General features: G+C 37.9%; 1 protein-coding gene across 3 annotated transcripts; it reads right to left on the bottom strand.

Annotated features, from left to right (window-relative positions):
- Nucleotides 1-40,931: 40,931 nt before the first annotated feature.
- Nucleotides 40,932-235,274, bottom strand: znf385d (zinc finger protein 385D). 3 transcript variants are annotated; one of them, XM_031904169.1, is made up of 8 exons: nucleotides 234,854-235,274; nucleotides 191,972-192,117; nucleotides 135,064-135,174; nucleotides 100,422-100,584; nucleotides 59,425-59,649; nucleotides 51,648-51,826; nucleotides 45,809-45,910; nucleotides 40,932-42,807 (listed from the first exon to the last, which is right to left on the bottom strand). In XM_031904169.1, exons 1-8 carry the CDS (start codon nucleotides 234,873-234,875, stop codon nucleotides 42,574-42,576), a joined length of 1,182 nt encoding a protein of 393 aa, XP_031760029.1. In that variant the 5' UTR covers nucleotides 234,876-235,274; the 3' UTR covers nucleotides 40,932-42,573. The 3 variants fall into 3 exon arrangements, with proteins under 3 accessions (XP_031760029.1, XP_002932458.3, XP_031760030.1); XM_002932412.5 differs by having other exon boundaries at nucleotides 191,972-192,114; nucleotides 234,854-235,271; XM_031904170.1 differs by lacking the exon at nucleotides 135,064-135,174 and having other exon boundaries at nucleotides 234,854-235,272.
- Between the last annotated feature and the right edge of the window lie 53,084 nt (nucleotides 235,275-288,358).

The following is a 288,358-nucleotide window of genomic DNA, read 5'->3' on the forward strand; positions in this document are numbered from 1 at the left end:
CAATATTGGCACACAATCAATGTGCAATACTTTCCTTTACTTAATTAAGGGCAATGAGACTGGTATAGGGCTGGTAGGGCTGGGCTCTTTCTGAGAGAGTTAGAAAAAACTGGAATGGTTTGTTCCTTTTAACAATTTATTTTAGTGCACTCAGCCATTGTATGATGTTATATGTAACATACATTGTAACTTTGTTAATCATAGATAGGTAGACAGCTTGATTTATTGTATTTTACCTCTACAAATATTTCACATAACTTTCAGCTTAGGCAACAGACTTGTTCATTTTTCTATATATCCAACATCTGCAAGTATTCAAGGCAAAATGCATAGACTTCCACATAGCAATTCCTACACATAAACTTTTACTACATATTTTCACTGTTATAATGTAATGTATTTGCCAAGATTTCATCACGCACTTTCAACATTACGACAAATAATGAACAATAAATACTGGAAGGACCCCAAGAATATTACACTGGCTTTGAATGAAATAGCATTGATTCCAGTGATTCAGAACAGATATTATATTCAAACCCAGTATCCCCAGCAACTACAACATCTAAAGTTGAAAAGTATTAAAGGTGCGTGTAACTTTGTTACTTGGTCTAAAAGCCACAAACGTGGATTGTTAACTTACTAAAATGCCCTCCCCTTTAAACAAAACAGGGATTACACAAAGCCATGTTTGTGGCCTTTAAACCAAGCTACTAGACACAATTATATAGGCTCAAATACCACTCATAATTGATGAAAAATATTTCATATTTCAAATTTATTTCAGTCCATTAAAAAATAGCAACAACCCCTTACATGCAATGCCTTACGCATTTCATACTTACCTAGCACTTAATCATAGGCTCTTTAAACCAAGTTGCAAAGTCTATATATTGTAATTTATTAAGCTGGCCAAATATGTCACTCATTCCTGGCCTGACCAGTCCTACACTCCCTTTCATCTGATTTACTAAGAATTCTACTGCTTCTTTATACATTTTTCACAGGGAGTGAGATTTGTACCTGCAGTTAGCTTGCTTTCAAGTTTAAAACTCCCAAATGATTGCCCTTTTTATTGACTACCACTAGGATTACCTGACTGTAACTATTAATGATGGGAAACTACAACATGGAGCTGGCCACTGCTCCTGTATAAAATATAGCAAAAAAGGGAAAGTTGTGCTCAGCACCAAATTTAAAACCATTAGACAGGGTGCAATGTGGCTGTGACCACAGTTTAATACAGAAAAAGACAAGAGGTCCTCTGCACTCGCTCGTTATCAATATATAAAGGACATTAAGCTACTAAAAATGCCCTTCCCTTTAAACAAAAGAGGGATTGCTTGAAATTTATGGGCAAACAATCCCTGTTTTGTTTAAAGGGGAGGGTATATTTTAGTCTTTGTATTAATTTTTTTTCTGGTCAAAGCCTCATTGCACCCCACCCTAACAGTTTGAAATTTAGTGATGAGTGCAACGTCCCCTTTTTGCTATGGCTTGTTGGCATTGGCATCTACTGTACTCTACTCTAGATGGACTTTGTTACTTAAGGCTAATGCCAGATGAGGTGTAGGACTGATATTTTCGGCAAGCGGAAAAGCGCTTGCTGAAAATTCCTCCCTACGCCTCCTACATGTGCCTGCACCCGAATGAATGAGATACGCTCAGGTGCAGGCACATGTAGCCGATATACGCAAAAAAACCCGAGACTTTGCATTATCTTGCGTTTTCATGCGTATATCGGCTACATGTGCCTGCACCCGAGCGTATCTCATTCATTCGGGTGCAGGCACAAGTAGGAGGCGTAGGGCGGCATTAGCCTCGTGTGGCATTAGCCTTACATTATACAGGTATGTGACCTGTTATCCAGAATGCTCGGGACCTGGAGTTTTCTGAATAAGGTTTTATTCTGTAATTTGGTTAACGATACCATAATAGTGTCTAAATCATTAAAACACACATTAAAACTCAGCAGGGATGTTTTGCTAGCTGTTTCTTAGCTAGGATCAAAGTACAAGGTACTGTTCTATTATTACAGCAAATATTATTTATTCAAAATGTGAATTATTAAATTAAAAAGGAATCTATGGGAGATGACCTTCTGGTAATTTAGAGTTCTCTTTATAATGTGGTTGCAGATAATGGATTTGATACCTGTATATACAGTATGTAAATATTTTTAGTTCATTTACAAGCATGTTGGTCCATGCAGCATTATAATATGTAAGCATACATTATGAGCAGTGCAGGGTAGGGATCTGTGACTGCATGTAGCTTTGAGTCATGCAAATTGTCTAATATGAACTGTTAATAATTTGTTCAATATGCATTGCATTGATATACTTATTTACCTGAATCAATAAATACTTTGATAAAGATGTGCATGAACACATTTATCTACTGGAAATCATGTCTCAAAAAGAAAAAAAGACACACATGGGGCTTATTTATCAACACTGGGCAAAATTGCCCATGGGCAGTAACCCACAGAAACCAATCAGTGATAGGCTTTTTCCAGCCAGTTGCAAAAGAAACAATGAATGAAACATTTTGATTGGTTTTCATGGATTACTGCCCATGGGCAAATTTGCCCAATGTTGATAAATTACATTGTTTTTTGCAAAAAAAAAGTAGACAATAATGCCATGGTATTTCTTTTCTTTGCAGTGGAATAACATAAAAATGCTAGTAAAAATACTACAGGTATGGAATCCCTTATCCAGAAACCCATTATCCAAAAAGTTCCGAATTGCGCAAAGGCCATCGCTCCATTATAAGCAAATAATTCTAATTCTAAAAATTTCCTTTTTCTCTGTAATAATAAAACAGCACCTTGTACTTGATCCCAATTGGAGGCAAAACAAGTCTATTGGGTTTATTCAATATTTCAATTATTTATAGCAGACTTAAGAAGTCATGGAAATCCAAATTACGGAAAGATCCCTTATCTGGAAAACCCCAGGTCAGAAGACAGGTCCTATACCTTTATATAATGTTGTATTATACGCAGAACCCCTAAAATGGACTGGATAAAATGAGTGGCTCCTATTTGAAGTTGTAAGAACTATTTGAATTGCTTTCGGGTTATTCTTCTATATTTGGGATGAGTTGCAGGGAACTTCAGTCTGAATTGTGTGTGTGTGCAGCACATTGTGTATGGGGAGGGTAAAGGAAGGCAGGGGACTGTCTGAGGAAGTGACATGTAGGGACCCATAAGGTTAATATGCCCCTATGGCTTTAAACCCTACAACTTCCTTAGTTTATGCTGATACTGGGAAAAGACCCATGTATGTAGAGTTTGCCTTATTGGTTATTTGGGTTGACCGCACCTCTTGCACTCTGATATAGTGTTTATCAGGAGGGTGTGTCTTCCTCTTTGGCTGCATCTTCTGACCCAGGTGGAAGGTCCACTGAGCCTGGGATCAACAGGGCCCCAGTAAAGCCATACTTTGTCCTACAGTTATCATATTATACTCTAATGAAGTCGGGGACAGGGACCCCATGAATGTGGACCAGTTAGATAGTTACTCTTGTCGAGCACTGTCTAGGAAATTGAGATAGAGAGGGAAGGAAGCAGGAGCCGTTTCGGCTCCACCAAGGAAAGTAGCTGGAAGTACCCTTCCATACAAGCACTGTTGCCTTAGTGTAGGGCCACGGTTAAGACATAGGAGACAGGCAGTATCTGAACCTTGATCCATAGTTGGCTGTGGGACCCTGAAAGCTAGAGGTATTCAACCTGAGGACTGAGGTATCTAGCTTGACTGCTTTCAAAGGGTGGCCAAGCTGACTAGGTGCATTTACCCTGCCCAGACTCAGGAGGAGTTGGGATAAACCGGTGTGCATCCTCTCTGTGCTGTCGTCAGAGTATTACTATTATATTACAGCTGTATGTGAGTATATTGCCATAACCCTGCATATTGATTTTCTCTGACAATTATTTGCAAACCTTACCCTTTTGTTCTGCTTCTAACCTATTTTATAATAATTTCTAAGTTATCTGAAATAACTGTAACGTGACGAATGAATGTACCCAATGCGCACGCAGTCACCAAAGAGATTTCCCATTGAAATCACTGGAGGAGGCTTTTGAGCATTTTGTCCTCCACCGAAATTTCTAATAAAAATGGGTGCCAAAATATTTGAAATGATACCAGATACCACTGCCTTACGTCACAATGACACCACAATCCATACTCACAATCTGTATTAACCTCTGCATCAATACTTCTTTACATTTTCTGTAATTATATATATAGGCAAAGCATACTGAACCTGTGAATATTGAAATACTCCTGTTTAGAATTAAAAACAAATCCCATCATCTTTATCTCCATGTTTTTATAGATTTTTTCTTTCCTATATTGTTCATTATGGAGTCACTTTAAAGGGGAACTTTAGATGTTGCTTAGCATATTCATAAGTGACATATGGATAGAACACCAGCGAGCAAACGTCAGCTCCATAGAGTTATATTTAGTGTATCTGCCATTAGCTCAGGCACTGATGATTGAACATCTGGTATCATTTGTTCTACCCTGTCCTGGGACTGTTTAGGTACTGCAGGAAATGTATAACATCATTATTAACAAAGAATAATTTGTTTTAATTTCATGCACACTGTTTTATCATTTATTTAATTAAACAAATAATCCCAAAAGGGTTTCCATTGGGTTTCCATTCCACATGATGAGAAATTAAGTGGAATTAGAATTAGAAGAGAATTAAGTCAAATATTTCTTTAAAATTCCCTAAATATCACATTTTATTTTACTGTATCAGAAGAATTAAAGTTGATGTCCATTTTCTTTAGGGCATAAACAGATTTTAAGGATCCTTTTAACCAGTAATCCAGTTATTATAACCTGCTGCAGTTGATTCCAGATATTTACTGAACTATTCTATCCAGTTTTACCCACAAGCTGTAGCAATAAAGGAGATCTAAACAGTAAGTAGGGCCCTCTGATCCTATTTTACTGTGTAACCCTTGTTAGCCCTTGTTACATTACTGTAACACCCCTGTTAATGTAAAACACTTCGGATTTTGCAGGAACTATATAGTGAAATGATTGAACTAAAAGATGTTGCTCAACCACACTACTCTGGAACTGCACATTCCAGCATACTACAGGCATAGGACCTGTAAAACAGAATGCTCGGGGCCTGGTGTTTCCCAGATAAGGGGTTTTGCACCCAATAAGGATTAATCATATCTTAGTTGGGATCAAGTACAAGGTACTGTTTTATTATTAAAAAAACACAAAAAGGAAGGTGAAGCAAGTTTTTAAAAGAAGTTTTTAAAATAAGGATAAAGTTTTTTAAATAAGGATAAAATATTGCACTTACAATTTGCAGTGTATTACACACGATCATCAAGCAATACAATATTCAGCCCAACTTGTTTCATCCAAAAAGGACTACATCAGGGGCACAACATTTTCAAGCTTGCATTAAAAAAAATTGTGCCCCTGATGTTCTTTTTGAAGTGCAATATTTTGTCCTTATTAAACTTTTTAAAAAACTTCACCAGAGAGCACGATTGGATTGGGTCTGACTAACCTTTGAAGTGTGGGACTTCTACATTTACAAGATTGACTATATACATGTTATTACCTGGCAATAGGAGCATTTAGTTTTTTCAGAGCACTCCCAATAGTTTTGAACAGCTGTTTTATTATTACAGAGAAAAGGAAAATCATTTTTAGAAATGTCAATTATTTGATTAAAATGGAGTCTAACAAGGGTTAAGCCACTTGTTCTGTGTAAATCAGCTTCCATGATTTCTGTCAACATCAGTCTATGTCCTCTAATACTGCATTATATTGCAATCATAACTGCACATCTTTATGTAATTTAGCTGCAAGGTGGCTGCCATAGCACTAAACTGCTAAACTCTCTTGCATGTATAGTTATGAATTTTTGGTCATCTACTTTAGAGAACAATGGAGCACAGTGGGCAGTTTATAGAAGGTTTAGATTCCCTCTCACCTACTAAACTAACCCTCTAACTTGGATGAAATATAAGTAAACATACATATACAGGTATGGGATCCCTTATCTGGAAAACCCATTATCCAGAAAGCTCCGAATTACGGAAAGCCCTTCTCCCATACACACAGAATTTTAAAATTGATTTCCTTTTTCTCTGTAATAATAAAACAGTAGCTTGTAGTTGATTCCAACTAAGATATAATTAATACTTATTGAGAGCAGAACAGTCCTATTAGGTTTATTTAATGTTTTATTGATTTTTTAGTAGTTAAGGTATGGAGATCCAAATTACGTAAAGACCCCTTATCTGGAATACCCTTGGTCCCAAGCATTCCGAATAACAGGTCCTACCTATACCTGTACAATATAAATTTATGTAATATCAAGACAAGCCTTGTAAAATGTAAAATTTGTAAAATGTCATCAACATTGTGCCAATTTCTTTGGAGTCACGCCAAGTTCATTTGAGGCAATGCCATTTTTTTTCTTCAGAATTGGAGTTGGGCATTATTTGTGCTAAATGCATTGAAGTCAATTTTTAGTAGACTTAGGGGCTGATTTACTAACCCACGAATCCGACCCGAATTGGAAAAGTTCCGACTTGAAAACGAACATTTTGCGATTTTTTCGTATGTTTTGCGATTTTTTCGGATTCTGTACGAATTTTTCGTTACCAATACGATTTTTGCGTAAAAACGCGAGTTTTTCGTATCCATTACGAAAGTTGCGTAAAAAGTTGCGCATTTTTCGTAGCATTAAAACTTACGCGAAAAGTTGCGCATTTTTCGTAGCGTTAAAACTTAACGCTACGAGACTAGGGAGATTTGTCATGGGTGACTAGTCCCCCCGTCTGCCACAGCCCTTAGTGTTTGAATGATTTTTTAAATAAGCTTAAAGTTAATGATCCAAATTACATAAAGATCCAGAAACTCTCAGAACCCAAGCTTTCTGGATAACAGATCCCATGCCTGTACCTAAAAGTACATATAAAAATATACCATTGGGAGATCTGCCAGCTAGGTACGATGTCATTTGCTTGAGAGGAGTAGCTCTAGTACAGTTGGTTCGATTCAGTTGCAAATTCCCCCTAATAATCAGCTGAAGAGTCAGCAATTGAACATTGATGTTGAAATTAATGTGTAATGTGTTTTATGTGAATCAGGTTGCTGAAATTGTCCTGCTGTACCAGCATAAAACAGTTTGAAATAGAAGCCAATTTGTGGCTAAGATACATACTTTAAAATGTTGTATATTAAGTTACAGTAGCACAGTGATGTTGCTCTATTCTAATACCCTCTCCCTATAAAGTTGTCACTTTCATTTTCCTTTCTGATGTCTGAAAATTTAAATCAAATAAGTTAAGTACCAAAATATTCATAGTACTGTGAAACCACATTAACCACTAAATTAAGCACTAAACTGCTAAACTCTCTTGCATGTATAGTTATGAATTTTTGGTCATCTACTTTAGAGAACAATGGAGCACAGTGGGCAGTTTATAGAAGGTTTAGATTCCCTCTCACCTACTAAACTAACCCTCTAACTTGGATGAAATATAAGTAAACATACATATACAGGTATGGGATCCCTTATCTGGAAAACCCATTATCCAGAAAGCTCCGAATTACGGAAAGCCCTTCTCCCATACACACAGAATTTTAAAATTGATTTCCTTTTTCTCTGTAATAATAAAACAGTAGCTTGTAGTTGATTCCAACTAAGATATAATTAATACTTATTGAGAGCAGAACAGTCCTATTAGGTTTATTTAATGTTTTATTGATTTTTTAGTAGTTAAGGTATGGAGATCCAAATTACGTAAAGACCCCTTATCTGGAATACCCTTGGTCCCAAGCATTCCGAATAACAGGTCCTACCTATACCTGTACAATATAAATTTATGTAATATCAAGACAAGCCTTGTAAAATGTAAAATTTGTAAAATGTCATCAACATTGTGCCAATTTCTTTGGAGTCACGCCAAGTTCATTTGAGGCAATGCCATTTTTTTTCTTCAGAATTGGAGTTGGGCATTATTTGTGCTAAATGCATTGAAGTCAATTTTTAGTAGACTTAGGGGCTGATTTACTAACCCACGAATCCGACCCGAATTGGAAAAGTTCCGACTTGAAAACGAACATTTTGCGATTTTTTCGTATGTTTTGCGATTTTTTCGGATTCTGTACGAATTTTTCGTTACCAATACGATTTTTGCGTAAAAACGCGAGTTTTTCGTATCCATTACGAAAGTTGCGTAAAAAGTTGCGCATTTTTCGTAGCATTAAAACTTACGCGAAAAGTTGCGCATTTTTCGTAGCGTTAAAACTTAACGCTACGAAAAATGCACAACTTTTCGCATAAGTTTTAACGCTACGAAAAATGCGCAACTTTTTACGCAACTTTCGTAATGGATAGGAAAACTCGCGTTTTTACGCAAAAATCGTATTGGTAACGAAAAATTCGTAAAGAATCCGAAAAAATCGCAAAACATACGAAAAAATCGCAAAATACCGATCATTACGAAAAAAACGCAATCGGACTCCATTCGACCCGTTCGTGAGTAAGTAAATCAGCCCCTTATAGTATGGAAATCCAAATGCTAGAAATAACCCTTATCCAGAAAACCCCAGGCCCTGAGCATTCTGGATAATAGGTTCCATACCTGTACTTGATCCTAACAACGGTATAAATAATCCTTCTTGATGGCAAAACAAACATATTAGGTTTATTTAGGGCTGTGACGGGGAGACTAGTCTCTCGCGACAAATCTCCCTTGTTGCGGGCAACTAGTCTCCCCGAAATACCATCCCACTGGCGAGTATGTAAATCGCTGGTGGGATGGTATACGCGCCGCGATTTCCACAAAATCGTGGAAGTTTCCTCTCAAGACATCCACCGGCGATTTACATACTTGCTGGCGGGATGGTATTTCTGGGAGACTAGTCGCCTGCGACAAGGGAGATTTGTCATGGGTGACTAGTCCCCCCGTCTGCCACAGCCCTTAGTGTTTGAATGATTTTTTAAATAAGCTTAAAGTTAATGATCCAAATTACATAAAGATCCAGAAACTCTCAGAACCCAAGCTTTCTGGATAACAGATCCCATGCCTGTACCTAAAAGTACATATAAAAATATACCATTGGGAGATCTGCCAGCTAGGTACGATGTCATTTGCTTGAGAGGAGTAGCTCTAGTACAGTTGGTTCGAATCAGTTGCAAATTCCCCCTAATAATCAGCTGAAGAGTCAGCAATTGAACATTGATGTTGAAATTAATGTGTAATGTGTTTTATGTGAATCAGGTTGCTGAAATTGTCCTGCTGTACCAGCATAAAACAGTTTGAAATAGAAGCCAATTTGTGGCTAAGATACATACTTTAAAATGTTGTATATTAAGTTACAGTAGCACAGTGATGTTGCTCTATTCTAATACCCTCTCCCTATAAAGTTGTCACTTTCATTTTCCTTTCTGATGTCTGAAAATTTAAATCAAATAAGTTAAGTACCAAAATATTCATAGTACTGTGAAACCACATTAACCACTTAAGCTTTCCCATGATTGCTTACAAAAACGAGTAATCTCTAAAGGATTATGGTTTTGTTCAGTAGCAAAAAATCTTCTGTAATAAGCTGAGTTTGTTCTGGCACGGATTATTCATGATAAATTATGAAAGGCATCCACTCCTTGAACTCTTCATTTTGTTTTTAAGTCTTATGAGTAACTATATTTTACTGATCTTCAATGCAGTTTGCAGCTGGGAATATGTGAAAGCACACAAATAGGCTTTGAATATTTTTTTTCTTTGTTTTTATTTTTTTCTCCTTATTTTTAAACTCCCTATATGAATTATTCACATTCATCAGTAAAATGAATTCTAGATTTATCATATTCGTCATAATGGCATTCTGCAAATTAAACTTAAAATGTAAAAATTTATATTGCAAGCATTATAATTTAAATGGCATCTCCAATTGTTCTATTATATTATAATAGGCCCTGGCATTCCAAGTATACAGATGCCCAAACAACACCCTTCCAGCCCAATAAATAGTGACTGTCTATGGCATCTTATAGCAGCTTTAAATTGGCAGTCCGGGTTTAGGATACAGAATGGCATATGGAGCGTAGGGGCAGAATAGCACCAGGGTCGGTCTGGGGGGTGCAGGGCCCACCGGGGCTCTCACTCCAGGGGCCCTGCGGGTGCCCCAGCCAGCCATGTCCCCTACCCCCACAGGGCCCCCCTAACCCCCCCCCGCAGGGCCTCCACCTGATGTCCTCCCTGAGCGCGTTTAAATTGAACGCGTCAGGGGAGGAACAGTCAGAAGGGGGAGCGCCGGCAAAGGTCGGACTGGGCCGCCGGGGGCCCACCGGGATTTTTCCGGCCCAGTCCGACCCTGAATAGCACATAGGGTAAGGGTAGAATAGGTTATGTGGTGTAGAGGAGCAATGGAAGAGAAAAGAAGGGAATACCAAATACCATACACCAGGGCATTTCTTTAGATGTGCCTAGAAACCTACATAACGTACATGGGTGGTTTTGGATATCACATTGTTTTTCATTAGACAAATGTTGACATCAGTGGCACAGTATAACTGGGGATACTACACTTACACTATATTATACATGTTTTGCACATCCTTGAAGCCGTTTTTAAAGGGTGCAATGACATATGGCACAAATACGGGTGCGGGGGTGAGAGGAGCAGGTTTAGGTGCCAGTACCTGATGAATGGTGTCAATACACTCAATAATTGCATCCATTTGTTTGTGCAATCCAGAGGCTATTATCTGTACTGCTATAGGTACCACTACACTACACTATACCACTCATGCACTGTCACTTCCAAAAATCTATTATGCACACTGCTACAGGCACCATCTCATCTACGGTATCTTTTATCACTACAAGACTATTACTGCCACTATTACAGATACAATCTCTCTATACCTGCTATTCCATAGCCGCTCCTTTTTCCAGAGAATATTATGCCCATTACAACAATAGGAACGGTCTCCCCCTACTATAATTTCTGTCCTATAGCACATCTCTTTCTACAGATGATTCTCTGCAACCGGCACAGTCACCCTTCTGTAACTGCTATCCCACAGCCCACATCCCACAATGTCTTTCACAGATGCTGTCAAAGATGCTGAATCAGTTATGTCTTTACTGCATTGTATCCACTATCCAATATTCATAATTTCATTCATTTAGTGTCCCTACTACTAAATACACTGCTCTACTATACCAGTACATACAGTCACATTTCCCTACCTAATATCTTTTATACCTAGCCCTACAAACGCTGTAATGTAGCCCATATGTTGTCTAGTTGAATAAGATGAGCTCTTCCAACCTAAATCTATTTCTCCAGGGTTCTGTTGTGTGAGGGACCCAGGGCAGGATTCCCAGCTTCAGACTCAATTCTTAATTCTCAAACTCAAATCTCCAGTTTAACAGTTAGACATAGGGGTGTACCAGAGCAGTATTTCTGTAAACAATTTGTGATTTTTCCATGTTCTTTTCTCCCACAGGATCCCCCTCCCAAATTGGTAGGTTCATTGCCCTCTGGTTATATAAACCCTAGTATGTCTGTGCAAATAAAATTATATTAGCTCTACATAAGGAAGGGCTGATGTGAATGAACAAATACTTTCTGTGTTGCCCAATATGTTGTTGTCATTATATAAATTAAGGTATAATAAGGTATAATAAGGATAAATATGTATATATTTTTATTATTATTATTAACATATACTGGACATACAGAGTAAAATATAAAGCAACCAATAACCAATACAAGAGGTGAAGAGAGCCCTGCCCAAAAGAGCTTATCATTATTATTATTATTATTATTATTATTATTATTATTATTATTATAAAAAAATATTTCTAAAATTATATATCAAAATAGAACTTTACATTAAAAAAACTATATACATAATGTAGCTGTATGGCTGTTATACAGTTATAAAATAGAATATTTTACATAATGATTCATATAGCTAAAAATAAATATTTACAAATACAGCTGAATAGCACAGCTATATAATTATAAACATTTATTATAAAAATGTATAATTTGTAAAATTATTTTTGAAATATAACTACTTACAGCTATACAATTATAAAAGATGAGTATGTTTAAATATTGCTGAATCACCCAACTAAAGTAATTGTATTATTAAAGTATGATTGACTTGCCCATTATTTATGCACTGGTTATGGCAGGTAGCCATAATACAGGGAAATGTCCATGTCGTGCCGCACCCTTCCCCTTGCGGTATATTGGCAGGCCTCTTCTCTCTCCCATTGGGCTTTTCTTTTTAGCGCTTCTCTCTCCTCTGGTGGAAGTGAAATAGAAAACTCCAACTGTTTGAGGAGATCTTCCCACTTTTCTTCAAGCTGAGGAGGTGATTTTTTTATTTTTGTCTCAGACTGGATGTTTTGTGCTATTGTGCTCGAGCTTGGAGCTCTCTTTTCTTCACACCAGCACTCACACCAGTGAGAGAATGATTTAACTTTTGTTGATATCTGCTATTGGTCTGAACCTGACCACGTTTTGGTGAAGCTGGCTTTGAATGCTGATTTTGTGCGTTTTCTTCAGGTTCTCTGATTTGATTTGTTGAAGAAGGTTTTTTTATATTTTTGTATTCATTGATTCAAACAGTTTTTTGCTGAAGTTTGCTGCAGTGCTTTTTGGCAAGTCCTTGACCAGCAGATGGGTTTTCTCTTTCTCTTTTTTGGTTCATCAGAAGCATAAACATATGGTCCTCCATGCCTACCTTCCATAATAATTGATTCTATTGGATGTAAATTTTTTTAAAAAGTCTATAAAAAGAGTCAGTTCTCCTGCTCTCAGGGTTCAGTGAACTGAAAAGTCCAAGCAGCATCTCAGCCTGATTACTGGAGATTCCATGGAGACTATTGTCCAATACCGCACTGTTACTTAACCTACTTAACACATATTGAAGCTTTACAGATAAAATGCTACTGTATATACAATAAAAGTAGAAAAATTAAATGAAAACTTTATTAAAAATACTTTCCTTTTTTGAAGGTTATTAATATATAACAACAGAGTATTCTTTATACTGACATATTTGTCCTACCTTCAAAAATTGTGAGCTCTTTGGGGCAGGGACTTCACCTCAACTGTGTATTGAAACTCCTAACACTTACATTTATTCTCACTGAATATGTTATAATAACTGTAACCCTGTGTATTTACACCGTGTAAAGCTTTACATTAATTTGTGCTGCTTTAAAAACAATCACAATACAATACTATTAAGATAATCTGTTAAGGAGACATTTACCATCTTTCTCACACCAGGTTTTTAACTTTTCAAAGTTAAAAAATCCAGCCTTCATTACAGCAAGATAGCCTTACATCATGCCTGCCAGCCCTATATTAGTCATTTCATTGTTGTCTTATATACTGCGATTACTGTACCATTTTTTGTCAATATTAAATATGACAACCATCATATGAAACCAATAAGATAAAGTCATGGGTAAATTATGCAAGCTAGACTCTCATTGGAGGATAGTCTTGAATAAAACGGGGCCTTCAGTACTTTTATAGTGCATTGCTGCTTTAAACAGGTTCTTGTGTTTTTGAACACAAACTGTTTTGGGCCATCTATACCTCCAAATCCATCAGCCCAGGATAAGTTCTGCATTCATGAGAGTTCTCCATTGACAATTATACCCACCAGTCCCAGATCAGTCATCTCATAAATTGGATTGCAGTGCAATTTTTGTACACTATGTTCAGATTTACAGTATACAGTGTATTTATACTATAGTATACTTAGTTGTTTTTGGCAACAGTCTTAGGAAACTAAAAGGAGACAGGTTCTATAGGCAGGTAAGGACAGGGCTGGGCTAAGCCTAATTAAGATCCCCTCTACACTTTGGGACAGATTTTTTTATCCATGTCAGGTGCAGAATGGTCAGACCCTGGGCAGAACTGATCTTTGCATGAACACTAAAGGGCACAGAATTCAAAAGCCAGGCCCAGGCCTGGACTGAGGTTCACAGTAGGCCCTGGCATTTCACAGAAGCCCAAACACCACCCCTCCAGCCCACTAAATAGTGACTGTCAATGGCAGCTAGCAGCAGCCCCTCTGGCATTTATCAGAATCCACAGATTGCCGGTCCGGGCCTGGGTGTATAATACCGACAGCAGCATTCATTATGGACTGAAGAGGAAACACAAAAGAGACTGTGGAGTGTTGAGGGAGGCAGGTGGATGGCAAGGAGGATCTTGTTAAGTGGTGCAATTTTTGATGAATGTGAATTTTGCTTTTGAAGTGCTTAGCAATATCTTGAGTAGGGTGTGGGGATGGGGAGAGCAGTGAATTAAAGGCAGAGAAAGGCTGTGCCCTTTTTACAGAGTAAATTAATGAATGCAATGAAGTAGGTTTGTTTGGCAATGCAGAGGCTGGGCTATTGCAACTTTGTAGCTTCTGAAGCCTGTTTCTGACTGGGATTTGCGCCAGGGGTGCTGAAGTGGAGAGATTTGGTATGCGCTGTATGCCAAATTGGATTAATTGGAGCTTAATGGGTCTAATGTGTTTCAACTTGGCAGGAACAAGCTCATTAAGAGCAGTGGTGCATTTGTTATAATAGTCACATATCCAAATTAGCACAGGAGATGTTTGAGATCTTTAAGTAAAGAGAGTGAGATGGAGAAGAGACATGTGACAAGTCTGGGATTTGCAGGTCAAACTATGTGTGTGTTTGGGGGGGTGCAGAGGAGGGAGTGGGGGCTAGTGCAAGCTAACATGGGAGCGGAGGGGAAGCTGGAAATTGAGAAGAATTTAAGAGAATATAATATTAAAAATTACCATTAGAGAGAGAGAGGGAATCTGAGCTAAGTTAAGTCATAGTATGTGGGTTTAGTGAGAGCAGGGACATTAGGATTGTTAATGGGAATGTTAAAGTCGCATAGAATATATAGAAAAGGGGCTACAACAGATCAGATGTTTACGCACTTACTTATCTCTGAAACGGCACGACTCAAAGCATTTCACTATAAGCAGCTAGAAAAAGAGTTGATTTAAATTTTACTGAAAATTGTGTCTTAAAGGGGTTGTTTAACTTTGAGTTAACTTTTAGTATGATGTAGAGAGTAATGTTCAGAACCAGAATTACTTCATAGTGGAAACAGCTGGTACAAACTGAACCAGAAAATAATGTGGTGCAGTTAAAACATGTTTATTTAAAGAAAAAACTGCACATTATTTTTTGGTTCACTTTGTACCAGCTGTTTCCAGCATAAAGTAACACTGTTCCAAATTACCTTCAGGCTGAAGGCATGTGTACCTGGAACTGATCATCATTTGTATTATTTGTAGTTTGTTAGTTATTTCACTTTTTGTTCAGCATCTCTCCAGTTTATAGTTTCAGCAGCTATCTGGTTGCTAGGGTCCAAATTACCTTAGCAACCAAGGAGTGGTTTGAATGAGAGACTGTGAATAAGGGAGGACCTGAATAAAAAAATAAGTTATAAAAAGTAACCATAACAATAAAACTGTAGCCTCACAGAGCAATAGCAAGAAGAAGGCAAATAATTAAAAAAACTATAATAAATAAATACATAATAATTGCTTAGAATTGTTTATTCTATAACATACCATAAGTTAATGGTGAACCACCCCTTTAAGCACCAAGTGACTTTCGAATATTTGTATATACCCTTAATGGTTGCACAGGCAGAACAGAGATATCCTTACATCACCTGACAGACAGAAATGAGAAATAGACAGGGAGCCAGACACCTAGGCACCTAGGCATAATAAAAACAAGACACTGTATAATCTAAGTAGGTGTTTATTACACCTTCTGACATATATTAAGTTACACAAATTGGCAGGATGAACAATAAATTATGTAGTTTGGTGGAAGGAAAATACAGCGGATGGATACATTGCCTGGATTACATGATTAGCTACAAGCAGCACCTTAAACTCCTCCATAGGTTCCTTGCCAGACACAGAGAGGTCCCAGTCATATTGCACAGTTGCCTGGAACACAAACCCACATATTATAGTAATAGGAAAGAATACAGGACGCAGGGAAGCCCTACCATAATTGTAACATTTTCCCTTTGATTTATTAGTAAACACTACTGAGCTCTCTGTAGGACATAACTCTTAGGAACATTCTGCCATTCACTAAATCCAAATCCTGCATCTAAATTAATAACAACTATAAAAATAAAGAAAAAGAACAGCCCTTAGGCTAAGTTATGAAAATGACTGGAGGTTCTAGCTATCTTTACAATAATGCATTAAGGGCCAGTATACTGAACTTTTAACTGGGTTTGCCTGATTTAAATATTAAAGGGAATCTGTCACAAAACCTTAAAAAACACTACTCTTTTACATTAGACTCCCCTATAACACATACAGTAGCTACATCTTAATTTGCACCAAAAAAACATTAGGAGCCTCTAACTGAGGAAGGGGCAGATTCATCAAAAGAGTTCCAAAATGGGTAAAATTTGGATTAGAAACAATAATTTCTGATGATCGCAAATATCCCGAAAATGCTTATGAAAAAAATCGTATTAGTCTTGAGAATATCGTATTGGCGATCCGAATGTCACAAAATGTTCGTATCCGAACGACCATAAAAGGCGGGAAAACCTTTCTGACTTTGAACCTTCAGTGCATGATTTTGGAAGCCTCCCATAGGACTCAATAGCACTCTGCAGCTCCCACCTGGCCCAAGGAAAGTCTCCCATAGGGCTCAATGGCACTCTGCAGCTCCCACCTGGCCCAAGGAAAGTCTCCCATAGGGCTCAATGGCACTCTGCAGCTCCAACCTGGCCCAAGGAAAGTCTCCCATAGGGCTCAATGGCACTCTGCAGCTCCAACCCGGCCCAAGGAAAGTCTCCCATAGGGCTCAATGGCACTCTGCAGCTCCAACCTGGCCCAAGGAAAGTCTCCCATAGGGCTCAATGGCACTCTGCAGCTCCAACCTGGCCCAAGGAAAGTCTCCCATAGGGCTCAATGGCACTCTGCAGCTCCAACTTGGCTCAAGGAAAGTCACCCATAGGGCTCAATGGCACTCTGCAGCTCCAACCTGGCCCAAGGAAAGTCTCCCATAGGGCTCAATGGCACTCTGCAGCTCCAACTTGGCTCAAGGAAAGTCACCATACCGAAGCTTGAATGATTCCGAAACTTTCGTACCCAGCACGACAATGTTGTCATGCTTTTTGCCACAAAGTACAGAAAAGTAGCGCAAATTAATGAAAAACATGCAAAAAAGACGCACAGTACGAAAAAATACAATTTTTTTGTATTCTGAAGCTATCGTACTTTCATAAATGAGCCCCTAAGAGAGGTATTTGTGAACATCAGAGACATCACTGGTAATGTTACCCAGGGCAACCAATCACATATTAGCTTTTGTTTTCTAACTTGCTGATTGGTTGCTATGAACAACATCACTTGTGAAGTTTGTCTCCAATGTTAATAAATACTCCAATAAGTTTGCCTAGGTGTCAAAAACCAAGGAAAACAGGTGAATAGTAAATGCTACCTGCTGATTGGTTGTTTGAACTACAGAATGCTTTGCACCTTTTATGACATAACCCCCACAGTTATTTAATATAGACCTACATTATGCAACCATGATGTGAGTGGATCGACACACATTACTTTTGTTTTGACCAAGTTTCATCTAATTTGGTTTGTTCAAAACATCGCTCCTGGGAAATAAGTACCTTATATGCTGCAAATGTTTCTCTAAATGGCAATGGATTATCTAATCCCTTTCACAAACTGACGAGATCAATACTCTTCTAGAGATAGGATCAGCATCTACCACAGCTATTCTTCTAAACCCCAGTGTGTTAGCATGAATTAGCAGCTGTCTATTCATATTTAGATAAGTGAATATGTGACCAAAAGTATAACTGCAGATACATCAGCACAAGGAACATCCATCAGAAGCACAAGTTGTTAATGGCTTAGCAGCCGCACACAAGCCTAATATCACCATGTACAATGCCATGCACTGACGTGTGTGGGCTAAAGATCTATGTCGTTGCATTCCGGAGAGGTTGAAATGGGTTTTCTGCAGTAAAGAAACATATTTTATATTTGGCAGGAGTTGCTACCTTTCTAAATATGTAAGGCCAACTGTAAAGTTTGGTGGCGGAGGATTAATGGTGTGGGGATATTTTTAATAATTTGGACTAAGTTTTTTCTCTCCAGTAAAAGTAAAAATGTAACCTTAATTTTACTAATGCTCTTGGGGCCAACTGTCCGGGCACAGGTAAAGAAAACTATTAAGAGAAAAAGTACCACACTCATGGGAAGTTCTTAAACAGAAAAGTGTTTTATTTACAAAAATTCCAACGTTTCGAGCACCAGCTGTGCTCTTCCTCAGGGACAAACCAACAGACCCCCCCCCCAACTTTACTATTTTTAAGTGTTTGGTAGGGTGGAGGTCTGTTGGTTTGTCCCTGAGGAAGAGCACAGCTGGTGCGCGAAACATTGGAATTTTTGTAAGTAAAACACTTTTCTGTTTGAGTATCTCCTGTGAGTGTGCAGTACTTTCTCTCTCTCTAAATTAGGAGAGATGCTGGGAATTGTGTGAAACACAAAAACATAAATACACATAGTGGTGGCAGGCTTGAGTGTGGCACCTGACTTCTTCTGTACCAATGTTCCTACCAATATCAAAAATTGAAAAAACAGCAGCACTCCGGTTATGTAGAAGAAAAAGTGACTTTTACTCAAGTGCACAAGGCAACGTTTCGGGCTTCAACCCAGCCCTTTATCAAGCCTTGATAAAGGGCTGGGTTGAAGCCCGAAATGTTTCCTTGTGCACTTGAGTAAAAGTCACTTTTTCTTCAACATAACCAGAGTGCTGCTGTTTTTTCAATTTTTGATATTGTTCTACCTGGGCAGAGGGTTCAAAGTGCACCTGGGGCTACAACTAGCCGGTTTGTGCACAGTGTAGCACACCTTAATCAATTTAATGTTCCTACCAATATTCCTTCCATACTCTAAATAGGGTTAAAATCCTGGAATATCAATGCTTATTCAGCACCTCTATAAGGTTTCAGGCCCCCACTTTTTCTACTACTACTTTGAAGGAATGTCCTATTTGTCATTAGCCCACAGACTAGCTTGTCCTTCTCAGTTTCATTATGACAATACTGCCACTTGTTTTATATTTCATAATAATAAGAAGTCAGAATATCATTAGAAACTCTAGAAATAAATTCCCAAGCTAGTCATAATTTTGACAGTTGATGTTTGACAGAATCCTATTAACTGGAATTCTTTGCATTAAATTAAAGCAGGGGAAGAAGACTAGATGGTTGAAGCATATGTATAACAGTGAAGGATGGATGACATTAAAAAAATATGTCAAATATTGATTGGTGATAGAAAAACAGTAAAAAGATTTTGGCCTTAGATTTTAATCACAATGTATAAAAATGTAAATATATAAATTTATATATTATCGAATAATTCAAAATATGAAAACATTGACACATTGTGTAATGTAATAAATGGAGCAAAGTTTGTACCCGGTCTTGTAACCCAGAGCTGTTCTTCAGCATTTTCAGCAGTTACCTTTTCAAGAGCAAATATCTGTATGGGATACTAGACTTAGTACACAGAATTTGCTACTTGTGTTACTTTCCCTTAATCCCCCTGACCCCCATTAACACAAAAAACATACATATACAAATTCATGTTCTGGTATCCAAGACGATACTGAGTTCTTAGTAAATCTTAGTAAATCTAACAGATACCAATTGGGCCCATCTGTGTAGTTTTTAAATACTTTAGGCATCTTTTTAGTACAGACCAGACCAATTCATCACAAAATATGAAACCGTTTTATCCAGGGTGTCAAATGCTGTTACAGATCTGAACACTCAGAAGGATCAGTGACTTGACATAATGAAGGCAACAATGATGCTTTTTGATTAGCATCACACAGAGTAAATAATCCCTGTCAAGTCTGATTACATAAAGTGCTGTTGGCTGTCTTAGATTTCTTCACAACTAATATAATAAGGTCAATGGCACAGAGAGGGCAACAGGTATCAAAATGCCAAGGTGACCATTAGTTCACAAAAAAGAAAGGCAAAGAAGAATGGTTTGTAGACAGCAAAGTCTGACTTCCATCCTGTTCCATTCCTTATACACATTGTAGCTCACATAGTCGGCTTAGTAATAAATAATTTATTGAAAATAAATTGTATTAATGAATAACATAACATTGGACATACTTAGAATAATGGAAATAACTTACAGACTTTCTGTTTCCTTTCAATGGAATCTACACCAACGTATCTCCAAACAATTCCAGTGCCATAAAAAGATGTAGCCTTTACACTTTACTTTGGATAACATTTGTATTAAAACATATTGTTATAGGCTATTATGTGCATGAAGGCTTCTTAATGTAGAAGTTTATTAGTGGGAGTTTTCTTGCTAGATTGAGCAAATTGTTCCCCTTAGTGCTCGGTTTGTCATGGAAAATGGTGGCCTATTGATTAGATTTACCAAATAATAACATTTTGCATTTATCAGATATGGTTGTTTCCTTTTGGAGCTTAGAAAAAACATAAGGCATTGTTTTAGAATCCAATAACTTTTAAGGATACTATCATTTTTTTTTTTTAAAAAACCTCAAATGTATGGCCTTTGGTGTATAATTTGCAACTTTAGTGTTCAGAGAAAATCCACATTGTGCTCATACATAAATTAGAATATATTTGTTACCTTGGGACAGATTTGAATGCGTGTTCACCTGCCAAGCAGTGCTCACAAGGCTGCCTTTCACTTTTTACTTTTCAAACCCAGATTAATAAACCTGTGCAGTCGGGTCTATTTATAACATTCAGAATTCCAAAGGTCAATCTCGTCATCTAAATACAAGAGAAGTAAATAACTCCCCCAGCCCTTAGATACAACGAAGGCATTGTTGCTGTTATTTATGAAACCTCTAGTACATTTTGTTGTGCTGCAGAACTGGAGGGATTTCAAGGTGAAGATGTTTGGAAACAGAGCAAAGAAGTTTTCAGTCGAGACACATAAGGACTTGGTGGGGGCGGAGCTTAATCACAAAACCTGACTGACTGCCAACTGGTCTGTGGGTTTCATGTATGGCCAACTGATGTAAACCCAAGGGAAGCAGGAGGGAGGTGAGGTCCCACTTAAGGATGAGTGAACTTTTTCAGCAAAACTCATGGTTTCTCTAGAAGCACAAATGTTTGTGAATCTGCACTAGATTTTCACTATATGTCTGTTGTGCCAGGAAGAAAACAAACACATACATCATAATTATTTCCCCCTGCCTTCCACATTAACCAATGGGATCAAAGCTACCGGTATCTATCTAAGCAGCAGTCAGGCCACCATGTTAGGAAACCAGTTGTACTTTAGCCTTTACACTTTACTTTGGATAACATTTGTATTAAAGCATATTGCTATAGGCTATTATGTGCATGAAGGCTTCTTAATTTAGAAGTTTATTAGTGGGAGTTTTCTTGCTAGATTGAGAAAATTGTTCCCCTTAGTGCTCAGTTTGTCTGAAAGATGAGTAAATTCCAGCCTTCTGCATCAAAATGACCTTATTCTTTAGGTGCAAGCATGCTGCTTCTGTTTTGATGCTTTAATGGTGGTAGTAGCGCGAGTGTTCCTTTGCATAGATGCACTGCACATGCTACACAGGAGGAGGGAAAGAAGTAGCGACGCCAAGCATAACTATGAGGAAATGTAGGGAGCAGTGTTGGATGCAAGTAGCTGAGCCTACAACTGTTCATCAAAAGTCCAACCCACCCCCCAGAAGTCATGTTCTGATATATTTCTAATATCTTACTGAGAAGATCTAAAATTGCTTGATGGGATAGAAAACCAAAACCCTATTCTACAGAGTCCTAATGAATACTTTATTAGTGTTAAACATAACACACATCATTTCTTCCTACTTCATATTTCCTTGATTATTACTGACAAGCATTAATAGAGAGGGGCAAATAAAAAAAAAAATTGGCATTTTACTAGCATTTATTATTCTTGTATTCCAATCAGAGGCGGGCCAAGACGGTCAGGCGTCCTAGGCAACCCGGCCGGCACTTTGCCCCCACTGCTGCTTCCCACTTCCTCCCCCGAGATCCCGGACTAGGGGTAGGCAGCAGAGGTACCTACCTAGCTCCCCCTCACTGTTGCACCCTAGGCATGTGCCTCTTCTGCCTACCCCTAGTTCTGGCCCTGATTCCAATGTGTAGTAAATTGCTTCTACTACAGTTCTAATTGTGGTAATCTTAATATCCCCAAAAATTAACATAAAAAAATGAACATAGATTCTAATACCACTAAAAAGTATTAAATTATATATATTCATGAGATTAAAAAAATCTATATAATTTGAAGTTTCGACATGTGACTTTCCCTTGGACCTGTATTGTAAATGGAAAGCTTTTTTCGGGAAAGTGAAAACAGTTGGAATTATGGAAAAGTCTATTGAAGGGCTTTAAATGTAAAGAGAAAAAGGGGTGGGGGTGCATGGCATGGCACACAGGTCAATTTTACCTGGTCTTGTAACCAATAGTGTCATTAATATAGTGGAAACATTCATGTAATAAGATTAAGGCTTGGGTGAATTGTGCAAATGTGTTACACTAAGCTAAACCAATATATAAAGGGAATAAGCTGGCACTCAAGCAATGTCATTTTTGTATTATAGCTCTTACCTCTTATAATACTATCATTCTGAAATCTGCACCTATGTTTGCTATTCTGGCCATCAGTAGGCATGGGCTTATCCCCCCACAATGAAGTGTAAATATGCACAAACCTCCAACTTACGACACCTGAGCAGGTTTCAAAGCATCAATTTGAGTTGAGGGCAGGGCTTTGTGCCTTTAAAGGATAGGTGCCAGAATTTTCATATGAGTGCTGTTTCTATTATTAACTGATACTATTAAACCATTCACAATAATTATAGGATCCTTTGGAGAAAGTGATACAACAGAACTGCAGAACTCTAGAACCTTGTCTAAAAAAAGAAACTAAAATATATTAAGACACTGAGAAAAAAACAATCCAACTTTATATTTATAGAAAGGTATATATGTTCCTAAATGTGTTGATATGAAATCAGTATCTGGGCAGCAAATATATATATATATTTATGAACTAATATGAACGGATAGGGAAATCATGCAAAACATGATGTGAAGTGATGTATAAAGCAGAAAGCTGAAGATTTAGATATCACTACCCCTGAATGTAATGGTGCAGGGAAGGTTATTGTACAGTAGGAGTATCACATAATAATGAAGAGTCTTGTCTCCTGTCACAGATATAAAAGGTCACTTATCTGTGCTAAATTTTAATTCAGCAGAGCTAATTACCAGTAAATTGACTGGTGTAATGTGACCTGAAGCATGTCTATAAAATTTGCTGTAATGCATGCCACATTCATGTCCCAAGACAAAACAAAAATAATGGATTCCTGCTGGGTACTCTGCTCCGTTTTATAGGCACATACTTGCATCTCTATAACTCATATAAGGCAAGAGGTAAAGGCAAACTAATATCTCAAGGGCTTTTATCAACTTCTAGATAGCACTCTCTCCCACATCTCTTATCAGTATCTGAACATTAATAATGGGTCTATTTAGACCCTATCCCCAATGTGCCTTAGATATGCCTAGTTATGCTTACACATGCCCCCCATGACAAAACCCTGCTGTTTTTCAGTAAGTCCACACTTTTGGGTATCCACCATAAAGTAATTCCTACCTAAATGAGACAATTTGATAAAAGATAAACCTTTCCCAAATGTATGTTTTCTTGGAGAAAGGCATCTGCTGCCATGTAGCCGATAATAAAACAAGGTGAAAGCTGGCACTCCTCTTCTACGCTTAAAAAATGTTCTAGTTGTGCCTGCACCTGGGAGTATTGAATCCACCCGGGAGCAGGTACACACAACTGATATTTACACCAACAAACGAGAGACTTGGTGTGTGTGCTTCCGGGTGCAGGCACAACTAGAAGATTTTTTAAGCATAGGGGCAGATTGTCAGCCTCCACTTGTCTGCAGCTCTTTCAGGTCTTTCATAGCAAAGTTTAAAGGTGCCCTATATAGTCTGAATTTCCCTTTCCAACTCCGGTACGTCACTATTGGACTATTGTCGGTTCTACCTGTACCACTGTGCCAGCCTCCACATTGGCCCTCACTTCCTGGTGCTGGTGGCCTTACAACCCCCATACGTAGCAGTAATGTAATAAGCAGAGCAAAGTTTGCTCCAAGACAGTAACCAGTAGCAGCCACTCAGATGTTTTGCTAAACCTGCTCATTACATTACTCTATAGAAGGCCAAGTTCAACCTTAGCTTAATTTTCCTTTTACATTAGATTTAATAAGAATTAATGTGAAAGTAAACATTATATAGATATATGTCAATAAAATATGATTGTTCTTTATTACCTTTTCTATCATCTCTAAACTTACTTAGTACATACAGGAATAACACATCTAACCCTGCCTACAATTCATCTTTTCTCATCTCAATATTTTTCTGGCAACTTTACATCAACACATTTGTAATAGAATTATACAAGCACCATTGTGACTTGCAAGCAACCCTTCTACACTATTAACCCAACACTAAGGGGCAGATTTACTAATCCACGAATACGAATCACTAATGGGAAAATTCGGATTGGAAACAAAAATTTCTGAAGATTGCAAATATCCCGAAAATGCTTACGAAAAAATCGTATTACTCACTATAATATCGTATTGGCGATCCGAAAGTCATAAAATTTTCGTACTGACCATTGTAAACAGCAGCAGAGCTTCTCCGAATTTTTCGCGCAGCCGCGAAAAAAAAGGTAACAATACGCTTGGAGCATTTTGTATGAAAGATCCGAGCGTTCGGGTCTTAGTAAATCTCCCCCTAAGTCATTTGTATCCAAACTTACTGCTACAATTTACAGCACCAATGAGGCATGTGGCTCTCAGATAAAGGAATTATCAGCTAATAAGACCAACTGGGACTGTACTTTATTTCACTGCAAATCTTATTTTCTTGTCAAATATTTATAGTTAATGTATCTTTTGCTTTGTATCTTGAAAAGCAAACACCCCTCTTGGAGTTCTTTTACCTTGTATGTTTGCTGCTCCGATTGTCTCCTCTTGCTCTCATATATTAAATTACCTATTTTCTTTTAGCTAAGACTTTTTACAATGACTGAATCCCACATGTAAAATATCTGACTGCAGTGTCCACTGTACTTTTAGTATGAATACTTAACCGATAATTTATAGTAAATCATAGTAAGTGACCTATTATTATTATTAACAACATGTATTTATAAAGTACCAACATACTCTGCAGCCCTTTACAATAAATGGGTTTATACACTGAATATACATATTACATACAGTACATACAAAGCAATAGGACATATTAAAAATTTTATCTAATTGCCATATCTATAAGTAAATGTCGCCCTTTTTACATCTTTTATTCTTTTGCAGTGGTCTGTGTATCACTCACTCATCATCTGACTAGGAATCATATTATAACTGTGGGTGTAAAAGGCACAGCTCTGTCACTTCATTGGCTGATGTAACCTAGCATGTATGTGTGCCCTTGTTTGTGTGTGAACACAGATTCTCATAAGAAACAGACGGATACTTAAAGCAGTAACACAAAGAAATGAAATTGTTTTAAATTAATTCAGATATAATATACTGCTGCCCTGCACTGGTAAAACTGGTGTGTTTACTTCAGAAAGGTTACTGTAGCTTAGTTTTATAAGCTGCTGTGTAGCCATGGAGGCAGCCATTCAACGTTAAAAAAAGGAGAAAAGGCACAGGTTCCATAGCAGATATCAGATACACTCTGTAGAATAGAATGGGATTTTACACAGTTTATTTGTTATGTAACCTGTGCCTTTTCCCCCGTTTTTCAGACTGAATGGCTGCCCCCCGGCTACACAGCAGCTTATTTATATAAACTATAGTAGTGTTTCTCAAGCAAATGCCCCAGTACTTTATATTTTAAAGACATTTGGTGTTACTGTTCCTTTAAATTAGCATGGGATTATCCAGCTGCACATACTACTAGAAATGTATATTTTTCATGAAAAGTATTTATTTATATAAAACTAGGTTTTACATACAACATGGGCTCATTAATGTGACATTTTTCAAGGGTATAGCTTTCCTTTAAATAAATGAGACGACTCCATTATTCTAAAAATATTCCCTCACGAGTAATTACCATTTTTTCTAATAATTCCTTTGTTGCCTCACATCCTCCTTGCATTATGGCGTATAATATGCTTAGGGATTTGCACTGATTCCAATAATCATTAATACAATCATTAACAGCAGCTGCCCGGCTGTATTAATCTGCTGCATTTGAGCACAATGTTACATGAAAGCTAAAAAATGTCATGTGTTATTAATCCTGCTTTCTTTTTTAGAAAATCACATCATTGTCTTTGAAGAAAAGTTTCAGCTTTGAAAAAAATACAATAAAATCAATCAGACGTTGTCATTGTAATGTAATGGATTCCATGTTTCCCAGCATAAATACAGTGTTCCTCAGAAAAGCCTTATCAGTGGCTTCCGGCAGCTTCAGATATGGCTTTTTATTAAGTTATTGAATTTATTGTCAGATAATACTGTATGAACAATATTATTTGGGGGAATTTACTAATCTGCACTAAAAAAAAAAGTGCAATAGTGAACCTCTCTAATCAGTAAGCTACAATGCAAGTGTGCCAGATAAGGGGAACAAATGGGAAATTGATGTGAGTTGCCCTTGCAGGCACAGCATCCGAAGGGATCAAGTTGGATCAATAGCAAGTTCATCCATTATCCGGAAACCCTGCCATCTGAAAAATCCCCAGGTCCCAAGTATTCTGAATAAAAGGTCCCATACCTGTACAGTATAAAGTCTGGGTTTCCCTATTGCTGCATCTGCAAGTTATTAAGGAAGCCAGTAATTGCTGTATGAGGCTCGATTGCTAGATGCAGGGCATGGTGCAAAGTGAAAAAAAGAGCCAAAACCACCATATTTATCAAAGTGTGCCTAATTTGCCACATGTCTGTGAACTTGGAGCAGAGATCCATGCATGCTCCATGTACAAACCGGATTCCAAAAAAGTTGGACACTAAACAAATTGTGAATAAAAACTGAACGCAATGATGTGGAGGTGCCAACTTCTAATATTTTATTCAGAATAGAACATAAATCACGGAACAAAAGTTTAAACTGAGAAAATGTACCATTTTAAGGGAAAAATATGTTGATTCAGAATTTCATGGTGTCAACAAATCCCAAAAAAGTTGGGACAAGTAGCAATAAGAGGCTGGAAAAAGTAAATTTGAGCATAACGAAGAGCTGGAAGACCAAATAACACTAATAAGATCAATTGGCAACATGATTGGGTATAAAAAGAGCTTCTCAGAGTGGCAGTGTCTCTCAGAAGCCAAGATGGGTAGAGGATCACCAATTCCCACAATGTTGCGCAGAAAGATAGTGGAGCAATATCAGAAAGGTGTTACCCAGCGAAAAATTGCAAAGATTTTGCATCTATCATCATCAACTGTGCATAACATCATCCGAAGATTCAGAGAATCTGGAACAATCTCTGTGCGTAAGGGTCAAGACCGTAAAACCATACTGGATGCCCGTGATCTCCGGGCCCTTAAACGACACTGCACCACAAACAGAAATGCTACTGTAAAGGAAATCACAGAATGTGCTCAGGAATACTTCCAGAAACCATTGTCAGTGAACACAATCCACCGTGCCATCCGCCGTTGCCAGCTGAAACTCTACAGTGCAAAGAAGAAGCCATTTCTAAGCAAGATCCACAAGCTCAGGCGTTTTCACTGGGCCAGGGATCATTTAAAATGGAGTGTGGCAAAATGGAAGACTGTTCTGTGGTCAGACGAGTCACGATTCGAAGTTCTTTTTGGAAATCTGGGACGCCATGTCATCCGGACCAAAGAGGACAAGGACAACCCAAGTTGTTATCAACGCTCAGTTCAGAAGCCTGCATCTCTGATTGTATGGGGTTGCATGAGTGCGTGTGGCATGGGCAGCTTGCATGTCTGGAAAGGCAGCATCAATGCAGAAAAATATATTCAGGTTCTAGAACAACATATGCTCCCATCCAGACGTCATCTCCTTCAGGGAAGACCCTGCATTTTTCAACAAGATAATGCCAGACCACATTCTGCATCAATCACAACATCATGGCTGCGTAGGAGAAGGATCCGGGTACTGAAATGGCCAGTCTGCAGTCCAGATCTTTCACCTATAGAACAACATTTGGCGCATCATAAAGAGGAAGGTGCGACAAAGAAGGCCCAAGACGATTGAACAGTTAGAGGCCTGTATTAGACAAGAATGTGAGAGCATTCCTATTCCTAAACTTGAGAAACTGGTCTCCTCGGTCCCCAGACGTCTGTTGAGTGTTGTAAGAAGAAGGGGAGATGCCACACAGTGGTGAAAATGGCCTTGTCCCAACTTTTTTGGAATCCGGTTTGTATTTATAGGACAAAGGCAGGTCTCTGTGCTCCATGTTTGGCAGGTAAGTGTCCCCCTTCTGCCCCCTAGCAGTGCCCCAGGGATTGCTGGTGGGTAGTGATGAGCAAAACTGTCCTTTTTTTGCTTTGTTGAAAAGTTTTAAAAATCCCAGAAAAATTAGCAAAATGCACAATGCTGTTGAAATGCATTGAAGTCAGTGAGTTTTTTTCTTGATGCACCCAACGGATGTTTTTTCTTGCATTTTTCTCTCGCGTAAGAAAACACGGTTTTCCCCCCACTGAAACGAACTTATAATGAAATTCTAGGGCAGATTTAAAAAGAAAATTACAAATATTCATCTGTTCGATAACTATATAAGTTCCTTGTTTAAAGACTAAAGTGTAAATGACTTTTGAATAGTTGCTACTAGGGATTAGGCCACGTAATGGCAGTATACCATTCGACCTGGGCATCGGGCCTCACTATGGAATTTGTTGGTGTAATGAAGGGTTTGAATGTTGACTTTGTCACATGAATAAACACCTGAGGAAGCCAAAACATGTAGTGTATCAGGTCTCCATAATAAAGTCACTGTAATGAAACTATAAGGCTCGTTGTGCTCTTTGGGTAACTGCTTTACTATATATGTAACTACATGCAGCCAACACGGGAGTCTGCAGCCTGTTGAGAGGCACTTACTACTACAGAACACATACAGCAAAAGACAATTAATCATTTGCAAAAAAAGTCACCACAAATGTCATAGCAAATCTGTACCAAGCAAAAAAAATTCACACAACCCTGCTGGCGGATGTAACACAACGCACTGTAACTCGCTTCAGATATTTAATCCAGCACTAGGTGCAGAGCATTCCAGACCCCAGACTCAAGTGTTCTTTAAAGGGCAACTCTATCCACAACGTATGCGTTTTGAAAAGTAAACATTATTTTAAGCAACTTTGCAATGTACATCAATTAAAAAATATGCAGCCTTTGTATTTATTTTTAATGTAATAATATGGTTTGGAACAGTTACCTAAGCCTGGCCCCCTGTTCTACTGCTGATCTGGCTGACTACTTTTCCCACAATTCCCTGCACACATGATGTCAATAAGAAAAGGAACATCACACTGCAATGCATTGTGGGTTATATAGTTCTTGCATGCTGTCTGTAAGTTGTTACAGTTTGTAACATCAGTTTTTTAGTCCCTTCTCCCCTGCAAGGATTTCAAATGATGCAGAAAGATAAGAACTGTTTACAGCTGGATTTCAGCATTGGTATTGTATTAATTCATACTTTTTGAAGGAATGATTCCAGTGATAGGTATTGTAACACTTGTTTGGCTGTGGAAATGGTTAAAACCAGGCTAGTAGTTGTATGAGAGCATGTGTTACATGCGACTCTCTTTCTTAGGATGGGCCTTCGCTAACTGGAAGAAACCTAAACAGGCGCTGAGGGTGTAGTTGAACTACAACTCACTGTAGCTGTGTAGTGCAGTGCAGTAAATATGGACGCCAGAGAGGTTCTTGTGGTAAACTATGGTACAAGTTTATTGTCCAAGACAACAGTTCAAGCAGGGGTATCAATACTCACACACAAGCAGAATTAGATGGTGCATAAGAGTGCACTCTGAGAAAGAAGAGAGGGTGTACACTGGTTTTTCCCACTGCTTGGTAGAGTCTGGGCAGGGTAAATACACCTTTCAGCTTGATACCCCTGTGGAGGTAGTCTGGGTAGATATCTGCTCCTTCAGGTTGATAACCTCTAACATATGAGTCCTCCAGGTGAGTAGGGATCAGGGTTTATTCCTTTCCTGTCTCTATCTCTACTCCGTGGCCCTATACTGAGGCAACATTGCTGGATCGGAGAAATACTCCCAGCTCTAATCTCTCCTTTGTTGGGGCTATTAAGACTGCCCTTGTTTACTAGAGCTAACTACTTTCACTTTGCTAACCTCGTTCACGGCGCCCTGTCCCCGACTTCTCCAGAGGGATTATGTCCTCTGGGGTACAAATGGCTTCTGGGGCCTACTTATGCTCCCAGGCTCAGTGGAGCTGTTACTGAGAAGCATGAAGCAGCCAAAGAGGAAGTCACACCCTCCTGCTAGACACTATATCAGTCTGCAGGAGGTGTGAACAACCTGACTAAACCAATAAGGGATAGTTTCATAACTGTAACCTGAGTACAGAGGCTTTGCCCAATAACAGGTGTGAAGAGGTAGGGTTTAAAGCCATAGGGAGCTTAACCCTATGGGTCCCTACAGTATATTAGGTGTTTCGGTGTTGTTCGTTGCTCGAATTTTGGTTCAGAAGCCAGAGTGCCCCTATAAATTAGCACTAAGGGGTGTGCTGTTGCATAGTAAATGTCCTCTTTAATCATCCGGAAGATTTTCTTCCTCTGTTTCCCATAAACATATAAATACTCCCACATACTGTTATTCTATATTCCCTGTTTCCATTCAGTAAGTTGTGTGATTTATTGGAAAGAATCAAGGGCAATGTTATGAGAAAGCTTTCCTATCTATCGGCAGCATATTAAAGAAGTTTTCTATGTATTATCTTCAGTTAGTAGAGGAACTGCCTGGTTCCCTTGCCAATTGTATACTCCTGCTTATGCATTCTAAGCTTTTCGAGGAGATTCATAATTAGAACATGCATCTGACTGTCATGCTCCACAAACCAAACAGAATGGATTGCTTACAATCTTAACTGATCAAGGGCAACAAATTGCACGTAGAAAATTATTTAGAAAAACCCCAAACCTAAAGCTTTGGCTTTACAATTGTAAATATCTTTCTGAGACAATAAAACAACCTAAATGTGTTTACTGAATTGAAGGATGAAGGTTTCCTGAACCACAGCGGAGTTTTCATGTTCGTCCTATTGATACAAGCACGGCAGTATAGCGCATGAATGCTATTGTTTGGCTGTAGGAGGAAATGTGAAAATTACAAGGACATTTTGCTTGATTTTGTTTTACATTTCTATTATAATAAATATATATCACTGTATTATTTACAAATAAATCTGTATGTCTTATTTCACATAATGGTGTGTATTTAGCTGAGGCTTTTAAAGCAATTCTGATGGGAGGAAGAGGCAATTGCTAATCCACAAACATCAACAAAAGGTGACAAATTCTCTAGGGACCACAGTTATATGCTGCACCTTGACTGTATCCTTCCCCAATACATCAATTATTCAAAAACCTGTGTGTGGGAAAACACAGAGCAATGAAACACAAGATAAATAGATATTTAAAGGGGACATGTCACCCAGACATAATAAGCTGTATAATAAAAGTCCTTTCTGAATTAAATATGAAATCCAAATTCTTGTTTTTTATTAAAGCATCCATACCTATTATAAAGGTATCTTAGCTGTGAATCATATATTGCCCACCCCACCTTTATGCCTTGGCAGGTAAGTTACTTTCACTTTCCATTTAGTTGTCACTGCTCTCCTCTTATTCCTCCTCCCTTCTCACTGTATATCATTGTGTATCCTGGGCATGGGCACCAGGTCCCCCATTCTGGCACATAAACAACATGTTGGGATGATGATACAAAGCTTGCCTTAATAACAGTATGCACAAAATGGTGCCTGCCTGCTGGCTGAGATTGGAAACTGATTGGAAAGACTGACGGAACAAAATTAAATAATTTGTTGTGTAAGTAAAGTTCATTTTGCTCAACTAATATGACAGAAAAGGGGTTGGAATTATATCTTAGGGTAACAGGTCCCATTTAATTTATTCATTTCTCAGTTCAATTGCATTGGAGTCAATGGGCTTTTTTTCTTACATTTTTCATCCTTTCCAATTCTCACCCTGAATGGTCTTCAGGCTAAATCTCCCTGCCAGGGGACCACCCCATAGTTCTACTGTAGTGTAGTGGAATTGCTGGTAGAGGGCAATAGAACTAGGAAAAAAGACCGTAGTTGAGTACAAAAGAAATAGTTTTAATAAATGTAACACATTTGTTTGATTTGGAAGGCAATATTAAAGAAAAACTCAACCCCCCAACCCCGGCCCCCCTCAACTAGCCTCCACTGGCCCTCTACCCCACTCCCTCCCCACACAGTCTATTACATTCAAAAGTGTTTCTATTTGTCAACCTGACATAAAAATGCAGATTAGTGCAGCAGAGTTAACCAACCCAACTTCTGTACAGGAGCTCATTTATAAACGCTGGGCACATTTTCCCCTGGGCAATAACCAATAGCAACCAGTCAGTGGTTAGATGTTTCCACTGAAAGCAATCATCCGACTGGTTGCCATGAGTTACTACCCAGGTGCAAATCTGCCCATTGTTTATAATGATCCTTTGTCTCTTCAGATTCTCTGCTGTAATTTCTCTGACATGGAGCCTGCAGGAGCACAGTTAGGGTAGGTCTGGGATCAGTTCAGTTTGAGAATGCTCCTTCAATAACTGTGTCTGTGAAGGGACTGTGCAGGGTGGGGGCAGGGAGGGGGCTGATGGAGGGGGATGGGGGGTTGAGGTCTCCTTTAAGGTCCATTGATTTGAATATTTATGTCTATATTACCTTTGTAGCACTGGGTCTTAAGGTCAGTTTTGAAAGGGGCTTGGAGTTGGAGTTGGATGGAGCATGGAGTTGCCGGGGTAAAAACCAAGAAGTCACACGGGGGCAGGACCAGGGAAACAGGATCCAGGGATAAACAGAAATCAAGCAGAATTCAGATCCCTTGGAAAAAATCAACCTTGACCTACAGTATAATGGCCAATGAGTGAGTGCAGAGCTGGAGATTGTATAGGTAGGTAGGATGGTCAACACTGAGCACCTGTGGCCAAACTAACAACAGGTGAAACATACGAAGCCTACTTGAAAATACCTGGATACCAATAGTGGTGAATCTAAACTGGTAAAGGGGATGGAAGATTTAAGCTATGAGGTTGGGGTTGTTTTCTCTGGAAAAGAGGTGCTTGCGAGGGGACATGATTACTCTGTACAAGTACATTAGAGGGGATTATAGGCAGTTGGGGAATGTTCTTTTTTCCCATAAAAACTATCAACGCACCAGAGGTCACCCCTTTAGATTAGAGGAACGGAGCTTCCATTTGAAGCAGCGTAGGTGGTTTTTCACGGTGAGGGCAGTGAGGCTGTGGAATGCCCTTCCTAGAGATGTGGTAATGGCAGATTCTGTTAATGCCTTTAAGAGGGGCCTGGATGAGTTCTTGAACAATCAGAATATCCAAGGCTATTGTGATACTAATATCTACAGTTAGTATTAGTGGTTGCATTTATAGTTTATGTATGTGAGTGTATAGATTGGTAAGTATAGGTTGTGTTTGCTGGGTTTACTTGGATGGGTTGAACTTGATGGACACTGGTCTTTTTTCAACCCTATGTAACTATGTAACTATGAATCAGGACCTTAGATGTCAACTCATATGCTTATGTAAACAAATAGCATTTAACTGAACATACGTTTCATGTCTTTGGCCAATTTACATTTGACCCAAGTGTCAACCAATAATATCATACTTTTCAAAATTTGCATAAATAAATTTGTCCATCACAAAGAAAGAGGCTCATACACATCAAGGGGAGCTTTTATAATGATATTTTGTGTAGTATTTGATGTGTTTAAATGAAGAGCTTAAGCAGCTATATACTGTAGTTTAAGGCTACCAAGTTGGACTGAAATTCTAAATATTGTTTTGTATGATCAATTTAATGTTCAGGAGAAAGTGCTGATTTAAACCTAGCCAAGGGCTATTAATTGCATTTCCACTACGTAGTCATAAATCAGCACAAACCTCGAGAACTAATGTGTGTTACAGTGTCGCATTTGATGACACCATTTCATTTTCCAAATTAGCTCCATTGTCAAACCCATTAAAAATAGCACCGATAGCACTTGTAGGAGTTTTTTTATGTTCATATCCGCAAAATAGAGCGTGACCTTTGTCTTGTAAAATGCAGAACACTTACACATCACAGTAACACCTACACTGAGCAGTTATTCATTTAACAGGCATTTAATGAGGTTATTAACATGTATTCATAGTTAGTATTTATAAGGCATAAAAATGTGATAAAGCCGTACGAGTCTCTTTTGATGTACATACGAAGTGGCAGCTTTAATGCTCCGAAAATAAAATGATCTAACCTTTATTTTAGCGCAAATAAAAAGCATTCACTTTAAGACACAATGTGCAATATTGGGTAAAGTACTGTAGTTCTAGGAAAAAAATATTTCACTTTACTTTTCTGGGAAATAAAAACAGGACCATCTCGCTTTATGGCAGAGATTGTAGATTCTGTATAATGTATCTAGTAGAATTAAGTCTAAAGGACCTGGACTTTCTGAGTTTTCTTAAAAATGTTTTACCAGTCATCTAAGCAGTTGAACTGAAGGAGCTACTTAGCTAAGTCATGAAATGTTTTCAAGAAAACTCAGAAAGTCCAGTTGTTTTTAGAGTTAATTCTACTAGATACTGTATATCATGACCAGGATGAATGAAAATCTTCACATAGATACTGCATAGTAACTGTCACACTGTCTAGTCTGCAGCTGGAAATCTCCTGTACTATACTGACCACTACTATATAAAAGTTTTATCTGTCCTCCATTACTTGATCTTATATGTGTTTTCTGGTCTTAGCAGCAGGGCATATATTTTGGATATCCTCACAGCTGTATAGATGCCTCATATGGTGGCCTGTCTCATAAGTGAGCAGTGTTCGGGTATTTAAGAACAGCTTTCCAAGTAGTGCTTGAATTTATCTCCATGATCTGGAATATATGGCACTTACATACATACATACATAGTTACACACATGGTTAATTTGGGTTGAAAAAAGTCCATCAGTCCATGCCTTCCAAATGAACCCAGTGCATATACATATATGTATGTAGATATATATATATATGTGTGTATATATATATATATATATATATATATATATATACACAAACACACACACATACTCATACCTATCTATACACTCACATATATACCAATACCTATGCCAACTAACTATAGATCTTAAAATCACAATAGCCCTGCATATAATTTAAGAGGTCTTCCAAGCTAGTTAAAGGTATTAATAGCATCTGCCATCACAACCTCACTGCCCTCACCATTAAAAAAAAAACCCCTACGCTGCTTCAAAAGAAAGTTCAGTTCTAGACTAAAGGGGTGGCCTTTTGTTCTCTTCTATGGGAGAAACAAACTCCTACTATCTGTCTATAATGTTGATCAAGCCAACTCTTCCAATTGAACCCCAGTGCACATACACGTACATTTGTATACAGATCTACACAATATATTCCAATATCTATACTAACTATAGATGTTAAGATCACAATAGCCTTGGATATTATGCTTGCTCAAGAAGTCATCCAAAGAGGGACAAGAGTAATCATATAACCACCAAAGAATGTTTTCTCCACATAAAACCATGACTGTCTACCCTAATAATTTAATTCCTCCTACAGTTTAGTTGCACTTCTCTGCAGGGTCATACTGAGGGGTGCAGGGCCCACCGGGGCTCCCGCCCCAGGGGCCCCGCACCCCCAAGGTTCCCCTGCTGCGCCCCCTAACCGCATGCAGGGGCCCCCGCCCTACGTCTTCCCCTGAGTGTGCATAAGTGAAAAGCATCAGGGGAGGACAACTGGGGCCCACTCGTGCCCGGGGCCACTGGATTTTTTGCCCAATCTGACCCTGCTTCTCTGCAGTCTTTCTAGTGCAGTAAAATGTTTCTAAACTGCCCTTCATACTGGAGGACTGGAGGAGTGGCCTTACCAGCGATTTATAATTACTTGAGCCAATGCTCTTTTTTATCCAATTAACATGGCCTGTTTCCATTTTAGAAAGCCCGGGAATTGATTAAAATAAAGTGTAAGCAGGAGAAGTAAGAAGATATGTAGGAAGGGAACTAACTACTGCATTACATTATAAATGTTATAATAAAGTAACAAAAACAGATAGGGATAATACCGTCTCTGGTCTCCTTGCACACCTAAGGGCTTGTTCATTAACTGGCTAATTAGCATCCACTAAGGGGAAATTTTCATTCCCCAAATCCAACTTTTAGTGCTAAAAATCATGTATTTAGATTATTACTCTAAAACATGATTTTTTTGTTATTTATCAAGTGTAAAAACTAGTTAAACCTCTAAAATTACAGAGATGTAAATTTTAATAAATATGGCCCTAAGTATCCCAAACCCATGCAATTTTATTTCCTATCTTTTTAACCCATAAAAAATACCTTTCAGGAATCAGAGTGGTTTTATTGCTCATGGGTTACGGTAAGTGGGTGCTGCAGTGTCATACAGTCTATGTTTATGGAAGCTGGACCTGTATTACAGCAGCCACACATTTAGCTGCTTTTCATTTTATGTATAAATAGAGATTCTTGCCCATTCTGTTCTCATATACAGCAGGTTTCCTTGTAGCACTTCCCTGTATTCATTCTTTTTGTTTGACCAGCATGCCTACTTCCTGTTGATGAAACAATATAAACCTTTTTTATTGAGCTTTTTCCTAACATAAAAAATGTCACTATAAAAAAAGACTCATTTTCAGTTTCAGTGCATGAAATTAAAATATCACAGTAATATAGATTTCAGTGTAGAATTCGTAAACCAAGAGAATGGTTCAAGCATCTAAAAAAAGTTAGCATGGCCGTATATGTTCTTTAAAGGGACACTAAACCCTGCTGTACTGCACTGCTTAACCGCACTATACTCAGTTGTTACTGTACTACAATTCCCAACGTACTTTAACATATTGTCAAGGATAAGGAATGCTGGGAGCTGTAGTCCATGAACATCAGGGTTGTATTCTTAAAGCAATATTGCTCAATAAACATAAAACAAGCTCTCCGTGGCCCAAGGCTGCATTAACACACAAATTCCAAAGAGAATCTGTCTCCATGTTCTTCCAGCAACTGGAGTTAGGAGCTTTAAAGGAACAGTAACACCAAAAAATGAAAGAGCTTTCGAGTAATAAAAATATAATGCACTGTTGCCCTGCACTGGTAAAACTGGTGTGTTTGCTACAGTAACACTACTATAATTTATATAATAAGCTGCTGTGTAGCCATGGGGGCAGCCATTCAAGCTGGAAAAAAGGAGAAAAGGCACAGGTTACATAGCAGATAACAGATAAGTTCTGTAGAATACAATAGTGTTTTATCTGTTATCTGCTACTGTATGTGCCTGTGCCTTTTCTCCTTTGAATGGCTGCCCCCATGGCTACATAGCAGCTTATTTATATAAATTATAGTAGACTTTCTGAAGTAAACGCACAACTTTTACCAGTGCAGGGCAGCACCACATTACATTTTAGTTACTTTTATACACTTTCATTTTTTGGTGTTACTGTTCCTTTAAGAACAGCACACACAGGTCCTTCACATGTCTGATTCCAGTGTAACATAATAAAGTGAGAGTAGACCTTTTGATAAAAAAAACAATCTGTGGTGAGTTCTTTTTCACCTTTTAATCAATACAGTATGCTGCAATGTTTCCAGCCCAATTCTTACTCGGGCAGCACAGGGATACAGTGATTCGAGTCCTACTATCTGGGTAGGGTTTTATATCCTCCCTGTGTTTGTGTGGAGTTCCATTGTGTCTCTCACAGTCTAAAGGAATACGGGAGGGGGGGATATTCATTTCAAATGTAAAATCCTGTATAATGTTCCAGATCCCTGCTAAAATATCCATTTGGTGTTGGTTTGCTAATAACAAAGAGCAGGCTGTTAATTAACAAGAAAAATAATGTTTCTGCTTGCCTAAAATCTGCTTTTCCCAGCAGTATCAGTCTGTAACAAAGCCATCGGTTAGAAAGCAGAGCCCACAGAATGACATTCTTTCGGTTTTTATTTGAAGTCAACAGCGTAAAGATGGGAACATTTTTCAAGGATCATAAAACAAAAATGAAAACGGCAACAATAAAGCATTTAATGAATATGGTGAAAAAACAAAAACAATTTTGAAGGCAACGAGTATGACAATATGCAAATTTCAGATCCGAGTGGGTTTCTGCTGTTTATTGGGTAAACCAATTTAACTTTAAACACCATATTTTTTACAAATTCTGAATTTGTTCTTTTTTTCCCGCTTGTTTATTTTGATATTATGTTATGATGTGCTGCTTCTACAACTCAAAATGTAATGATTCCAAACTAAATGAGTTGCTACTAGGTATGTAATTGTTATTGTAATAAGAAAAATGTACTTTATATTATATCTTTTAGATGCACAAGCAGGTGGTCATTCATCCTGGAGACTTGGGTTTTTGGTATAACAGGTGAAACATCATGTTGTAAAGGAGAAGGAAAGGTAAAAACTAAGTAAGCTTTACTTAGTTAGTCCTCTATCAAAACAAACAAAGAATTTCTTGTCTCCTTTTTTGTAAACTTGTTCTTCAGTATCTGACTTCCTCTTTCAGAAATATCCTTCATTTCTGGGGCCAGAGTCTGCTCAGTTCTCTCCCCTCTCTAGCTCCCCCCTCCCATAAGAATGCTAAGAACTCCCTCCCCCCTCTCTTAGGAATGTGTGACCTCAGCTATAATGCCTAGAGCTGCAGCAGGAAGCTGAGGAGACCAAGCTAAAATGGCAGCCGCCGTCTTAAACAAACAGATAAAGATTCTAGGGCTGTTTACTCAGGTATGGTAAAGCTTTCTGCATTCTAGGTGGCACTAATGTGGCAAATCTTAAATGCCAAAATGACTTTCCTTCTCCTTTAAGGCGAAAAAAACAAATATAAATACAGGTATGGAACAAGGGATTTTTCAATAATTTGGCTCTCCATACCTTAAGGCTGCTAAAAGATCATTTAATCATTAAATAAACCCAAAAGGATTGTTTTGCCTCCCATATGGATTCATGCAGCTTAGTTACCATCAAGTACAAGGTACTGCTTTATTATTACAGATAATTTTTTGTAAATGTCAATTATTAGATTAAAATGGGCTCTATGGGAGACTGAATAACTGGTTTCCAGACAACAGATCCTTTACCTGGGGAAAATAGAATTGTTTTGCCAGCAATGTGAGTTTCTGCTAGCCTGGTTACCATCAAGTGCAAGGTACTATTTATTGGGTTTCCAGATAATGGATCCCATGTCTGTATTAGGTATAGGATAGAAATAAACCAGGTATTAGTTGAAAAATCAGCCAACCATGAGACGGAAAGTCCTGTGCAATAAAAATACAAGCACTGTATAGTATAATGAGGATTGTGGGTAACTATTATCCATAAATATGGCAGTTTATAATTTATATTCAGCTTCAACTATGTTCCAGTTCTGTAATAACAGAAAGAATATGTTGCGTCAGCAACAGAAATGTATGGCTCTTTAAACAAAAATCTAAAATATATTCTTATTCTGTTCTTTTTATTCTATTATTTGCCAAAAGGAAAGTTGTGCAAGAACACCAAGGTGTTTATGGTAAATAATGGATCTTTCATTTAAAAAAACGATATGGGATTTTATGATCTGCGTCAATAAAGAATTTGTAAAATAAATAGACTATGCTTTTGTACAAAAAATAAAACTGATTCACATGAATGCTGGAATAAATCTGTTAGAATCTGTATATTTGATAACATAACAATAAGACAAACAAGTCATGTTTAAATGTCATACTGGCAACAATAATATGTACTATGGCGTTAATATGTCCGTATAAGCATCACCGGAGCCAACAATGCATGTTCTGGTCATTACACAATTCCACGTTTTCCTAATCCAAGATATATCAAATAAAGATGGGATTTTAAACATCAAATCATATCCCGGCTGACAGTTTTTAAATTGCTAAAAGAGCGTTTTCAGTGATACAAATATTTATGGTTGTCGGGTTATAAATGGTCAGGTATTAGAAGAAGCTAAGTAGAAGGAACTGGCACCAAAGAGTCATGGGTACATTCACATTCAGACAATAAATATAGGAACACCATACAACTGAATAATAACTAACTTATTGGCATTTTAGCATGAATGTCCTTAAAAAGGTAGATAAAGGCTTGGCCCCCAGACCCCACCTCACAATATGGGTTGAACGGCTTCTGTAAAGGAAAGGTGCAAAAAGACACTTTTTGATCTTCCAAAAATAAATGTCAAGGCAACTGCAAAAGTGGTTGTGAGTACAGGTATGGAATCAGTTATCTGAAAACCCACTATCCAGAAAGTTCCGAAAGGCCATCTCCCATAGACTCCATTATAAGTAAATAATTCTAATTTTTAAAAATGATTTCCTTTCTCTCTGTAATAATAAAACAGGACCTTGTACTTGATCCCAACTAAGATATAATTAATCCTTATTGGAGGCAAAACAAGACAATTGGGTTTATCCATTTTAAATGATTTTTAGCAGACTTAAGTTATGGAGATCCAAATTACAGAAAGATCCCTTACCCAGAAAACCCCAGGTCCCGAGCATTCTGGATAACAGGTCCCATACCTGTACAAATGTGTGTAAGTGTGTTAAAGGTGGAGAGAGCCTCCCTCACTCTCGATTTAAAACCTCAAATAAAAATACATCCAAATTACATGTACAGCTTTTTTATAAAGTTTGATAACCATAAACCATACAGCTTTAAAAATACATTTGAATGACATAGGCCTTCAACATACTGTTAGAGGATAAAAACCTTTTCCACCTTAAAAAAAGAATGCATTAGAATTAGAGATATTTAAAAGATAACAAGGGACATAAGACTATGTTTCACCATTGGTGCTCAGAACCTTTTGCGTTGCGGTGTCTGAAGTTGCACAAGAAATATGGCAATAGGAGTCGGGGAGTTAAGCCATCAGTTGGAGGTTTAAGAAGATAATTATGAAATACATATAGAATGTACCACTGTATGTGTGCCCAATAAATATATGTAATTCTCTGGTGAATAAAGATCTATTTATCAATAACAGATATTAAAAGTGCAACAACTGTGTATGGAAATAATGCTGCATACATATACTGTATATCAATTAAAAGATCTTGCATATGAACATGGCTTTAAAATGGGTTTAGGGTGCCTAAAAATATGATTTCAAGTCCTCACATTTAAACCTATTTGTGTCAAATGATCTGAGCTGCAGGAAGCAAACAGGGGCCTATTATTAAGACAGATGGCAAGGGGCCGTGCTAGTGGCCACCATCTCACTAAATATTTTTTTAGTGAAGGCAGGGTCGGTATTTGAATGGTTCAGAGCCCAGTGACTGACTCATGAAGACATAAGGCTCTGCATTAACACTTTCCTGTTTGTCGGCTTATTGACGTGCTCAGAGTGGCGCCCTCTCAGCACTGCTGTTACTGGACTGCTAATACTTGATGCCCATTAACATTGACAAAAATAATGAGAATTCCCCTGGATTTTAAGTAAAGTGCATGTAAACAAACTGTAGATACTACACACTGAGTACTGAATTTCATTCACTAGCCAATAATATGCCAATACATATTTTTGCAATGAATATGCATGAACCAAGTCTTCTTACAAATATGGCGTGCACTTCCTGTTGAGCAAATACATGGTTTCGCTGGCCACAAAACCTTCACAACAACATTCTACTCATTATTAGAATTTGCAGTGTTGTTAGCAACTCAATATGAGTGAGACACAGCACGAATAATTTACAAGACATCCACATAATGAAATAAATGGACAAATACCCAGTGGTATTGAGGGTTGGTAAGTGTACAGATCACAGTGTGTTTTTTCCTAAGTACAGAAGGAAGTTCTGTATGTACATTGGCTCTTGACGATGCTCTTAGCAAAGAAAAAAAACCTGAAAAAATGGTCAGACACAGTATAAAACAGGAAAGACACTGACAGGGGAATACGTTTATACAAGGGAAAGGGTATGGCAAGTGAATGACAGAATAAACTGCACATCGGTTAAGAAAATAGGACCTTTCTTGCTTAACACCAATTTATCCTCTGGCGCAAATCTATATTGATCTATAAATAAGCACTGCATAGTTCTCTTTGTTTGTTTGTCTTGTTTTTTTGAAAATAAAAATTATTGCAGAAGAATAGTCCCTGCTTGAAGTTCAGTAAGGAGCAAACAAAATGGGAGTGTGAGTGGTCCGTATAGGGCCTGGAGCTGGTCGCAGGAGCGCTGAAGGAAGTGCTGGAGACTGGAATAGAGTGGCTGCTGGCGTGCTGCGGAGACTGAAGGAAGAATTGGCGGCAACGGCAGCGACAGCAGCAGCGGCAGCCAATGGGTTTGGTAGTATGCGAGGAGTCAATGGCTTTAGACGTTGTTTTGCGAAAGCTAACTTTATCTGTGGATACAAAAAAAGAGCTAAGTTAGCTGTACATTCTCTTAAATAATAAGGGGATGGGATCTTCTACAACTGCTAAATAGATGCAGCTTTCTTGTGCCGATGTAATTATCAAGTGAGTACATTTTAAGACCTTCTTGTTATCAATTCCAGAAAAATATTGACTCACTGCGCACTGTGAAGGAATATTGATTGCCACAAGGAGAACATATTCATAATCATTGTTTCCATATTGCATCTGTTTATTTACTGACTTTCAAATACCGGCCTTGTTAACATAATGATGCTAGCTTAGCTCCTCTCATGTGATGTAAGGGGGGGTGTAGGAAAAGGAACAACTTTCTTCCTAGCAGATTGCATTTTCTGCTCAACTTAGGTAAAGCAAACATCTCATTGGTTTCTATTGCTGTTATAATATTGCCCATAAAATGAACTGTATCTACTCATTGCTATGCTTCATATATAATACATAAAAATTATCTTTGTTTATACAATTTTGGTTCAGTTCAAACTGAATTGCCTGAAAACAAGTGTATATTTGAACATCAAAGTTCTAAATAAATAATAAAAATATTAGACTGTATTAATATGTAGTAATTTATTTATACATTTTTATAGGTATTAGAAGTAGAAGTTAATGATACTATACTAAGAAGAAGAATGATTATAATATTATTATATTAATATACATTAATAATATATTGAATGATGTACCTGTATAATATACTGTATAATATATTGAATAATGTACATCAAATATGAGGATATTGTAAGTCACCAAGCACTTCCACAACCATATAAATGCACAAGGCCGAAGACTGAGGCTTTTATACAAGCCAAGGAATTCTAAGGTGACTTCTAATATCCTTATTTTACTACAGAGGGTATATTATTTTATTACAATATACAAGGTTCAGTGAGTCATGTGACAGAAATTAAATAATTAAGCTAAACTACACACCATTTATAAGGATATAATTTACAGGATATTCATTATCAAATAGTTTTCAAATAATTTTTGATTTAAAGTGGATCTAATGTCAACTCAGTAAGTTACTGTATGTAAGGTCTGCTAACAATTCTGTGCCTGCTCTGAGGTACGTACGATTATTTCTGCAGCTTTCGTAGATTGATTTGATCTCTATGATTGTGATCAGTGAAGTTCAGTGAGCACAGACTGTCCTACTCCTTGTGCGCCGATGGGCAGCAATATCCTAACAAGTATATATGTGAGGGTTAAACCCCCTGGAGCCGTAAGCCGCATCGGAGGGGCAGCCTGTTAAGCATTAGGATCGCTGGCGGCAGCTGAATTTCACGGGGGATTGTGAGAGGCAGAGAAGAGAAAGCTGAAGAAATGATTGTGAGTACCTCAAAGCAGGGACACAGTTGCTACAGATACACAATATACAGTTGTTTGGTTTAGTGCAAGGAGCCTATATTTGCATTTTGAAAAAAAAACTTTAGATCCTCTTTAAGCCACAGGACAGAAGTTATTTGGTTTTACTGATCTTTAAGATTCTACAAGTATTAGAATATTTCTACTGCTCTTAACTGGAGTGCGACACTTGTACGGTGCTATTTGATAATAATGCTCTGATTTCTTTGATTCTTGAGTGAGATTTGAATTTGAACAATGCATCCACTTAATTTAATAGACAATGAAATTACAGTTGGGAGGAAAGAGCTATAAGAAGAGAATTAAAAGGGGAATTCCCTGGACATAGAGAGCTGAGGTTGGAACTGTTTATGAAATGTTTCCCATGACAGGCTTGTTTTTGCCAAACATAAGATTAAAAATAAAAAGTGATGATACAGTAAATAAAAAGCATTTTTGCACAAGACATGTTGTATTTAGATAAGCACAAATACCTTTACAGAACCCTTATCTCAATTTTCCAGTGAAACACCCTGGAGAATATAAATCCATTCTAGTATGCAGCGTGTCCTAATAGCTGTAGTTACTCTCAGGGGATGACTGAGAACATTGGAAAGATGTTGCTTTCAGATAATAATCCCTATCAGTGTATTTGCTAATATGAAACACCAGGCCTATCTAACCTCTTTCCTGGCTGCTAAACGGTTCATGCAGAGGACCCTTTACAATACTTTATGAACAAAATGGATTTTTTTTTTGGTAAATTGTAACAAAATGGAGAGCATATTTCATTTTTCTTACATCAACATTGCAGATAAGAAAGATGAAAACATGGATGAGTTTAATCTCCATCTGTGAAATCTCAGCAATGCAAAATAATAAATCATTTTATCTCATCCATGGAAAAGCCATGGCTGGCATTTTAGTTTTCATTTTCACAGAATTTGTTTTGAAACTGCTAATCCATGTATTTTGAACACCAATTCTTTTCCTTCGTTCCTAAACAACGAGAAAAGCTAGTCAAGAAAGTGAAAGGAAACTTCCATCTTGAACCTATGTAACATGATTATATAACATTTTTTCCAGATGTATTAACTCTGGGGAACCTGGAAAGGATTTAGCAAAGCAACATTACAGGCGAAGAATATGTATTGTATGCAATAAAGTTATTTTTGTGTTAAAAGAATACACCAAATGTAAGCAAGCCTTAAGATGCACTATGCAGAATTACTATTTGCATTACATTATGGGGCAGATTTATCCAAATGTGAGACTAGAGTTTACGCAGAAAAATTACCTCACTTTCTATTTAGTCCTATGGGATTTTAAAAAGGTGCATTTATCACTTCTACAATTCCCATAGTAATGAATAGAGGGTGGGTAAGTTTTCTGTGGTGAGCTCTAATCTCACATTTTGATAAATCTGCTTCTAACTGTCTAATGAAGAATATGACATTGCAAATATACATTTTTTGTTCCATTTACCACTTTTAGTACATTTTCCCACGGCATTTTAAATCTGCATAAGGGAATATGGCCCCAGGAGTTTACTTGCTGAGTGCTGTAACTGTTGAACAATATCAGCTTTGTTTGCACATTAATGTTACACATTAATATTTTACTTACCCCAACTGGATTAGATGACTTCTGAAGTTTATTATACGGACTATATTTTGGCTTTGGAGGCTTCCCAGCAGCTCTGTCTTTGTGCCTTCTACTGCTAATGTGCTGCAAGAAATATTGGACAAAAAATATTATTAGTCAATGTTCCGTAATTAAGACAAATAGAACAATATCAGTTAGGCACAAATGAATTAGCTACCAATTCTTTGGTGTTACTGTTCCTTTAAGCCCCCCTATCTGCTTTAAAACAGTGTTTACACTTCAGAAACACTGATATTGTTCATGGCTAATGCTATAAGGGGCTGATTCTCGCCCATGTGGCACTAGCCTTAATAAATAAGCTGCTGTGTATTCATGGGGACACACATTCAAGTTAAAATATGACTAAATGGTACAGGTTAAATAGGCGATGACAGATCAGCTAAATAGAATATAATGGTTTTAGTTCTTACAAAGGTTAAACCCATTGTTATCTCTACCTTTAAATAGCAGACATGTATAATAGCTGCAGGAGCACAAGACTGCCCTACTTATCACAAGTCTTGTGCTCCTTGAAGGAAAGTCATTGGCTGATGTGTCATTTGTATCGTGTAAGAGAAGATTCCCAGGTGGAAGCATGAATGCCATAACATGTCACACTGATACACTTCTGAAACTAAACAAGACAGAGAGATCTATGACAGAGATCCTCAAACTTTTTAAACAGGGGGCCAGTTCATGGTCCCTCTGTTGGGGGGCCGGACTATAGTCCTCAAACTACGCATCCCCCTGCATCCTCCAACTATGGCCCACTCTCACTGCCTGCTCCCCAATCCCTGCTGCAGGGTTAAACTACGGCCTGGTCCTCCAACTCCCCGCTAAGTCCTCCTGCACCCTTCTCTGTCCTCTCTCCCAGTCCCAGCTCCGCCTTTAGCTCCCTGCTGTGTCCTCCAGCTCCCCCCTCTGTCCTCTCACTCCCAGCTCACCTGCTCCCCGCTGAGTCCTCTCTCTCCCAGCTCCCCGTTGCATCCTCCCGCTCCGTCCTCTCTCCCAGTTTACCCACTCCCCACTAAGTCCTCCCACTCCTCGCTCTGTCCTCTCTCTCCCAGCTCCCCCTCCCGCTCCCTCGGCAGGGACTAGGTAAATTACCTTGGGGGGCTGGATCCGGCCCGCAGGCCATAGTTTGAGGATCCCTGATCTATGAGCTCTTTAACCTAAGCTTAGCCACACAGGGCTGACCTGCAGGCTGAGAATCAGCCCCTACACTCAGCGTTCAGATGTGCTTGCAGCCCGTGTCAGTCTGGGTGCAGGCACACTGAACAGATTTCAGCACCGCAACATGCGATTATAGATTTTGGCACAAAAATCCGATCTTTGTGCCTGGGCGTGGCCCAATGCAGTGGTTCTGGGTGCAGGCACATAAAAAGGCCTTTCAAAGCATAGGGGATGTTCTTGGCATGCATTTATCTGCCCATAGCCAAATATCAGCCTCCATAATAAAAATCTTCCCTCAACAAAGGTATCTTTGTTTTCATTTCCAATAAAATATATAACTGACTTCTACATTCCTTAAATTTATACAGCATTGCGGCCAACACAATGTTTCCTTGTAATGAAGATCATATGGTGAATGTTTAAGGCAAATGACTCTGTATTTATCTTTTTAATCATAATTTACTACTTCATTTGCAGCATTCCTGACCCTTATACAGTAGAACCCCCATTTTACGTTTTTCAGGGGACCATGAAAAAAAGATGTAAAATCAGGGAAAATGTAAAATCAGGGAAATGTGTTAAGGACACATAAATGTCAATGATTTAAAGGAAATAAGTACAGGAATATTTTTTTATTTGCAACACAGTTCCTTTACTGAGTTATTTCACAGGTTTTAGCAGAAGTACTGAAACAACTTTTTACAGTACTGTAAAACATTTTGCATTTAATGCATGTGTTTACTAAAAGTTTGAATATCACTATAAATTAATAAGATGCGGAAAAGAATACTGTACAGCACTGAAACAAAAATCTGTACTCTTTTAAAAATCTGCACCTTGTACAGCTGTTCCCCATACTTGTGCAACTCTCGCGGTATTTTGTACGCTCCCGTATAGGTACGCATGCGCAGTATGAAATATGAGGCGATAGTGGTGATGCTGACCTTCCTAAGATGGTGCCTGTGATCGCAAGACATGGGGGAAACTTTAATTCCTAAAGTAAGCTGTATTTTTACCTTAAAACTAAGCGATTTGCTAGGGAGAGGCATGATAAAAACAGTGTAAAATGCGGGAAATACAAATGTAAAATCCGGGAAAAGAGCCCATAGGAATGCATTAAAATTGGTGGGACCACAAAAAAACGGTGTAAAAAGCAGGAAAACTTAAAATCAGGGGATGTAAATTGGGGGTTCTACTGTATACCCTGTTTCTTTTGGAATTAGCATTGGCTGTATAACACTGCAAGGTTACATATAAACAATTACATCTGGGTCCAATGCTCAGAACTCTAATTAATTATTGGAACCAGTTGGAATCTAAAATAGAAACAGTTTTATAAGTGTCAAGCTTTAGAATTAGATCATTTATTCCCTAATACAGTTAACTAACATTCACGTACACTGTGTTGGCCTTTCCTACATTGCATTAGAACTTGAGGCCATATGACTGCAGCAGGCAAAGGATTATTTGCAATAGTATTCATGTTCTAGTGCTTTGGTACCTACAGTTTCAAGTAGCTAGGGGGTGGCACCAGTGTATCTGAAATAGCCTTTTCTGTTTTCTATGGCAATTTATTAAAAGTACTAGCAGTTTAGCCATGTTTAAGCAAACACACTAAAAGTGACCCAAGCAACCGAGGATTGAGAATACATTCAACAAACAAAAGCTTCGAGCGGTACAGGAATTTCCTGTGTTAAAGGTTATTAAATGCTAAACAGATATAACTCAAGCTAAATCCATATTCCATTGTACAGTGATCATGTTCACTTTCTTACATTTATTCTTCTTGAGTTAAATTTAGAATTGTTTATGAAGGTTTTTATCACCTAAAATCTACGAGCAGGGCAGGGCCAAGCCGGGCGCCCTAGGCAACCATCCCCTCCCCCCCCGGTGTGTGCTCGTGCCCATGCGCAAAGAAGCACAGGTGAAAGAATAGGTACCTGCCTGGTGCTCCCCCACCATTGCACCCTAGGCAGGTGCCTCTTCTGCCTACCCCTAGATTACGAGACAAAAACATTTTCTGGTACATTTTGTAACAAAAACAAAAAAATACAGAGAGAAAAAAGCCTCTGCCAAGGATTCAGGCACTGACTAATTTCTATGGGAATATATGCTGGGGATTTATATTGTCATATACTCTTTGATTTGCCAATTCTATAACATTCATAGGAGCTATGTATAACAATCTAGATTTATTAACTGATGCTTTCCAATTGCAATCTTAAAGGAGAACTAAACCCTAAAAATGAAAATGCCTAAAAATGCTCTATTTTATATATTGTATTTACCGAACCAGCCTAAAGTTTCAGCATCTCAATAGCAGTCATGATCCAGGTCTTCAAACTTGTCACAGGAGCTCCTCATCTTGGAGAGTGTCAGTGACCCTCACGTGCTCAGTGTGCACAAACTATGTAACTATATAATCAGCTTTATATTGTGACATTTATATTCTCTACATACAGTATATTGTGAGTTGGCCCCTAAGCTCAGAAAGTGATAGCAAAACAGAGCATGTGCAGTGAATCAGCAGAAAAGAAGATGGGGGCTACTGGGGCATCTTTGGGGGGCACAGATTTTAACTGCTAAAGGGCTGTGGTTGCCTTGGGTTGGTACAGAAGGCCAGAACATAATGTGCAGCATTTCTAGCCTATTTATTTAGTTAAGCTTAGTTCTCCTTTAATCCTAATGGTATTACTTCAATTTAAGGTGTGTAATGGACTCCACAACTAAGACATTCATTTAAACTTTAGAGAACAGGAGTGTCTCTAGGGTGAAGACACAGAGAGCTACTCGTAGCAGCTACTTGTCATGGCTATGAAATGCCAAAAAACACCATAGACAATACTGAGAAATGCCTCTGCTAAAACACATGTAGAGGCAATTATGAGTAAATGATCAGCATTGTCTATGTAGCCACGGCAAGTAGCTGCTACTAGTAGCTCCGTGTGTCTTCACCCTTAAAAACAGAGATTTCTGTACCTGTCATACCTCTTCTCTTGTACTGTGTCATTAACTTTTTAGTTGCCTCCTAATTTATCTAATTTCTGTATGCAGAAAGAAAAGTGTGATCAGCTGAATCACTTTAGTGGAGTGATGGGGGGGGAATAGAGTACCTTAAGGGACAGATATTCTCATTTTTGAGTTGTGATTTTTGTCGTGATCATACTTTTTCCATTATGTTTTCTTTTATGATCATATGTTTTTTCCTTAAATCTGCAAAATCACATGGAAATGTATATTTTATTAGATCTGCCCTTATAAGAGTAATTTAATAACATTTGAATTTTTGAGTTTTTACAGCAATTTGAGTTTTTTCTGCAGAAAAAAATTGTGAGCTTAAATTTGTTTCTGAAACTCACATTTTCAAGATTTATAGAGTAAAAAAAATGTAAATGCTTGAATATAAAAATTTGGCATCTTAAAGCTGGTGAGTTAATGTAGAAGTCAATGAGATTTGTATTTTTTCAAAATAAGGTTTTGAGATTAATTCAAAAATTCTCATTGAGAATGATGGGTAGAATTTAATTTCACAGGGGTTTTTTTTATGTTTTTCCCTCAATCAAGTTTTTGAAAGTTAAAGTTTTTAATAAAAAATAACATGTTCAAGACAAGTTTTTGAGGTTTTTTCCGAAATAAAAAGAAAATTCGAAAATGTAATGATTGATAAGTCTGCCTCTTTGTGCCTTGGGAACATACTTTCCTGGTCTTGGCTATATTTATTGATTTAATATTGATGTTTTAGCAGACTAAAGGTATGGTAATCCATATTACAGAAAAATCTTTTATCCAGAAAACCCCAGGTCCCAAGCATTCTAGATATTAGATCCCACGCCTACAATATAATGCAACCCCAAGTCTCTTCAATAAAAAGTATTATGGCTTCTAAATCAAAAACACAACTTTACAAGTAACTTAGGGGTATATTTATCATGCTGTGTAAAAAGTGGAGTGAAGCATTATCGGTGATGTTGCTCAGGGCAACCAATCAGCAATTAGATTTCAACAGTCAGAAAATCAAAGCAAAGAATCTGATTGGCTGCTATGTGCAACATCACCGGTGGTGTTTTACTCCACTATTTACACAGCATGATAAATATACCCCCAAGAGTACAGTATGTTAAAAAGTCTAATCTATCCTCCTTTTTATTACTGAGTTTTTGTTTTTATCACATTTAGAAATCCATGTCATCTAGCATGAAGGGAAAATGATACAAGACTGCCCCCAAAATAAAGAGTAATTGGTTTTACAAATAGGTTTATTTAGTTTTACTCATACTAAGTGAAAATTATAGAAGAATAATACAGCTACACTGCATAATATTTTATATATTTCACATTTTAGCTTTCTCTTCAGCACAAGTATTTGCAGTGGGCAAACAACTCACTCAAGCTGTCTGAAGTGGTACATTCCAAATCCCTGACTTAACCTTTGTGGAATAACATTATTGGATCCGTGATTCACGGCATTCGATAACACTTATATTTTGCATTTAGATATTAGGGTAGTTTCAGGCGATTATATACTGTAGCTTTCCCTTTGATTTCACCTATTCTAAAAATATTTTAAAACAATGTAACTGTCTATAGTAGGCCTATATTTGCTGGTGGTTTTATTTTGGTCTCATGGAAACCGGAGTTGCACCTGTACCTGTTTTAGCTGTGTTTCAGAATTAACGTGAACGTCACAGATTTCACAGTGAAAAGTTTTGTTCTGTAAGCCAGTGCTCCCCTTGTTAATAATGACTCTGCCTTTTATTCCTGTTCGCGGAAAGGCTTTAATTGTCCCAGATCCATTTCGAGCCTCCACCATGGTTTTGTGCTTCGTTCCTGTGGTTCAAAAGAAAAATGAATACTTTTATTGCATATAATTACTGTATATGAAATTTCACTCTGCACTTAAGGCATGTTTGTTATCCTATCAAAATTGCGGGTTGGGTTAATCTATTTGGGGCATACTCAATTTTCTGCATAATTTCTATGGAATGTATTCAATAAACACATGAATAGCTCATGTGCAAAAAATGTATGGAAATATGTTGTATAGGTCTCTTTGGGATATATATATATCTCAACAGGCCAAAAAATTTTAGTCATGGTTGGTGACACTTCAAGTCTAGCATATAATGCAACCTCACCCTGCAGACCACCTGCAAAAATATCCCAGGTGGGATTCAATAAATCCATGTTGCACAAGAGCTCAACCTCCTCCACAAGCACATATACGCTGGAAAGTTGTGTCTATGTAACTAATTACCTGCGATGAACGTGAACGAAGAACATTACACATTACACTATTCCCCTAAAACTGCTGCCTACATAAAAATACAGCCCTGAATGTATATTGTGACAACAGTGCAAAGAACCTGCTGTGAATCTGAAAAGAAGATGGAGGCAGACAGCATCACTGCTAAAGCACTATGGCTTACTAGAAGCAGACTGCATCTAAATGACTTGCGATTTAGGGGACCGGAGGTGGGTGCCTACATACCACTCTTTTACAAGTCTCACTAATATGACTTATTACTGTCATATTACCCCTCAGGTGAATCATTTCAATTCTATTTTTTGATTCAATTTTTGTTGAGGCTTATTTCTCCTTTAGATGTATTTCGCTTGCAAATCTAATCTGGACGACAATAGTAATAATCTTTGATGTGAAATTCTCTGTCAGTGAAAGAACGATTAAGGTTTCTCTCATTACCGGAATGAATTGGCAATTGCTAGGTTTGTAACGGCTTCTCTATTACAGAATGCAAATAGGTGATTTATTATTTATCAAAGTGCCCTGCCTTTATTAAATGCAATCTCAAGCAGCATTATTGTAAGCCACAAAACCTAGCTTTTGACTTATCCTAATATTTCTGGATCACTTTAGATCACCAGAACAACGATTTAATGAATCTTGTCTTAAAGGTATAACTTTATGGTGACTGTTTCCCAAGAGATCATTAACCAACAAGAACACAATTCAATCAAGACCTTCTTTGCAGAACTGGAAAAAAACACTATGTTCAAGTGGTTTTGTTTGTTTTAACAACCCTTGAGCATAAAACTTCCATCAAAAAATAAATTTTTGACCCTTAACATGACAATAATTGCTTATCCACGCTAAGGGCCCTACTGAGGAACAACAACTGAAACTGGGCCATAAGTATTTGTTTTCCCCTTGATTTTGAATAGTATTCCTATTTATATTTGAATATTCCCCAAAATGTGCTCAGTTTCATGGTGCACTTCACTTTAACACAAGTGCTGTATGGCTCCTCAGGCCATCAATCAGGGCTGGATATGGTTGAGGAACATTTTGCTGTTCATATCATAAGTGTTTTGTTACCCCAGAAGAGGCAAAAGCCACCAGTTAATGTGGGACTGTGTGTGTTAATGTGCTCAACTGAGAAAATGCTCAACCGTATAAAAAGAACTCTCAGAAGGTCAACAAACCTAGTTTGAAGTTGTTCATATCTTGACATCCAATCAGCCAATCAGATTTTTACTTTTAAACAGGTGACCATATTTATATATACCAAATTCTCCCTGCTGATTGCTACTAGACCTGGTTCTAAGTTTGAGCCCCCAGCACCCACAAACCCAATGTTGTTTTGCTAGGCATTTCTAAGATTTCCCAGCCTTGCACAAAGTACTATTTATAATATTACTGTTTGCAATACATGTTTGCATAAGGTACAGTTATAGGATCTATTTTCCAGAATGCTTGGAACTAGATAAGTGATCACTATGTATCACTATGCCTTAGAGGGGTTGTTCACCTTTGGGTTAACTTTTAATATGATGTAAAGAGTGCTATTCTGAGACAATTTGCAACTGGTCTTCATTTTTTATTACTGGTAAATGTTTCATTGTTTTACTTTTTGTTTTGCAGCTCTCCAGTTTGGAATTTCAGCAGTAATCTAGGTGCTAGGGTCCAATTTACTTTGGTTACCAGGGAGTGGTTTGAGAGAGTGACTGATATATGATCAGTAGAGGGGCTCAATAGAAATATAAGTATTCTCTATATTTTTAGCAGACTTAAGTTATGGAGATCCAAATTATGGAAAGATCCCTTATCTGGAAAACCCCAGTCCCCGAGCATTCTGGATAACAGGTCCCATACCTGTACTTGCATTTATAATGTAATAAATGTGATCTTTTTTATTGCTGTCTTTCCTGTCTTCATTTGCTCTAACTGCCGTTTGTGCAGATCTACAGGCTGCCAGCTGCTGCACTGCTTTGAAGTGACCAGAGGTGCCCAGACGGCATGTTTCAGAGAGCATGAAAGCAGAGGGTGTGTTTGTCTGCTCTACCAACAGGTAGAAGCCTCACTGAGAAACCAACAGGCACCCTGCTTTCATGATGCCTGAAAGTCCGAGCGCTGCTTATCACTTCCAAGCAGGGCAGCCAGCGGCAAAAGGTGGAAAGCAGCACAAAAGAATCCATTGGTTACAGAAGTGATACAGAATCTTTAATGCAAGTATATAGGAGATATAATTATTTTTATTTGGGGAACCTGAATTTCATTTTTTAGTTCTAGACTTTATATCACCTTTAAGTTATGTAACGGAGAACTAAAGCTTAACTTAAGACATATGCTAGAAATGTACATTATGTTTTGTGCATCTGGACAAACCCAAGCCCACGCCAACCACAGCTTCCCAACTTCTTTTCTGCTAATTCACTGCACATGCTCTGTGCTGCTGTCACTTACTGAGCTTAGGGACTGACTCACAATTTACTGTATATATAGGATTTAAATGTCACAATATAAGGCTGATCAGTATATAAGACAGATGACTACTGCATGGCAGCTCTGAAACCAGTGCTATTAGCATCAGACTTTAATCATCAGCCCATATCAGCTTATATGACAGATAAACATCGTTTTCTTTGCTTGCTAATTGCCGACGACCCCTAAGCTTGGCATCCCAACAGCAGCTCAGAGTGCACTGAGCATGTGAGTGTCGCCGACACTTCTAACAGACGTGTCCGGTATGGTCACCCCCCTGTGTCAATTGGACTGGATTATTACTACTATAGAAATGTTGAACCTGTAGGCTGGTTCAATAAGTTCATTATATAAAATATGGCATGTCTAGCCATATTCATTTTTGGGGTTTAGTTCTCCTTTAAATAGGTTGCTAAACAGTTTCTGCATTCGCAAATCCCATATTAAATTCCCACAGAGGCATACATTTTCACATTTCAAATCATGTTCCTGTTACTGACTTTTATTAAAATTATATATAAATAAATTTGCAGCCCTATCTAACAGTTGTGTCAGTATTTTTCCTCTAAAGCCACTAAATATCATGTGATTGCCTTCTAACGGAACAAAATCTAAATGCAGTATTAATGATGTTATAATTTCTTTTTTTCTGGTGTAATGACAACATAGAAAATGAGTATTTGCAGAGAATGGTAATTAAAGTATTCATTAGGTGTTGTAAAGGCTATGCATTACTTAGTGCATATAAATACAGATACTGTACAAGTTAGATTGGTAATTGGGTTCTTCTAATGCCGTGCAATAGGAGGGTGGCATTATCGTTAATTACATGCCTTTAATGCTATCAGTGAAAAAGAGAAAAAGAAATCCTTGTCAAGTCTTGTTAAGTCATTAGGAACAAAATGTTTCATTTGTTTTAAATACAAATTTGATTTTGGTTCCCCCAAAACACCCCACCTACCACGATGTGTATACTTTATATAAGAAATGGCTTTGTATATTAAATAAAAAGTTTCTTTATATAAATAAAGTAAAGTGTTAGTATTGCAACCTGTTTTCCTGCACTTGAAGGAACCGAAGCCTCGCATTTGCAACATGAAGCCGCCATGCTTTCTGACGGTTTTGCCTACACAGGCTCTGAAAAGAACCCTTTTTGCTGTCAGATTTGGGGTGACAAGTTAATGATAGCATTTGAAGTGAAAGTGTATTACTAGAACACATATTCATGCAAAAATGAAATTTAGCCTAACATTCTGAAGTGCTTTGTGTATTTGTGAGTTTTAGCTGCCTGCTCCTTTCTGTCATATTACACCGGATCCCAGCTGGAAATAATATTCTGACTCTCAAACAATTTAACTTGATTACTTGATAACACTGATTAGAAATCATGGAATTTAAAGATTATCATGGAATTGTTACTGTATATATTAAAGGACACATGAACAGTTTAACTCCTTACCTATGGTTAATGTGGATGCTAACACCCATGACTCCGCCCCCTGTATTTTATGTGCATCACAGTTGCATACATAAAACTGTTTAGGCTGCACATTGTTTCCCCTTCTACAGAATGAGTTAATACTTTGTATTCTTTTATTTATTATTCTCTAATTTAAAGCACAATGACACTCATACAAGGATCCATTTATGTTGCAAGGTTGACACACTCCTTGTTATTCAGCCACAATCAGTGCCACTCCCACAATTATAAGCCACACCCCCTGTTATAATAAGCCACGTACACCAACACTTTCTGGTTTCACCCACTATAAAGCAAAGTCATTTTACTATTTCCTTCTAGTGGTGCCCAACAGGCATAGATTTACTAAATTATGTGGCACGTCGGGATTCCAAAATGAAATAATGCATATCAATTTTCCTGGCTGGCAATTCAGCTTCTTTCGTATCTCAGCACAACCCCAGCATATTCTATATAACCCCACATTATTTAATGTATATCATCTTTATCTGCTACAATTCTCAACATTTTCTCTATTTCCCCTGTTTTCTTCTTCTCTCCTGTTCTCTATAACTCTCTCTGATGCCTCTAGCATCTTCATCTGTTAAACACTTCTCCGTCACTTCTTTAATATTTTTCCATCAATCTTTTCTACCCTTTTATATTCTATATGCTCTTTTTCCATACATGTTTTACATGTGGATGTAGCTTCCCTAAACCCATCCATGTAATGGTGGCCTTATGCCTTTAAAATGGGTGCTGTGCTTACAGGTATCTCCCCTATAAAATCTACAGCCAGGCAGCATCAGCCTTTGAGACCAATAAGACACTTTTCCCATGAAATGCAACCAAACAAGGGAAAAGTTTGCCCATAAAAACATGACCAGAGATATTAATTAGGATCACCATATGGCACTTACCCTTGTAATGCTAAAGTGGCTTTAGGATCATAAATATGTAAAGAAGAGGGAAAGTAACCCTTATAGATTGCACCTCCTCATTCACCCACTGTGGAACTATACACAAGTTCTTAATTAACATTTAACCATAATTGTGGCTCTTAAAACTAAAACTTTGGATTGAAACAAAAACGGTAACACAGTGCTTCTGGTAATCTTCTGGTAATGTGTAATACAAATGTTATCAACAAAGAGAAACATCTAATCATTTCCCCTCATATTATAGTAAGACTTTGGGACAATTATTACACTACTAGCAGGCCCCATCAAATAGGTCAGCTTGCCGTAATCCTAGGATCCCACCCAAGCACCCTCAGCCCCAACCAATACAGTCACATTGCATCACATTGCAGAGTTCCAGCGCCCTGCCTAATGTAAACTAAAACCATATTTTTTCATAAATATGTATGTCTTTGCAAATTATAAATTCATAATAAAAATGGGTGCCAGGAAATGTGCATTGACCTATCTGTTTTTGTATGTTTAAAGCTCTGCTTACCAACGATGGCAATGCTATGAAATTAACCGATTCTCCCAATTAAATGCTAAAAACACAAAATGTTCAGTAGAATAAATCAACAAAACAAATTCTACTCCAAAATCTACGTATTAATAACAGGCAACCAGTAAAGAGAATGAAACAGCCATATTGTTTTATCACAAAGAACTTCTTTTACAACATAATAAGATCATAGTGAGAGCAGACAGTTGGAAGCACAAGCATACCTACCATACCTACTAAGCCATTTGCGCATGCTGCTGCTATACTCTATGGACATCACTAATTCAGCTGCTGAAACGCCAGCGAGACTGCAACACCGGGCCCCTAATATTTCAGTTCATTCAAATGGATTAATGGTCTGTATAGCTCCAGGGCTTGATGAAAATCAGTTCTGACTTTGACAGGAATATAAGTAAGAAGAGTACAATAGCAAACTAGCTACATCTCATGAAAAAGCAAGAACTACAGGGAAATAAGGGGAATGGTCAAAATCTTAAATACCTAAGCGTATACAAAAGGAGCAAATGAACAACAAAAGGCTTATACAGATGGGGAAGATTCTATTGGTGCATCTGGTACACATAATTCAAACTGAAGACTATTTATTTCAGTAGGAAATACATTTGCCTCAGGGGTCTGGCTAAACCTGGCTCCTAAATCCGGACTGGAAATCTGGTGCTAGGTGCAAGTATAGTGCTAGCCGGCAAATGGCTGCAGCCACAATAAGTACAGGGCTTGTTTGCAGCCTGACCATGTCAACCAGGATCGGGCTGGGCTGGCAGGACATCGGGATAATACCCAGGCGACCCAGACCCAATCCCCACCTGCTATACCTCTCTGCCCTCCTCCCCCTATTGTGGCAAAAGTTACTATAAGGAGTGTGCAGAGGAGGGGCTGCCGGTGGGTGAGCAAGCAGGCAGGCGGCGGGGGTCCCCAAGGGGGTGTGGGAGCCCCTGAGGTAGACCTTCAGCAATTTAGAAAAGTGCAGGAAAGGTAAGTTACAAATTTACCAACAAGTATATTGTCAGCAAAATAGTAATTCAGGTATGGGATTTGTTATCAGGAAACCTGTTACCCAGAAAGCTTTGAATTAAGGGAAGACCATATCCCATAAACTCCATTATAATCAAATCATTCTAATTTTTAAAAATGATTTCCTTTTTCTCAGTAATAATAAAACAGTACCTTGTACTTAATCCCAACTAAGATATAATTAATCCTTATTGGAGGCAAAACAATTGTATTGGGTTTGGTAAATGTTAAAGTAAGCTTAAGGTATGGTGATCCAAATTACAGAATGACCCCTTATCAGGAAAACCCCAGGTCCAGAGCATTCTGGATAATAGGTCCCATACCTGTACTGGCACTGGCTGCTATTTTACTGGTTAAGCTGTTGAAATACTGGCCAGGTGACAACCATAGCCATACTACTAGCTAGTACAAAATGTCAAAACACATAAGCTAAGAGCACTGAGGGATGGAAGGCGCTAGTAAGCCCTGCACATACCACATATGATATGCTTATAGAGAGAAAAACCAAAAACAACGATTTCAAGCTATTTAGGTCCCCAGCTGAGGTGCTGATATGATAAGCTGACACTGACAGAATGATTTACTACATCAAGATGCTAATTCCTGTATGGAACAAAAACTACTCCAAGTTATCTCTGTGAAACATAAAATATGGATAAAGTTTATCAAAAACAGTAAAAATGACTTACATTGTGATTTAAAAACAGACTGATAACACATGTAGTGCATAGAAAGGGCAAGGGGGCACCATACCGCTGTTGTGTGCTTCCAGCTGGGAGGCAGAGTTGACAGCCACCTTGCATAGTGAGCAGTAGAGCAGTCTCTTAGCCTTCTCCTCCTCTGTCTCTACAGAAGGGCACACACTGCTGCTTGTAACCAGGGTTATCTTGTTGTCAACCTTGGAACTGCTGTCCATTGTCATAACACTGATTTTCCGGATCTCTAATGTGGCACTCGTTGATATTGCCGGTACCCCTGCTGTAAAATCCAAAGATATAAAAAAAAATCACATAATTGCAAAATTGGAAACATGAATCTTTTGACCTTCATTGATTTATAGTTACAGACAGTGATTTTTTCTTGTTTTATTTTTTCAGGTAACCTTGTTTGTCACCGAAAAAGCCAGCCGCGTGTATGTTACGCAGTTAACTTTATAAAGAGAACATATTTCTGCCAAGTATTATTCCTAGGAGTTGCTGAACATTGTTGTGTTTCTCCTACTTGTTCCACCTAATGCAGGGAAACAGAGTCAATAAAACAAGCAAAATGTGTGTATTTGTATTGTGCAGGCAAAAAAAAAGAAGATGGCCTTAGAAAATTCCTGTCAGTGCAAGAAGTATTGTACAGGTATAGGACCCATTATCCAGAATGCTCGGGACCAAGGGTATTCCGGATAAGGGGTCTTTCCGTAATTTGGATCTCCATACGTTAAGTCTACTAAAAAATCAATAAAACATTAATTAACCCCAATAGGATTGTTTTGCATCCAATAAGGATTATTTATATTTTAGTTGGGATCAATTACAAGGTACTGTTTTATTTCTACAGAGAAAAAGGAAATCAGTTTCAAAATTCTGAATTATTTGATTAAAATGGAGTCTATGGGAGACAGGCTTTCCGTAATTCGGAGCTTTCTGGATAATGGGTTTCCGGATAAGGGATCCTATACCTGTATGAGACTCCCCACTGCCAGGGCTGAAACTGGGGTAAATAAATAAGGCATCAGGAACAACTGGGGGGGGGGGGGGGGGTACTAGAGCAATTGGAGGGGGAGAGATGGACAAGGGAAAGAAGAGATTGGAGTGAGTGGCAGGGGTGGTGTGCAGACTGTGGAGTGATGGGTAGGCCCAGATTTGTGGCAAGGCCGGGTCCTAGGGTGACACATATTAAGGGGCGGCATGCTGTCCAGCTGCACCTAAAGTTTTCTTACATCCAGAGCACTGGCATCTAGGCACATGGGAGATCTCTGTATATCCTATCCCCTGTGCTCCGGGGGTAAGATCAAAGAATGTGCTTGCAAGTGATCCTGGAGGGGGGGGGGGGGGGGTTGCAGGGGGGCACTTCATTATGGATCAAGGTAAGAGAATGGTTGCATTACACCGTACTTGGAGGAGGATGCAAAAATGGTCCAAGTAAGAACACAGACATACTGTACTATCATGGTTTCCTTTCAATCTGTAGAATCAAATATGTCTGTGTAAAAAAAAAAAAAAAGAAATTTGTATTTATTCTCGTCTGTGTTTATGCACCTTTCCTGTATAAGCCCAAATTTTTATTGTAACCTAAAAAAATATTGCTTGCCAATATTGCACTGTAATCAGTCTAATCGGAGACAAGGTTGGCCATAGTGCTGATCATGGCTGCCAGATTCAGAGCCTGGTGCCTTTGGTGCTGATCATATGAAACTGCAGGGAGTAGGCAGGATTCCCATGGCAGGTACAATAGTAAGAAGAAGGCAGGACACCTATTTGTAAATCTGCCCTACTGACTTGCTTTGCATCACAATTAATTAAAGAGATACTAACACCAGAAATGAAACCTTTTATATTATAACACTGTCCATTATCTTTGCATGCTTTTTACAATTTTGCCTTAACAGAATTTGTCAGATGTTTCTACATTCCCTATCTGATCCCCCATGTCCCTCTATGAGGGGGCTGCCATATTTGTGCAGCAGGAGGCCGTTACCATTAGAAGCTATAACTGACAGGCTGAGAAGGGACAGTCAGGCTGGCAAAACAGTCAGGTTTAGGGACTTCAAGTAACAATTGCTTACAAAAGCAGACCTATCAGTGAAAATGATCAACATGACCTATAGGTAAATTTTTAGGTACATTAATATTTTGAACAGTAGTTTTTTAGTGTCAGTATCACTTTAAATGCCAGTTCTTTATCAGCAACTTAAAGCACCAGTTTCCTAACAGAACTCTAGGCAGTCATGCAAGATACTGGCCCATGGGAACCAATAGACTTTCACTGCCTCAACCTATCAAACAATTTCATATAAAACATTCAGCGATGGACAGGGAAATGCTTTGGAAAATGAGCCAAACAGCTATAATTTTTTACAATTTGAGTAAACATTCTGATACATTTTAATGATATTTATTAAATCTGGGAAAATGTAACTGCAGGGGGAACAAAGCAGGAAAATTTTTAAACTGTCCAGGTCAAATGCAGGCAGGTGCAATCCTATGCATTATAGACTGGAGGGCCCACAAAAACTTAAAAAAGTTTTCACTGTACATTATATGCAACAGTTGAGTATATATACAGGTATGGGACTCGTTATCCAGAAACCCGTTATCCATTAAGACTTTATTTTAAGAAAATAATTTTAAAAATAGTTCCTTTTTCTCTGTAGTAATTAAACAGTACCTTGTACTTGATCCCAACTAAGATATAACTAATGCTTATTGGAGGAAAACAAACCTATTGGGTTTAATTAATGTTTAAATTATTTTTAGCAGACTTAAGGTATGGCGATTATTAGAGGAAGATCCCTTATCCGGAAAACCCCAGGTCCCAAGCATTTGGGATAACAGGTCCCATACCTGCATATATATATTATGAAAAGATCCCCGAAAACCACAGGTCCCAAGCATTCCGGATAATAGATCTTATACCTGTGTATAATATAAATATCTCAACATACAAATCTATGACATATATATTAGTATTTAGAATTTCCTAAAAACGCTATTTCTGATCTGAAAGCCATTTATCTGTGTCAGAACATTACAGAAAATGCTGAGTAAGTGGAACAACAGTACACTTTAAAAAAAAGCCTTTAGGCAAAGGGACAAAAGATTTTAATTAAAAGCAGGTTCATTTAGATATTTATTTGTAAGCTTTTTAATTAGTGCCAAAAATCAACTTACTTAATTAGTGGTTAAAATAATTATACTTTAGAAGCAGCCCTTCAAATACAAATCCACTACCAGCACCTTCCACAAAATAGCATCTTTCCAATAATGAAGCTATTTGTTTGGAAATAATGGCAGCGCTATCGGTATTAACTTTGTTTTTCAACTGCTAATAGCAATTCTGCGTGTCTAGTTATCTTTTAAAATGTGAATCTCTCTCATTTAACTTTAAAAGGAAAATACCAATGGAAAATGATTCTCTCAACACAATGCCAGTAGTAATCTATGTTCCCTCTAAGCCAGTTTATAGAGCTCACCCCCTGGGGATACTTTGCCTGGGGAGAAAGTGTGTTTGCTCCTTTAGATACACCAGGAAACCCAGCATGAAGATCTAATAGAGTGCGATCTGAATGATATGGGGTCCTAAACATTCTTGAAACCATGGCTAAATTATTGATAAACCAATGTAAATCAAACACATTATTAAAGTCAGATTATTTCCTGCCTAAAGCATCTAGAAGCTTAAGCGATGTTATAGAAAGACAGGTGCAATATAGGTAAGGCGTATTTGTGTTGAACTGCACTAAGTACTGGATCTATTATACAGAAAGCTCAGGACCTGCTGTTTTCCAGATAAGGGATCTTTCTGTAATTTTGATCACCATACCTTAAGTCTGCTAAGAAATTAATTTAAACATTAAACCCAATAGGGTTAATTGCACCTTAGTCGGAATCATGTACAAGGTCCTGTTTTATTATTAAAGAGAAAAGGGATATCATTTTTAAAAACTGGAATATTTGATTAAAATGGACTGAATGGGAGACGGCCTTCCTGTAATTTGAAGCTTTATGGATAACGGGTTTCCAGATAACTGATTCTGTACCAGTTTTTTTTTTATTATTACAGAAAAAAAAGAAATAAGAATTATTTGCTTAAATTTAATTCTATGAAAGATAGCCTTCAGGATAACTTGTTTCTGGATATGGAATCCCATGACAATTCCATAGTTTGACACACAGATTAGATTAACCGGTGAAAATTTAGACTCGGACATCTTTGGCTGTTGTGGAGTAGTAATAAAAATGCAATGAAACAGATGGAAGTCTGCAGGCACATGCAGTATGACCTATAATTAATGCTTTAAGGCTCTAAAGCTAGCCATACATTGCAAAATCTGCTCTTTTAGCAGCTCCTTGCCCAATTTAACCACTCAATTAGTGGGTAATCAGCCTAATCCACTAGTGTGGACCACAGGACAAGAACAATTTATAATAGAAGCCTATGCAGACCCATCAGAAGGGGGTTGTATCAATATCATGATGCTGTCCCTGCCTGGTGGATATCCGGCCATTATCCTAACACTATTTATCACCACCTTCTGCTTTATGCTTTGTCCATGTAAAAGTTACACACACAATAGGAATCACACCTCAAAAACCTAAATAGAGCGGCTGCTACCAGCCTTGCTGGAGGCCCAAGTTTGATTCTCTCCTTTTCTGTGGCCTTCAGGCAATAAGGCAACGAGTCAGGCATAACAAGGTTAGATGAGCACACACATACAGCTTTGTTTTTTGTTTTGTTCCCACCCATATCTAAAAAGATACTAACGACAAATCAAATGTAATAAACCATGCCAAAGTGTCCTTCTATATGTAAGCTCCAAAATACTTTTTAAAGAGATTTCATAATCCCTATTAAAATAAAAAATACAGTTTACAGTTTAAACATACAACTATAGATCCATTTATTTTGTGGATTGCAATAAATATCCTAATAATATTGTAGTCTAGATGCTACGTGAAGCACAAAATACATTTATTTTCCTGAGCAGAACCGTGTTCTAGAGAGCATAAAGAGACTGAGTGGATGAGTAGAGCTGGCAGCACAGCTATTTGTTACAGATGTCCCCTCTTCCTCGCCGAGGCAGAAAATGACCTTCATTTCTGAAGTGTATCCTACATGAAAAATAACCTCCATACATTGCTATATGGTACATGTCTGAGAAAGTTGCCTGAAACCATTCACTAATAAAGCCAATGAACAAGTGACAAACTGACAAAAGAATTTTATTTGCAAAAAAACAAAAATAAGCTTGTCAATATCCCTGGAGTTTTATGGTCAACTGAGGATTTTGTCTGAATATAATGTAGGGACCCATAGGGTTAACATGCCCCTATGGATTTAAACCCTACAACTTCCTAGTTTATGCTGTTACTGGGCAAAGACCCATGTATCCAGTTTATAGTTTTGCATATGTGCCTTATTGGTTTACAGGTTGACTTCACCCTTTGCACTCCAATACAGTGTATTATAACAGTGTTTGATATAATAATAGTGTTTAGCAAAGGGGTGGGTCTTCCTCTTTGGCTACCTCTGTGTCTCAGGTGAAGGTCCACTGAGCCTGGGATCTTCAGGGCCCCAGTAAAGCCATCTCTACCTTAGAGTATCCATCTACACCAGTGATCCTCAACCAGGCTCGTGAGCAACATGAGCAACATTAGTGGTTAGGTACATCACCATTGTATTTTCAAAGGACTCTATAGGAAAGATCAGTAATAGTAGTGTAGGGACCCATAGGGTTAATATGCCCCTATGACTTTAAACCCTACCATTTCCTTATTTCTGCTGTTACTGGGCAAAGTTCCGTGTATCTAGTTCACCCTTATCTTATACCTTATTGGTTATTTTGGTTGACCACACCTCTTGCAAACTCATATAGTGTTTAGCAGGAGGGTGTGTCTTCCTCTTTGGCTGCCTCTGTGTCTCAGGTGAAGGTCCACTGAGCCTGGGATCAGAATAGGCCCCAGTAAAGCCTTATTGCCCTGTCGGGGACAGGGACCCCGTGAACGAGGACCAGTTAGATAGTAACTCTTGTAAGAGCACTCTCTAGGAGAGTGATATAGAGAGGGTAGGAAGCAAGAGCAGGATGAAGGATGTACTCTACTCTCTCATACATGCAATGTTACCTCATAATAGTGCCACGGTTAAGACATAGGAGACAGGCAATATCTCAACCCTATTCCACAGTCAGCTGTAGGACTCTCAAGCTAGGGGTTATCAACCTGAGGACTGAGGTATCTATCCTGACTGCTTCCAAAGGGTGGCCAAGGTGCATTTACCCTGCCCAGACTCCCAAAGACGTGGGATAAACCGGTGTGCATCCTCTCTTGTTGTCCTCAGAGTTTATCATTTAACATCTGTACCATCTGTGTGGGTATAACCCCGCATATTCAATTGTCTCTGACAATAAACTTGTGCTATAATTCAACTGCAAGAATCTTCTGGCGTCCATCTTTGCTAATCTGCACTGCATACAACTACAATGAGTTGTAGATTCACTACACCCTTTCTCCGCATGGTCTCTTCCATATAGCGAAGGCCCATGCTGTCCAAGAGAGTCGCATGTACTAATGCTCTAACCTAACACTAGCAAGTTGGATCTTTTTGCCACAATCCTGTGTAGGGAGGTAGTGCTGGGTCCCTGCACTTACCCCCCCCTCGTGCAGCTGTTCTCTGTAGGTGAGCTGGAACTGAGCCTGTGCCTGTCTGTTCTATAGGGTATGTGATTGTAATATTACTTTCTACTGTGATGTGGGGGCAGTTCTGCAGTTGGTCATTAAGCTATAACTTTCAGGATCTCTTGGGGCTTCTGAGAGTTGTAGTCCAATCCAACACACCAAGGGCACAGAAGGCAGGGAATTATCAGCCATCCCAGTAACTGGGTAGTGATTATACACTTTAAAAAAGCATATTTTCCCATATATATATTTATTTATTTTTTGCATTTTTTTCATTGCACATATTGGACTATTTTTGGGCTACTTTCAAAGTGGCTTTTGGCTAGTTTTGGGCTGGTTTTAGAATTGACTTTGGCTTGTTTGTAAAAATAAATCTGGCAACCCTGCTGCACGTGGGCTCAGAGAGCTGAACAGCACAAGACGAAGCTGTCCTTTGGAACAGGCTGGTATAGGGAAGGCAGATCCTGTACCTGGAGAGACAGAGATCCTGTGAGGATTCCTGACTGGAGGAACAACCACCTGCAGGGGGATCCCATCTGAGTATCTGGTAATCGCACTACAGGTCTGTAGGTGCTGGACTCACCTGAAGGTCCCGTGTAAAGCATGCACAGAGGTTTCTGGAGTGAGTATAATTAAAGTGACAGTACTAAAGGAGCGCTCGAAGATTTACAGTATATAGACTGTTTCCTTTGGACTGAGCTAAAGGACTTTACACAGTTAGTGAGATAGCTTGCGCTGGCAGAGGTAGTTAGTAAGGCCCTTATTGCCACTTTGCTAGGAGTGTTATCTGTATTAGTTTCCCTTTTATTTCAGATTTCAGTCTGTTTATCAAGTCCTGTGTGTGCATTATCATTGTTCCTAGTGGGGCCACCCGTAGGTGCACTCCCGGATCCCACTAGGTGGAGGCACTGCGCTAATAAGTACCAGGTACCCAGTCTCTCCCAATACCACTGCTGAGTGATTCAGGTTTGTCCCGTGCCATCAGGTAAGCGCCATACGTGGAGTGAAACACTGTCAAAAGAGCCAGAAGTGGTGTGCATAGGGTTACACCTGTTTTTTCAAAAGAAACTGAAATAAAAAATCACATTTGTGAAAAAAGTAACTAACGCCAAACAAAGAGTTAAAGAACTCATTTCTGTATTTTGCCTTCAAATTCCCCAATTCAGATGAACAGTATCATAATAAATCTGTCCCTAATTGCAGGCCACAATCTGGTTTACAGTGCCCATCTTCTTCCTCTATATAAAGAATAGACCTCAGGGACTGAAATCTCTTATGCTTCCTTTATCAGTGTCACTTTCATGTGTTTTGGTTGAGCAACCCTGAATGTATGCAGTATACAAGAGCCTATTAGAAAATGAACTGAAAGGCATCTTAATGTTAGCAAAACAAACGCTAAAGAGAAATTCAGCAATGGTGTAGTGTATTGAACAGAACAAAAAAATGAAAGAAGGATAATTCAAAAAGTGAAATGCACAAAGGGCAAGCGCCATTTGAAATGAAATAGTGCAGTTCCAATGTCAGTACAAGAAGATGGAAAGGCAAATAACTGAGCTAAATATTCCCTTACCTCCCTAGGCATCCAAATAGCTGCACACAACTAAAGGATCCATGATCCCTTTGCTCTATGTATCAGGCAAGGCATTTTCTTATGAAAAGCTAAATGTTATTAAAATGTGCAAATATCTAAAAGCTAACTTTTTCTATTCAATTTGTCTATGAAACCTTAAGAATTATCCATGAAAACTGAGTTACGGCTTTGTTCTCCAGAAACAGCCTATGACCAAAACATTGGTTATAATGTTTATAAATGGATGCCAGAAACCTTGAAAAAATATATGATTCAATAACCTAATCCCTGAGTAATTTTTCTAAGCATATTTCATTTGAAAATAGCTGAAAGAAAGCAATGCTGTGACTGTAGAAACAGCATGAAATATATCAATATGTAAACAAAGCATTCTGCCAACTGGCATCATGCTAAATATTTCTCAATATTGTCTAGATCTGTTTTGTACAACGCATTGGCTTAGTGGTCAACATTACAGTCCCTTAGGGTCATCGGAAATATGGGAACCAAACCCATTACCCTGTTAAATTACCTGTGACAACTGATCTTTCCCTTAGCCTGACGAAAGACAGATTCTTTACCACTGCTGTAAGCTCAAATGCTAGAGCACTAAGAGGGGATAAGTGAAACACTTGCAATGGTCAGCACATTCTACACCCTGTGCCATACTGCGAATCCAGTGCAAGGTGAAGGGCGTAGTGTTGTGAGATGGAAGAAGCCCTCTTACTAAATGGCTGCCACAGGCACGGAGTAAATAAATCGCTGTCAGCACCTTGCATCCCCTGGCACTGCCTAGCTTGCACATCTAAACAAAGCTAAGCTAGGGTCATTCCAGTGTTGCCCATTTACCACCTCCTCCATAGAAAGGTTTGCCAGAAGAAGGCACAAAGGCACTGCTGCATACAAAATAATACGCCACTCTTTGTGCTATGAGAACAACAAGTAGTGCCTCAGGGTGCAACCAGTGGGGCAAAGTGAAAAAAGGACATTTGCTGACCATTTTTTTCAGCTTACCTAATGGCTTGGCACACATAACTTTGCGTTAACACGCATGGTGTATAATGTACAAATGTTATTTGTATGTCAAATTATCTAAATTTACGATTGCATACTATTCCAAAACTATTCCAAAATATTTAATTTATGTAATCATGTCCTACCACTGCCACACACTTTTAGTAACATATGAGAGGTATATTTGCCACATAAATAACAGGGCAGGACCCCTTTTACAACTTGTATCAGTTATCAGTTGTGTTTTTGTATGCAATCGTATTGTGTTATGGGGAAAATACCCAATTGCCCTCCCTGACTCTCTTGGCATCTTGAAGATCAGATTTGGGGTAAACTTCTATTTGCTGTCATAGATATTCTTGGAACTGTAGTTAAATGGTCGATAACAGCAATGTTTTCATATATCCGTAAACTTATCAACGAACAAGATGGACCCTCATTTTGTGGACTTCAAATGGGGCCTTGAAGCAAACAAAAGCCCCTGTGGTGAGGATCACACATACTAGACAGATATTGTTGACACTATAAAGAATATTACATATATCTCTATCTAAAACATCTACTCATCATATAGGTTTGTAAGGATTAACCCAGTGCTGCATACGGTGGGTGCAGTGCTTCTTTCTTTGATTTGAAAAATTCCACTTGGTTATGTGCAAGTCATTTAATTTATCATCAGAGAATCTTATTACCACTGTCCACAGACATTTTGTATAGATATAGTATTCGGCTCTGCAATTTATCTCCCTGGGCATTCACTGAAGAGATATCAGAAATCTCTGGGAACATCCACACTACACATGAGTTTCACATTGCCTTGCCCTGTGATAAACTGCCAGCAAAGGAAGCCATCACGGAGGCCAAGAGGGATGCTAAATCCCTCAAAATCACACCACCTTTCTACTCTCGTCATTATGACTTTTCTTCAGTGGCAGGTGCAGTAAGATGATAAACTTCTCATGTTCTTTTCATCTATATAAGTGCCAAGGGTAATAAAGCATAAGAACACCAAATGCACTGTGTTCCTGTCTACACAGTGATACGCTATCATTGCTCAGGTACTGCAATCATCTCCAAATGCAAAATAATAATAATACAGCAGTCAGCTTCCTCTTCAAGTAGAGCTAATGATGTAATTGTATACTTGCATTTACCCATTATATTTGTAGTTTAATATATATATATATATATATATTTATATATATGTGCAAAAAAAAAGAATTTGTGTAAGGTGTTCTTGTAAATTTATTAAGTATGTAGTTTCTCCCCATACACTGCACCAGGCCCAGATACATGTTACACAGGGCTTCTAACTAATGACAAATTGTTGTATTGCAACAATAGTATATAAATAGTATATAATTTTTGCAGAGATCTGAATCTGTAAAGATCAACATTTTGTTTTATGCCACAAACTAGATATACACTAATCATAAAGTGGCAGTATTTCATGTGTGAAATAGTGAGTTCACTATAATTAAAAGCCTGTACTCCAAAATTATTAAAGAATTTATGCCAGTATTATAGAAAGACATTGAAAACTATGATAAAGTCACACAAGTTTAGCACGTCATTTTTAATAAGCAATTTTACTGACCGCCAGAGTCGGACTAGGATACCTGGGGCCCACCAGGTACCCAATTCAAGGGTCCACAGCCCAGCCACCTAAGGGTCCACCACCCAGCTACTGCCACTGCTCCTGCTCCACCCCCAGCCACCACCACTTGCTTGTAAGCTCCAATGTGGCCACCTTAAATTTTTAACAGCAAAGTAAAAAACACAGTGAAGCGGGGAATGGTGGTAGCTAGGGGCAGCAGCTTGTGGCAGCTGGCAGGGCCCAACAGGGTCAGAGCCCAGTGGGATTTTTCCCGATATACCAGTGGGCAAGTCCAACCCTGCTGACCACTATTGTTGCATTAGTCGAAGTGCTAGGGACATGCAGGGTCAGCTGGGTCATTGGGAAAAAACATGGTGCGCCCTGCTGTACCTGGCCAAGTCAGGGGCTCCTCCCCCATCTCTGTGTGCATGTGGGATAGAGATAGGTGTAGGCTGGTGGCAATTTTTGCAACTGGGGTGGGGGCCACTTAAGTTGGCCACAGACACCCCAGTTCAACACTGGGGACAAGGGTTGTTAGGTAAAATTCAAACACTGAGACTCTTAATGGACTATGTTCCACTGAGGCCTGCCCATAATTATCATTTGAAATGTGTAGATGTTTTTAAGAGGTTGGATACTCACTGGACTTTTACTGGCTGCAGCCTTTACTTACTGGCAAATGTATACAGCAAGCCTGGATGTATCTATTTACGTTACATTCTAACTTGTTTGTGAAGCTTGTCTTTGTAGAAATAATTGTAAATATTCAGTTGTTATAGATGCAGTTACTTCTGTCCTTGTTACTATTTTACTACTTTACAGTTACTACTTTACTACATATTTTGCAGATTTTTTTAAAGGGGGAACTCTGGCTTCTGAACCAAAATTTGTAAAAGAGCTCCACACAACACAGAAACTCCTAATATACTTGTTAATATAATCTGTTCCTTCAAAAAGTATGAATAAATATGCAGAAATCTAGCTGCAAAACTGTTCTCTTTTTGCATCATGCGAAATCCTGGCAGGGGAGGAGGAATAAAACATTGATGTTACAAAATGCAACTTCTCCACAGCTTACAGACAGCATGCAGGAACAACATAGCCCACAATGCATAGTGATGTTTCTTTCCTTATTGACATCACATGTGCAAGGAATTGTGAGATTTGAAGGATGCAGGCTGAAGGCAGTCAACTACTTCTACATTTTATTTGAGTCTCAAAGTAATCAGATCAGCAAGAGAACAGGGGGCTAGGCTTAGGTAATTGTTCCAAACCATAATATTACATTAAAAATCATGAAAAGGCTGCATAATTTTTATTAATGTATTTTGCAAAGTTGCTTGAAAGTATGTTTATTTTTATAAAAAGCTTAAATTGTGTTTGGGTGAAGTTCCCCTTTAACGTAATCTGAAATAGAATTCCATCAAACACATTGAGATACAAAACATGATTACAAAATGTTTATTCTTAATATTCTTAAAAAAGCAAAATGATCACCTTTTAGAAGCATTACAGACTTAACATATTAAATTAATTCATAATAAATTGACATGATACAGACGTTCAGACTGCTGTTAGCATTTAGGTGTTTGCAGCACAGTACAAATGAGTTGCCCCTAGACAAGAACAGCCATACAGTGCATGGAGTTTATATAAATGATTTCATTCATGGTGAGTTTTCTCATTAAGGAACATCACTTCTGCCTTCTCTCAGTGTTACACAAAGTGATGAAATGAAGCGACTGCCTTACATAGAGGCGCTGAATGATTTGGTTTTACTGAGACCATATTGAGAAATAAAGATAGCTTTAGCCATATGGTGAGACTAAACACATCTCCTGTGTTTATACTGAAGCTAAATTGCTCTTATGTCAGGATGCTACATGTGTAAATGTTATTCTAGAAAGCTGTCACAGATACTTCTCATACTCATTCCTGTCCATGTTTTGGTTAAGCATTTACATAAATACTGAAGATGTAGTTATTTATCACAACTATAGTATCTTTTACAGAGGAAGGACCCATATCAGGCTGCTATACACACTAGTGCCAAGTTATTTTCCATCACAATAATCTGTTATCATCATTCTTTCCCCACTTATTTTAAAATGGACCTGTCACTTTAAGCAATTACAAAACCTTTTCTATTATGTTACTGGAGCAAAATAAACATTAGTTACATTATATAAATGATTTAAACATTGTTTCCTTCAGTTTTAAAATTCACAATTACAGCAAGCAGGCAGGCATCATTTTATAGAATAATATTATTAAGGCAAGTTTTGTCACAAAATCTTGCTTTTGTGACATCTTGGAAGTGCAAAGTGAAAGTAATTGACTGCCCTGCCTCTATGCTACAATTGACAGCTGAAATTTTTAAATGCATTTATAACTGGTATAGATGCTTTTATTAAAAAAAATGGTTTTCATGTATAAATTGCAAAGTACTTTGTTTTTATAGCTTTTTTTGTGCGGGTGACAGGTCCCTTTAAGGTCCCTGAAGGCTCTGTAACCAGCAATAACATTAGCCTAAGACAGAGAGGCTGATTTTTCATCTTTCCATGCTCTTGGTGGGGTGAAACAATAGCAGAATAGGTGAGTGACTTCCTGACTTCACTCGCAGTATTTGCAATCTTTTGGGGGTTTTTAAACCTCTAAAAAAAAGTCTTTTTCTTTTCTACAAGAGAGTTGTAGAAAAACCGCCAAACCCAGCTGGTAGGCTTTTTTGTAAAAACTCTCTTTCTCTCTATGTATATCCTACTTACAGAAATATAAAGATAGTAAATTACTATTCCAAACTCATAACTTATCTGCTCATGTGAGGGAAATTCAGTAAGCTAGCTATACCAGTGCAGCTCAGCACATTCCCTACATCGGCAGGCAAAGCCTTGTAGCTACAAGTTGTAGTTCTGATGTTCCCTTCTGGTACATTTGTATAAATCTCACACACAGTAAATGGAGATTTCGCTGATGGCTCAGTCAAAGTAAGTGATATTGTACTGAACTTATATTACATAATAATTTAGATACCAGGAAATCTTGATTTTATTTTTTTTAAAACACTCTCTGTATTCTACTTTGCAGAGAAAATGTGAGATTTTACAAAGTTCTGTTTTTTAATCCTACAGTACTCAATTTGATATTTCATGCACCTGCGTCCCACCCACACCCAGCCCTAACCCACCTGTGTGCCATCTACACCTAACCCACCTGCATCCCATCCACACCCGACCCTAACCCACCTGCGTCCCATCCACACCCGACCCTAACCCACCTGCGTCCCATCCACACCCGACCCTAACCCACCTGCGTCCCATCCACACCCGACCCTAACCCACCTGCGTCCCATCCACACCTGACCCTAACCCGCCTGTGTCCCATCCACACCCGACCCTAACCCGCCTGTGTCCCATCCACACCCGACCCTAACCCGCCTATGTGCCATCTACACCCGACCCTAACCCGCCTGTGTGCCATCCACACCCGACCCTAACCCGCCTGTGTGCCATCTACTCCCGACCCTAACCCGCCTGTGTGCCATCTACACCCGACACTAACCCGCCTGTGTGCCATCTACACCCGACCCTAACCCGCCTGTGTGCCATCTACACCCGACACTAACCCGCCTGTGTGCCATCTACACCTGACCCTAACCCGCCTGCGTGCCATCCACACCTGACCCTAACCCGCCTGCATCCCATCCACACCCGACCCTAACCTGCCTGTGTGCCATCTACACCCGACCCTAACCCGCGTGTGCCATCTACACCCGACCCTAACCCACCTGCGTCCCATCCACACCCGACCCTAACCCGCCTGTGTCCCATCCACACCCGACCCTAACCCGCCTATGTCCCATCCACACCCGACCCTAACCCGCCTCTGTCCCATCCACACCCGACCCTAACCCGCCTATGTCCCATCCACACCCGACCCTAACCCGCCTATGTCCCATCCACACCCGACCCTAACCCGCCTGTGTCCCATCCACACCCGACCCTAACCCGCCTATGTCCCATCCACACCCGACCCTAACCCGCGTGTGCCATCTACACCCGACCCTTACCCGCCTGTGTGCCATCTACACCCGACCCTAACCCGCCTGTGTGCCATCTACACCCGACCCTAACCCGCCTGTGTGCCATCTACACCCGACACTAACCCGCCTGTGTGCCATCTACACCCGACACTAACCCGCCTGTGTGCCATCTACACCTGACCCTAACCCGCCTGTGTGCCATCCACACCTGACCCTAACCCGCCTGCATCCCATCCACACCCGACCCTAACCCGCCTGTGTCCCATTCACACCCTACTCTAACCCAGCAAGTCTTGGTATAAACAGACAAATGCTGTCCCTCTCGGACATCACAAAGGGGTGGGACCTGTAGCCATGGCTATATAAATACCGAAGTGTCAAGGCGGAAGTGGGGTATAGTATGGTTACGGTTCAGCCTGAACCCACCAGCGACGCACAAAAGCTCAGGGCTGGAACTAGGGATAAACAGAAGAGGCACCTGCCTAGGGGGCAACAGTGAAGGGGAGCTAGGCAGGTACCTATGTTGTCGGGGATGTCTTACCCCAGTGATCCCCAACCAGTGGTTCGTGAGCAACATGTTGCTCCCCAACCCCTTGGATGTTGCTCCCAGTGGCCTCAAAGCAGGTGCTTATTTTTGAATTCCTGGATTGGAGGCAAGTTTTGGTTGCATAAAATCCAGTTGTACTTCCAAAAAGAGGCTTATTTAGGATGTCAGTCCACATAGGAGCTACTAAATATCCAATCACAGGCCTTATTTGGTACCCTTGTGAACATTTTTCATGCTTGTGTTGCTCCCCAACTCTTTTTACATTTGAATGTGGCTCACGGGTAAAAAAGGTTGGTGATCCCTGTCTTACCCCAACACTTCATTTCCCGGTGCTTCCTCCACTACTGGCGTCCCCGCCTGTGCGCGATTGCGTGCACGTTGGGGGGTTTTGGGGGCAGGGGAAAGTGGTGGGGGCGAGCCCAAACCCGTGGGTCCCATGGGTGTCGGTCCAGCCTGTACAACTCTAGAAGGCTCCTTGTCAGATATCAGGCTCTGGTGGAGAATATATCTCAGGCACCATGAGCCTAAAACTTCTCATTTCTTTTTTTTATGCCAGAGATCCTCTATCTGTAATTACTATGCTCTATGTTTTAACATCACTGTCTATAAATGAATGCTCTGAAATTTTAAATGTCCGTATACTTGTCTCAGGCTGTTTATCAGTAGTATTAAGGCTTACAAAGTGTTCTATATCCCTATAAGATTAACAGAGAGAAAATGTCAGAGAAGAATGAGGCAAAGCAGAAAACGATTATGAGAAACCTTTGATAAAACAAAAATCAAAGTATTGCTCATCGCTCACAGGATTTATTTGAATAGTGTATGAAAACTTTTTGTTTAGATAAATACAACATTTCAGCCTCATTTCAAAGCTGGAGGTTTTAAGAAAAAAGGTCAAAAAAAGTTTGATAAGTTACTAAATATATGTGCATAGCAAATAGTATCTATATATTTTTAAAATTACTCCAGTGAGCAGAGGTGTAGAAATACCATTTTTATGGCTTATTTTTCCAAGGAAAACTCAAATTAGGTGCGCTAGGTGCAATGTTGCCCTCTGTAGGTACATGCAGGTAGTGTCAAGTGACTTTCAGTAGTATTACAGACTAAGGTGGAGCTAGGGTCTCTCCAAAATTCATGGCATACACAGCTAATACCCTTAAAAGTACAGCTGTCTGCTTTGGAGGTACAATCCCCCCCCCACCCCGCATTGCTTATAGTATATAGAAACTAAATGCCCACTCTGCTTATAGGCTTGGCCTATGCTGTGGTGACCACCAAAGGGCTCATTTACTAATGAATATGAAGATGCTAATGTACATAATGGCTGCTCTCACCAATGAGAGCAGATTGAAGGAGACTGAAAAACCCAAGGACATTGCAGCTTGCCTCAATAAAAAAACCTCTGCTAATGTTTCAACCCTCTGCAAATATGGAGGTTGCTCTTTCAGACCATCAGAATTGTGGCTCCTTCATTTCTAGGCACAAAAGTATTTCCATTTTGCTATCAATTAATTAGCCAGCATGCGCTCTCTCTCTCTCTATAACTGATACAATGGCACATAAAAACATTAGACTAGGAAGTATCTCTCTCAGCTATATCCTAGTCTAGTTTGAAGCTCTGCTCCCTTTTCTTTGCCGAGTTTTCCTTCTCTCTCTGACTGTGAAGATGGTTGGTGTCTACTGCATATGCCTGATTGATTTCCATTGCAGCAGGGGCAGCAAGCATTCATTCGCAGTAGGCACCCCTTCAACAATCTAAACAATCAGAGAGTCTCCACAAAGAAAAAGGGATGGAGCCTCACACTAGACTAGGAAGTAGCTGAGAGCTGAAGTTGAGCTGCTTGTAGTACAGAATTTACATGAAAACGAGTGCAGGGAAAAAGGTATGTTATTCTGGGGGCTGTATAGAGTCATTTTAGAGATAGGAAAAAAATGTTTACTTATTCTTTAACCAAATGCTGCTTTTAATAGCAATTACGCTTACAAATAACTTTTAAATTGAGCTGCTTGTGATACATACTCTACATGAAACCGAGTACAGGGAAAAGGCATGTTATTCTGGGGGACCGTATAGAGTCTTTTTAGGGGCTTTTGTGATAAAAGGCTTACTTATCCTTATAACACCTGACTTTTTAAAAAAATATTGCAAAAGCCAGACAAACGTAGCTTTTTATAGCAAACATATGTAGAAATAACCTAAAAACCATACAAAATATGTAATGAATGTATATTGCAAAGTTGCTTAGAATTATGTTTTCTTTTATGACCCTAATTTGCCTTTAGAGTTAACCCTTCCTACTTTAAATATAGAAAAAATGCACAGTACCAGTATGTAGGTTTCCTTTGCCCTTTAAATGTATGACTATAGCCAAATAAAATGCCTGCCACATATAAATCACAACCTAGTGTTGACTAAATGCATGTAACATGTAGATGCACAGGGGGGTAATGTGCATGTTTAAGATGTATCCCTTCAACAAACTTTTTGACATACATATTAATGAGCCAATTAGATTGGATTTGCATAGTACATTGCAAGCTGACTCAAACAACCTTGCATAAGAGATAAGTGGTCGATTAGGGGGTTATTACTCCATTAACTGTCAGACATCACACCTCATTACCTGTATGTTATCAGCCAACCAAATTTGTAGATTTTTCTTGATTTGAGTCATTTTTGATGACAAATGATACAAATGTAAATTCATGAATAGCATTACTTTCTATAAATATGCTGTTTTACAGAGAAATGATAACCTGCTGCAATATTTAATTTCATTATTTGATGGTACAATTGCTCACTGTGTTAGCGATTTTTTTTTATTAATTTATGCCATCAATAATATATTTCAAACCTATGTGAGATTTGGCGGCACGCATTCATATTCATATTCATAAGCACCTTCGGCTTTCAGAAGATTTTGAATTCAGTGTTCATGTTGCTAGCAATGACTTGCCAATTCCAATTGTTTTGCACTAAATTAAAAGGCACGCTAAAAAGAGACATTTATGAAATAAAGAACACTTGTTTAGAATAACAATGCATCACATCAGTTTTGGACAAATCACAGTGAAAAGTTTTAATTGCTTGCATGAAAGTTTCCCATTCAAGCTGAAATTAGCCTTTGGTGAGTGCCTGAAACTCTGCAGAAACTCTGCCTTCTTGCAGCCACTAGACACTTCTGTGAGTTTCCCCATGTATATCAGGACATTGGGTGTATTTAGTTATATCGACACTGAAGCTCAAGTCCAACTGGAGAGCTCCTAGCTTGGCAACTCTGTGCAGTGTCGGACTGGGGTGCATGGGGCCACCAGGACTGCCACCTCAGGGGACCCCACCCCAGCCATGAGCTACTCCACGTGCCAAACCCAACACCACCCCCTTGCACATGCACTGTGTACCTTTTGCTTCTTCCTTGCATATACAAGTTGAGGGGGCGGGAGTCCCACAGTTCCCGGCAGGGGGCAACCCTGGTTTAGCAGGACCCACTGGGGTTATTGTCCAAATGTATTATAGGTATGGGATCTGTAATCGGGAAACCCATTATCCAGAATGCTCTGAATTATGGGAAGGACTCCATTTTAATAAAATTATTTAAAAAAATTAAAAATGATTTCCCTTTTCAATGCAATAATAAAACAGTACCTTGTACTTGATTTCAACTAAGCTGCATGAATCCATATTGATGGCAAAATAATCCCTTATCCAGAAACCCCCAGGTCCCAAGCATTCTGGATCATTTTCTTAGTCCTATAAAATGAGCTATTAGCTGCATTATGTAGGAACCACTTAATTACAGTACATATTTAATAAAGTTCTCTGTTTTGTGGAAAGGGGTTCTTTCTATTAAAGGGGAATAATGGGCGTAGTTGGGACCCTGCTGGGTCTGACGCCTTAAATTACTAACGCATGAAATAGTTATTGCGTTATTTCTTTTTTTTTTACTCTTATAAAGTAAGCCTTTCTCTGCTTTATGTACAGTGAACTCAGCTGAAAGCTAACTTAGCTGAATCTAATAACACTATTAAATTAATTTTTTTTCTTCAGATAGAAGTCAACTAGAAGTTAGGCAGGTTATATATACAGTAGGCATCATGGCTGAACGTGATGGACATATGTCTTTTTTCAACCTAACTTACTATGTTACTATGTAGATAGGGACTTATTTCAAAAGGGGGAAAGATGGGGCAAGGGAAGGCCCTGGGTGGTTCTTTTGATGTCAATGGAAATCCCATGTGGAGACCTTTTTATCCGTTTTTAATTTTGTTTTCAAAATTTTTTCCATGTTCATGATTTTCCTTTCTTGATCAAAAAAAAAACTCTAATAGGAAAAACTTGATTCTGTTAATTTGTGTGGAAAAAAAACTGATAGCAAGCAAAATCAAAATTGCCCATAGATTCACCAGCATGTAGGATATAATGTACATGCCCAAGCACAGGCTCGGAAATGTTATAAAAACTGAGTAGCAAAGGGGCAATATGAGCAGTGCAATGGAAATACAGCATAGTCAGTAATCAATATGCAGAGAGCTGGGTAAGGTAATATCTCACTGAAATCATCTATAAATAAGATTGTAACAGTGTGTGTGTTTAATGTGTGTTTTATAAACAAATATTTGGGTTTCACATTTCTTTTAAAAAGGCTTTTATTGTACAGCTTTTTAATTCTAGATAACCATTCCCCTGTAAAAAAAAAAAAGCAACTCTGATTACTAAAATAAACTGCTCCTGAGTTTACTTTTTATTTCAGAGCAAAAATGATGGCCCTCAAAACCAAAGCACTTATAATAAATCATGCATGGAGCAGATGTTAACATGGTTAAGATATTTTTAGCCACTGCAGCTCTTTTTAATATTTCTTAGCAAATGTACTGTAGAACATGTTTAAAGTGCTCAGCGTTGGATCCACAATGACAGAACAACATTTGCTCACAAACTGCGTTCTGGGATCTGCTGAAAGTTCACAATAATTACATTTCATATTTCTCTGACCTTTGGAATGCCATGAAAAGACTAGCTTCTGCGGTGTATTTACCTGAAATAAAGGAAAATATTTATCATGGCCGTAAAAAACTAAATACAATTTCGAATTAAGGATTTTTTTTACAAGTCTGTAAAAGTAATATAATTATGTGTTCTGTTATTTTTGAACTGTACGCTTTGGATATCAGCTACATAAATTAAAAAGTATTGTATTCAGCATTAAAACTGAGTTTGAATTGAACACTGAAATTGTGTTTGATACATTAAAACATTAGTTACATAGTAACATAGTAAGTTGGGTTGAAAAAAAGACACACATCCATCAAGTTCAGCCTTAATACCTATATATAACCTGCCTAACTGCTAGTTGATCCAGAGGAAGCAAAAAACCCCACCTGAAGCCTCTAATTTGCCTCAGAGGGGTAAAAATTCCTTTCTGACTTCAGGATGGACCAGTCCCTGGATCAACTTGTACTACAGCTATTTCCCATAACCCTGTATTCCTTCACTTGCTAAAAAGCCATCCAGCCCCTTCTTAAAGCTATATAATGTATCAGCCAGCACGACTGATTTAGGGAGAAAATTCCACAACTTCCCAGCTCTCAATGTAAAAAAAACTCCTTTCTTGTAATCAGAGTGGGTGCCCTCATGCCAGTTGGAAGGACCTACTGGTAAATAAAGCATTAGAGAGGTTATTATATAATCCCCTTATATATATTTATTCATAGTTATCATGTCACCCCTTAAGCGCCTCTTCTCCAGTGTAAACAGACCCAACTTGGCCAGTCTTTCTTCATAACTGAGACTTTCCATACCCTTTACCAGCTTAGTTGCCCTTCTCTGGACCCTCTCTAACTCAATAATGTCCCGTTTGAGCACTGGAGACCAGAACTGAACAGCATATTCTAGATGGGGCCTTACCAGCGCTCTGTAAAGGGGAAGAATAACCCCCTTCTCCCGTGAATCTATATCCCTTTTAATACAGCTCAAAACCTTGTTTGCCCTTGCAGCTGCTGCCTGGCATTGCTTGCTACAGCCAAGTTTATTATCTACAAGGACTCCAAGGTCATTCTTCATTACATCACTTGCATACTAGTGAATGTTCTAGAGAGATATTAATTAGCACTTGTGTGCGTGGGGGAGTAGTTCTGATTCTTTTCAATACTTTTACATATAATGTACTGTTACCCTTTACTATTACAATCTGTGTATTTGCTTCATAAAGCGCAATATAGTTCATATAAATATGCTGCTGTGTAGCCATGGAGGCAGCCATTGAAGTTGCATTGTGGGAGCTCTGTACACAGAACAAATGGTTTTAGTACTTAACCAGAGAGATCAACAGGGGTCAAATGCTACTCATGGATTTCCATGAATGAACTAAAGAATGAATTCTTTATATAAATCAGGACATTTGTTGTAAAAAAAACCAACTATTTGTTAGTAGGCACTATATTAAAAGATTTTTTTTTTAAATGCAACAAAATGGTGTTGAGGTGCATTAATTGTAAGCTCAATGGTGCAAGAAAAGAAAGACCAAATTATTACATTTATAAGAATAAATAAATATATGGCAATTTAACAAAAATATATTTTAACAGAAATAACAACAATATTTTCATTTGCTTGAATAATATATAGGCTCTTATATGTTTTGTATCAGGTAAGCATAACGTAGAGAGAAAGTCATAAAATCTGGGTAAGAACAAACATTTTGGATAATGATTTATTTGACTGCACAGAACAGTATGACAAGCAATGTAAATAAATGAATGCAAACCATATGTATGTAGACAAACAGATGTATTGGAAACAGATTATATATATATATTCCATCAGTCATTAGCAATAGTCACTGTTTGTATCAGTATAACACTGTGTGGGTTGCCTTTCCAACCTGTTGTGCATACTGTGTTATAATTCACACATGCCTTAAGGAATGTGCTTCTAAATTACTCATTAAGAGATAAACATTGCAATGCTGATTGTTTTATTTAAGCCTCACTCCATAAAGAAGAGACTTTCTTCATAGAATCTTAATGCTTAAGCATGCTTAAGCCAAAATACCCTGCCTTTACACATTCATACAAACAACAATCATATATTGATAAATGCATTGATAATAGACAATATCATTTCAGTGCGAGTAAAAGGGGGGGGGGGGAAAAGCTGGTGAGGTTTCATAGAGGTCAATCAGTTTGTGTCAAGCAATTATATTTATTTATTTATTTTCCTAGTTCAGATTTGAGTTTTTCAGCCTCACTTAACCTCATTGAAAATGAATGATTGTGATTCTTGCTGGAGTGTGGTATTTTTTTCCATAAAAGACACAAACTCAACTATTTTGTTTTATCTTAAATAAACTAGAGTTTAAGAAAAAGAATGCGAAGTCACAGGTGTTTTTTTTTCCTACTGACAGTTTTTCTCAAATTCGAATTGTGATAAATCGCCCTCTGCGACTTTTTTTTTCCTTTAATAAATTGAGACTAATCAAAGTTTCAGAAAACACTTTAACGAGAATTTGCGTTAGTGATTTTTGCCACATTTTTCCCCCATAGGGTTGAAATACACCAAACATTGTCAAATGAATGCCACACAACACAACGTAAAACCACTCGTACTATAAAACTAAGCAATATATTGGTGTAGATGCAGGTGTAAAATTCAGGCACAAAATCCCCACTTTCTTTATCTTTTACTATTTTAAAGTAATTACTGCTTTGGTTAATGTAAAAATTCAAAAAAAAACCTTGAGAAACCAACAGGATTTAGACAGAATTGCTATCTGCCCTTTTTTTCTCAACATGATTACCAGATTTACTTTTTACTTTTTCATTACTATGTAAACAGGAACAGACTTCTGTTTGCATACAATGTATACGCTTTATGTTTTTGTACCTGACTTGATGACACAATATTATGTACTGTTGGCACCTCAAGACTAATATAAATGTTATTGAAAAAAAAAAATTCAGGCACAAAAAAAAATATCTATGTGAAAAGCAGAGTTGATTTCTGGAACTTTTTATAGAGATTCATTTACACCAGAATTTCTTCTTTACTACCCAGACTTATGCCATTGACTTGAAAGGGTTGTCAGGCCTGGGTAGGTGTAAAATAATGAGGTCAGCTTTAGAGTTAGTGCGGCATATATTCAATAACTTTTTAAACACTAGACTAATCTCCTTTTGAAATATGTCCCATAGTTAAAACTAGAAATTTCAGGATTATTATAAAAAGAGGTCAGTAATGAAATACTGAACTGGGGAATCATAAAGAGCTGCCCTCCAGCCAAGACCTGTGGGTTCTGTTAAGGTACTGTCAGATTTTGGGTCTGGAGTTGACCAGGGTCAGGAAAGCAAGTACAATTTACATTTACAGATAGTTCAAAAATCATTAATTTTTTAAGTGAAAGGGGTGTCCTTATTCGGAACATATTTAAAAATGAATCTCTTTTTTTAATACAAGGTAACCTCCAGTAAAGCCATCCTTCATTGGTCCTAAAGTTACTTGCTCTCACTGCGAGTGAAGTGATGTGCTACTGTGCAAGATCCTTTGAACCTGGAACAGAAAAGGCATTTGTAGTAATGCGGCAAGCCTGATTTTCCATCCTTATCATCCTATGGGCAGGTTTAACAGTAACAAGCAGGGGGTCAGCAAAATCCCCCAGGCAGGGGGAATCAAAGAAACTTTGGTAACAGTGAATAACTACTTCAGTGCAGAATATCTTTAAAAAGGTTTATTTAAAAAAAAAAACAAAACCTGTATCAGTTGGAAAAAGATTTATAATGGCACAGATATGTGTATGTATATGATTAGTCTGATTAGTTCTTTCCTCATGCAAAAGTTATTTTTTCCTTTATTTGGGTGGAGCTCCCCTTTAGTTGAGCATTTATCAGTGGTTCTCTTCAAGGTGGTGCACTATGTTGAGATGCTATAGCCTGCTTGGTCTTTATCATTGTACCATCATTTATCATTGTACCATATGCAACACAACTTCCTAGAGATCATGGTGGCATTCCTTGCAGGAGTAAATAGGTTTTTTTCTTTAACTCCAAGTGAAAATCGATGTGCCAAGAGTACAGAGCAGAGAGTTCTGGAATTTGCAAGTCAGAAAATATATTACACATAGCAGAGGGTTCAAAGTGCAATAACAGACGCAAGTGTGCAGTTTTCCACACTCCGACCCATGCCCAATTAGTGAGATCCCAAAGCCAAGGACTTTGTAACATTACATTACATTAACATTTATTTATAAAGCGCCAACATATTCCGCAGCGCTGTACAATATGTGGGTTACATACATTGGACATACAGAGTAACATATAAAGCAATCAGTAACCGATACAAGAGGTGAAGAGGGCCCTGCCCAAAAGAGCTTACAATCTACAAGGAGAAAGGGTTGAGACACAAGGTGTGGGAATGGGCATGACCAGAGTTGTGAGAGGTGTGGCACAGGGTATTGCTAAGCTAGATTAGGGTAAGCCTCTCTAAATAAATGTGTTTTTAGAGATCTCTTGAAGGCAGAGAGATTGGGAGAAAGTCAGAGAGATTGGGAGAAAGTCTGACAGTTTGTGGTAACAACATGCAATTCTCCAATGAATAGCTGCCACCATCATGGCTCCAATAAGAAGAACACAGGGGGTGGAACCTAGTACCCATTCCACCTGCTAATAGTTACCCAGATTGCATATCAAACAGAGACAGAGCTAGACCCCTTAATATAGCTGCAATAGACAAGGTGGTTCATAGATAGTGTATATGTAATAAAAGAAAACAAGTGGTGAGCACCTATAATATGGTTTAAAAAAACTTTTAAAAAGTCTTTTATTTAATAAAACACTGTTCTCCAGCGTAATTCTATAAAAATATATCAGGCAAATAGCCTTTTCCCAGTGTGCAGGTAACAGTCCCTGCTCCATGGGAAAACCTGTGTAGCAGCTCCCTACGCGTTTCAGGTCATGTGACTCGTCATTAGGGGATGTAATAGTTGTCTCCTTGTTTATGTTTAAAAATCTTGCTTTTACAATTTCTCCTGGCTGGCTTAAGCAGTTTTGTACTTCCTCCTAATGTTTTCATTTCAAGCTCAGGCTGCTGAGTTAGAATGATTCTATGGCAGAGCAGAAAGTGTACCGAAGCACTTTGTGTTTGAAAGACACATTAAAAGCCTTCTAGAGAGGGTCCTCCAGGTAACACAAAATCCTAAGGGCAGGATTACAACACACAACAGCTCACTGACTTTACCAACACAGATTTGAAGCACTGATTATTTTTTTCAATCTGTGTTGACAAAAAAAAAAAAATATATATATATATATATATATATACAGAAACAGAAAGGAGCACACCCTTCAGGCAAACAAATGCCCTCGGTGCTGGTCAAAAAAATTAATAGGCAAACAGAGTACCGCACACATAGGGACTTTATGAAAAAACAAAAAAGGTTTATTGAAAGAGATCCGACGTTTCGAGCACCAAACTGTGCTCTTCCTCAGGGACAAACCAAAAGACAAAGTGCATACACACCCCTTAAATACCCCATTGCACAAAAACGGCGCCAAACTGTACAGGCCGTAACCATGGTAACCCCTATACACAAATAACATGTGGCAATAAACAACATAAAGGGCACAAGTGAGGAATCAAATAGGGGTATTAACATGTATAGCTGATTGCTATTGTGCTTGAAAGAATAGAAATAAGAGAAGTGAAACAAGTGGATACGTGTAACCGATGCTCTCACTCAAAGTGTCAAGTAAACTTAGATACAGTATTGCAGATCGGTAAAGTAAGAAAGCTTACATCAAAGGCAGGTATGGCTTACCATTAGAGGTACGCAAGGAAATATGCCAGTCAGTCGCTGCTAAGAAGCGATAAAACGACTGATCGTTTTTGGGAAAAGAAGATCACTGCTGAGCTAAGGGGTTATAGCCGCCCCATGAGATATCGCAATCCCCGTGGACGTCATCATGTGGAGTCAAAGCAAGGCGCCGTCTTCATGGCAACGGCTGAAGCCGAACATTGTGGGGGGGGGGGGAAAACTGGCGCACCCCAAGTGAAGAGAGCCTGCATGAGCCGCTAGGCACAAAGGGACAGGTATGGCTAGAGTTGAGGCATATTGTGTAATATCAAAAAAACTATTATTTTTAATGGTGGAAAAAATATATATAAAGAGAACAAAAAATTTCACTATAGCTCTAATACACTTTAATGAGGTTCTGTACAATAATGTTAGGGTGTTTATTTATACATAAAAATTACATATATATCCCTGTATTAATAGAAGGGGTCCATCACAATAGGCACAGTAAGGACCAGCTTCAACTTTGGAAGTAAACTTTTTACAGTGGATTAAGTTTTTTGAGGCAAAAGTCACAAATTTGGGTTTCATAAAGTCGAATTTTTAAGATTTATTAAGCACAAATATTCGAATGTAAAAATTTGCCATCTAAAAACTGCCAAGTTCACATAGAAGTCAATGGGAGCTGTATTAGAAAAATTCACGCTAGTTTGTATTTAAGTTTTTGAGGTTTTGGCAGACTCATTAAAAATGGGTAGAATGTAATTTTCCCATTTTTATGTGATCGAGTTTTTGAGCTTTTAGTTTCTTAATAAATAAGTGCACATTCAAGGTTTTCCGCTCTTTTCAAATGCAGATAAGTTAAAGTGAAGACTAATTCAATTATTTAAAAAATGGCACAAAATTGATCATATTTAACTGATTATAGTTTCTTATTTCCAGGAGATGAAGCTGAAGCCAAGCTGTAATGAAAATCCATTATCCGGCCCTCTAGTTCTCCTGCAGGTGCGGGTTTTTTTTTTGTGGGTAAGAAGGATGGTGGTCTTCGTCCTTGTATCGACTACAGAGGTCTAAATAAGGTCACTGTTAAAAACCGCTACCCCCTTCCTCTAATTTCCGAGTTATTTGACCAGGTCAAAGGTGCATACAATCTCATTCGTATTAGAGAAGGAGATGAGTGGAAAACTGCTTTTAACACCAGGGACGGCCACTACGAATATTTAGTAATGCCCTTCGGGCTTTGTAACGCCCCTGCAGTTTTCCCCTACATGCCCCTACATTTTTCATGACTTACTGGGGGAATTCATGGTGGTCTACCTCGACAATATTCTTATTTTTTCTCCCAATCTAAATGAACATCGTAATCATGTTTGTGAAGTTTTAAAGAGGCTAAGGGAGAATAACCTGTATGCAAAACTAGAGAAATGTACCTTTGAAGTCTCTTCTGTTCAGTTTTTGGGGTTTATTATTACCAGCAAAGGTCTAGAGATGGACCCTGGCAAGGTGAAAGCTGTCCTGGATTGGGCACAACCTCTCTCATTACGTGCTGTACAAAGGTTTCTTGGTTTTGCTAATTATTATCGTCAATTTATTAAAAACTTTTCTCTTATCGTGGCCCCCCATCACGTGGGGGCTGGGGCAGTTCTTTCTCAAGGGCACCCGATAACCAACAAAATGCATCCCTGTGCCTTTTTCTCCAAAAATTTTTTACCAGCAGAGGTAAATTACGACATAGGGAACAGGGAATTGTTGGCTGTCAAATTGGCCTTTGAGGAATGGCGCCATCTTCTAGAAGGTGCTAAGCATCCGGTGACGGTCTATACCGATCATAAAAATTTACTTTATATTGAGTCCGCTAAGCGCATGAACCCTAGACAAGCCAGGTGGGCTTTATTCTTTTCAAGGTTCAATTTTTCTCTGACTTTTATGCCTGGTTCAAAAAATACCAAGGCAGATGCTCTCTCAAGGAGTTTCAATTCTGTTTCCTCCGACCCTAGTGAATGTACCTCCATCATTCCCAGGGAAATTATTATTGCAACCTTGGAGTCTGACCTCTCTTCTTTATTGTCCCCTTTACAGTCTTCTGCCCCTGCTGAAACCCCATCGGGTAAATGGTTTGTTCCCGAAGAACTTAGGGAACAGGAATTAAGAGAGGTTCATGATTCGAAGGTAGCAGGTCATCCAGGTATTGCAAAAACCATTTCTTTGTTGTCCCGTCATGTGTGGTGGCCTTCCTGTAAACAGGATGCTAAGACTTTTGTTAATTCCTGTTCAGTTTGCCAAAGGTCTAAGTCATCTCATCTTCGATCCCAGGGTTTATTAAACCCCTTACCCATCCCGGAGAAACCATGGTCTCACATTTCCATGGATTTTATTGTGGAGTTACCCCCTTCTCAGGGTAAAACAGTGATTGGGTGGTGGTCGATAGGTTCAGTAAAATGGCTCATTTTATTCCTCTTCCACAGCTCCCTTCTGCTAAAATCCTGGCGGACCTGTTCGTTACTCATATTTTTAAGTTTCATGGTTTTCCTGAAAATATTGTTTCTGACAGGGGGGTTCAATTTGTTTCAAGGTTTTGGCGTGCTTTCTGTTCCTTGGTGGGTACGGATTTATCTTTTTCCTCTGCCTATCACCCCCAAACTAACGGTCAAACCGAAAGGGTGAACCAGTCTCTTGAACAGTATCTCAGATGCTATGTATCCGATAACCAGTCCTCTTGGTCCGAACTACTTCCATGGGCAGAGTTTGCATACAACAATGCTACCCATTCCTCCTCTGGGAGGTCTCCTTTTTTTGTGGTTTATGGTTTACATCCCAAAGCATTTTCCTTTTCTGGCTCTAATTCTTCTGTACCCTCTGCCAATTCCTCTGTTTTAGAATTTTCTGAAATATGGTCGTCAGTTCATGATTCATTGTCCGCAGCTTCTCTAGCCCAGGAAAAAGCTGCTAACAAATCCCGTAGGGAGGCACCCCAGTATAAGGTGGGGGATCTAGTGTGGTTGTCAACCAAAAATATTAAATTGAAGGTCCCTTCTCCTAAATTGGGTCCCAGGTTCATTGGTCCATATCCCATCATTTCAATTGTTAACCCATCTTCTGTCCATCTTCAATTACCTCCTAATTTCAAAATTGCCAATACTTTTCACGTTTCTCTTCTAAAACCTGCTACTAATACTCGTCGTCTGTTTGTTCCTCCCCCGTTGTTGGTTGAAGGTCAGCCTGAATATGAGATCCAGGAGTTCCTCGACTCCCGCCTTGTAAGAGGCAAGCTACAATATCTCACTAGGTGGAAAGGTTTCGGTCCTGAGGAGAACTCTTGGGTCTCAGTTGAGGACATCAAGGCTGATTGCCTCAGGAGGCAATTCCATATTAGGTTTCCTGAGAAGCCTGGGGGTCCAGTGGCCCCTCCTAGAGAGGGGGGTAATGTAATGAAAATCCACCTACCGGCACGGCGGGGACGCCCGCCGCGCCGCCATCAGCGGGGACGCCCGCTGCGCCGTCCTGCTCCTTTACCGGCTACTTCCTAGTGCGCACCGTGCGCGCATCTCTGCAATTTATAGGCGCATTCGCGCTGGCGTATGACGTCAGCGCGTAATGGCGCGAAGCTTAAATTATTTAAAGGGACTTTTGTTAGTTTTTCATTGCCCGTGATAGGAATTGTTCCTGGTGCCTTTTCTGAGCCTTGTGCATTTGTTCCTGTATTCTGCCTGTGCTTTACTGTGTTTTTGACCCGGCCTGCTCCTGAATATTCTGATATCCGTAACCTGACCCCGGCTTGTACTTTGACTCCGATTTTGTCTCATCCTGCTGTTGATCGTCCGGTTTGACCCTTGCCTGTCTGACTATCCTTGATTACTGCCTGCCTCGACCCAGCTTGTCTGACTACAAACTCGCCTAATCCTTTTGTACCGTGATCTTCGGCCTAACTGACTTTAACTACAGTCGTGCCCCTTTGCTTGCCAGAACTCCTCGCCTTGTTCCTCTCGTTAAGTCCAGGTGACATCTGAGTAGCTGAGGGCTCCTCCTGAAGCCAAAGGCGGTCACACTACTGGTGAAGCCGAGCCGAGACCAAGGAACTTGGCATCAGTTCTGGTTTAGGGTGCCGACCGTGACACAAACATTTTTATTTTTGCAATAGTTTCCCTTTAAGGGATCTATCACTAGATACCAATTTGGGTTTGATGCTGACATGTCTGAAACCAACACAATGTGTTCCCAGCCCACAATTTTTTGTTTACAAAGGACAAATGCAGGCCTTGGTTAACTATGGAGGATGAAAAAACAAATACATATAAATTCATATATTTTAGTTTTTATGAGGCCCGATTTACCAGTGGCTATTTAGTGTAAGTATGTTTATTTCCCCTATAGATCTTATAAACATACTGCCATTATATCTAATATTTTATTCAAATATCAAAGATAATGCCCCTTTAACAGTCATATTTTTCAAGCTACATAAGATAAACGGTTTGTGTATTCCATTTCCTACCCTATTAGATTTCAACACTTTACTGGGCATGTAACATGTTCCTACATACCTCCTAGGTTGCATTTTAGATGATTAATGACTACAAGTGGAAATTAGTATCACAACTCCATTTGCTATGACAATTACTTCATGAGCTATGAATGTCAGAAAATGATTATTTCAACCTCCACAGAAAAAAAGAAAATAAAATACTGTATCTTAATGTCTTATGGTATTTCTTTATTTTAGTGTTTGCCCTCCCTGTGCATACTTTCCTACACTAAAAAAATGCAAAGTGCTCAGTATCCTAATAGCGTAACGTTATACATACATACTTACATGGGGATATTAACCATGGAAAACAGCTCCAGACAATTATTCCTCCTCCAACAAATGCCTTATTTATTAGGCAGGTCCTCTTAGCATCTGCCAGACCCTGACCTTTTTGTAAGACTCCACGCATGACTCTATAAGCCATGTTTCCACTGCTCCAATGGCAGGGACCTTTGCACTGCTCTGGTCAATTCCTGGCATTGCACATGGTGATGGTTTGTTTGCCTCTGACCACCCATTAAAACCCAATGCTTCCAATGAATAGCCCTTGTGCTGAAACTGCTTCTGGGACTCAGCAGAGAGCGTTTCAAGTTTTTTTTTTTTAGATGGAGTTTAGATGGATAGTTTTGGCCACAAATTTGCCCAGATGCTTTTTGCAATATTGTGTATACTGGCACATCCCCACTTATATAGGAACATGTCAGTATCACCTTAAAGTTGCCGTGAGACCTTTTTCATGAAAGAATGATATGTTTCAGAGCTTTGATAGCATAAAAACACACATTTTGTTACAAAGTGGTGCTGAAATCAAAATTCGACTTATTTTTATTTTAGTATCCGCACAGGCCTGGGGTACTTCTGAATGAGAACCACAAAGCGATCTTCTTCCTGCTTTTAACTTTGCCGTGCTGGGTGTGCTGGAGAGCCGAATACAGAACGAAAAAGCAGAAGAAGGCAATCACTCTGAGGTGCTCACTCAGAAGAACCCTGGGCCAGGGCAGTCTCTGCTAACAGGGGCATGGTTTTAGGAAATTTATTATAATCACGGGGGGTGCCTACCATTTAGCACCCCCCAGTGATTTCACCTTTTCTTCTCCTTTAACTTATAACTGTACCAAGTGAGGAAAAAAGCATCTAGATGCTTTTATTTAATCAGCTTGAATAATCCTACCGCATATCCATTTTGAGAACCGTGCATTTGATAAAAGAAAGAGAGAAAGAAACTACACTGTTTTAAAGTAAACAGTACCTTAAAGGGCAAGGAAGCCCATGATTCACTGTGGCATTAATTTAACATATTGGGCTTACTGGCACACTACAACGAATTGGAGTTTCCTTATGTCTCTTTGCAGCTACAGATTGCATGCATGTGTTATTTTCATCTTGTATACAATAAAGTCTTCCGTGGCATTAAGCATTCACATTATCTTTCGACTTTATAAAAAAAAAAAAATATATATATATATATATATACACATATACAGAAAAGAGAACTAGATACTTGAAGGCCTGAATAAATTTCAGCGAGGTAGAGGTCTACACCATCGATATTGGATTAATGCAGTTTCAGACATTTTCAGGTTGCAACATTTATATTTGAGTGGTAAGTAGGGAAAAAGAACTCTTTCTAAATGGCAGGGTTTCCATAGCAACCTGCAAATTACTGGGAAAGTAGTATTTTGAGAGGGGTTTATGCCACTGTAAATTGTTCACTGTCTCCATTATTCCAAGTATCACACTACTTTAATCATCATCCTTGTATGAAAGGCGAATTATCTGGTTCTGCATTTAGGAATTTCACAAATACTGAAAAATCCTAAAGAAGCCGGCTCAAAAATGATAAAGGCAATTGCTTTAGATAGCTCTTCCCTGAAAAGGCATCTCTGTAAATGATATGTAAATAGATACTTTTTTGCTTATCTCCTGCTCTGTATGGCTTTATGCAATCATTAATGTAAATGAAAATTCTTTAAGGTGACCACATAGAATACCAGACCATATTTGTGTGCATTAATAGAGGTCTGGAAGGCTTTGTTATTGTTAATATATCCAAAAGTACATACGTTGGCTTTCTCTCACAGAGACATCAAACCTGGGTGGTGTAACACAACGCTTTATTGGCAGCAGGATTTTTAACATGAAGGAACAAGAAATGGTCTCTTCCTGTGACCTCATTTCAATTTCAATTGTATTTGCTTTTAGTGCTGCTAATAATGGGGATATTCTTTGGCATCTGGTAACAACGTAAAGGATTCAACACACTTGTGATTTCAACAGCAAAGCAAGACTTGACTGTATGTGTGCCATTACTGAAAGATGCCTCTCAGATAGTCAAAATGAAAATATCACATGTTCATTGTTAGAACTTGTTTCCATACCAATACCAAACAAGATATGCTGGCTAAATAATGATGATGCCTCATAGCTTACTGGTAAGTTGGATCATTATTATTATGAGCTTATTGTTATTTAGCCCACTGCACAGGCTGGTACACTTTATCTTACTGATACACAAATATTAAATCTCTCATCCTCATTAATATTGAAGAGCAATCCATTTAAATTCTTTAATATTGTGTTTGTCAAGCCAAGACTTCAGTTGCGCTATATAAATAATGTACATTTTGTTTTTCTTCAGTCTTGGAATCACAGCAAGCAGGCAGGCGCTATTTTGCGGGCACTGTTATTAAGGCAAGTTTTGTATCACCCCAAAATCTTGTGTATGTGCCACAATGGGGGACCAGATGCCCATGCCCATGCACTGGCTACACAATTAGATGGTGAGGAGGGAGGGGGAAAGTAAGTGCTGAATGGAAAGTTAAAGTAATTGCCTAAGGCAGGGAAGGCAATATACTGTATGATTGACAACTGGGATTTTTAAATGCCTTTACAAAAGTTACAGGTGCGTTAATAAAAAAAAGGAATTTGTGTTTCATGTTTAATTTGAAAAGGACTTTTATCATACAGCTTTTTATGTCTGGGTGACAGGTCCCCTTCAAATATCACGACATTTATGTTCATTTATGTTTATGTTTTATGTGTAATAAAAGGCACTAAGTTTGCCCAGGAGCAGTAACCCTTAGCAACCAATAAGATGTTTGCTTTTAAAGGTGACCAGTAAAGGTGAAAGGTAATCTATTTATAGAATAAATGCTTCTCCCGACTGGACCTATGAGGCACTGTACCAGTTTATATATGGGATCCATAGGTGCAGCACTAAATGTGCAACTGCATGCAACAAATGTTTAATCAAACACAGAGATGTATCTTTGTATAATAGTAACTAACATAAAATCATATTTGCAATATTACCTTGTGGTAATCTGGTCTTCTCTTCTTCATTTCCCCAGTTTAATATGATGACCTTATTTTTAGCTTTTTCTTTACAATACAGGGCATACAATTTACACAGTACAATATTTCTAGGGCTTTAAACTATAGCTATATCTAAATACTTTTTCCTGTACTACCTTTTCCAACAATATATTTCAGTTTGCGCCAACCCCAAGAACTACATTTTTAACCTCTAAAAAGTTTAGTGTTGACTTTCCTGTATTCTTCTATCTGGCCAGCCATTTTCGCTGTCACTACAGCAGCAGTGTAGGCAGCTTGTGGGCACTGGATGGCACTGTGTTATATAACTGTGCCATAAAACAAACAACTTAAGATGCAGGCCCACACTGGCATTCAAAATAGGCCCTGGCATTTTAAGTACACATAGGCACACTAAATAGTGACTATCTATGGCATATTACAGCAGCCCCTTTGGCACTAGCCAGAATCCACAGATTGCCAGTCTGGGCCTGTAAAAGTGTATAGTAGTACCAGCAATATCATTCAACATGCCTATACAGAGCTCAAAGACACTTAGGGGCTGATTCATCAAAGTACGAGTTTGAATCCCGAAATGGGTAAAATTCGAATTAGATACGGTAATTTCTGATGATCGCAAATGTCACGAAAATGCTTACAAAAAAATCGTTTTAGTCACGATAATATCGTATTCCAAAATTTTCCTATGCGAACGATCGTAAACGCCGGGAAAACCTGGCTTTATAAAGTTGTTTCTGTTCCTTAAAACACAAGTTTTTTTGAACATGGGCATAACATATTCCTTAGTATAGAGCATGCTATAAAGCATGGAGATCTACAGATACGTATTTTCACTTGAATTAGATTTTGTCTGTTGTAATGAAAGTACAGTTTTCAACCAACATCCAAAAATCCAAAATTCTATAAAACAAATTAGTACTGATTCTGATTTTCTAAATTCCAAAAAATTTTCCAGTGCTGTCTCTGCAATCCAAGTGTTGGGTCAACCTTTTCTAATAATAGCAGCAAAATGCTGTCATTCCACTTCCAGCCACACTTCATCAGAATAATATTTTCCAAGTAAGGTGTGTGGCTTATATTTACTAAATGTACTTAATCTACTAAAGAATTGAACATTCTTTTGCTCGACATGGAAAGAAATGGCATTAAGCCACTACTGGTGAACAAGAGCAAAAGATTTCATTGAGAGTTTATGATTTTTTTTTATTATGTTTTCTGATGTAAAATAAAATTTGGCTCAAAAATATAGCATTTGTCATGAGAAGAAAAAAACATTTAGGAAACAAGTACTAACTGATGTTATGGATGAACTGCTTGCAACAAAGGATATCTGTTCCATGCACTTCTCCCCTAAGTTTTGCCAAATGAGAATTTAGTGTTGGAGTTGAGAATAAATTATCATTTCAAAATGATTCCTATTTATTACTTTTATCTACAATTCAACCATTTGATGTTCCACAAATAACTTAAAAAACAGTTTCTGACTGTAAAATGTGATTTATATACTTTCTAACATATAAATCTTTTCATTGTAATGAGACACAGTTTTGTTTTTATGATGATGTAAATTATTTGCCAGTGCCTAAAAAATGAGAGCTGCTAAAATTATGATTCAAATCATCTTGAAAATATCTGAGACAAGTTAATGAATTTTGTGATCAAATAATGAAACTTTCTTTTACATATCTCAGTTAATGTTGCAATTTATGTTTCATGAAATTACACCATATTTATAAAGCTTTGGCTGCAATTTATTGAGCAACTTTTATACTTACCTTAGTATAACAATAGTGTTATCATTTTTAAAGTGATACTGACACTAAAAACGACTCTTCAAAATACTAATATACATTAAACGTTACCAACAGGTCATGTTGACTGTTACTGGAAGTTCCTAAACCTGACTGTTTTGACAACCTGACTGTCCCCTCTCAGCCTGTCAGTTATACTTACATAGGGTTGAAAAAAGACCAGAGTCCATCAAGTTCAACCCATCCAAGTAAACCCAGCACACACAACCCACACCTACCAATCTCTACACTCACATACATAAACTATATATACAACCACTAATGCTAACTGTAGATATTAGTATCACAATAGCCTTGGATATTCTGATTGTTCAAGAACTCATCCAGGCCCCTCTTAAAGGCATTAACAGAATCTGCCATTACAGCATCACTAGGAAGGGCATTCCACTACCTCACTGCCCTCACTGTGAAAAAACCCCTACGCTGTTTCAAATGGAAGCTCCGTTCCTCTAATCTAAAGGGGTGACCTCTGGTGCGTTGATTGTTTTTATGGAAAAAAAAGAACACCCCCTATCTGCCTATAATCCCCTCTAATGTACTTGTACAGAGTAATCATGTCCCCTCGCAAGCGCCTCTTTTCCAGAGAAAACAACCCCAACCTCGACAGTCTAACCTCATAGTTTAAATCTTCAATCCCCTTTACCAGTTTAGTTGCACGTCTCTGCACTCTCTCCAGCTCATTAATATCCTTCTTAAGGACTGGAGCCCAAAACTGCACTGCATACTCAAGGTGAGGCCTTACCAAGGACCTATAAAGGGGCAAAATTATGTTCTCATCCCTTGAGTCAATGCCCTTTTTTATACAAGACAGCACTTTATTTGCTTTAGTAGCCACAGAATGACAGAATGACAGAATGCCTGGAATAAGACAACTTGTTATCTACAAAAACCCCTAGATCCTTCTCCATTACGGATACCCCCAACACACTACCATTCATTAGATAGTTCGCGTTTATATTATTTCTACCAAAGTGCATAACTTTGCACTTATCAATATTGAACCTCATTTTCCAGTTTGCTGCCCAGTTTTCCAATTTTTTCAAATCGCTCTGCAAAGCGGCAGCATCCTGCATGGAACTTATAGTTTTGCATCAGCAAAAATAGAAACAGTACTGTCTATGCCCACCTCCAGGTCATTAATAAACAAGTTAAAAAGCAAAGGACCAAGGACTGACCCCTGCGGTACTCCACTAACCACACTGGTCCAATTAAAAAAGGTTCCATTTACCACCACTCTTTGTACTCTATCCTTCAGCCAGTTCTCTATCCAATTACAAATATTATGTTCTAGGCAAATATTTCTCAATTTGATCATTAACCTTCTGTGAGGTACTGTATCAAACGCTTTAGCAAAGTCCAAGTAGATGACATAAACTGCCATTCCAGCATCGAGGTTCCTACTCACCTCCTCATAAAAAGCGACTAAATTAGTCTGGCAAGATCTGTTACGCATAAAACCATGCTGGCACAAACTAATAGTATTGTGAACAGCAATGTATTCAAGTACCCTATCCCTTATTACCCCTTCCAAAAGTTTTCCTACTACTGATGTCAGACTAACAGGCCTATAGTTTTCAGGCTGAGAATGGGATCCCTTTTTAAATAACGGCACCACATTAGCAATCCGCCAGTCTCTCGGCACCATGCCAGACCTCAATGAATCCTGAAAAATTATGTGAAGAGGCTTGGCAATCACAGCGCTCAGCTCATTAAATACCCTGGGATGAATCCCATCCGGCCCTGGACCTTTGTTTACCTTTACATGTTCAAGTCTCTTTTGAATTTCCTCCCGAGTGACCCATGTGTCAGTAGCTAAATTACTAGAACTGGGCATATTAAAAAGGAAGCCTTCATTAGCTGGCTCCTCAGATGTATAGACAGATGAAAAATAAAGAGTTCAAAATTTCTGCTTTTTCCCCGTTCTCATCAACCAACTTACCCCCCAACTTACCTAGTAGGTTCTTGAACCGCCTGAAATAAAAAGTTGTCATTTAGCATATTTACAAACCTACTAGCTTTTTCTGACTTAGCCACCCCATTACTCCAGTCAATGTCTTCAAACTTGACCCAGTTTTGAAGCCTCCTCCATTTGTAACAATAGCTGGGTCTCATCCCCCTCATATATATGGGGTGGTTTATAGCATACACCAATGATCATTTTCTTTGTGCTTTTAATGCTAACGGACTCCTGCTGCACAAATATGGCAGCCCCCTCATAGAGAGACATGGGGCATCAGATAGTTAATGTAAAAGCATTGGGCAAATACTTTTATGGCAAACTTATAAATACCATGCAAAAGACAATGTTATGATAGATTTAAAATGGTTTAATTTTTGATGCCAGTATCTGCAACACAATTTAGCACTCTTTAATATCTTGGGATAATGGGAATAAGGGTGTATATTTGTTCTATTCATGTTATACTACTAACCTTCTTTTCATAGTTATATTTATGTTAAAATATGAGAACTATGGTCATATCAAATATAACTTGGTTTTAGCATTGTTAAGGAGACAATACATGGAGCATATTTTCCAAATAGCAGCTTTAAAAGACAGACTCACATAAATGCAGGTGAATTAGACAGTTTATTTCAGCATAAAACCTCCTGCATTTATGCGAAGGTTTTATTAAACCCTACCTTTAGTTAAATCAAAGTTTTCAGCAAAAAATGTAATGAAATCTAATAAATCAACATATTCCATTTATAATGTATTCGCTAAAGGTACTCTTAATAACATAAAATATCAAATACCTTTTTATGCCTTTCAACCTAGATAAGTAATTCAATTTAAATCCCAGCATACTCTAAATAGTGTACGTAGAATTCACAGACTGAAAATATATTGTAGTATTTGCTTTAATATGTATTTTTTTTTAAATTTTTTTACAGCAGCAAAAAAACATTTTCAGTAAAAATATTTTAGAGAAGTATGTTTTCCAGATGGGATGTATATATTTTAACATTTTCTTCCACAAACGCAACACTTTCCTTAGCACCCTCCTATGAAATACTCATAGCTGCAGTCTATGATATTTTGTACATTCCATGGCTCCCTTCATGCCTTTCTACAGTATCCAATTGTAAACCTTTTAAACTCCAGCCAGTGGTAGTTACCTTGCCAACTGACTGTTGGAAACGATGCCTTGCAACAACAACCCATATCTGAAAGCACCAGAGCAGCCCTTCTTAGTGATCCCAATACCTAATGATTGGCTGCTAATGCTTCTGTCCAGTGGAACCCCCCCATAGTTGAAAACTAAGTGCTCAGGGCTCTTAGAGTTTGGGCATGTATACTATGGAATGGACAGGTGAACACTAAGCAATAAGAAATATTACGGGTTAAGGATAGGAATAGTTGACTGTATGATTAAATGCATCACTGGAGTGAAAAAATAACATTCATAATGTGCAATAATTGTTTAAACTCATTTCCCATATTACTTACCGATGGCCGCAGTGGGAAATCTTAAGTTGATTTAACAGGGGCAAGTAGACCGCAAGTTAACAAAATGAATATATATCCTTTAGTTTTGTGATTAAATATTTTCTTTGAGAGCAATAACAATTAATCATAAAATCACTAACATAAACCCACCAAATTAATAAATGATATTGCTGTAAAAGCAACTCTACCTCCCTATATGGAAAAGTATACTACTTCCAGTAAGGGGCAAGTAATACTGTTTTATTCTTGCTGATTTCTGATTCTTTTCAGCCTTTTATATATCACGTTCTCTCTTGCAGAAAAAAAACCTTCTCTTTCTGGAAAACTCCCTGCACTGCTCTTTTTTAATAGTGTTTTTAACTCATTCCACCTTTCTAGATAATTGTTGCTTCCCTCTAGCTTTCTACAAATTACCTACTCCAGCACTGGGGGCTGAAAGGTAAATCTTGCATGCAGCCCTAGCACAGATCTTTACAGCAGAGGCAAGCAGGCAGGCAGGCATGGGCCACACATAAATAATCAAGTATGAGGGAATCAGTTAAAAGTTTAAAGAAAAAAATAAGCGGCACAGAGAAGTGAAGGAGAGGAGTTTTGTAGTTCAGTGTAGGTCATTATTGTATAGTCATTTACCAGAACTTGAAAGTAAGCGACAGCACTGTCACAAGAAAGCTGTGAACTCTGACCTTATAAAAGATGACAATACCATTAAATTGCACTGCCAGATTCTTCCTGTCAGTCAAGCATTTAGGTTCCACCTTACAAGTCCTGATTGACAAGCTCCAAGAACCATAAAATCATGTCAGCATGAGTCCAATAAACTTTTAAAGGAGAAGTGACATGTCCAATTTATATAGAAAGAGGTCAAATTGAGAATAAACAACAAGCAACATATAGGCACATTTTTGTGATGAATACAATTCTGGTAAGACCTAAAAAGTGTCATTATCTCTTTTTCAGGAAAAGTAACACTAAAAATCTATTCTACCCTACCCCAATAATTGCCCTCTCCTGCACACCATTTATTATTTTAAATGCTTTATTAGAAAATACCAGTTAAAACTTGGCTTCTGGTCATCTGAAATAGGGCGATACTGCGATACAGGGCAGAATTCACTATGCGACCTATACAGAAGGAAGGCTAGGATAGATCAATCGATCATCGCATAGTGGATTCTGCCCTATATCGCCCTATTTCAAATGACCGGAAGCCAAGTTTTGGGGATTTTTTACTTAAAAATTTTTAGTGTTACTTTTCCTTTAATAGGAAAACAATGTTACCATGAGCAGATATTGAGAGGCTTATTCTATTTCAGTGACTTAAAGCCAACAAAGCCTAGATCTACAGCATGTAGTGCATTATCTTTACATTTTAAATCAAATAACTAGGAAATATACCACTGCTATGTTTGTTAAGAAAAACACTTTCTTCTGCTATTGCATGCAAAAGTAAAATTATTGCGGTTACACATATTTTAAGTGTACAAGATAAGGTGCTTTATAACTTTGTACAAAAAAACAGAAGTATGACAAGTAATTGCCTTTGTCTTAAAAGAATAGCAAAGGAGACAGAAATCAATATAGAAGGGATGATGAATCAACAGTGAATCGGTGTGACAGGCACACAGCCAGACAGGTAGTTACACAAGAAAACATATAAACAAACAAAAAGAAAGAAGTAAAGATTATCACTTAACCTGTTTTCTCGGAGTTACCATTCATGGTATTAGTGGGGAGGGATGTGATGATAGTCTTTACAATGTCCTTGGTAGCAGCAGATTTTTGCTTATTTTTCATGGCTTCCAGTGCTTTGAGTTTCTTAGCATGTTTTGTTCCTTTAAAGTGGGCTGCAGCCTGGCTCTAAAAGGAGAAGACAACAAACCATGAGGCTCTTTTTCCATTTGCAGTTTGGATGTTTGTAACAATAATGTTCAATACCAGGGCTGTGTCGTATCTGTTTTAGTTGTACTGTTTATTCATGTTTTTTATTTTCTAATATGTGCAATGTATTGTTGCATTTATTATATTAATCCAGATGGTATCCTAGAATTCTAACCACAGTTGCACAATGGGTTTGTGAGTCAAGGGAATATTCATAAAAAATTGATGGTTGATTTCTTATAAAGACACACAGATTTGTTGTAATTAAATAACACGGATTTCTGCTCAATATTAAATATGTTCTCTAGATCCTTAAATGAAAATAGCTCATTCAGCATAGGCATCGCTACGCTACACAAGCAAAAGTACTTTTGTCAGGAAAATGCCCAGGGTAATGCCAGATGTTTTTCTGTGTTTTGCCTATTAGATGTGCTATCAAACAGATTTCCCATAGCACATTTCACAAGTCTAATGCTTTACATATTGTAACTCCTTACAGTTATTCACATTTGCCAAATACAGCAAATGTAGCTGATTAACAGGCCACGTGCTAGCATTTGACTTTGAAATCTACACTGCGCATCAAACATAACATTTGTTATCAAACTATTCAAATACTTAACTCAATTTCAAATGAAAAAAAATAAATAAAATTCAGATGTGTTAAAAAATGTGTTAAGTATATATAAAATTGTTAAGTATAATTGGGATCTGTGGCCATATTTACTAAAATGCGAACTTTGGAATCCTGGAATTTTAGTATCGTTTTTCTGACTGTTGGGAAGCAGATAAATGTCAGTTCATCATAATGTGTTGACTGCTTCGAAAACTCAAAAAGACTTGCATTCCATGAAGTGTTAGAGATAAACTTAATCATTTATCCCTGATGCATATTGAAAGCAGGGATTAAGTATTTGGACTTATATTTCCATAATTTTAAATATAAAGCAATTCTAACTCCATGGTAACCAAAAAAAACACAAAATATTTTGAGCGCTATTTATAGCATGCGGTAAAATTTTTTATCACGATTCACTATAAGATACTTGCGTTAATTTAGACGTGATGTGGTTTGCGTTATTTAACTCGCGATGAGTGTTTTAGTCGCGATAATTTTGTATTTGCGATCTGAAAATCACGAAATGTTTGTATTTAACGATTGTAAACGGCTGGATCCTGGATTCCGACTTTGATCCTACTGTACATGATTTTGGAAGCCTCCCATAGCAATAAATGACACTCTGCAGCTCCAACCTGGCCAAAGGAAAGTCACAATACCGAAGCTTGAATGAATCCAAATCTGTTGTACTCGGCGCAACAATACAATTTTTTCGCAATAATTTGGTCGCAAAGTACGAAATAGTCGCGAAAAGTATGAAAAATCACAGAAATTAAGCTAGGAGCCTACATATATTAATAATTCACCCCCATACTTGAATAAATCACACTGCAAAGTCCATATTGTGTTGCCAGAAGTTCATGAACTGTACTTTTCTCTAATTACCGCCTGCCTCAAGTAGGTGTTCATTTTTGCACAGACTAATGCGATATTTAGCGCGTCTAAGTGTTTGTGAATCATGCGTTAGTATTATTTCTGCGTGAGAATTAAGCATGTGGTAGCGCAAATTTAACGCATGCGATAATCCTTTATTGAATCGTGCGTTAATTTTCACGTCTATTTTAATGCAAAAAAGTGTGCGATAAAAATTAACGCACTATGACAGGAGTGTGTAAAATAATGTAAAATGACATTCAACAAATCTATTTATAAAGTCATGGTATTTAACAGCAAGCTGGAACTTATTGCATAATCTTACATTTCAATGAATTTTGCAAAGTCTACTGAAGTATTGCATGTACAGCAAACCTCTGAACAAACTGGTGTAGAAAGTAAAATTACTTAAAATCCTACCAACGTCGGACTGGGCCGCCAGGGCACTAGGAAAAAACCTGGTGGGCCCCGGCCCTATTGGGCCTCGGTGGCCAAGACCTGAACCTCCCAGGGCGCTCCCGCGATCCTCCCCCGACGCGCCACAGGTGAGTGGGGGAGGGGGTCGGAGGGTGTTGGGGGCTCCTGCGGTGGGCCTTGCAGCCCCCAGTCTGATCCTGAATCCTACTCATATTGAGATTGTATTTTCTACACTTGATTCTATGAAAATGAATTCCACTTCTACTATTTTTATACATCAATACCAAATGTACCAAAAATAGGAGTGTATTGAACAAAGCAGTAATCAGAAAATAAAAGTAATATATTATTCCAAATATTAAAATAAAACAGAACTTACTGTTTTGTAATAGAAAGTGGCACATTGTTATGTGCTGAAAGAGTTTAACTGCAATGTAAATGTTTTTGAAACTATTTCCTTTGATGTAATTATTTTTTATACTTATTGTATTTATTACATGATTTATATCTAAAACAAATTTTTGATAATTGCCCTGTAATACAGTGAGGGATGACAAATCTATTGCATCTTCTCACCTTGAAAAGCAATGACATGTGAATCTTCACACTGTAGAATTAATTGGTTTCTAAAAAGGTCATACTTGCCTCATTAAATAATCAATAATAGCTATTAAGTCCCTATGAAGTGATTGGTTTTTATGTGGCTCTAATTTTCAGCATTTTACAAAGATTTTACACAACAACAACATAGGTTAAAAAAACAAATCCATCAAGTACAATATATATTCATATAAATTCTGTTTAGTTTTAGCTAATTAACCTGTTACATTTTGCATTTAGAAAGTAATTAAAAAAAATCCTTCCTACCAAAAAAATGGAGCTGAGTTTGCACACTGTGCTATGAGTAATACCCGAGAAGCTTTGTATATTATGTGCTAAGAGATCACCCAACACTTTACTGAAACTCTTTCTTCTGTCATTATAGAGCCAACTTGGAGATAATTCCACAACTGGACAGTTCTCTCTATAATAAAACAGTGATTACAACTTTAGATCTTTTAAATTGTGTGTTACTTTCTTGATTAAGGCATAAAGCCCATAACATTTCCGGTTTAATTCCATTGTCAACTGACTCTCGGGGATATTTACTAAACAATTTTGAGGTAAATTCTCAAATTTTTTTCTAAATTATAGAACATTTTGGAGTGCATGCGAAAATTTTGTTAAAATTCCACGTTCCAAGTTTTTCGTGGTTTTTGATAAATTTCCCCTTTGCGCAAAGTATACGAACATTTCGGAAATCATTAACAGTTTGGTTACACTTTCATCGGGACTATCTTTTTGCCAGGTTTGATCTGTCGAATGCCATTAAGTCCTATGGAAGGCATCAAAGCCAGAAAGTTTTTTGTGGCATAACCACAAAAAAGGGGACTTTCCGTAATTTGGATCTCCATACCTTACTAAAAAATCAATAAAACGTTAATTAAACCCAACAGGATTGTTTTGCATCCAATAAGGATTATTTATATCTTAGTTGGGATCAATTACAAGGTACTGTTTTATTACTACAGAGAAAAATCAGTTTTAAAATTCTGAATTATTTAAATAAAATGGAGTCTATGGGAGATGGGCTTTTCTGTAATTCAGAGCTTTCTGGATAATGAGTTTCTGGATAAGGGATTCCACACCTGTGTATATATATATATATATATATATATATACACACACACCTTAATAGTGCTGAACTGTACAAAAAATAATCTTTTACTCCAACACAGCTTTGAGGAGAGAAAACTTTTCACCTAATTCAGGCCCAGTTTTTTCCCATACACTTCAATAGGGTTTTCATGTGATAAAGATAAGTTTTCTCATTGGCTTGCATCTGGCTCTATGGGACAATATGGAATTGCATTAGGGGAAAAGCGTTTCTCATCAAAGTCAATCTGGCCCAATGTGTCAAGATAACGTCTCACAAATAACTGTTGCAAATCTAGATTTTCTTCAAAATCAAAACTAAATAAAAATGCAGCAGAAGACACAACAACCCATAAGCCTATTATACACCCAAACAGTGAATACTAAAACAAAATTTATATACAGTATAATTAATCAAGACATTGGGGTTGATGTGTTAATCAAATGTTGGGACAAATTGAATTTGATGAGCGTATTTTTAACAGATTTTCCACTAGAGCCAGATGAAATTCAATAAGAAGAATGTATCTTACTGTATCACATGAAGTCTAAGGGAATAAAACTGGGACTGAATTAGAAGAAAAGTTTTTTTCTCCTAAAATCATATCTCACCAATAAGTTTTCATGCAATAAACCATAAACTATCCTTTCCTCGTGGAACTTGATCTGGAACATGATCTGACCCAAATACTGAATTGGAGAATCCTTAGATATTACCAAGACTTCAATATATTCCTGAGTTATCAAAACTTTTGTGACTGTCTTCCAGAAGCCTGTTCAACAACACTACCTAATGTATTGTGTGTCAGCACTATACACCATTCTAATCTATGGGGAGATAGTGCTCAGTCCTCTGGTCTGGAGCATTGCTCTGCATTTCCACCTGCCTGTATACTGACTCACTAATATGTATTCCATGTAGAAAGGAAGGATTGGGACAATTATTTTCAGTACAGAAATTAAATTATTGTGTGGAAACACCTCTCTGTATTCTGACTCCCAAACGCATATTCCATGTAGAAAGGAAGGACTAGGACAATTGTTTTCAGCCCAGAAACTGAATTATATCTGAAATCCTTGATAATGTTTTACTAGTAACTATTTTTGTGCTGAGGGTTGATAAATCAACCCTGCAGTCTTTTCCAAATGTTTTTCTTTATTATTTTTTAAGTATTTTTAAGTATTTTTTATTAGTTTTTAAACAAACGGGATCAAGATTTGAGTTGCCTTGCCAAAATATAATATATAAATCCATGCTCCTTGTCTCCTCTCCTGGGTCTGTTCTCAGTAGGAAAGCAAGAGTACAGTCTCCAAAAGCAGAGTCTAAATTCAAAATAAGGAAATGCGTAACTTGTTGTCAATGACAGCCGGCATAGTGGAACATAACCAGAGCTGAACAGTAAGAAAGCTCATCATTAATCACATCCTACATAAACCTTTTGCAAAGCGAATCTGTATTCATTATTTTCAACCCGTAATCAAAATGTAATCTATCAGTCTTTATACACAAATGAATGCAAATTGTTTAAGCAAGAATAAGCAGAGAGTTGATTACTCCTTTTTGTCTGTAATGCAAAGTGATAGGTGTCTAATGATGTGTAGGACAATTATGCTATGTTTTATTGTGTATCTGATTGGTGTGCTAAATTACTCTCTTTTCATTTACTGTATATAAGTCTTGTTTCTTTTTTGGGAACAGGTTACATAGAAATATGAGACAGTTTAAACTAAATTTGCTAAATGAAATATTTGTCTTATAAGATTTTAAAAAACTGTACAATAGTAATAGAAATTGAGTTAACAGTTTCTTGGTCCTATAGGAACTGTGGCAAACTCAGGCAGCTGTCCTTCCTACACAGTATTCCATTCAAAAGAAGGACATAACACAAGAGGAAGTTGATGGGAAGGGATAAGGAAAGCTAAATGTTGAAGATCAGTAATATATTTATAGATATTGGGGATAGGGGGAAAATGTAAAAAATTACACCCCTGCTTCCTTACATTTACCATACACAATGAATGTATAATCGTCTCTTCATATAACCAGCAACAATCATTTCCAAGTTTTTATTTATTAAATTTGCTTGGTTTTGGGCAATCTGCATTAGCTTTATATTTGTAGGGATCTAAATATGAATGGAATGGAAAAGACAAACTGAAAATGCTGAATAAATATAAACAGAAGTTCTTAACCATCCCAGTAGAATTAATCTGTCTACAATTTACTAAAAATACCTTTTGGCTATACCAGCATGGCCTATAAACAGATTCGTTGGCCAGTATACTTGCCAGATGACATCAGATGCATAACAGTTGCACATCATTTGTAAGGCAAAAAAGAAGTGAGAAATAAATGCTTCTCTTAAATGACTGCTTCCCATCCTGCCTGCAGATTCAAGTCAATTTATCTTTGTCTATTGGTTCAGTGCTTTAGCAGCTGGTGTGATCTTGGGGTGCTCTATATATGCAAGCAAATACATTATCATGACAAAAGCAAACATTTCAAACAAGACTGTAAGATCATAGATTGAATCAGTCTTAAACTATAAAGATTGACACTTTTATTGCCTTGCTTAATATTTTGCTCTAAAATTCCACATCCTGATAGAAACCAGATCACAATACAACAACATGTGTCAATTATCTGTGTAACAATACAGCAATGGCAAAGTGAATCTGTTTTATTACAGCCAACCCATATGTTATATTAATTAATGGAAAAGTATTATAGGTTTAAGTGCCTTTATATTCTTGCTGTTAAATATTTTAATTGGCACCCAAGGTACAGTACAAATTTGGCAGCATAAAGCAGTCAGCCTCTCACGGTATTCAAATGCAAAAATGTCAGTAGGTAGATTTATATTACCATATGCAAAGTAAAATCGCAGTTATGGTTAGAATGCATTTTTATAGGTGCAGTTATTCGGAAACCATTATGCAGAAAGCTCCAAATTACAGGAAGGCCATTGTCCGTAGACTGCATTTTAATGAAGTAATTACTATTTTGAAATTATATTTCCTTTTTCTTAGTAATAATAAAACAGTTACATAGGGTTGAAAAAAGACCAGAGTCCATCATTGGAGGCAAAACATTCCTACTGGTTTAAATTCATGTTTAATTGAATTTTTAGTAGATTACATCCTATCCAGAAAACCCCAGGTCCCAATAATTTCAGATAACAGGTCCCATTGCTGTATTTTTTTTACATTCATAGCTCACACAATAATGTTTGTTTCTTCTACTTGAAATGAAAATGAGGTGCAGTGCCGGACCAAGTGCTCCCTAGGCAACCAGGCCAGCTTGGCTTGGCCCAGTTAATGCCCCGGAACTAGTGGTAGAAAGTAAAACTTACATGCCTGGCGCCCCTTCAGTGTTGCACCCTAAGCCAGTGCCTCTTCTGCCTATCCCTAGTTCCGTCCCTGATGAGATGCAATTGCTGCTGGCTCTATGGATCCTAGATAAGCCTCCAATAATGGCTGGACACTGGTGTTTGTTTATTTACAAGTATGATTAAATACTGACTGTACCACATGTGATCTACATGCTTAGGAGGCACTACCGACGGGCCTGCCTGACCGATATCTGGCTTGAAATCGCCCAGATATCGATCAGGCAGGTTAAAAAAATCTATTTGGATCGGGAACCGCATCGGCTCGTTAATGCGGTCCCCGGACCGACTTTGCCTGTACCCGTTGTTACAGTTCGGCTAATAACAAATTAGCCTGGATTCTCCCGATATCGCCCACCCGTAGGTGGGGGATATTGGGAGAAGATCTGCTCACTTGCCGACATCGCCAAGTGAGCGGGTCTGAAGGTGTATGGGCACCTTAATTCTAGCAAATATCACTACATTGTGGAAAAATGGCTATTTTTATCTGCTTTTGTGATTTGCACAGGGAGGCAAAAACTAGAAAATCTCAAATGTGTGCTTATTTATTAAATTATTAAAAACCAGAATTGTACACAATTGATCATGTAAAACTGTGGGGAAAAAAAACTTGGCCACAGTGAAATCACATTCTACCCATCATTTTAAATTGCAAATTAGAAATAGTTTGAAATTTGCTAATTCAATGCCCCTTGACGTGAACTCGCCAGCTTTTACATGCCAATTTTTAAATTCTAGTTTTCTGCACTTACCAAAACTAGAATTGTGGTAAAAAGTTGAATATAAATAAATGTCCCTTAGTAACTGTGCCTTCATGAATTCTAGTGAAACATTTCCACACTTCACTATATTCATTATTAGAGCAGCAATAATGTACATTCAAACAATTTTACTCAAATCATAATGCAGACATGACTGAGTAGGTCAGCTCCCTTTCTTTGAATGTGTTTACCACACAAGAGCACTTGGTGTTGACAACTAATCCTTACAGATCTCTTCATTGTGAAAACAGTGCATATTCATATTATCTTTAACCTTATGGAATGCTACAAATTATAACAGAAAATAATCTTTATAATAGCACAAAATATTTTGTGTGTAGTGTCACATGCAAACAACAACTTCTATAACTTCAAAGGTCACAGAAAGAAATCGCCAGCGCTCGGTCTAACCCACGCTGTAGTGTTGACCAGCTGCTAGAAACGCACTATTGTGCCAGCGCTCGGTCTAACCCACAATCTGGAGTTGACCAGCTGCTATAAACGATAAAAAGCCATTAATTATACACAAAGAGAAAGAAAGTTTGCCAGCGCTTAGTTTGCCTTTAAAAATAATTTTTACAAAAAATGAGGTGTTAGTACCACACTTTGGCCAAAATATGTAAGCTCACGTGCCACGTCAAGGCCCCTCATTGTACGTGAGTCCTACACTGTCTAATGACTTTGAGTCTGTGATGCAATTAAAATAAAGTCCCCCAGAAAACAATGTGACTGAGTATTAAGACCTATTGCACCTACCTTTAGCTCAAAAAGGCTCTAGTGGGAAAGCAGGGAGCTTTTAAGCCCCAGCTCATTAGCACACACATGAAAGTGATTCATTGGTTTAAAGGCTACATAGCAGCTAGAAGCAAAATTTGGCTACAATTTGTACACAAAACACAGAAAGAAATCGCCAGCGCTCGGTCTAACCCACGCTGTAGTGTTGACCAGCTGCTAGAAACACACTATTGTGCCAGCGCTCGGCCTAACCCACAATCTGGAGTTGACCAGCTGCTATAAACGATAAAAAGCCATTAATTATACACAAAGAGAAAGAAAGTTTGCCAGCGCTTAGTTTGCCTTTAAAAATAATTTTTACAAAAAATGAGGTGTTAGTACCACACTTTGGCCAAAATATGTAAGGCAAACTAAGCGCTGGCAAACTTTCTTTCTCTTTGTGTATAACTTCAAAGGTGCATTGCTGTTATTTGGACATCTCTTATACCTATGGACCCCTTATTTTATCAAACCGTATTTGTTAATTTTCCCAGAAACAGTGTAGTGACTAGTCTGGCCCTGACTGAGGAGATATCTGTGTGCCATACTTAAGCTATAACTTGTTTTGAACATTAAATAGATGGCTAGTCAGCTTACATTTACTCCCCATACCTTATTCACTAGTTAAAATAAAAAAAAATTTTATAAATGCTTCATAAGGTTCCTTTCACAATTTTGTCTCATATATTTTACCTGGTGATCTACTAATTTAATTTTGCTGAATTTACATTAAAGGACAGGGAAAGGTACAATCACTGGGGGGTGCCAAAATGTTAGGCACCCCCCAGTGATCGCAATTACTTACCTGATACCCTGGGCCAGTGCCCCTGTTAGCAGAAAACTGCACTGCTTCAGAGATCCTTTCTCCTGTCTTCCTTCATACAGTGAAAAAGTCAGCTGTTTTGTTAAAATCCAGCTTTTCACTCTACTGCGCATAAGCAAGAGGCGCAAAGACACAAGAAGGAACTGCAAGCCAGTGCTCCTGTTAGCAGAAACCTGCAGCGGCCGGAGTGACCCTCTTCCTTCTTGTGTCTTTGCGCCACTTGTGCATGCAACCTGAGCCTGTCAGGTAAGTGATTGCAATCACTGGCGGGGGGGAGGGGGCGCAATATTTTAGTACAACCAGTGATTATACCTTTCCTTCTCCTTTACGGCCAGATATTTCTCTGAAATATCCTACACGGTTAAAAAGACTGGAGATTGATGTGTTCATGTAATAAACATTACTACATATTCAGCATAAAGTGTACATTATCAGGTCTTGTGACACCAGTAGGGTTCACTATAATTATTAAGGAAAAGTAAAAACATTTACTGGTAACTTCTTTAGAAGCAAACATCTTATTTGTTGCTATGGGTTACTGCATCTGGGTAATCTTAGTGGATTTTACTACATATGGGATGCTTCTAAGTGAATTGTGTCTGTTAATAGTCATCTGCTAAATAAATTAGTATTTTTTTTATACAATGACTTGTGTACATGATGGCTGGTAGTAGAATTGTATATAATGGAAACATGGACCTAAACAAACCTACAATATTTAAATGCATGCATGTTATCATCTGTCCTAGCATAAACAATACAAAAACCTTTAAGATATCTAAAATTGTAGAAAAAAACTGCCAGGTCCCAAGAAAAGGGGAGATTCTGATCAGTTTTTCAGTTTTCGAGTAAACAAAAAATAGCCAAACTAAATATAAAGGGAAAAGCAAGTGCCCAGTAAAAATTAAGTCTCATCCAACTAACGCAGATGAAATATCACTTTTTGGTGTGAAGGGGCTAAAATTGCTCATTAATGCAATTATTGATATACACAGTCAAGTCGCAAGTTTGAACAATGGCCAGGCGTGACAATGGTTGTCATGCCTTCAAAATCAAGAGATACATTAATTACATTTTTCTTTGATTACAAAGTTATTTCTAAGTATATTTGCTGTTAAAAGCAATATCCGTTTGTCCTTCTCTGCACCGCTGCTTCTGGCTACATCTGCCATTAAAACAATATTGCAGTATTCTGCTCCCCTCCAGTCAGGACTCTAGTTCCCACCATGCAATGCAATTTATTTTATTAACAGACTTTAAATATGGGGCATCATAGACTCTGGCAAGTTATACGGTGAACTGAAATCTTGGTGGGAGGAAAGCTGTCTACTGTTAATTTTTTTTAAAAGGTACATGAAGTCAGAATCAGAAATGCAGAAAAAATAAGGGATATATAATGCATCTGATAGCAAGTAGAGGTATTGGACCTCTTTTCCAGAATGCTTGGGACATGGGGTTTTCCGGATAAGGGATCTTTCCGTAATACCTTAAGTCTGCTGAAAAATCATTTAAACATTAAATAAACCCAATAGGACTGTTTTACTCCCAATAAGGATTAATTATATCTTAGTTGGGATCAAGTACAGGTACTGTTTTATTAATACAGAGAAACAGGGAATATTTTTTAATACAGGTAATGTGAATTATTTCCTTAAAATGGAGTCTATGGGAGATGATCTTTCTGTAATTCAGATAACAGGTTTCTGGATAACGGGTCCCATACCTGAACTACGCATAACTATAAAACCATTGAAAATCCATAATGAATATTTATTAGGATGATCCTAAAAAATAAATTGACTTTCATTTATATATGGGTTTACAACCCCTTTAAATAAAAATATAGCCGCGTGCATCAAAATCTCATTAGTGGATCTGACATAATTAAGGGAAAAGAAAATGATTTAAATGACAGGAGATTTAAGCATTCTCCAGAGCTCGTGCGCCAGCCCTCAGTAACAAGGCTTTAAACAATCTCACTGTGATCAGCCATAAATAAGAGCTGAACAGCTTTTTTAAAGTTTCTTACGTTGCATTGTAATGTCACATAATTCCCAATAAAAAAGGAGACAAAGACAAGTTGTCAAATTGAAATATAACACTGACTAACCGGTGATTATAATTCAGAGTAGTGAATTAATGACAAGGAAGATAACAAACAGAATAATGGCTGAAATTATACATTATACACATTGAGAAGTTTAACAGAAAAAGAACACTTTAAAATGTATCAGATTTGTAAGGCTATTAATTATAATGTGTGCGAAATGTGCACTCAATTTCTAATCTGATATGCTAAAAGATATATAAGTTTAGGTACAGCAGAAGAATTCATTGTTCAAAAAACATTATATTTCCAGTGGACAACCATGATTATTAGGTAGGTCCATTATGGTTATGGACTTTAAATTAGGGCCTAACCCCTGAATGCATGTTAAGGGATCGGTCGAATACCGGACCGAAACCGAATTAGCGTATGCTAATTAGGATTTGAAAGGGTTAACTTTTGCCTACACTTTCGTGTTCACGTGGCAACATTAACCTTTCTCAATCCTAATTAGCATATGCTTCTAACTTACATGTTCTTAGCAGTGTTTTGTTTTAAAGGAGAAGTTCCAAAATGTTAGGCACCCCCAAGTGACTTCAATCGCTTACCTTGTACCCGCGGCTGGTGCCCCTGTTAGGCTAATGCCACACGAGGCGTAGGGCTGAAATTTTCGGCAAGCGGAAAAACGCTTGCCGAAAATTCAGCCCTACGCCTGCTACTTGTGCCTGCACCCGAATGAATGGGATACGCTCGGGTGCAGGCACATGTAGCCGATATACGCATGAAAACGCGAGGCTTTGCATTCTCTCGCGTTTTCATGCGGATATCGGCTACATGTGCCTGCACCCGAGTGTATTCCATTCATTCGGGTGCAGGCACAAGTAGCAGGCGTAGGGCTGAATTTTCCGCTTGCCAAAAATTTCAGCCCTACGCCTCGCATGGCATTAGCATTAGGAAAAAACAGCACCAGGCTGGAGTACCTGTAGCGAGTGCTTCCTCCTTCCACCTTTCTTCTGCCGGCAAAATCCCTGGGCCGGCGCATGCGCATTAGAGTAAAAAGCCGACTTTGTTGTTGCTTTTCACTCTACTGCGCATGCACAATGCGCCAACGCGGAAGGAGGAAGCGTTGCAGCTACCCCGGGCTGGTGCAGTTCTCTCTTAACAGGGGCACCAGCCCAGGGTGCAAGGTAAGCGATTAAAGTCACTTGGGGGTGCCTAACATTGGCACCCCCAAGTGACTTAGGCTTTCCTTCTCCTTTAAAGCAGAACTAAACTTTAATAAGAAAAATGAGGGAAGAAATGCTGTGTGTTATATTTGGAGGTTCTAAACCAGCCCAAGGAAACTACAGCCCTTTCACAGGGAAGATCTGTGCCTCTGAAATGCCCCAGTAGCTCCCCATCTTCTTTTCTGCCGAATCACTGCGCATCTTCAAGGCTCAAGAATGATTAGTAATTAATTCAGATTTAGATTCTCGTTACATAGCATTTCTACCCATATTTGTTCAGGGTTTATTTCTCCTTTAAAAAACCCTTCTCACCCCCACGCCCACCAGCCCAGCTTTACTTCAGACTACAATATTTTGAAGTAATAACTATGTAGTTCAAGAACACCAAATCTGCCAGTCAGGCTGCGCAGGGGTCAATGAGAATCTCCTATAAAGTAGAGTTCAAATGTTCAAAGCCCCCTAGCCTATCAGGGGATCGTGCCAACCATAATCACTTGCAGATCTGATGCCCATGGAACAACATAGTTAAGTTAGGAGCCCTTATCGAGGTTAAAAGTAATTCTGAGCTTAGGAGTGGGGATGATGAAAAAATGACTACTGTAGCTCTTTATTACTGATACTGGCACAAAAAAATGGGTTTAAGGACTACAAATCCCTCAAATTTTCCTGCATTAACCACACGCCGATACATTACAGAATGGCCATTGGCATGTTATGGCTTTTCTAAGGCAGTGCTGCACAACTTTTTATGTGTAGTGAGCCTATTGTTTTTCATACTGCATTCCTAAGGGCCAGACACTATGGGCCTGATTTAATTAGATGAGAAAAGCTCATCTCGTAATTCAATTTTAAGATCTCCCAAAGAGCCAAATGCAATTCAATGAGTAAATATGTATCCTTACTGTTTATCACATGAAAATTCTCTTTTTAGGAATCCCTTAACTTAATGGGATGGCACAGAGCTACTTAGTAGCAGCTATTTGTCACAGCTACTTAAAGGAACAGTAACACCAAAAAATGAAAGTGTATAAAAGTAACTAAAATATAATGTGCTGCTGCCCTGCACTGGTAAAAGTTGTGTGTTTACTTCAGAAAGTCTACTATAATTTATATAAATAAGCTGCTGTGTAGCCATGGGGGCAGCCATTCAAAGGAGAAAAGGCACAGGCACATTGCAGATAACAGATAAAACACTATTGTATTCTACAGAACTTATCTGTTATCTGCTATGTAACCTGTGCCTTTTCTCCTTTTTTCCAGCTTGAATGGCTGCCCCCCTGGCTCCACAGCAGCTTATTATATAAATTATAGTAATGTTACTGTAGCAAACACACCAGTTTTACCAGTGCAGGGCAACAGTGCATTATATTTTCATTACTTGAAAGCTCTTTCATTTTTTAGTGTTACTGTTCCTTTAATGCCAGAAATTACCCTGCCATAGACAATACTGGGAACTGCCTCTTCTAAAACATGTCAAGATTATTATCAGTAAATGATCAGCATTGCATATTTTTGTAGCAGTGACAAGTAGCTGCTACTAGTAGCACTGTGTGTCTTCACCCTAGACACTGGAAGACTCTGGAACTGCAAGCCTATGCAGTAATGCCATCAAAGAAACAATAGAAAAAAGCCAAAGGACATAACATGTTGTACGTTTAATATTTCAGCTCCTATTCTTTTCATTAAACAATAAAGGCTAAATTAAAAAATAAAATTATAGCAGACAGAAGCACAAAAACCAAGCAGATATACTGTAGGCGTTATTTCGGAAAAAACATTATCCGCACACTATGCAATGTATATTGTACAAGCGTAAGGGCAATAAAGTCTGTGAGATGTATCAATAAACCAGCAAGTGTTTGGGTTTACCATAAAGGTAGCATATTATGTTATATGCAAGCCTTCCCAGTGCCAGGGAATTATCTCAATTGTAAGCACTGTGCTATCTCCATGCAGAGCAGGTGTTTGCGGCTTGATGAACCTACTCTGCAGAGAACGCTGATCAGAGAAAACGTTGCTAATTGTTTTACAGTCAGTCTTTTCAAGCATCATAACAATTCAGTCCTTAATGTCACATTTATATAGCAGCCAGTCCATTTCTATTAGAAGCTTTCAAATTTTATTTACAATTGCTAGCAGCGTAGTGCGCCCTGTTAGATGATCACGCCTACAAAAAGGTGAATTCAAGTCCATGTGCAAAGCTTTCATAATGGCAGTGTCTGTGAACTGGAATGACTAGTGATTAAATATTTAGGCAAAACTACAGTCTAAATTTAGCTGCCAAAAGAATGTGAAATCTGAACACAATCCCAATATAATTTATGTTCCAACTGATAACAAAAACAAAAAAAGCCAAACTGACTGAACTTGTAGCTGCCACATCCAAAACCGTCATTAAGGCTAAAACTGATAATGGTGTTGACTGCTCTAAAATACTTATAGGGATTATGTCATGGGAAAACATGTTTTTCTTTACAAAACGCATTCTGCATTGAAATCTCTTTTTTACAAGAGTGAATAGATTTTTTTAATATGAAATTTTGATATCAGATGTGGGCCTTGTCATATTCTTAGTTTCCCAGGTGCCCTCAGCCATGTGACTTGTGCTCTGATGAACTTCAAGGGATACTGTCATGATTTTTGTGGTGTACTTTTTATTTCTAAATTACACTGTTTACTTAGCAAATAATTAACTCTACCTTTGAAATTTTATTCTTGAAAAAAGTATTTTTTTACTTGTAATATTGGTGTGTCTGATCTGAGCTTTCAGAAGGAGCCAGTGCTACACATTAGAACTGCTTTCAGGTAACCTATTGTTTCTCCTACTCCCGTGTAACTGGAGGAGTCCCAAGCCGGACTTCTTCGGATTTCTTACTATTGAGTGCTATTCTGATACCTACTGGGAGCTGCTATCTTGCTACCTTCCCACTGTTCTGCTGATCGGCTGCTGGGAGGGGGGTGATAACACTCCAATTTGCAGCTCAGCAGCAAAGTATGAAGTTAATCAGAGCACAGGTCCCATGGCTGTGGCACCATAGGAAATGAAGAACATGGCTAGCTCCATGTGAAATTTCCAAATTAAATGTAAAAAAAAAATGGATTACAATGCAAGATTCTGCTGGAGAAGCTCTGTTAACGGATGCATTTTGAAAAAAAAACATGTTTTGCCATGACAGTATTCCTTTCAGTCACTTTTTACTACTGCTCTGCAAGTTGAAGCAATATCACCCCCTACCTTCCCCCCACCAGCAGCCTATCGACGGAACAATGGGAATGTTACAAGATAACAGCCAGTCTGACCATGAGTAGGAGAAACAATAGCTTATATGAAAGCAGTTCCATTCTGAAGTGCTGGCTCCTACTGAAAGCTCAGAATCAGGTACAATGCACAGAGATGGCACCTACACACTATGGGGCTGATTTACTAATCCACGAATCCGAATCCGAATGAGAAAAATTCGGATTGGAAAACGAACATTTTGCGACTTTTTCGTATTTTTTGCGATTTTTTCGTTGCCGTTACGACTTTTTTTTTTCATAGCCATAACAAATTTCGTGAATTGTCGCGACTTTTCCATTGCCATTATGCCTTTGGAGAATTGTAGCAACTTTTTCATTGCCATTATGCCTTTGGAGAATTGTAGCGACTTTTTCATTGCCATTATGCCTTTGGAGAATTGTAGCGACTTTTTCATTGCCATTATGCCTTTGGAGAATTGTCGCGACTTTTTCATTGCCATTATAACTTTCGTGAATTGTCGCGACGTTTTCATAGCCATTACGACTTTCGCGAATTATCGTATTGAGAGCTCGAAAAAGTCGCGACAATTCGCGAAAAAGTCGCAAAGTACCGATCATTACGAAAAAAACGCATTCGGACGCTTTTCGGACCTTCGTGGATTAGTAAATGTGCCCCTAATAGTGCAGCTAAAAATACATTTATTGGTTTAAGAATAAAATGTTAAATAGTAGAATGAATTATTTGCAATGTACACTGTGTAATTTAGTAACAAAAACTACACCACAAAAATCAGGACAGAATCCATTTAACACAAATAATATGCAGGGACAGAGGAATGGACTGTGACAGGCTTCCTCACAGGCCTGTAGTAAACAATAAGAAATGAAAGAAGAAAAACCACTGAATGAAAGAAGAGGGTAAATGAACACAAATTTGTAATCTGTATCATGATTACAACAAAAATTTTGGGCAATGACTTTGTCTTTGCTCAGATGCTTTCAGAGGAGTAGTGACAAGTAGTGATGAGCAAATTTTTTTGCCAGGCATGGATTTGCAGCGAATTTTCACATTTCGCCATTGGCGAATTGTTTCGCGAAACTTCTGTGAAAATTTGCAACGAAAAAAATTGTCACGCAGCATTTTTTTTGTTGCGTGTCAAAATGGGCGCGGTCACGTAAAAAAACTCGTGGGCGACAAAATATAGCTGCTGCGACAAAAAATAGATGCGGGCGACAAAAAAAAATAGCCACAGGCGATAAAAAATTTGTGAGGCAAATGCATTTCGCTAATTTTTCGTAGTTTCGGGACAGATTCGCTCATCACTAGTGACTAGCATATAGGTATGGGACTTGTTATCCAAAACGCTCTGGACCTGGGGTTTTCCAGATAAGGTGTCTTCCGTAATTTGGAAAAGGCAAAATCTTTATATATAGCCCTTAGATAGGAAAGCACTATTACAGATGTTGCTCTAAAAAAATCAGATGGCAAAGCAGTTAAAACAGGGTTAAAACACAGCTAACTGGTGCTCCTCAGTGTCTGCAGCAGAATGAAGAGTGGGCGGGTTTTACTCTCTGCTCATATTTCACTTCCTTATCTGCTCTTATCAGCAACTGGCCAATGACAACTCAGTAGACAAACTCCTGTGCTTTTATCAAGCCTGGTACAGAGCAGTCCCCTGCTTTCTTTTCACATCAGGGTGGCCACTGGATCATTTCAAAACTTCTAATTAAAAAAGTAGATAATTTTTAATGGGTTTATATTGCAAATGTAATTCATTTGGTCTAAATAACACACACAAGGATTATGATTTTTGACTATAGGTCTCCTTAAAGGAGAAGGGAAGTAATTTTGGCATTTTACTCCCAATAGATTCGCCACATTAGTGCCACCTATAAGTTCTACATTTAAACAGTAGCTTTAATAACGCTGCTAATGTTCCCTATGTTCATAGTTACACAGGTAGAATTCCCTTTACTAATAGGCACTACCATCAGTTTATATGCATCTAAAGACAACATGTAATATTTAGCAATTTAATTATTTATTTAATTCATTTACTCAGAATCTGCAATAGCTTTATTTATAAAAGAGATCCTATTTAAAATGTATTGTTTACATCACTGCTAGTTTTTGAGTACTCCTTTAAAGAGTCCATTCATCATGGAAAGCCTATCTGTTGTTTGTCCCATTAAAGGAGAAGGAAAGGTAAAAACTAAGTAAGTTTTATCAGAAAGGTCTATGTACTAACAGAAACGCTGCACTGAGTTCTCTGTCAAAAGAAACAGGATTTCTTGTCTCTTATTTTTCCTGTGCCAGAGTCTGGCCAGCTCTCTCCTGCTCCCCCTCCCTCAAGAATGCTAAGAACTCCCTCCCCCCCTCCTTAGGAATGTGTGATCTGAACCAATCAGCAGGAAGCTTCCTCATAGTCTTACTAACTGCACATGTACTCTGGTCTTGGTCTTGATGCAGGAGCGAGGCATTATGGAAATTTTCTTTACACAGATCAGCGGTTTTTTTTCCTATGAAGATTCTGATCATCTGAATGGGAGAAATATGGGGAGACTTAAGGGCACTATTGAGAAAACTGAAGGTATGCCTACAGCTAGAGATTAACTCTTTATTAGCCTTTCCTTCTCCTTTAAAGGAGAAGGAAAGCCATTTTGGCATTTTACTGCCAATAGATTTGCAGAATCTGTAGAAACCATTACCATACCTGAGTAAACAGCTTTAGATGCTTTCTCCGTTTGCTTAACACAGCAGCTGTCATTTTAAATAGCTTCCTGCTGCAGCTCTAGCAGTTATAGTGCCGATCACACATTCCTAAGGGAGGGAGAAGGGAGTTCTTAGCATTCTTGTGGGAGGGGAGCAGGAGAGGGGAGAGAAGAGAGTGCTGTGCAGACTCTGGCCCCTGGAATTAAGGATTTTTCTGAGAGAGGAAGTCAGACACCCAAACAACATGTTTACAAAAAAGGAGACAAGAAATCCTGTGTTTCTTTTGATTTTCTGTGAGTGTTAATGGCTGTATTTACATAGACCTTTCTGATAAAGCTTACTTAGTTTTTACCTTTCCTTCCCCTTTAAGAGCACAGCTCTACTGAGTACCAATTCCCAGTATCCCTAACAATCCTGGCACATCCATATAAGATCTGGAAAGGCAGTAACATTACAGTGATTACAATGGACAATGCGCTGTCAGGGGCATGCAAATCATAGAGTGGCATTAACATTGGTTTTATGTGTGTTCATTTATGTGCATAGATTTTACAGCAGCAATTAGAAATCCTAGACTTCCTGCCTAGGACTGGATCTGAATAATTTGTGTTTGGTGTTTGGTCAGACATAATGAGCAAGCTGTCTCTTTCTTCTTATCTGTTAACAGCATCCCGTGCAAATGAACAAAAAGTAAGGCATTTCAATAAATAAAAGAGGACAGAGTGTTTCTCTCTTGGCTATTTCTGCCAGCAGAGAAGCACTTCATTCAATTTCCATAAGCCTTTAGAGGGACTTTCACATTTTTTACATGGATAATTTTAAATTTAACTTGAATAAACATTTGTGAAATATATGTCATTTTTTATTATACAGAATCATATGCTTTAGTTAAATCTTTTCAGAAACAACATGTAAAGGTTCAGTTCAGTCAGTCGCGCTTAAAACCACTTTCATTAAGGCACTTGCATCAAAATGCACTCCTTGCACTTAGGCTCAGCGCCTACTGACGTAAGGAAACCTTGGAGCTATAGCCACCTCCTGACCAGGTGGTAGTTCCAGGGTTTCCTCAGTGCCCTTCGTAAATAAGCCCAACACACTTGAGCAAAAAAAATAGGGTGCACACATCACTTGCAAGTCAAACATCTGAAATGACACCTGAAAGACTTTGAAAACATCTGTCACAATTGCACTTGATTTGCAACAGAGTGTACTTGCAATTGTAAGGAGGATAGGATATATCCAACAACTCACCACAAAGGTGCGCTAAGGGAGTGGATATCACCGTTTTTGAAGGTACGCAATTAGTAAATCTTCAGGCAGAATTCTTCATTACAAATAGTGCTGATTGCTCTAGAAATGAGCCCTTATGGTCTTGCAAACTTTTTCAAATGGAAAGTTTCACAGCAAAATTTGTGTTTTCAGCAGTGGTGATTTTTTTTTCCACATGGCAACAATTTTTTTTTCAAGCAGTTCCTACAAGTATTAGACAAAGGCCCCAATGGCAGTAAATACACTGATAAAAATATTCATCAGGCATGACCCCACGAAAACATCATGTCTTTTCCCTTGCCAGCTCCTTCTGCATGAACAAGCCAACAAATGACACAGCCATGTAAACAAGGTTGTCACCTTTCTGCTGGAGCCTAATAAGGGGGCATGGCAAATGACCTCACAGGGAGAGGTTACAACACAATAGGGGATGGATTATGACACAACAGAGCAGAGCTATGACGTGAATGGCTAGAGTGGAGCAAATATTCTTGAGGAGGCAATACTGAAGGTGGGATGGAGGGAAAGTTTTGAGGCCGGACTGGGAGGTTTAGAACTGAGCCAGAGGAAGAATAAGTAGAGATTACAAATTTACCCACATGTACATTGCCAATAAATTTGTTATAACGGCCTGGCCTGGCTGGTGCTAGCCTGGTGCATTACTCGCCTGGTAGTAACTCTACATGTAAAGGGCAATAAACACACAGGAAGTTGCAAGCCAACTAACAGAGATTGCAGGTTACACACACCCTTCAGGTTACTATACATCAGTCACTTTCAGGGTCAAACTAGGTGGTGCAGGGCCCACTGCACCCCCCAATGGCCACTGCCGCCTTCACACACCCCCCCCACAGGAGCCCCCAACACCCGTCTTCCCCCCTCCGTGCCTAAATTAAACTTACCTGAGGGGAGGGAGACGGGCAGATTGGGGGAGCACCCTGTGGGGTCGGGTCTGGGCATCCGGGGGCCCACCGGGTTTTTTCCCGGTTCCCTGGCAGCCCAGTCCGATGTTAGTCACTATGCAGAGAAATACAAATAGAAATATACAATACTACACAGCTACCTGTGGAAGTTTTTACCTTTTACATATTTACATGTACAAACGCCATTGTTTATGACAGAAGTTCCATCTGCAAATACAATATAATTAGTGTTTTTCTTAACTGTGCAGTTTATTATTTTTAATGATATTTTTCTGAGACTGGAAATGACAAGCAGTGGGAATTGATTCAACATCCCATTTTATATGATTTTTTCTCTCTATGCAGTCAAGCAAAATGGTAATCATAACAGAAAATATATAGTGATTGCACACAGCCTGGCATTTTAATTTGAAATAACAATGATAATCGCTTTAGAACCGACAAGCTCATATTATTTTCATTGTATATGGCAATAGATTGTTCTTTATGTTGAGTAAATACAAACATTATACAATATAGTCAGCTAACAGAAATCTCAAAGTGCTCTGCAAATGATAATGCAAACTAACAGGAAAATAGAGATCCCAAGGGACCAAGGAGATTCATATAGAAAAAGAGAAATCATCATTTTCCATAATACTATTTAACCCCCCTCATGGGGCAGGGCAGTGACACCACAATGGCAGGCAGGGCTATGACATAATGACTGGCTGATCGCCACATCAATCTAGAAAATTTGGAAAACTAGACAGGCAGTTTTGACCCGAACAGCCCTTCGGAAAACCAGGTTGTCCAGGTCCAAACGGGACGGGAGGAAACCCAAGGTTTCACTGACAGGATTCAGGTCTCAAGGCAAATACTTTTTTTTTTTTTGGTTATATATTTTTCTCGGCCTAGAGATTATATTTTCTGATATGGGAATAAGAACCAATAATTATCTGCATGCATTTCAACAGTCATTCATTATCACCCATATGCAATTAATCTGTTATTTATTTATTGTGGCTGCTTTAGAGTATTTTAATCTTTTTTTTTGTTCTTGGTATTTTTTTATCTTTGGTATTCCTTCTACTATATACAAAAAAAAAAGATCACAACTAGTGTTACCTTAACCTAATTCCACATATCTGCACCATTCCCTCAAACATCAAAAAGGTAGGTGAATGCCAGGATACAAATTAAGACTTAACTTTTATTAATACAATTACCATGTTGAATCCCATATAAATTAAAACTTGGGTAGGGTAAGGGTTATTAATCCATTTGGGGAACTCAAAGGAGATCAAAAGGTGAGAAAATAATTGTATCCCTACCTATCCTGCACTCAATGTGCTACTGTCCCTTACATAAAAAGAGTAAGCCAGAAACGGAGGAAAGGAGCTGGTGCGACAATATACCTCTATCTCGCCTCCTTTATGAAACACTCATCCTCGTGTATTCCCTTTTTACACTGGCAACAATTGTATCCCCCGCAGTTACGTTTGCAAATGGTGTTACCATCCACCCAAAACAGTTCTAATCCTGTGCGCAAGTCACCTTTTTATTTAGGTCTTGCTTCCCATATCATACAGAGTAGTTGATATCTAATTACCACTATTCAAACAATCAAGTCACAGAACATTTGCCCACCCTGCCGTTCCCACTTGTATCTTAATCACAAAAAGACTCCCAACAACCTCCCCTCTCAACAAATGCCTGACACAGGTTGAGCTTTGTCAAAAGCTTGGTTACATTAGTTATGATCTTTTTTTGTATATATGTGTTAAATACTCTGTGTGCACATTACCCTTGTATCCTCATTGGACCTAACATTTCTGTGTGGGAGGTGCAACCATTTTCTTTGTTTTTTCTTTATATAATTTATTCTTTCTACTACACTGTTAAACAGATTTTTAAAAAAGCAAGAGTGCAGGGGCCATTTAATATGCAGCATGTAAAGTGCAAAAAAAGGCAGCAATTGGCCATTTTTTTTGCACTTTGCGTCCTGCGTTGTGTAAGTTGTCACAGGCCAGCGACTTACCCCTTGGATAGAGCACTACTAGGGTTGCCGCATTTTGTCCCACAGTCTTACCGAGCAGTAGTCCAGGGTGGTCAGCAGTGATGTCAGAGAGGTAATTACCTCACAGGGGTGTGGAATGGGCAAATCAGAATGCAGGCAATGGGTGAATCAGGGCAGGAGTTTAACTGCTGCTTAAAAAAGGATCTGGGTGATAAAAAGTGAGTATCGCAGGGGAAAAACTTTAAGAAAGAGGGAAAATTACAAATTTACCAGCAATTACAAGGACTGCAAGGCAGTATTATTAGATTATGCAGCAAGTGGGAACAATATAATGTTAAACCAATTTGTAGTTTCACAATGTCAGCCAAACTCTGTCAGAAATAAACTCTTAACTGTTTAAGACTTAACCTGTTTTTTATTTTCTTCAATTAAACACAAATGAATATTTGAAGCAGTTTCTATAGCCCAATTGTCCATTTTGCTTCACCAGCTAATGACCTAATATAAAATTGTTGCCTAGGCAATGCATTAACGACTCAATAACATTTGTAGAGGTAATAAAAACAAAGCATAACTATTTGTATACTACCTAAAAGGACAACACCATTTCTCTTAACATTATTACATAGCATATTTTATCAAGATCATAAATGAAGATAACAAAAAACAGGCCGGATTTGTGGCAAGGCCCTGTCCTAGGGCGGCACAAATTTAGTGGCCACATGCCGACCTAAACTTTGCTCACATACGGAGCACTGGGGACAGGATGCGCAGAAAACTTCAGTATGTCCTGTCCCCATTGCTCCATATAAGAGATAACAGGATGCTCATGCACGCGATCCTGAGCGAGGGGAGGGGGTGCCTCTGGGCACCGTAATTACAAATCCAGCGTTAACAAAAAATTGTCTTTATAGGACCAACGTGCACATATTTTCAACATTAGCCCAGTAAACAGGCCTTGCACTAGTAATATGTCTTTTGTCTGTACTATCCTAATAGCCAGCTGGTACCAAATGACATAAATGAGCAGAGACCAATATTATTAGAAGGTGGTTGCTAAAATATGACAAGTGGGTGGGAGCTGACTGAAAGTGCAAGCCATTTTTCATTATGCGCAGGGACTATTTTCATACCAAAACAACAAGAAGAACTATTTTAAATTACTTTTACAACTATCTACCACTATAAAACCCCCATGCACACACAAAAAAAAGCTAGCTGACGAACCCTCTCTCACCCTTACTTTTACTTTGTTTCACTTCATGTCCAGAAACTATCATGGCCAGGTAGCACCTTCCTCTGTCACCTGTTCACATACAGGTAATGGCCCTCTTATCCAGAATGTTCGGGGCCTAGGGTTTTCTAGATAAGGGGCCCCCTCTGTAATTTGGATTGCCATGCCTTATGTCCACTAAAAATTAATTTAAACATTAAATAAACCAAACAGAATAGTTCTGCCTCCAATAAGGATCCATTATATTTTAGTTGAGATCAAGTACAAGCTAATGTTTTATTAATACAGAGAAAAAGGAAATCAAGTTTAAAACTTGTAATTATTTTATTAAAATGGAATTGATGGGAAATGGCCTTCCCATATTTCAAAGCAGTCTGAATAACGGCTTTCTGGATAACATATTCCTTACCAGTATCTACTGTATATTGTAATGCTCCTCAACAGGGAAAAGAATTCATTACAAATCAACAAACAATAAGATCTATAGGTTTATAGAATAATATATAGCCTAATATAAAAGAAGTCCATATGAAATGTGTTTTAAAATTCTGAATTATTTGATTAAAATTGAGGTTATGTTAGTAATATAAAGATATGAACCCTTTGGATGAGCAGATGGTACCCAAATCTCTTGCAACATCCCCATCAACAAACAGCCAGGAGAAATTAAGTTGAACTTAACTGTGATTTAGCAAGGTTTTTCATTTAAACTTCACTCAGGAAAAAGCAGGGAGGACAGTATTTGCATAAAAACAGCAAGTAACTGATTAAAGCAAACAGCAGTCTTTTCAAGGAGAACAGAAAGTGTCTGCTAAAGCACACAAGAGTCTTTGCAGGGAGAACCGCCAGTGACTGGTTAAAGCACACAAGAGTCTTTGCAAGGAGAACAGCCAGTGACTGGTTTGGGCACACAATAGTCTTTGCAGGGAGAACAGCCAGTGACTGGTTTAGGCACACAATAGTCTTTGCAGGGAGAACAGCCAGTGACTGAATAATGCAGCTTTGAAACACTCAGAATATATACAGGGAGTTAGTAGGTAAGAATTAGCAGTGAAACAGTCGGCCAAGGAGCAGGGTGGGTATTAAACAAGCAGAGCTGTCAACACCAGGGTCTATACAATGGGATTTTATTATGGTCACTATTACCCAGGGGCTCAAGCACTTGTTCTGGGTCCTTAGAGAACACTAGATCTAGACTAGCATTATAGTAAAAATATTAACATGTGCTGTTGTCTTATTGTTGTTTCTTGCGTTTCATGAAAAGATTTATTAATTCTGATTCCAAGAAGTTCTAGTTTAAAATAAATGCTCATTTATAAGGTACCTACACACTAGATACAAATCATTTTCCTTAGTGCTACAAAGTAAGCCCATTTTTGTTTGTATTTCAAACTTTACTGGCAATTTAGTTGACTTTGGCTGTACCTGATAAAAGTAAAAAAAATAAATAAAACTTTTTCATTTTGGGAACAAATATTAATAACACAATGCAAACAACAGCTTTAATGCTTTAATGCTATGAAATATTTAGGGATATATCTATCTATCTCTCTATCTATATTTCTATCTATCATGTGCAACTGTGCGATAAAACATATCTGTTGTGATCTCTGCACAAGGTGGCAGTTTCACTGGTGTCCAGGTAATACATTCCTTTGCTTAGGACCTAAGTGATTTATGACCACAATGAAACATTTTATTATCTATTGTGATGGAGTGCATACAATAACTCACTCTTGAAGGGTCCACAGTACAGTTAAAGAATTCTTTCAAAATAATGGAACCCATAAGACAGATTATGCTCCTTCCCTGGACAGAACATTTGAAATTCAGCCAGTGTGACAAAGTATTGATTTGAGTTGTTATATCACATACTCCTGAATAATCATTCATGATTTTAGATATTTTTTTTTTATTATTATTATTATTATTAGTATTATACTTAAAGAAAAATAAGTGTTGTTGCTCAGAAAAAGTTTTGTTATATTTCTGTTCCATATATATATTAGGGCAACTGCCCATACCTAGTGCATTCTTACTTTGCAATTTGTGCCTGTATGTTACCCAACCACTTAGATTGTAAGCTCTATGGGGCAGGGACCTCCTCATACCACATGGCACTTACTCCCTGTGTATTATCTGTGTTATTTATTGTATTTATTATAACACTTGTCCAACCTGTGTGTAATTTATACATATATTATATATATATATATATATATATATATATATATATATATACACACAAAGCATTTACTTTATGAAAATCTCCTCTAAACATAAATGAAATAAAAGCATACCATGAAATGACATTTTAAGTACCATAATTCGTAGATGCTGCATAGGAGGTAAACACTGTCAATATAATTGTACGTTATTAAAACAGATGTATAAGCTATAATATAAATGTAGGCAGCAGGAGATGGATATTTGTGCCTTAGTAACCAACAGAAGCATCAAAGACAACTTAATTATACGAGAGGGCATTGGACACCAGGTTAAATGGAAAAACAAGTGAACAGTGAAATCACTAAGGCCAAAACTATATTTACATTCACCCTTGTCTAATTATTATGTAAGGACAGCAATCATTTGGACATAAGAAAAGCATTAAGTAGAAAGCGATGAGATGTAATTACGTACCATCTTGAACTAAACAAGAGTGTGAGGAATGTTCCAGAGAGAACACAATTGATAAACTATTATATATAAATAAAGAAAAGCTCAAAAGAAATGTCTAGATTAATCATGGTAAGTGCTTTTATTGGACATGATCTAAACTAGCATTTAAAAGTAGATTTATTGCAGCAATATTCATAAACAGAGCAGATTACACTGGCACCACAATGGAGACAGAATTAGTAGGTTTTTAATTCACCTTGTGGAGATAACCTAGTGATCCAGATACCCTCCAGCAGAAACTTTAGGAAGGAGCTTCTAGCCTGAGGTTCTATCCAAACTGTGGTCCCTTCACTTTCAGGCAGATTATAGTAATCCTACTGTTTTATATGACAAACAAATGACAAGGAAAAATACAACTTAAAGTCATATTTGTCTTCAAGGAACATTTCCAAATAAAGGTTTTCCAGTTTCAGTGAATGGATCACCTTTGCAATTCCATTGTAAACTTTGGAGGCCAGAAGCTGTCAGCATAATTTCCTCTGTACTATGGCATTCTCTGAGAATGGGAAGAAATCATGAGCATTATAATTTATAAGAACTGTTCATAATTCTATTTTGTATTTTTTTCATAACGCAACTATTGTACTTTATAAAGATATTAGAAGTTACCAAGGAGTTCCATGACCATAAAAAAGCATGAGATTGCAGGCAGAAGTTAGCTATTCTGGGCCTAATAGCATCCAGAGATGGCAAAGACCTAATTTAATGAACTGTAGGAGAAGCATGCCTTTGCTTGGGCACCAGAATTAAGCTCTAAAGGTCAAAGTGTTATGTGCACTATTTATATGCAGCATGTTTTCTCCTGATATTATCCCATTTTTAGTAAGAATAAGTAACACTCAAAATGGTTTGGGCCATGGTTACTGCTGAAAACAAGTCAACGTTCCTTTATAAATCTGCCCCAGATCACATATTCCCTCCTCATTTTGGCACAGTCTAGAAACAAAGCAATGTGAACACATGTATCCACTTACCCTACCTATTCTATAGTACAAATAAATGAGCTGCCAGTAGACATTTGTAATATGGATTAAAGCCTTCCTGTATAATTACCATGGAATGTGCCATTTATCTCCTATATCTTTCATCGTTAAATTCCTGTCATTTACAAACAATGTCCTCATCTTGGATGGAAGCAGAAAGTTTTCTGCGAAAGCTTGATAATCCATATGACCTATTGAAAGTCCAGTACTTAAATGAGCTAAATAGGAAGCAGTTTGACAAATCGAACACATCACTGTAAATACACAAAAAACTCTTTCTTTATATCTTTTTAAATCAAATACACATAATCATTCTTCCTTGTTGATCAATGAGAATGGACAAGGTGACGAAACCAAGAAAAAGGTCATGGTTTTGTTTCCTTTTTTTATACAACATGTCTGCTTTAAATAAATGGGTTTCAAGAAGGAATGCATTTTTTTAGATAAAACATGCATCTGTATTTAATTTTCACATAGGAGAACGAACACAACTCATGTAACTATTATCAACAGACAACCCGGGTGTTACAATTACAAAACGTACACAAAACAGTAATGCCAGATGTATTACAAAAAAAAGGTCATGCGGCAGGAACAAATCTCAGAAATTACAAATAAGCGGTTAAAATAAGCAACCAGCTTCCTTCTGTGGCCCCTGTGGATATGAAGGGTATATGAAAATGAATTTACCGGTCACACCAAGAAACTAGGAGTAATTATGCTTAAAAAATATACAGGTATGGAATGCATTATCTGAAAACCCAGTATCCAGAATCCTCCGAATTACAGGAAGGTGATCTCCGATATACTCTGTTTTAATCAATTCATTTTTTTTTCATTATTTCCTTTTTCTCTGTAATAAAACACAAGCTTGTACTTGATCCCAACTATGATTTATTAATTTTTTAATTCAATGAATTAATCCTTATTCAAGGCAAAACAATCTCATTGGTTTTATTTAATGTTTAAATGATTTTCAGTAGACTTAAGGTATTGTGATCCAATTACAGAGAGATCCATTATCCGGAAAACCCCAGGTCATGAATTTGTGCATAACAAATCCCATACCTGTACTTGATACTGTAAACCAAGCCTGGTTTTCCAAATTAAAATACACATACATACATAAATACATACATGCTGCATGTTGATGATCTGATGTGGTTTTCTAAACAAATGGAAGCTACAGCACAAACTTTGTATAACCTTGTTAAAATCATCCAAGCTGAAAGCCCTTCAAAATAATTATTCTAATTTAAAAAACTGTTACCCACTATCTTCTGTTTTTCACATTAATATATACTAGATTGGGCACAAGACTTTTCCGCAAGTCCACAGATCGAAATTCGATTCTCCATGCTTCCAGTCATCACCCTCCAGCAACCATCAAAGGCATCCCATACTCCCAGTTTCTTAGGGTTATTAGAAACAACAGCTCACCCGATACAGCTAAGGCACAACTCCAAGAAATGTTTGAAAGATTCCTTGAACGTGGATATAGAGAACACATGCTATTGACCCAACTCCAGAGAGCCCTCAGCCATTCCCAGGACTCTTTGTTGAACAAGAAACCTACACAGGATCAACAGGACAAGCCCCTAATCTTCACAACGACTTTCTCCTCAACTTCACGTGCACTAGTTAACAGCATTGATAAAAATTGGCCCATGATAAATCAGGACGAGTCTCTTGTCCTTTACCAGGCACGTAAACCATTAATGGGATATAGAAGGGGAAGCAGCTTGAGGGATTTGTTGGTGAAAACGGACTTTAAGGATCATGTCAACCAACAAAGGGACTGGCTCTCGGGGAACAAGAAACTTGGGTGCTACAAGTGCCCGGACTGTGTTACGTGCAGGTGCCTACTGACAGGTCCGGACTTCCCACACCCACATACGGGTAAAAGACTAAAAATTCACTACAGATTAGGATGCCTGTCAACATTTGTGATATATATCATTACCTGCCCATGCGGTCTGTATTATGTGGGCAAGACTGTTACTACCCTTAGGGAACGAATTGGGAACCACCGATCCTCTATTAGCAAAGCACTCAAGGAGGGTGATTCGAAACAACCTGTTGCCAGACACTTTTTCACCTTGAAACACCCACTACCCACCTTTCGTTGTATGGTCATTGCCCATCAACCTCCCCTACCCAGGGGCAGCAACAGAGACTTGGCTCTACTAAGAAGGGAAGCACGGTGGATACACAGATTGGACTGTGTGGCCCCCCGTGGTTTAAACAAAACTTTACCACTGGGCTGCTTCATTTAATCATTGTAGTTTTTTTCATGTTCTTGATTACTCTCTGTCTGTATATTTCACTGATATAGCGTGTATAATACGTGTGTCTCTATATATATGTATGCTTTCAACAATCTGGTTCCTTGTATCCATACTCTTGGTTACTATGTGTAACCTATGTAGCAACTTTGTTGCGTTGTTTTGCTAGGCCATACATAACCCTAATTGGGTGATAGACTACCCCCGGTGGCAAGGCCCTATATGACCACCTCATTACGGATAGCAGGCGTATCCACGTACACTCCGATATGCCCCGCGGGGGGCATGGAAATGTATCTTCTCCAGTACAAGGATGTGCCTATGAGAAGAGTAGCAAGCGTACTCTTCTCCCCCCCTCGTGTTATATGCCTTCGGGCTGCGGATCTAGCACTGACCCACAATTTTACCCTTAATGGGAACCCTGTATGTGAGCGCTGTGGATGGCAAAGTTACTACTGTGGTGCAGAACTTCCCCGGCTATTATGCAATTTAGGCATTTGGGCGCCTTAACAGATCTGTGGACGGCATGCAGCGACACTGGGCTACCTTTTGGTGTCCCTAGTGTCAGCTGTAAAAGCCCCCTCCTAACTCCTCGACGTTCTGCCGGTGCACTGAACATTGCCGATACAGACGGGTTTAACAGACCCGCTCACCACTACTCGGTTGCCTAGCAACGGCGATCACTGTGCCCGTTATGTGCTTATGAACACGCACCATGGGGGAGTAGATTTGAGGCATATACATCCAGACCTGGCAGTAGAGGAGCCTAATCATGGGCGCTACCCTTAATTTCCTGTATGGATGAGGTGGGTACGATCCTATACCACTCGGGGTTTTGCACTACCACCCAGCCAATTCACCTTTTTATTCCTTTATTATATACACATTCTGTCTACTGATACATATCCCTTTTGTCTAATTAGGTAATAGAATATTAGTCTATACTTCTACTTTAGCACTTTTCTTTTGATGTGTGTTTGTTTATGGTTGCCTAGCAACAATATTGGCGCCCTTTTTGGGCTTTAAATGTTTGTATCTCACTGTGGTGTTTGAGTCCCTGATGAAAGTTCCAGTGGGAACTGAAACGTCGGACAAATAAAGATCTTCAGTTTTTGTCTTCTGAAACCTTGACTCCTTGTGAAAATTCCTGAGAGTGCCGTCACCTCTTTCTATATTGTCAACATTATCTGCACTGGCACCCAGGTATCATTAGAATCTTATGGTGTGCAGCTTCTCTGTTATCTATATATATATATATATATATATATATATATATATACACATTTTTATAATGAACAACCTCATATATATATAATATATAATGTGACAGGGCATTGCCGCCTGTCTGAGCCATGAGTATGCCACTCAATGTGAACACTATATTCCTTCTTATGCTGTGCTTATTTCTAATATGGTCCCCAGTTTGTGGATCCTTTGTCATGCAAAGTAATTTGTGCTCTGGGGCACCCCACTGTTCAGCACAGATATTCATGATAACTATACAGTTTTGCAATACCTAGGGGCTGATTTACTTACCCACGAACGGGTCAAAATGAGTCCGATTGCGTTTTTTTCGTAATGATCGGTATTTTGCGATTTTTCCGTAATGATTTGCGATTTTTTCGGATTCTTTACGAATTTTTCGTTACCAATACGATTTTTGCGTAAAAACGCGAGTTTTTCGTATCCATTACGAAAGTTGCGTAAAAAGTTGCGCATTTTTCGTAGCGTTAAAACTTACGCGAAAAGTTGCGCATTTTTCGTAGCGTTAAAACTTACGCGAAACTTTGCACCTTTTAAGTTTTAACGCTACGAAAAATGCGCAACTTTTCGCGTAAGTTTTAACGCTACGAAAAATGCGCAACTTTTTACGCAACTTTCGTAATGGATACGAAAAACTCGCGTTTTTACGCAAAAATCGTATTGGTAACGAAAAATTCGTAAAGAATCCGAAAAAATCGCAAAACATATGAAAAAGTCGCAAAATGTTCGTTTTCAAGTCGGAACTTTTCCAATTCGGGTCGGATTCGTGGGTTAGTAAATCAGCCCCCTAGTATAGTGCTTCCTGCCCTTGTGGCTGTTTCCATTAAGGAGGCTGTTGATATACTGGTTGCCAGGATAACCGCATGACACTGCGGTGTTACATATTCTGCCATTCTGCTAACCTATGGTTGGGCTAAAGGCTCTCTACATGTTGGTCACTTCCCTCCTTCCTTATTTTTTCTTATCTATATCTATTCTATTTTAATTTTTTCCCTTTTCCGCTTCTTCTTTTTCTTGGCCATGGGGTTATAGAATTTTGTACCATTTGTACAACCAATTTTGTTGCACATCATATGCACTCCTTTGCTACTCATTGTTATTTTACCTACTTGTATCTCCTTTGATTAACATCTTAACGATCTATGCACAGTGATGTAATCTACAGTCAGCCACAGATTTCAATTAACACACGGGGAGATTAGTCGAGGGCAACTAATCTCCCCGAAATGCCATTCCACTGGCTATAATGTAAAGCGCCGGTGGGGTGGGGTGGCATACGCAGCGGCGCTATTTGCCGAAGTTTCTGAAGTTGCCTTGAGAGGAAACTTCAGCAACTTCGGCAAATCACAGCCCTTAGGGCACCCAGAGGCTGCCCCCTTTCTCCTCGTGGATGCTCATCTTAGCAGCTCGCATACGGAGCACTGGGCCCTGGGGCCAAACGATCGGATTATGTGGGCGGCAATGGGGCAGTCGGATCGGGGACCGCATCAACGAGCCGATGCGGTCCCCGATCCGACCAGATTTTCTAACCTGGCCGGTCGAGATCTGGCCAATTTCAGGCCAGATATCGGTCGGCCAGGCCGCTCTGCTCTCCCCATACACGGCCACCTTTAGACACGCTGTTTCCTGCACGTCCTGTCCCCAGTGCTCCGTATGGGAGCAAATTCCACATGCTGTTGGGCGGCATACCGCCCTCGGTCCGGGCCTTTGTGCTCTCGCCAACAGTGTACACCTCACACCTATTATGTCATGGAGGTGGGTCCCGGGTGTCAGTTTTCAGCCACTAATGCCTATTTCAGTATGTTTGGTTTGGGGAACTGTTTGTGATGTCTTGATAAAGGTCCTCTGTGTAGAACCAAAACGTCAAATTACACCATTAAATTTTTGCCCCATGAATGCTCTGTGTTCTACGTGCTGATATATATATATATATTTGCTTGAAATTAAGTAAATGTGTAACTACTGCGTCCTGTGTTGTTTTTATCTGTTTTAGAAATGGACAGAAAATGAAATTATTTCCCTGCGGTGGCATTTTTTGAATGATTATATATATCCTGCAATGCGCAGGCAAGAGAGTGTTGAGGTCAATGCTATACATATAAACACAACAAAGTGACCGCTCTGATTACAAGCAGATGTGCATCTTACCACATGCCACTGTATAGAAGACTTTTATATCATTGCTGTAAATTGCCAATTTTAAGTAGTAATGCCATTCTTAATTCCATTCAAACAAAACCCGGTGTGGCTATTTGTTAAAATGCATTTTGGCAGCTCTGAGCTTCCAGTCTTGTTAAAAAAAAGTGAGAAGACGCATAAAATATTTAAAAATCTTGATCTGTAGGAGATTCTTCCTCAGAATCAAACTGAATTTCCATTAACTGGCCAATAAGCATTTGTGCATATCATCTACCTCAGGACCTTGGATCCTGGTGCACTTGAATTCCCTGTAACCCCCTAGTTATACGATTGTGCTTTAGAGGAATAATGAGGAATGATGATTTGTTTTTATATAAAAAATTGAAGCTAAAGTTAGGGAATGTTACTTTCCAAGGTTTGGTTAACAAAAATGCATTTATATAGATATATGGTTTGTCTTTTTGTCTGTATTATTCTAAATAAAGACAGGCAAATTATTTTATCTATTTTACTTTCTGAAACACTAAACATTCTAGCTAATGGAGTTGGTCTTTAAAGGAACAGTAACACTAAAAAATGAAAGAGCTTTAAAGTAATAAAAATATAATACACTGTTGCCCTGCACTGGTACAACTGGTGTGTTTGCTACAGTAACACTACTATAATTTATATAATAAGCTGCTTTGTAGCCACGGGGGCAGCCATTCAAACTGGGAAAAAAGGAGAAAAGGCAGAGGTTACATAGCAGATAACAGATAAGCTCTGTAGAATACAATAGTGTTTTATCTGTTATCTGCTATGTGCCTGTGCCTTTTCTCCTTTGAATGGCTGTCTCCATGGCTACACAGCAGCTTATTTATATAAATTATAGTAGACTTTCTGAAGTAAACACACAACTTTTACCAGTGCAGGGCAGCAGCACATTATATTTTAGTTACTTTTATACACTTTCATTTTTTGGTGTTACTGTTCCTTTAACATAAGAAAATCACAGAATGATTTTTCAGTCAAAGAGATTAAGATCATTTTAATATCAACATGGTTTTATATGTGATGTCCCTACTGCTGCCATTATATTGCATACTGAAAAAGGGAAAGACTTACTTCTGAATTAAATTTCAGCTGGCACATATTGCATGGTGCGATTTGCTTTCTTCGGTGTAGCAAAGGAACCCCAAATGTGTGATTTAACACTGCTTTTTGAATTGGGTCCATCTGCAATAAAAAGACAGAAACATAATCTTCATGTAATGAAGACTGTAATGAAGATGGAGATGACAAGCCCTTTGGCTTCTGTTTGTTTACTGAGCAGTGTCAGTACTTTGGATACATTTGTTAGCTTCCCTTGGCTTTTTAGTTTAGCCTAGATATTGAAAGGATACACCTTATTCATGATTATGAATAAAATGTATATATGTTTTGATGCTTTGGGAATTGCACAGCTATTACTGCATGTGTAGCCAAAAAAAAAATCTCTTTTAGTCTTTACTGGGGATATGGCAATAATCTAGCCTTACAGAATAATATATAAAAAAAGAAACAGGAATATGTACTGTGACCCCTAAACAAGTGCACTTGTTTTAATTGTATTTTTATTAAAAGGCAGAAGATTTACTATTGAATATTAAGAAAGCATTACATTAACCTCTTGCAAAACAATTTAACTGTTGTATTCATTCTAAAATCTGTCTGTTTTAGCAGTTTTATATTGTGTAACACATACATCACATGACCCTATAAATACATAACTTAGAAAGGCAGGGGGAAAGAGGGAAAGTGAAGGGACGGTAAGATGTATAGGTAAATGTTCCCTTATACATTGATGGGTTGAAAGTGTTCACTTTTAGTCAACCTGTTCTTATTACCACTACAATACAATGCCAATACAATTCCCTGATCTTGAAACCTGTTATCCTGAAATCTCCAAATTATGGGAAGGCCATCTGCCATAGACTTAATTCTAAACAAATAATTCAAGCTTGAAAAAAACAATTTCTTATTTCTCTGTAATAATAAACCAGTACCATGTATTTGATGTTAACTAAGCTGAATAAATTCAAGCTAAAGGCAAAACAATCCTATTGGGTTAATACATTGTTCAAAAGTTTTTTTTTTAGCAGACTTACGGTATGGTGATCCAAATTACGGAAAGACCCTTATGCGGAAAACACCAGGTTCCGGGTATTATGGATAACAGGTCCCATACCTTTATAGGTATTTTTACAATAGTGACTAAAATGGGTAGTTTTCTTTAAATCTGCTAATAAAGTTGGTGCTTACATAATGTAGGGTCTATCACTGTCCCAACAGAGGAGGGGGTTTGCCATCACCTGTTTCCAACACTTCTTGCAGAGATCTGAAGCATATAACAGGAAGAAGACCAAGCTTGCTTTGTCCCTTCCTTCTTTAATTGCTGAGCATGAATTATACTGCCAGCCAATACGATTCATGCTATGCAAATGAGTGAACCGCTTGCGATACACAGAAGCTTCGCAAGGGACAGAGTAAACCTTTAGGTAAGTGCGGACTTCTTTGGAAAATATAAAGAAAAGTAACCAAGTCCGATTTACAAAATACTTGGGGACATGTTAATTACAGATTAACAAAAAGGTGGCAATCCCCTTTAAATAAACCACAAAAAATAAAGGTGTTAATGTTTAGTAATGTTTAGTGAGGAGGTAAAAACACATAACTTTGTAAAACAAATAGGGTCCCAGACCAAAAGTGAAGCAAGCAGTGTCAACGTTTAACAGTTCTTTATATATATATACTGTATATATAAATATATAAAAATTCTCTTACATTGTTCTTTAATTATTTTATTAATATATGATGTATTTAGATTTTTGTAAGAAACCTCTCAAGTTAGCAAGTTTTCAATTTTCCTGACAAAGCTGCAAAAAACATCCCCTTTTTATGCTAAAATTATTTCTAAACTGCTCTTTTACAAAGCCTTTTTGTAGAACCAGGAAAGCATATTTTGCTTTAAATTTGTTTTCAAAAGCTTCCAACTGACATTAAAGTGTCAAATAACGTTAGTCTCTTTCTAACAGAAAAACAGACAGTAAAAACAATATTGCAGATAAAGGCCGACTGCAAGCACGCAATGACAAGCAAAGTTATCATGAGGTCAAGAGAAATATACAGCAATATCTATGCCACGGGAGTTTCTAAAATGTCCCTTTAGCTATGGAAAAATATCAATATGCTAAAACTGCCTAATAACTTAGAAGTCCAATTGCTTAATGGAGGATTGGAATAAATTCCATTTTTAATGGGACAGAAGGACACAGGGTAACCGCACATTGGCAATGTACATTTAATGAATAAAACATCCTATTTTGAGATTGAGGTTAATTGCTTCATTAGAATAAGACTCATGGGAAGCTGGCAACAGAGGGTAAAACAAAGAGAACAGCTAATTAAGATTTGTTACTCATATTACATATTAATAGGATACATACTATGGTTTAATATGTGGTTTCCTCTGTATTTTTTTATTGATCTAAAGACATGATTTCTGCATAAGCATGATTCGTTTCAATGCCCCATACTGCAAATATTCGCCAGATTCTATTAGAAGCAGCAGTGTTTGAAAGCAATCACTTTCTACTTTCTGAAGTCTCTAGAATTGAAAATTACAGGGTTTGGCTCTGAAGTAAAGCAAGTATAGAATGCACAAACCTGAATATAGCAGCCACTGTAATAAAACCTCACTGGAATTACTTGGATTTTATTGAGTGTCCCATTTATCATTGCCATATTTAAAAACTATCATCTTTGCAAGATTTGCTTGGGGCTTTTGAAATGTAAATAAGAAGTGCATAGTTGCCTAGCGTAGCGTAAACAAGAGGCCAATCAGATTCCTGATAAGGGGGTCTAATAGTAACGTGAAAATTCTGTTTATCAAAATTTAAATATGTGATTTGATTTTTTTGTGAAAAAACTCAAACATTTACCGAACTCAAATAAGTGCATATTTTTAAAACTTTTTTGGACCCCTTATCCAGAAAGTTCCGAATTACCGAAAAGTCATCTCCCATAGACATTTTAATCAAATAATTCAGATTTTTAAAAATCGTTTCCTTTTTCTCTGTATTAATAAAAGAGTACTTTGTACTTGATCCCAACAAAGATATAATTAATACTTATTGGAGCCAAAACAAGGTAAGGTAGGAGATCCGAATTAAGGAAAGACCCCTTATCCGGAAAACCCCAGGTCCCAATCATTCTGGATAATGGGTCCCATACCTGTACATGTCAAAATGTAAGTTTTGGAAACTGTAATTCAAATTCATGAGTTTTAGTGCAAAAAAACCCTAGAAATTCAAATGTAAACATTGATAAATCAGCCCCTTAGTTACCCAATAGGATTGTTTTAGCATCACAGACATATACCATCAACAAATACAAATAATGTAAAAATAAAATGACATTACAGGAAATGTATATCACTGATTTCAACCAGATTGCTAGGTGTAATGTAAATTTGATTGGAAGAATGGAAGCTGCACCTCAGTCCAAAAAGTCATCACTATAAATAAACTATAGATGAAAAAAAACCTATACTTTAATAAATATTCTTTAATGCTTCAAAATGTTTGCTCTATTTTTCATATAAAGAATTATTCTGATGTAAGAAGTAGAATGAATTACTAGAAAATGCAATTAATCACTTTTATGCTAAAGTTCCTTTAAACAATAGAATGTTTATGCCTTACCATTAGAACTCCACTGGTTTAGAAAAAAAGGCACTTGGGGTGAAGCTTTGTCATAAAACATTAGCTGACTGCTGTTTCTCATCAGTTTCAGGTGCTTTTAAGCCGTACGATTAACGGGAAGTAAAGTCTTTAGAAATTTAATGGAGCTCTACCAGTTGGCATACATTGCAGAGGTGAATGAAGAGAGTCCACTAAAAAGTAAAGTGCAGCATGGCTTCCAACAACAACAATTTCCCCCTTTTCTGTTAAAATCGGATAAATAAACTCCCCATAGCCAAGTGCTCGACAATAGAATATTATCAGCAATATAATGTTGCCTAAAAACCCTATAACTAGATACAAATCATAATTCCTTTCCACCACTCAAGACTAATGTGCGCTACACAAACTAGTTAAGGTATGTAAAAGGGAAATAGGTAAAATATAGAAAAATACTATGTATAAAGTAATAAAGTATAGTTCTAAGAAGCTGTCCAGTATAGGTTAAGGTTGTTAAGTTATTTCTAAATGTGATTGCTATTGAAAGAAGTGTTTGTGAGGCTGTTAAATTTTCTGATCCTGAAACAATGAGCAAAAGCCAGCTGATTAACAGACCTGAAGGAGAAGTGACTTAAGATACATTGTTTCAGGAGTCAAAACAAGACTACAGACATGGATACAGAAAATACTGTTTTTAATTACAATTGCAAACAATATTAAACTATTAACAAATTAATTCAAGCATAGTTGAAGGTTGCTTTTTTTACTAGACAAAAGTTTATTGGTGCATCTATATAAATATTAATTAATAAGTCAAAATCATAACATAATAATTTAGCTACCAGTCATAAATTGGTATTTCTTGGGCTAAACAGGGAATTTGGTGTCCATTATGGGGGATAATTAGTATGATGGTAGTGTATTTATCTACCTCGCAAGGACCAAACATGGAGTAGCTTCAGTTTCTATGCTTGCCCTATTTTGCTCAAGAAATAACAAAAACCAAAATGTTTTCCTTATTTAAACAACAAACAATATGTTTAGCTTAAGCCCTATTCATTAGACTAAAAAGCAATTATAATGTTCCTTTAATTTCATTGTTTATTCACTATGTTATATACATTTACACAAAGCGAACTGCCATATTTTTTACAGCCAAATATAAACAAATAAATAGGGTTTAAATCATACATCATACACATTTAGAAAGAATTAGCTGTTAGATTTATATTTGTGCCAACCTCTAAAAACCTCTCAAGTTTAAAATATCCAAAGCATTTCAGAGTTCATTAGATTTTGAATTATGTTAATTGAAAGGTATTTTATTTAGGCGAAAGTTGTCAGCTGTCAACTTATTATAGTAGAATGATACTTCATGGCTCTATTTTCCAGAATTGTTTTAATTTAAGACCTTTAATGGGGATTAAGACGATGATATAAAATGATAAATTGACTAAGGCTGTTAAGACTTCCAACTATTTTAAAACATTTTTAGTTTTATGGCTCATAGGCCAGTTGTAGCTCTGGGAAGTGAATAAAAGCTATAATTAGCTGTGTGGATAAAGTACTTTTTAGTCATTTGCTGCTGTTAGTTTATTCTTGTTTGTTTCATCAGGATACAATGAGAAATCACTACATTTTTAAAGATACATTTTAATTTGACACAATTTTAATAGACATATTAGATTATAATATTTAGAAAATAAAGTTCCCCCAAGATAAATTAGTGTTTAAATTCTTTACTGCATATTAAGGACTTGTGTGCGTATGTGTGAAGAAATGAGATGCCCCAGCTAAAACTTTACTTCCCGCTGTGGCTGATACAAACCATTGTGCCAATGCACAGTATGGACGTTTGCACTTTTACAAATGATTAACCTTGCCTCTTTATCAGATACAAAAGCAAAAAAATCTTGCTTGCCTCTTTATCAGATACAGCTGTCCATTAATAACACACAGATGTATATAATGAAATGAGCACATTTAACAACAAATCGGAAACACAAAGAGAATAGAAGAAATGCCAACACTGCAAAAATTCTTAAATAGTGGACAGTGGATCGGATTGGATTGAGGTTTTCTGTAAAACATCCTTGTCGCTATCTTATTTAGTCACCTACTGGTGGGTGATATCGGAGAACCTGAAGGCGAATTCGATCGTTTGGCCCTGCAGCAAAGGGGTAGTCGGTTCGGGGACCGCATCAACGAGCTGATGCAGTCCCCGATCGGACTGAATTTTCTAACCTGGCCAATCGATATCTGGCCAATTGCAGGCCAGATATCGGTCGGCCAGGCCCCTCATTTCTGCCCATACACAGGCCGATAAGCTGCCGAATCGGTCCAAGGGACCGATATTGGCAGCTACAATTGGCCCGTGTATGGAGACCTTAAGTGATTATAATCATTGTGGATGAATATTTAAAGGAAAGCTTTTTGAATACCTTGAGGGCTCATTTACAAGTTCAAGTACAGTGGGCAAAGAGCACATTATGGGCAAAGTTTTTATTGGCGACGCAGTTGCTTTGTGATTACATTGAAAATCTTTGGTGTTCAAAATGACACCTGTGGCCAATTCTTTAGGCTAGTGCTACACGGGTTGGATTCTGGACCTGCGGATAAACGCAGGCCGAGAATTTGACCCTACACTGGAAGAATCTGATAGTTGTGGCTGCTCACACTGAATTCCACTTAGTGTGGCTGCACCTGGACTGAAACAATGACTCTGGATGCAGCCATAACTATCAGATTTTTCAAGTATAGGGGCAGAATCTGCCCTGTGTGGCACTAGCTTTAGACACAAGTTTGCTGGGTCCATTGACACAGGCCATTGTGGAAACCATAGAGCTACCCTGGTATTTTCAGGGTTGCCCTGTGTCAGTGGCTGCACTATGCATGACTTGCAGTTGGAGGTGGGATGAACCCAGTTTCACCGAGCACAACTATGCAGAACTGCAAGGAACAGTTTTATACACAAGTAACTTTATGGAATAGTGTCAGTTCACAATGACTGTGGCAAACTTTGCATGAGTGCAGCTGCCCTTATGCACGGTAAGCCTCATGGTGTTCCTTGGCTTATTGGAAAGTCGCTCATTATGCATATCTGCCTGCATTTCCTGAATAAGCAGGCTTTTTTTTATATTATACTAGGCCCAGAAGTAAATTAGTAAGAGAAAATCCTACCTCTGTATGACGAGTTCTTTAAACGAACTGCTGTCTTACAACTTGGCAACATGTACATTTCAGTACAATGTATTTGGGAAATTTCACATGGTGTTGTTTAGGGAGCTTTAAGCAGCTCTCCATAGCCCAATATTAAATTTGCCTGACAAGCACTTGTGTCAGCACCAAAAACAGCCTCCATACACTGTCAGGCATATATCCCCTGACAAGCATATTCCAGGCAATTTCAATGTCTACGGAGGGCTGTGGCAGGCAACGCATAATCCCACTTGGAAAAAAACTGTCATGGAAACATATAAAGGTTATACATAGCAAATCAAATATATTGAGACTTGTATATTCAGTTTGGTTGCACAGAAGAAAGTAAAACATATTTCAAATCTTTAAAAAAAAAAATACTAGCACATATTCTGGAAATATCATAAATAATAAACCAAAACGTTTTAGTCCTGAAGAATAGATTTCAGAAAAATCTGAAATCTATTCTTCAGGACTAAAACTCCTATTCTTTCGCTTTCTACATCAAATACCACTTGTGATTATGACAAATTAAGATTTAATTAGTCAAACCAACTGAAGAAAAAGTGCTTATTGGAAAATCAGTGTTTTTTTTATGTTCTAAGATTTCATAAAACGGTAACCCAAGGTTATTTTGCTCTTAAGCTGTTTAAATAATGTTTGACTCATGTTCCAATGTAAATGTTTTCTAATAGTTTGATTATTGTCATACAACAAAAAGAACATACACACTAGTGATGCATCAAGTTGGGATTTGGCTGAACCCAAAATCATTCATGAAAGATTCAGCCGAATACCAAATACCAATTTGCATATGCAAATTAAGAGAAGAAAGGGTTAAAGTGGACCTGTCACCCAGACATAAAAAGCTGTATAATAAAAGTCCTTTTCAAATTAAACATGAAACCCAAAATAATTTTTTTATTACCACATCCAAACCCATTATAAAAGCATTTTAAAATCCCAGCTGTCAATCATATAATGCCTGCCCCGCCTCTATGCCTTAGGCATAGAGGTGGGGCAGACAGTTACTTTCACTTTCAATTCAGAACTTCTTAGATGTCGCTGCCCTCCTCACATTCCCCCTCCCTCCTCACCATCTAATTGTGTAACCAGTGCATGGACATGGGCACTAGGGCACAGAAACTAGATTTTGGCAGGATGCAATGCCTGCTTTGATAACAGTGTCCACAAAATGGCCCCTGCCTGCTTGCTGCAATTGTGAATTCCAAGGCTGAAGAAAATAAGATTAAAATAATTTATATAGTGTAAGTAAAGTTTATTTTGCTTGCCAAACACAATAGAAAACAATTTGAAATTATTTCTTAAGGTGACAGGTCCGCTTTAAAGAGAAAAATTTAAACTTCCGTGTTTATGTGAAAAAAAAGTCACATGATTCTAAGGATTCAGATTCAGTTCTGATAAAGGCATTGATTCAGCCGAATCTGAATGCTGCTGAAAAAAGCTGAGTCATGGCTGAATCCCAAAGCGAATCCTGGATTTGGTGCATCCCTAATACACACTGCTGTTTATTTCATCAGACTACAGGAATGAGGACCTAAATGCACTGAAAAAACAAATCTCCCTGTTCGCGGGCGACTAATCTTTCCTCTCAAGGCAACTTCCGCGATTTCAGGGAAATCGCGCCGCCGCATATGCCATCCCACCGGCGATTTACATAATTCGCCGGTGGGGTGGCATTTCGGGGAGATTAGTCGCCCGCGAACAGGGAGATTTGTCGCGGGCGACTAATCTCCGCGTGTGCCAGAGCCCTTACACTGATAAGGATAAGGATTCTCATTGGAGGATTATTTTGCACATTAATGCAAAAGAGGGCCCTGAATAGCTAAGGAAATGTTTTATTGAGCCATATTGATGTTGCTGGACTACAGTTTCCAGCTGGAACTGAGTTTAACCTGCAACTTACTTGCTTTCAAAGTTAAAACCTCAAATGGTTGTCCTTTAATTGGCTCCACTGGGATCACCTGATTGTAGCTGGGAGCTACAGCATAGAGCTAGCCACTGCTCCTGTATAAACTATAGCAAACATGGGAGAGTTGCCCCTTTGTCAAATGTATATCGAAGCAATAGAATTCTTAATGAATCAGATAAAAGTCAGAGTAGGAGTGGCCAGACTGGGATGACTTTGAAGTAGTTGGCCAGCTTGAAGTTTGTTGCAATATATGGACAAACAATGCCTGTTTTGCTCAAAGGGGAGGGCATATTTTGGTAGCCAAATGCACAGAATGTCTTAATGTCCTATATATATTGATAATGGGTAAGTGCAGAGGATCTCCTGTTGCTGTCTGCATAAGTTTGGTGGTCACAGCCTCACTGTACCCCTGCCTAATGGTTAAAAATGTAAATTTCCCTTGTTTGCTATAGTATAGTATATATCTGCCAATTTCCCACCTTCATAATTAAACCCCATTTACTAAATTACATTAAATTTTGCACCAGTTTCTTGCACAAATGCAGTGGCAGATATTAGTAAATGAGATCCAGTGTAAGTGCACATGTACAATATTCAGATTTGTTAAATGGCAGGATAGAGATCTGTTTAACCTTAATATAGAACTAAAATCCCCGGCACTTATCTAGTAAAATGTACCATTTTAGGTTACAATAGCGGCAGTACTTACTTTACTACCCCATTGCTTTCTATGGGCACAGTTTAATGATACCCATTTACTGACCATTATGGCTGCACTCACCTAAGTACAATAAAGGAAAGCCTGCCAAGATCTTGTTTTAACTCAAAAGAAGTAGAAAAAATCCACCCTATTCTTAATAGAAAATGAAAGGTGATTTTCTTTGCTGTGAACTATATTTTTTAGTTAAAAGACAAGGCTCAGTAAAATTACTGCAAACCCTGCTTTTCTCTAATTTGGCTTTTACAGTCTTAGATTAATCAGGCAAATTAATGGTGCAAAAAATTACATTTATAGTCCACCCTGAATGCAGCATTGCTGAAAACTCGGCTTTAAACTCTAGAGGTAAATTGGATTAACGGTCTGTCCCGAACAATATTTGGATCTATTGGTTACTAATTAACATATTTCTGTAAAGAATAGTTGCTACAAATGTGCTTTGAATGGAAGTGCTAAAATGTGCAATAGGCATTGTCATTACAGGCTAGTGAGGCACAAGAAAGCCTTGGCATTAAGGTCATTACAGATGTACATAAGCCAGCTGGCACTGCTATCAGCGCTCTCTCTTGTCTTCCACTCAGTAAAATCTTTAATACCAGGCTGTTTGGTTTCCGCTGCAGCAAGTTAATAGCAACACGCATGCTGTTTGAACTCAATCCCCACTTTACTTAATATGTGGAGTTTAGAAGAGCAAACAATAAATGGGTTTACTAGATGCTGTAAACCATAGATAGACAATGTTTGCTAATTAAGATGTTGCAGAATTCCATTTTCTAGCATCCCCAAACAAATTATGGGATCTGTTCCCCCAAAAAAGTCATGATAAGTGACAAAGTCATGTCTGTCCAGCTAATGTCAACTTTAAATATATTACTATACTTTTTGTTTTGCCACTCTCCATGCTCCACCATCAGTGTTCTATTCCAGGATATCTCCACAGGGGCACAAGTAAGTGGCGACAGATCATACTTAAGCTGGCCATACACTGTAAGATCCGCTTGTTGGGTGACGTCACCAAAAATGCAGATCTTTCATCCGACATGCCTACCTAAAGAAGGTGATACCAGGCTAATTTGATATTTGGCCCTTGTGACTTATGTCATGGTAAATGAAGGAGAGACTCTGTCCTGGTATTACACTTTTTATAAGCAAAATCTTAAATTCCACCCACCAAACATCCCTGTACTAGTGTGAGCATGCCCTCAGAGTGTAGGCTCACATCAGCACTACTAAACCACATACATATTATTGAACTGTTCCCAATGAATTGCTTCCCAATCTTTAATTTATGGATTGACAGACATTCCCCATAAACCATTCTAGGAATAACAGCTATGCTAAATAACCAATTAAATATAATGCAAATCATAGAGGATGGCCTTCTACAGTTTTCAATTATTAAAGGAACAGTAACACCAGTGTATAAAAGTAACTAAAATGTGCTGCTGCCCTGCACTGGTAAAAATTGTGTGTTTACTTCAGAAAGTCTACTATAATTTATATAAATAAGCTGCTATGTAGCCATGGAGGCAGCCATTCAAAGGAGAAAAGGCACAGGCACATAGCAGATAACAGATAAAACACTATTGTATGCTACAGAGCTTATCTGTTATCTGCTATGTAACCTGTGCCTTTTCTCCTTTTTTCCAGCTTGAATGGCTGCCCCCGTGGCTACACAGCAGCTTATTATATAAATTATAGTAGTGTTACTGTAGCAAACACACCAGTTTTACCAGTGCAGGGCAACAGTGCATTATATTTTTATTACTTTAAAGCTCTTTCATTTTTTGGAGTTACTGTTCCTTTAAACCCACTGAATCTCAGGTCCTTACAATGACAGTGTCGATATGCAGATATCATTGCCTTTACAACACCAATGTTTTTAACACCAAGGCAAAACCTACGCTCCGCACTGCATCTTCAGCTACTACGACTAGGCGTTTATACTTTCAGGGGGCCAGACAGAAGCCTTGGGACTGGTGCATTATCTCATTATCTGCCCCTATTTTGCTACTATGGCTCTTTTTTTTTTTAACTTGTTATTTTTTATATAACATACTTTGCATATGTTATATCATTCATAGTTTGAAATATTTCTGTCCACAGTTGTTTAATCACAGGGCATGTCCACCACATGTGCATTTTATCCACTACTTCTCCACATACCCATGGGCATAGGTCAGTTGTGTGGAACCACTTAGAAAGCTTTTTAGGGGTGTGGTACCAATCATGGTAGACCTTATATGCATTTTCCTTAATTTGTGTGTTAATGGAGGAGGCTGCCATATTTCTGTGTATTTTGTTCCAATCCTCTTCCTCTAGATATTCTCCCAGTCTTTGTTTCCATTTAATTATTATTATTATTATTATTATTAACATTTATTTATAAAGCGCCAACATATTCTGCAGCGCTGTACAATAAGTGGGTTTCATATATTGGACATGCAGAGTAACATATAAAGCAATCAATAACCAATACAAGAGGTGAAGAGAGCCCTGCCCAAAAGAGCTTACAATCTACATATTGCTTTAGTTTTCTTCTCTAGGAGTTCTGAGTATATTCAGCTGATTTTATGTTTACATTATGGATTATTGCAGAGTTTTTCATAATGGGAGAGTTTTGGGTAGGTGTGCCTTAGTATCTGTGTTGTAAAGGGTTTCATTTGCTGGAATCTATAATGTTCCTTAAGAGGTATTTGGTGATTCGTTCTTAATACTATGGCTCTTTTTTTACTATATTTAGCAGAAATATATCAAAAGTTTACTCCAGTTTTGTGTTAGTTCCTTTTTTCTTAAACTGCCATTAAGTCTTTTTTTACTTACTTTATGTTGTGTTGGAGAATATATATGTATATCAAATAATATGTGCTATCATTATTTGGCATTTTTCAGCAATTGCCTACAAGTTCCCGTTAGCTACTATGTCTGAAACTATCAGAAACCCAAGCTATACAAACTCCATCAGAAAAATGTATTTCAACTGTTAACATAATAAAGAAAGAGCTTGAAGCTTAACAAAACGTTTATGTTTCCAGTGGGAACAAAGAGTTAGGGTGAGTGTGTATTTATTATACTCTCTCCAGTGTATCAAGTGGAACAGCAAAAGAGAGCTGATGGCATGTATAATGACAGGACAGCGCTTACTTACTAAATGATCTGTCAGAGACAGAGAGAAGAAGGGACTAGAATTCAAACCTGACATGAATGCCAAACAGCACATTGTTTTCCATGGTTATGCACATGTGAAGAAAGGATGGGGACATACTGTAACTTCTTTATAAAATACAACCACAATAGTCTGATGAGCATAGTGTATGAGGTACAGCGATCCTAAGTACTTGGACTCGGATTCTTATTGGCCCATTAAAATACTGACCCATCCTTCAGTCAGTTCCATGTTTGGGTTTTATACAGTATGTCCTCAGCATTACAGTGGCCCTAAGGCACTAAAAAATATTCTCCCCAAATGTCCCCCTGTACCTATTTCTGGATAAGTATTTGCCAAACCTTGCTCGATTTGACAGTCCTGTGACTACTTCCTATGGCTCAGGCTGGGGACTACCTGTGGGTGGAGGTGTAACCACTAATTTAGGCACTCTGTACATGAGAAGGTGAAATATCATGCTCCTGGAGAGTGTAGGTACCCTATAGCCAAAATAAAAATTATAATGTCACAGGACTGTTGTATCAGTGTCCACATACACCAGGCATTAAACAAATGAGCAGGAGTTTGTACTTTGCATTAGTAATCCTTAAAATACAATCTTGAGTCTTTGAACTTACAGTTATCTGTTCTATTATTATTACAAGCGCAAACCATATTCCTTTAAAATAACCATTAATCATCTCATAGCTAGCAAGAAGTTACAGAGAAACTTCATTGAAGACAAGAGGGTTCATTTACAAACTCAAGTAAAAGAGCTAACTATAGAAGTGAATAAAACTGTGCATTTAGATGCTATTAACAAATGTACACGCATCATTACAATTATGTAAAAAAATCATCCAACTTACTCCACCAAAATACAGTATGTTTATTATTACCAAGCACCCAACAAGCTGTATTCAGTACACTTCTTTGGTTTCTCTCACTCCTCTCTTAGCTCATCATATTCTTAGGACCTTCAAAAAGTAAAGCAATCCCTTCTCTGGCTTTGCTACATACAGTACAAGAAAAATGTTTCATCTGCACAATTCATTAATTCATGAGCCAATATGTTTCTCTATTAGTGCCCCTTTAATTCTGGATTTAGAAAGAGAGGTTTTCTGCCAAACATACTGTATCTGGAAATAAGTAAAAAGCTGTTCCACTCTGCTGACCCAGATAAAGCAGAAAAATGGAGCATAGCAATTAACCTCTAAGTAACTATACTCACAGGCTTGTATACAGAAGGTTGGAGCTGGCCAGGTGTCAGGGGACAGAAAGTGAGAACCAGCTACAGTCCCAAAGGATATCAGCATCAAATGTGTAATGTAAGATTAAATAGAACCTGAGGGAACTAGCCACAAAGCTCAAGAAATGCAATAATACAAGCAAAAAAGTGAAATTGCCAAAAAACCATTTATTGCAGAAGATATAGGCATTTGGCACCTGACTGATAAAGGGCATTTATGTAGATATGGTCTCAAATTCTAATGCATTGATGTCAATGTGTAACCTAGTAAAAGTAGGGCAATTTAAAATATATTCTTTTTTAAAGATTAATAAAACATATTTTACTTTTGCGGACTTTTGCCAATTTTTTCCCTTTATGGAATTAATCACCCTGCTTTGACATTTATCATGTATGGTTCAAGAAGAACAACAATCAGAGACAAGATGAATGTATGCAAATAGGGAAATGTAATAAAAATCTAAAACAAATTGTAAACTAGCAGGATCCACGACAGACACTTTCATTTCAGCATACAAAACAAATCATAAAAGTAAATCCTGCCCTCTGGGCACTACCTTCACACATTAGATTAGTTCCCTCACTAACCTGGGTCCCTTGTGGACTACCAGTGGGAAAACACCAATGTCTCTTGGCAGCTCCCTCTGCTCCTTGCAGTGGCAGGAAGCACCCCCAGCCCCACTGGGAGTCCTAACACAGAGAGGTATCCTTCCTGCTCTGCGCCCTGCTCTGAGAGGCTGCTACACACCTTTCCATACAATTAAATACTTTTCCACAGGACAGCCTTCCTGTGGAAAGTAAGCTCCAATAGGTGCGCTGGACTACTGAAATGGATCTCCTGATCCGCTTGTTCTATCCAGAACCCTATAGCTTCCAGGGCCAGACAACAAAACCCTTTCTCTGTTTATCAACCTCCCCTTAAAGCTTACATATCCCACTATGGAGAACTTAAAGGGAAAACTCACATTTTCTCTCATTTGTTGGGCCATTCTACCACAAAATATACATTTTATACAAAATTACAGTCATTACACTACAGATCTGAAAAAGGTTGCTTACCTTTAAACTAACTTTTGGTATGATGTAGTGAGTGCTATTCTGAGACAGTTTGTAATTGATCTTCATTTTTTATAATTTCTAGTTTTTAAATTATTTAGGTTTTTGTTCAGCAGCTCTCCCATTTGGAATTTTGGCAGCTATCTGGTTGCTAGGGTCCAATTTAACCTTGCAACACAGCAGTAGTTTGAAAGAGAGACAGGAATATCAATAGAGAAGGGCCTAAATAGAAATATAAGTAATAAAAGGTAACAATAAACATAAAATTGAAGCCTCACAGGGCGATAGTTTTTTGGCTGCAGGGGTCAGTGACCCCCATTTAAAAAACAGAAAGAGCCAGCAGAGGAAGGCAAATAATTCAATCTATACAAAAATGAAGACTAATTGAAAAGTTGTCAAGAATTGGCCTATTTTGTAACATTAAAAGTTAAACTGAGGGTGAACCACCCCTTTAAAATTGCTTCTTTTAAATACTGTGGCACAATCTGTTAATAAGATACCCCTGGCCTCCTTTAAATGTGAGTGCTGTAAGTATTACAGCATTATGCAATAGGCCATGCTCCCTTTCTACATTTTGTCTTTGCAGTTCCCATAATGCCTTGGGTGTCTGGGTGATTAACAGACCTGTGAATAAAGGAGTATTATGAAAGTGTGCAAGGCAATGTTGGAATTGCAGTTTTGGTGAAGGAGACAAGCAGAGAATCAAATAGAACAGATACTGCTTTCAATAGGAAATGCATTTATAAATAACAGTACTTAATTAAAATGTTTACTTTATCATGGAAAATTGCTTATAATTTACTATATCTTCCATTATACAAAATGTATTTTTTTATTTGGTTCAAGTAGCCATTTAGCGTATGCATTTATTACATGGTATGTGTGTTTAGTTAATTACTCAAATCTCATGAGCTTTAGTGCATCAGACCTGTCTGCCAGCAGCTGCTTCTCTGAGCTCTTGCAATGTTACTTGGCTAATGCTGGCCACACTGTCTAGGACAGGCACTATACTACATACAGTACTTCTCTTTTAATGTGCACCGCTAACAGCATTTTGTTATTTCTTGATTTAAGCGGTCTTAATTCTTCCTATATATACACACTAACAGAACTTTGCTAACTGAGAAAAGATAAAGCGGCATGGCCCATGTAATTGAAAATAAAGGCACACAAGACCTAAGAGAGCCCTTGAGATTGCTTAAGCTAACTCAAGTCCCTCTAGGACAGGCCTCACACAAAATGAATCTGCTATAAAGTAAACACAGAATGAAATCCCTGTAACCACAAAGACAATTAAACAAAGAATAATGTATCCCCTAGTGAAATTTATAAGGCTCTTAGATGTCAACAAAGAGACCACAGGCCAAGTGCTTTTATAAACATTACGTAACTCTGGTGTGACTTAAAATAGCATTTAAATATTAGAGGGGATTCTTTATATTTTATAATCTACATGCCTTTGTTTGGAATTACATCCCTTCTGTTAAAAGGAATGTAAAGGCAAAAAAACTATATAGTATGTACTGCTTGTAAACCATAACAAAGCATCTTTGCAATGTAATTCAATTAGAAGTTTTGTACCAGTTCTTTAAATTGATTGATTCTGTGAAGCTGAATTTACTGTTCATCTCCTCTCCCTCTTGAAGCTGCGTACAGGATTCCTTTTTTTTCCATAAGAAAAGATCAGTGCTCCTCTGCATTCTGAAGGGCAGGGAAGCAGGACAGGGTTGTCTCATTTGTTTATTTATCATTAAGGCTAATGTCAGTGAGAAGCAACCCCGCTCTGCTTCCCTGCCCTTCAGCATGCAGAGGAGCACTGATCTTTTCATACTACTGTGGCCAGCCATGAAAGGATTCCTGTATGCGGCTTCAGGAGGGATGAACAGTGAATTCAGCTGCACAGAATCGGTTATTATAAAGAAATGAGGGTTGGACTGGGAGCCGCCGTTCACCCTCCCCAGATGCACTGAATGTAAATTTAAGTTATGCATGCTCGGGGGAGGGGGTCTGAATTATTATTTACTCCCTGCACCTTCACTCTTATGCTCAAGAAGCCAACTCCACCTCTCCTTCTTCTGCACAACATCTGTGTCATACAAATTCCATCACTAGCCCCAACCCTAGTTTCCCTAAAACAGTGCTTTGCTTTTCCAGCTCTTCTCACCATTACCCCCCCCCCAATACATACCTGTCTAGATTTCCATTCAGGTTCTATACCATAACTCTTGGCGTCTTAATGAAACCCCACTTTCCTACTTCTTAACAAGTTTCACTGTCCACTGTTCCCTTCACCCCAAGTCTACAAGACTCCCATCAGGTACTGCATTTTAAAGTTGAAGGCAGGCTGATCCAATGGAGAAGGAAAAGTTCAATCAATGGGGGTGTTGGACTGGGACACTAAGAGCCCAACAGAGATCTTGATATCAAGGGCCCACCAGCCAGAGCCCTTAAATATTTTCTTATCAAGAAAACATCCTCGTAACCCCATGTTTGAGAAGTAGGCATGGATTTGCAGCGAATTTCCGCATTTCACCATCAGCAAACTGTTTCACAAAACTTCAGCGAAAATCCACCACAAAAAAATTTGTAGCGCGTCAATGGGTGTGGTCGTATCAAAGAAAAAACGCGCATGACAAAATCAGAAACGCAGAAAAAAAAATTTGCATGACAAACTTGTTTCACTGATTTTTCAGTGACAGATTCGCTCATCACTATCACTAGTTTATTATTAGTTCAAATTATTTAATAAATCATAAATAAATGTAACTGATCAATATATAGCCTAGAAGACACTGTATTTTACCCACTAGATGCCTAGTCTATGCCACTTGGAAACATTTTATTTAGTGGCGTAATTTGATGCCACAGCAAATTCAATTTAGAGCCACAAAACATTGGTAAATTGACCTATTCTACCAGGGTATATTGAAATTACTTAGGGTCCTCTTCCTCTGTAGTTACACCCCTAATTTTATTCATAGAGACATCACAGCAACCAGAGTGGCTGCCTTCAGGACTAATTCTGTGTGGGCAGCTGTGCTCCCCTGTGTGCTCTGTTTGTTACATACAGTAGGTGCTAGTACTACTTATGTAAGGGCACAAAGCAATGCAGTGGGTATAGACAGACTGCAGAGGATAGCACAGACAGTGTGCAGGCAGAACATCTCTATACCTGTGCTGTTTACAGCTCAGACTATATGGTTATTTGAAGAATCTATTAGCTCTTGCTCTCCCATTTAAACTGTGCAAATTCCTTTTGAGAAACTCCCCCTGCCAGCTCTGTATAATTAACAGCTATATAATATGGTGATCATTTCCCTGACCCAATCACAGACTCCTAAACTCTTTCCTATCTTTTTCACTGCTGGGAATACCACAAGCACAAAAAACACAAGTAGAACCTGGCAAAGATAGACAAGGGTTAATGCTCTGTTCTTCAGAGAGAGCAAAGGCCCCACCAGGAAAAGGGGCCTGGTACCCAGGCAGGCCTGTCCGACACTAACCCCATATCATTATAGACACTGATACATTAGGCTGGTGCTACTATTAGAAAACTGCCGGGGTACTAGCACTGCAAAGCAATCGTCTTCTTCTGCTCCTTCATTCTTCAATTACCCTGAGCTGACGCATGCAAAATGGAGTGAAAAAGCCATCTTTTTGCGAAAAATTCTACTGTGCATGTGCACCCAGCGAGAAGAAGAAAAAAGCGGGAAGAAAATTGCTCTGTGGCACTCATTAAAAAGGGACGGTGCAGATTTCTGTTAACAGGAGATCCTTGAAAAACTCTAATTTACCCCTCTTCCAGTGGTATATACTAATATGAACGCAAGACCAGAGTACAAGAGCAGGAACCCCTGTAATCCAAGAAGCCCCCAGGGTTAAGGATAAGCATGACAAAGGATGGTCAGTCTGGAGCCCTACAGTAGTTGTTGAACCACAACAAATAACATCTAAATATTTGTTCATCAGCAAGAGGAAAGGACAAAAATAAATATTTGTTTTGGATGATGCCATTTAATTCCTTAAACAGTGTATAGCCACTTTTTCTAGAGCTAAAGAACACATTAGCACATAAATAATGGAGGTAGGTAGGAACCAAAGAAATATTGAAGCATTGTGAATATTGTGTATTGAGTGTTTTCCTTTTTTCTACTTTAATATGTTGGAAGGCACAGAACTGAAGCTTCTCCCAGAAACCGCACACAGGTGGTAAAATTAATGGAATGTATCAAGAAGCAATTTTGAAACCTGGGAAAGAAACCTTGTACATCTGGTGCTTATTATACTACTGAGATCCACACAGGTGGACAGATCCTTCGCAACAGGTGTCTTTATTTCCACATGATACTTTGTCTTCTGTCACTTTTCCTATCATAGTTTCAGTGCCATTCCGCTGTATAAAAGATAAACCAAAAATGACTTTACTTTCTCTTCAAAGTAAAAAGATACCGGCATTATTATGGCATTTGGAAAGGTATAAAAACTGGTGCCGTTTGAGAACATGTGAATTTAGTTAGATTTCTCACTACAAATTGCCTTAAAACTGTTCTCACAATGTGACCAATAAATGTGTTTGTTGCCAAGGCAGACAAGCAGGGCTGCATTGTGATAGAGCTGTTGCATAAGGCTTGAACATGAAGGTGGAAAACACATCACTCTACAAGCCAAATGACTTCAATGCAGAAGTACAATGAACAGCATGGCCAGACTTCTTGTCTTTGTGTTATCCCATTGATAGTCTTATGAAAGACGTGCATAACCCATGCCATATATCTGCAATAGTGATGCACCGAATCCAGGATTTAGTTCGGTATTCGGCCAGCATTTGGCCTTTTTCGGCAGGGTTCGGAATTGGTCCTAGTCAAACCAAATCCTAATTAGCTTATGTTAATTAGGATTTGGAAGGGTTAAATGTCCGTGTGAAAACGGAAATGAAAAATATGGCATTGTTTACCCCTTCCAGATCCTTATTAGTATATGCTAATTAGGATTCAGATTTAGTTCGGTATTCATCCGAATCCCCTGGGATGGATTCGGGGGTTCGGGCGAACCCAAAAAACTCGGTTCGGTGCATCCCTAATCTGCAACCGGCATATCTTTGGGAAGTGAAATCATTTATATAGCAATTTCAATCACAGGACTCAAAGCGCTTTCCAGAAAGCCTTTATAGGCTCACTAAGTATGCCGGGACACCAAGTCCCCCTGTAAAGAAAGAAAGGTCTTATCACCTTTTCACGAAAGACTTTCCTATACTGGAAACAGAAGAAATTTAATTAAATAAGGAAACTGTTCTTAATTTTTAGCTCTAGCCCATAATCTCTTTCCATACACAAAATATTAAAGTAAAAAGCTCAGGCTTTTATTGCCTATACATTTCCAGGGACACGTCATGTCAGCTGTTAAAGAACCAACTCCAAACATAAACTCAGTAAACAGAACTTGTGTTGGAAGTAATTTCTGTTTATTGTTTCTTTTGTTTCAATATGCCTAAGTATTAGTCTATAGGCTATAATTTACAGCTGATCATCTTCTGTAATCAACTGAATATTTATTAAGTCAGAGACTACAAGTAATATCTAGAGGGATCTCATATACTCTATATGTATACATATGTCATTTCACAGGTTAAATACATATGGAGATTTATCAATGTTTGAGTTGATTTTTTTCATGATTCAAGTTTTTTTGTGCTAAAAAAAACCTTGAATTCTAATTATGTTTCATAAACTCGTATTTATTAAGCACAAAAAATCTGAAAACTCAAATGTAAAAATTTGCCATCTAAAAGTTGCAAATTTCTATAGAAGTCAATGGGGGCTGTCCTAGACAAAGTCAAAGCATAATTTTAAATCCAAATATTCAGAATCTGTAATCCTGAAAAATTCAAGGTATTCGAGTTTTGTCAGAACGAGTTTTCCTTAATAATAAATAAGTGAGCATTCCATATGCGAGTTTATTCGATTTAGAAAAACACACTCGAATTTACAAACTCGAAAACTGATAAATAAGCCCAGTTCTGGATTAGCTGCCTAATGGTATGTGTAGATAAAATGCCAAGGTTGCATTGCTTTTTTTCATTTTCATTTTTTTCATTTACAAAGACATAAATAGCATTGCAACAGGGGCATCTGGGTTTTGAAGCTAATTTTGCATCTAGCAGTTCTGTTGGGGCTCATCAATTATCATCTCACTTTATCTATAGACAACAGTTTCAAATCCACTGGATGTGATTTTGTTCTTGTGATACTTACTCCTGTATTTCCTAGGTAGGCAGATTCCTATGTGAATGTGATGGCATGTGGCTGCTGGTGGTTCCAAGAGTCTGTAGTTCCAAGAGTCTGTAAGGTCTCCTGAGAGAATTGCACAGGCTCAGCACCAAATTTCATAAGGGGTTACCATAGTGATAACACAGAGAAAACAAATCTTAGCTAAACAATTAAAGTGGTGGAGGGTAATCAGTTATCTGCATCTGTCACTGATTAGTTTCCTGGGCAAACAATACTGACAAGGAAACAAGAAGAAGAAGATAAATAGCCAAAACCAAATCCTAGAGAGAAACAGTGGGCAGCCGGCACATTTATTTAAGAAAAAAAGGGTCAGTATTGTCTGAATAAAACACTTACTAATTAGATAAAATGAAAGACAACTAAACCATTATGGTTTATTAAACCAATGGTCTATTAAAATACCTTGACTTGAGAAGGGGTGATATGAAGATATATAGAAACAATACCACCGGGCATTCTAGCCCTTCTGTGTTCAATTAATAAGGGTAATGTACTTGTAAATCGAATGCAGTGATCCCGAACCAGTGGCTCGCGAGTGATATGTTGCTCACCAGCCCCTTGGATGTGGCTCCCAGTGGCTTTAAAGCAGGTGCTTATTTTTGAATTCCTTGCTTGGGGCAAGTTTTAGAAGCATAAAGACCAGGCGCACTGATAAACAGAACCTCCTGTAGCCTGTTAGTCCACATAGGGGTTGCCAAATAGCCTATAACAATCGTTTTTGGCACCCCCAGGAACTTTTTTCATGCTTGGGTTGCTTTCCAACTCTTATTATATTTGAATGTGGCTCACCGGAAAAAAAGCTTGATGACCCCGATCTAATGTTTCATGCAGTAGACAAAAAATAAACACATACATCATTTTGCAGTTTATGAGGGATTATTATTGGAGAAATGCACAATTAAGCCCAATATTTGCTCGGACCAATACGATTGGAACTTTTTCTGTAAAAAAATACCACCCTTCCTATATTTTTGTGTTTTTCCTGTCAATAAAATACTAGTCAGGTGGCACCCTTAGCAACCACTAAACAGATTTTTTTCTAAAATAACTAATATTTTTAGTGCTAGCACATCACAAATAGGAGATTTGGATGGGATTTGTGCACAGTGGGCAAAGGCAACCTTTCATGAGTCATTACAATGTTATAGCATACAATAAACCTGAAAGTGATTTGTCTTTTTTAGACGTGACCTCGCACCTATAATGAATTTAATGTTTGTTCATCCCAGTACCTGCTATAGTCTAAAAACATGATCTGACTATATGCCCACTGCCAGTGACTCCATAAACCAGCTTTTACTTTAGCTGAATAATAGCAAATTAAACACTTTGTTTTTCCCATTGCAAAACTGACATATATACACTGCATTAAGCTGTTTCCCAGTGCTTCTCTTACAATATATATATATATATATATATATATATATATATATATATATATATATAAAAGAATATTTTTAATTTTCCTAGATTAGATTGGCTGAAACTCTGTTAAAAAGCAGAGGATTTCACACTGTCCAGAGATTATTCCCTTCTGGTGTCAGAATAATGAATTTTGCTTAGATTTTTTTGTTTTCATATACTGTGTGATTTAAAAAGTGCCCTGTTAGTGGAAGACCCTGCCGTGAATGTAACACAGACACATGCTTTAAAATAACATTGGGTGTGGCTGTCTTGGAAAAGTGTGGCAACCCCTACTATGTCCCTGGTAATACAATGAGGACAATACTAAACACCTTATAGTCTTCTATGGCTATGCTGAATACAAATTCTAAACAGGATAATATTTATCAACAAAAAATTCTAAAATCAACATGATACATTCACCAAGCTGCTTCAGCTGGTCTATTGCCTCTTAAACAAGAGCCTTATCCTTTGATGAAACGTTCAATAATGTTGCTTTTTCTTTTTCTAAAATTTGCAAAGAAACAGTACAATGCTAGTTATCATCTGCAGACAGTAATATCAGAGATGTCTGCCTCATTAGCTGAAAATATATAGCTGTACCTATTCCTGTTCAGTTGCATTCATTAATTGCAACGTAAAACTTACCTCAGATTTTATGTGATAAACATACAATTTTAACTGTTGCTCCACTGTTTCTGGACAACACATTCCAGCATACTTTAATACATTATCAAGGTTAAGGTTTGCTAGGTAGCGTTGCTGTTCCTTGACACAGGCGGTGGAGTGGTGATGTCATGGGGTGGTGCTGGTGATGCAACATTAGGGGTGGGGCTATGATGCGACAAACACGGATTGGCCAATCACCATGTCAATCAATGAGAGTTCTGTTCCGATTTTCTCAGAACAGGACCAGGCAGGCAGTTTTAACCTTCTGAAAACCAGCCTGTCCAGGTCAAAACTAGGAGCTGTAGCTGGCAACGCCAATATTTCTCAATAACATCTTCCCCAGTTCTCCAGTGCCCATGGCTGCATTAAAATGTAAAATTAACCTTCAAATCTCTGATCTGTGTAAACGTGTCTTCATATTCTTTGCTCACTAGCACTGAACAAAAACTATCTAAAAAATCTCTGTATGTAAGATAACAGGAAGATGCCTGTAAGATAACTGCTAGATGATGTCTTGGTAAAAAGTATCCTTAGTGGATAATTTTCTGGCATCTACAATTAAAATTTTGATCATCAGAATCCACAGTGGTGAGTTGTCTTACATCTGTAATTGTGGCTTAGTTAAGTAACTAGGGGGTGCAATTTATGGAGAGTTTAGAACCCATAATAAATAGGACCCTTGGGACTTTGTTGTATTTCCTGTCTGGGTATAGTAAAAAATTATGCCTGCTACCTTGCAATGTTCCCCAGCACAGTCCAGTTCTGCGATATTACATCCTACACATAGATGGCGGAGAAGCTGGACATGCCACAAGGTCACTAAAGTGCTCACAGTGACTCCAAGCAGTGGTCAGGTTTAAAAAAAAAAAAAAACTTACAGGGGGTGAGGCACCAATACAATAATTTTCATCAAATATATACATGCCATTCCATTCCAAGGATGTAGCAACAGTGTCTAATCCTGGTGACACCTCTTGCACAAAAAAATCCAAATTCAACCACAGATGAGAGTCCATATATAATGTGCTGCAATTTTGAACACTGATATATTCTGAACACTGTAAAAGTACGAGATCTGTTATGAGGAAACCCATTACCCAGAAAGCTCTGAATCACACAAAAGGCCAGCTCCCATAGAGCCCGTTTAAAGCAAATAATTCACAATTTTAAAAATTATTTCACCTTTCTCTGTAATAATAAAACAGTACCTTGTACTTGATGGTAACTAAGCTGCATGAATCCATATTGGTGTCAAATAAATTTTGTTTGGTTTATTTCATGTTTAAATAATTTTTAACAGTATTACAAATTACAAAACAATTTCTTTTCTGGAAAACTCTAGGCCCCAAGCATTCTGGATAATAGCTCCCATGCCTGTGCCTATGGTTGCCATAGACAACTACTGTACAGTAAATCAGCCCTCTGTACTTTAGCTGTCTGTGTTGCATAGCAGTATAGGTTAAATGCTGAGTAATTCCAATATACTGTGACTAGCTGCTAAACAAAATTTAGGGTTAAATCTTTATTCCAATGCTTCAGGAAACAGATAAGGGTTTTGTTGGACTAAAATAATTTCTCACTGTTTAGTCATACATATTTTGGCATAACTTATCATGGGATGCATGCATTTACAAGACCACTATCTCATAATTTTAATGTCTGAATATTTAAAAATGTGTTTAATTCTATAAATAGTGATGTGTCTTAAAATAAACTTTCACTATGAAACATAGCATTATTCTGGGACAATTTGCAACACCCACCTGCTTGCCAAATGCACCCCCAACTGTACCTTGAACTTCCACCTCCTCCTGAAAACTTCTGGCCACCAGTCCTGGTGGGGAACAGGCCTCGGGCCAAACGATCGAATTATAATGACGATAAAGGGCACAGTCTATTCAGGGACCACATCAACAAGCCAATGTGGTCCCTGATCCAATTACATTTTTTAACCTGACCAATCAATATCTGGCTGATTTCAGGCCAGATGTCAGTCGGGCAGGCCCGTTGTTGCTGCCCCTACATGGGCAGATAAGCTGCCGAATTGGTCTAAGGGACCATTATCAGCAACTACAATCGGCCCGTGTATGGCCACCTTAAGGCTCATAATACGTGCAGAGTGGTCTCCACTGCCATTTTTCAGCCAATGTCATTTGTTTAAGTAAAAATCACCTATAACCATCAGAATTCAGGCCAAAATGTGCATCTGAAAACACTGGCAAATAATACACTACCCGTGTGCCATGAGCTTTGAGTCATTAAATCTTTTATACAATAAGAAAGAGAAGAACTCCAATAGAATTGTACTTTTCCACATTCCCACAACAAAATAAATTAACACTAAACCTTTGTCTTGATACATAACAATAAAAAAAAATCTCAAATAAATTGGATTAAATCCACAGTAAAGGAATGAAATAATAGACCATTCTGGAACTCTTTCCTGGAGTATAAGCTGATAAAACAGTGCAGTAACCTGAATCAACTTGACTGCTATAAAATTTTAGCTGCACTATGGGGAATGTTTTTACCGTTGCAGTTGATGCAAGGCTTGTAATTTAAATGACAAAAAGAAATCTACATTTTCATCAGAATAGAAGTGCCAGTGGAATGATCTACTATATCTACAATGAGTGACAAATTACTTGGTATATTTGTGTCAGGTAGCTATGCATTATACAATCTGTGCTATGCTGCAGGCGTTGGAGTAATAATAAAGGAGGAACTTGGCCAAGAAAAACAGCAGCTGTTAGGAAGTTTGAAATACCATTTGTGTATGTGCAATATAAAATGTACTTTGAATGTCTTCTCTTATCTAAATGGTGATATATCCATAAAAAAAGTTTATTGAATTCAATATGTGAACCTAACTCCCCGTATTCTTTTGAAAGTGCTTGGAATGAATGGTTAGCTGAAATAAGCAGCCTACATAAAAATAACATTGTATGAAAATGTACATGAAAAAAAATCAACTTGGGCATTCATTTCAAACAACAATATTCTTTAGATTTCCAGTGTAGCTTGGTAAGAACTTGCCAAGTAAATAGGGAATAAAAGCATGAAGTAAAAGGTCTGCTTTGTATCAATTCGCTGCTTTCAATTCTATGGAGATTGTTAAGCTTTCTGCATTTTTAAAAAAAACTAATAAATTTAGTGCCATTTAAAGGGGTACAAATCCTGCTGTACTGCTCAATCAAACTTTACTCTGTCGCTGAACTACAAATCCCAGAATAATGTAACATGAAGATTAAGGTATGCTGGAGCTGTAGTCCAGCAACATCAGGGTTATATTCTTAAAGCAAAATTAGACAATAAAACATTTCATACTCCCCAACTCTCCACAGCCAGTGGCTTCATTAAAATGCAAAAATACCTCCAGTGAGAATCCCAACTGATCTGTGTAAATCTGGCTTTATGTTGTTTGTTCCTGCAATTGGAGTTTGAAGCAATAAACACGTTCTTCCCAGCACTGAACAATTAAGAAAATGAAGAAAAAATGGCATAATAAACACGGTATGTAAGGTAACAACACATTGCTTGACATAGTGCCGGGACTCAGCACTCTCAATGGATTTTTTTTTTGCATTTAAAATGAAGCCTTTGGTCAGTACTATTCTTATTCTCACTGGAGAATTTTTTTGAATTCATCAAAATGTTTGCAACTTCTATATAAAACTAGGAGGTGCATTGGGACAGCAATATGGTTGGGTATAGAACCCCTCTAATGAAATGGTGGCATATATCATTTGTAATCTTATGTATTTATTTATGTAATAAAAAAGCAATAGGGGCGGTAACCTACAGCAGCCAATCAGCAAGTACAATTACTGATTATGTGTTTAAAAGAAGCATCAGTGGTTGCTATGGGTTACTGCTCCTAGGTAAACTTTGTGCTTTTATTACATACTGTATGGGGGTTGACTCTTAGCTTTCCTTCTCCAATGATATTTATGGAGCTGCAAAAACCTTCACTGGTTCAATATTCTGTTCAATATTTCACAGATGGGTGTCCTCAATCTCAAGCTACATGAACAATATTCATGCCCTTGTCCTATCATAGAGAACTGCAACCTACTACTAAGCTCTTCACTCCTCACTTGCTCTGTACCTCCTCTGTACCTCACTATATTTGTTGTGGCTCAATATGTTCCTGGTCATCACCTCTGTTCCTTTCAGAGCCACCCACAGTCACTGCCATATCTTGCCTTGAACCCTTTTCTGTTGCTACTCTTGATCTTTGTTCCTTTTCTGAATCTCCTGTTATTTCTCCAAAAGTCATTCTCCCTCATTCTCCTAACAACTAAACCCAGATTTTACCGCTCAGAGCACTAGCATGGTATCTGATTCAAATGTTGCACCAATGAAATACCCCAAGCATTGTGAATAGTAGTGCTTATTGCCCAGTTAGATTGCAAACTCTTCCTCTTGTGTCTAGTATTTTATATAGAAGTAGCCCTATATAAACAGGCAGCGCCGTATCTATCTAGGCACACAAGTGCCTGTGCCTAGGGAGGCAGCTTTAGGGAACAATTGAAAAAAAAACAAAAAAAAACCTGCCTGTCTGCAAGTGCCTGTGCCTGTGCCTAGGGAGGCAGCTTTAGGGAACAATTGAAAAAAAATAAATAAAATAAAAAACCTGCCCAGCCGCCAGATGATACCGATGCAAATCCGGAGGCAGAGGGGCAGGGAGGAGGCGGAGAGGGTGTTGGGAGGTGAGGGTGATTGCAGGCAGAAATCATGTCAACTCTGGAGGAACTAATGTCACACATAGCAACCTTGTGCGTGATATCATTTCTGCAACCTGGGGGCGCAGTTAGGTCTGGTGCCTGCAGTAAACAGGGATTTGTATACATGCAATTAAAGGAAACAAGCCTTGTTGCTAGGCAAGGTGTATCCTCCATACTCCTAAATAAATCAAGTACAAAGATATTCAACTTGTGAACTGAACTATTTTCTGCATGCTTGCTAGAAAACAAGGATGCAGATTATTAGGATTATGCAAATCCATTAATATTGAGGTTTTGTTTTTTTGTTTTTATTGTTTTTGCATTTATAAACAACAAAACAAGTCTCAGATGACACTGGGTATTAATAGCAGATGATGAATTAGCACAAGGTATATTAAGTCAGTACCATATATTAAAGTACCTTTGAGCATATTGCTATACAGTGACAACTGAGTTTCTTGCATAACCATAAACAACTGCCCATCCAAAAGAGTTTGTGTGATGTCAAAACTGACATTGAGGTTTTAAATGTCAGTTTTGTCATCACACAATAATACCAACAGTCTCTCTTACATGATTATTTTAAATGCATTATTTGTAAGTATATTAATATTAAAAAGATGTGGGTTAAGAGTGTGGCTCCATTAGTAATGGCAATAATATAGTTATTCAGTGTACTTATTGTACAGCGCTGAGGAATATGTTGGTGCTCTATAAATAAATGTTAATGTATACTATAGAGATCCAAGACCCACCCCATAGCTGCATCACTGGCTCAGCTCAGCCTAGTCAATGGTTGACACGGACATGGTACCAGATTAATGTGAATAAGGCATCAGGGCCAGATGGAATACATCTTCGGGTACTGAGAGGGCTTAGTTAAGTTTTAGCCAAGCCTCTATTTATGATTTTGTCAGACTAGCTTTCATCTTGTACGGTACCTATGGATTGGAGGAAAGCTGATTCCTTTATTTAAAAAGAGCAATTCCTTTATTTAAAAAGAGATAACAATCTCAGCTTGGTGATTAAAGGCCAGCAAGTTTGACATCTGCAGTGGGCAAGTTATTTGAAGGCTTGTTAAGAGATCACATTCAAAATTAAGTTCTGGGGAATGACATTATGAGTAATAATCAGCATGGCTTTATGAACGATAGTTCATGCCAAACAAATCTGATTTGCACATGGATAGGAAAATGGATCACAGGATCGAGCAGAGGGGGTGGTTGTTAATGGTACATTCTCAACATATTGGGGTCCCTTGGGGTACTGTAATGGGTTCATTTTTAATTAACTTGTTCATTAATGACACAAAACTATGCAGTCCAATTAATTCCAACCATCCTTGACATCCTTGCAGCAGGACAATAATTAACTGGCAAACTGGGTGGCTAAGTGGTAGATGAGATTAATGTTGATAAATATAAGGTCATGCACCTGGAATGTAAAAAGATGCAAGCCATTCAGATCCTTAATCGGTATAGTCAAATTCATAATAGAAAAGGACCTTGGAGTACTTGAATTGCTCCCTGCTCCATGCATATTCGAGGACTTCAGGGGACAATTTTATGCATCTCAGTGGAGTGGGTAAGTTAGGTTTTGGATGCAAATTACTGACAGTGGGAGATGGACCTATTACTGTGTGAAGCAGGCAGGGTCAGACTGGGGGTGCAGGGCCCCTCCGCAGGGGCCCCCGTTGAGCCACATCAGGGGAGGAACAGTCGGCTGGGGGAGCGCTGGAAAGGGTTGGTTCTGGACGCCCTATATCAGCTGCTTAGCACAAATATGATTTCTGAATGATACTGATTCCTTAATCCAACTATACCCCATTGCTAAAGTTCTTTTGTCAAAACAACTTATTTGGACACCTGAACTGACTGATGCCTATCTTCAACTACCATCCAGAGGCATTACTACAGATGAAGCAGACTCTTTGGCTGCAGGGGGGCAGGAGTGTAGGGGGCAATGCAAGGCCCTAATTAATGAGCAATTTCAATATATCTTGGCAGATTAGGTCAATTTACCAATGTTTTGGTGCCCTAAACTGAATTTGCTGTGGGGCCCAGCATCATCTAGTTAGTACTATCATCCAACATTTTCTATATCTGAATACCTATGGCGCTTTTACAATTAATCCCAGGTATCCCCAATGTCTAAAACACACAAGAATGTTGTGCTTTTCTTTTTGGATACATTAACTGAATCATAAAGAAAAAATTAGCTGTTAAAGCATTTCACAGCCATGGGCAATACAGGGTTGCAACAATGCCTTTTGACCTTGGAAAAGGCACTCCATCTCTCTGCACCTCAGGCACTACACTTGGGTAGGAACACAGTAATATGTATTTATAGCATAAAAATATTTATAGCATAAAAATTGCATTAACCACTCATTGGTACATAGTTTTACTAGATAGTTTTAACTAGAAAAATGGCACTAAAAGGGAAAGGACAAATGCTAGTAACATGGGAATGAAGTATATACATGGAAATTTTCACAGGTAAAGCAAATTTAGGCCTATGCAGCACTAGACCTCCAAGGGATTTTTATTGTCCTATACTATTTGTATGACATCATTTTAACAAAATTTGGCTTTGCATAGACATACGGGGGTATTTGGCCCATTATGTGGAAAAAGTTGGCCAGCATAGAACACAGCAATTGAAAAGAAATGCTTATTCCTCAAAAAATCTGTTGAAAAGGTAAAAATTTGAGATGCAATAGAATTTATTGCTGGCTGGAATATGTCAGTGAACAGAAAACCATTATATTGGAAGTAAACACTGGAACACAGTCCACAAAACATTCCAAAGAAAATACCAAAACATCAGTTTTGTAATCTATCTAAATGTCCTAATGCATGGAGGTCCTAATTTCCCAACAGTAATTGGGAAAAACAGTGATACATGTTTAATTTTGGTGGGTCACTGAATGCCTGATGAATTGCATAGCATAGGCATGCTAGCAGCTACAACTTTGCTGCTCAACAGTGGGAAAAGAATATGAGTCCATGTTCACACCTAGCTCTGTATGTGCAGTTTATAATTTAGCTTTTATTTGTTGCACCTAGGGCATCAGTGGGCCTTGGGCAAATTTTCATTTCTGGGCCCCAACTACACCAATACATTTGTGAAAAAATAACCCTCAAACACATGAGGTTCAATATAGTAAGGCAGGCAGTGCTAAAATAGTCTTTGTCTACTGAAGTAGACATGATCCCCAGGTGTGCCGTCCTGGGCTAACAGCCCTGGGAGCAGAAAAATGTCAAACTGGTAATGCCACAAGAAAAAGGGAAAAGAGATAAAAACATACTGTAGAGCTCTTCCAGTTGATTAAAATGAAGGGTCTGCCATCTCTGCAGGATACTTCTGCCTAAATGTATCTCAGATGTATCCCTTTTATTAAAATGGCCCTGGTTGTCCATTAGAAATGACTGAATTGTTTGCTCAGGATTTTTAACTCACTATATTTCCTTCATTATGCTGACATTACTTCTCCTTATGGTATTCAGTGAGGACAATGTATAAGGATACCACATTAAATCTATTGCTATGTAGAGAAAATGCAAAGTGAAGCTTCCCAAAGAATGTCATGTCCTCCATCCTTTACTTTCTGACTAATAAACTGTCAAAAAGTAAAGCAGCGATTCACAACAGCTAGATTGGGTGAGGCGACTAATCTGCCCAAAATGCCTTCCCACCAGCAACAAAGTAAATCACCTGTGGAAAGGCATACTTGTTTCCTCCTGCCTTGTCTTCTCATATTACTAACTTTCTCTTTACCAATTATCTGCTGGATCCTATGCAGTCTGGTTTTCAACCCGCTCTATGATGGTCTATTGTAGAGTAGCAAAAGATCTTCAGACTGCCTAGACCAGGGGTCCCCAACCCCCCCTTACTTGTGAGCCACAGTCAAATGTAAAAAGAGTTCAAGAGCAACACAAGCATCATAAAAGTTCATGGAAGTGCCAAATAAGGGCTACGATTAGCTATTATGTAACCTCTATGCACACTATCAGCTTACAGGGGGCTTTATTTGGTAGTAAATCTTGTTTTTATTCAACCAAAACTTTTGGGAGCACTGACAGCAACATCCAAGGGGTTGCTGAGCAACATGTTGCTCACGAGCCACTGGTTGGAGATCACTGGCCTAGACCAAAGGACACTACTCTATCCCTATTCTCCTGGACTTTTCCTCTGCTTTTCATACTGCTGACCAATCCATTCTAATGTTAATTTTCTATTCTCTTGGCCAAACGAGCAGATCATACAGTGTATGGCCACCTTTACAGCTGTGGCTGTCCCCACAATTAAAATTGCGCCTCTGTTCAGCATTGCTGTGCGCATAAAGGGCATGGGGGGGATGGGGCAGGTAGGTGTGTTGTCTGAAGGTGTGCTCTGTACTTCTTTCTTCTCCCAATTTGTTGTAAATGACCCCTACAAATGATATATCATAATGTAGGCTATAACAGTGACACTCACCAACAGAAAAGTGAGATCAGGGTGAGATTACCTCATGATACCCCCACTGATATATGACAGGCTTGAAGCCTACGACTAAGTGCGCTATAGCATGAAATGCGTACGTTTATTTTTTTAACCTATTGTGTTTTTGCAGTAAAGAATTTATTTTTTGTGGGATCTGTGGATGCATGCCATTTATTATTTTGTGAATCCATGCAGATAGAACCAAGGTGCTTTTTTTTCTACTAATATGCAAACTTACATAGCAACCAAGTGGAGAATGCACCCGTGGGCCAGCAATGAAATGACAAAAAGGATCTGAAACAGTGAAAACCACAGAAACATGCTGTGATGCTGCTGTTATACTTCACAATAAAGTGTCAAAGTGAGATGACAGAAGCAGCCAGTGAGTACATTTGTTTTGGATGCTGACTCTAACTTAATAACCTGACAGTTAGCCGAGAAAGGCAGGATCATTTTTCAGGGTCACACATAAATTTGACTAAATGTACTTTGATTTTCACTTCAAATGTGAGACGGCAGATAAATGTCAAATCCAGACATGAATCTCCCAACATCAGAAATCTGGTGTGATTACTATATCTGACTAACAAAAACATCACTCAGCACTGAGATTCAGCCACCATCTGCTGCATTTTAGAAAGGAGATGTGACACTGGGTTTGTGAATGCACCGAATGTCCGAGAACTTATTCTATTAATCTTTTAAAAAAGAAGAAAAATGCAAAACTGCTTAAATCTGCATTGTATATACACAAACCCACAAACCTGGATTTGAATAAAAATGCAAATACAGAAAAACAATAAGCGTCTACTGCGCTTGCTGCAATTTGACTGGTTTCAGAGCTGCCATGTTCTAATAATCTGTTATTTACTAATCAACCTTGTATTGTGACATTTCTATTCTCTACATACAGTATATTGTGAGTGGGTCCCTGAGCTCAGTAAGTGACAGCAGCACAGAGCATGTGCAGTGAATGAGCAGAAAAGAAGATGGGGGGCTACTGGGGGCATCTTTGGGGGCACAGATCTTCCCTGCTAAAGGGCTGTGGTTGCCTTGGGCAGGTACAGGAACCCAAAACATAATGTACAACATTTCTGCCCTACCTCTTTAGTTAGACTTTAGTTCTCCTTTAATTTTCATTGATTTAATATACCTGGATAGCAGACAGATAGCTCTTTTTTGGCAATAAGATCTATTTTAGACAACCAGCTGTTTAAATGTAAAGTTCCAACTTCAGTAAATGCTAAGAAAAGCAACAGCCATTACAGTCCCTAAAAAGCCTGTCAGCTCAGCTGCTGCATATGGCTAGTGTTGCTCTTACTATTCCCACCTGAGAGTAGGCAAAATTAGAAGTCATATTAATAAAATAGATTGCTTAATACAGTATGGTCTGCTGATGCCCAATGTGGTGATTCAGCTGTTAGTTCACACCGAATGCAGCAATTTCTCATTATATAACTTGAATGAATTTCTTTATAACTTTCTAGGAAGCTATTTTTTACACCCAAATATATTATTTCAAAATCTAACAGTCCTCAGTTTATCAAGTCAGCAGGATTGAAAAGATATACTATGCACCAGTGTGGCATTCTTTACAGGCTAGACGAGTGCTTTAATTATTCATATGAAACTTAATATGCAGAATTGCAACACACTGCAACAAGTCTGATTGAATTTTCCTATAAAGAACAAATGTGCAAGCTTTAATTCTAACATTTAGCAAACAAGTACTGTGCACTTCATTTGGCGGTGGATCTACAAATTAAGTATACAGGAATGGTTATCTGGAAACCCATTATTAAAAAGCTCATATTAACGGAAAGGCCATCTCCCATAGACTCCATTTTAATCAAATAATTCACATTTTAAAAAATTATTTCCTTTTTCTATGTAATAATAAAACAGAATTTTGTATTTGATCTACAATTAATCCTTACTGACAGCAAAACAATACTAGTGAGTTTATTTCATGTTCAAATTGTTTTTTTAGTAGACTTAAGGTATGGAGATCCAAATTACGTAAGGCCCTTATCTGGGAAACTCTAGCATTCTGGATAACATGCCTGTACTATATATTCAGTTTACTGTTTCTTTTACAACTATGAAATATAGTCTGCAAATAATAATGGCACCTTGCAAAGACATTAAAATTTGTGTTTTAAAAAACATAAAAATTGTTTTTTTTGTAGACTTTAGGTATGGAGATCCAAATTACGTAAGGCCCTTATCTGGGAAACTCTAGGTCCTGAGCATTCTGGATAACATGCCTGTACTATATATTCAGTTTACTGTTTCTTTTACAACTATGAAATATAGTCTGCAAATAATAATGGCACCTTGTAAAGACATTACTTATTTAAAACATGCAGTTTATTTATTCAACAAAATAAACATCCTTGTATAAGGGGGTCAAACTGAACCACAAGTAAACGTGGATATACTACAGTGAGAACCTTTCTGCAACCTGTTGCTGCTGCTGACGTGGAAGCAGAACATTCACTACCATTTTTTATATGATTGTCACTACACACACCCCTATTGCAATAGGCATGTCAGTGATGCTGAAGTTTAACCCATTTCTTCCATGTATTACAAAGTACAGGTATTGGGTACATTATCCAGTAAGCTGCGAACTGCAGGAAGGCCATCTCCCATAGACTGAATTTTAATCAAATAATTCAAATTTTTAAAAATAATTTCCTTTTTCTCTATATTAAAAACAGTACCTTGTACTTGATCCCAAGTTAGAGATAATTCATCCTTATTGGTGGCAAAATAATCCTATTGAATTTATTTAATGCTTAAAATTACGGAAAGACCCCTTATCTGGGAAAAACCCACGTCCCAAGCGTTCTAGATCATAGGTCCCATACCTGTACAGATATTGCATCCATTATCCAGGTACCCAATATCCAGCCAAAGAATCAATTCTTCATTTTATGAATGATTTCCTTTTTTCCTTTCAATAATGAAATCATATTGGTGTAAAAGAAATCCTATTGACTTTATTTAATGTTTAAATGGTTTCTAGTACACTTAGGCAGGAACATAATAAAAGTTGTAAACTGAAAAGAACATATTTGCAATGTAATATTCTTCACTATAGACCGTACAGGTAATTGCACTGAGAATTTTAATTGTGCTTACTATTAAGCTTAAAGGTGGTGTAAACATTTGGAGTAAAAATAACTTTTTCAGTAAGAAGCTTTATTCCATACACTGTGCACTAGTGCAAACTATAAAATGTGCTACTGGCGGAAGTGGTCGCCAAACAGTTTCCAGGCTCACACAGCTATAACAGTTGCATAAGCGAAAATTTGATCATACAGAGAAATACATTTTTCATTGCAAACATTTTTCCATTAGTGACTTTTTATTACATTCCTGTAGAGTGATTCAAATTATGGGAAGAGCTCCCTTATCTTGAAAACTCCAGGTGCCAAACATTCCAGGTAACAGATCCCGTACCTGTATTAACAATCTTCACACCAGCTAAGACACTAAATACTATTGGACTTTTAGCAGATATACTCAGTAACTTTAGTTATAGGTACTGTAATAAACTACTATTTGTTTCTTATACTACAATGGTGTTAACAAACATCCCTGTTTTCCATTTGCCTAGTATGCAGACTAGTGTGAGTTTTCATTAGTCTCTGATGATTACCACCCACTTGAGACACAGGGCAATAATAACTGGAGTTAGGAACGCTTACTTAGGAATTCTCAGGGTATGACCTAAGACTCACATATTCAAGCAAACTCTTCTACAGCCCAGAATCACGTTCTTCGTGTTCTCTGATTTATAGCACTAAATTTCCCAATAGCATTCTTGTGAGGAAATGTAATAAAAGTCATTAACAACAACAAAAAAAATATGCAAGAAAAATTATTCCTTTGTGCAAAGAATTTTACATTGGCGCAAATATAATACAGCTTTTGCAACCTGGAAAGTATGTGGCAGTGGAAAAAAGACTGATTTTTTTTTGTTTGTTACTAGTGTACAATGTATGTAAAAATAAATAAATAAAACTTTTTATTAAAACAGCCATTAATTTTAGACAAACTCGCCACCATTAAGCAAACAATGTAACATTTGCTTTGTTATAAATTTGCATTGTAATAAAATGTTACATTGCAAATGTTTGTATGTACGTCTTCAAATGTTATTTACATAATGCCTGCATATTAATATCAAATACTTTTGGAAACCATACATAATGCAAACCTACACCTCAGAATTTAGATGATAGTTTCCATAATCAATCTGCCGTAAATCGAATTCAAACGCACCAACAGGTAATAAAAAGTCGGACGTTTACCTGTTATCTAGTACCCTAACCAAGCAGATGTATCTTTTTAAACAGCTGAACAATAGTGTTCATACAGTAGGTTGCTATGGTTTACTTGACAAGCAGCAAACTTAACTCCATTTATTACATTACCCCAGTGTATAATGCCATACTGAAGATTTTAGGATCAGGTTGAATGCCACATGAATGCCACACTGGGCTTACTTTATTATTTTTGGTATGTGGGCCATGTGTATAACAATATTCAGAGTGCAAGGAAAAAAAGCAACATATTAAGACCATCAAAATAAATTTAGCATACCTTAAGGTGACCATACACTGGCTGATAAAAGCTGCCAATAGACCTTGTCAGCAGCTTATGGTCCTGTGTATTGGGCCTTCCGAAGGGCCTCCCCAACTGATGTTGATCAGGCAGGTTTAACGCGTTGACTCATTGATATGAACCTCACCCCAACAGCCTGTTTGTACTGCATTGTGATAAATGGCTCAAGGCCCAAACGACTGGATCATCCCAATATTGCCTACCTCAAGGTGTAAAAGACCCGCTTGTTTGACAACCTCACCAAACGAGCTGATCTTTACATGTGTGGCCAGCTTTAGCACTGGTAATTCAATTTTTATTTTAACTTGTGTTTTAAAAAGCTGAACATGTCCCTTAAATAGACTCTGAAGTGATAGACTGAGCTGCCATGGTGAATGGCACGTAAAACTGTGAGCCTGTATAGTTCTGCATTTGTATGTCAGCGGTGGAAGGAAATGAATAGTTTAACTGCAAGAGAACCCATACTGCACATATTAAAGAGATTATTTTCAGTGAACGTGGACTGCATTTTATTTTTATGGCTTGAATAAAACTATAATTTATCACTCTGGCAAACAAACAAGAAACTAAATACTTTCAGTGTTCTTACTGCCAAATTCAAAAGTTCATGGCAAACATTTTCTTACAATAAAGTGATTAACTATGCAAAAACAATATTAATGCAGATGGAGTGTGAGGTCCAGGAAACAATCCCAGGGCAAAATATGAAACACAGAGGCTCTCTTATGCTGTTTGAAGCCCCACCCCACTGCCTACAAGATTATGTAGCACAGAATTTCAAGAGAACCACATTGACCATCTCTGTAGTTTATAGAACCCAGCTTTTGATCTGTAAGTACATTGCTCCAGGTCTAACCCATAGCAACCAATCAGATGTTTGCTTTCATACAGCAGACCAAATGCTACCTATATGATCAGTTGTTATGGGTTATCTATAACTTAGAAAATGTTGCATTAGTTATGTTACCCTAAATGGAGTTGAAACCTGGCATTTCACTCGAAAAATTTCACTCATCACTACAGACACATGTGCAAAAATTTTAGAATAAAAAAATCATGATTTGTTTTACCCATGTTCAATCCACCCCAACCAAGCTTAGTTACACCAGGACATGCCTCAATGCACCCTTCAACTTCCACTCAGTTTTAAGTAAGAACTTAATCATTGATGTCAGGGATTTAGGACAGCTCATTATGAATGTGCCACTCCCTTGCACACCATAAAGATTCAGTAATGTAGGAGGAGTGGCTATTACACATTGATATATTAACATGTATAACTATCATTTTGATTTAGTATGATCTGTATGTCTATGAAGTTATTATCAATAGAATGCCAACATATTATGCAATAGTTTACAGAGCATGTCTATTCATCCATGTTAGTCCCTAGAAAGTTAGTCACCGTACAACAAATCTATTGTTCTCACTATGGGTATACAAAAGTACATACAAGTCAATGCTTTTTAAGTGGTTAGTATACCTTCTGGTTGAACAAATAAATATAATATTCTATAGATAAGCTGCCCCCTTGTCTGTTGCAACTTTTCTCTCTAGGGTTGCCACCTGGCAGGTATTTTAATGGCCTGGCCAGTAAAAATGGTGCTTGACGCCAATGTTATTAATAGGGGATATATAGGAATATAGGAAGGCCAGTATTTTTTTAAACAAAAGTTGGCAACCCTAGTAATGTCTCATTTTGGTCTCAAACTGAAACTGTATGAAAAGCTTAAAAAGGGTCATTTACTTACCAGGCAAAGTGGGCAAAATGCAGTTTTTGGATGCAATTTTGCGTGTTTTGTTCCCCACAGTGAAGTCTTTTCCACACAAATTTAGGAAAGTTGTGTCCATTTTAGTGCAACTGCACTTGCAGTCGTTTATAATGCCATCCCACAAGCACTGGCTAAACTTCTTATGGTATGTTATCAAAACTTTTGCTAGCCCATGCAGGCTGGTATGCACTGCATTCACCTCTAGACAATAAAGATGTGTAATGTGTAGGGGTGTCAAGACAAAAAAATAAATTAGTAGAAGGGCAATTTGATTTCTAAGCACTTACACTGTATAGTATATTTTTACATAGTAATGGTATATGTGTTTTGAGCTTTGGGGAAAGGTTTCTGTGGGGTCAGACAGTTTAAACAAACAGCAGAACAAGAAATTTTCATTTCAGTTTAAGAAGCACAAAAACAAGCTGGCTCCTTAAATAACTACAGTGAACACCTTCCTTACAGCATATCAACTCAATACAAGTTTGTTCATGAAATAAACCAAAACCCTTTGGGGAGATTCTTTTAACAGGGAATGCCGCTGCCAAAAGAAAGATAGCATGGAACTTGTGATGTATGCCAACTTTTTAAAAGCCGTTTGTTGATGGTGTAACAAGGTAACAACACCCCAAACTGATATTTATCCTAAGAATCAATTACCTACAGCTATTTACATAAACCTGAGACTTTTTGTCTGCATAATTCCTTATTATAGTATAATTCCATATAGGTATCGGATCTATTATCCATACATTTGGAGACTGGTTTTCTTCTTAAATTAAGGATGTTTTTGTAATTTTGAGTGCTATGCCTTGAGGCCACTAAAAAGCAATTAAAAAATTAAAGGGATTGTTTTGCCATGATCTACTATTTGGAATATTACAAGATTGTCCATAATGTTCTGCACAAACTAAATAATAAAAAAAAGATTTTTCCATAAATATACATTTATACTTAGTGCACATCAAGGGCAAGATATTGCCTTATTATTGTAGGGAGAAGGCATATATACCCTCATATGTAATAAAAGGCATTAAGTTTGCCCAGGTGCAGTAACCCATAGCAACCAATAAGATGTTTGCTTTTAAACAGGTGACCGGTACATTCTTCCTGCTGATTAGCTGCTATGGGTTATTGCTCCTGTGCAACCTTAGTGCCTTTTATTACATCACCGCCCTTAGACACTACAGTTCTGTGTCTCAATTTATTTTAATGGACATAGATCCCATCAGAGATTTCACTTTGGAGGTTATTGTGCCCTGTAGATGGAGCAACACATTAATAAGTACATTGCCTATAACAAAGAGATCAACTTAACCTCTTAAAGAAAGTGATCAGATAATAGCTATTTTCAGTGATTATCAGACTTTTTTTTATATTACTTTAAAATAAGGCATATAATAAATGTAAATAACCAAACCACAAAAGTAAAAACAAAGGGACCATTGCCAATGGGATAAAATACATATGTCTACCAGACTGTAAAATGTAATTTTTAGGTTAATGCCCCTTTCGAAGACTGAAAAAGGATAGGGAACTAGCTTATTCTGATGCAATTGCAATGTGTTTTGTGACAAAGGCAGTTCAAACGAAAATAAAACAGATGTTTATGTACAGTATATTTGGTAACTGTAATACTCTATGCATCATTTATATTAGAACTTTCAGCATTATTTTCCGTCCATCAGCACAATATTTATTATGCTGTACAGAAAAAAGTATCTAGAAACAATTACTTTAACAGTGGATTATATGAACATCACTCCGTTTTTTAAATATATTTAACCCAATCTAAGGGCCCAGTATCTACCATTTACATGCCCAGTCCCTGCTGACAAAACTCAGCCCTACTCTACCTTACTTCACCATAGGTACGACCACTCCTTAAATGAATACAAACTTTGACAAAAAGCTGTATCTCTGCATTGCAGCTAGGTCACACTCAATGGCTTTTGTATGGTTCATTAGAGTAATGGCTTCTTTACCACTTTCCTATACAAGACAAAGTTGGCTGAAACCTAAATTGTGCTGGTGGTAGTAGGGCATGAAAACTGGACATGACAAACAAACATCATCCCAGTATGGTAAACAACCAAGAGCAAACCAGTGTTCAGTTTTTAGATTTTAAGAACAAAAATATAAAACAGAGTGAGTTTTAATATGCCCCTAAAAATAACAGTCCTAAATTATAGGAGCTGGATATTCCCAAATTACAGGCACTGCTCATAGGGTAGGGACTTGCCAGAGAGTGAGGGGGTGGTTTCACGGAGATCTTGGACATGTCCCGGGGGAACTGGTGTGTTTAGGGCAATTTGGAGATATAACCTAAAAGCCTAGGCGTTATACTATGGTTAGTATTCTAGTTTTTCATTATCTCGTTTAATGTCCAGCTCGCTTGGAAAAAACCCAAAAGAAAAGTGAAACTATCAACAGAAGGAATTAACAAGAATAATGCCAGTTGCTGCGGTTAATATTTTATTAGAATATACAGGTATATTTCCCATAACAATAATAATAATGATTTTTCACATCATTTTTCTCTGCCATGTGTTTTTTCTGGGCCAAAGAATGCTATCTCTCACTATCTATAAACTTTGGTAAAACACTGCAAAATGAATGTTATCCATCACTCCTCATAAAATCAGTAAGGCGTAATAAAAATATGCAGGTAGTCCTGTGCCAAATATTTCACTCCTCTAAGGGTTTTGTGTATATTAGCATAACATTTTCAAGTACTCCCCAAATTTCCTCTTGATATAACTTCGTTAATGAATCATATCGCTGATGTTACCCATATGAGTAAGTCTTTAAAGTCTCCATATCATAACAACACTCATGTAAGCACCAAACCATGTAAAACTTAATGCAAATGCAGCATCTTTAATTTTTCCTTAGTTAGATGGAAAAAATAAACATCTATTAATCTTGGCTGCCAATTTTTATCCTGCAAAGTACACAACAGATCAAATCAAACATTGTTGACAGTACTGCCAAAGAAGCGATTGTAACATTTAAATATTTGTTTTAAAAAAGGACTTTCAATAGCAAAGAAACATGGATTTCCTAAAAAAATAAAGACATACTTACACTGACAATACGTACCCTGTGTGTATCTTTGAGCGCACTATGTAAAAACTGGAATTACAGAGAGAGACAATGCTATGGTTGCCAACTTTGCCACAGTATAATATCTGACAACTACTTAAAGGAACAGTAACACCAAAAAATAAAAGTGTTTTAAAGTAATTAAAATATAATGTACAGTTGCCCTGTGCTGGTAAAACTGGTAAGTTTGCAACAGAAATGCTACTATAGTTTATATAAATGAGCTGCTAAGTTAACACGGGGGCAGCCATTGAAGCTGGGAAAAAGGAGAAAAGGCACAGGCAGATAGCAGATAACAGATAAGCTTTGTAGAATATAATGGGGGTTTATCTGTTATCTGCTAAGTAACCTGTGCCTTTTCTCCTGTAAATGGCTGCCCCCATGGCTACACAGAAGCTTTATTATATAAACTATAGTAGTCTTTCTAAGGAAAAACACACCAGTTGTACCAGTACAGGGCAGCATTACATTATATAGTAATTACTTTTATACACTTTCATTTTTTGGTGTTACTGTCCCTTTAAATGACATGTAAAGCCTACATTTGCCTACAATGTATATCAGTTGGGCACCCACCCACATGGCATCATTTGTACTGCATATATCCCCTCCACTTGCCAGCACCATCACATTTTCCTAAAACAAATAACAGCTTTCACCCGGTGGCCATTTACCCTCTGATACATAATCAGATACATTTAAATCTGCAAACAGCATACATACACAGACCCTTATTCAGCATACATTTCATCAAGAATACAGGCTCACACAGGCACAACTGTCTCTGATAAAAGTTCTGCTTTGTTTGAGCACTGTAATGGTAAAGCTGAGCTCAGGAGAAAAAAACTAAAGCAGACAGTTAGAGCTGAGTTTCTATGAGAACCAGCAATGCCATCTCCTCACTGGCTGCTAGACTGGGGGGCGTGTTTAGTAATCTGAGTTTAGAACAACAGAGCATGCCCACAAGCCAGAAGTCAAAGCAAATTCCCGAGGAGGAATTAAGGAGATTAAGGAGATGTTGAGCCCTTACCATTAACCTCTGGACAGCCAGTGTGGCTGGTATTGAAAGATTTCAAAGACACTGATTACATTTTTGTGTGTGGGGTTTACATGTCCTTTAATGGGGTGGGAGGTAATGTCATGGAGGGCAGTGGGTGGATTGCTGGTGGGATTTGAGAGGGTTGGCATTAAAGACTTAAAAGGGTGAGTTTGAGGTGAAACTGATCTGGGTGGTGGGAAAAGGTTGGGGAACAGGGTTGCCACCTGGCAGGTATTTCACCAGCCTAGCTGGTAACATATTAGCCAAGGTCGGGGCCATTACTAAAAATTTACCAGCAATGTTCTTGCTGGTAAATTTGTACTAGACCAGTGCTGTCCAACTGGCAGCCCGTGGGCCACATCTGTCCCGCAGCCCCCCTTTGTGTGGCCCCCCAACCTGTCTGGCTGCTGTGACTGCTTACCTTTGTGGGAGCTTTAAATGGTATCAATACTGAGATTAACTAGTCCCCTGCATGGTTACACCTCAGATTCAGGCTGTAAACCCCTGTATTGTTTAAATATATAATCCCTTGTACTGTTCACATCTTTCAATCCCTGCATTGTTCACCCCCTGCATTTTTCACACCTCTGGCTTAGACTGTAAACCTTCACCTGTTCACACCTCAGAGAAGCAGTGCCAGCATTGTGTATGCCGCCTGTGTGCCATGCTCTGCCTACCATATGCTACCTTCGTGTGCCATACTAAGCCTGCCCTATGCTACCTGCGTGTGCCATACTATGCCTGCCCTACCCTGCCTGTGTGCGCCATACTCTGCTTGCCCTATGCTGCCTGTGTGTGCCATACTCTGCCTGCCCTATGCTGCCTGTGTGCCATGCTCTGCCTGCCCTATGCTACCTGCGTGTGCCATACTATGCCTGCCCTACCCTGCCTGTGTGTGCCATGCTCTGCCTGCCTTATGCTGCCTGTGTGTGCCATGCTCTGCCTGCCTTATGCTGCCTGTGTGTGCCATACTCTGCCTGCCCTATGCTGCCTATGTGTGCCATACTCTGCCTGCCGTATGCTGCCTGTGTGCCATGCTCTGCCCGCCCTATGCTACCTGCATGTGCCATACTATGCCTGCCCTACGCCGCCTGTGTATGCCATACTCTGCCTGCCCTACCCTGCCTGTGTGTGCAATGCTCTGCCTGCCCTATGCTGCCTGTGTGTGCCATACTCTGCCTGCCCTATGCTGCCTGTGTGTGCCATACTCTGCCTGCCCTATGCTGCCTGTGTGTGCCATTTGTTAGCATTTGTAAATAGTCGTTATATGGTCCCTAAGGTGTGTAAGTATGTGCTGGGGGTTGCGGTGCTATCCACAGGGGAGGAAGGGGCATATGGGTTTTAAGGTGTGTCTTAATATAATATAATTCTTTCACATATAAATGAAGGGTGATATCCCTAAAGTGAGAACCAACCATTTGGGTTTTTGCTGTGCTACCACATCAATGTGGGGATGGTCTTAAAAGCTCTTGTGATTACAAGGGAGTGGTTTAAAAAAGGGGAGTGGTCAAACCTAGCTTATATTATTGGCCCTCCACCATGTAGGCCAGAAAAATTCCAGCCCTTGGTACCACAGAAGTTGTACAGCACTGAACTAGACAATTGAACCCCCTGCTGACCTCCAATCCGTCCCAAGCCTGTCCCTTTTATACTCACCAAATCCCCTTCAGATTCCACACTTGATGATGCAACTCCCCTTGATGTTGTGGCTCCACCCATGATGTCACAACCGCATCCATGATCCAGCCCCTTTTAATGCCTGCCCCCCACCTACTGGGGAATTATAAATCTAACTGGAAAATACATTATCGGTAACTTTGTATAACTGAACTCGGACTTTGCTGGTAATTTACTGGCTACACTGCTGAAATACCATTCTGAAACCATTCTGAAACAGGTGAGTGATTTAAAACTAATGTTAAATTAAGTGTTTACATAAAAAATTATATGTATGCCCCACAGTTTGTATTCTAGTATTATAACCTGTATGTTTGTGCTCCAGTGCAAAAGTTAAAGGAAAAACTAGTCTTGATCTATTGGTATGAAATAGAATGATCAAATTTGCCATTTTCAATCAGCTACAGCCTTTTTCCAGCTCCAAACAGTAAATGTCTATCAAAAACATGAAATTTAAACTAATTGAATGTAAAAATTCATTAGCTGGTACATGCATGCAGGCAAACAAGTATGACAAAATGAGACAAACTGGGAATTCTACTTATATGCAAATGATGTCAAACTAACAAGCCTCAATTTGCTTCTTAAATAATACATTTCCATTATATTTACATATAATTAATAAGCCCTTAAAAAGATTATGTTGTTAAGTTGGTAAAAGTACTTGTGACCTTAAGGTAATTCACTAGAGGAACCAAAATTTGCTTTGTCAGCTCAGCAGGATGGAGGCTAACGGCACTTTGTGCACTTTCTTTGGATGTAGGCAGGGCTGTAATATTTTAACATCTTGCCTATTAACCCTTTAATAACCACATATACACAGAATCCGTACTTTGTGGGCACACATATTGTTTTATATTGTCAAACCCTGGTTAATATACACAGATATACATGCATAACACTAATTTCCTGCACAGGGGTGCCATCTGACTGCCTGGCCAGTAAATTGATGCTAATGTTATTGATAGGGACATAAAAATATAGGAAGGCCAGTATTTTTTCCAGAAAAGGTGGCAACTCTAGTCCCACTTGCATGTGTATTCGTACATTTACTAACTTTTATTTCACTGAGGGGTAACTAAATACATAAAATACATATTTTGCTTAAACATCTCTGCAATGCCACTGCCGCAGCAAAATTGACATCAACTACCCAGAGATCAATATTCAGCTATGCCAGACTATGGTCTGTAACTGATCACTGCTAAATAAAATGCTTTTTGTTGTTTGCTAAATAAAAGGCTTTTTGTTGTTTTTCAGTTTGAAGATAAATACTGTACTTCCATTTAGGAAGCAAAACTGGCACACACACAGTACTTATACATGGATGCTTCTAATCCTTTTTTAAAGGACACACTCAAATTTTGATCTCAAGTAACATGCCTTAAAGGAGAACTAAAGCCTAACTAAAGATGTAGGCTGGAAATAATGTAAATTATGTTTTGGGGTTCTTTGCCAGCCTAAGGTAATCACAGCCCTTTAGCAGGGGAGATCTGAGCCCCCAAAGACACCCCAGTAGCTCTCCGTCTTCTTTTCTGCTGATTCACTGCACAAGCTCTGTGCTATCACTTACATGAAGCATCAGTTTCTATGACATGTGAGCCTCATTTCCTGCTTGATAATTTGCAATGACCCCTAAGCTTAGCTTTTCAACAGCTGCCTAGACCATACTGAGCATACAAGCGTCACTGACACTCCTGATAAAATCCAAGATGGTGACCCCCTGTGCACAACTTAAAAGGCCTGAATCATTACAATTATAGAGATTCTGAAACTTGCTGGTGCAATAAATAAATATTTTCTAGTCATGCCTTATCCATGCCAAAGGGACGAAATAGCATTCTATTTTTCAGGGAGGGGTGTTGAAAGACAATGGATAAGGTTAAAAAAAAACAACAGTCTCTACTGAAGCAGGGCCCAGAGACCAACATTCCTCTTAATAATACATTTGGAACTTATCAGACCATCAGTCCCACAGGATTTGAGTAACCAGTAAGATCAAGGATTGCTGTATACCAGTATACCAAGCAGCGGCTTGGCTACACATGGACTACTTGTTGGCACTGATATTTCTTATAATTCACCTGGTCTCTAGTTTCCTTGCTCCCTGCAGTAGGTCATGTGTGGATGGCAGCCCATATTTGCCACCAGCCCAGCTCCTACCTAACCCTCCCCACCATGTCCCAACTCCACCTCTTAAGCAAAAAATGATATACTCACACCCTCCCTGCCCCCGCCGTGGGCAAATATCCGTGGGCAAATAAATCACTCTGGTTGGGTTAGGGCGTGTAAAGTTTAAGCAAATCATAGAGCATCACTAGTGGGCCAGTTAACATTCATCAAATAATACTGAATTATTACCATACATTTGGCAATAAAATACAGTCATTCATAGGGATATATTTATCAAAGAGTGAAGAGCTTGCTACAGTTCTCTTGAGTGAAATTCTGCCACTCTTCTTTAATTTCTATGGTATTTTTAAAGGCATATTTATCAAAGGTTGATCTGTAACTTTCACTCATTGATAAATACTCTTTTAAAAAACCCATATAAATAAATTGAGAGTGTGTCTCTCTGAGCTCTAAGTTCACTCTTTGATAAATATACCCCTTGGTCTGTATGACCACAGGTGTGGACCCCCCCCAAAAATGACTGGATTCTGGTATGACTGCACAAGCATTTTTCAGACAAAAGTTATGAGGTCATCTGAAATTATACAGTGATCCAACTAATCTGTCTATGGTCAGAAAAGTCAAAAATAGTGCTATGTGGTCAAATGTGACAAAATTGCACCTGACATTTTATTTCACAATTCATAATTTGTTCATTTTTTTTTCACATTTATTATGCACCAAAACTGTGTGAAAGAAGTGAATGGCAGGTGTCCTTTTCACAACTGAAAGATCTTTTTTTTTGCTTTGTGGTTCAAGAGGTTTTTTACATTTTTCTGTGTTTTTTTTCATTTGTGCTTTGTTTAAAATACCATTTTAATAAATCACTTGGCATTTGTGGTTTTGGAGAAAATTAATTTTTTGTGGTTTAAAACATTAAATCATTAACTATGAAAATGAAATTGTTGATAAATGGGCCTCAAATTCTTTATGTATCATTATTTATCAATCAACTGAGAGTCAGTTGGAAGCACAGGTTTAATTTTCTTTTAGTGAAATAGGCAGAGTATATTGAAAATTGTGGGAACCATATAATCTTCAAAGAAGTTAAAATTCTATATTTTCATATATAATTATGTTCCTCAAAAGTCGTTGGTTTATGTCACCCTCCTCCCTGTATATTTGTAATTTATTCCTGTTTCTTCCCCTACAATACAATACAACAGCACATAAATCTACTATGATCCTCCATTAATATGGATGCCCAAATAGCAGGCCCACAGGAAATTGCTTCATACTGGGGTAATAACATAGACACAGGAAGTAGCTCCTGAGTTATAGAAAACATGACTGACAGACAGTTTATGCAGGAAGTGAAGATAATGCATAATTTGCAGTTCAATTCATAGTAAAGCAGGAGAGGGATGGACACAATGAAACACAAATGAGCAGAATTATTTCTTCACAGTAGGGATAATGGCAGCATTGAAATCATGTCATTGAATAAGTGTAAGTTAATACAGCAAAAGAATTGAAAGGTGATTGGCATAAGGAGAAATGAATCCTATACAGGGAAATGACACTAAATTGTTCTTTTCAGTTTTCAGACGAGACAAGACTAGTAAAATAATCCAGTTACAGTTTATTGCTGGAAAGCTATAGGTAAAATAAAAATCAATCCTATTCAGAATTATCCTATATCAAGTTCTCTGGCTGTTACCAACCAAAAAGGCTAAAGCTGGCCATACACGTGGCGATCTGACGATGTTTCGTGCGACCATCGGTCGCACGAAACATCGTCAGATCCGCACACACCATTCAGGGCGCCATTCAGGGCGCGCTGAAGGGAGATTTTGGTCAGGCGCCTTCTATGGCGCCCGATCAAAATTTTCAAACTGGTCCGATCGGCGAGTCGGTCGATATCAGCAGCTTCCTGCGATATCGGTCGACTCGCCGACATACCATACACGTACCGAATATCGTACGAAACGAGGTTTCGTACGATATTATCGGTGCGTGTATGGCCACCTTAAGTCTTGAAGGCTGCAGAAAAGGTAAGAAACAAAAGAAAGTAAGACGGACGTTCCCATCTGCTAACCCACCAAACAGTAGGAACTGTACTATAGGTTTACAGGGTAACTCTTTTGAAATAAAAAATAACAAAAGTGGTATAAAGGCTTTATTGGCTAGCTAAGATAACCATAGCAAGCTTTCAGAACATTTTAGTTCCTTTTTCATTACGGTAATCAGCTTGAAAAAGGAACTAAAATGTTCTAAAAGCTTGCTATGGTTATCTTAGTTAGCCAATAAAGCCTTTATCCCACTTTTGTTATTTTTTATTTCAAAAGGGTTACCCTGTAAACATATTTGACTGGCTAACGGTACTGGCTAACGGTACATCACCTTTTCCTGCATCTACTATAGGTTTATTAACATATCAGTAAGGAAGTTCTTCGTAGGTTGTACCCAGTCAGACTGGGGTACCTGTGGCCTATCGGCTAACTGAGACAAGGGCCCTCCACCCAGCTTCCTTTTCCCCTGCTCAGCTGCTCTTCTCTATGCTGTACCTCCATGCTCCTCTACCCCAGCTGCACTTCACTATGCCATACCTCCAGAGAAAAAAAATTAAAGATGACCATGGGTTTCACGTCTTTAATTTTGTTTCATCCCGTGACTGTGCACTGATGGCTAGCATACTGGGAAAAACCAGTCCAAGTTATGTAGTACCTGTGTGTGTTCTGAATATGTTTCGATAATGTGCATACAGAACACATGGTTTGTCAAATATGTGGACATATTATAGTGTCTTTAGCTTTTCAAAAATTGAAGTCAGTATTTTATTTTCTAAACCTATTCCTTTCTTTTTTTGATTGTATACTAAAAGTATACCAAACAAATATGCCACAAAGTAAATTAGTTATTAATGAATTCAAATACATTGTAAACACTGCCATCTGCATGTTACTACATTCCAAATAAAATATATGCTTGATTCAATCTGCTGCATTGTGTTCTTTAGAAATCTGCCAAATAATCATTAAAATTGACTTTAATATACTCAAAATAACTTTCTGATACTGAGCAACATCTTTTTAATGTCACAACTTTTTACATTTTTGTCAGTATACTATGACTTTAAACCTTACCTAGTGCTATTCATGTTTCTGAAACATAATTCTCCAGACCCTGTTTCTTAAGCTGCCATACAGTGAAAGATTCCCTCCCTTTGCAACGTCACCAAATGAGCTGATCCTACCGATATGCCCACCTTCAGGTAGGCTATATATTGGATCGATCCAATGTCCAAGGGCCACACAATTTGTCCAAGGGCCACACAATCAGATCACATTGAGGACACACAAGCCATCAGGGCAAGGACTGCATTAACAAGCCAATATGCTCCTTGATGGGATTTTTATACCTGCCCAATTAAAATTTTCTTGCTTTTTTGTCAAATATCAGTAATGTAGGCCCATCTGATGGCACCCATTCATGGGCCAATAAAGCTACTGATACAGTCCGTCAGAAGCTTTTGAAGCCTGTATATGGCCACCTCTGACATCTTGTGTGCAGGCCAAAGACAGTCATAGGTCTAGTCATAGATACTAAGGGGCACATTTACTAACCCACGAACGGGCCAAATGCGTCCGATTGCGTTTTTTTCGTAATGATCGGTATTTTGCGTTTTTTTAGGCGTCTTTACGATTTTTGCTAAAAAACGCGAGTTTTTCGTAGCCATCCGAAAGTTGCGCAAAGTCGCGATTTTTTCGTAGCGTTACGTTTTAACGCTACGAAAAAGGCGCGACTTTTCGCGCAAGTTTTAACGCTACGAAAAAATCGCGACTTTGCGCAACTTTTTTTTTTTTCGCAAAAATCGTAAAGACGCCGAAAAAAATCGCAAAAAATACGAAAAAGTCGCAAAATGTTCGTTTCCAATCGGAATTTTTCCAATTCGGATTCGAAAAGGTGTCTTAGTAAATCAGCCCCTTAGTTATAGGTCCATAACAATGGAAATAGGCATGTCAGAGTCCGACACAGGTAAGGAATGGGGACTGCAAAGGGGCCTCAGTTTAGTATTAGAATTAAAGACTAGTGCTACAAAGATACGTCAGTTGATACCAATGGTAAAGCTTGGTCATAAATGTTTTCAGTCTCAAAGTTTTCAACCTAAACTTGATTTTTTCTTTATGCTCGTATTTCTTGCTTTAACACTGATATAAAAAACATGTGACTATGTTAGGCCTGCCAATTGCATTACCATGCTTATTAAGTGTATTCTGTGTTTGAATATTTGTTTGACAATGTCATGCTAGAAAAATAACGCTCATTTGAAGTGGCTCTTTACTAATAAGTCATCCCCTAAGGAAATCATACAACGAATTGAATGGAAATTCACCAATTATTCATACTGCTAAAATGTTCCCAAATTAGCATAGTGAAGAGTCTCAAAAACAAATCGTGTGCAGACATGTTTATTTTACAGAGCTGTAAGAGTTGATGTTTAGTTCTGGTTCCCAACCAACACTAACAAGTTCCACTGGCATGATATGTTATCTTACTATACATGTCTTACATACTATACATGTAATCGGCAGAAGGAAAAACGCACAATAATATATACCTTTACTACAATTCTGCACATAGCATATTATTCATTACATTATTATGCATTATTATTTACGTTTTTTAAACAAATGTTTTTATATATATATATATATATAAAAACATTTGTTTAAAAAACTTAAATGTTCTACCAGAAAGAAAGACTAGCTAAATGATATAAAGATAACTCCCAAAGCATGCTCTACAGCCCAAAAGTAATTAATAATAAATAATGATTTTGTGCATTAGATTTTGCATGATATATTATTACATAAATTATTGTACATTTTATTTGTATTCATATATTATTAAAATACATTTTAGCATGAGCATTGTTCAAAAAAAACATTTTTTTTCTTTTTGGTAAAACTGTGTTTGTAAACACACAGTGACCGTAATTTCAGTAAGTTATCTATAAACCTTTATAACAACATACCAGAACTCACAAACTGACAAAACTCTGGGGCAGCAAAAATTTTAAAAAGTAAAATTGTAAATCAGTTACTACTTATTGTATTTTTATATGTACATCTAATTTACATTGACAAGTATAAATGAACTTGAAAAGCATATTACAGTCATGGAATTTATTATCCAAAAACCAGGCACCCAGAGAGAATAGCTCCGTGAAACAAAGTGCAGGAGGCACATAACTAGACAAGACAATCCTGCTATACATTAATAGGATACTACATTGTCCTTTTCAGGGAAAAGCAACCTGTTGTTTTTTTTTTATTACGTCAATACTTTTAGGGGCCGATTCATTGAAACACGAGTTCGAATCCTGAATGGGAAAAATTTGGATTGGATACGATAATTTCTGAAGATCGCAAATATCACGAAAATGCTTACGAAAAAATTGTATTAGTCACGATAATATGGTACTGGCGATACGAAAGTCACGAAATTTTCATACTGAACGATTGTAAACAGCGGAAGAACCTTTCCGAACTTTTCGCGCAAGCGTACGAAAAAGTTGCGCGGGCATGCGAAAAAGTCGCATAAGCGCGAACAAATTTATGGAAATACGCTCCGAGCGTTCGTGTCTTAATAAATTTCCCCCTTAATGTTGTTAAGTTATGGAGCTCTACATTAAAGAAAGACAGTTCATCCAAAAAACCCAAAGTTGCAATTTCAGATATCAGATCTAATACCTGTAACAGACTTCATTTACAGTCTATTTCAAGGTTAGAAACATGACAGGTACAGCAAATAGGGCTTTTGTATAAGAATAGTCACAGGATAAAGAAGATTTATGAATTCTTGTGCTCAAGGTAAAAAGGAAAAAACAAAACACATAATTGAGGACATAACACTTATGCAACTTTTTTGGAGGAGAGAATAGTTGCATACAAACAAAAATCAAATTTTTACATATATTTTCAATAAAATGTAATTGTTTTAGTAAATGGAGGAAAAATAAATAAAATAAAGCTGTTGAGACAATTTTCATTCTATAGAAAATCAGCAGCTTTTTCATGCACATTTCTTGTTTTTTTCTTCAAAATATCTGTGAGTATATTCCTGTCTTTCACAGGAAAAAGTTTACATTGCCCACTGCGCTTGAGGATGTAAATGATCCCAATAATCTTGCTACACAGCAACACAGTTTAAGCATGCTGTTGATTTACATGGTATGCACTGTAAACTCTTCATTAGTTCAGCCCTTATAAACCACAGTTAAAAAAAAAGATAAACATTCACTATTCAAAAAATGGCACATTAATTACTATTTAAGTTGGTCACTTTTTCTAATCTTTATAAATATTATGTATTATGGATTAGGACTTGCTATTTTTTCTATTTCAACAAAAATATGTTTTAAAGAGCTGGAATATTGAGTAGGCTTCTTTCATCCAACAGTTACCCACTTGTGTTTGATGCATTTAATTTTCTTCTGCAATCATATTCTGAATGGAAGCAGAGAAATCCTAAGGGTAGCCTCCTAACAGTGTTTTAATAATTTCTTACTACGCTCATCATATTTTGCTGGTTGAGTGATGGACACACATTTTATAAGGATCACTACTTCATCCTGTTAACATTAAACCATATACAATGTTTCTGCAGTTTGAAACATCATTGAGTTAATTTTAAATATTGTAACTTTTTTATTTCCTGATTTAATGCACCATAATGTTTGAATTCTCTTATACAAAATTTGGCTTCTATTGGCATTGTGAAGAAATATCTGCAGGCATTAAACAAAACTATTCCATATTGTTTTGTAGAAGCTGAGTTAGTGAAAAGCCTACATTATGCACCTTAGTGAAAGTAAACAGATGATGGGGTAGAGGATCACAATGGAAAAGAGAATAGCAGACCAAGAACTGTCACCTGACAGCATTTGATATTTCTAACAGTTCCTAAATGCATGCCCTGTAGTCTTAAATTCTTTTGTTGACAATGATTAGTTTCTGAACAAAGCACCAAAAAGTTTTGTTACAAAATAAAGCCATATCTGAGTTATTGTGTTCACTAGACAAAACATTGATAAGATGGGTAAGAATGCACTAGAAACCAAAACTTATGGCAACAGTACAGGGGCACTTTAGGGACCATCTCCTGTGTTTTTTTTTATATCTTACAGGTAAAACCCATTACTAAACACACTAAATTGCCATAAATTGCTATAAACAAGCTTGAGAAGCATTTCCAAGACAAAAGTGCCTACAACTTACTGCCTGGGCCCTTAAGTCCTAGCATCTTTCACTGCAACAAGTAAGTTAATTTATATATGATGTACCTAGTTGTTTATGAACTCACATTTAAATAACAATTAAAACCTTCAAACAAGGTATTGCTTATAGGCTTTATACTCCATTGGCAACTGCACCACCTTTGTAAATGTAAAGATAAAGTTGTTAGGCTGGGAAACCACAATTATAACATGTAGCTAGCCCCTTCATGAGATGATATAAGATGAGGCCAAAACATCATAGTATATCTTATTTCCAGCCCTACTAGGGGTTATACAATAAAAAGACAATATGATGCTTTTATCCTTTTAGTAAGTATCTATTATGATATATGAAAATACACCACCAACTTTTATCTCTTGCATAAATGACTCTCTTTGAAAATCCACTGCCTTTTCAAACAGCATTCTGGTCCAAAGAAATCAGATAATTACTCTAATAAATGAATTAATAAATTAATTAATTAATTAATCAAATAATCTCCCCTTTGCTTTATAAATTGTATACAAGCCCCTATACTCAATTCAAACCATTATGCTTAACAATATAGGTACTCTTTAATTCAATTTAACACATGTCCCATGCTAATTCTAGTTTAGGAACTTAGAAACTTTCTTTGCCCTGCTATCTTTCCTCTCTCTAACAAAGCTGGCCATACACAAGGTCATTAAACCAGCAGATCTTTGCCCGATATGCCCACCTTGAAGTGGGCGATATCAGACTGATCCATCAATCTGCCTTTGGATCAAAATGACAGGATGTAGGCCGACAAGATTTATTAACCCGCCTAATCAACATCTAGCTGATTTTCCAATACTGGACAAGAAGGTCCATCTGAATCCTCTATACACAGGATGATAAGCTGCCGACTCCATTAGGAGCATTTAGCAGCCCATGTTTATGTTTATGGCCACCTTTACCCTACCAATGAATTCCCAAACCAATAAGCTGGCTAAAGAACATGCATAACAGTGCTAAAGGGATGTTTATTCTGCACAATGCTACACATGCTGCACCGCTATGGATGAATGTACATTTTAAAAATACACCACTCGCTTCCTAGCGTAGTAATGAGGGGAGCCAACATTCTTACTTGCTAGGGGACAAAAAGTAAAGGGAATTGAGGTTAAGTACAGGCAAATCAAATAAATCATACACGAAAAGTAGAGTCAGTCATTTTCGTACTCAGCCAAAACATGTTTTCTTTTGTTGATGATTCAGTATTTGCTTGAATCCAAAAATTAAGTGCATCCCTATTTTCCACTTTGTCACAAGGGATTGCTATGAAGCTATATATCTCCTTATAGTATTTAAAGGCATTTACTACGAGTACTACAGTATGATGCCCCATCTAGTGGAAGAAAAGAAAGTGTGCTAAGTTATCTCTAGGTCCATTAATGGTACATACTGTATAAACCACTTCTATGCATTAAGCACCAATAGTGCTAAAGTGTAAAACAATACATGTCTAACGTAAATTTTCACAGGTTGGAAGGAATCATGATATACAGTACACATACAGTAATATTTTTGCCCAGTAACTACAGGTGTGGGATCTATTATCTTGGGCCAGAAATTTCCAAGATAAAGTTGTGTTCTCTGATTTGGATCACTGTACAAAATAATTTAAATATTAAATAAACCCTATATGATTGTTTTGCCACCAACAGGGATTTTTGTAGGTATAGTTTCAATTAAGTACAAGAAAGATGGCATTCCTCTAGTGGAAAGCTTGGTTTTCCAAATATTAGATCCCATACCTCTACTACTTTTGCTTTGTCTTCTTTTTTTTAGAATCACTCATTCAGCTTTTGAAATACAATGTTTATCTATTATTTAAATGTAAATAGTACTATAATTTATGTATGAATTAACTTTGTAATTTTTTTTTAAATTGTAATTTTAAACAGATTTTTTTTATTCTGCCTGGGTTCCTTAAAGGAACAGTAACACCAAAAAATGAAAGTGTATTAAAGTAACTAAAATATAATGTGCTGCTGCCCTGCACTGGTAAAAGTTGTGTGTTTACTTCAGAAAGTCTACTATAGTTTATATAAATAAGCTGCTATGTAGCCATGGAGGCAGCCATTCAAATGAGAAAAGGCACAGGCACATAGCAGATAACAGATAAAACACTATTGTATTCTACAGAGCTTATCTGTTATCTGCTATGTAACCTGTGCCTTTTCTCCTTTTTTCCAGCTTGAATGGCTGCCCCCATGGCTACACAGCAGCTTATTATATAAATTATAGTAGTGTTACTGTAGCAAACACACCAGTTTTACCAGTGCAGGGCAACAGTGCATTATATTTTTATTACTTTAAAGCGCTTTCATTTTTTAGTGTTACTGTTCCTTTAATTCCAAAATCCACTTTCCTGGTGTTTTATAAGTCAGACACGACATTAGGCACATTCAAGGAGATTGCAAGTAAAAAATCAATACTTTATTACGTCAACATCTCCATCCCAAAAGAGTATTCATCTATCCATCACATTATGTCTGTGTTTTTATTTTCCTCCAAACCTGTGGTCTTTGGATAGGATTTTGCCAGTTTCCAAAATAACAAAAAGGTGTCTTTTTTAAATACAGTTACACATTTGAGTAAGTGTATATTATTTACAGTCAGGGATATTAGGAACCAAAGAATAAGTGTGATCACCTAAGGATCCCATAAAATACAATGAAAATTAGCAGTGACCTGAAAATGTAAATGTTAAAAGCTCAACTGCAAATTTATATGCCCAACAAAGATTTGTTTTGTCAATTATTGCTTAGTAATGGTTGAAAACTTATTTACTTACTGATGTGAAGTTTGGTAACAGATTTACAGCTGCACCCCCATCCAAAGTAAATGGAAGGAACTGCTTAATATCCAGCGGCGTCTGTAATGCTGGTAGTGGGGGGCGGACCAGCGCTGAGAGTGCAGAACTATGGCACGTACCTCCTGCTAATAAGAAGAAGATTATGAATGTTTTACAAAAAATCATGATTCTACAGTAACAAGGTTATCATTCCGCATTTTCTAGAAAAAAAATAAAATAGTTAGTAAATATTACCTTTCCAAGGAGAAAGATCTAAACTAATCTAACACATAATGCATATTTGATATTTTCATTGTATTAAATAATTCCACCTTTAACAGGAAAAGGAGAAGGAAGGAAGGTAATTTTGGCATTTTACTGCCAATAGATTTGCCACATTAGTGCCACCTAGAACAATATATTTATTCTGCAGAAACCATTATCATACCTGAGTAAACAGCTTTAGAAGCTTTCTCCGTTTGCTTAATACAACAGCTGCTATTTTAAAGGAGAAGGAAAGTCATTTTGGCATTTTACTGCCAATAGATTGGCCATATTAGTGCCAAGATAGCAGCTGCCATTTTAAGTAGCTTCCTTCCTGTAATTTCTAGCAGTTATAACTGAGGTCACACATTCCTAAGGGAAGGAGTTATTAGCATTCTGGTAAGAGTGGGGAGCAGGATAGGGAAGAGAGGAGAGAACTTTGCAGACTCGGGCCCTGGGAATTAAGGCTGTTTCTGAGAGAGGAAGTCAGACACTGGAACATCATGTTTACAAAAAAAGGAACAAGAAATCCTGTGTTTCTTTTGATAGAGGACTTAGCGCAGCAGTACTGTAAGTGCTTATGGCTCTATTTACTTAGACCATTCTGGTAAAGCTTACTTAGTTATTACCTTTCCTTCTCTTTTAAAGGAACAGTAACACCAAAAAATGAAAGTGTATAAAAGTAACTAAAATATAATGTGCTGCTGCCCTGCACTGCTAAAAGTTGTGTGTTTACTTCAGATAGACTACTATAATTTATATAAATAAGCTGCTGTGTAGCCATAGAGGCAGCCATTCAAAGGAGAAAAGGCACAGGCACATAGCAGATAACTGATAAAACACTATTGTATTCTACAGAACGTATCTGTTATCTGCTATGTAACCTGTGCCTTTTCTCCTTTTTTCCAGCTTGAATGGCTGCCCCCGTGGCTACACAGCAGCTTATTATATAAATTATAGTAGTGTTACTGTAGCAAACACACCAGTTTTACCGGTGCAGGGCAACAGTGCATTATATTTTTATTATTTTAAAGCTCTTTCATTTTTTAGTGTTACTGTTCCTTTAAGTAGCTTCCTGCCTGCAGTCTCTAGCCATTATAGCTGAGATCACACATTCCTAATGGAGGGGGGGGGAGTTCTTAGCATTCTAATGGGAGGGGGGAGCAGGAGAGAGGAGAACTGCGCAGACTCTGGTCACGGGAATTAAGGCTGTTTCTGAGAGAGGAAGTCAGACACTGGAACATCATGTTCATTGTCCAAAAGAGACAAAAAATCATGTTTTTCTTTTGATAGAGCATTAGCATTACTGTAAATGCTTATGGCTGTACTTACACATACCTTTCTGATAAAGCTTACTTAGTTTTTACCTTTCCTTCTCCTTTAAGAAACTGTTCTTAATTTACATGATCTATGACATTTTCAGTGCATTATGGTTTTACTAAATTTGGTGCATTAAAGATAATGTTTCAGTTACGACATACTTCGCTGCACTTTTGCAAACTGAATTAGTGACAACGTATTTGATGCAAACTTGCATAAAATCAGAAGACCTTAGGAATTATCTCTACTTCTCAGCAGGGTGAATGAAAACTGTGCTATTACAATCTCATTACAGAAATTAGCAGAGAAGAAATTAGGGACTGATGCAAAAGTTAGGCAAGCAGCAAGGATTACTAATATTAGTTGCAGTATTTGAGTAAAACTGAAAATGAAATTTCTTATAAATAGGCAAATACTTTAAAGATGAATTTCTCCAATTACTGAATGGGTACATTTGTTCTTTTGACCTTATAAAAAGACAGGGAAACATTTTTCTTTTCTATGGTACATTACATTTTTTTTGTAAATAGAAGCTTTTGACAATTAAACAATTATCAGCATTCCAAGGCTACCTGCTCATTTAACTGTGACTAAAAACTGCACCACTCCAACTGTGCTTAGGCTGCTACAATGTCAAAATTTAGCCAAAATTATTGTGGTAACAAACCATGAAAAAAAGTGGCTATAAACAGCCCTTAATTCATATAAATCAAATTACAATATATGTTAAAACTTCCTTCTTTCCTTTTCAATACATTACCTTTTATTACAATTTATTGGCAAATCAATAGAAATGACCAACGTCAATTAATAACTGTATCATATACAAACATATTCAATTTACTGTACTGGTAAGCAGACAAATAAATTTTTAAAAACCATCCCATTAAAGTGGTTCTTTAAATACTTTCAGACCCTATACTACAGAAACTACTGAATCAGGCTGCTAGAATGCTTGCATCAGTGTTCACTTTTTTATCATAAAATGTAATATATAAAAAAGAAAAGGAGGAATATAGAAGCTTCTATATATAATTTAATTTATAGGATATAAACTGTAAGGCTAAGGTGATATTCTTCCCCTAGTTCTTTACCAGCAGAATATTGGAAGGGATAAGACAATGCCTTTAATGTAATTGTTTAACAAGGTTAAAATAAATATCAAACTTGTCCACAATGCACGGTATTTACTGAACCTCAGGGAAAGCTTAGACATAATTGTGCTTTTCGAAAGAGGCATTTACTGCCTCGAAACATCAGCAGTGCAAAAATGCAATGATTGAAATACCTGTGCCTCTTCAAGTTTGTTTGAAGACTGCAAACTCTTGGGATTGGTTATTCCTACCTGGAGAGCACCAAGCAGTACAAAGTGCTGAGTGCAATACTCTTTTCCCAATTAAGCAGCACTGGTACCAAATACAAGTTGAAATGTCTACTCTTTCCGAAGATCAATAAACACAAACTGGGTTTGCAGACCCATTATTGCAATATACAGCTATACACTGTAGATATAGAAGCATACATTGAATTACAAGTATGCTGACAATAGGCAGCAATTTGCTGCGTTCATGGTAAACTGAGGAATATCAGATAATGCTTTCTCTAACCCCTTCCTCCTATTCAGTTTTTGTCCTTTATATCCAGTGGAAATACTATAAGTAATCCACAAAAAAACAGAAGGTAAAATAGTGTTTTTAGTTAAAATATTCAGGGTCCTCCTTCCTTATTTAAGTTTTTTTGCTATCCTTTTAATTTTTTCACAATTCAGAAAAAAAAGACAACAATTGATTTTATAGTATGTCAGGCAGTGGACAATCTTGAGCGGTTATTCCTACTTCTTGGCTTTACTATTCTATTTCTGACAGGCAACCTCACAAATACTGTAGGGCATGCTCTCTTGGTTACTAGACTTTGCCCCTGTCTGGCTTTTTTTGTAAGGTAATACTCACACTAAAGGAGTACTACAAAAGATTTCTGTTAATATTTGCAGGGACTCATCTGACCTTGGTTTTGTACTTTTATATTCCTATGTCAAAAACCATCTCCTGCAGAAACTGCTAAAAAAAACTACAAATAAATACCTTTTATTAGTAGCTCTTAGCATCAATTGCTTTTGAATTAAGATCTTGCTAAACCCATTGTTATAATCAAAGGAACACTAGTTATCCTCCAATGTAATAGTTTTGAAGACAAAAACTACAAATATTAAAGGGAAACTATTGTAAAAATGAAATGTAAAAGAAGCTTCACCATACTGAAACAAGAAACGTAACTATACTATAACTACAATTAATTAAACATTCTGTACTACTTTTAAATTATCCAAGATATAGTAGATCTGTCAGTCAAAGTCAGACTTCTGACACCTGCATGAGGAGAGAATGAAGAGAGACAGATGCTGAGAGGAGAAGAGTGAAGGAGTAACTTGATTATTTCAAGAACATTATAGAAAGTTTAATTGATTACATTAAGAAAATGTCTTATTTCAGAAGTTCATGTAAAATTTTCATTTTGGTGATAATTCTTCTTTAAGTCATTAAACCCCTTACAGTCTCAGGGATCTTCTGTTATTTGTACAATATGTTTAAAGTCCAACAAAACCCACAGCTAGTACATATACTACAGAAAAAAGATGTTTCATATGGGAAAAAATAGTAACATGCACATATAAAGCCAGTGGACAGATTCTACATGCTTAACTGAAAAGCTTACACACAGCGCCATACTTTTTTCCCATAGGAAAGTTAGTTTCATGCATAATTTCATCTTTTAATAATGCAAATTACATTACATTATTGCCTTGTATGACTATATTTAAATTGTCCTAATATTCTTTAGTTTTTTTAAATCCTGCAGAGCTGTTTTGCCTGGGTTTGGGGCCCAAATTGTAAATAAATAGGAAACCATAACAAATATCTTACCATTTATTATGCTATTTGTATGTGCTTCCTGACAAAAGAAAATGTTTCCGTGGGAAGGAACCCTATCAGTCATCTCTCAAGAGTTTTTGTATTTAATCTGATTTTGGCAATCACAAACTGCACCTGCTAATTTTACCACTCTTCTAGGAAATTAAACAGAATTTGTGCCACAAAAGCATGCATTATTTTATTAACTGGTTACAATAATAACTTTGCTTTGTTGGCACAACAGGAAAATGTGTTTTGAGTTTGTGCATGAATCATTTTTTTATAAAGACTGAGTTTCAGAGCATGACAAAAGAAAGCTGAATTGCTGAAGCCTCACAGCTGCATCTCTATTCTTCCTACAAAGACAATGGCATAATCTTTGTTGAGACACTTCATAGAAACAAGAAAAACAAAGCACCATGATACTGTTCAATATTTTTCATGCAATAAGTGCATAAATAAAGAATCTCATTCATTCCTATAGTAACTCTGTGCAAACAACACAACTAAATACTTAGGGGCAGCTTTTTCAAAATGTGAGTTTAGAGCTCACCCCAGAAAAATTAACCCACTTCCTTATTTATTCCTATGGGATTTTTCAAAGCATATTTATCAAATGGTAAACTCTAACTTTCACCCATTAATAATTCTAAAAATCCCATAGGAGTAAACACAAATTGGGTGAATTTTTCTGTGGTGAGCTCTAATCTTACATTTTAAGAAATCTGCCCAATGGAACTATATTAACTAAAGGTCAGGATGCATTGCCCATTCAGATTTAACTAAAATTTTTAGTCAGTTTGAAATATATTTTTCAGCAGGTTTGAAGTGCAAATTTTTTACCTAAATTTAATCAGTATCTAGTAGAAAAAGACACAAAAATATTATTGCTGCGATTCAGTACATTTTATGAAACACTGGCAGCACACTAATAAAACAATTCACTTGCACAGAGTGATTTTCACATGAGATTTATGTCAAGTTAGTGTAAATCTGTAAATCTTATACCCAAGGTTCAGCCGAATACGTCCATCTCTCTATTGGAAGCAGTGCTTTTGTTATGATAGTTGAAAATGAGTAAATTGAGAGGAGTGCCTGGCTTGACTGGAGTCTAGCACTCCAATCAATTTTCTACTGCCATGTCAGGCAACATTTGTCTTGCTTTTAATACACAGCATGTTGTATAAAATATAAAGTTAGTGGCAGAGCATTCTGTTAGATGTTTATCTGTTTGGCGACATGTGACTGATTAAATGTAATCTGGCATTTCAATCGAATATTACTGGCCAAAAGGGGGCCATACACGGGCAGATTTTAGCAGCCAATTTGGGCCCTAGAGTCAAACGATCAAACTGGCCCAATATCACTTAGCTTGGGTATTTCAAGCACTTATACATAAAGATGGTGGCTAGAGATGAGCAAATGGATTTAGGGCAAAATTCCACATTTTGCCATCAGTGAAATTTGCATGATAAATAATTTGACAAATACAAACACCAATGCAAAGGCTGAGAATAAATTTAGTGAAGCCAATACAATCATTAAAAAAAGGCTGTGATTTGTTTTTTATTTATTTAAGAAGGACTCTCTACAGACATTATTTAGATTATTAGTGAAATTTTTACCATTTATATAGGTCATCTGTTGTATACTTTTCATATTAGGAGGTCTCTAGCTTACAATTTATTATTACTACTTATGCAGAAACCCCTTATCGAGAAAACTCTGAATTACAGGAAGGCCATCTTCCATAAACTCAATTTTACTAATAACACAGGACCTTGTACTTGATCCCAATTAAGATATAATTAATCCTTATTGGAGGCAAAACAATCCTATTGGGTTTATTTAATGTTAAAATGATTTTCTAATAGACAAAGTATGGAGATCTAAATTACAGAAAGATCCCTTATGCAGAAAACACCAGGTCCCAGGCATATATTAGTACCTGAAAATACATGAAGTTGTATCTCTTTGTTTTACATACCCAAAATGTAAAAACATTTTTTACATAAAAAGCATTTTTACTGATTAAAAAGTTGCGTTTTTTTTATTTTTTTTAAGATGGAAGACAGTAGCTCAGTAAACACTGCTGCTAGGTATCTCTTATCTACATTCTCATTCCATAAACTCTTTCAGTTCACTCTGTGACCTTAAGAATTCTATGGCGGCAATCTGCCACTATACTTCTCTAAAAGAGAGGAAGAAAATGGTTGGTTTCATTGATGTCTGTAGTCTTTGCAGCAATGTCATTTTCTAAAAAGTTTAGCAAAGCATTTTCTCTGCCAAATCCAAACTTTGTTCATAAATATTAATATATAAATAACTGTAACCAGCATAAAAATATAATAATTAAAAAATTAAAAGTGACAGGAGTTCACTGACGCATTATTAATCAGTACAGTAATTGAGATAAGAGAAAGGAAAATGATACTAAATTGTTTGCCTTTAGTTATGTGTCCCTATTTATTATTTGAACCTATGATTAATAAGACACTTGGAAATAAGTTTTTATTTTATGTCTCAACAAAATTCTAAACATCCAGTGAGAATTTCCAGGCTTTTTTTTAAGTACATCACAAGTTTGATAGCATGAAATGATTATGTTCTGGCCGGACTTTTATAGCCTCTGCAACCATGAAGAACTGTCTTGCAAGTTAGTGAAAGACCTTTTGTTTTATTGAGAAACACTTCTGGCAAAAACAACAGTTTATGATGCTTAAAAATAACACTATAAGAATCCAGGTAAGTCACCAAAGTAATATTTATTTAACTAAAAATGTGCATAGCAATACTATCATAAAATAGTAACACTGCCCCTCTTAGATGGGTCCCCAATCTGTCCTCCAATTTAAAGTGGCCTTACACATTAAGATCCAAGGTTGCCAAATGAGTGGAATTTTCTGCCCATATGTCCACCTAAGGTGGGTGATACCTGGCTAATTTATTCGTTTGGCCCTAGGGCCAATATTTTGTGCCAGTGCGCAGTGTATGTAATAAAACTTGTTAATGAAAAAGTTATGTTTGCTCAAAAAGCTTATGCCACCTGTACCTTTTTTGTGCATTGTAAACTTTTTAAGGCACTTAAAAAAAGTTTACAATGCGCAAATAAAATTTGCAATGCAATAACAGCCTAATGACGTTTGCTACATTACTCCAACCTTCCTTCTCCTTTAGTTTTTTTTTTTATTTTGTCCATACTCTTTGTGCTCTGGCTGTAGGATGGAATACTAGTTTGACTTAATTTATTAGCCTCTCACTATGATAGCAAACCTTTTATTTTGGCTACTTATTCAATGCACAGGTCTTTAAAAACTGATTGTCTTGAGAAATGGTCAGCTTATTTTAAACACATATCCAATAAAATGAATGTCAGCTGTTTTACATTTGGGAATATGCCAAAAACGCTCATATGGTTGGTACTGTTAATTGGCAACTAAAGCCATTATAATGTCTTAAAGGACATGTAAAGCCTACATTTGCCTACAATGTTTATCAGTTGGGCACGTCTCCCCCACCCAAATGGCATCATTTGTACTGCATATATCCCCTCCGTTTGCCAGCACCATCACATTTTCCTAAAACAAATAGCAGCTTTCACCCGGCGGCCATTTTTCCTCTGATACATAATTGGATACATTTAAATCTGCAAACAGCATACACACACAGACCCTTATTCAGTATACATTTCATCAAGAATACAGGCTCACACAGGCAGAACTGTCTATGATAAAAGTGCTGCTTTGTTTGAGCACTGTAATGGTAAAGCTGAGATCAGGAGAAAAAAACTGAAGCAGACAGCTAGAGCTGAGTTTCTATAGGAACCAGCAATGCCATCTCCTCACTGGCTGCTAGACTAGTAATCTGAGTTTAGAACAACTGAGCATGCCCACAAGCCAGGAATCAAAGCAAATTCCCGAGGGGGGGTGAGTGGGTTACAGGAGGAGAAGCAAATCTAAGTGATTAAGGGGATGTTGCAGCCTTACTATTAACCTTTGGGCAACCAGTGTGGCAGGTATTGAGAGATTTCAAAGGGCCTGTTCACTGATTACATTTTTGTATGTGGGGTTTACATGTCCTTTAAACAGTTTGAAACCATATGACTTTTAGATATATTTTTAGATGAGCTGGGGAAAATTATTTTTCTCTTTTTGCCAAAAAAAAGTAAAAAATGTTTTCATCAGTTATTACATTTCCTCCAAATTATGCAGCTTGCAACAACAATGAATATAGGTATACATTTACATGGCTTTTAAATTTGTGTACTTCTTGCTCTGCAGATTTCTACACCTTGCTTCTCATGCACCTAAGTATATACAACTGGTAAACTAGAGCACAGCACTACTATAGACTGAGGCAAATACAATATTATTTGGAATAGCAGTGAACAGAGGGGGTAACCCACAGAAACATCTATTTAAATGTTTATTACATTAACATTAAGGGGCCCATTTACTAAAAATTTTGAGATATATTTGTATGTATGCAAAAATTTCAGTAAAATTCCATGAGTTTTTCTTGGTTTTCTGTAAATTTCCACAAAAATATTGTAGTTTGCACAAAGAATACGAACATTTCGGAATTCGTTAACGCTTTGGTTACACTTTCATCGGGACTATATTTTCGCCAGGTTTGATCTGTCAAGTGCCATTGAGTTCTATGGAAGGCTTCAAAGCCAGAAGTGTTTTTGTGGCGTTTATGAACTTTTTGTCCGAAAATTTTGTGACTTTCGGAACACAATTGCCATATTTTCGTACGAACAATAAAAGCATCGTTGAGACATTTTAGAACTACAGAAATTGTCATGGTTACTTTGAATTTATACCATATCGCATTTCAAGGCCAGAAAAAAAACGCATCTTAGTAAATGTGCCCCTAAATTTATACCACAGAGTGCTTCAGTGTTCCTTGTGTATGGCATTGTATTGGGTGAAGTTATGCATATGTTTTTGTGCTAAGCGGGCCTCTCCCAGATATAAATATCTACAGTTTTGTTTTTTTTATAAGGCTAAATCTAGCACCCAAACATATATATTGTATATCTACAATATTTTAATTGTATCCAGAATTCCTTTATCACTCAGTAGGGAAATGCAACCTACTGATTTTTTACTTTTCAATTTTACAGATCATTGCATGAAATAAGGCTCCTGCACATGGACACCCTTAAGCAAATGCTTGGGATGCTGACAAGATAGTGGTAGAAATGAGTTGCTATTTTACAAAAAAATATTTGTCTGTATTCTATTTTAGTAGCTTACTAATGCTTAGCCCAAAATCAGGGACACTGTTCAGAAAGAACTAGAACATAAATATTTGCTTTTAGCTCTTATTAAAAGGGATGTTCGGTTTCAGGCAATAGTTTGAATTTAAAGAGCCCCTGTCAGAAACACTTTTGTAAATCATCGTTATTATTTGAAATGTTTAGTTTTGAGGCTACAGACCAGAAACAGTGCTGCTAAAACTCTCTCACTTTGTAAGGGTCACCGATACCAACTTGTGTTCTACCCAAACAGAAAGTTGACACTGAACTGGTTCTGCACATGCGTTCCCTCTCCTGCTTCATTTGCATTTAATTGATAACCTAGCATGAAAAGTCTCAACTAATGCTACTAGCACACGGCACCTCTTTTCTGTTAGTATATATACATGAGCTGCTGCCCTCTACAAAAAACATGAAAGTATGCATTTCCAAAACAAAATCCTTAAGTCTGTCAGTGCACTTACGGACACTGGGCAGAGGGCAGAGACATACCTGTGAACTCCCTCTATTTCCAGGGGAGTTTCCCTATTTTGCACTCCCTTCCCCAGCCTCCCTTTACTATACTTAATTTCCCTAGTTTTATAGTTTCTCCATCCATTATCCAATGTGTGCATGTGCAAAAGCTTTCAGTGGAATAATGTGCACATTCTGGTGACGTCAGTTCTGGCCAGGAATATTTTGTTGATAGAATTCTTCAATAATGGTGCCAATTTGGATAGAACTGATCTAAGCAAATCCATGCTCCCTAAGCAGTTAGATGAGAAACTGATATTAATCGAAATGTTTTGCAAATGTCAGGACACTTATGAGATGATGTAAAAGGCAAAAAGTTTGCCAACAGCAACCAATAAGGAGGAAGAATTTACTACTCACCTTATTGGTTGATATGGGTTACTGCATCCGGGCAAACTTTGTGCCTTTGGGGTTAAAGATTTATAAAAGCTTCTGAATGCTAAATGCCTAAATGTCTAAAAAACAGAAAATCAGATTGTTCCATAAGTATGAGAGGAAAGTTTCCATAGTGATAAAATGCTTGGAATGGTACGGCATACACGTGAGGAATCTATTAACCAGAAACCTCTTGACTAGAATTCTGTTATATTAAACACAGTCTTCATTTTTACTTATTTGCTTTTTCCCTGTTATAAGCTGATATTTTTTACTTGATTTTAACTAAGCCTACATAAAGCCATGTGAAAGATGACAAAACAACTGTATTCTGGTTTCATTCTGTATTTCTGGTTACATATGTTTTAGTATATTTTAGGGATGTTATTTCCCATTATGGGAAGATGGCACGTTCCTACATATTACTGATAACAAATGCTAATCTGTTCTGGCTTTCAAATAAAGTAATTATTACTTTTATAAACTGTACTATTTGTTGGAAAAGGGGTCCTCTCAAATCCCTCTCAAACTAGGATGCTGAAATGTCTTTAAGCCTTTACATGTTTTAGAAAGAAATACCTTTTAAGTTTCACAAATTTCACAGAAACAAGGTCAACTTCCCAAACAAATTAGCCACAAAGCCGGACCGAAAAGATCAGTTTGTGTTGCAAAATTACAATCACCGCTTCTTCTAGCAAGAGTTCTTATAGCTCCATGTTTGTGACTGTAAGGGAGCCATTTACAGTCATTTTTTTTTCCAATTCCGATTTTTCAGCAATAAAAGTCACAGAAAACAAGTCTCGAATTTTTCCAGATTTACTATGTGTCAAAATGGTTAAAAATTCAAATCTGACAATTTGCTAGCTGAAACCTAACCAGATCATGTACAAGTCAATGGCAGATGGCCCTTCCCTTCCATGGAGGATCCTTCTTTTGCTTCGAAACTTTAGAAGTTTTGGATTTCTGATGCTGTTTTTCATTTAATAAAATACAGAGTTTTGCAACGTTTCTGCAATTTTTTCCCACACAAACTTTTTCAGTTCAGACATTCTTGGAAATGAGTTTAATTGATTTTTTTTAAATAAAAAAACTAAGAAATGTTAGTTTTAGTAAATGTGCCCCTACAAGTAAGTGCACCTGGGCAGTAACCAATAACAACTAGTTAGTGATTAGCTTTTTTTACTGTACAATACAGACCCACACAATTATCCATTTACTGCACTGCTGGTGCAGAAATTTTCCACAACTGGCACAGTCTATTCAGCAATGTAAAGAGATGTAAAGAGCTGCACACACACTGTTTCCAGTTTTCAGCCTGAAATCCAGTAAGTGTAGCTGCACACAGGCCAATACAATTCCTGTCTCTGAAGCTAAACAAAGGAGAATGGGAGAGGATCAACTCAACTGCTTTGTATGCCCTTACCTTAAGTAAAATAGGTAGTAAAACATCTTCAAGCAAATAATCTACCCCTAGCTGTAGTAAAAATGTACCACCAATCTATTTTAGACTTCCCTACTGGATGTCTGATGGCTCATAAGGCTATAAAAATGACAACTTCTGGTGCCCACATCATTGACTTCTTTAACAAACAAAATTGTGCTAGGACACAACCTGTGGAATCCTCATAATCTTGCTCTGCAATGCCTCCTTGCTGTGCTCCGTCTAGTTGGTTCTCATCTAGTGAATCCTGCATCATTACATGGGGTTAATTATAATGGTCTACTTTGCATCTGTATTGAAACATATTGAAAAGGATCAACCTACATATTGGTTCAAATGCAAAAACTTAAAAAAATATTGCACTTGATGACATGCATTCTCCAAATTCCATTCAATTGAATCAATTAATTAATTAATTAATGGAGGTGGAGCAAAATTATAAAATCCTGTAATTTCCAATAAGATGTCTTAAATTGTCAATCTATATCCCCAGAATGAATATTTAACCAACAGATAGCTTCTATCATATTAAGAGGTCTATTAATACCCTTTAACATCTTTTCCCTTGAGCCACCATTTTGTGATGGGCTGTGGGCTCCCTCAGAGAGGGAGAAAGCAGCTCTAACTGTAACAGGAAGAAGTGTGGGAGTAAAAGGCTGAACATTGTGCATTAATAGCAATTTTCTATTTAGGAGTACCCAATGGTAAATACTACTAAAATAGTTTATTTTTAGGAAAAATGACATATGTATGAAGCAAGGTTTCACATATGAGATGTTTTATACAACATATTTTTATAGAGACCTACATTGTTCAGGGGGGTATAGTTTTCCTTTAAAAGACAGCCATGACAGTGCAGTTCAATGGAACAATTTTAATGACAGTCAGGATTCTTATTAAATTAACAGTGTGTTTATGTTACAAATATCTGTGTGAGCACTCTTTTCCATGTCATGATTTTCATGCCTAACTGGAAAGATAGCAATATGGAAATCAAAAACTTGATTATTTTTTACTTGCAGAAATCACCAGCACATTTACCATTTGTTTTAGCTACAGACATTTTAGAAATGATAACCAGCTGTGTAGCAATTCTGTACAATACACCCTTTACTACAAACCATGATCAGATTTGTATTAATTGGATATACAGTGGCTTCCAAAAGTATTCAGCTCCTTGAACTTTTCCACATTTTGTCACATTACAGCCACAAACATGAATCAATTTTATTGCAATTCCACGTGAAAGACCAATACAAAGTGGTGTAAACGTGAGAAGTGGAACGAAAATCATACATGATTCCAAACATTTTTTTACAAATAAATAACTGCAAAGTGGGGTGTGCGTAATTATTCAGCCCCCTTTGGTCTGAGTGCAGTCAGTTGCCCATAGACATTGCCTGATGAGTGCTAATGACTAAATAGAGTGCACCTGTGTGTAATCTAATGTCAGTACAAATACAGCTGCTCTGTGACGGCCTCAGAGGTTGTCTAAGAGAATATTGGGAGCAACAACACCATGAAGTCCAAAGAACACACCAGACAGGTCAGGGATAAAGTTATTGAGAAATTTAAAGCAGGCTTAGGCTACAAAAAGATTTCCAAAGCCTTGAACATCCCACAGAGCACTGTTCAAGCGATCATTCAGAAATGGAAGGAGTATGGCACAACTGTAAACCTACCAAGACAAGGCCGTTCACCTAAACTCACAGGCCGAACAAGGAGAGTGCTGATCAGAAATGCAGCCAAGAGGCCCATGGTGACTCTGGACGAGCTGCAGATATCTACAGCTCAGGTGGGGGAATCTGTCCATAGGACAACTATTAGTCGTGCACTGCACAAAGTTGGCCTTTATGGAAGAGTGGCAAGAAGAAAGCCATTGTTAACAGAAAACCATAAGAAGTTGGAAGTTGGAATCATGTATGATTTTCGTTCCACTTCTCACGTGTACACCACTTTGTATTGGTCTTTCACGTGGAATTCCAATAAAATTGATTCATGTTTGTGGCTGTAATGTGACAAAATGTGGAAAAGTTCAAGGGGGCCGAATACTTTTGCAAGCCACTGTAACTTAAAAGGCGCTTGAATATAATATATACAGTATTATGCATTCTTGTTCTTTTCATATAGATTTCTATACTAGTGCAGTCGTCTATTTTTGGAAGCCCTCCCATCTTTAAATGAAGCAAGCTATGTAACACATTGCTAAATGTTAAACATTATGTCAGAAAAATATGAAATGTGTTTAGTTGGAGCTCAGAATTGCAAAGATCACTAAGAAACAATAGATATTTTATCAAAAAGAGAGATTTGTACAGCTTAACTCAGCACTTTTTAGGTAGAAATGGCAAGAGGTTTGCCACCACATGAAATCATTATTATACGGTGCAGAGCAGTATTTAGAAAGTCAGCTTGTATGAAACCATAATAGACCAAGCGCTTACAGCTGTAAGTAATAAAAATCTATTTGCTCCATATTTGTCTCATTTTAAATGTAAGTCTTATTGTTTAACCCACAAGAATATTTCTAAAGAATATCAATGCCCACATTTGAATAAGCCTTAAGTACAGGCATAGATTGTACTATCAAAGAAAATGTTTATTACATTCTTTTTAACACCCCAAAAATAGCAAAAAGAAAGGTTGCAAACAACCTTGATTGCTTTGTGTGCGCAGGCACACACACACACGCACACAGTACAATGTAGTAAGAAATCACTTAAAGGGGCAAACAGTTCCATATTCATCAGGAACCCACAAAATAAGGCTTAGCAATGTATTTTTACAATAGCTTTAACTATCTATGAATTCTAATAATAATAATCTAATAATAATATGTTCTCCCAAACACTACCACTTTTAGTTTACAATTGGCCCCCACCATCTTGGTTCTTAAGGGCAAAATTAGAAGAAGGATAAGTTATATCATCAAAATTCACTCACATTTAAACCCCGTGCATAAACAGGATACAAAGGTGGCACTTAGGGAATGTGAGGGGCTCAATATACAGAGTGTAATATTTGTCTAAACTAATGCTGCTTATTTCATTAGAAGTCAGTAAAGTAAAAAATTAAATCATGGGGTGTATTTAGGTCTGGTGCTCACCTTCATAAGCCCCTACATTGTGTGCATGAAGTCACACGTGCTGATATCATGTGACCCCCTTCCCCCTCACCCCCCCCCCCCCCCCGCTCTGTCGCTGTATTTCCTATATGAGATCTGCAGTGGATGCATTTTTTTAATAAAAAAAGAAAATATAGTGTATAGTGTAATATAGTGTAATATATATTATACTGTAAATATATTGCACCCACTGGGACAGAGGGTGACGTTGAGAGCAGAACAAACAGGTCAGTGCCCCTACGGGACAGGTTTAAATTCTTGTGAGTATGGGCACCAAGAGAAGATGCATTTAGAGGAAGGTTTATTTAGAGGAAAAATATTTGCATGTCTGATTCTTCTGTTTATAAAATGGCAAACCAACATTTTCCCTACATATTTTCTGGCCTTGCCTTGCTTTTGCAGAAACTTCTCTGCAGTCTGGTGGTCTTCTAATATTATTGCTATTAAAAGGCACTGATAACCTAAATATATGCACTTATGTGACATTTGTGTGTGTACAAGAACAGGGAAATATTCATTTAATTCCATTGCAATTTTTTGCTTGCTAAGGGTCCCTTAGTGTTTGGAAAATAATAATGGTGGCATTTACAGATCTGCTCCTTTCCACTCTCCTCTAATATTTCACCTCTGTTCGTGCTAGTGATCTATGCAATTAATGTGCGGCGGGAGAAGACTACAGTGTTTTTGCATTGATATGGAAGGCTCTGAAAGGTTTGATGAGGAAAAGCTTATCCCTGAAGGCTCATGACTAAGCAAATGTATTTGACTTGCTTTCCAGAGGACAGCTTTTTGCACTTCTGAACATTTTCTACCCATTCCGTGAGTGTACTAAAATTTCATGTTTACTTTTTTTTTTGTAATTAATAGACAAACCAGATCTCATATTCGCAACAAATACAAATCATGTGTATGTATATATATATATATGTATTAGGGATGCACCGAATCCAGGATTCGGCCAAGATTCAGCCTTTTTTAACAGGGGTCGGATTCTCCCAAATCCATGCTGGCTGAACCAAATCCTAATCCTTAGTAAAAAAAATTTCGGCCCTCTTTAACCCCTCCTTGCATATGCAATTTAGGGTTCTGATTCGGTTCGGTATTTGTCCAAATGCAAGAACTGTTGCACACCAAGGGGTCTATTTATCATGCTGTCTAAAAAGAAATTCACCAAAAAAAATGGTGTAAATAGCTGTGTAAAATAAATAGTGAATTATTGCAAAATATACTACTATACTACCAGATCTACCTTTGTGACAATGTAGCCTCATAAACAATGAAGCAGGGATTATTAGGTCCCTAAGGTTCCTGTAATTGAGAGGTCACATACAATATGTCATTAGCCAGGAAGGCATAAAGGGCCCCTATATACCTGGTGCTGTTTAAAAGGGACCTAACATAAAAAATAAACAGATTTAGACTTACTTAAAGCAGGTTTACAATTTACTTTAATTTTCTATTCTTAAATCAATAGCTCTTTTTAGTGTGTCAGCAACCTTTAGGGGCCCATTTATCAAAGTACGTTTGCTTCAGAATATTTGTATTTGTGTATTTTCGCTGATTTTTTCGCAAATTTGCATGACTTTGTCGTACTGTGCGTCAAAAATTACGCAATAAAATCGTATTGTCACAACGAGTATGGAAGTTTCGGATTCATTCAAGTTTTGGTATCGTGACTTGGTTGGAGCTGCAGAGTGCCATTGAGTCCTATGGGAGGCTTCCAAAATCATGTACAGAAGGATCAAAGTCAGAAAGGTTTTCCTGCTGTTTACAATAGTTCGGATACGAAAATTTTGTGACTTTCGGCCAATACGATATTATCATGACTAATACGATTTCTTTGTAAGCATTTTCGTGATATTTGCAATCATCAGAAATGATCATATCTAATCTGAATTTTACCCATTTCGGGATTCAAATTTGTACTTTGATGAATCAGCCCCTTACTGTGCATACATCTTGTACAGGTATGGGACCTCTTATCCAAAATGCTTGGGACCTGGGGTTTTTGCATAAGGGATTTATCTGTAATTTGGATTCCTATACTTTAAGTCTACTATAAATCATTTAAATATTAAATAACTCCAGAAAAGATTAATTATATCTTAGCTGGGATGGAGTACAAGCTACTGTTTTATTATTAAAGAAAAAAAGAAAATCATTTTTGAAAATATGAATTATTTAATTACAATAGAGTCTATAGGAGATGACCTTCCCATATTTCAGAGCTTTCTGGATAATGTGATTCTGAATAACACATCCTACACCTGTATCGTCAGTAAACCCTAGTTTTACAAACTCTCTGACTCTGAGAGAGCACTGTTGAGTCAAATAGCAGTCTAAAATTGTTCATATGTCAGTTTCTAGCTAAAAATAGAAAATTAATTTAAATCGCAAAATTCTCAGAGAAGAATACAGAGCTAGTTTACATCAATTCAATAAAAAAAAAATAAGATGGAACCTCTCTTTCTCTCTCTCTCTATATATATACTGTATATATATATATATATATATATATATATATATATATATATATATATATAATTATTTGGCCTTTACTGCTAACCTCTTAGGGTATTTCCTTTTTGGGGGTAACAGGTATTCATTACTTATGCACCATTCTGGGACCACACGGTCACTGCCATTAGGGGGAGACAAGCAGTGGGAGTGAGAAGGTGCAGTGACTGCACGGTGTGAGGGTGGAGGAGAAGCAGCAGCAATCGGAACAATTATGGACAGAAAAGATATACATGCTGTATCTTTTAAAGTTAAAGAACAAGTAAACCTTTTTTTTCTATCAGTAAAATTACTAAAACAGTCTCCAGAATTACCTACATTTGTCCCAGCATTGAGAGTGACCTGGCTCCTCAGTTAGAAGTTGATTGTTTCCTTTGCTTCCTTGTGCAAAGTGAAGCCCCGCCCCCACTTCCTGCTCAGGGCTCTCATAAAAAAAAAAACCTGCTAATGCACAGACTGGCTCCTGCTGCCTCCAGGCATGCACAGAGGGCTCTCCACTTTGACTACAGTAGTAGAAGTAATGAGAGACCTGAATAGGAAGTGGGGATGGGGCTTCACTCTGCAGAAGGAAGCAAAGGAAACGATCAACTTCTAACTGAAGAGCCTAGTCACTCTCAATGCTGGAACAAAGGTAGGTAATTCTGGAGGCTGTTTAGAGTAATTTTACAGATAGGGAAAAAAAGGTTTACTTATTCTTTAAAGTGTGAGTGTATATTAACCACTAGAGATTGGGTAGTAATAAAAGAGATGTACAGGTATCGGACCCCTTATCCGGAAACCCATTATCTAGAAAGTTCTGAATTACGGAAATGCCATCTCCTATAGCTGGGATCCCCAACCTTTTATACCCGTGAGCCACATTCAAATGTAAAAAGACTTTGGGAGCAACACAAGCATGAAACATGTTCCTGGGGTGCCAAATAAGGGCTGTTATTGGCTATTTGATAGACCCTATATGGACTGGCAGGCTACATAAGGTTCTGTTTGGCAGTACATCTGTTTTTTATACAACCAAAACTTGCCTCCAAGTCATGAATTCAAAAAAAGCACCTGCTTTGAGGCCACTGGGAGCAACATCCAAGGGGTTGGAGAGCAACATGATGCTCACGAGCCACTGGTTGAGGACCACTGTCCTATAGACTCCATTATAGGCAAATAATTCTAATTTGTAAAAATTATTTCCTTTCTTTCTGTAATAATAAAACAGTACCTTATACTTGATCCCAACTAAGATATAATGAATCCTTATTGGGGGCAAAACAATCCTATTGGGTGTAAATAATGTTTAAATATTTGTTTTAGTAGACTTAAGGTAGGAGATCCAAATTACGGAAAGACTTCTTATCCGGAAAACCCCAGGTAAATGTAAATGATTTGCTGATAATGGATTCTTATGGCAGATGGCCCTCCTGTAATTGAGATATTTTTTGAATATTTTTTTTCTGGGTAAGAGATTCAGTACCCATATTGCAATTGATTTCTTCTCCTTTTGCTTTTTTTTTTATCGCAGTCAGGATTTTAGGGTAAAAATTACCAGTACTCATTTGAAATACTGTATGATTTATGTATACTCCATACATTTATCATTCTACTTTTTCAGCTTTAAGATATATATATTATTATAAGCTATACAGATAATATGAACTATAACAATACTTTAATATTTTCCCACTGAAAAAACATTGTAAGATCTTGCGACCTTTTGAATGTTGTGTTTGAAGTTCATGCAAAGTATTTTCTTCACTCTCACCCCATCCTATTGAGTGTTAGTGAATATGAAGAAAGCATATGGCGACATTTAATAGAAATGTTTATAACCTAACATATTTTGAAAAGATTACACAGAGCCATACTTCTGTCAACAATATTATTCCACACTACAAAAATACCACATCATTCTAAATTAATTTCAATATGCAATAAAGAAAAAGGCCAAAGCAAATATATTACAAGAACTAACACTGTTAAAATGTTACATAGGATGCTTGCCTATTATACTATGTCACAGAATTGCCAGCTGTACTGTCTTTGTAACAGTGGTGCTCTATATCCAGCAGGAACACAATAAACTTCATTAAAGGCCAACTGTATTTGGTCATTTTGTCTATTTAACCAGAACAGCCAATCAGTTGATTGCTTTTTATATGGCTGACTGGTTTCTAGAAGGTACAAATTTTTTGACATACACCCATGCTGATATCTGGGAAATACCAACTTTAGTAACTGGATATGTATATTCAGGTGCAGTATCTACAGTATATCTTGTAAGCATTCTTGCTGCAAGTAGTCATGGAAAAGGCACATTACATCCATCTGTTAGAGTTTGCCCTATGGGTTTCAATTAATTGGTTTATTTCATAACTAAAATCTTTCTGATACAAAGGAGCCATGAATTGTGAAATAGATCTTTGAGCTTGTCAAATCATGAGATATATAAGTGGTTAGTGATGTCAGCTCGGCCACTTGGATCATCCAAATGTGTATTATAAATAATGCAACTCAATTTAAAAAATGAGGACAATAGCAGACACCTCAGAGTACCATAATCTCAGTCTGTGGCCGTGGACCTTTATGGCCATGAAGACTACAAAATATATATTCTCTAAAATGCTTTTTTTCAATTTGTAATATAATTATGTTGCCACTGATGCTGTAATCAAAGCTACAAGTCTTCAAGTTATTCTTAGGTTTATAGAACAGTTGCTCCTATGAAAAGTCTTACTGCAATATTTACTGATATGTGTTGAAAAACGTTAGATCACTTGTCGGCCCCTGCCAGTTTAGAGTTTTTCCACCAATATTTAAATATTTATATATAAGCATATTTTCCTTAGACTACACTGAAAATGTGATCAGTTTATTACCGCATCTACATGTCTCCTTCTCTGATAATACTGTGTGGGGCTGCTGTGAATCGTTATTGGGGCTAAATAACCAGATCTGGTCATTCAGATTCCAAAAGCATAGCTAAGGCACCCACTGATCAGATCAAAGCTGCAAACTAGTTTTGCTCTGTCTCATGAGTGTAGCACCAGGTCAGAGTTGACATAGCGCCTTTACCCAAGGAAGGGGGGGAAAAAAGGAAAATGATGTGCTGAGGTCGGCCCGAGCCTGCCTGACTCGCAGGTAAACCCAGGGGTTCTGCGGGTATTGGGCCGGCCCACACATTACTAGTGTGTTCCTGTGTGCTGAAAGACAAAAACTGGATGTTTAAAGCATGCACCACAGTCTTGGTCTTAGTCCTAATCGTACTACTCGCTGTATTTGACATCCTTCTTTTCTGTTAGTTCCTTTGAGAGCTTCAGGGGATATTGTGCATAATATAAATGCTAGGTAAGCGATTTCAGTATGCTTTTTATGTGTTCTGTCAGAAAAGCAACATTTATGGTGAGGCTTTCCTTGTCCTTTAATACCTTAGTAAAAGGGCATCCTGAATTTAAAGCTCCATCACTAATGCATAAGCAAATATAGTTTTCTTTCAAGGCACTCATATTTTGCCTCTGTTTTCACGAGAACCTAAAAGTATATTTAATGAATGTATTTACAAGATACTAATTGCAGGCACTTTATTAACGGTTTTGTTAGACTGGATGGGGGTCCAGCTCTGGGAAAACTGGACCTTTTAGTTTTTTTAAAACCCCAGCCTCTAAGGTCAGGTAGGGAATGTGTTGTTTGTTGTTCCTGATCTTGGAACTAATCAATGATAAATGGCTGATAAAGCTACACCTCTTTATTGTATCAGCTAGTTATTGTACCATAAAATAATTCAAAGGTTATTGCATCTATAAAAAAGTAAAAAGAAAAAAAGTAAAAATGAAAATAAAACTACTTCCCATGTGTCAATGAAAACAATAACCTGTACTGTTGAAGCATGAGCAAATTTAATAATCATTTTCATAAAGAAAACATTGCAAAATTATGATACTAATAAATATATATATCTATACAGTCATGGCCCAAATTGTTGGAACCCAATACATTTTTCCAGAAAATCAAGTATTTCTCACAGAAAAGTATTGCAGTAACACGTTTTGCTATACACATGTTTATTCCCTTTGTGTGTATTGGAACAGAACAAAAAAGGGAGGAAAAAAAGCAAATTGGACATAATGTCACACAAAACTCCAAAAATGGGCTGGACAAAATTATTGACACCCTTAACTTAATATTTGGTTGTACACCCTTTGGAAAAAATAACTGAAATCAGTCGCTTCCTATAACCATCAATAAGCTTCTTACACCTCTCACCGGGAATTATGGACCACTCTTCCTTTGCAAACTGCTCCAGGTCTCTGGAAGGGCGCCTTTTCCCAACAGCAATATTAAGATCTCTCCACAGATGTTCAATGGGATTTAGATCTGGACTCATTGCCGGCCACTTCAGAACTCTCCAGCGCTTTGTTGCCATCCATTTCTGGGTGCTTTCTGATGTATGTTTGGGGTCATTGTCCTGCTGGAAGACCCAAGATCTCGGACGAAAACCCAGCTTTCTGACACTGGGCTCTACAGTGCGACCCAAAATCCTTTGGTAATCCTCAGATTTCATGATGCCTTGCACACATTCAAGGCACCCACTGCCAGAGGCAGCAAAACAACCCCAAAACATCATTGAACCTCTACCATATTTCACTGTAGGTACTGTGTTCTTTTCTTTGTAGGCCTCATTCCATTTTTGGTAAAGAGTAGAATGATGTGCTTTACCAAAAAGCTCTATCTTGGTCTCATCTGTCCACAAGACAATTTCCCAGAAGGATTGTGGCTTACTCAAGTACATTTTAGTCTGTAGTCTTGCTTTTTTATGTCTCTGTGTCAGCAGTGGGGTCCTCCTGGGTCTCCTGCCATAGTGTTTCATTTCATTTCAATGTCGAGGAATAGTTTGCGCTGACACTGATGCTCCCTGAGCCTGCAAGACAGCTTGAATTTCTTTGGAACTTGTTTGGGGCTGCTTATCCACCATCCGGACTATCCTGCGTTGCAACCTTTCACCAATCTTTCTCTTTCGTCCACGCCCAGGAAGATAAGCTACAGTGACATGGGTTGCAAACTTCTTGATAATGTTGCACACTGTGGACAAAGGCACATCTAGATCTCTGGAGATGAACTTGCAACCTTGAGATTGTTGATATTTTTCCACAATTTTGGTTCTCAAGTCCTCAGACAGTTCTCTTCTCCTCTTCCTGTTGTCCATGCTTAGTGTGGTACACACAGGCACACAATACAAAGACTAAGTGAACTTCTCTCCTTTTTATCTGCTTTCAGGTGTGATTTTTATATTGCCCACACCTGTTACTTGCCCCAGGTGAGTTTAAAGGAGCATCACGTGTTTGAAACAATCTTATTTTTCCACAATTTTGAAAGGGTGCCAAAAAATTTTTCCAGCCCATTTTTGGAGTTTTGTGTGACATTATGTCCAATTTGCTTTTTTTCCTCCCTTTTTTGTTCTGTTCCAATGCACACAAAGGGAATAAACATGTGCATAGCAAAACATGTGTTACTGCAATACTTTTCTGTGAGAAATACTTGATTTTCTGGAAAAATTTCTTGGGTGCCAACAATTTGGGCCATGACTGTGGTAATGTTGGTGTGTACTGGGGAATGCTGGAGTATTTCTTGAAAACACAGGTAACCATAAACCCATTAGTGAAAATTCAAACTCTTCATTTAAGTCAGAAAAAATGTTTTTCTCTATTTGATGTTCTTTACAGACAAACATACGTCAAACATTGCTCTCTCTGTTTTCACTGTCTGAAATAAAAGCAAGATGCTGTAAATTATTGCAATACAGCAATTCTATTATATTTTTTTATGCTAGGCTTATGTTAACAGAATTATGTTACCTTAACTGCAGTCTCTGTGCTCATCCATATTAGTACATTAAAGGATCCCCTGTTGTCTAAATTATTTTGTCATACCCTTTTTGCATTTTATTTTATTTTATTCTAGCTACAACCAACCAAAAGAATTCATATCACAAAACCAATAAAACTCCTCATTTATTGTTTGCAGTTTTTGAGACCTAACTACCTACACCAAATACAAAGGTAACACAAAAATAAATTAGATATGTAATATTTAACGAAGGAAGGTGTTTCTAGTTGTGGAAGTAATGTATTTTACAGAGAACCATGAAAAAGAGGGGGTTTTGACTTTCCATTGCCAGGGAACATTCCCTTGTGACTCTTAATTATATTGAATATCTGAAATACAAACTTCTAAAAACAATATATGCAGTATGTTTGTAAAATTTAAGTTATACCACAAAACATATTTTTTTTTTATTTGAAAATATTGGTCAGATAATAAAATTTTAAAATGCCAATCAGTACTGTTCAAACTCTGTGTATGATAAGTAACAACTGCCAGGACAATTTGTCAGGATATGCCAAGCAACTTCTACTGAAACAAAGTAGTGTTGGTGTCACTGCTGCACCAACACTACAAAACAGCCTGCTTACAGTACATCAAACAGCACTAACATATTATATTATACAAGCTTTTCAGTAGTGTTAAGATATAGTACTCCCAATTACAGGAAAACATATGCAGAAAAAAACAAAGATTTTTTTTTTTTTACAAACCTAGATAATACATTTTCAAGCACAATGCATCTTTTCTTGAAATCTGTTTATGGCCAATTCCAATGCCATTAGAAAGAGAGAGAGAGAGAGAGAGAGGGGTACTATGGTCAGCCCCTAAAGTCACAGTTCTTTGTCAGTCAACAAAAAGTTCTGCCAGTTTGACAGATACAAATTAGTGCATTTGTGTCACAGCGTATGGATTACAGGGTCCTGTAATGACATTTTTAAGCTTGTACAATGCACTGTAAAAGAAATGATAACAACTCAGACGGAATTTCAGCTTTGGCAATCCTACATTTTTTGGAGATACTGAAAAGATTTAGCCCTGACATTCCATTAATCTAGGTTAAATGGGCTGCACTATACCTAAAAGGTAAGGCTTTTGGCACATCGATGCACTAAGAAAAAGTGCTAAACAAAACTTTGATAAAGGTTCTGGGTCATTTACCATTGATTGCAGTTAGAAGCAACAATAGTAGACTTCTGCATATAATGGTTTACAACAATTCCTTCTGTACATATAAAAGATACCATGTATAAAAACATTGTGTCATATTTTATTTAAATTGCATATTGCCTTTTTTTTTAATAATACAGGTATGGGATCCGTTATCTGGAAACCAGATATTCATAAAGCTCAGAATTACGGAAAGCCTGTCTCCCATAGACTCCATTTTAATCATATAATTCATATTTTTAAAATTGATTTCCTTTTTCTCTGTAAAAATAAAACAGTGCTTTGTGACAGTCACTAAAACCTGACTAGGGAAACCATACACACTAGCAAATATTCTTTAGGTTGCCGATAAATAGGCAAGTTTAAATTTTCCTCTAACACCACACTATCATACTGTTAAATGCTGCTCCTAAATCAATTCACTTCACTTTTTATCTTTTAATTAAAGCAGTTAAGTGCTACTTCTAAATCAATTCAATACAGTTTTCCCTACTTTTTTGAGTAGGTTTAGAGATACTGAGCTTTACAAAATGGTGGATTCACTACAGGAGGTTGTCTGAGAACTTACAATATACAATCAAAAAAAGAAAAAGGCAACAGGGCACTCCAATTAATCAATATTTATTATTACATATTACAAAAAAGAAACCAAGTGGACTTAAAAAAATATAGCATGTATAACAGAGACAATAAACTCCACTCTATCCATCTCAGAGATAGAAAAAGAACACAACATAAATCAACACAATTTTAGATAAAGCCCTATGGAGCAACAGAATGACCTACACTACACTGATCTTTACTATTACTTCAGCTACAATCTAGAATCTTTTGTAGAGAACTTAAGGTCCCCATACACGGGCAGACTATAGCTGCCGATATCGGTCCCTTGGAACGATTCGGCAGCTAATCGGCCCGTGTATGGGCAGAACAGAGCAGCCTGGCCGACCGATACCTGGCCTGAAATTGGCCAGATCTCGATCGGCCAGGTTAGAAAATCCAGTCGGATCGGGGACCGCATCGGCTCGTTGATGCGGTCCCCGAACCGACTGCCCCATAACCACAAATGTAATCCGATCGTTTGGCCCCAGGGCCAAACAATCAGATTATTTTTTTTTAAAGTTTCTTGCTACGCAATATCGCCCACCCGTAGGTGGGGATATCGGGTGAAGATCTGCTCACTTGGCGACATCGCCAAGCGAGCGGATCTTATAGTGTATGGGCGCCATACGTGGCAACCATTCACTTTGCAATAGTGCAATCTCCCATAGATAAGAATGGGCTGCAGCTCAATTTACAGTGCTCTTGTGTAGTTCACAAGCTAATATGACCTTAGCCCATAAAATATATGAGCTTGGAAAAAATACCATTTCCTGTATATTAGATACTGGAGCGGGACTGCTAAAATACAGTAGCCCAATGACCCGTAGTAAAACATAGGGAAGCAGGGGCATGACAGAGCCATAGGGCTGACGTAGCCACTCCCAGTTGAAGGGGATTGGTGGATTCATAGATGCAGGGATAACGTAAGCAGGGGTATAAGTACAGTAAAACCATTCCCGCTTCTCAATCCATTTTAGGCAGTATAGTAAAACGCCCACCCTCCCTCCCTACAGAGGTGGAGGTACTGAAGGGTTGTTGGCGGGGTGATTGAGTTTTGGAAAAACAATGGTTAGGTTAGGAAGGGAGTTTAATAGTTAATTGGGGCTGGCATGCCTGGAACCTCAGGGGTAAGAAAGTGGATCAGGAGGTGAGTTTTGTTGGGCAGGTGGTTCCGGGCTAGAAGGGCAGCTGGCGGCGCCAGTTGCGCTGCGCAGTTATTGGCTTGTTACGGTATGGTTCTTTAAGAGTTGGTTTGTTTGTTATGCAAACATTTGTTGATGTTTATGAGATGTTTTGTATCATATTTGTTCTCTATGATATGTTTTAAATTAAAACTTTGATTGTTATTAAATAAATGTTCTGCGGCCATTTTCACCCCAAGAATTGGTGTCTGTGTGTTCATTGGGGATGGTAAGTAAAAGAGGTAATAGGGGGTTTTTGGTTGGGAGAAGGGCGGGTCAAGATCCGACGTTGCTCATGTCATGAAATAACATTAGTATCCCTTTCAGGTGTATAAGTGGTGTAAGTACTAACAGTTCTTTGTGCTTTTAATCCTCTTATTTTTAAGTGATTTGTCTTCAAGTAGTTGAATTAACTGTTAATAAGCAAGTTATTTTGAAGAGTAAAAAGTTTGGAATTTTGATCTCAAATGGTTTTCATACTGATGTCAAGCAAGTCCTCCCTCTTTTTATTTGAAACATGTTCCATTTTCTGATCAATATCTATAGTACACAAGAAATGTGCAAAGGACCATGTCACGCTGCAATGTGTGTTCATTGCCTTTGGCTTTGTGTCTTGCCAGGGATCCAGGGAAACTAACACACAACACTAAGTAAACTCTGTATCTGCTTGACAGAATAGTTTCCCGACATTTGCCTTTCTTGCACAGATCTGCATAATGGGGCTGTCATGTTGAAATAATTGTCTAAAGTTCAGGCTGTGTGTTTGTTGCCGAGCCTTTCAGTATTTTGCTGATAAAAGATGAAAATTACATTGAAAGAAAAACATCAATCTGCATAATTCACATGCTGTATAAAAGTCGGAATGCAGTGATTCTTCCCCCTTTAACTCTGACAGCTACAAATGAAACAATTGTTGTGTTTAATGGACCAAAGAGAAGCTAAACCCATAAGAAAGTAAAAAATTCATCCTCTATTGACTTACAAAGTTATCAAAAACATTTTTCTGCTATGAGTTATTACAAATTCTAGCCAAAGTGCAAGCATTCCGAGATAATAACAGAAATGGAGCAATCGCAAATATTTAAGTAAAGATAGAAGTCATTTTAGAAATTGCTACTGAATTTTGTTAATCTGCTTAGGAAAACATTTCTCTAATTCGTATCTCACAGATCTGTAATCAACCGAAATATAGAAAAAAGGGTATATGGAAAAGGAGACATCAGGTTTCACATGGACATGTCAGCTGCCTGGGAATGCAGACAGAGTACAGTTTCTGTTACGGACAAGCAGACCGTGCACTGCTGGCTTTTCAGCAGCTGTGAAAGACACCATGCAAGCAATCAGTATTTACAGTGAAAATCACTCATGCTTTGAAATGTTACTGTTAGCCAGATGTATATTTGGAAACACTAGTATTCAAGGAGAAATAAAGCTCGAGAAAAAGTAAGCCTTATGCTAAATATACAGTACATCCTAACCTTCATGGAACCGCATGCACCTTGAACATGAACAATGATCTTTTTCATTAAACTGGAACTGGAATGGTGGCTGGATTTTAGCGGCATGGGAAAAGCAGCACCTGATCATGACAGACATTAATTAACGGGTTAAACTGCAAGTGTTTAACAATCAGCAAGTGGAACAAAGTGCTAACAGCAAAGAGTGGAGCTACCAGATGCACAAATCATAAAGAGGCTATTGATTGGCATTGGACACCCACCAAAATAAAAACATTAACCCAGAGTACAGCAATAAGTGGTGGACAGGTTACGAGGCAGCAGGAACTCTGCTACATACGTGGTGGGAAAGCCCAAAACTCTCCAAACTATGGGAATCTATGTTTATACTTTTATTGTTTTTAACATTTGTTTCTATTAAATCATTTTAAAAGTAGAGGTACATAAACAGCACTGGTGCAAAACGGCACAGGTATTCATACAATCAATATAGAGTATACGTATTTACATGCCTTTTCAGTAAAAAACAAGTTTTGTGTCTCTGTTTATGTCTTAGATGTTTTCACTTTTAAAAGATGACTTCAAACGACATATTCCATTTACACTGACACTTATACACATCATCCCACCACGTCTAACCATTCCAGCAATGTAAGCTCCTATTCCAGATCCTGACAGCTACAATACTCACAAGGAGATGGGAACTAAGGGCCCGATTCACTAAAGTCCGAAATAAGGAGTGCTATTTATAGCATGCGTTAAAAATCTTATCGCTTCTTATTTTTCACTCGATTCACTAAAAGGACACTTGTCATAATTAAGAAGCGATGTTCTTGGCGTTATTTATCTTACGATGACATATTTTCAAGCAATATATTACGCAGCGCACAAGATATTACGCAGCGCGCGATATTTTATGCAGAGCGCAATATATTATGCAGAGCGCAATATATTACGCACGTAACCATTAGTTTCTGAAAACCACCATTTCCCTGAAAACTGGAGGATGCATCACTCTAGGGCCAACATATACTTGAAAAAATACGACTGCAAACTCCATGTTGTGTTGCCAATAGCTCACGAACTGCAATTTTCTTTAAGTACCGCCTGCCCCAAGTAGGGTTAATATTCACACAGATTAACACGATATTTTGCACGTTTAACGCTTCATATGTGTTTGTGAATCATGCGTTAGTACTATTTCTATTCGCTAATTAACGCAATGCGTTTTTTTTGTGCATGCGATATGCGGATTAACACATGCGAAATGACTTTGATGAATCGGTACTTAATTATCGCATGCTTTTTAATGAAAAAAACTATGCGATAAGCGTTATTGACCTTTAGTGAATCGGCCCCTATAACGCTTATCGCATAGTTTTTTTCATTAAAATATGTCATCGTAAGATAAATAACGCCAAGAACATCGCTTCTTAATTATGACAAGTGTCCTTTTAGTGAATCGAGCGAAAAATAAGAAGTGATAAGATTTTTAACGCATGCTATAAATAGCACTCCTTATTTCGGACTTTAGTGAATCGGGCCCCTTATGTGTACTACTCACTTCCAAAACTTTCAGCATTACTCACTAACAATGAACAGATGTACAGAATAGCAACCACTATAAAGAATATAATAGATTATCACTATGAAATTTGGCAACTGTAGCTTAGACACCCTTATATAACAAGGACATGAATAAGTATTTATACATTAAGCGGCATAATCCTCCAGTCCCCCCCCCCCCAGTCAATCCAATCTGGCCAAATCAGGCCCAGATCTGCTCAGTTGGTAATGAAGCCAAACAAGTGGATCTTTCGGTGTATAGCTTAAGATTTGCAAACCAATGGAACACAAATTCATACTAAGGCAGATGGCCTTTCCATAATATTAAGCTTCCTGAATAAATGTTGTGTTTCTGGATATGAGATCCCATACCTGAAAATATAGCTATCATTTTTGTATTTGGCCAAATCCTCCATGGGGGAGTGAGCATTTGGCCAAATACAAAAATTATGAAACAGAATCCACACCCTAATTTGCAAATTCAAATTTGTACTAAACCCACTAACTAAACCATCCCCCTAACTCCCATTGCTATCACAATTCTCTCTACCTGACATAAAAATGTAAAGTGGACAGAGCTTAGCCTAACTAGAAATAGCTCAAACTGCACATTCCAGCTGGACAGCTCTAACAGAAGGGTATCAGAAGCCAGCACTGGATTTAAAGATGGTGCATCCCTAGGCCACGCCCCCCTTCAACTCCTCGCAGCCCCCCACCTCACATACTCGCTCCTACACCCCCACCCACACCCTACTTGCTTGCACAACCTTCACTTTCTCCCTGCAGTTCCTCCTATCTCTAGAACTGGGGACTGGGCGGCCAGGGGATTCAAACAGCTGTCAAAATCTCCCGCCCATTCCCCAGTTCAGATGCAGCCGGGGGACGGTATGCTGCCCCCAAATCTTTGCCGCCCTAGGCCTGGGCTTTTGTGGCCTGCCCACAAATCTGCCTATCCTAAGCAGAGCAAGAAAAATAAGGATTTTTTACAGTAACGGGTGGTGGGGGAAAGTGGAACAAGAAGTCAGATGACAAGGGTTTAGATTCAGTTCATCTAAACACTTTTGGGGGACTGAATTTGCTTTTGTGCAAATTTTATAGTTTGCAGTGTATGTGTTTTTATTTTATTTACTTTTATTTTTGTGGCACTTGTGGTATCCATTAGTGCCTGAATGCCCACTTCTTTGCTGTTGATGGATTACCGCTCCTTATGCTGAAGGTCTTGTGCACCTGGACCACCTTTTTGATTTGGTGACTTGGTGTTCCAAAGTGGCCACCATTCCTCTAAACTGAATGCAAAATGCGTGTCTGCAGTAACTGGTAAATGTTGTCTCAGTCTAGTTCATCCATATAACAAATGCAGTTTGAGACAGCATTGGTGCTACTGTTGATGGGGTTTATTACACTCGCATTGTTAACAAAAGAAAACATACTTTCTCTGAGGTTTATGTTGCCTATATCTTAATCATAAAATGGTAATTTATTCTTACATATGACTAAAATATTTAGTTGAAGCATTTCAAAAATGATTTGTAATTAAAACACTCACACACAAATTTTTTAAAGGATGCAGTACATTTCAAGACATGATCCAAATTGGTAGAGAATATTGGTATCTTGGAACTGTCCATCTGTGGTTACACCAGCCCACTATGGATGCACCAAAGCATTAGGAGGCACTTATCCACAACCAGACATTGTTTGACTATGGGCCAATGCAATGCTCTTCCTGACTGATATCTGATCAGGGTCCAGTCAGATAAAACTGTGAAATCCCACAGGATTAAGATCAAATTGGGCTGAGGTTAACAGGTCTACCCTTGTCTTCCATAAGATCATATAGTTAAATACTGGGTGGCCAACCTGTTCAAACACCCAGGTTTTTATTAATGACCTAGGGCAAATAAGTGGATCACTTTATGCATGGCCTGCCTAAGCACCTATCCTGGTTTCTAATTTGAAAGCTGAACCATGGAGGCCAATATGAATATTAGATCAATTACACTGACCAATACACTAACCAATAATGGATTCTGAAGACAACAAAAAATTGTATGGCTTTTACTTTGTTAAGTATGGCATGGAGTATGGAGAAGTGCAGTGTCAACATATGTATTTCACCCTGAAAAAATGAAGGAAGTAGCACAACCCACGTGGAAAAGTCCTCTGCTTCCAATTTGGAACTTTGCATTTTACCAGATGTAGCAGGCTTTTATAGCACCTTTAGTGCATGTTACATATGGCACAACATTCTGCCAGCTCAAAACCCTTTCAGAAGTCAGCCACTGTGAGTGGAGTGGCTATATTGCCACAGCTTCTCATCTTTTGTTCAATTCAGTTATTAGGCTCTGCCGTATGTGTGTGTATGAAGTTGCCCCAGGTTCCCCAGAAAACCAAGGACTCGGTTTCTTTCACTTCACATGCCTATTATATGACACATGTAAAAAAAAGGGCATGTAACAAGATGACAGCTTTGGTTCAAACGAAGGTCAAACCTGGAGCACACAATGCTGAAAAATTGATTGACATGTGTAAAAAAAAAATAGAGCGTTCATACATCCCAGTCTGATTCTCTATTTCTTGTGCCTCGGTCCCTTCTAGATTATTTTAATATTTGCACAGTTTTATTTCTCCTGGCAAGCTTACTACCACACATGACGGATCTTATCCATGCTTTCTCCAAGGAAAAAAATCTTTATGAATAAAGAAAGAAGATGTGGAAAGGGAAGCATGAGAATAACAGTGTATTCATTCATGTAGCCTCCAGCAGATACATCTGTACACAACCTGATGAAAAGCTGGTACAGATATAGCCAACTTAAAGAGCAAATATCACTAGGAAAGCGTCTCTCAAATATTTAACATCTAAAAGGTCGCCTTGAGACACGGAGCATTATGTCAAAGAAAGTACCTCAAGCTGACAGAAAACAAACTGTAGCAGAATGATGCAGCCCCAAGGTACCCCAAAAAGCCACTATCGAACCTTGTTGCTGTCAACATGAACATGTGCTGGCATGTGTGGCTGTTTAAAGTATACTGAACCTTGTAGTTTCAGGCATCGCTTTAGGAATTAAATGATACATAAATTCAGTAATTTCTCAACATTTAATAAGGTTGCCTGAAACCCCCGAAACTTTGTGAAATTTCAAGGGCATAAGAGAACAGATTGAATAAGTGTTGACAGTTGATGTTTTCATGGAAGAAGTGTTTAATATACACTGTTTAAATGTGGTAGAAGAATTTCAAGAAAAATGCAGTGAAATACCCATCCAAAGAATCTCTAGAAATGGCTATTCATTAATATACATTAAATATATGTATAAAGCTGTGCAAAAAGAGGTACAACAATGCTATACAGGACCTCGTCAATACTAATTAAGCATCATTATGCAACTAACATGAGTAAGCAGTCCCTGTGCTTACAGCCTATTAAACGGCAAATTATTTCATGCATTCACACATAAAGGGCCAGTATACCTTACTTTTGTCATTTTACTAATGGGTTTGCCTAATGGAAATAGTAAGATCTGAAAGTATATTTATTTTTAATGTGCTTTGTTTGCCCCAAAGATCTACAAAGGCATTACAGGTATGGGATCTGTAATCCAGAATGCTCGGGACCTGGGGTCTTCCATCTAAGGGATCTTTCTGTAGTTTGGATCTCCATGCTTTAAGTTTACTAAAAAAAATCATTTAAACAGTAAATAAATCCAATAGGATTGTTTTGCATCCAATAAGGATTAACTATATCTTAGTTTGGATCAAGTACAAGGTACTGTTTAATGTTACAGAGAAGAAGGAAATCATTTCTAAAAATTAGAATAATTTGTTTAAAATGGAGTCTATGGGAGATGGCCTTTCCCTAATTTGAAACTTGGAAAAGGGTTTCCAGAAAATGGATCCTATACATGTACTGACCCAGACTGCAGTTTTACCCTTGCCTAGGCCTCCCCCGTGTCTTCCTATTCCAGAAGAATTGAACTTGTCATAAACATGACAACTGTAAAAACACAATTACTGATCAACAAAGTACAACATTCACATTTTTTTTTACCTTAAATTAACTTTTTGAAAATTTCAAACTGGTCTTCATTTTTTATGTTTTTTCATTTGTTTACTTTTTTGTTTAGTAGTTTCTAGTTTGGATTATAGTTTTCTTGTGACTAGGGTCCAATTTACTATAGCAACCGGGCAGTGGTTTGAATGAGAGACTGGAAGATGAATAGAACAGGGTCTAAATAGAAAGAGAAATTATTTAAAGTAACAATGGTAAGATTCTAGCCTCACAGAGCAATAAGCTTTGGCTGCTGGGGTCTGTGACTCCCATCAACAGACATTTTATTATGCAAACTGTAAAAAGACAGGAGAGGATGTCAATGAATTAATTCAGATTTAGTTTAGTAGTTCTAACTTAAAGATGAAAATCTTCCGCTTTAAGCATGTAGCAATACTTTAAATGACAAAAGTAAGGGTAAAAACTCTAAAAGTGCTTCAATGTAGCCAAAAGTTTTTCTCTTCTTTGAAAAATCCCACTTCTAGGAAGCAATTCTGTTTGGCCAGAATTACATGGTCAGTACTATTCCAACCAATGTCAACCTATCTCTATTTTAAATTTAAAGTTAAACCAGTTGGCTTCTCAAACTACTGAAGACATATAGAACATGGTAAGAGAGAAATCAATAAATAAAAAGTCTCACTTTGTACACAAAAAAGCCACATTTAAATATCAAAGACAAAGACTTGGCTATGTGTCTGTATCTGTCTGTGTTAGACAGATTACAATATATTTATAGAGACAAAAGTAAGCAACAGAGATTCTGGGCACCAAATTTGCAGGCACATATGTGGAACAGCAAGTAAAAAAAAAGAAATCCAAACTGATTAAAGGAGTCCTGCACATTCACTGAATTCATCATTTTGCAGATTTCAAACATTTATCTTTGGTTATGGCCAAAAGGATCCTTGCAATACCCAGACACCACTTACTGTAGGAAATTTAAATGGCTCGACCAAAGAGATAAAAAAAGAATTATGCGCTACACAAGCAGCAAAATGACTAGTTTACCCAGCATTGGTTCTCCCCTGACATATGCTTTAATAAAATGTTATTGAAAGTAGAATATTCTTCTACATCAGTCAGTGCCTTAGCAAATGATACCTTAAAGCATATAGAAAATACCGTGGAAGCTATTAAATAGGACAGATGAAAGTACTGCAACAATATTTTAGCATTATATCCTTATATTTTTAACTTTTATGCCATCAGCCAACTATAATTTACACTGTTTGTGACACAACCTCAGACGATTACTGATTCAAGTGAATTGGGAATATCACGTGTCAACAAAAAAAAAACAGCATAAGAAGCAGCAATGGCAATCAGCAGTTCTACATAGCACTTACTCTCCTTTTTACACCAAAATTTTGATTCCCTAAAACCATAATACAGTTTGATAAATACACCAGATTTTTCACAATAACTTGGGGCCCATTTATCAAAGTCCGAATTTCGGACTTCTTAAACTACGATACAAAAAATTCGTATTAAATCTAATATTTTCTGATGTGTGCTAAAAGCGTGAAAATTTTGCACCGTTGTCATACGAAAATATTGTTGTGTGGCCTGAAAGTTCTGAAATTTTCGATCGTAAACGGCGCAAAAAACTTTCTAATTTTGATCCTTCTGTGCAAGATTTTGGAAGCCTCCCATAGGACACCCATGGCACTCTGCAGCTCCAACCTGGCCAAAGGAAAGTCACAATACCGATCCGAAAATTTAGTACTCGTTGCGACAAATACGATTTTGTTGCACAAATTGACGCAAAGTATGAAAAAGTTGAGCAAATTAACAAAAAAATCGCAGAAAATACACACAATTCTAAAACTTAGAAAAAATAAGAATTTTTAGTATTCAGACTCAATCGTACATTGATAAATGGGCCCCCTTGTGTTCATATTGTAATAGGTAGTTTAGTTGATCACTTGGAAATGTATCACTATCCCGTTAATAATCTATCTGGTTATTTTTCTAGTGATGAGCGCAATTTTTTGCTAGGCATGGATTTGCAACATAATTCCAGACTTCGCCATTGGAGGATTTTGGGCGCAAATAAAATTCAGTGAAAAAAAATCGGCGAGTGAGGAAAAAGTCACGGTTGCTTCAATAAAGTTGCATGGTAGCGGCCTTTCGCAAATTTTTCGGTGAAGCAAAATGGACAGATTCACTCATCACTACCATCAACCTCTGTTCCCTGCCTCCCCGCAGTCTCCAACTCTTTTAGCCTAATGTCCCAGTTGCCAGTGGTAAGGCATTTCGGAGTGATTAGTCACACCTACGCATCGCTTTGGTTTTCCAAAGTCGCACAAACCAAAGTCACACAAAGTTTCCTCCTGCAGGCAACTTTGCATGACTTTGGAAAACTGAAGTGATGCGTAGGCATTTCCACTGGCGCTTCCTTTTGTTGGCAGTGGAAAGCTGATCTTGCACATTAAAGGGGGACAATTTTCCATTCCAGTATCAAGAACTTGTCCCATGCCCCAGACCTCATGTCAACATCTTGAGACGTCAGGTAAAGGAGCTAAGTGACTCTGATCAGAACAGTGCATGGATAGAAGAGTGGCCAGGCAGAGTGGTGGTGCCTATTGCAGCGCCCTGTACAAATGCTATGCTGTTTGTATATAGTGTTAATAAAAGCAATTGATTAGGGCACCCTTGAAATGAAAATGTAATGAAAATAAATGTTAACCCATTTATGGATGCAGCTAATGCTTGCAGTCCTCACTCAATTTTAATGAGTATAAGTGCCACTTCTTTCATGTAAACAGACAGTTGCAGTGAGACCTCAGTGGTTGACAGGCAGATGCAATGGGCTAGTTATTAATAAACAATTCAAAACCATCAATTCAACAGTTATAACCCTGTAATTAAGTAAAATGTTATTGTCTAAGTTGTATGATTGCAGCCCAATAGCTCAATTTACACCTTATCACTTCCCAAAGCAGAACAACTCTTAAGTGTTTGTAAGCAATAATATAAAAAAATAAGTAAAAAGCCTGATTTATTAACAGAAATGTAGTTACCAAAAGCAACCAATCAGGTCTTTGCTTTTCTTTTTCCAACTTATAGCAAATCGTGTAGTAAATAATACCTGTGCAATTTAGCATCTACCTTAGTAAATAAACCCCCTGGCCTTTTTTAGTGAATAAGTTGCCTGGTGATGGCTCTTATGAAAAGCCACTCAGAGCATTTTAAAGCAGGAAAAATCTCATCTTAGTTTTTTCTTTATGGAATTCTAAGAGTGTATGTACAAAATCCACAGGAGAAGATAACATTTATATGTTCCCTTTACAAGCTGTAATAGGCTTAAGTGCATCAGCATAGGCCTAAGTGCATCTCCATAAAAGCAAGAAGGCAGTCCACAGCAGCAGAATGGATTAAGGAGGACCTAGCCCAAGAGCCAGAAGCAACATAACACATACGATGATTAACATTGCGAAAATAACTACAGTTTGCCATTTCAGCCATCTTCATTCCATTCTAGACAACACCACCCAAACAAAAAGCATGTACACGCTCATTACACAATTACAAAAATAAAAACATTTTTTAACTAGTCTATATATAATATATATAATACTATATATATATAATAATTATATATAATAATATATAATACCAACTGCATCACTGGCATGGAATAAAACCCAACTCTGGGTTTTTTGGCCAGCTCTGCATTTGTAAAGCAGTTGTGGGACATATAGGGGCTGATTTACTAAGACACGATTTCGAATCCGAATTTGAAAAATTCCGATTGGAAACGAACATTTTGCGACTTTTTCGTATTTTTTGCGATTTTTTCGGCGTCTTTATGATTTTTGCGTAAAAACTCGATTTTTTCGGCGTCTTTACGATTTTGCGTAAAAACGCGAGTTTTTCGTAGCCATTACGAAAGTTGCGCAAAGTCGCGATTTTTTTCGTAGCGTTAACACTTGCGCGCAGTTGCGCCTTTTTCGTAGCGTTAAAACTTAAAAGGCGCGACGTTTCGCGCAAGTTTTAACGCTACGAAAAAATCGCGACTTTGCGCAACTTTCGTAATGGCTACGAAAAACTCGCGTTTTTACGCAAAAATCGTAAAGACGCCGAAAAACTCGCGTTTTGGAGGGGGGGGGGTTACATGTTACCACCATGTAACAGGCAGATACCCTTCATGTCAGGATGCTGCCTCATGTTAGGTGGTATGCAAAAAATGCCTGCTCTTGAAGAATGCCTGCAGCCCAAATTGGTTTTATAGAACAGAGACCTGAGTGTAGCCCCTTAAAAAAACGAAACCCCCCAAGAATAAATACTTAACCAACAGATAGAACTCTGTTCATTATTTGGCTGATGTGACCTAGCATGTATGTGTGCCTTGGCTTGTTTGTGTGAATCCTATGATTCTTAAAATGGCAGTTTTCTATTTAGGTTCACCCAATAACACATACTACTAAAAAAGTATATTTTGATAAAAATTGATTATTTAGATTAAGCAGGGTTTTACATATGAGCTTGTTTATGCAGTATATTTATAAAGACCTACTTTGTTTGGGGGTATTGTTATCCCTAAAATAGAGTGGGGAAGGCATGTAGATGTCCCTTCTCCCACCCCTTAACTTCATCATTCGGATTTTCACTTTAGCATAAGCAGCAGAGTGCTAGATGAGCACTAAGAAGCATACTCTTGCCCCCCAGGAACCTATAACATTAGCCTATAGCTTCTCTATGTGACTGCTTGTCAAGGCCCTTAACGGGTTGAAATCTGGGCCAACGTCCAAAACATGTTATCCAAGGATTTAAGAAGGCTCAGCGTCACAATTTAGGCAATATTTGGGGCAGGCAGCAATTAGCAGGGTCAGAAACAAAGAAGAAAATTCAGGAACCAGAAGATGAAGTAAAAACAGCAATTTACGCGCACCCATGCACTTCACTAAGAAAGACCTATATTTGGGCATTGAACCCAGTCCCTTAGCTCATATACTAATATCATTTCTGAACAAGAACATCTGCCCAAAGCAACCAATCAGCAAATCATTTTTATGTGATTTGTTGCCAGGGAAAACAAGGTTAATGCAATCTAAGCACCCATCAGCCACAAAGGTTCTTGTAGGAACAGAAACAAAGCAAAAAATGGTCCATAGCAATATAAAATCTTGGGTATATATTTAATATTAAATCACATACACACAGGCAAACTAAATGTAAACACAGAAAAGTCCTCCTTTCTGGAGGTAAGATAAACATGGGTGAATATAACTAATGGGAGAAATATTCTAACAGTGTTACTTTTATGGATGAGATAAGGTATAAAAACACCTGGAGTGTTCATCTGTGTCTGTGTTTACAATTTTCCATTAAAAAATACCTAATGTGCACAGAGATACAGCATTTAAATGCAGAGGAAGCATGACTGCTAGCTTAAGGACTTTCCTGGGAACCAATCTAAATCTTGGAAAATGAAAACACTAGACAGGGGAAGTTTGTAGTGTTTGCATTAATCTTGTGACCTATCAGTTCTGCTTTTTTATGACTTTGTTTTGTTTGTAACGTACAGTCTTCATACGAGACTATGATAGGGTTGTAAAAAGATAAAATAAAAATTCCAAATACTTCAACTCTGTTACAGCTGCTCCAATTCCTGTAAAGCTTGCCAAGTTTTCCAGAAAGTACAAGTCATTTCACTTTGGCCAGAGCTAAGCAGAAAAAACCCCTAAAAAAATCCTCTTTTTAAAATTGTTAACGAGGCATTAAGGAAAAGAGGCAATGGTCACTCAGTTGTGCTGCCACATGGTGCCTCACTTTCTCTTACACGGACAGATGACCATCCCATAATGCTCCATCGATAACTGTCACTTCAAGGGTTTCGTTTAGCATGACTTGCAACAGCTCAGCAGGCTTACAAGAACACTATGCCATTAGGGTCCACTTATCCAGATTAGGAACTGAGAGTTACAAATGAAATGAATGCTTCTAGTGATTTTGGTTACTTTACTTTAAACCACAATCATAACATACAGGTGAGGTTGCACATATCTGCTAAGAAGAACAAATCAGCAACCTCATTCCGCTATCAGGGAACCTATCATCCAGAAAGCTACAGGATTAAGTTCCCCATAGAGTCCTATTTGAAAATGTATTGAATTAATACAACAATATCTTGTACCTGATCTTATCTAATCTGCATGAATCCATATTGGTGGCACAACAATCATATTGGTTTTTTGTTTTTTTTTAAATATTTAAATGATTTTTTAAGGGCTCCAAATGAAAGAAACACCCCTTATCTGGAAAACCCTATATCCAATACATTAAAGATAACAGATCCCATACCTGTACTACTTGTTTCCTTGTTTGTACTTAAATCATTACTTTTATGGATTATATGTTAACAAAGGAGTTAATAGGGGAAGCAAAAATAATAATAGATAGAAGCTGACATTTGGCATTAATATACCTGCACTCTGTGCATTAAATGCAGTGCTATACAAAGTAGTATTCCATTTTATGTAACCTATACGACTGATAGATAGATAAGCTTTAGTTCTTTAACTGCCTATTAAGAATGTTTACATCAGCTAGTTTTCTTTACGGATAGCACTGCAAGGACAATGTTTCTTTATACTACGTTACAATGGTACTGAGTGCTACAATGGAATCTTTTATACACTTGCACATTCAACGCGAAGAATAAAGTGGAGAGCTGTTTTCACACACCTTTTCTCATTTCCTCGGGGGTTTCAGATTATTTATAAAGGTTTATACCACAACTGAACAGATACTTGCTTTGCTATGAGTGTTAAAATACATTTGTATGCAGTGTACTGAATCTACAGTAGAATGCAATAGAAATTCAACAGAAACCATGTTTTTCAAGTTTTTATCCCAAAATTGCACAGATACAAATGAAAAAAAAGAAAGGAACGCCCTAACTTTTTAACTGAAGGCGCTGAAATAATCGCGTGACATTGCTACATGACTCCTACACCTTGAGTTTACTGCCAAATTAGCATTTGGTTTTCATAATAAGCATGTCTTTTATAATGCTCCCTTATTAGTTTGAGAGTGCATTAAGCCAAGAACTTCTGCAAATCCAAACAGAGAACTACAAAATCATGCGATTTGATATAGAAGACTAGAGTTCAATAACAATCCTCAGAATTTCATACGTTCTTCCATTGTCTGTTGGAGATTCTTATTCTGCAACGTTATTAGGCAAATTCCATTTATGTTTTCAAGGCACTAGTTTGTAATATGTTGTTTTCCTCATGAGAGTGCTTGCCCAGCCTTCCCCTGCTGCTCTTTTCCATGACTCAAGAAAAGTATGTTCCTTCATTTAGTGCTACACACAACTAGGAATTATATGATTTGTATGTGGGGATATGTTTCTTTTCTTTTGAGTGTGTGTGTAATATATATAAATATATATATATATGTTCATATACCCATTTATTTTTAATAATGAGACCCCCTCATGGTGCTAAAGGGAAACAATTGGCTGAGGGGCCTCCAGCATGAGAGGGGCCCGTCTAAGATACAAAACATTGCTAAAATCACAAAAGATGGATAATGCTATTTTTATACACCAGGGATATCTATCTTTGGCCGTCCAGCTGTTGTACTACAATGCTAGCCAGTTGTAGTACTATAATGTCCAGCTGGAGGCCGTTCCAGGGTGCTGAGAGACATAGTCATCATGGCTAGTAAGCTGCATTATGAACATACTTGAGTTTCATTATTTTTTTTCCCCCCAATGGGACCCCAGCCCCCTGAATTCTATTTCCATCCCTTGGTCCTGTGGAGCAAAGATACCTGGCTATACTGAAGACAGCACTGTGTGCAAGCAGTCTGTTGTGTGCAGATGCTTCCTTTACAAATGATTTATACTGTATGCAATATAATAGGCCACATAAATACAGTTTCTTATGACACTGCATGACAGAAAACAGTCTTGAACCAGCGGGAGCATTATCTAAAATTCTGTATTCTCCTTTAACTGAATCCTTGTTGCTTAAGAACTTGGCATCCAAATAAAATGTTTTCAAGGGTATTGCTGTCAAATCAGAGCTATTGGTTCAGATGACATTAGAATGCAAGCTTAGTATACACCTGCTAGTTATACTGGAAAATATATGTTAAGAACCAAATACACATACACCACAATTTTCATATTTTTCTTGCATACAGCCTGACAGCTAGCCAGTTAAACTCTAAGCCTTCTAACCTTACATGACTCAAGGGAATCATTATCATTGGTACTTAGTCTCATAAACTGCTCGCCACTAACCAGCAGACAGTCCCATATTCTCTGTGATTCTTCCTCTAAAGTCCAGTTTAACCCCTTATGTGCCTATGCTTTAATGCTTAGTGTAACCCTGCCTACATGTAAACCACATGTTACTTTTTGAAGATGAAAAGAGCTTGAACCATGGAGCAGTTTAAATTCACAAAACACCTTTAAAAATAAACATAGTTCTTAATAAAATCCTTATGGAGATTTGGTGAAGAAATTATATAGCAGGTGGTGGCGTGAAGTCTTTACTACATGGCCCCTGTAAAATATTACTGTGGTTTTTCACCTTGAACGTTATGAATGGGTGCATAGAATAAATCAATAAGGCTATAGAGCTCAGAAAATATTACAGGCAGACATAGCTAATTTGCACTTTAACAGTGATATGCCAATCACAAGCCAGTCGCGGGTACCTGATTGGCCCTACAGAAAGCCACAGCACGGTTCAGTCCTATGGGTCAAGGTACTGGAAAGCTTAGAGGTTGCCTTTAACAACAAAAATTAAAACCAAACTCCCTGAAAACACATTATTAAAAGCTGTGAGCTCTCCGGTGGGTGATTTTACTGCAACTAATGGATTTTCTGGCTCTGCTGACATGTTAGCAGGGGGTATGTGCAATACAGAGGTTCTCCCAACACAAGAGTGAATTTTTTTTTCTGCTTTAAGTGATCCCCTAACAATTACACAGCACTGACCACCTAATTCCCACATTGCTCCCCCATTCTGCATGATTAATAAGGCAACTTGCTAACTTTCTGTTCTGTGCTACTAGTGCAAGCAGTCCATTGGCAGAAACCATAGAATGACCCCCCCCTACACAAAAGGGACCTGCAGTTACCCCAAGTCTTTACACATCAGTCCCCCAAAGAAGTAAAAAACAAAAAACACAGAATAAGCAAAGTGCTGGCTGGGTGCAAGAGATGAATATGTCCACGTCAAAACAGCTGCTTTCATTGAAACCACTGAAGCTGAGGACTAATGAAAAGCACTTACCAAAATACATGATGTTTCTCATTCCCAAAGGCTAGCCCAGCTGCTGACTATTGTGCAGTAACTCCTGCCCAGGGCTGACCTGTCACACCGGGTTCCTTCATTGCGCAGCAACAGCGAGTGGAGAATCCCCCAGCAGCAGCAGCAGCAGCAACAGCATTGCTCCAGTCATGTGTGAGTGCTGTGTGAGCGCTGTGCAGCCCAGGCAGTCAATCCCCTGTCTGATCTACTCCGGCTCCTGCACTGCCCATTCTTACTGTAATCTGACTCCTCCTTGTGCTGTCCTTGCTGTGCATGCCACAGGACTTCTCCCGCTACTACAGACGGATTTTCCTTGCCCTCACCCAGGCGGCTGGAGGTGTGTGCTTGCTCATATCCTGTGGAGATAAAGACAAATCTTATCAACCTGCTTCACATTTCTGGGGTTTTTTTTTCGATCTGTCGTTTTTGGACAGGCTGTGTTTTAAAGGCAGCCCGGTACAGTTTCATGGGCTGCTCCTGCTAATCTGGCAAATGCATTTAAGGGGAAGTTGATAAGATAAATAGCACAATGAAGTGATATCACAAAACCGGTCCTGACAGAAAATTGTGTCCATTATTGTCAGGGTTAAATGAGTTTACTGCTCAGCTTTTATTTAACCCTCTAGGGCACCACAGAACGCATAGCTCTGGGTGGGTATATTTTCATATCAAAACCCCACACCTTCCTTTTATACAGGCATAAAGGGGATTTCCACCCTAAGAATGAAGAAAAAAAATGCGTAATGAAAGGAAATATATTTCTAAGCAGCATTCTGCTATAAATCGATTATTATATAATATTAATAGTAATAAAAAATAGTTATTTATGTTATTTATAAATGTACCTGCGGTTGAAAACAGTGTTTGTCTTTTTTGCTGTTGCGTCCACTAAATTGGAAATGTTAAAAAAATTGTGGGGCCAAAATACCCTTAGTCAGAACATCTCTATGGGGTTATACAATAAAAGACACTAAATTTGCCCAGGAGCAGTAAACCATAGCAACAAATCAGCAGGTAGCATTTACTAGTCACCTGTTTAAAAGCAAATATCTTTTTGGTTGCTATGAGTTACTGTTCCAGGGCAAACTTTTATGGGTTAAAGAGTCTATTGTGTAATTTACTACAACCCCAGATGCAAGTACTGAACTAAGGGCTGCAAAATTGTGCCCCTTACTCATTCCAAAAGCACTTGTGTCTGGGGTTGCCCTGCTCCTAGGGCCAGATTGGTAATCCAGTGCTAGGTTCAGAGCAGTGCTGTATTTTGCTGCGGTGCCACTCTAGGGACTGAACCAAAGTGTGCCCCATCGGCATATGTGCAGTGTGAAGTGGCGGAAGTGACGCAATTTGTGTATATATTATGTCACTTCTGGCTGGCAAAGTTATCCAGGTACCCCTTATCCGGCGGTGGCAATGGAGTTTTTTTTATTTAGGAAAATTTTTACTTTTACCATGTAGGCACCTGAGAGCCACCAAGGGGCACTGCTACCATGAAGCGATAGCGCCTCCAAAGTTACCAGGGGCAGCAAAAAGCCTCTCCTGGTAACTTTAAGAGCTGAACTCGGTTTTTTAAAATGGAAATTCGGCTCTGCTAGTGCAGAGAGCCCACTTGCTCTCTCTACACTAGTGATGCGGCCCCCCTGCATCCCCTCTGGTGCTGTAAAGGTAAGCAAGGGGCCCGGCATGGGAGGAGCCAAACGCCCCTAGGGCCACCTCACTAAAGCTGCCACCCTATGCAGAGGACCTCAGGTGCCTATATGGTAAATAAAGCTCTGGTTCAGAGCATAGCACAAGCCTGCATAAGATAGGTGTAAGTACAGGTCATCCTGCAACAACCAGCCCTCACCTAAATGCCACCCTCCCACTGCGCCTGGTCCAATACAGTAGCTCCGCATAGGAGAAGGCTGATACATGTGCAAAGGCTGATAATTTGCCTGCATGTTGCAATAGCCTAAGGCTGCCATGCAGGGGCTGATATGGTACGCTTTCTATCATCTGGCCCAAAGGACAAATGGGATAGCATAAAAGGTGCATACAGGTTATGGCTGCCTTTCTTTGGATCAACACTCATGTATTAGACTTCTTTTGTGTAATTTTATCAGTACATAGCCAGCTTAACTTTAGCTATGATGGATACATTAGACTAAATTTGGACTTACAAGGCCCTTTAAAAGAAATAGGGCAGATTAATATGGAGAAAGATAGTAAGATATTTATCTGGAAAGGCACAAGAGGGACAGTAGATGATGATACATGAGTGATTTTAGTACATGAATAAAACCATATCTATATATCATGTAAAAAATATTTCCCTAGAATGTAATGTATATTATCTAAGATAACATAAATGTGGTACCTTGTGGTACCTTGTTGTCTTGTTTATGCTATGCTATTATCTAATGCTTTCTGGGAATCTGCACTAATAAGCTTTTGTTCCTTGAGCTGCACTGCACTGGAGAATGCTAACTCAAGGGATATGGCACAAAGGTACAGTTACCTTAACAGTATATATAATAGCCCTTTACCATTGTGGTTGGTGTCATTGTTAATGGTTTCCAGTGAATCTAAGGTCAGTAACCTATAATAACATTTTTATTTCCATCAAAATTGGATTAATAGATATCAGCAGTTTTGTTGTTGTTATAAAAGAGTGGCTGAACAAATGAGACAAACGGATTGTTGATTTACTTGAAAGTGTTATAAATGCCTCTTTGGTTCTAAGGTAATGGCTCCAGTTAGGCTTAACTGATGATCTTCCTTTTTCAATACCCCCTGCCTGAAAAAACTCACTAGTAACAATCAATGCTACAGTAACTGAAATGATGATGGGACAATTCCAGGCTCGGCATACAGCAACACCAATACCAGCAACAGATTTAAAATCTAGGGTCAGTGTTAGTCAAGGGCACTATGGAAGTCACCACGAACATGTAATTTCTAAAACTAAAAAAAACTAGAACAAGTATTTAGCACAATGACATGCTGTTTATATTCACAATAACATTCTTTTTTGTTTTTGTTTTAGTGACCTTGCAACAAAATCCGAATGTCCTGTCCTTCCTATATTCCATTCCATTATATATTTCCCACTGAAAATAATTTTTAAATAATCATGACTATTCTAAAGAAAAGAAATACACAAGTTCTACGTCAAGGACAAAAGGTTATTTCATTTGCCAAGTACAGTATATTCTAAATATGCAATGTTTTCTACAAAAACAATCACTTTCATTATTGTCTGTGTAAAAAGAACAGGAGGTAATGTTTATTAAATTTACTTTTAAAGCAATGTATTCCACAGCCTTGTATAATGGGTAAATGCACAACAATTTAAAAAAAAAAAAAAAATACACAAAATGAGGTTAAAGGCATCAGTCTCAGTCAGCAAATTCAGGTGAGCACTCTAGACTTTATAACATTATTTTTGCTTTATTTGATATGTAAATTATTTTATTATAATTATTTACTTATTGTGATAGTATATTCTGCAGCACAGAGATTATACATCAATAACATACAGTAAGTCCCTGCCTGAGTAAAGTTTATAACTAAGAAACTACTAAAAATACAAATTTATTTTAATGTAAGTGGCAAAAATTCTCTTTTAAGGCTCTTGGCTATTCCATAAAAATGTATTTTCGGACTGTTCATTGTACTGCATGAGCTTATTTTACTGTTCCTATGCCCAGTTAGTCTAATAAAGCCCTCCATCATTCATTGTATGTTCATGGCTGCTGTTTATTTTTGCAGAAAAATAATATTAGTCAAATGCCTACTCATAACATGGGTTAATCGCTCATGTGTATTTCAGTTGTAAGGAAATACCAGCTTGTGATGATGCATTAATCAACCACAAACATTGCCATACCAATTAAATCATTTGTATATACATAGTGGCATTTACACCACATGGTTTGGCTTCCCAGTGCTTTAGAGATCAGTAAATCTAAACAATGAAATGTTTTGTTATGGTACCTTTTTAGCCATTCTGCTAAATACAAGAACAATTTACAACGGTGGGTAAATACGTGATGCCTGTGAATGGATGTTACATTTGAATTAGGGTTGTCACATTTTTCGCAAACAACTTTAGTTTTATAAAGATTTTTGAATGTTCTTCTCCCAATACTTTATCCAGTTAATGCCCAAACCTCTGTTAGTTCACTTCTCCCCTTTGAAGCAATTAGCATTACTATTTTCTGATCCTTTATTCTAAACTTGCATATTCAGTAAATCATTACACTGAAATATTAATCTTTCCTCATCTGAAGCCCCCTACAAGAAGAGGAGATACAATTAACATTTCAGTGTAATTATTTACTAAATTGTAATGCTAATTGTTTCAAAGGGGAGTAGTAGTACTAAACTAGATTCCTACAAATACTGAATCAAAAAGTACTGGGAGTTCAAAGGATCACAGCCAAAAGCAGAGATTTGTAGAGGATGGTAAGAGCTGGACCGTAGACCCCACCTGGTCTTAAGGACTCATTTGTGAACCCAAGAGCAGCATGCAGTGTGCCAAAAAGGGCCTCAGTTGGCAGACTGGACTTTGTTGTGCCCAAATATCTGCAGGCCTCTGCACTCTGTTTCGGCTCACTTCACTATTACAGCACTGACTGCGTTAGGCAGTGTTGTTTTAATAAAGTACAGATGGAAGCACATAGGCGTCTGTCCACCACCCGCTTTGTATCGAGTATCATTCAGACATCCAGGGTACAGAGGAGCTCAGCTGACTTTGGGGCCCCATCCTTATCACCTGCCCTAGGGCTAGCTGCACCTCTTGGCTCTGCTCTCATCGTGGAGTGCCGTATGTTTTAGTACAGAGCTCAATGCAAAGGAGGGGACAAATGCTTCTAGAGGTCAAGAGTGATCTTCCACTGCAAAGACACATTTTGCAGACTATATTCATTTTAAGATCTTTGTTGATAATTAAAACAGTGGCACCCTGATGTCACTTTGTTTTCCCAAAGTTTCCTCGAGAGGCAACTTCGGGCGACTTCTTGCCGGTGGGATGGCATTGTGGGGAGATTAGTCGCCCCCGGTAATGAAGATTTGTTGCGGGACGACTAATCTCCTCGTGTGCCACTGCCCTTAGGGTGAAGACCCACTGAGTTACTTAGTAGCAGCTACTTTGTCATGGCTACTAAACGTCAGAAAATACCCTGCCATAGACAATACTGAGAATTGCCTTTACTAAGAATAAGAGTGAATCCCAAGATATTTCCTTTATTTTCAACACACACCATCCACAGTGTGATAACAATTGCACAATGAGATTTAGAAACAATGCAGAAACCACAGTACTTCAGTCTGCAATTCACCTTTTAATGGTGCATATCACAACGTGATTCGGGAAATTGTACCTTTTTCAAATCACTTAAAAAAACGGATACGTTTCCGAAACATGTAGTGATATGCACCAATAAAAGATGAATTGCAGACTGAATTACTGTGGTTTCTGCGTTGTTTCTAAGGGCTCTGGCACACGGGGGAGATTAGTCGCCCGCGATTAACTCCCTGTTCGCGGGCGACTAATCTCCCCGAGTTGCCTACCCCTGCCATCCCACCGGCGAACATGTAAGTCGCCGGCGGGATGGCAGATGCGGCGGGGCAATTTCAGGGAATCGCCGAAAAAGACTCGCGAGTCTTTTTCGCCGATTTGCGCGAAATCGCACCACCGCGGGCGACTAATCTCCCCCGTGTGCCAGAGCCCTAAGGGCTCTGGTACACGGGGAGATTAGTCGCCCACGGCAAAACTCCCTGCTCGCGGACGACTAATCTCCCCGAGTTTCCTTCCCCCTGCCATCCCACCGGCGAACATGTAAGTCGCCGGCGGGATGGCAGACGCGGCGGGGCGATTTCGGGAAATCGCCGAAAAAGCCTCACAAGTCTTTTTCGGCGATTTGCGCAGAATCGCGCCGCCGCGTCTGCCATCCCGCCGGCGACTTACATGTTCGCCGGTGGGATGGCAGGGGGAAGGCAACTCGGGGAGATTAGTCGCCCGCGAGCAGGGAGTTTTGCCGCGGGCGACTAATCTCCCCGTGTACCAGAGCCCTAAAACTCATTGTGCAGTACTGAGAATTGCCTCTGATAAAACACACATAGAGACAATTATCAGTAAATGATCAGCATTGTCTATTTTAGCAGCAACAACAAGTAGCTGCTACTAGTAGCTCTGTGTGTCTTCACCCTTATAAATAAACACAAACAGAAAGAAAACCTCCTTTGCTGAGTAACCTATTGCAGTAAGCATTTCGGATGTTATTAAAATAAATACTAATAAAAGATAATTTTTAAAGAATGTATTTTACCTTAAAGTTCTTGTTGCTTCCTCAAGTCCTTAAAAATATAGATTTAGTAAGCCTTTATGCTGCATTAAGTGCACTATTTATACATTATATTAAGTTATATGGGAATATATATATATATATATATATATATATATATATATATATATATATATATATATATATATAATATATGGTCATGTGTGCCAGTGCACCAATTAATCTTGCATCATGTGTGTATGTAATTCAAAAGCATGTTAGGCACTAGTTTCGCCCACTTGCATGCTATCCACTGAAAGGCTCAAATATTTGTGCATGATTCCAGTAATGCAAATATTTGCATCTGACAGAGGCTTGTGGAAATACAGAGGGAGCAAAGTGCATTGTTGGCAAAAACATGGTCATTTGTGCCATTTTTTGCACTATGCCTTTAGTAAATAAGATCTTACTCAGTTTTTCAAGGAATAGGTTTTATAGGTTTATAGAAAGCCCTGTACGGTTTAAAAAGGGCAAGATTATCCCAGAAACATTGCCTGTTTATCTGACCCAATAAATTCATCTTTCACTTTTGCAACAAGGAAGTGCTGCAGTGTAAAATTTCCTATTATGCCTGTATACAGGATAAGGCTAATTTCTCACATAGCAATGTTTTCATTATATACACTGATTTGGGCTGAAAACTGCTCTGTGTGCACGGTGATAGGCGCATGGAATATGTGTTACAGGAGACATACATCTTTAGAGTTACCAGTGTCAGAGTGGGGTATCTGGGCTCCCCAGTCACAAAATTTGCCACTAGCCCTTCAACCACCCCACAGGGGCTGTTACCTCACCGGCCCCCCCACCCCAGTCACAAAACTCACCACCAGCCTACACCTCCCCTCCTTTACCCCTCCCTGCAGCGTGTATGTCATACCTCTTACATGGAGCTGTGATCAAGGGTGGGAAAAAGTGTACAAATGACCTGGCTCAAAGTGGGGAGAAGGCCTGGATTGGGGGGCCCACTAGGGTTTTTCCTGTTATCTCACCAGCCCAGTCTGACCCTGGTTACCAAAATAGGGTAACAAAAAGAAACCCATCAAAAAATATTAGGCACATGTGAGACAGTCCCACCTAGGAGTACCTTATTAGAAGTTGACACGAATATATTAAAGAACCCTTATCCAAAGTAGTAGTTGGTAACTACAAATGAGGTAGCAGTTTTACCAGAGCTTGTTGGAGAGGGTAGGAGGCAAAACAGAAAAACAAACATGATTGTATCCCACAAAAAGCTAAAACTGCCCTGGAACATGGCTGCATTTAATACAGATGGTTTCATTTTGTTCAATCAATATTTTGTCCATGTAAGAAATACCACAAATTGAAAATACGTTTTCTAATATTTTTTTGCATGGATTAGAAAACCTTTCCTGTACTCAAATTAATACAATGGCTTTCATTCTCATCAAGGGGACTAATTATGCAAAGTCAATTATTTCAGTTGGTGAGAAAATTGCACAAATCACAATGTAAAATATTTATCTGCTGTTAGCATTTTTTCACTTCAATTGAGTAACAAATTTTGCAGAAAGTGTGAATTAAAAGACATAATTGAACCAAGTCTTGCTGTCTTGCTGAAAGAATGATTCCCTTTTAACATACTTTAACTGCTATGGATATTTGATCTATTTATATTACATTTTAAAACTAATATTTTTAAAACTAACTACACAAAACCATTTAGGGTATTTACTCCTGTGTTCCCCAGTGGTTAATCCTTTACCACTGCAAGGGAACACTGGAACAATTGCATCCCTTTCTTCTGTATCGGCCTGTACACATTCAGGCGCATTTCCACCTGCATTCGTTGTCTGCATGCGGTTAATTGAGTACAGTTACATAGGAAGGTATGGGCTGTATTTTATCCTGCTCTCCTCTACGGTGAAACGCAGGAGAAATGCACCACAGGGGAACGCATGGCAAAAATTCTGTGTGTAAAAGTCCTTAGAGTATTTCTATAACCCTTTTTTGGATGTCTAGATAATGCACGAAATACAGGCAAATCTGGGAACCCTCCACTGTGAAGCATCTTATACCAATTGCCAGAAGACATGATGGTTTGCCCCATTTTTGCATCCTCTATACGAATATATATATGAACGATATAAATTACTCATAATGCCGAAGGCCCTTCAGCACTTCAAAATAGGCATAACAAGTAAATAACCAAGCAAGCACAAAAAGGATATCATTTGGTTCTCCTCACCACTCCTCACCAATTCTGTAATGAATTAAAAGCAGGCTTTGAATATAGGTATAGGATCTGTTATCCTGGACACTTGGGACCTGGGGTTTTCTGGATAAGGGATCTTTCTGCAATTTGATGACCATACCAAAAGTCTGCTCAAAATCATTGAAACTTGTAAATAAACTTGATAGGATTGTTTGGCCATCAATATGGATTCACATAGCTTAGTTAATATCAAGCACAAGGTACTGTTTTATTATTACAACAAATAAATAAATCATCTATTATTTAATTAATATGAACTCTGTAGGAGATAGCCTTCCTGTAATTTGAAGCTTTTTTAGTAATTGGTTTCAGGATCTCATACCAGTATACCAATTGTGATAGAATATTTAGTATTAGGTGAATGCAACTGCAGAATATCCATTTTTCCCCCAACCCTACATATCTAGCAAAATCTGCTTTGTGATGTATTTGCTTTTTAACAATTCCTCAGAGATAGTCCCTTACCTTTAAGCAATGATCTGTCAAGCAGAGTGTCACACAGATGGAGATAAATACTTTAACTTAGCCTGCTTTGTGTCTTTAACAGCACTCTGCCGTAGGGGGCTGATCTGTTCTACCTTCTACAGATTCAACATAAATGTATCATCGCTTTTGTATAAAAAATGCTAAATTAGATTAAAAGTAATTCTCATACTTATAACAGCAAGAAACTATAATGCATACTACAGTTATGGCAAATCTGGGAACCCTTCACTGTGAAGCATCTTATACCAATTGCCAGAAGACATGGCAGTTTGCACCATTATTGCATCCTCTCTTGAACAGATGCAGTTTGACTGTCAATAGCTAAAGTCATCTCAAAATCATGTATCCAGTTATCCAGAATTTGGATTTCCATAAACCCAATAGGATTGGTTTGCCTGCAATAAGTGTTAATAATATCAAGTACAAGCTACTATTTTAGTACTACAAAAAAAGGGAAATCAGGAATTCACTTGTTTCTTCATCAGCCGCTTGAGTGAACACAGATGGGGAAGATGAATCAATTTGCCCCTAAATGTCTTTTTCTTAAAGGGTCATAACAGTTTCACATTTTCCAGCAGAATTAATTTTGATAATGGGGAATACTTATGCTGGGGAATGCTTATTGCTGGGAAAAAATTGGGATCAAAATTGCAATAGATCATGATTTTTTTTTTAAGTTTTTTCTACAACTTACTCATATATACTTATTATTATTCATTAAAAAACTTGATTTTTTTTTGTTTTTTTATTTAAGTTTCTTGCACTCAAACATTTTGCATCTCAAACATTTGAATTTGGGAAATTCTAACCATGGTAAGAACTTGAATTTAAATATTAATATATGAGCCCCTTTGTATGTTACAAAGATCAACTGTCCAATTCATCCAGTTATAAGCAACTTTTCAATTTGTCTTCATTATTTATTTTGTATGGTTTTTACATTATTAACCTTCCTTTTCTGGGTCTATCCAGCATGCAGCTGAAAAAGCCGTCTGATTGTGTGTAGGTCACTGACCCCAGCAAGCACAAATCAGCTTGATAGCAAGGATTACATTTTATTGTTATTAATTTGTATTGCTTGTTTTTCGTTTACAGATCTGCAGTGTGCAGTACAATTTCCCCATAATTCCAGTGTCAATGTGGCCTTTATGGGACAGCGCACCTAATGCAATTAAGCTTAATGTATTTGTTGCTTTGATGCAAATATGATGCAGTTGCACTAAAAAATTTTTAGTCCAGTTGGCATCACTTATCACTTCTGGATTTTGGCACTTACATGTTGTGTAACTTCATGCCCCCCCCTCAAATCTTTGGAGAGATAGGCCCAGCTTTCACAGCAACCCATAGCCCCTGCCACTCCTGCCCACAACCCATACCCATCTTCCCACCTGCTTCCTGTACCGCCCCACCACTCCCCACCTGCTGGCATTCCCTGCTCCCCGCCCACTGGCTCTCAGGTTGGACAGTGACCAGGGAGGGGGCTTTCTCCATAACTGTAGAGGAAGCTGACCACCCTGTGTCCCAGACCCCCCTGTGACCATGGGGTTCTTGTACTTGTTGCATGCATTTTGATAAAGTAAATGTGCCTCTTAGAGGTCTATTTACTAGCTTTTGAGGTTGAGAAAAAAAAACACACTATTGTGGTAAAAAAAAAAAAGAGAGAAAACACAAACATCCATTGGCTGTGGGAAACAAGGAGTTAATATGGGCTTCCAGAAAGGCATTTACTGAGGTGAAGTATATGGGCACTAATTTGTAACTATCTTTAGTACCTGTTTGATTCCTTTTGAATTTTTCTATTATATTATCACATAAATTTTGAGGTTTGTGGTATGAGTGTGGTACCAACTTGATTTTTGATAAATAACCCCCTTAAGGTGCAAAGTTTGTTACACAAAGACAAAGCAAATATCTTATTGGTTGCTGTGTGTTACTGCTCCTGGTCAAACGTCAAACGTAATACCTCTTATTACATTTGGGGATAAATCATATGACTTTTGACTATGGGTAAGCTAAGCTAGGCCCAATATTGCCTTTTGATATAAAGGACAAGAGTAGTCTATTACGGAAAGCAGTACAAATAAGAAAATAATCAATAGATATATATCATATACTGGAGAGAGTAAACAATTTTAAATCTTTTTTTTTCTTAGTCATGTCATTGATGACTCATGTATATAGACAGGTAGAGTAACAATTTATCTGTGAATATTCAATATGGGTAAGCTAAACCAGTTGCTGGCCAAGCCAGCTGGGCATCCTAGGCTGCAACCTCGAGAGGGGTGGCGAAGTAAGTGGATGTGAGGGACACTTTTTTCGATGCATCCTGTACTGCACTTAAGGGTTAAGTTAAGTTAAGGCTAGGAGTAGACAGAAAGAAGAGGTACAATCCTAGCAGCGTAGACACGTAGCTCTTTTGCCTACCCTAGTTTCGGTCCTGAGCTAAACTAACAGTGCATATACAGGTTATATACAGGTATAGCATATATATATATCATATGTCAAAGTGGAGTACTGAAAGTACAACATTTATATTGCTGTCATACCAGGAATATAGACCAAACTAAAAGTTCTATACATTTTTTCCTTAATTCATTTTTCCCAAACCTCAAATACAAGGAAATGTTCTTAGTGAAAGAGAGCTAGTAGATTCAAATGGACTCTATGGCCTCACCATAATTCAGGACTTTCTGGCTTTTGTACAGATCCCGTACTGGTATATAGAAGATAGGAAAATTAGGCTCCGTAAAAATTATTAAAAAAATACATTTAACAATTTCCCCTCCAGATCAGAACTATTCTATCTTGTCTCTTGTAGTCAGCCTACAACCTCCAATACTCCGTTATATGACAATTATATGAATGTTGCAGGTCTATTTAGCTATGGTATCCAATGTAGTTTGCAAGCGGGAGCCTCATCATATCAGCTACTAATTCCGCAGGCTTTTTCCATATGCTCCTATGTGTATGATATATATGGAAAGGCTTACCCTGTGGTTATTCAGGCATACCCTGTACCAGCTTCAGTACACAACAACAACTGCTCATAGCCTAGATATATATTTAAACAACCAGTCCCAGCAAACATCTGAGTAGGATGGAGCTTATATAGAAATACCTGTTATACCCCAGTAAAATTATAATTGGACAAGAGTCTGTGTAAAACAAAGTCTAAAAAAGCCAAATCAATCTGCTACCTTAATAGGTCAGCAGAACAGGCAAGACAAAACACATATTAACACATAAACTGGTCAGCAGTGATTGTTATGTACCAACAAAAAGAAAAAGTTAATCCCATGATCCTGCTAAGCAAGTACTCGCCAAAAACATTGCAGCAAACTTCTTTAGAAAATGCTGGAATCAATAAATACATTGCATGCTGTTGGTAAAAAGAAAACATCTTTGACAGGTCAACACAGAGATCTTGAAGAACAGGCACAAAGAGGACCAGCACACCAGGTCAAATCAATATCTTCTTTTTATTCACCGTGGGATTGTGGTTATTTTCTTTCATATTTGTATAATTTGCAGTAGTTGCATTATTTGCAAATAATTTCTTTTATTTTTGTATACTGTTTTGGTATACTTTTATAAATAGTTTTCTGTTAAAGTTTAAATAAAAATATAATAAAATTAGTAAATTAATTTTGTCTGTATTTTTTTAAATATGGATGCATGGTATTAGTGTAAAACTAGAATAATATTCCATTGCTACTAAACCATTATTCTACAGCAAACTTATTTATAATATATGTTACAAATATATATTGAAATTGCTGTTTACCTAGGGTCCCAATGGGTCCAGGGTGCTCCCTCTAATGTTATACCCATGTTGGCTCACATTGTGCCTGTTCAAATTAGCCAGTAATAGCTTTTTTTTCGTACACCAGAACTTGCCATGTGTATACAGTAAAGATATCTATTTAAAGGGGTGGTTCCCCTTTCAGCTAACTTTTGGTATGTTATTGAACCGCCGATTCTAAGTAACCTTTCAATTGGTCTTCCTTATTTAATTATTAGCCTTCTTCTGCTGACTCTTTGCAGCTTTTAAATGGGCATCACTGTCCCCAGCAGCCTAAAAACTATTGCTCTGTGAGGCTTCAATTTTATTGTTATTGTTACTTTTTATAACTTATTTTTCTAGCTTAGGAGTATATGTTATACTTCGCTCTAGGAGTGAAAGACAGGAGGAGCAAGGGGTAGCCCGACGTGAGTACCGGGGAGAGGCCTCAGGGAGTGTCGCTCTGGTGGGAGTACCAGGGAGACCCCTAAGAGAGGGTCTTCTGGCGTGAGTACCAGGGGGAGCTCCCAGAGAGGGTCTTTTGGCGGGAGTACTGGGGGTAAGCCCAAGTCAGAGGGTCTCCAGAGATACTGTAAGTAAAGGAGAATACCTGAACTGCATGTTACACTCCTGGATGTCCTGTGTGCAACTAATAAACAAGTTATTTGGTTATTCAGCACACCCAGTCTCCTGGTCTGTTCCTCACAGAGTGGATCCTCAACTGCCTAGTAAGCAGCTACCCCAAGGAGGGCAAGGTACTGGGAGTTGCAGGGAGTCCCTGTCCAAGGAGGACAGTACAGAGTAACTAAAATATAATGTGCTGCTACCCTGCACTGGTAAAAGTTGTGTGTTTACATCAGAAAGTCTACTATAATTTATATAAATAAGCTGCTGTGTAGCCATGGGGGCAGCCATTCAAAGGAGAAAAGGCACAGGCACATAGCAGATAACAGATACAACACATTTGTATTCTACGGAGCTTATCTGTTATCTGCTATGTAACCTGTGCCTTTTCTCCTTTTTTCCAGCTTGAATGGCTACACAGTGTAGTGTTACAGTAGCAAACACACCAGTTTTACCAGTGCAGGGCAACAGTGCATTATATTTTTATTACTTTAAAGCTCTTTCATTTTTTGGTGTTACTGTTCCTTTAAGGAAGCCAGTTTAGCCAAAACTAGTCCATCCCTGATTCTTACAGCTGTACCTTATTTTTATTTGCTCAGAAGAGACAAAATTGCGCTATCTATGTAAAGTATAAAATAGAAAACAAATACACTAATACAACTTAATACTATGGATCTGTGCTGCTTTGCTTTGACAACATTTTGCAAACTGCTTTGGTCAGTGGGTGTATTTTTTCAGCACTTTTTTTCTTTCAAATTAAGTTGCAGTCTATGGGGCACATTTACTAAGACACGAATTTCGAATCCGAATTGGAAAAATCCGATTGGAAAAACGAACATTTTGCGACTTTTTCGTATTTTTTGCGATTTTTTCGGCGTCTTTACGATTTGCGCAAAAAAACGCGAGTTTTTCGTAGCCATTACGACTTGCGCGAAAAAACGTGAGTTTTTCGTAGCCATTCCGAAAGTTGCGCAAAGTCACGATTTTTTCGTAGCGTTAAAACTTGCGCGAAAAGTCGCGCCTTTTTCGTAGCGTTAAAACTTAAAAGGCGCGACGTTTCGCGCAAGTTTTAACGCCACAAAAAAAATCGCGACTTTTCGCGCAAGTTTTAACGCTACGAAAAATCGCAACTTTGCGCAACTTTCGTATGGGCTACGAAAAAGTCGCGTTTTTTCGCAAAAATCGTATTGGTAACGAAAAAGTCGCGATAATTTCCGAAAAAATCGCAAAATACCGATTATTACAAAAAAAACGCAATCGTACGCATTCGGCCCGTTCGTGGGTTAGTAAATGTGCCCCTATGGGTGTTTTTTCGTTGCAACTTTTTCTGTGACAAGTTTTCCATGCAAAATACATTCAAGTTTATGGGCGTTTTGTCGTCACATTCTTTTAAAGGCAAAATAGAACAGGACTAATAGTTATGGTAGAAACCAGATAGAAGTCTAGATGTCACAACCTCCTGCCTCCTCCTGGCCTCCCTGGCAAATTAAGGAGTTCTAAATGTTCACATGGAGAAATAGAGTTTAACCCTAATACAAATTGCAAGACACCATTATTATGATTTTCTTATAAAGGTGGAGCACAAATTGGACCTTACCATGGTGTATCAATGCAAACATTCACTTCAATTGAGAAACAACATATAGCCTTAAAGTGTCTCTGCTAATCTTTCTTTTCTTAATTATATTATTGAGTTTAATTTATAGGGAAACCTCAAAATTAAGGCATGCTGGGAATTGCAGACTAAAGGTGTTTGTTAGCTGCAGCAGGTGTAGTCTGGAAAGTTATGCCGCCACATAGGAATTAAAGGGTTATAAACCTTCCATGACAGGGTATCTGAAATATTTTTTACTAATATTCTTGGCATATAGCATCATATTATCAAAGGTTAAAGCACACTGTGAACTATAGCTCAGCAATATCAGGGTGGATTTTTACAGCATAGACAATACTGAAAATATAGATGGGCGATCATATTAGCTACAAAACTACTGCATTTTAGCACTTTTGTGGTATATAAAGATATATACATGTACAGGTATAGGACCCATTGTCCAGAATGCTCGGGACCAAGGGTATTCCGGATAAGGGGTCTTTCCGTAATTTGGATCTCTATACCTTAAGTCTACTAAACAATCAATAAAACAGTAATTAAACCCAATAGGATTGTTTTGCATCCAATAAGGATTATTTATATCTTAGTTGGGATCAATTACAAGGGACTGTTCAGTTTTAAAATTCTGAATTATTTGATTAAAATGGAGTCTATGGGAGATGGACATTCCGTTATTCGGAGCTTTCCGGATAATGAGTTTCTGGATAAGGGATCCCATACCTGTATAGGACCTGTTATTAAGAATACGTAGGACCTAAGCTCTTTCTGTAATCTGAATCTCCATACCTTAAGTCTGCTTAAAAATCATGTAAACATTAACCCGTGATTGTTTTGATCCAATAAGGATTAATTATATCTTAGTTTGAATCAAGAACAAGTTCTATTTAAAAATACAAAATCATTTTTTAAAAATGTAATAATTTGAGTAAAATGGACTCTATGGGAGATCACTTTTCTGTAAATTGAGCTTTCTGGATAACAGGTTTCCAGATAACAGATCCTATACCTGTATTTATGTTTATTGATCTGATATCGTTTTTGATGTAATTGATCTGTATAAAGGAGTTAAACATATAACTTTGTCTAAGGCTGTTGATTCAGTGCGCCAATGAAAACCAAACTGAACCCCAAACCAAAAAAATTATTATTATATTTATAATTATATATATCTTTTTAACGGTCATTATTGACCCTGGGGGGTGCAAAGGCAAGAGCAGAAGAAGTCACCTCAAAGTTCCATGACCTGTATATATATTTATATAAAGTATAAACCATAAAGAATTATGTAGATAAAGACAAAATATTCCAAAAATGATGTAGGGGCAGTATAAAGAAGTGCACGTCATGCTACCTTGAAATTTAAACACAGTGAAATTTAAAATGCAAATATGACAACATATTAAAAGTCATAAATACTGCTGCCTATGGAAGTTATTTACACGTGACTCTACGGGTCTGTAAGGCATTTATAGGAAACACAAATCATCTTTAAATATAGGTAAAGGAAATACATTTCCACATTTTTTAAATAGATCTGTGATTTATGGCTTACTGAAACATTTTACTTTGCTTTGCAGCTGTAACTCTGCCGTTTCTAGGAATAATGGCCATACCTGTGAATATACAGTATGAGTGTTTTCTCCAGGGTCAGTATAAGTAGCCCGTGTACTGGTAATGAACTTCATAAAATTCACAAAACTCATAAAAACGAAAAGGATCTTATTAAAATCACTAAATTTAGGTAGTGAACTTTATAAATTAGCAGTACACTAGCATTTTTTTTTTAAATTTAATTTCCCTTTGTGTTTTTCAATGGAAATGTACAATTATATTCTTGGTTGATGCTTATCTTGTGCTTTTACAAAGGTATTTCAAATCCTGTGCAGATTCTGCTTTTAATTGTTAAGGTCCCCATACACGGGCAGATGTCGCCAAGTGAGCGGATCTTCTCCCGATATCCCCCACCTACGGGTGGGCGATATAGGGAGAATCCAGGGTAATTTGTGGGCATAGGCAAAGTCGGTCCGGGGACCGCATCAACGAGCCTATGCGGTCCCCCGACCCGACTAGATTTTCTAACCTGCCCAATCGAGATCTGGCCGATTTCAGGCCAGATATCGGTCGAGCAGACCTGACGGGAGTGCCCATACACAGCCCAAGGGACAGATATCAGCAGCTACTATCGGCCTGTGTATGGGGACCTTTATTCATTGTTTCTTGGTCCCATAGTCCTACTTACGTCTTCCTAAAGATCCCTTATCAGTCGAAGCTTTGAGGAGAAACCTCTAACACTACAAATTAACTGAAGGCATTCCCTAAAGGACAGGGTCTAGACTGAAATCACTGGGAGCATGTTTATAATCTAAAGTCCAGAAACCAGTGGCACCAATCGCAATTATGCACAAGTTCAAGAAGCACTTTTATGGGCAATTTTATGGGTCCACATTATTAGTGCCTAGCAGTAACTACTCTAGAGCTTTAGACTTGCATAAAGGTTGTAAACCCAAATCAACACTAACTCTAGCCTTAAATCTTAATTTTTTACAAAATTTTGAGAAATAGAGGAGGCAAAATTTTTATTAAAGGAAAAACAAAAGCAAAAAAGAGAGGAGAGTTTCACATTCAAGCTCTCATAATAACACACCCTGGAAAATCAGTGTGAATTCCCCTTAGGCACAGCAGCTTTAGCAGAACTGTTGCAAACTCTCAATGACTCATTGTTCTGTGTTCTAAATGGAACATACACAGGTGCAAGAGTGTGGTATAACAATCAGAAACAAATTTCAGTACACACGTAAATACTAAGTGCATTTGCCAATACCAACCAATCAGGTATTTGCTTTCATTTTTTAACTTATACTAAAGTGTTTAAAACGAATTGCTGATGGGTTGTTACTAGCGAATGCATTTGAAAAAATGTTGTCCCTATACCCATACCCAGCTGCTCACAGTGTTGAGCTCTTCAAGGCTTAGCAAAACAGGAAGCAGGCTAGCACTCTGGCATTAGAATATAATTAAATATTGCTGCCAGCTATGGTAGAACCTAGTATGATGCATGGACCACTGCAGCAAAAATATTTAAAAACAATGTAATTTGGGGAAAAAATAAATAATTGGGGTTCTGAAGCAAAGTTTTTTACAGGGCTAGTTATCTACAATGACCAATCAGCAGGTAGTAATTATTAGCCTCCAGTTTATATGCAAACATTTTATTGATTGATATGGGTTATTAGTGCATTTACTGTGCACCTTTAATTACTTATGGGGGTTAGAACTTAATCAACAAAAGTTACAGAGGTATCAGTCATGTGTTTTGTTATCTTTTTTTTCAGTGGTGTCAAAGCATTTCACACAGTGTTTTAAACTCTAATGGAGAGTCTACTTAAACAGTTTTAAAACATTTTTCATTATATAGTTTGACTTACTATATATTAGTTTCTTACTAACCCATAGTACAACACTGAAAAATATGCCAGTGCTTCAAAAATACATAATGAAACATTATTCACAAGGGAAAATACGTGGATATCTAGGAGGAAGAAAGAAACATATGACATAAAAAGTGCATTATGCTGTAAGTATGCTAGCACAGTAATTGTCAGCCATCAGTGTAATGGAAAGCAATATAATTTTTCAGCTGAATAAATATCATGCATACTTTACGGGCTCTTGAGAAAGCTTGATTAGGTCAAGTGGAAGTTTTATATTGATTGTTGGCAGGGTGACTGGGTGCTACACAGGTCTATGTAAGCACTATTAACAACAACAGCTAATAGCATCATTTATTTTGTATCACTCACCACTCACCACTCACCACCGTATGATCAAAGAAAGATTTGACAGAAATATAGCGTATGAGGAACTAATACTTTTTTTTAAAACACATGTAGGGACCCATAGGGTTAAGCTCCCTATGGCTTTACTTCCCTACTTTTCCTTATCTGTACTGTTATAGGGCAGAGCCCTCTATACTCAGGTTACAGTTTCTTAAGCTATCCCTTACAGGTTTAGCCCATTTAACCACTCCCCTTGGCAGACTATATAGTGTCTTGCACAAGGAAGTGTTTTCCTCTTTGGCTGCTGATCTGCTACCTGAAGCAGAGCTCCATCGAGCCTGGGTACAGATCCGGCCCAGTAAGCCACTATCCATCCAAATTAAGTCGGGGACAGGGCCCCGTGAATGAGGAAAAGACAGTATAGCAGCATATTTCATAGCACCCTCTAGTAGTGGTGAGTTCAGACAGAATTATACAGAAAGAGCAGCCATTTGCTCCATCCAGGATAATAGCAAAGGAGTAGTCTTCCTAACAGGCATTACTGGCCTTAGCTTAGGGACACAGAAGTGCTAGGGAAATAGGTTAGCAAATATGCCTTGCCCTAACCTCCAAAAGAGCATGGGACTATGCCTGTGAGCTTTCCTACCTAACACACTGTTGCTGTTCTACCTGCCCAATCCTCTTGATGAGAAGGGATACACAGGGGAGCATCATACTTCTGCTATTGATCATAATTACATCATCAGTATAACTGCATACTGTTCTGCATAACATCTATTAAGTGAGTATACTGAAATACCCTGAATACCTTTGTCTTGGACAAATAAAGTATTATCCAGTTCATTCATAAGAATCCTCTGGCGTCCATTTCTATCTATTGCACCACACTACTGCAGCTAGTTGTAGTTCAACAACACCCTCAGCTCCATTAATACCTCCCACGTAGCGGAGGCCCACTCCTGTGCATTAAGGTCGCATGTAACACATGCTCTACAGCACGCTACTAGCCTGGGTTGGCCATTTTATAGCCAAATAGGTGTTACATTTGGCGCCCAACGTGCTTTTTGAATCATATTATTTGATTTTTCTAATCCGGAGCCATTGCCTTGAGGGGACTGAGTAGTTGTGTGTGTCACTTTAAATTTTACTGACAGGCTCTGCCGGACGCAATAGGCAAAAGGCGCCGCAGGCCTGATCGTAATTGCAGTGTACTGATTGGCCGTGGGTTCGGGCTTGTGGATTCTACCCGAGTATTCCCATTGGCCGGTGGACCTGTCCATCAAGTGCTGCTGACTTTGGCGCTCTTTTCCCCGAAATCCTGCGTGAAGCAGACCTGTTTATGAGATTTCGGAGGGGGGAGGAGGGGCCTTACGTCACCAGCGCCATTTTTGTGGAGAGTCTTATTAGAGAGCGGACGTGCTTATACCAGCTCCTTCTGCAAAGTGGATACAGACCCCCAGCGGCTGCTGCGGGGACATCCTATACTGCTCCACAGCTTATACAAAGTGTCTGCGCGGCTGCGCATTCACTCTACAGTACCTCCGGCGTTTCATTACACCGCGGCTGCGGGTAAGATTTTCTCCAGAGAGGGGGACTGTAGATATTTCCGCACCGCCAAGCCACATAGTGGGGCGGCTTAAATAGTGCGGCTGGCCATACTAAAATTGTGCCAAATTTTGGGGTGCTGCACCTTGCCCTACGCGGATGCGGGGGACCCGACGGGCGCACCTCAGTTAAAGTTTCTGCGCATCACTCTACTTAGGCCTTGCGGCTGCAGGCCCATAAGTTCAAAGAGACTGCCAGTTACCACCGCGCCCAGCCAAGCCACATAGTGGGGCGGCTCTCATTGGAGCGGGTGGTTGTGCTAAATTCTCCAGTTATTGCCTGAGCGTGCGGCTGCGGCCAGGGTATATTGTGCTGGACTGCTTTCAAAATTAAAGTTGCAAATTTATAACATTAATCCTTGCCCTACCTGCGGCTAGGTAGGGACTGACTGGCAACTAATTATTGATCCCCGGGTGCGTCTCAGGGCTGCAATTGCGGTCTGGAACCAGCTGTTACGGGACTCTGATTATTACTGCTGCGGCTGCAGAGTAAATTATTCTTTGGACTCTAGTCCTCTGTATTCTAATATGGCTGATCGCGCCACACCACGCCAGCTTACCCCGGAAATCTTATTTTCCTCAGTGCCCCCACAACGCTATGTGTGGTTGGGTACCTTTGGGGAACGATATGAGGAGGACGGCTCCAGGTGGGTGGAGGCTTTTTGCGGCTACTGTTGTCAGGAGATCTCCCAGGCTTGGAAAGACTTGGATGAAAGATGCCCCTACTGTAAAACCAGGTGTTGGACTGAGCCCATGGTCAGGGCCCAAGGTCCTTCCTCAATGATGGGGGCTGGCGCCTCTCCTGAACCACCTAGGCCTTTTACACCTAGGCCAGATCCACCCAGGCCTACTACATTTCATATTAGGCCAAATTTGAAAGAAATCTCTGAAAAACCCCATGCCGGTGGTTTACCTCAGGATGAGGTTTTTCCCCGGGTGGGAGGTGGGTTGGTCTCTAACAGTAGACGGAGACACCCACCACAATTTGGGCACACCCCTAAATGACTGCCAGTTTGCTGATACTTAGGGTGTGACCCTCTGCTCCTTCTTTCCTTCAGTTATTGTCCATAGATATGGACTTGTTCTTCAGTTAAAGTTTGGAACTCTCGTTTACCAAGGAGAGACTGTAAAGAATTGTAAATAGTTGGGTGTAACCAAAAAGACTGCTGCGCCCCACCTCACTACAACTTCTACTTAGACCTGCTAATGGGGCATGGACTTAATAAAGTTGATGGGTGGGATTGTGTCACAGTTTGAATGTTAACCCAATGCAACATTTCTTTACAGCCAAGTATGGGCCTGGGAACCTGGAACAGCAGGAGTATTTCCCATGTGTGCACCGGAGTGATCCACCAGGACACTCAAGGTGTATGTAAGTCAGTAAAAGTTGCTGTATGTGCCTAACTTTTTCTTTACAGTTATCCAATGTACCCAGGTATACCTCTGGAGGATACCAGAAGCGGATGTTGGTACTGTTTATATTTTTGCACTAATTTCATGCACTATGTTTATTGCTTGAAAGTGTACTTATTGGTATTTACCATTGCCGGGTCGGAATGGATTCTTCCCCCGGGTGAATGTAGGGACCCATAGGGTTAAGCTCCCTATGGCTTTACTTCCCTACTTTTCCTTATCTGTACTGTTATAGGGCAGAGCCCTCTATACTCAGGTTACAGTTTCTTAAGCTATCCCTTACAGGTTTAGCCCATTTAACCACTCCCCTTGGCAGACTATATAGTGTCTTGCACAAGGAAGTGTTTTCCTCTTTGGCTGCTGATCTGCTACCTGAAGCAGAGCTCCATCGAGCCTGGGTACAGATCCGGCCCAGTAAGCCACTATCCATCCAAATTAAGTCAGGGACAGGGCCCCGTGAATGAGGAAAAGACAGTATAGCAGCATATTTCATAGCACCCTCTAGTAGTGGTGAGTTCAGACAGAATTATACAGAAAGAGCAGCCATTTGCTCCATCCAGGATAATAGCAAAGGAGTAGTCTTCCTAACAGGCATTACTGGCCTTAGCTTAGGGACACAGAAGTGCTAGGGAAATAGGTTAGCAAATATGCCTTGCCCTAACCTCCAAAAGAGCATGGGACTATGCCGGTGAGCTTTCCTACCTAACACACTGTTGCTGTTCTACCTGCCCAATCCTCTTGATGAGAAGGGATACACAGGGGAGCATCATACTTCTGCTATTGATCATAATTACATCATCTGTATAACTGCATACTGTTCTGCATAACATCTATTAAGTGAGTATACTGAAATACCCTGAATACCTTTGTCTTGGACAAATAAAGTATTATCCAGTTCATTCATAAGAATCCTCTGGCGTCCATTTCTATCTATTGCACCACACTACTGCAGCTAGTTGTAGTTCAACAACACCCTCAGCTCCATTAATACCTCCCACGTAGCGGAGGCCCACTCCTGTGCATTAAGGTCGCATGTAACACATGCTCTACAGCACGCTACTAGCCTGGGTTGGCCATTTTATAGCCAAATAGGTGTTACACACATTTTTTGTTTTGTATAAATTTAATCGAAAAGGCCACCTTCTCAGAAGGTTTTGGGCAGAAGTTTTAGTCCAGCTGGAAGACATGTATGAAATTAGTAGCAGATCAAGGACAATGGACATTTTTATAATGAAAATTTTATAATGAAACTTAAATATTGTTTATTGGAAGATTAGTACACATGACAGCAACTGCTTTAAGTTAAATATTCTGTAGTAGGCCAGTTATTTACTATATAAACTGATTGATGCCAAATTATAATACAAGGATGGTGTCATGCCAAGAAATCTGTGGAGTCGGGAATCCATAAGTAACTCTTGGAGGACAACATCCAAGCTTTTGGCTTTCAGATGAATAATATTTCCAACATTTTTGCAGGCTTTTTAATTAAAAAGGTATCTATCAGGAAAATCAAAATGAATTTTTCTAAATTTAATCAGTTATAAATTCTACAGTTAAAATTATTATCTCTCTCTCTCTCAGCAAGCTGACAGATTTGTGTTGGAGCCGGATATTTTGAATGACAGTTAGCTCTAATATATTGTATAGGCAAAGGGAGCACATGCCAAGGTATTTAACCTAAATTACCATCAAAATGTGACTCTAATACATGAAGAGAGGCCTACTGCTAAGAAGGTGAAGGTGCAAAAGAGTTGCTTGATCATTTTAGAAACTGGTTGAAAAAAAAGTCAGGGAGAGGTCTCACAAATAGACACCTGCCTTGAGAAATTGGATGTAGAGTGTTGTTCTTTACTGTAATATAAAATGGAGGGAGGGTGCCCAGTTTAGGCAGAAATATGGCTATTGTGTGATTTTTGCCTGAATAACAGGGTTGCTATTAGGGCAGAAAATGGTATTGCCTCTTTATTACTTGTGCTGCTGTAAGACATTTTGTTATATGTAACTTCATGCTTTATGTGTGCTCAGATGAAAACATTACTCATTATTCATGTCCTTGTTGAGAGGGGGATAGTAACTTTGAGAAACATTATAGCATTTTTAACTGATTATACAGTTATAGTTTAATGTGGGCCGGCTGTTTGTATTTTCCTTCATATTTGACCCCTGTTTTTTTTCTTGAATATCATACCCACATATTCATAACAAGCAAGGCAAAAAGGTTACAATAGTAGTGAAAAAAGCTCTTCAGAATTTTAAGCAATTTATATGAGAATGAGCGGACCTGACTCTCACTTATTTACTCTCTGCTGTTCTGAATCACACAACACATCTCTTAAAACATACAATAAATAATCACAGGAGTGAAGACAAGCTTGTAGGCAAAGGGCAAAATGAAAGCAGTTCTACAGATAAAGCTTTTCCAAGAGATCAGTTGGTAGAGAAGTTTTGTTTCTTTATCTTAATGGTCCAGACATGCTTTGAATGTTATTCGGCACATTATAATAGTGACCACAACCTAAAGTCACACAAAAACCTCTGCTAGACAAACTATAGAAGTTTTAATATGAAATTGTATTTATTGCTTGTCTCTAGAAACTCAGTGCCCAGCCAAATGAAAAACAAATTCTAGGGGGCAATGTAAATGTAAAATTCAGGTGCAGAACGGATGAAAGAGAATTCAGCAGTATATTTACACAATGTTGAGTGCAAAGGCTGCGTTGCTGATGACAGCTCCCTGCAAATTAATAACAGAGTGCAAAACAATCTGCACAGAAACATGCTTGCCACCTTCAAAGCACGGTGGGAGAATGTACTGAATCCCAACTGCAGCTGCACTGCACATTGTGGTATGACCATGCAAAGTAGCTATAAAGGCCTACAAACTTGTTACTTACAGTATGTTTAGCTATATCTCAGATATATTTCAATTACTGCATTCTTCTTGTTTAGAGGCAAATGGAAAATGTGGTATTTGGTGGTCGCCTTTTCCCTTTGAAAAACATATGAAATGCTCTGCCTTTGAAGGAAAGGAAGGTACCACTGGGAAGCCTTTCACCACTAGTGATTGCTATAGGGAGCCTTGACTGTCAATTAACGACATAATAACCTCAGCAGTTTTCTCAGGAAGAACTGAGACCATCAAAACACATTTTATTACCCCATTATGTTCTGGTATTCTCTTTGTCTCAGTGCACAACATATCTGTACAAATTTTAAACAACTGACCAGTAAATGTTACCTGCTGTTGAGTTACTCGACTAGTAGCAAGCTTTGCACCTTTACATTACTGATTTAACTAGACAGATCAAAGCTTATTGTTGATTGGTTGATATAGGAAGTGCAAGGTTATGTAATGGTGAATTTTAGAATTTAGGAAATTATTGCTCCTTTCTCTTCTGTGTACTACCATCCTATTTATGCTTAAAATAGGATTTGAGTGCTAACCTGCCTGGAATTGTCCCAATACATTAAGGGGAGCACAGGAACACAAGCAGGAAACAGAGACTGGGAGAACTTTAGCTAAGTACAGATGTTGCACATGAGGAGGTTTGCAGGTGGCTAGAAGAACAGTACAGGTGTGGGATTCTTTATCCAGAAACCCATTATTCAACTTATAGGAGAGCCCATTTCAGGCATATAATTCTAATTTTTTTTAAATACTTTGTATTTAATGGCAACTGAGCTGCATGAATCCATATTGATAGCAAAACAATCCTATTGGGTTTATTTTGTTTAAATGATTTTTAGTGAAGTTAAGGTATAGGAATTCAAATTACAGAAAGATCCCTTATCCGGAAAGCCCTAGCTGCTAAGCATTCCATATAATAGATCCTATACCTGTACTAGCCACCTCTATGCACAGAATGGTGCATGTGATCTGAAAAAGTGACATTATTACTTTGTGTTTCCCAGCATTTTAATGAGCACTATTTTTGTCTGCGTGTACATCCTGTATCCTGGGGGAGTTATTCAATTGAGATTTTTTGTGTGATGTACCTGTGTGTGGAAATATAAAACCCTCAGGCATTCAGTACAAGTGTGTGAGTATATACAGTCCTCAGGCATTTGTATGTATATCTTTATTTATAAAGCGCTACTTATGTACGCAGCGCTGTACAGTAGAATACATTAATACAAACAGGGGATTATTAAGATAATAATAGATAAACACATTTAGATGAGGATGTTGTTACCAAAGCAGTGATGTGTTTAAAATATTCCAAACATCATATGACATTTCATATGAGAATGCCAAAATTATTCTGAACTTCCCGTCAAGTTTTAGGTCTAAAACTCACACACATAATACATAATATATAATAATATATATATATATATATTTTTTCTTTCAACTTTGTAAAATAACATGCTAAAGGATTGACAACCCCCTGAATAGCATTAGATGTTATTTAAAACTTAATGTGTGCCCTGAGCAGAAGTTAAGAACAGGAGTCTGCTTGCACCTTGTGTCTCTAGGTGTTCCTGCCTTGCATGTTCAAAATAGCCTGCAAGTATGGCAGGGTCAGAAAATTTCATGTCCCTCCCTTGTGACACCCCTTCTGTACTTTTCACATGAGGGGTGTCACGATGATGAATCCTATGATATTTTATAATTCTATATATCGTGCTGGCATGTGTTCTCTAAATTTAAGAAAGGCATGTCACTAATTTATTTCAGCAGCTGACATTGTTGGAAATAAAAACATGCATAACTCAATAAGTAGCTTCAGCCATAATAGAAAATGGTCATTGTTTTTTTGGCTGAATAAAATCTTTGCCATAACAATCAGAACAGTGTTGAAAGTCAGGCATAATAGGCTGTGAATTCCTGCCAAAATCAATTGAAGAAAGTAGGAAAAAAGCCTTGGGCGCCATGATGATGTCGCATTCCCCGCAGCCAATCTCTGCTCTGTCAGCGTGTTGTATTAATTTTCTCCACATAAATCACATTACAAATAAAATGTCATGGAAAGAATTCAAGCAGGAAGGGAACACAATATTTTTATATTATTACATCATTTAATAATAAATCTGTTGGTGAACTTCTGCCTTTCTAGTTGCAACATTGATGTTTTTACCTAGTACTACTAAGTAAATGTCCCCCAACAGAGTCCTTGCTAGGTTTTGTAAGATGCCTATATCAGACCAAAACTAATCAGAACAATGAGAAGTGGCTGCAAAAGCTGTCTTGGGAAGAAGAAGAGGGTGCCATTTTGGTTTTCTTGCATTTGGGGAATTTGACTTAACTTTTACAAGGAAAGTTGTTTCAAATACAAAAAGTATTTAGAGGAAGGCAGGTATGCTTATTAAAGAAGAACTAAACCCTAAAAATAAATATGGCTAGAAATGCCATATTTAATATAACTTACTGCACCCAGCCCTGTGGTTCAGCATCCCTATAGTAGTATTGATCTAAGCATTCAATATTTTCACAGGAGCTCCCCATGGATTTTATAAAAAGTGTCAGTGACACTGTACATGCACAGTGTGCTCTGGGCAGCTATGGAGACTCTAAGCTTAGGGGTCATTTATTAAGCAAAAAACTTATCTGCCATATATGCTACAGGGTTGATTATTAAATTCTGATGCTAATTTTACTGGTTTCAGAGCTGCCATGTACTACTAATCTGCATTTATTACTAATCAGCTTTACACAGTGACATTTATATTCCATAAATACAGTGAACTGTGAGTCGGCCCACAGCAGCACAGAGCAGTGAATCAGCAGAAAAGAAGATGGGGAGCTAATGGGGGCATCTTTGGGGGCACAGATCTTCCTTGCTAAAGGGCCGTGGTTGCCTTGGGCAGCATGTTTGCCCCACTGCTTCTATTTAAACTCAGCTCCTTTGTTTGCTATTTGCCCTACTTAAAAAGGCATATTTCTTAAAGAGGGAATATAAATTTACCATTTTACCTGGCTGCCTCTGCTTACTCTATATTTATTTAAGGGTACATAAGTATTTGCTCTAGTTATCTCTGCTTAATCTATATTTACTTTAGGGCAGACACAAAATGACCAATTGCTCTGGCTATCTCTGCTTACAATATATTTATTAAAGGGTGAATAAGAATTTACCAGTTTCTTTGGCTCTCTCCGCAGATGGAAAAACACTGAAATCTGTTAAACTTGAAAAATTGCTTTGGACTCAATATGCTCATTGGTTTCAAAGATACATCTAAAAAGAGGATTCTGGAACTCGTTTACAACACATAGCCTTGGAGGATTACTGTAAGAAACACTAATTGTAAACTCCAAGAAGGTAAAACTCTCCAAAACCAATCATGTCAGAAATAAGTCATGAGCCCAAACATCCCTACAGGAAAATCTATATCTCATCCAACTCTAAAGCCAGTCACATGAGGATTCAACTTTGCGAGAGTATAAACTTTGACCAAAGATTTTTCCCTTTGCATATAAAAACATAAGGCGAATAGCATGATTTATCTTTCCAGATATGTTGGCTTGAATATGGAATTTTAATTGTTGTGTGTTATCTCCTGGTGTTAAATGTGATGTATGTCTTTTCTGACTCAGTCGTCATCATGCTAAAGAAAACATAGAAGAAAAATTCTGCTATTTGCATGTTTTTATTGTGACTATTCTACAGGAGCAATAAGGTGTGCTCATCTGGGGCTATTGGTATTATATGTTTATGGAGCTCATGACCACACGCATACAGTGTAGGTTGGCACCTCTTGCAATGTGGAATATAAATGAATCTTATACCTTATTCCCTAACATCATTTTATTTGTCATATTGCTGCAGTTATTGATTCTTTATTCAAAAGGATGCTGCTTTAACTGACACAGCCCACAGTTAGATCCCTTTAATTACCACCACTATATGCAGAAGTGCAGCAAGTGTGTCTGGATGCAAGTACCTTTAACAAGCAGCATCAATATGAACAACAATTGCGTCCATTTTAGTGCAATTCTAAATGAGCCCTTATAAAGGCAATCACCTTAAATGCAAGGAAAACCATCAAGGGCTCGATTTATTAACTCTTGTTTTAAAAGCAGTGAATGATGTATAATCTCTTTAAAGCTCTGTAAAGAGTTGTAGAATATGTTGGGCCATATTAAAAAAAATAATAACAATATTACAGGTGAATATAATGCTGTTTATGGATTTTGGTGTTAGGAGAGGTATGTTTAATATCTCTAGCATTGATAGAATGAACAGGCAGCCACTACACATAGAGCAGGCTGCATTCTTCATGAAAGATCTAATTGACCCACTGACCCTGGAAAGTGGGACTAAAGGTTTATTAAGTGATGCTGCTTTAAGAGGAATCTAAACTCTTCATAAAACTGTCCCACTGGGCCCCATATTTCTCTTAAGCAGATTATTATCGTAATTTTGGTTTCATGATAATACATTATATCAAGCATCAGATAGGAGGACATACTCCTAATAGAAATACTGAGTGTAAATTTTACAGCTCCAGTTGTAGTAACATGAACCCAGATCAGGTGGGATCCTAATTTGAGGATTCCTTTGCATTGAAGGCTACACATTGTTGGTAGACTAAAGCTCTGAGAATGCATTAACACTGAATAATATATGTTGGTGTTTGCTGGGATTTGAGGTCCAGCAAAGTTCGGGTAAAATATGTGCAACAGTTTTTACATCCTTTTTTAAATTCAGTTTTTCTTGCATACAACAACTGAAGAGCAGTGTGACTTTCCTTTTGACTTTTTATCATGTTGTTATATTTAAAAGCAAAATTTGCTCAGTTACCTATGCATGTTATATAGCAAGATAACTGACAAAGCTCTGATAAGAAGGATGCTCAATGATGAATCTTCTTGTATCTGTAGTTATGTTTGGGCCACTTATTTACAGAGCTATGGGACAATTGGACAACTGCAAGCAATTCATGTAAACTATAGGCATGTGGGAATTATTTGGAATTCAAATTATTGAAATTAAAGTGATTAAGCAAGAAATTTAGAAGGTGGTGGCAACCCACTGTATAGTCTGCTTAAACCTATGTACAAAGTTTTATAACTTTATAACGTAACACAACTAAAGGGGTTTGAGTGGATTCTTAAACAAAGTTTTCAAACAGGAACAGTGTGGAAATGTTCTTTTTACACGACATACATACTGTTGGCTTTATCTCAGTTTTCAAAACTTGACAGGAAAACGCTAATTGCAATATTAATTAAACTCCCAGAAGTCTCCACAAACTCATATTATGGTGTCAGCATACATATGCAAAAATGCCAGTATTTATAATGACTGGAAAAAAGGAATGGATGAAGCCAAGGCCCCAGAGGAGTTCAGCATCCTGTTCAATTTATTCAAGTGTAACCTAATGACTGCTGCAAACTAGGATCTCCTTTTGAAGAGGAAGCTGAGCTGCTTGGTGAATGCAGCTTAGGGACCTTTCACCTTAGATAGACTACTCTATTGAGCACTGGAGGCAATTATCAGCAGTTCGAAAGTGGTTTGTGCAGTAATCAATATGGAACTGACTTTTTATAATAGTCAAATTAGGCTAATAGCTCTTATTCAAACCGATAAAGTTAATAGACTTGTGGTATCATGGTGTTACATAAGAACAAAGCTGTAAATGGCAAACATGTGAAAGGAAATATAACCTATGGGTAAGCTGTTTTATGTTCCATTTATTTTCTATAGATTTGCTATTAAATGCAGTATGAGGGCATAGCTTAGAGTGTGCACATAATCTTACTTCTCTGCATTAGCCAAGTAGCTGCTACTTTTTTTTTGCTGGGGCATACACTATACAGGTATGGGATCCCTTATCTGGAAACCCGTTATCCAGAAAGTTCTGAATTACAGAAAGGCCATCTCCCATAGTCTCCATTATAGGCAAATTATTCTAATTTCTAAAAATGATTTCCTTTTTCCCCCGTAATAATAAAACAGTATCTTGTACTTGATCCCAGCTAAGATATAATTAATCCTTATTGGAGGCAAAACAAGCCTGTTGGGTTTATTCGACATTTAAATGATTTTTAACACACTTAAAGGACAATGAAAGGTTAATATAAATTAAAAGTAAGTCTAAAGGCATTCTTTTTAAGTACTTACTGCATATCTAAATTCCCAGATCCCTCCTTGCTTCTCTGAGATATGGTGCTGGCAGCCTACAGCAGTGTGAAGCCTACAGTGACATCACTGAAATCTCTCTCCCCTTCCTGTAGGTGCCAGTGGCAGCCTTCCTATTCTCTGAGCATGTGTGTAACTTGATCCTCTCTCCTGTTCTGAGCTACACATGCCCACCAGCCAGTCAGAAGCGGATCTGGCAGAGGGGAGGGGGGGGGGCAGAGAATGAAACACATGTGCAGTATGAAGCAAGGAGGGAAAGGAAGGGAGAATACCTTTTTAGAGATGGCTGCCTGTTCTAGAAAATGTGAAGTAAGTGTGACTGAGTAAATATTTGATTAGGTGAGCCAAAAGTGTGGCATTTTTACTAAACAATAGGAGGGCAGTATGCTTTTTAAATTTTGACTTGCATTCTCCTTTAAGTTATGGAGATCCAAGTTACGGAAAGATCCCTTATCCGGAAAAACCCCAGGTCTCGAGCATTCTGGATAATAGGTCCCATACCTTAAGCTCTTTTGGGCAGGGCCTTCTTCACCTCTTGTATCGGTTATTGATTGCTTTATATGTTACTCTGTATGTCGAATGTATGAAACCCACTTATTGTACAGTGCTGCGGAATATGTTGGCGCTTTATAAATGAATGTTAATAATAATAATACCTGTACTATAAGGCATACACAGATGCTATAAGTTGATACTTTCCTTTTTTTTTTGCTGCTGAAATTGCAGCTATTCCATGTTTTGAACTTGCGCGGTAGATAATTAGATTACCAGTATACACATAATCATGCAATAATTTAAAATTTCCAGCCTTTATAGATTACATTTTTGCCTAACTAACTGTATTGAAAACATTTATTATTTTGTGCAGTCTATCCATTTTACCCAGTTTCATTTTTACACTGATCTGCTCCATTAAAGTTACCAAGGATGACTTCTGCAAGGTATGGATAATTTTTATTGGAGAGTATGTTTTAGTAATTAAGCATGGAAAGCTGATTTTGAAGAGCTAAATAGGGGAAAATAGTCTTAGAGAAAGTATACTCCACCTTTAACCCTTTAAATGCCAGCAGAATGTTTTATTTCATGTGCACCAAATGCCAGATGTTTTTGAACATTTTGTGGTATCTCACTTTAGGGGCATTTCTTGTTGGAATTTTTTATTTACCTAGGAAAACTATACATCTTTTCTTTCAGGAGAACCTGAGATTTTTACATCTGGAACAAGATTTAGAGTTCTAAAAAAGAAAAAATTATCATGATATAGGGATTTATACCAGAAAAATATTTTATTTAAAACTATGTCTTTCTACTCCCAAGTACCAAACAGCACTCCTTTTCTGAACATAGCAGTTTCTTTAAAAAATTATAACAAATCTAAAAAATCACCTCAAAGTTTCCAGTTTCAAGCATAACATTAGGTACCAAGACAAAGCATCTTAAATATGAAAGCCAAGGGTCCACTGAACCCATTGTGCATAGGATCACCAAAGTATCTGGCATTTAGAGACCCCAAAAGGAAGTTAATGCATACATATTCCATGGCATATATTTCTACTACCAAAAAAAAACAACCATCTGATTTATGTGTGGTAAAAGTGACAAAAAGTATGTATGGCAAGACGCCATTTTGGACCAGCAACAAGAAACGGCCCACGGCGCAATAGGTCTGGAACCGGCAGAGGACATTAAACGTATGTTACTAGATCTAAAAACTACTTTACAAGCAGACCTAAAGCAAATGTCGACCGAAATACGCAAAGAAATCCAAGAACTGGGGGAACGCACGGCGCATATCGAAAATAAAATGGGGGAATACGCTGAGGCCCACAACGAACTGGCGGACCAACAAAATAGACTAGAAAAGGAGGTGGAACGACTTACAAATAAGGTAGCAGATTTGGAAGATCGCTCCCGTAGAAACAATCTAAAACTACGGGGCGTCCCGGAATCGGTATTGCCGAACGAACTAGAGAACTACCTAACAGAACTACTACAAGTAGTTATGCCTGATACACCTCCAATTGAACTGTCGATAGACAGAATTCATCGAGTCCCCAAGCCAAGATCAGCCCCAGAAGCAGCCCCCAGAGACGTGCTGACCAAAATCCACTTCTTTCAAACAAAGGAAAAACTACTACAGGCGGCACGTAAAAAAGAGAAATGGCCGACAAAATACGCCGACCTACAAATATACACGGACCTTTCACAGGCAACTTTAATGAAAAGAAAAGCATATGCAGAAATCACTTCACAGCTCCGGCAGAGCAAAATCTCGTACAAATGGGGATTCCCGGTCAAGCTGATAGTGCTCAAGAACGGCGCACCAACTACATTCAACTCACCAGAGGAGGCGGCCAAAGCAGTGCAAAGATGGAACCTCGAACCCACACCATCGCCAACCAAGCGCACCGCACCGCACACATCATCCCCTCGCAAACTTCCCAGGGAATGGCACGACGTATAAACCGAACTTCTTAAGCAACTACAACAAGGAAAACTAGGAAAGCAGCTCAGAAATCAAGGAAATAACTGAGTCACTCCACATACTCCATCCTCCATACTCCAACGGTACAAACCGTGGAAATTATACCGGCACAGATTGCACAAACATCCACTGTGCCACAGGAAGGTAACTATTTTACAGACTAAAGGGTAAAAATTACCTACCTGAAATCCAGCAACAAAGGCTGGACCACTTTAATTTTTTACAGTTTTTGGTTAAATATTATTGTTATATTCACCGGGTCAAAGTCCAAAAAGGGAAAATGTATAGGACAGGAATGTATATAACCCCAGAGGCAAAGCATACATCTAAACGCAAAAATGGTTAATGTCTATTCAATAAATGCCAGGGGACTGAATACCCCACAAAAACGAAATCTTGCCCTTCATGAGGCTTACAGAGCCAAAGCTGACCTGTTATTCTTTCAGGAAACCCACTTTAAAAAATCTAACCACCCCAATTTCTATAACAGAAATTACCCCCACAATTATCACGCTTATTCCAAAACCAAATCAAAGGGTGTCTCCATCCTAGTGAGCTCTAAGCTATCATTCCAAATGCATCAGATGTATGCGGACCCTCTGGGCAGATATTTAATGTTGATATGTAACATAGGTGACCAAATATACACATTGATCAACATATATGTGCCCAATGACAACCAGCTACAATACCTCTCCAAAACACTCACACAACTACTAGAACATAAAAGAGGGAAATGTATAATAGCAGGAGATTTCAACAGCATAATGGACCCAACACAAGACATAGCTAGAACAGTCAGAAAATCAATAACCAAACAACAGGCCAAAACAGCACAAAAGCTTAGAGATCTTTTCCACAAGCTAGCTTTAATTGATACGTGGAGAGCCAAAAACCCAGAGCACAAAGAATTCACCTACTATTCCCCTAGGCACTCCATGCACTCCAGAATAGACATGATCTTTACAGATCGCCAAACCACAACAACAATAACAAAGGCATGGATAGGGATCCAAAACTGGTCAGACCATGCCCCAATAGGGATAGAAATAGGCCGTAGCAGAACCATAAACAACATAGCCCCCTGGAGATTGAACGAAACCCTTTTATCACGACAGGAAGATCAAAACACGATAAAACAAAATATAAAAGAATATTTTAAAAATAATAAAACAGAAGGAATAGGCCCACAATGTCTATGGCTAGCACATAAGGCAACATTAAGAGGGGAATTTATAGCGATGGCTAAAAAGAGACGTAAAGAAACCGAGATACAACGAACTAATCTAGAACAAAAGATAAGACTCCTAGAAAAACAATCCAACCCCACCTCAACCAAACAACTAACTCAAGAAATCCAAAGCATCAAAAGAGAACTAAACCAAATACTTATCAACAAAACAGAATACAGACTAAAACTCCTAAAACAAACATACTATACTAAAAGCAATAAAGCAGACAAAATACTGGCCTCACAACTAAGAAACAAGCAGGCTCAAACTAGGATCCCCTACCTTATAGAAAATAACAACAAAACAGACCCCCAAAAAAATAGCTGACCTCTTCGCAACCTACTACACCTCTCTATACAATTTAGCACTAGATAGATCAGAACCGAAACCTACAGCAGACAACATCACACAATATCTAGCATCCATTAATCTCCCCCAACCAACACAACAACAAAAAGAGTCCCTCAACGCCCCAATCACAATAGAAGAGGTACACCAAGTAATAAAACAACTCAAAACTGGGAAGGCACCAGGAACTGACGGATACACAAACACCTACTATAAGACATTTGCACAAGAATTAGCCCCTCATCTACTACAACTATTCACAGACATTATGAACACAGGCAAAATTGCCCCTGAATTCTTGCAGGCACACATATCCACCATACCCAAACCAGCCAAACCGGCAGACTTTAGGCCAATAGCATTATTAAATACTGATTTAAAACTATACTCCAAGATTTTGGCACAGAGACTAAACCGAATCCTTCCCTCGTTGATACATACCGACCAGGTAGGATTCGTATTAGGACGACAGGCCCCAGACAACACCAGAAAGATCCACGCATTGCTACAAATAATAAAACAACGAAAAATACCAACTTTACTGCTATCCTTAGATGCCGAAAAGGCTTTCGACAGGATACATTGGGGATACATGATGCAAACCCTCAAAAAATTTAACTTAGGAAACAATTTTATAAAGGCAGTAATGACCCTGTACTCATTACCATCAGCCAGAGTAAATGCAGCGGGGATCCTGTCTGAAACTTTTAGTATCACAAACGGTACGCGCCAGGGCTGCCCCCTCTCCCCTTTGATATTTGCCTTAATGGTAGAACCAGTAGCGTGCAAAATAAGGGCAAACGCCGACATAACAGGTATACACACACAGGCGGGCCCCCAGTCTATAGCCCTGTTTGCAGACGACATAATACTTGCACTAAGCAACCCCCACATATCAGTTCCAAACCTGCTACAAGAACTAAGGGAATTCCACCAAATATCATGGTACAAAATAAACGGAAGCAAGACACAAGCCCTCCCAATAAACATTCCAACAACAGAAACACAATATATGAAAGAAAATTTTGAATTTGACTGGCAAGACCAATCAATAAAATATCTAGGGGTTAAAATCACAAGAGACCCAGAAACACTCTACAAAGCTAATTACTTACCATTACAGAAATCCCTCCAGAACGACTATCAAAAATGGAAAACCCAGTACATCTCATGGCTAGGCAGAATAACAGCTACAAAGGTGAATGTCCTACCAAGAATTTTATATTTCTTTAGAACAATTCAGTTACAACTCCCAGTAACATACCTTAAGACACTTCAGACACAAATGAACAATTTTATCTGGGCTAATAAAAAGCCGAGAACAGCTATTAAGATTATCCAACAGCCAGTAGCAAGAGGTGGTTTAGGGGTTCCCAGCCTGGTGCACTATTACAGAGCTACCCTCCTAGACACGGCAGTACAAATGCATAGTCCTCAATATACTAAAAGCTGGCTGGACATTGAAAACAGCTTCTTAAACAATATAACAATACCCCAATTATTATGGATCCCAAAGGCAAAAAGACCCGAAACACCTCAAATACTGCCAATAACCAGAACAATAATCTCAAATTGGGATAAACACAATAAAAAAGGAGAACTGGGAGAATTCCCCTCCCCTATAACGCCAATAGAAGCGTTAGCCCACATGACTAACAACCTCTCGCTAAATACATGGAAAGCAAACGGGATCCACAAAATATCAGACTTATACCTAATAAACACTTACAGGAAGTTTAAAGAACTCCAAGAAAAATACCAAATTCCAAACAAGGAATATTATACATATATAAGGATAACGCATCTTTTAAGCAAGAACATGCCCACACACAAAACAATAAGACACAAAACCTTGATGGAACAAATATGTGCACAAGAAGGAAGGAGAAAAGGATCCCTGTCGGAGTGTTACAAACTACTACTAGAAACCCCACAAGACCAAAAACATCCCTACATGGTCAAATGGGAACAAGACTTTCAAAAGGCTTTTACACAGGAGCAGTGGCAGGAAATAAACAACATAACTAAGGGATCCACAAGGTGCACCAACCACATAGAGACACACAAAAAAACCTTGCTAAGATGGCATATGACCCCAGAGAAAATAAACCGAATAACGAGCAATTACTCAGACAACTGTTGGAGAAACTGTAACCAAAAAGGAACACTACTCCACATGTGGTGGGAGTGCCCACGGATAAAGGAATTATGGTCACAAGTCTTTCATTGGATCAACACAGAACTTCAGATAAATATTTCCTCAACCCCAGAAACAGCACTACTACAATATTTTCCAAAACAAATACCGAGACATAACAGAAAACTCCTTTTCCACATCCTCAACGCCACAACCACGGAAATATCAAGAAACTGGAAAACAGAGAGACAGAGCAACTTACAACAAATCATATCAAATATAGACAACAGAGCACTAATGGAAAAAATGTCAGCAAGGAAAGACAATAAACTTACCAACTATGAAAAGATATGGGACCCATGGAATAAATATCAAAGCAAAAGCCAACAAATAAAAACGCAAACTGCCTGTAGCTCAGTAACCTTAACGCAACCAGCACCAGAACCATTATCTTTTAGCTTAAGGACAGACCCGGTGAAATAGTTAATAGTTATTAGTTAACAGTTTATGAATGACAAAGCCTAAAAACTCTAAACGTGAGTTACTACAAGGAAAATCTTAATGCATATATGTTTAAAATAAAGGTAATGCAATGTACACCTTCTCTCCCGAGTGAAAGGGTAGAGAAGGTACTAGAAATGTATTCTCAAACATGCATGTAACCTTTTACGCTAACTTGCAATAAAAGAAGTTTAAAAAAAAAAAAAAAAGTATGTCCACCCCAGAAAACCTCATATTTTAAAAAAAATACACATTCTGCAGATTATAAAAATTGGGTAAATATGTCTTTGTATGGTAAAGCACCAAACAGCAAAGCTAAATTAAATCTTAGATCTTTTTGTAATTTCTGAAAATTGTCTCAAAGTTTGCAATTCACCCCATAATATGTCTCATATTTCTTAATGTTCCAGCATAAAACATCCTAAATATGAACACCACGGGCCTACTGAACAGTTTGGTAGCCAGTATGCATAGATTTACCAAACTATGTTGCATACAGAGGCACCCTAATGAAAATAGTGCATATGAATTTTTGTGTCAAACAGGAAACTGAAGCCACTCCAAGTTTGGTCCTTGCAAGGTAGATAATGAAATCACCAATGCTCAGATAATCCCCCTGCATAATGGACTCCTGCTAATAAAACAGTCCCAACAAAGAGGGAAGAGAGAGGGCTGTATTTTAGTAATCCAATTATTAATCTCACAAAGATCAAATGGTAAGGAGCAAGGAGCAGCTTCCATTTCTGGTTGCCCTGTTTAGCTCATGGAATAACAAAACCTTAGGTTTTTCATGTTTAAAACAAAAGGTAAAATGTATGTCCAGTGCAAGTCCTTTTTCAACACAGCTAAACAAGGGGTATACTGCCACTTTAGTATTTGCTAAAATTGCCTGTCTCTAGTTCCTTTTTCAAAATCACAGCCATTCCAATAACTAGTATGATATCCCTTGCCAACACCTAGATAAACTACAGTAAATCCACTTAGCCAAAGAATGTATTATCTTAAGCCACCTAGGCAAAAAAAATCTCCACTAGATTAATATGTTACCCTAAAACTGCCTTTCTTTTAAAGGGGGTTTGTTTGCCACCCTACAAGCCTCCAACTACCGTATATTTTTTCTTTAAGAGTGAATCAAATCATGGATTTTTAGGCTTTAAAAGCCATGTACAAAATATATATGAAATAAGCAGATTGGCTTGGTGAAAGAAAATGCTAATACCTAACATTCAGTAGGACCTTCTCGAGTAATAGAGTGGAAATTTAATCCTTGCTGCTGCTGCCTGATATTAGCCAGTTGTTGTCCCATGGGATAGAGTGGTTGCAGCTCCTAACATCATTCATTTTATTGTGCTTTTCTCCAGCCATTTGGATCACTCCTTTACATTCAATAAATGAAAGATGTCACCCCTTGGGGAATTTTAGACTTGGCCCTTGCTAGGGTTGTTTTATGGGATATGGGGTACATGGAAATAACCTCACTACATGTTTATTGTTTTCTAAGTTTGTAAATTGTTTGTTTGTTTGTCTTTTGTATATTGTGGCCTTTAGTAAATCGGCCTTGTGGTGCACATAGGAGCAGCATCTATGTCACAAGACAATAAATATCTAGTGCATTGCTTAAGGGATTTGCACATTAGCTGCAAAACAATTTCACTTTAATTACTTTTGTTGCCCTTCTTTGTCAATATAGCCTTTGTACACTGGATGAAATACAATATGTATCTTACCCTTGACTCCAAAGTGTCAGTTGTAGAAAACTATAATATTTGTCAGGATAAATACCATTTAACTGAAGCTGTGCCCAAAGGAACTCAGCAAAACCGCACGTGGATTCAGCTAGAGGAACTTAATTAATCTTGCTGTCACTTCCTCGATTCTTCCCATTAGTTTTGGAGCTATCTCATCTACTGGCCTCTTCTGTATTGGAAATGGCTATCGTGAAATGTCTCTGAAAGCAGTTCCAAAACATTGCTGAAGAGAATGCTTAAAATCATGTTATGTGACACAATCTGCAGAAGAAATGACAACTAATTTCAATAAATATTTTTACACTGGAGAAAAAAGGAAATGTTAAAATGAAGTCTTAGGTTTTATTTTCATGTATTCTTCTTAAATGGACATAAAAGTTCCATGGCCAAGGTGCTGGACTGCAACTCTCAGCATACTCCAACTTATTATGAGGATGATGGCATTAAAGGAAAATGCAAGTCAAAATTTAAAAAGCATACTGCCCAATAGTCCTCCTATTGTTTAGTAAAAACGCAACACTTTTGGCTCACCTAATCAAATATTTACTCAGTCACACTTACTTCACATTTTCTATCTGTTTTCTTGAACAGGCAGCCATCTTTAAAAAGGTATTCTCCCTTCTTTTCTCTCCTTGCTTCAAACTGCACATGTGTTTCATTCCCTCCCCCCCTCCCCTCTGCCAGATCAGCTTCTGATTGGCTGGTGGGCATGTGTAGCTCAGAACAGCAGACAGGATCAAGTTACACACATGCTCAGAGAATAGGAAAGCTGCCGCTGGCACCTACAGGAAGGGGAGAGAGATTTCAGTGATGTCACTGTAGGCTTCACACTGCTGTAGGCTGCCAGCACCATATCTTAGAGAAGCAAGCAGGGATCTGGGAATTTAGATAAGTAAGTACTTAAAAAGAATGCCTTTAGACTTACTTTTAATTTATATTAACCTTTCCTTGTCCTTTAAGGTTACGATCAGGTGTTTTTCTTTGAAAATAGAGGCTAGTGTCAGGTGACTTGCTTAGATTCTTTTCAGCCAGTTGAATAAACCTTAGTTACCTTGAGTATACCTTAAAGTATACTGGGAGCTATGGCCTGGCAACATCAGTGTTGGATTCTTAATGTAACACTCAATTCCTTGTTGTTAACACAATCATTGCTGAAGGTGCTAAAAGCATTGATGGTAATGGATACAAAAGGGAGAGTTTTAATTAAGCTGAAGTGATACTGACACATTCCTATAATGCTGGACATTGATAGTGGCACTCAGAGAGAGCTATTCTATTAGTCACATTGGGCTGGTGGGGACACAAACATTCCATAGACTGCAATACAAACATAAAAATGAACAAGCCTATTAAATGACCATGCTGCTGTGTTTCAGTATTGATTTTTGAATACTTAATGGGTTGTATTGGGAAATGTACTTATTTTAAAAGGGTGATTAGAAGGTTGGAGGAAATCTTAATGTAAAGGGTAGGTAGGAGAGAGAAATACAGAAGAAGATGTGTTACATAAGGTCCTGCACAGGGATTTTGGGTGGGGAAGTGGATAACTAATGCTGTCAGCACTGTAACTGGTACATACATGTAAAGATCCACTCATTTGACAAGGTCGCCGAACAAGCAAATCTTTTACCGATATGCCCACTTTGAGGTAAGCAATAACAGCCTGATCACAGTCCAGTACATGCTGGCAACTGGGGCAAGGGCCAATGCAGTGCTCACCCTGAAGAGATTTTTCAACATGCCCTATCAACATCTGGCCAATTTATGGCCAGAAATCAGTTTGGGAGGCCCCTTTAAGGGCTTCATACATGGGCCAATAAGCTGCCCACATAATATGTTGGCAGCTCCTATAGGCTTGTGTATGACCACCTTAAGTGAAGGAAGCCAAAATGGAGCAAGAGTCCTGCAGCAATTTTGCCAATGCACCACCTAGTGAGCAAAACACAAAAAAATGACTGATTTCTGCAATTTGCACACCTTGCAGTAAATTGTAAATAAACCCAAATGTGTTTAGCACATTTATATTAGCACATATAATAGGGAGCAACATGTATCATATGTCAACAAGCTGATTGTGGTATTAAATACATATTTACTAAGGCAAGAAGCTTGACTGATTAAAAGGGTGAGCTTGAGTTAATAGCATTGGATGAAAAATACAGCTCTGGAGAGCTGCAGAATTGAATTATTTTCTCAATCCAGGCCTCAAACTCTAGGGGGTCAGGCACCAATTCTTTATACTTGTAAAGTACAAACAAATCAGTAGTTTTTCAATGTTTTTTTTTTTACTGCAATGCAACATTCCTTCCCAAAATTACTGCACATTTGACAAACCTATGCAAAATTTTGTAGCACATACAACAATTGCAAAGGTTGGTTGTATATTGGACACACCAAGTGCAATTTGTGCCTGCAAGGCAAGGAGCAGCATGCAAGGGGGATATGGGCAAATACTGTACATATACTCTCTTTAGTTGTGTGTGATTCAGCTGGTGCAATATAAAGTGCTTATAGGAACATGTAAAGGGAGTCTTTCCAAGGCAGGTGTCAGGTACAATATATATAGCCATCCTGTAGATATATTGGCTCCTAGTTATTTAAATAAGGCCTTTTGCATTTGATATGCTTGCTCTTTGCTTAAATGGTTTGTAATACTGTAACACAATAATCGGGCATATAGTACAAGAGGATAGCATTTGAAAAGGCACACAAACCCCCTCAGGATTTTATAACCTATATAGAGACACAGAAATGATGTCTAGTAAATGTGCCCCCCCCCATACTCAATGCAGTTACGTAAAGCAAAAGATCTGATGACTGATTGCACAGGTAAACCAAACAGCATCATCATAGGCTCAGCTGGACAGTTTTATTGTAGCTTAAAACTTGACTTTGAATGTGTTTTTCATTTAAGAACAAAGTATCTTGGATAATTGATGGCTTATGTTTACAATTATCTGGAGTTTGCCAAGTTAGTAACTATTTCCATTTGTATGATTTCTTATAATAAGATAATGTTTTTTAGTGGACGTCTGTTAAATCAGGCCTATCGAACTGGTTAAGTGGACCTGATGAGAAGGTCATCTTACGTGCAGCTAGGTGAAAATAGGAATTTTTGGTAACCACTCTGGTGGCCCCTGGTTTGCTTAAAGAATATTCAGCTGGATGAAAGACGTAAATTGTGCTGTGTGAGCCAGTGATGTGACTAGATTCGAGTCTGTCATTAAACTCTAAGTATGATTTTACAATTGAAAGCATCTGGCTTGAATCATGTGGTTGCTACGTGTCACAAAAAAACGTGTGATATGATACCATAGAGAAGAAAATTGTTTATCCAAACTTAGTAACCAGTTGTTCCTATAATTGCATTCTAAATCTTAATTTCTAAAGTGAAACAGGCTGTTATCACAAACATGTACTAGTTAAACTACAAAGCCATTTGAAGGGCAGAATTTTAAAATCTACTTATTTGTCAAGCATTATTTTGGACATCAAAGGGAATGTTATAAATATAAGAAATAATCTTCCAGCATACACTAGAAGTCACAAATGTGCAAGAAATCCAGTTAGGGTCTAAATATATTTTTTCTTATTGTTAAACTGTGTTACCCACCATAAACTATTTATACAGCTTTTGCCGTCTTTGGTCAGTATCCAAGACTAACATTAGCCAACCCATTAATTGTGAATGTAAGTGTATTGCGGGAATAACAAGACAGAATAAATTCTGTAGAAGAAGGAGAAGAAATTACACAAACACACAAATATATTGAAGGTTCTTTGACAGTGGAAAAAGCTCTGATTTGGCCCCCTACTGCCCCATGTATGTGTGGCAGAAATGCAATCTGTCTGTCACTACACACACAGCATTTTCATATCACTGCATACATACACTGGGTGGCAACATGCAGAATCAGCAGTTTCTCTGCTGGTGGGGGAAATAACAGTTTTTCCAGTAGGCAGATCACAAGCTTACTTATTAGCCCCCAAATGGCCTTCTATTATGTATCTCAATAATTAAAAAGTGGTCCTAATAATTTCACTCTGCAAAAACATTTCATGGTATTGCTTCCCTTTAAATGATATGTAATCTTTTATTTTAAAATCTAACATTTCTCTGTACACCCCCAGAATAACATACCTTTCTCTCTGCTTGCAGATTTATTTAGTTTTTTTTACTTACTTCCTTGGGATAAGCTCTGCCCCTTTTGCTTTCTGACCACTCCTACTCTTTCTGATTATAAAGAACTCATAGAGGTGCCTACTGGGCATGCTCGCTGCCTGTGCTCCAATTAAAATCAATCAGGCATGCCCAGTAGACACGCTAGATTAACAAAATGAATCTGCATGCAGAGAGTAAGGTATGTTATGCTGGGGGCTGTATAGAGTCATTTTAGAGATTTTAAAAAAAGTTTAGTTATTCTTTAAATCGGTCTAATTGTGTGCTGCTATTTTACCACATTGTGCTGCTTTTTGACCATAAATAAAAGTACAAATGGAAAGGAATACCATATACCAAATAAAAACTCAAAATGTTGGCTTTGCTAACATAATACATTTCCAGTGCTATTTAGATTTAGTATCATGCCTTAAAGGAAAACTATAACCCCAAACAATGTAGTTCTATATAAAAAATATAGCACATCACATCACAAAATGGGTGCTCAAGTTAAAATATGTAAAAGGGCAATATGTGCATACATATATATATGCATGACCTTGAGAAAGGTCCCGATGGGGACCGAAACGTAACGTTGGCTGTTCATGCGTTTTTAATACACAATTGATTGTTTTTGGAATATAACTCGGTGTTGCTGGTCTTTTTTGGATATTTAAATCATTTACCTTGCACCCGAGCTAAGAGCCAAAGCAGAGTGCCACCCTGGGTTCGCTATATATATATATATACAGAAAAGAGAGCACAAAGTAAATTCACCAGGAACTTATACAACTGACTAAAATGGGGATTTTACTTTATCTAATACAGATTTGGCAGATGCAAACAATGCAGGAACTGACAGAGTTTTAGTGTTATTGCATCAAGCATATTAAAAGGTTATTTTGATAACTGTAATTTGTCCATGGCATCTATACAGGCAACCCACTGTGAGCCATTTCTTTGTGACACATGAAGGAAAAGATGCTAAGACATTGCACTTCCTGAGTTTTCACTACATGCTTGATAGGAAATATGATGAATCCTTGCAGAGACAGAAGAGAAATACACTTTGCAGAGCTGAAGAAATTGCATTCCTCCATGGCCTTAAACAACCCTAGCAGCAGCTTTGCGTGTGAGCAGGGAAATGTTTGTTAAAACATTGCAACTTGTTTTGTAATCGAGAAACACTTCAGAAAAGTTAACAGGACGTAAAGAAAACTCATTCCTGTGCAGAGATGCTTTATACAGACATGTATGAGAAATGGCATAAGAGTGATGGACTTGACAAAAATCTCTTTGACAAATAAAGAGCACCTTGTTCCAAAAGCAAACACATTCCTCAGTACAAATGTGAAAGGTCTTCTTAAAAAGCTGCTTTTGAGCTGCTCCAACTGCTCACAGAGTTCCTCCTAGACCAGTGACATTTACAAAAAAATCTCAGTTTAGGTACAGTCACCTTTTCAGCTTTTATAGTGCTCACCAGATAAAATATTTAAAGAGAAATGAAACCTATTTGATAGGATTGGTAAATGCTGCTGGTTTTCAGTTTTTTCTCTATTTAATTTTGATTTCGAGCTCTAACATTTGGTCAAATATTAAGGTTGCAAATATTGGAAAACATTGCTGTTAACATCCTTTTAGTTTTAAAAGTATCTATAACAACAATTAAATGTTAACCCCTAGGCTAAAAGTATTCTTATGTTGGGTTTTCATAAATATCTAGGAGATCAAGAAGACATTGGGCATAAATGTTCACCAAAACTGGTCATTAGGATGGGCCCACCAGCCACTACTCTGCCCCCCCCTTAGCTGGACCAGTCACAGTTTGGGAGTCACTAATCTAGACTGTCAATTTTAGGTCAGTGAGCTCTTATACTGATTATGCAGGTGAAGTTATGTCTGCCCATTTCTTTCACTTTTACCTTCTGGGTCCGCAAATTTGAGTTTCACCTTTTCCTCCTAAACAGTGTGCTATATCTGGCAATTCAGGCATTAGGGCATACATTAGCTACTATACCTGGAAACTTGTACATCAGGTCTGTGTTTATTTGTAGCGGGACTTTTTAAGTTAATAAATACAAATGCATATATTTAAAATATAAATCGCAAGATAAAGATAGATAGATAGATAGATAGATAGATAGATAGATAGATAGATAGATAGATAGATAGATGATAGGATAGATAGATAGATAGATAGATAGATGATAGGATAGATAGTATCCAGTATGACTGGATGCAGAAAACTTCTCAGGGATTATTATGTTAAACAAGAAGAGGTCAAACCTGTAATGGCCTGGTGTATCTTGGACCTGCTTCTGCAGTTTTATTTTCCATGTAGCATTCATTTGGACATGAAATGCAACAAAACCTTGCAAGGCAGATGCATGAAATGTATGTATGTCACGGCTGATAAACAATTATACATTTATAGGATTAAAGGAAAAAGAAAGGTAAAAACTAAGTAAACTTTATCAGAAAGGTCTATGTAAATACAGCCATAATCACTCACAGAAACGCTGCACTGACTTCTCTGAAAAAAGATTAGGTGTGTCTGTAATTTCTGTGCCAGAGACATGCGGCTTTCTGTTCCCTGCTCTCTCCTGCTCTCCCCTCCCTCAAGAATGCTAAGAACTCACTCCCCCCCCCCTTAGGAATGTGCATCTAAGCCAATCAGCAGGAAGCTGACTCATAGTCTAACTGAGCATGTTCACTTTGTCTGGGTGTCTGTGCAGGAGTGAGGCATTATGGGAACTTTCTTTACGCAGCTCAGCGTTTTTTCTTCCTGTTTGGCTTCAGATCTTCTGAACAGGTGAAATATGGGACTTAAGGGCACTATTGAGACAACTGAAGGTATGCCTGCAGCTTGAGATTAACTCTTTACTAGCCTTTCCTTCTCCTTTAACCAGATTTTAAATTGTCAGCAGTCTCATTTCTTAGTGGGAAAGGAATGTTCACACCATTCCATACATTCCAATATGTTTTTTTACAGCACTATTTTCTTAAATGTCAAGCTGGCCATACACCTATTGCAAACTGATCATGCACACCCACCAAGCAACTTTTACCACCTCTGCTTGAATAGCCAACTAAGCCGATCATATATCAGGGGAAGCAAGCTTTGGCAATGTGATTTGTCCTGTTATGTTTGGCTATTGGTTCTGCTTGCTTTATTTTATCTAACCTCACTATTAACTTACAGGATTTGGAACAGTTTTTAAGATTTGTTTTCCCACTGAATTGCAGCCCTTACTGAAGTCACTCCTCCATGCACAAGGCATCAGCCATATATCATCTCCAGGAACTCCCACTTCCTTTGTGGTGAAACTCAAAGAACTAGAGATACCCCTTACAACTCTGTCCATTATGTTCATTTGTTTATCTTGGAATCTAATTCTTACCCCCACTTACTTTATCATTGGCACCTCCATATTTCAAAATCACTTGATGACCCCTTCTAGCTCTCTGCAATTTCAACTTTTCCATTTAAAATGACAAAACCTAGCAGAAAGCTGGGCCAGACCGTGTATCAGACAAGGACCTACTGACTACCCTTGCAGTAATGTATTCCCTTTGTCCATAGGTATGGTAGGAGGGCTGGTATGCCTGCAATCAAACAGCATGATGCCTTGTCCATCTTCAGTTTAGGATAGCCAGCTTTCCACATACAACATCTGATAAATGCAGGTGTTCTGTTGACAGCTCTGCATTCATCAGCAAAACAAGTGTAATATGCCAGTGGCCATCTGTGCTATTGCAAACAACCCATATGTAGGCACTCTGGCAGCTAACAAAGCAAATGGAAACTATACCTTCTGTTTCTCTATTCCATCTATTTGTTTTTCTCTACCCAACCTTTCCTCTCTGTCCTCATTGTGAGATGAAGTACCTCTTCAATTAAATTCACAGGATAAGACAAATGCTGTATTTTTTGTGTAACAGTCTATTGATCATCTATGTTGTACTATAGATTATTTGTCCCATCTAAAATTGTACAGGAGAAAGATTGAAGAAATGTCCTAAAAAACCTTAAAAGATACAGGAAGCTGAATTGCAATGTAAAGTAAAATTATTATTATTATTATTAGGTAAAATTAAACATGAAAAATTAAGTGCACATTTGTATTCAGTGCTGCTAGACGTGCTACTGCATAATTATGCTAAATAGAAAGTGTACATAACACTTATTGATCAAGCACTAAAAAACATATTCCTGCAGAATTGCACTTAGTACAGGGCAATACCTATGCCTGGCACTGTTCTATGGTATATTTTTGAATATGCTATGAAAAAAATCTTGTGTGTTCTCCCTGCTTTGAGAGTTTGCACATATCGCCCCTTCAAATGGCCATGCCCATTTTGGCTTGTTGCTAGGGGATTATAACACAAGTGAGGACTATGTAAGGGTAGAGGTAGGTTGTGCCAGTTAGCCTTAATACAATAGCCAGATTTATGGCATAAATGAAGCAATGCTTTTAGGAACATTTTGACTAAAAAGCCATTTATGTAATTTATGTCTTTAGTGTTAAAGGATAACTTAACCCTAAAATGAATATAGCTAGAAATGCCATATTGTATATACTGAACTTATTGAGCCAGCCTAAAGGTTCAGCATCTCTATAGTAGTAATGATGTAATGTATTATTACTATATTGTGACATTTATATTCTATGAATAAGCTCAGTAAGTGACAACAGTATGTGTAGTGCATCAGCAGAAAAGAAGATGGGGGGCTACTGGGGGCATCTTCAGAGGCACAGACCTTCCCTGCTAAAGGGCTGAGGTTGCCTTGGGCTGATACAGAAGCACAAAACATAATGTGCAGCATGTCTGCCCTGCTTCTTTAGTTATGTTTTAGTTCTCCTTTAATTACTTATAGATAAAATCAAAATGCACATGAACCCTGTCAATCAGAAGCCTACTACATGCAAATGCTTATGGTTTCTAATGGATTGTTAATAAAAATTATGAAAACATGTTTGGGAATGTTGAGACCACAATGTTTATGTAATCAGCACACAGAAGTCTTACCTAGACATATGGGACAATGCCATAGTAGTTTCCACACACAGGAAAAACTTAGCAGAAGAATATACTAAAGGCACTTTTTATTACATTTTACATTTTATTCTATGTATGTCATAATGTTCATTCATTCATTAGTCCATACCCTAGTGATGCACACAGTTCCCCACCGCACACACACATTAGAATCAAGAGCTCATTGTGCTGAGCTAACCACTACAGTGGTAAAAGAGCTCTGAATGTTAATTTACTTTAATTTTACCTCAATCTAAAGCCACTTTCATTAAAAGCAAGGTGACCTACCTGTATATTTTTGGAATATGGGAAGCCATGTAATCTCAGGAGAAAGACTTCACAGACATAACATACTGATCAGAATTGAACTATTAGCATAAAGCAGGTGTTGTTACCACTGCAACACTTAGCCATCAGAGAAAAGGCTGTGTCTTGTGATATATGTGTCTTGTATACAGTATATTTGGAAACTGGTTGGGGTTTTGATGGCCATTGCTAATATTTTTTCATTGCTAGTAAGTGCTATATTTTCATGTTTTTTATAGAATTTCTATAGGCCCCTGATGGAAATACAGCTCATCAACCTGCAGCACATGGCTTTTTAGCTGCTGCCAAACTATATTTTCCAGCATTCACTTATCACTAGATGGACCTCGGTCATTTTTTGGCATATGTGGTCCTGACTGAAGGAGCTTTCCATGCTGACATCTTAGTCTATTCTCAGATCTTGCAATAACTTGGATAACAGTGTTTTTTAAAAATGAACAACCGAATTATAAAACATTCAAATAAACATTAAGAAATACTTCCTCTTGTATAAAGAGAGAGCTAAGATTCCAGAAACAAAATGGTAACAGGTAGAATCAATGTATTCACACAAATTAGACAGACAACAGTCTCACCAGTGAGTATTATTCAAAAATGATACTAGAGACCCTCAGTGGAAGCTTTCCAGTGGCTGACCCTTAAATCTCTTTTCACTTTGGTCCCCACACTAGGTGGGTGTCACCTGTGGATTATTAATTCCATACTATGTCTACTTTGTACAGCATAAAACTGGTCTTGTCACTATCCAATCCTCGTTCTCATGGTCCCTTTTTCCCATCTTAAATATATCTCCCCTCAGACTTCACTTTACTTAAAGTGAAGTCTGAGGGGAGAGAGCCATGGGTTACTTTCCCTTTGGAAAAGCCATACTATGCCTGGTCCAATGAAAATAACTCCTTCCCATGGGGTATAAGTCACCTCTGTAAAACTTCCTGTAAGCTAAGAAAAAGTTAATTTCACATCCATACACCATTCATGATGAGAGCTATGAATCAGAACAGTTTGCAAATCAAATGAATGGAATGAAAAAATCTAGTGAAGGAAGGGCCAAACATCATCAAGAACCCTCGCTTTGGTTATGCAGTTTTTTACAAATCCTCTTCCCTTGGCTAATATTACCATGCCAACTCAACCTATTTGTAACATTATTGGAGAGGGGTAAGGCCAGTTTTAGGTCAAAAAAGGATAAGGACTTTGGGGAAGGGCTAGTTGCAGGTTGGGAAGTAGGGTTGGGTGTAGTTTGGAAATTTTCTGGCCTGCCTTCACTAGTAAACTCTAGTATCAAACAAGAAACAGCTTTTGTTTTGGAGGATAGTTGGAGGTTTAGTTCAGTAACATGAAAGTGCTGAAATATGCAAAGCATTCTGTTGTAAGAAATATCTATGAAAGCATGTGAATGGTCACACCATAGTGCACTTTTTTGTGGGCCAGTCCTGTAGTTTGGGATCCTCTTCCCTGTAGGGTTAATATCACTACTAAGGCTAATGCCACACTGGGCTGTTTCTTGGCCAGCATATAAACACTGGCTGCAAACCCCTCCGCTCATATCTGCAATCTTCTGTATCTGCACCCAGAGCAACTGTGTTGGCCTGATTGCAGAAACACAGAGTGGATTTTGGTGTGATTATGCATTTTGGTACAAAATCTACTCCTTGTGTACACAGTCCTGGTTGTGTAGGTTATTACTGCCGGCAATAATCTAGTGCTTAACCTGCTCCTCGCACCAGTTACTTTTCTAATTCATTTCCTCTGTAATGATTGTATGATTTCTGTCTCATTTCCAAACCAAATCTTCTTGCCTGTGTGCATGTAGCCTGAATTTTATTAGCAAAATCTCAGAGGATTGGATACCAAAAATCGAATCCGCGTATTTTTCATTTTAACTTTTGAGTTATGCAAGATGATATATTGATCCTGGGGAATATGTTTAATATATGCATGGATGTGCTACATTTGCAAAAACTAAACCCACGGTGGCTTTAACAATTGACTCAATTCAATTGACTCTAGTTTGTACAGTGATTGCAGTCAAGGCTGCAATATGATTTCCAGTGGGACCTCTGTGTCCAAGTACAGGGAAGGCATTCTTACTTCCTTAATTACTTCAAGTGCAGGTTCAGTACTGTTAGTAAATACAAATGGTCTAAAAGCTTTAATGCAAAAGTGTGGTGGGTACATAAGGGCATGGAGCACAGAATTGTTTGTTGTACCTGCTTTCATGCATTTGGCGCTCCACTGAAGCTCTAGGGTGCATTGGTGCTAGTGAGCACTGGAATTACTGTGCTTGCATCCTCTCCCTCTTACAACTGGTGTAGTGCACACAAATAGGGGAATGTAATAAATGGTGTTACAAGTCTGCTGTATGTTGTAATAAATATGTTTTCGTTTGTGTAAATATTTTTGTTAATATGTATTTAATATGAAAACATAGCTTTGCCCAATCTGCTTATTCCCTGGCACTGATCTGCTCAATACCTGCACCATGATGACATTCAACCCCCTTACTGCTTTTGTCCTGCCTGATACCAGGAAAAGAGGCAACCCTATTTTGGGGGGTTTAATAATTATCTTTGTCTCCTCTGAACCCTCTGGCGGTTTGTTTGGCTGAACACATCAGAGCCAAAAGAAAAAACACATATATAGGAGGAAAGTGCCTAGGTACATGCTTTTTTGCCAACACCTAGTTCCAGCCCTGCTGTGCAGAGAGCAGCACTAGGATACATAGCTCAGCCCTGTCCTTCCTGCCTATGTTAAGGCAGGCAGCAAGGACAGAGCTCAGCAGCGACCTGCACCCTCCTGCTGCTCTTACCTTGTGTCTCAGAATAACATACAAGGTAAGGTTGGGGGTTTTGAGTGGGAGGGAAGTATGCTTACATGCCCTTCTCCCACCTGCCTCTTTTGAATATAGCATAGCTTATGGTGTCACATATTTCATGTCACAATGATAATTTCAGTTTGGGTGTAATTGCTTTTAAGGGCTTCCATAATCAAATAAGAAACCCAACTATACAGAGAAACCCATCTGCAGTGCAGCTGCAACATATCCAGAGTAGTCATAAACTGTTTGTGGAGCTATTAATTGGGGAGTTCAACAATAAAATAGGTCTTAAAAATATATAACTTTTATTAAATGGCATAAATATTTGGCCAGCCATAAAGGAATTATTTTGTATGTGAAACACTGAAAGTGGCTGGGTTGGTTTGTAAATTATTATTTTTTCATGCACATAAAAGATAGGGGATTGATCAATGCATACTCCCTGGTCCCCCGTGCCATTAGTAATTTAGTATCTGTGCAAGTGCATGTTTACAAAAACAGGGGTTTTTAGTTACAAAATTATTAATATAACATTGTCGAGAAAAAAGAAAATACTGGCACTTGAAGGCAATGCAAGCAGAGCACAATCCCATTGTGTTTATTAAAGGAGAAGGAGAGGTAAAAACCAAGTAAGCTTTATCAGAAAGGTCTATGTAAATAGAGCCGTAAGCACTTACAGTAATGCTGCGCTGAGTCCTCTATAAAAAGAAACACAGGATTTCTTGTCTCTTTTTTTGTCTGCACAGCTCTCTCCTCTCTCCCCTCTCCTGCTCCCCCGCCTACAAAAATACTAAGAACTCCCTCCCCCCTCCCTTAGGAATGTGTGATCTGAGCTATAACGGCAAGAGACTGCAGGAAGGAAGCCACCTAAAATGGCAGCTGTTGTCTTAAGCAAACGGAGAAAGCTTCTTAAGCTGTTTACTTTTTTATACCTTTTGAAGGGAAGATGAAATTAAAATGTAGAACCAGCCAGAAATGATATGTAATAGACAAGAGCCATGAATATCCTGTAAATTATATCCTTGTGAACAGTGTTTTGTGATATAATCAGTGCTGAGTGATGCAATTTTTGTCACATGACTCACTAAGACTTGTGTATTATAATAAATAATGCACTCTCTGTTGTAAAATATAAGGATATTAAAAGTCAGCTTTATATGGCCATGAAACTTCTTAATACAGGTATAGGACCCATTATCCAGAATGCTTGGGACCAATGGTATTCTGGATAAGGGGTCTTTCCATATTTTGGATCTCCATACCTTAAGTCTACTAAAAAATCAGTAAAACATTAATAATCCCAATAGGATTGTTTTGCATCCAGTAATGATTAATTATATATTAGTTGGGATCAATTACAAGGTTCTGTTTTATTATTACAGAGAAAAAGGTAATCGATTAGAAAAATCTGAATTATTTAATTAAAATGGAGTCTATGGGAGACAGGCTTTCCATAATTCAGAGCTTTCTGGATAATAGGTTTCCGGATAACGGATCCCATACTTGTACCTTAAACTAAATTCTTCATTGAGACCCCTGAGGATTTCTGCTCGTAGCACCCATATACAGTAGCTTTCACATTGTAAACATTTTTTGAAAGCCCTGTCTTTGCTTCTCAATTACTTTTTTAGAACTGTGCCCAAGTAATTGTGAAACCCTATGTTTGTGTCTTCCTAATGTAGTTCCTTATTTCTATTTTCACTTATTAGCAGATTGTTTGTCTTTTACATGTGGTTGATAATTACTTATGG

Source organism: Xenopus tropicalis, chromosome 6 (assembly GCF_000004195.4).
Source record: "Xenopus tropicalis strain Nigerian chromosome 6, UCB_Xtro_10.0, whole genome shotgun sequence".
In the NCBI taxonomy this organism is placed as follows: Eukaryota; Metazoa; Chordata; class Amphibia; order Anura; family Pipidae; genus Xenopus; species Xenopus tropicalis.

Bases quoted from the DNA above. Each gene is read 5' to 3' on its own strand.
- znf385d (XM_031904169.1), bottom strand. From the start codon at position 234,875: ATGAGAAACATCATGTATTTTG. The intron at 51,827-59,424 runs GTATGGTGCCCC...TTTGAACCACAG, and splicing joins GCTGGAAGCACACAACAGCG to GAACGAAGCACAAAACCATG. The intron at 45,911-51,647 runs GTACAGGTGCAA...TATTTCTTGCAG, and splicing joins CTGAAACACAGCTAAAACAG to CACATTAGCAGTAGAAGGCA.